Here is a 243,423-nt window from a genome sequence, read left to right on the forward strand (position 1 = left end):
ATTTCCTTGAACTGGAACAAGAATCCCCAGCCAGGGGGTATTCTTTTAAGCCATTGGAGTTAAGAATGAAAGGGCAGGAGCGGCTGATCACATAGGTTACGTCTCCAGCATAAAGTGAGGTGGAAGTAGAGATGGGAAGCATGGAGCTGTATCAGCAGAGTGTTTGATCTCCCCTAGTTAGCGCCACTGAGCTCAGGTGCAACACTGGGTTATAGCAGCTGGACTCAGGGGTCAAAATTAAGTCCTCTAAGGTTGTATGTGGCTTTGCAACCCTGAAAAATTTCTGTCTTTCCTTTCTCACCTCTTCTTTCTTCCTACAAAGCATAAAACTGGCATTGGATTCATAGGATATTTGAGGGATCCGGTATGGTGAGGGCAGAAAGGAAGAAAGAGGAAGAAGGTCTCCCAGTACCATCTTGCCCTTGCCACACTTCCCTTCTAGTGCTGAAGCTGGGCCATCCTCTTCCTCAGGTGCATCTCCCACCAGCTTTGCTGTTCCGTGCTCCTCTGCCAAGGTGTCAACCCAGTTACCCAGGCTCCAGTGCCCCAAAGCCCCAGTGCCCATCCGAAAAGAAGGATCTGTAAACAATGCAAGATACAACGATAAAATTCATGTCTTTGTTTCTGTTTTCCCCCCTTCATGTTTCTTAGTCTTTCTCCTCAGTTGTTTCTGTCTTTTTATCTGTTTTTTTTTATTTATTTCTGCACATTGCCTTCCCATGTATCTCTTCTTCTTCTGCATTTATGAGTCCTAGCCTCTTTCCTGTGACAGTCTAAGTATTTTTAGCATCTTTCAAGACTCTCCTTCTTCCAATCTCTGTGCTTTCTCCCTCCCTCCTACATTAACATTGTTCCTCTACTGATTTATTTTACTTCTCCTGTATATATATTCCCTCAGAACTTCCTTGACATCAGTTTAACTGCTTTGCCTCAGGAAATGTCAATGTATGTGCAAACTCTGTCTTTTCTAGACCCTTAGGATAGTATATTCAGGGCTCAAAACTGTACTGCTTTTCCAATGAAAAGCCAATGAAAGGCCAATTGGCTGTATGTAGCATTTTTCGAGATTCAGAACCAAACTGCCCTTCCCCACAAACAACTTTTGTTACCACAAGACATTAAGATGTATCCCACCCCTTCTACAAAAGGCTGGGAGCAGGAAGTGGGCAATGACTGTGCAGCTGAGCAAGTGATGTGATGACTAGGCACATAACACTGCAGTTTGCAACCACCTGCAAAAGCCAGCCACAGCTTGCTTTTTTTCCATCAGTGCCATCACCCACCCCTGGATAGTAACGCTTTGTTGAAAGGTGAGGTGGAGCAGCTTCGCGATCTGAGCAAGTCCTCAGCTATGTTCACTTTCCCCAGCATAACCAACACCTTTCAGCACGTAAGTGTTCCTCTACACAGGCTCCCACACACATTTTCCCATGTCCTCCCATGCAATTTCCTGCCCAAGGACCAGAGGCCAGCACGGGTGGAACCGAACAATAGACTGTAACAGCATTTCTCACACCAGCAGGAGCCTTACTGATACTTCCTCACACGCTGCAAGATGGATAGGTTTCATACTGGGACTGGAAGAGAGCAGAGGCGGAAGTGAAAAATGAACCTGAGGTTTTCATGGGCAAGGTACCCTGTTTATAAATAACCGCTAAATGGGTTTGCTTTCTGTAGACTAAGACAGTTTTATATCTCTTAACATCTGCCTGCCTTGCATAGGCTAGGATACCTTGGTATTAGTCAGGAGGTGGAGAAAGATGGGCCCCACCCTGAGGCAGTATTCCTCTGCTTTCATGGGATAACCCTTCCTGCCAAAGCTATCACAAGGAACTCTCTGAGAAGACATGCTTAAATAAATTTGTGTGGATGTGCTAAAGGCTCTGATCAGCATTTCAACAGAGTATGACTTCCATAAAATGAAGACTGGCTTCTGGACTGGAATGTTTTCAGAACCTGAAAAAGCTGAGAGAGTGATGTATGAGCTTTTCTCCTTCAGAAAATCTCATCCAGGCAGAAAAAGAGGGACGGGGCAATCTGCCAGAGGTTTTCATCACACTAGCAGACCAGCACAGGTGTAGCAATAACTGTGATATGGCCTGCTGGACAACTGGAACTACCCAACCAGGAGTCAGTGTCCAAACACAAACAAACCGTACAGACTATAGGCAACCAGTCCATCTTGCCTATGCAGCTACTTAGTTGTCAACCCCATGTGCAATGCCCTAACTCACCTCCTAGAGGAGAACCAGTAGAAACCACAGTGACGACAGCTCTGGATAACTCTGACCCCAGCCTCCAAAACAGATCAGACAATGATGGGGTGTACAAAACATTTCCCAGCCATTCAGCTATCACTGAAGCTATTGAGCTAGTAAAGATCTTTGCAAGCAATTCCTTCTCAACCAGGATGGGCTGCAAAGTAATTGTTATATTTGGGTGCAAAGTAATTGTTATATTTTGCATTCCCCTTCTGACTACTAACCATGTATCAGGGCAACTGATGCATATCAGCAAAGACCCTCAGAAGTCTGCAGCTCTCAGCTCCCATTCTTTTTGGTGGAAGTTAGCCTCCTCAGTACCTTCGAAGGTATGGGCCAATGACTCCAGTTAAACCTTTGGTATTAAAATGTGTTAGAGACCATTAAAGGTCCACAAAGGCAAGGAAACGCGTAAATCCACTGAATCATTGTCACTAAAGGTTTCTCATGGATTGGCAAGGTCAGGAATCAAAACAGAACTCCTGTCTCCAAATTCAAAATAACCACCATGCTGTTCTCTGGTGTTAGAAGAATGCACATTAGGAATTGCATGTTCCCATTTAGAAATCTCTTTCCAGTTTCTTTCATACCTGAAGCACCAAGAAAATTCTCAGGTAAAATGCTTGTATTTTTTGAGTATACGTAATTGAATTCTCTGTATATGGTGACCAGCTAGTATCATGGTCTTTACTGGGAACTCTCATCATGTGGTCCAGAAGGGCAATCCACACATTGGTTTAGTTTTTTATTTTGACTTTGTGGCCTGCATGAATCTGTTAATTTCGATTTCTACCACTTATTGGAGGTAAAGAGTGAACACTGACACTGTCAGGGAACACGCAAGACTGAACACACAGACTGACGCTGGAGATATTGCAGACATTTGACACAGGTTTTATACTGCTTTATTCTGAAGAGTAATTAGGTAAACCAGTACTGAACATATGCAGCAGGAAGTCTTTAGATAGAAATGAAATTTGATTACCATGATTTCATATGGAATTTGGAGACCGGTAATTTCAATGTTAATCTCACTCAAGTTGAAGTCCTTATTTCTTTCTCATGCCTCAGACATTAAGTAATTGTATGGAATCTCCTTAATGCTGAATGCAGAACTAGAAATGGCAGATAATTTGTGCTTGAAAAGTGTGGCACTTCCAGTATTAATCCAACTGTTTTCTAACCTTGAAGGTATACCATTCTTTTTCTCAGGATATATACAACAGGGCTTCTCGTAGCTGCAGTGAACTGGTCCCCTCTTCCGTGTCTGAAGGGCAATGAGTCAAAAAATTCCACGCAGCAGAGTCTAACCTCCCCAATCTATGAACTGATGTAGCTCGCATTGAAGAGTCTTCTGGGTATACATTTTGTCACCATGATCGTTGTTGCTTGCATTCACAGGTCTCCATGGAGCTGCTCTTTCACAGATGCAAACTCTGATGCCATGCTGAATTGTCTAGCTACGCTGCAGAACTTGGGTGCTGTGTCACTGCGCATTGGCAGGGTCCGGTAGGGCACACTGGACCACCAGGGTGTAGCCAGGTACAAGGGGAGGGCTATCACACCACATGTCCACATTTTCCCCTTCTAGGCAGTAGGAATCCACAGAGCGTGGGTCACAAGGGAGAGTGGTGTGGCCAGGGAGCGGGAATGTAGCTCTTCCTCCCAGAGCCCTTTCCAACTGCTGGTATATCTAAAACAGGTTCTCACTTTTTGTTTTGGGAAAGAGATGTCACAAAGGAACAAAATATACTTGTTGCTGAGGCTGGGATACTTCTCAGTAAAATACGGTGTGTCCTTCACAGTGGGAATTCTTCAGCCCAAGGGGATGAAACATAAGGAGATAAGCTAGTTATGCTGCATATGTAGAGTACATTGTGTTACCCAGTTGATGTATGAACCTCTTAGATTTCCTTTCAAAAGTGATAGTCAGGATGCCAAGCTTTACAAGAACATGCACCACCATAAATGTAATTGTGCTTTTTCATAATGAATACACCCTACTTAAGGGGAACAGAATCGACCTGAAAGAATCACGCTGCGAGTTTTGTTGTGCCTAAACAAAAAGATAAATGGATGGTCAGCTTTAAATTCATCTTTGTGTTGCAGAATCCGGTATCCTGGTACCTCTCGGGACTCGCCACCTTGTTCATTTACTTCCAAAGAGACTTTATGGATGATCTTTGACAACACCACACCTTTTGTCTCACACATCTCTGAGAAATCTGATGCACTCTCATTGAACATATTTGTCACGCCCAGGCTTTCCAGAAGTGGCTTCAGGTCATAATCACCTTCCACGCTAAACTTTGGAAGAAATACATTCACTTTGGTGTTGGCCATCATGCTGGGATTGGTCCACTGCAATAATGTCTCAGGGGTGAGTGCCTTTTCCAGCTGAAGACATAAAGGAACAAAGGAAATTAATGATCAGTCCAAGGAGAAAGAGAGAAAAAAAAAAAAAGACCATTCCTGAACTTCCCACTCCTATCAAGCTCCCCAAAAAATAAAGTCGAAAAGGCAACCTTTGCTTTTGAATTCACAACTGCAGCATTCAGGGTTAACATACTCTCAGTTATATTGATGCAAGTATGATTTAATCCATAGGACAGGCCTCTGGAGCAACTCCACTGGATGTGCATGCTCTGACTAGTAGCTCTTTACAAGCTTTTGATAGGCAATCACCTCAACAACCATATGAAGGAACCTGAGAAAGACAGTCCCCACCCAGGTTACACTCAGCCAACTGGCAGATCCAAAAGTCTTGATTCCCGACCCTAGAGAGTAATGAAATTGCTGGTATCTGGGACAGAAGAAGACTCCAAATCCAGAGCCTGATCTCAATTAAACATGCAGTTGTTTGAGCAATTTTTAAAATACTGGGAAGTGAGGAGGCAAAATTTACAGCCACAACAAACTGGTATCAGGAAAGGCCTCACTTGCATCTTAAGATGTGTGTGTTCTGTAATTTACTCCTACATATAAAAGTACCTTACAGATGCAAAGGCAGATTTCTCCTGCCTTTAAAATTTATGGCCAGTTGCAGCAAATTGCAAAGGAGACTTGCTGATCATCTGTCTCTTAATTCTTAAAATTTGAAGAGAGGTGAAAATATGTTCTAAAATTTTCATAGAGAAATAGCATAAGAAATAGTCATTCTTTAGGCAATGCCTTATTCATTTTCAAATTTATGTGCAATTGTAACAAAAAATGGCCCATTTTCAGGCATCTCTGCTCAAAATTAAAACTTAGAGAAATGTTAAGACCTTAGTAAAATAAATCATGGATACATGTCAACTGGAAAATATGAGGACGCCAGAGTGAATGATCTCAGCACTACTGAGTATGCAGTAAGTCTGACTTTAAGCACTTCACTATAGCAAGAACAAAAATCTTAAGATGAAAATTATTTTGGGGGGTCTATATTTTCAAATCGATGCAGATTTCTAAAGTGCATCATGGGCACCTTCTGCACTTTACACTGTCTTCTGTGCACACCCTATCTAAAACAAAGTCTTGTTCACAAGCTCACACTTGGCCACAGTGGAAACAATGATGTCACAAATATGAGATCAGGAACAGAGAAACAGAATGAGAAGTTAAATTCACAGGAAACTTACTTTTTGTTTCCTTCTATACGTCATCTAAATAACAAAAACCTTCCATAAGCATATGGCATTATATGCGGGCTGTTTCCAAGGGAGGCATCATACCAATTCTGTTTTTCTCTCACCTGCTCCAAGCCAGTGGTCTCATCTTCAATCTCTTTGGGCAGCAGAATGAGCATGCTTATATGTTTGTTAAGGCATGGAAGCTCAAGGATGGCAACATTTAATTCTTTTACATAGCCCAGGCAAAAAGTAGCTTCCAGATTCATCATTTGCACTGGTTTAGTGTCAGTCTGCAAAACACAGAGGAAACAATCTAGCACTCCTTTTAATTCACAGATAAAATGGCAAGAGAGGAAAGTTTGTAAGCTTGCATGGAAGCCGTACATTCAGTTACCATCAGAGAATTTGTTGGCTTTCATGTGTAATGAAACCAGCTGTAAAAGACCCTGTTGGCTTTTTACTGTAGGCAGCTTTCCAAAGAAAACTGGAACAGAATTCTAATTAATATGATAGCAACATACTGGGGATGTGCCTTAAAAGAGAAATTTACCTAATATTGGTGACCCTTTGTGACTGTTTCACTGAGTGCTGCAAACTATATTGTCTACAGGGCATCGTAATGCCAGTGTCAAGCTCAGGGCACATCTGAACAGTGAAGGTCAAGCTGTTCATACGAATAATTGATATTTTGGTTCAAGAGCTGAAACAGAATAAGAAGAAATTTCAGGCTCACCTAAAGCCCTGCGTCTTTGCTTTTCATGAATGAAACAAAACGAAACAAAACTCTCAATTTCATAGGGAAGTTTTACAAACTGTTCTGTTACTTTAGAAAATAAAACCTTGAGATGTTTCACTCAAGTGTTTTAGTGCTGATTGTATAATTTTAAAAACTTTTTTAGCTGAAACTGTTGGCTTATATGGTAATTTATGCATATTTTCAGTGAACCTGAAACTCCAACATTTTTCATGCACATATATAGATGTATGTATGTACGTATGTATTTGGAGTATAATCTCTTTATCTCTTAAATGTTGCTCAGCTTTTCAACTTGGTTTAAAGCTGACTGTCTGATCACAATATTAATCACTGGTCACAGATTCCTGAAGTGACGAATATTAATAATAATGAATTAATAATGAAGTGAACCAGCCATGGGTGCTGCACCCATTTGGAGCTCGTGGCTAACAGGGCTGGTATGCAGAGGGCTGCAGTCCTGAGCCTGACTGGAAAGAGGGAGAGTGATGGGTCATCATCCCTGAAGAGGAAAGCACAGTGCCAGGCACCTAAGGGGTACGCTCAAAAAGACCCCATGGGTGTAGATGTTTCACTAGCTCTGTGACCATGAGAAATACAATGTTTTGTGCTTCACCCCTGCTGGTTTTGCAATGCAGCCTCTGGTACAAGCTGCAACCTCTTGGAAGAAGCCACCCATGAGAATGTGCATCTCATTGTAGGCAATGGCTGCCTCTGATTACTTGTACTCAGCTCCCATTGTCTCAATATAATATCAGGACAGTCTGTTTTCACACTGGGCCTTTGAAAGACGGATGTGGAAGGGCCAGCAAAGTTTTAAAACAACACAACAGGCAAACTGGTTTATGGACCATTGCAAGAGCATAAAGATTTAGACAGAGTCTAAGAATGCCATGGTAGTGATAAACATTTCTTTTTTGCTCTTGTTGGGATTTCCTTAGCTCAAAGTTTGCATTTTCTTGAGTGGAAACAGTACTCTTTTTTTTTTCCCCCCCCAGAACATACCTTGTTGACTTTAAAAGGACATTCTTTGATCTCTGCCTCTGGAAACTTCTTCATCCAGTTTGTGACAAAATAAGCTGCATTAACTAGGAGGATCTGAGTCTGGTCACTTACACTAGCCTCATTCAAAATAGTCTCCATTTTGCCTGTGAACAGGTTTAAGATGGTTGTTAATACAATGACAAATTATCAGTATATCAATTGCTTCAACTGAATATGGAAGCATTTCACTAAATTGAAAAAATTGTGTCCTGCGCCTCACAGGTAAAAGGTTTTCATTCTAATGGAAAATTTGAAAAAGAAGCATTTATTTCAAACTGCAGCTTAATGTTTGAAATGGGATTTGGGATCAAGGTAGATCTTCCAAAGACATGTTTTCTTGGCTTATATAGCATGGAATCAAAAATATGTCTACTGCTTTTGTTCAGTACCTTAAAGAAGGTACTGAATTTTCAGTGAAATTCAACAGGTATAAGTGAAAAAGCATTTGTCATTTGGAGAGCAGGACTTGTAGGGAAGTTCCAGGTTAGCAGCAGCAACTCACTTCTAGATTGATACATGAGTAGAAAATAACTAGAATAACAAAAATGCCCTGCTTTGATTACAGTTCATAACCAAATACTGCTACAGACTTCAAGAAGAATATGGAAATGTTGTCCCTTCCCCTCGCTCTTTTAGACCTGTTCAACCACTGCCATAAAAGACCCTGAGTTCAGAGCACTGGGGAGGCAAGTCCTGCCTTCACACATGAACTGCACAGGCAGGGGCAAGGTGCTTCCACATGGGCACCTAAGAAGCAGACTCACGCACCCATGTTTTCATATTTATACCACATGAGGGCAACAGGCAGCAACCGAGCCCAGAGCTACCGCTGCACAGGCTGCAAACAGGGTCTGTTATGGGCGCTGCGTGCTCACATGGGCCTGGGCTGGACCTCTGCCCCCACAGACCAGGCAGGTTCTGCCCAGGGACCCTCATGGTCACTGACTGCATCTCCTGTGACTCGGCCCGGTGGCTGGTGGCTCAGCAGTACTGCAGGAAAAGTGTCCACAGCCCCATTTCCACAGAACGGCAAATAAGAGATGCACATCTTCTTGTGGCTCCCTTGCTGGCAAAAGCAGCTGAGCTGAGCTAGGCTGAGCCATTAATTAAGAGCCTGAAATTCAGAGTCCAGCAAGTACTTCCCATTACAATAAAACTTTTAAAGGGAACCAGGGCCTGGATTCGATGTATTGATGTCAGATGTTTGTGAAGCTCCACAGCCAGTAGCTGTTGCTCTCCCAAACTGTCCTGCTGCAGTCAAATATGAGCAGCTTTCCCCAAGGCTAATGCAAGGTCAGACTCACATTTCCACCTTCAGAAATGCTGCAGTAGTAAAGTTAGTGATTTCAAAACATGCTGACATTGCTAATCCTCATGATTCCAAATAGTAGGTCTAGTCCCATTGCTTTCACTCTGTATTTACTTATAAAGGCATTACTAAAGACGTGTCACGAGGACAAAGATCTCTTTCTCCAAAGAGGCAAACAGCATCCCCAAGGTTAAGCTGCACTCACCATCAGTTAGCTCTGAAATAGATTTGTTGATCTTCTGTCGGGTTTCCTCAGTTTTTTCTTTGAACTCCACTAATTCCAGTTCAGATGGAAAAGGCCTCTTTGTGGAGTTGACAAAGTCCTGAAAGACACAAGGTACCAAAGTCATCCTTGGTTAAATGCCATCCACTCAATGGCTCTTTACAGAGCCTGCAACATCAGCATCCCGAGCTTCACCACGGGGTAGTTGGGGAGTTTATTATGATGGACAGCTATCAAATAACAGTGGGTGATAACCAGGATGCACAGCTGCATTCGGCACATCACTTTCAAGGTTGTCTTCAGTTCAGCGGTGTCATATCAGGAGCTAAAGTAACTTTGGTATTGCAGGAGCAATGATACTGCCAGAATTTGAATGAATAAAACAAGCCTCAGCCCAGGCCTGGGTAAGAGAAAGGACTCAGATAAAGGCCACAGGCTGCTTGAATCCTGTCTGTCCTCACCAGATGAGATGTTTATTGCTGTGAATGGGTATTGGCCTTTGCTGCAGCAGAGGCTGAACTGCAGGCAATCTGATTATAGCATCATTTAAGCACATTGAATTTTCTGAAATACCACTTTTAGGCTGATGATGTCCTTGCTTGGAGCCTTATTCAAGGCCAACTTTGGGAAAGAAAAACAAACAAAACCACAACATTTTTCTTGGATATTTGCAAGGTCCATAAGTTATAAGGCCAAACACCACCTTCCTCACTTGTGTCGTTTCAATAGCCAGGCTTCTGCCTCCTCAGACAGACTAAGAAAACTACAGCTTATGCAGTAATTACTTGGGTGTGTGAACTGGACACACACTTGCACCACCAACTTTCTTTAAAACTCCTTTTTGCTCATACTTAAAATGCAAAGACCTTGATGTGGCATAGAAGTTATGTTGCATGCAAAACCTACTGAGCTACTGACCTAAAGGATATTAATGAAAGAATTAGAAGTGTTGTAATAGTTATGTAGCTTGGGGTCAAGCAGCACACTCATCCATCCTCCTACAAACTTCTATGGCAGCAGAGAATATTATGTTGTTCGTCATCTGAGTCTAGGCAAGTGACAGCCAAAAGTGAGAGAAATTATTTTAAATAACATTGCAGTCTGACACCACAACCTGTAACATGCTGGCCAAGCAATTCATAGCGCCTGCATTTTATTATTATTGCATTCCGCAATACTTACCGTGGTAAGATTAAGAGACTTTTCTACAAATAGCCGTTTGACCATTTTCAGTGCAAAGAAAGAGCAGAGTTTGGAAACATCTGAAGTTAGTGTTTGAAACCCGAAAGAAACATCTTTGACATCTTGCAAATGGAGTACCTGTTAAATGAACACAATAAAATGCTAAGCATAATTTTTATTATCTAAACATTCCTAACAGCTTAGCAAAAAATAATGCTGGTTTGTGACCAGAGCTGTGGCTTTTCTTATTTAAGCTAACAACACAGCCTCTTGCTGTTGTTACTCAAAAATAATTTATTTATTTGACATCCTCACATAAATTTAAAAACTTGATCCTACCAGAACTTTAACCAAATGCACTTCCTTCCTGTGAGAAGTCCAAAGAGATCAATAGAGCTGTTCGTGCTGGTGATGTGGCTTAGTCAATTAAAACTCTCTAGAACGGAGTCATAATGTTCTCACCAAACCTACATTCCTGGCCAAAAACCTGGAGCTTTTCAGCCAGATAAGTGAGGGTCACAGTTAGTCTCCTTTCTAGAAGTGGAGTAAAAAGACACCTTTAAAAATGCTTAACCGATCATCAAGTTTTCTGAATCCTGTAACTGATACATGACATCACATGATATTTCAGGAAAAATTGATCAGATAACTATGTCTGTTTTCGTAGACAAAGTATGAGCTGGAGGTAGGGCTGCTGACCCACACATGGCCACCTCCCAGCTCCTGTGAATGACAAGCCCAGTTCTACGGAGTGTTGGGGTGACCTAAAACTCGCTGCTTTTAGGCACCAGAGGTGAGAAGTTACTGCTGGTTTTGTTTGAAAATAGCCCTGTAAACATTAATTGAACTTCTAATGCCTGCTTATTACAGGGACTTTGATGGTGGCTGTTTCATTACAGGCAGCCTGCCCAACCCTCCTCACCTGTCTCATATTCCCACATGAGGCATAGCAGGCAGTAAGCGACCTTCTTTTCCCTTTGTCCCTCACTCCTGCTCTTTCTCCCTGAACAGATCACACCTTCACAAACAAAACAAATTGCTGCTCTGCCTTAGCCACCCCTCCATGCCCTCCCCTCTATTTGTTTAGTGGGTGCAGAAGGAAATAAGCTCCCAAGGACGCAGCACCAGCACAGCTCTCGGCCAAACTCCACAGCCATTTCCTTAAAAACAACTTTCTCAACTTATTTCCTTTTCCTCCAACAGTTTCATTTCTTAGCATGTTAATTGCAGAAAGCTTCTGTGCCTGGAAACTATGTTTGGGGAGAAAGCTACGCTAATGCAACTTCTCTACCTGGGAGAGCTTTTGGCACAAGTTTTTAAACTGATATTCCAGAGTAAGGCTGCCAATCTGGCTCCTTTTGTATCTAGTATTTAAAACCCAAGCACAAACTCAGGGGCAGGCAGAAGCTAGAATAGACATGGAAATAGGAGATATTACATTTAAAAGCATACCAAGTTCTCCTTAGTATCTGTAGTCAGCACTTTTATACACCACTTGAGAAATATGAAACATAAACGCGCTTGTGTAACAGAGCTCCATTTGTGGATGTGTACATCAGCTTAATATGGGATGGCTCAAAGCAAATTGCAGACACAAGTGAAAACAACATTAAGGGCAGGTTAATATTTTGAACTCTCCCATTAGAAAGACAATGCTTGAATTTTGAAATGGCAAGGAAGCTGCAGGCTGTCACTTCAGTTTTTTTAAAAAATCTAGAATTAATTTTTAAATTTTTTTTTAAAAAACAATGCTGTTTGGAAAAATCTGCAATGCCTAGAAGATCTTCATGGATATATTGCTGTGCAGCTCTGCAAATAGCACAAGACATTGAATTTCTGTGGCACGAGGCAGGGCACAGGAGGCTGCACTCGGGGGTACCTTCAGTGAATGAGGAGGTACAGGGAGGAATTCCCAAAGGAGGGAAAATATATTCAAATATGTAGAATTTCCCTCAGAGCCTGGTGATAATCAGCATATAAATGTATACTGAATTTGCTTTTTATCCACCTTTATGTAACTGCAGAAACTGTGGGATAAAAAGGAGCTACACAAATCTTTGCTTACACAGAGGCAGCAGAAGAGGCTGCAAGGCTGCCTCCCTGCATCACAGAGTGAGCTTAATAAACTGATTGCATCACAACTGCCATGCTGCATCTTGGTATTGGAAACCCCTTGAACACCATGAGCTGCTATAACGAGAAACACAGTTGAAGTTGTGCCCTCTTCTACTGCATCCACCTCCTCTTAGCGGTATTGCAGGAGAAAGGGGAAATGTCAGCGGCAGGGCCGCTAAGCATACTCGCTGCTGACAGAAAATGGCAAAATTATTTCCAATACTATAAAGCTTAGGCATTTTTGAATAATGAAAAAACAATTATCTAGAAAATGCAGTGAGCTTGACTGTGATTTGCAGCCACAATCGACACTACACTAAAAGGAGACAAGGCTTTAACACAACTGTTGAGGACTCTGCCATGTCCCCTTCTACCTTGTACACACTTGAGGAAGCTTTTTCTTTATGCCAGATTTTCAACCTCTTTTGCTGTGTGGAGCCATGGAGTGTGGAATTGTTCAGGAATTTCAGCCAGACGGTTTGCAGCCTGGCTTACAAAGGAGCCAGACATCCATCAGAATATTAAAAAAATAAATAAGAAAGCCACCTCTGATAGCCATATAATTTCGCCACCACAGAACAGGATGCTGACAGCTTACCTGTTTCATTTGGTCTGCAGTATCACCTTTCGTAGCTTTATATGCCAGAGCCAGAGACGTTGAGATACACAGCGGGGCAAAAATAATATTGGCTGTTTTGTCCTTCTCGCATAGTTTTTTGAACATATCAACTGCAAAAGCAGTGTTTGCTAGTTGCAGAGCATCCATTGTCATTCTGAAACAGAAAAGGGAAAAGAGAGATGATTCAGAGTGTAATTCTAGCTCCTGCTGTGGTGGGGCTGGGTCAGAGCACTGAAGGAGGCTGAGCACCAGTATGGGGACTGGGGAGCTTGAATCTTCAGGGAGAGAAGAGAGAGGGCCTGACTGAGCCCACCCAGCTTCAGAGCACACTGGCAGCTCCTGAGGAGCAGAGAAGGTCTCATCCATGTCCAACCAAGGAAATGCAAGTGATTCAGTAACAGCCACCATCCTCAAGTGACAGCTGGCAGTGCCACGTGTTACATGGAGTCAGTATTACCAGAAGCACTTGGGGAAATCTGGGTTAGGTCAGGGTGACCCATGCATATTGAGTCAAATTGGATCACATATGAATTTAATCTGTTTTTAATTGATACTCTCAAAATGTGCCAACTTATAAGGTACTTTGCCTATGCTCCGGGCACTCCTGGCTCTCAGACAGGCCTTTAATAGTCTCAAAATCTTTCCTGTCTCTTGCTTCATGGCTAATTGTTCATTACAGCTTTAGCTTCAGAACACGTCCTCCCTCTAAGGGATGATTCCCCATTCTCCCGAGTCTTGCTAGAAGTCTCCAGAAAGCCATCTGGTCCTGTAGGTTGAAATTGTCCTAGAAACTTAAAGGAGGCATCCTAAATAAATACTGCTGTATGCCCACTCATCACTTACACTGTTTTAACTGCAAATATTTTCCTAGCCATTCTTAATAACTGCAATTGCCACATGGCTGTTGGATGATCTGTGCAGTCAGGAATGGGAAGGGTGGTGCCCAAGGGACAGTTGCTGCAGTCCACACTCTGGGAAAGCCAGAGTATTCGCATCTTCCAGGCTGCTTTCACGTACCTGAAATTGCACTTTGGTGTAAGCATGTTCATGTAGATTGAAGCTAAGAAGGGTGAACCACAGAATTTCAGTCAATTGCACAAGTCTGGCTTTAAACCAGCAAGCACATAGAAGATTGACCCAATATCATGTATCTCTAAAAAAAAGGTGATCTGTTAAAATTGGTCTGTTAAACAGCTCCATCAAAGCTATTGACAGAAAGGAAATGGAAAAGATGAATACTGGGAGAGACTTCAAAAGGCATAAGATTTCACAGAGAACCTAAAAGGTGTCTCCAGCATTTGCTCTCTCCAGGAAAAACAGCAAAATAGTGGAATAAATACAGTGTGGAGGGGTGATTTTAAAAGTTGTGTTCTTATCCAGACACATACACCTGTCTATATTTGCATTTCAGGCTTTGACACTGAGATCTAGGGGTCATTTTTTATCCTATTATAGAAAGGAAAGTCAGTTGTTTCTTACATGGGTCGGAGGTTTGCTGATCTTTTGAGAAACACCTTAAGGACAGGGGTTTATCACCAATAACTGACTACTTAATACTACAGTCTCAAACATTTACTAGTTCATATCATTTGCATCCTAGCCAGGATAGATCTCACTGGGTGAGAGGAGAAAGATACAAGAAGACAGACAGGGGAAGAGGGAACACATGGGCAGGGAACTGTCCCCAGCAAGGTACCTTTCTTGACCGTTCACTCTCATCCCAGTTTGGAAAGACATTTTGAATTGGAACAATCTCCTATTTGAGTGTGTGTGTCATACTGCCCAACTTAGCTGAACATCTGACACCATTGTACGGAGACGCTGTAGAGCAGTTGTGGTACTTGACAGCAGTGAATGACTTCCAAATAATCTGGGGTACTTATAGATTTTTATGGGAGGTCTGGTGCATAATTTGCACATGATACCACAGAGAAAATACATTGATTTACTCATAAGGCCTGTTTGATTAGAGAAGGCCTCTTACAAAATAAATGTCTTTATTTTAATTTTAATTAACTTACGTATGTTCTTGGATCTATTTGGTAAGGCAACTGGTTTATTTGGCAACTGGTTTCTTTTTGGCTAAAAGATGCTATATAAAAGGTTACTGAAATGCACTGCACAATTTAATGAGGTAAAAAGAAAAAAGATATTGGCATAAAACCAAGGCTTTTTAAATCCATGTTTGAAAAGCACACTTAACCAATACTGTACTCTTGCAAAATGTTTTGACTGTTGGTATTAGCAACAAACTGTTTGCTAACAAATCCCCTCCCACTGGGAAAAAAAAAAAGGAATTTGTCTTGAAGAGGGGAAACATGAAATGTATATCACTGAAGAAAGGTATCCCCACATAAAAACAGTATACTTTGCAACACCTAGAGGCTTTGGCAGAACCCTGAATTCAGAGCGAGTCTGGCTGGACTTGTCCATCCTCTCGTAGCCTGGCAGTGCCCAGCAGCTGCTTGATAAAGAGAGATTATCCATGTGAGATCCCCTTTTACAGTGTCAGCTGGCATTGAGCTGGTGTCAGAGTGAGGTTCAGGAAATGCATCTCAGAGATCTTATGGCTGTAAAGGGAAAACTAAGTGCCAGCCCAGCACTGCAACGTCTCATTAATGTAGTCACAATTTCTCACGCTTGAAAGCAACTAATTACCAGAAAAGTTAAACTTGCCAGAAACCATGGGCTCAGCACACCTTATAGGAAGAGAGCTTTGGGCAGAACAGTGGCAGAAGACAGAACGAATTTGAAGGACCGAGGCTGCTGATGAGGGAGTAACAGAACAACAAGGCCTAGGGTGCAAATGTAAAATCACCCTTTAAAATGCCTCTCTGCAGTTGCTCATCTCAGACGTGTACCTTTGTGCCTGTGCATGTCTTAAACTCCCTTGAATAGGCTACCTATCTTATCTTCCCCATTAACTCAGCCATTCACAGATGAACACACAATACATTCGCATACTTTGTCTCCTTCTCTCCTTCTCTCTGCCCCCACCTCTCAGCTAAAATTTGAAGATTTGGGGCAAGTACCAACTTCCCAGGTATTTCTTACCGAGGAGCTGGTGGAAAATTACCCAGGGAAATAAGAACGTGACATTCAACACCTACCACCCTCAAGAAGACAAACAATACGAAGGATCTCACAATGCAGAACGAAGCATGCAGTTCACCTGGAAAAAATCTTATTTGCTAGTGGGGTAGAATATCATTCTTTAGTGCTGGCTGTCCTGATATGATTCTATTTAGGCCTCTGGATCTTCCTTACAGGCTAAAAAACAACATGCAATCATAACCACTCAAAATTATTCCTTGTTCCTTTCTGGCTTAATATTGCAAATGTTATGCTTTCATTCTAATGTTAGTATTTTCAGTTATGTTGGCAAATCTAGGGTGATTTTAAGATGCCTATGTGCTACCTGTGTTTTGCTTCCTTGGGTTGCAAGAGACTCAGACTAAGAAAATAAAATAGGAAATTTGGCAAAATTGTATTAAACTCTTCTTCCTTCTGCCAGTGAAAATCTGTACCATGGCTTTAAAACTCTTTTCTGACCTCATTGGTAACTCTGGTACTGTTCATTTGGATCATTTTCTACAAACTTTCGATGTTGCTTTTCAGTGAGGAAAATGGGAAGTATTTCATGGTGAACCTTTTATTTACCTTTTGTTCATCCAGTAACTGCTGATACTCTCAAAGCTTCTTTTGTGCTGAGTGAAACTACTTCTGGTAGTGATAGGGCTCTCCATTCTTATTATTTCTTTCTTTTGGTGCTACTATTGAAATAACGCCCATTCAGGGCATTTTGTTGGGAAAAAAGCTGTTTCACCCTTAACCTGGAACGATGGACTACAGAGCGTAGAATAACCTCTAATCCACCATCTTTTTCAACTGCACCTGGTCAGTCAGTTTTCTATGCTCTATTTATCAATGATGTATGATATTTAGGAGCTCATGACATTCATATTCTTGAAAAGAATTTACTGTATTAAGTATAAAAAATCTTAAATTTCATTAAAGCCTTGAGCATCCCAAGCCTTATGAGTCCATTAAAGCCAGTTCCAGTCAAGTGAGAAGGGTTGAGGCTCCCATTAAGAGGAAAGCCCATTAGCTGCCCATTAGCAGTCTTAGAAAACAGATGTAACTCCAGAGCCAGTAATCACAGGCAACCCTCAAACAGGGAGGAGTCAAAAAATTGAAAATGAAATTTTAAAAAGGCCTGCTGCATGGATTCTTGCCAAGTCCCTCCTTTCCCAGGAAAGTGGTATGTCAGCATTTCCAGAGAGGCCGGCGGCACTGGGGCATCTTCTAAGCACAGGTATCCTGTAATCCACCCAGCTTTGCTTAAAACTGTGACTCTGCCACAGCGTTACAGAAACACTTCCAGATAGAAAAGGGAGCTGAAAGGCTACTGAACCAGTTTACAAAAACCTGATTTAAACTTGTTTATTGATATGACACCATTTTTGCTTAGTTACTCTTGAACACAATAACAACAACGAAACAAAACAAAACAAAACAAAACAACAGAGAGGCTTTGTTTACTATCTGCTTACTAGGAGAAAAGCTATACATAGCTTATCTTTTAAAAACACCATCAGGAGAATAGCAATGTCTGCGTGGAAATGTCTGACAAGTCAAGTTAGCTAGACGGTAGAGATAATGTGATAAAGCAGAACAAGAATTTATTTTATTCTTGTCTCGGTTAAGCAGACCTTCCAGGAGACAATACCTGCGGCAGATAGCAGAAGCATGGACAGTGCCCACCATCCGGTACTGGGGGTTTTACAGCTGTATTGGGTTTACAGCTCAGGAGCTGAGAGTGTCAGCCCTGTAGTCTCTCCAGTTCAAACAAACTTCCACCTAGAGGATAAATTATATGAAACAAGCCACCCGCAGGTTTCATGAGTGAGGCATTAATATTTGAAACTAGCTGAACTATTTAGCATGGCCCCGCTTCAGCTCTTACTCAGCAAACGCGTAATATAAAGGAAGTAGATGACTTCTGTGAGCCTTTTCTCCTTACTTCTGTACAAATGACAACTCTCCAGCTGGCAGACTACGTGGCTACACAACAAGGACAGAGTTTCCTCTGAACAGACATCTCTTGGAGGAATGCAAGACATCAGACTGATGCGGGACCAGAGCATCTCATATGGCTAGGGAAAAAGCACTGTCAGCAGTATAGCAGGGAAAGTCACTCCAGGAAGGAGAGAAACGAGCTACGGCAATATGCTTTGCTGTACCTCAATAGCCAGTGAATTCTTCAAACTAAATGGTCACACTGAAAATAAAATTGGCAATTACTGGACCTAAATTCCTGCCCTTCACTTTAAACAAGTGCGATTAGTGATTTGATTAATAACTCAAAGCAAACAGAGCAGAGCACACACACCTCTGCAGAAAATTACAGGAATATTCCTCTGTATCAGAGACTTACAAAACAGTCTAAACCCTACTTTGACACATGGAGCATTTTCACGGCATCATACACAACCTGCTTTTTCTGATAGGGGGAAAGCCATTTGCAATAACCCACCATATGTTAATAACTCCTAATGCCCTTGCTGTCTCACCTGCCAGATCCTATTCACTCCTTCCAATCAAGCTTTTCAGGAGGAAGAAATATAGCATGGCAAATGCAGCAATTTTGGGATAAAACAAAAACGTTGTAGTTTGGGGAGGCTTTTTTCTCCTTCAATTCCACATGATATTTTTTTGTTTCACAAAACATTGTTTCACAGTAGAGATTTTTAAAGTATTAGTTAGGCATTAATTAAAGTATCAGAGGAAGAAAAAAAGTTGTACTTACTTGTCAAGGCTATGAACTTGGTAAACGAATCGCTGAAATGGGTACAGCACGAAGAACTAGCAACCCGTGGTGAAACCTTGCTGAGCAGAAGACTCTGTTAGCTTGCCAGCTCATTGACACCACTCCCACTTTCCCAACCTTAATTTGTGCACACACACACTCCCTCTCACTCTCGCTTTCTTTTTTTTTCCCCCTTAATCATTCCTCATGGCAACTCCTACTTTGGAGGAGCAAAATGATTCACACCAGAGCTGTCTTTGCCTGCCCAGCTACTGAAGACAACAACAAGCTCTGGCAGGAAAGAGCAGCCTTTGTGCGTTGCCTTCAGCAAGCACAGTACAAAAGGCACCATACAAGAATGAACGAAGGCTACACAGCAGAGAATACAGGAGTGAATGTGCAATTAAAAGGCCTTCTGAGCAAAACCAGTACTCCAAGTTACGTTGGAATTGCCACTATTTGCAGAAAAAAATTGTAATTGTGAAAAAGATGCCCAGGAAGACAACCTAAACGTGTAGGCATGTGTGGCTGGGCACTCTGCATCTGTATATGCATTAAGACAGTGTCTTAACTCTGTCTTTGTAAGGGGCATATGTGTGTATTTGGTTGCCTTAAAAGCCCAAGGCCAGACTAGAGTTAAGAGCTTCCTCCCATAGGCAGCCAAGTCCTCTGCAGAGGAGCAGCCTTCCCTGCTGCTAGCTATCCCCGGAGGTGGGAGGGGAACAGAAAGTCCCATCCCTTCACCTCGAGGACAGGGATCACTGGGTTCATTTCATACTGTCCATCCACTGCCATACTGATGAACATGACAGGGTGGGAGAAGAAAGTGAGAGGGAGAGATGATGGTGCAGCCCACCAGGTCTGTTTTTATTTAGAAGATGTATGCAGCCCTTAGCACGGAAGAGGCGGCCCACCCTGCTCCACACCATTCCCTGGTCGGGCAGCTGAGCCACCTGCAGTGGGGAACACCAGCAAGTACTCCCTGGGAGGCCATGGCTACCCTTCAATCCCCACGAGGAAATGGTATGTCACACCACAGGCACAGCTCAGGTCCACACCTTGCTAACCCTAGGTGGCCCTGCATACTTTTAGGCTACAAAAGGTAAATGCACGATAACTGAATTTGCTTTCAGGTTTGCAGTGCTGGTGAGCCCAGCTGCCTAAATGAAAGGGCTAGGAAACCAGAGGATGTGTTTTCACTGACACGACGCCTCCTTGGTGACAGTGGGAAATGGGGAGTTGTTATCTCCTCTGCAACAACATGTTCCTGTGTTGCTTTGAGCATAAATCACACCACACCACAGCATCCTGATCAGGTCCTACCCATGTTTCCTTCCAAAAGGCTCCTAGACTCTTATTATCCAATGGAAATTATATTTTACCTTCTGCTGTGATGCAGATGGGGTTGACCTTCCATCACTACCAGACAGCAAATTTAAAATTCGTATGCTTTGCCGTAAGTGAATTCATAATGAAGACAGGGTATGGATATGTTTAGGCAATTAAAATAAGACACAAGCCAGTTGGCTAAACTGGGTCATCTGGGCCATCATTTTTATGTACCTAATTATGCCTTCTGTAGAGAAATTTTGAAGAAAATCCACAATAATGTTCACTGCCAGACTCTCCTCAGATGTCTGAAGGTAATAAAAAGCCAAACGTTGCCATTTCTGCAGGAGGAAACTTTCCTTCAGACCCAGGTCTACCAAGTATGGTCACTGTGAAGTGGCTCAGGAGTTTCTGTATAAGCTGCAGGGAAATGGACAGCAACCAGACTGCCTTAACAGAGATAGCACAACTCACCAGATCCGTTCCCTTGCTAATGATAGTTGGGAAATACAAATATAAGCACTTGCATCAGTTTATTTTAAAGGCTGGACAGTGGAAAAGGGAAAGGAATCTACATTGCCAAGCTGGAGGTGTGTAAATATCACACCTTCCACTAGATAACTGGTCTGTGATAGCTGAGGTCTGGCACTATGTAGCTGTACAGAATCCTTCAGCCTGACCGAGTTACTGAGAAATTAATTATTTCTGGTCATGGTTCCATGGAACTAATAATCACTACTGCAATTGTGATGCTTCAAATGAAGGAGTCCACACTGGCACTGGTAACTGAGTGGCTCAGAGGGCAGTCCTGCTTCCCCCAAGAACAGATATTTTGGGCTCATATGCTGTTGGAGGTAACGTTAAAATAACTGTGACTTCCCAGTAGCTTCTTATTTATATTTATGGGAATTCCTGACATATGACTGAGTCTTATTTATAGCCGAAGTAGGAAGGTGTGGAAAAGCAGAAGATGCTTAACCTCAAGTAGTTGAGGTTTGCAAGGCACAAGTGGTGAAGCAGTTCTCCCCTAGTCCAGGAACATTCCTTCTCAGTCTGATTGAATGACAACTACTTGCATCAGCTTCCCCGTCTCCTGCATTTACTTTTCACTAAATTAGACCTGTTCAGTTTAATCTCAAAGTATTTTCAACACACATAATTATGACCTGTATTTTTATCACCAAGTCAAAAAAATAATAGAACCAATAACACGATTTTTCCTTATCAAAAAATCAAAACTATTTTTAAGCCCCCTGTGAGTTGTACACCTCCTACTATGATATTAACTCAGAAAACAAGGTAAATAAATATGGTAGAGACAATGAATGTGTGACGTGGAACACTTTGAATATCAAAGTCTGAAGCCTTGTAACACAGACAAGTTACAGTCTACTGACAAACTAATAACTGAGCTCTTGTCCTCACTCTTCCATGTCTTCAGTAGCCCAAGGAAAAACACAAACTAAGACCTTGCTGGACACTAGGATCAGCTGTTACGTATGTGTGTCCTCACCTGTGAACCAGCAAGCCAGACACACTTTGTTGCAGAAAGGAGGCAACCAGCCAGGTGACTCTCCTGTTACTCAGCTTGCTTTCTGCCCTTGCTCCCCGGCTCTCCTTGCCACTCCCTCTGAACACCTCCTAGGAACCTTGTTCTTACATGCTGCTGGAAAGGAAAGAAAAACAGCCTCCTTCTCTCTGCTCTTTGAACGAGTTCATTTGGGGGGAGGGAAACTCCTGCTGCTCAACACAGCATGGAGAACTATTTCAACTATTTCAGAGACTCAAAGCGCCCACTGTAGTCTTTTTTTTTTCCTTCCCCCAAACTCACTAACGCTCGGTGCACGTCTGATTTCAATTAATGCTGTCATGCTTTGGAGACCACATGGGAACTCATCTACAAGTGGGACTGAATAATGAATGGAACAAACTGGTGCATTCTTTCTATGCTGTCAGTCATGAAAGGTCTTCTAATTTAGTTACATCTTTCACAGTAAGCTTTGGGTCTTGCAAGGAAGACAGTGATAGAAAGTCATTTGTGCACTTTTATTTTGATTCAGTGACCTACAGTTTTAACACAATTAGGAAAAGTCAAAGGGTAAGACTGCAGCGTCTGTAAACAGGTATACACAGCAGAACTTCTCATAGTCCTCACATGACATGGGACTAGATTACTATTTAACAACGCGAATAAGCCATAGCCAAAATATTTCTTGTTTTCAGAAGAAATGCCAGCAAAGATCAGACTGACAGTTAAAAACCACAAGTTCATTTGAAATTAAAATAACACTTACAATAATAAAGTGTTATTCTACGGTTCCGTAGAGAAAGACACAAACTGAACAGTAACAAGCAATCTCTTTTTTCCTTTCCTTCCTGAGGCGTTTGCGCTGATACGCATAAAGGATGGTGTCACATAGCAACACACTGATTCAACATGTATGGTAGCAATACAGTTTTCTTCAGACATGTCTGCTGACGTAGAAGTATTACTCACCAGTGATTACTTCTAATAACAGACAGGAAATTAATTTCTCGTACTCACATGTGCTCACCTTTGGGTTTTTTTTTTAGTGAGGCTGTTCTGGACTGGAGTATAAGTTTCATTGGGAAAAAAAATTAAAGAGGCAACCAAAAATTAAAGAGACAGCTTTCAGTGAGAACAAAGCCTTTAATCTGGTGAATGGGAAAAGAATGAACCCATGTGCTGGAATTAGGTTGCTCAGGATCTGACTATTTTCCCTAAACGTGGTGCTCCTAACACTCAGCAGCAGGCATAATGCTTGGTGTAATACAAATAAATCAGCTTAATAAAGAGATAGATTTGACTGACTCCTTGGAAGAGCCTGTGGAAACACGCTCACAATACGCTTAGGAAGTCAAAATGTAAGGGGAAGTCCATGTATGTAAAAGAGACAAAAAACCCCAACACATTATCCTGAAACCTTCTTTTTCCCACTATAAAAAGACTAAGAACAACTTCTTTGAAACAAAAGCAGAGAGCAATGCTTTGGATTAATTAATTCTCACTAAAGCATCTGCGATCCACTCCTTCCAGGAAGGACAAATTTTGAACCGATCCCTGTGTGGACTGCTGGTTCAGAGTGCCATCTCATGGGGACACAGATAATCCTCTTTCTCCTTCGTCACAGATGCCCGCAGTTACTGCACCAGCTTCCTTTGCCAGGTGGGAACTATGACTCAAAATCACCTGCCTTACATTTGTCCTCGAAAAAAAGCACACACACTCACATTTGTCATGTTTACTCAGTCATTTTTTTCCATTTAGTGATATTTTCAAATCTTTGAAGTGCCACTCCCTAGTATTGTTTAGGTGAACGGATTCACTTTACTGAAACGACCTTACCATGGGAGTACTGGTACTGAGGATGTTTTCTCTACATAACCACAATTTATTGTGCTTGATTATTGATCTGTGGAGGTCCTCAACTAGTGAACTATTGGCAGCATAATAATCCATCAGTAGGTTCCTAACTGAGCGCAGGAGTAATTTTAGAGTTACCCTCGTTCACCTAGCAAAATAAAATCTGTACGGGGATAGGATTGCTCCTATAACTAGATCAATGTGGAAACTCTAAAGAGAGAGGAGATCACACTGACATAAGGTAAATTAGCAGAAGTACTTTTCCTAAGAGGAGCAAAGGGACCAAGCAGCCCTCTCCCTCAGACACCAAACTAGCTTTAACTCAGAGCTTCGGCAGTTTCTGGAAGGGATTACACCACCTTCACTGCCCACCATCGCAGACCTGGACTCTGACACACAGCTTCCCTTCCAGCTCTGTGTTTGTATTAATCCCTTAAGTGTCTCCTCATAATGCACAGAGGAAGGTGGTATGAGAACCAGGGATTTTTTCCCCTCTTTCATTCATTCATTGTCATCAGTACATGAGTCACTTTCTTCTGTAATCCAAGTAGTTATGTATCCGTGTGATTAATGTGGGTGAAGGCACACACTTTCCCAGAGTTGCTTAGTGCCTGAATGTATGTGTATTAAAGGAAAATAAAAACTTAGAATCAGCATTTGCTGAAGATTTCATTGGAAATGGGCAGTCTTCACAGGCTGAATTTTCTCCTGCTCTGCGTTTTCAGTGGAGGATGGAGTGAAGGCCTTTGTTGATCCCTGAATGCAGCTAAGATGAGGTGCAAACATGTTAATTCTTTTTTCTCCAGTCGGTATTTGGCAGATCTGTTACAGGCAACCGAATCACAGTGTGCATTCTTATAAACACTCCCTGCGCATTGTCTGTGATCAGTAAATAATGGAAGTTATAACTTCAAACATATCTTGACTTCCAGATGTAAAATCTTCAAATAATGGTCCAACACCGTTAAAAGCTAATGTAAACTGATTAGTGCGCATGCAAGCAAGGGAGCTATTTCCATATTCAGCAGTTGATTCAGCTCATACCACCACTAACGCAGAACCACTAGACTTGCATTGCAAAACACATAGAAAATAATATATTAGCCTATAATAGGAAAAGTATAAAGAAGTTGTAAATCACAATAAATGGTTCTATATTTTACAAACGAAAGTGCTAGGACTTGATAATAGAGTGCTTCCTTTTCACTTTCCCAGTTACATTTACCCATTTAACATACTGAGAAGTAGTTTTCTTCAGTCCTTCTGAGATCTAATGGTCCCATTAAGCTCTGTGGGGAAACTTCAGAGGATACTGCATGCGTACTCCAGCAAGCTAACAAACTTATTAGCACAATAACATTAACATTTATATAACAGGAGTAGGATGTAAAGAGGTAATTGGGTCTATAGGTACTTGTGGAAATGCAAATACCTATCCATCTCTCTATCTAAGGTCAAGATTCAAAGCCCACTCTGAAGATGGCTAACAACTTCAGTGGGTTTGGGGTAAAGTAGGGCAACAGGCTTGTTAGTGAGAATTGTATTGAAAGGTGTGGAGAAAGTGTTGTACATGTGGAAGGATTATAGACAGCTTATGGTAGTATAATAGCCTGTTTCAAAGAGCTTCCTGCTTAAGGTGAAAATTATTCTGCTAAAAGTAGCTTGGATGAAGAGAAAGTTAAATGGGCCCTGACGCCATCCACCCGAGGGTGTTGACAGAGCTGGCTGACATAATTGCAAGGCCACTCTCCATAATCTTCGAGAAGTCATGGAGAACGGGGGATGTCCCAGAGGACTGGAGGAAGGCAGATATTACCCCTGTCTACAAGAAGGGCTCGAGGGAGGATCCGGGTAACTATAGGCCCATCAGCCTTACCTCAATCCCTGGGAAAGTTATGGAACGAATCCTCCTGGGGGCCATCACAAGCCAAATGAAGCACGTGATTGGGAAAAGCCAACATGGCTTCACTAAAGGCAGATCATGCTTGACAAACCTAGTGGCCTTCTATGACAAAGTGATTTACCTGGTTGACATGGGGTGGGCGGTGGACATTGTCTACGTAGACTTCTCCAAGGCCTTTGATACAGTCCCCCACAGTCTCATCCTGGAGAAATTAATGTGTTATGGCCTAGACAAGTGGTCTGTGCAGTGGGTGGGGAATTGGCTGACAGGCCGCACCCAAAGGGTGGTGGTAAATAGCTCTTTCTCAAACTGGCAACCTGTCACTAGTGGAGTCCCCCAGGGATCAATATTGGGCCCATGTTATTCAATATCTTTGTAAGTGATATGGGTAACGGCATCAAGTGTAGCCTGATGAAGTTTGCTGATGACACCAAGTTGAGTGGGAAAGTAGACACTCCAGAAGGGAGAGCTGCTCCGCAGGGAGATCTGGATAGGCTGGAAGAGTGGGCCAGCAAGAACCTTATGAAGTTCAACAAGGAGAAGTGTAAGGTCATGTACCTGGGAAAACATAATCCGGGAGTGCAGCACAGACTGGGATCCACCTGGCTGGAGAGCAGCTCTGTGGAAAGGGACCTGGGGGTCCTGGTGGACAGAAAGCTCAACATGAGCGAACAGTGTGCTGCTGCGGCCAAAGCGGCCAACAGGATGCTGGGTTGCACAAAAAGGACATTGCCAGCAGAGATAAAAAAGTAATCATCCCACTCTACTCAGCACTTGTCAGGCCACACCTGGAGTACTGGGTACAGTTCTGGTCCCCTCTATACAAAAAGGATGTGGACAGGCTGGAAGGCGTCCAGAGAAGGGCCACCAGGATGATCAAAGGACTGGGAAGCTGCCATACGAGGACAAGCTGCGAGAGCTGGGTTTGTTCAGCCTTGAGAAAAGGAGGCTCAGAGGGGATCCCATCACCATGTACGAGTACTTAAGGGGCAGCTACAAAGAAGATGGAGACTCCCTTTTTACAAGGAGTCGCATGGAGAGGACAAGGGGGAATGGACACAAGTTGCTCTTGGGACATTCCGATTGGACACCAGAGGGAAATTTTTCACAGTGAGGACAGTCAACCATTGGAATAATCTCCCCAGGGAAGTGGTTGTCTCGGCCATGTTCAACACCTTTAAGAGTCATCTGGACAGGGTGCTGGGCCATCTTGTCTAGACTGCGCTCTTCCCAGAAAGGTTGGACTAGATGATCCCTGAGGCCCCTTCTAACCTGGGAGTCTGTGATTCTGTGATTCTGTGAAATGACTTCTCTATACAGTTTCTGCTCCTTTCCATACAGGACCTAATTAAAAGGCTTAGGGATTAATAAAGAGGGACCTAGGAGAGAAATGCTAGCCCAGAAATCTAGTACAGACTAGACTGCAGTAGCTGCACAGCCTGCTACTCCTAGTACAGCTGCTGGCCTTTGGTGGTTGTGGGACTTCTTGTGCTCCCCTGAGCCTGCATAAGTGAGAGGTGCAACAGTAAGTGTTTTACCACTGCAGTGCTCATCCCCCAATACACCACCACTGCATTTTCCATACTGTGGAAAGAGGGAACATATTGGTTGGAAGACACCTTGGATGGCCCCATTTCTTCCTATCCTCTCATGAAATAAAGAACCGTGAGAATTGTTTTGTATTTAAGGTCTTCTGTAGTTCTGAAGCAGAGGACATGTTTAGACCTTTACTTCTTAAAATACAATTTTGGAGAAAATGGCAAGACAAACCACCATTCAGAAGGAAAATTACTTGAAGGAGCTGCAGTATAGTCTAGTCCCAGTTCTCTTTCCGTTTATCTCCTTATTCAGACTGCAAGCCAGTCAGTAATGTTAGAAACAGCGCTCTCTACAGTCACACAGGCAAAAAACACTTCGAATTTAGCATGAGAATGAAGTCTGCTGGAAGCATATCAGTTTTAAAACTTACTCATGCAGTGTGACTCTCTGCTTTGCAACAGCTAAAATCAGTTATTTTGCTGTGTATTGGAATGGCAAAAGTTATTGCCCTGTCACGTGTGTAGAGGAGTCTGGTAATACTTTTTAAACTACCTACTGGATTGGAACCGCTTTTCTGCTTCTCCTTGCCTAACACAATTTAGATTTCTGGTACTCTGGCAACAGTAAAGACTACGGGATTTCTATTGCACAGCACAGCAGATTCCCAGAAATAAAATCTGGGTCAACTCACAGATTTGTGTCTTTAAGACAGTGAGACACAAGCTGTGACAACCAGCTGGCTTGAACCCTTGCATAACACAGGCTGTAGAACCTGATCTACCAATTTTATGAAACCCATGACGTCTCTTTGGATTACAGCATATATTTTGGAAAAATCTGGTAGTGATTAAAAAAGACCCCAAGGTGATGACAGTGTGTATAATATCCTTAGGAGTTGTTCCAAAGATTCTACGGGTCATCAAAATCTTAAATGAAGGCAATGTGAAGCAATCCAAAGTGCACAGTCCAAACATGAAGCTTTCTAAACTTGAAGAAACATTGGCTGGGGAACATTTTATTGATTTGCTTTTAACAATAAAATCTCTGAAGCGAGTAGGGCTGTAAGCCTGTTAAACACTGTGACTGTGGAAACATTTCAGAGAAAAATGCTGCTACACCAAACAACAATGCATAGAACAAAATCCCTCCCTGAACTCATGTATGGGTATAAGAGTTGGCAGTTCCAGCTGGCAAAATTGGATATCTTAAATGAACATGAGTCAACCAAGACAGCCCTGAAGCCACATCTGCTCAATTGCGCATTAAGTCCTCGTTGAACAGATTTTCTTCCATTCAGTCCCAATGAGTTAGCAAGACCTAACATATGAAATGCTATGCAGAGGAGACCTATGTCGAATGTTTGTCCTTGGCCTGTGTACAGAATACCAATATGAGTGTCCCTGTCTAGTGAGTTCATAATGAGGAAAGCCTCAGAAGTCCCCAGACTTATGCTGTACAGGGCAACTATTACCCTTGACGGCAACACAGACAAAGCTAAGAAAAATATTGTTTCAGGTTTCATTTTTGTTCCTGACAATTTCTGCTGGTACTCATGTAACAATAGAAAAAAGTCCTTAAATTCACTATCTAAATGTTGTTCAAAAAACAGAGAAGTAACGGACTGTATATTTAAGAAAATGAGCTACATTTTTATTTCTGTGCTTTGCCAAAAGATCAAGTAAACAGTTTCAAAATGTGCCCTCAGTTATAGCTGCAATCATTTTCTCAGGCTATTTCCTGATGTGCTGGATTAACCTCACTATGAAGTACAGGCATATACATCTGGAGTCATTCGATTGCCTAGAATAAAGTAACTTAGTCCAGAAGATAACACATTTCATACATAAAATCATAGTGCTTCTTCAAGCATTTACATATTTTGAGTTTCCAAGTTTAAAAACTAAACCAGAAGTAGAGTGAAAATTAACATAACTAAGAAATCTGAAGAGATTAGCTCAAAAGGTACAAATTCAATTTTTCTTTTTCAGGGAGGCACAACCAGACCCATTACTGTACTATGCCACAAAACATATTGCCGCCATCCATTATACACTTTGAATGTTTCCTCTGTGAAATGGATGAGCAAGATGAAGGCTTATCAGCAGGCTTCACATTCTCTCAACTCAGACTGTAAGAGCAGGAGATGGAAGAGGAAATGTTAGGTTTTGAATGCCAGTTTTGCAGAAATAGACAATTCAGCCTCCAAATTTGGCTTAAATTGGATTCTTCTCAACAACCTGTGACCCCATGACCCTGCCCAGCCATGCCAAGGCTGTGTCTGAACCTGCTTCCCCTCATGGGGGCTGACCCTGACCCCCACTCATCGGCCCACATCCCAGCTCAGCCTCAGTTTGTCTCCAGGGAGGTGCCCAATGCCCAGGGTTGGGGTTGCCCCGGTGTTCCCAGCTGCCCTGCTCCTGGCTGGGGTGGTGGGGGACAGGCCATGGCTGTGCCCTGACCCACCCGAGGAGCCACCTCAGCTCAGATTTGCTCGAGAACTGATCATTTCTATGGAACAAAATCTAAAACCAGTGGCTGGTGGTAACAGCAGCAGTGGGTTGTCCCAGCTGCAAACCACTGGATCTGGTGTGGAGGAAGGGGCAGGTGGCCCATGGCCATGATGTGTGGCCAGCGACACTCAAGTGGGGGAAGAGCCAGGCACGGAGGAAATCACTGCCCAAAGGCCACTTCTCCCTCCCCTGCACCTGTTCTGAGCCTGCAGGCTCTCCTAGAAGGGCTGGGTTTGTCCAGGGGAGCCTGTATCTCTCCCACTCACTGCGTTTACCTCCACAGACACAGGAGGAGGTGGGAAGAAGACACGTCAAAGCAGGAAGGTTCTGCTTTTCAGAGCAGGGCTCTATTTTCCTTCAGTTGCTGCTCCAGCTGCTGAAGAAAGGAGTGCAAAGACCAAGGGCTCTGAGAAAAGGATCCCTGACTTGTGGTGAAAATGCTTGCTTTGACACCTCAGGCCATGGGATGGGATACAGACACTGAGGACCACTTACTCCTCAAAATCCAGTGGTTCAGGTCTTGCCCTGAAGCTCGCGCTTGCCTCTAGTGCTATAGATGTAACAAGGCTTTATTTTGGCTTCAGTCTTTCTGGTACTGAGCACAGCTTTAACTCTTTTCTTCCTGTGCTCCATAGCTATGCAACACCCTCTCTGCACCCAGAGTCCTGAGTGCATTAGAAATAAGGGCTCTTAGGACACCGTCCTCCTCCACAATGCTGGCATGGTTTCAGTGCTGTTAAAAGTGGTTATGGACGGCAGCCATCCACCTGGCGTTACCGTAGCAGCAATACTCCCAAAGGCACTACGTTACAGGCAGGCACGTTCCTGAGGACAGCTGGTAGCTTGGATCTTAGAACAGCAGTGCTCCTACTTTTTGCCCCAGCATGTTCCCCAGCGCAGAGGAGGAGGCTTGCAGGCCATGTGGCCAGACTGCGTGCCTATGCTCAGCACAGCTGCATGGCACATCCATTGGAGGTCCAGTCTCAGATGTATGAGCTCAGTGTGTGTACACCAAACCGGATCAAGGTAACGTAACGGGATTTGGACAACCTGAATTTTTCTTGCTGGTTTTGTTACTGACAGCCTTTGTTACCTAGGTCAGATTGATCTTTCTGCATTATTTTGTCAGGTAGAAAAACATAGAAAAATACAGGTTATATTTTCCTACCTTTCTTCTCTGCCTTGTCTATCTGCACTGTTAAGTTCTCTAAGGCAGTGACTTCCCTTAACTGCATGGCTCTCATGTCATCTAGTTAATACTGAAGTCTCACTCTGGTACTAACATTAGTCATCTTGCCACGGTGGAGATGAATCACAGATATGAGGCCTGGCTGTGCTGCAGACATGACTTCTTATATTGACCTATCCATCTATTCTTGGCCCAAGGTGTTCACACAAGGTGCAGTGTGGACCCCTTCCTGCCATACCAAGAGATGGTAGCAGGAAACATTCTCCACAACAGCTTACTCAGCCTTAAGAAACACGGGAGGTCATGCGTGCCTGTGACACCTAACATCATAGCAATGTGATTAACAATTCCCCAGGCAACTAGGAGATGGACTTAGCCAAAGCCAATAGGTACCTATGATAACATCTTCAGTAGTTTTATTTTCACTACACTTAGTTGTACACATCATTATGATATGGATTCTTGGAATATGGTAACACAGGAACTTCAGCACTGGGAAGTATTAGATAATGTGACTGTACTTGTCCCTCAAATTGAAGTAATACCCTTGACGTGATACTTCATTAGCTTCTCTGGAATTTATCTTGATGTCATTACTCAGCATTCGGGCAGTCTTTCTGCAGGCAGAACTAGCTGCGAAGTCAAATTATAGTAGGAATACTGTATGAGTAAGACTTAAGTAAGGAGTACAAGATTTAGCCTGTTATCTGTAGAGCCACAGGCGCCTTTTCTGATTTTGTTTTTAAATCTCATTCACATTTGCAGACACCAGTTGTTTTTTCTGGAGTTTCAGAAGCCAGTTTAGTGTGACTGGAGAGGCATTTACTACTTATGCACCTGTGACATACTTACTGTTTTAGACCTAGGTCTAAAAGCTAAATATAACATTACAGATTTGAAAATCATAGGTACAGATGACACAGCCAGAAATATTAGTGACAGGAACATATCTGAGAATACTCTGTTACACTAATCAGAATGAGAAGGTAAAGACAGAAGGAAAATTATATCCCTGAGGAAGCAGTGTGTTTTAAATAAAAAAGAGGTTAAAAGTAGACTGAAGGCTCCATGATGGCATAATCGACAGTGAAAGGGTAAAAAGGATGTTTTTGCCTCATGCTTTGAAGACAGAATAAGAAAGAAATTGATATATGTGATTTAACCCACAGAGTTTTCTTGAGCACTTCACACCATTAATGCCATGCTTGGATCCTGATGACAACACAGCTACAAGTTTCCTTTAGAAATTAACAGCTCTCCCATCACTTGGACAATTTCAGTTGGTTTTTTGTGACAAACTCAATAAACTGTACGTTCTCCACCATCTCTCTTTACCATCTCATTTCTCAAAGCCTGATTACACAACCTGATTTTTGGCACATCGTCTCTTTTCACATTTGTAATTGAGCCAAGGAGAACAGCTCTTACTGACCTTGCCTAAAAATCGACCAAAGCATCCTCCAGCATGTGGAGACATGAGGACACTCACCAAAATAAACTGCCAACTAGATGATTTGAGGAAGAGATTACCACAACCTTCCCAGGTATAGGGGTGACTGGGTGCGCTCCTTACCCTCTGCCCAGAACAGGCAGCTTACTGACAGTATCAAAAAGGTTCAGTGAACTATTTTATCGCAAAACAAAATTGTAAAGTGACACTGAAATTATTAAGTCAAACTTACATTTCCGTTACTTGGAGGTAGTTAGAACAATGGGGTTTACTAATCAAGTGAAGTTTCACATACGTCCCTTTTTTGCCCTAAAGGAATTACAGTAGGACAGGGAAGGATACGGCACTAATTTAGCAGACGTCCATAAATCCATACAGCAAGTTTATAAGCCTGGTTTATATTTTGCCATGTGCTCTGAGTCACTTCCTCCTTCGTATTCTGTGGGCATCACACAGTACCCGAGTTTTATTACTAATGCACAGGTGAGCAACACTTGATGGCTCATGACTGTGTCCGAATTTATTAAGAGCTGTTTCTGCAAATTGAAGTGTTGGGCACTCCCATCAGGTTACGCAGAAGATGCTGCCGCTGGAGGCAACCAAACCCTGGGAGAGGGCAGAGCTGTCAGAAAATGTTTTACACTTGGTGTGAGGAGGGAATTAATTTTCCCCAAACCCTGGCAACGACCTTTTAATATTTCTAAGAAACACTCCCAACCTCACGGCACACTCCCGCAGATTTACACGGCCGCGCCAGAGGCACGCATGCGCAAAGCGCCCTGTGCAGTGGGGCGCGGCCGGCGCACGGCAATGACGTCAGGCGAGGTGCGCGGGGCGGTTCCCGGAAGCGGAAGGGGATCTTTCGGCGTTCGGGGTGCGCAAGCGTCCAGTGGAGGCCGCGGTTTCAGTTCCGTGGGCGGCAGCGGCGGGGTGAAGGGAGCGGGGAGCTCCACCACCGGCAGCCGCGGGCCCGTGTTCTTCTCTCCAGTCTCCTTCCTTCCCCCGCCCCGTCCGCTATGGCGGGCAACACCGACAACCTGCAGGTAGAGCGACGCAGGCCCTGTTGGGCGGGGCGGGGCGGAGCCGGGGGGCGGTGGTCGGGGGAGTGCCAGGTCCGGGGTTGCCCGGTCCGGGGTTGCCCCCGCCGCCCGTGGAGTGCCCCGGGCTGGCACAGGGAGTGCCCACGCCCGCTGCTGGGGGGTCCGGTGGCAGCGACGGGAGAGCGGCGGGACGCCTCTGTGGGCAGCCGCGAGGGGATGGCGTCGGGCTGGGGGAGGGCACGGGTTCATCCCCCCGTCAGCACCGGCCGTTGCGGCGGCGGGCGCCGAGCTCGTCCCTGGGGAGGGGAGGGGGTTTTGGCCGCACGTGGCGGCCCCCAGCCCCACGGGGCGCTGGAGCAGTGGGGCCTGGTGCCCACCTGGGAAGCTCTGTTGTCTCTTGTGGTTTAGGTGCAGAGTTTGGCTTCGCTTCTAAGACTACCGATTGTAGGAAATCCTTGCCCATTCTGTTCTTCTAATTGCGTTGACCCTCACTTGGGACAGTATAATCGGTTCTGCGGCTGGTTGGCAAACGAGATCCAGAAATTGCCTGTGTTAAAAATAGTCGTTTTCTCTTTGGCTGTTTTGAACCACGATCATATCTGTGAATTTATTATGGCCATGTAACTCTTCCACTGGCAAAGTTGGGGAAGGTATTGCAGGGTCTAGAATAAGAAGGAGAATGAAACCTGTTTAAGCCAGCATTCTTTCTGAGGGTGTTGTTCATCAGACTATTAAACCATAGCCTGACAAACACAGTTTGTGCCTTGTGGATTGTTAGAACTGGTCATCTCTGCCCTGGCTCATATAACTTTCTAATAAATTATTTCTTGTTTGATAGCGATGTTCTTCATCACAGTAGCAGGCTAAGATGCCTTCCGGTGTAATGTAGCACTAGAGCTGAGAATCTAATACCCGTGTAATAGTCGTTTTGGTATTTACAAAAACAGTGTACCAAAACCAGTCAATACATGATGTAGACTTTTTTTCTGTTTCGGAGGAAAAGGACTGCAACATGCCCTGTTTTCTCTCAGTTATGTTTTAGTAGGTGGTCTTTGCCATTTATTCTTTGGACTTAGTGTCACATCTATCACTGTCTGTAATGTACTGGGTCCAGGAATCATTGGACTGTTCTGTGGCAATTTAAGTCACTAAAGGGACTTAAGAACTTTAAGAAAAAAGTAACTTATTTTTTCGGTTAGTTTTTGCTGGATTTGAATGGTGCGTAGATGGGCACAAGGTGAGCAGTAATGAGGGGACTGCCCATTTGTACATAGTAAACTCCTTATCAGCTTGTGTCCTTTCCAAAAAGAAAAGACAAAGTTCTGTTCCAAAGAAATAGATGCTTACAGTGTTCCAACACTTGCCACAACAGAGCTGTAGAATCTGCTTTATTGGATCATTGTTTTAAAATAAATTACTTCTTTATTTCGGGTAGATCTGATGAGATGATCTTTGCTTCCAAGACAGCAACACAAAGCAGTAGAATGAGAGATTTTGCTGTACCTTCTCTCATGGCTACTGTTTACTAGCCTTGTTTTGCCTGAAACGCTCCAGAGTGTCTGGATAGCAGCAGGAGTATCCATACTGGAATGTCTAATGAAAACTCCTTGCTGCAGTTGAAGCTCTCCAGTTTGCTCCCTGACATTACTGTAATCATCCTGAGCATGCTACCAATGTTTAGGAAAAGAAATTGACTGAATGTGGAAAAATACATGTGGAGCTATACAAGATTTGGTTAGTGTTGTTTAACTGGCTAACCAACTGCCTTTTTTAAACTTACGTGAACTAGTCATTCAAACTGACAGTTTTAATTGTCCTGAAGCGGTATAGGCATTTCAAGAAGCAAAGTGCAATAAAAGGTAATGAGCGCTTAAGAGCAAAGGAATAATGGTGATACCAACAAACCTACAGGCCAATGTATGCATTACGATAGCTTAGATCGCAGTCAGTTTTATTTGAAACTAGCTCAGCAAGTAAATTAAAAATCGATCTACAACTTCTAGAACTCTTCTTGATGCTTACGATTTGGGTGTGTTTTCTGTCTAGCGGGGTTTTTTCTCCCACCACCCTTACTGGAGTGGTAATTAGAATTTCTCACTTGGACATCAAGAACCTAAATCCTTCTAGATGAGCTAAACAAATAGTCAGTCTTTGAAGCTGTCTCCTAGCACAGAGCTGGAAAAGTGATAGTGCTAGTTTCAGTGCTTTGTAATCATGTACTTCCTGTATTGACTCTGCTATTGACAGGGTTTACTGGTGTTGTACTGATAGTTCAAAGTGTCTGGGTCTGCAATGAAAAAACTTAAAATGGATTTCCAAATCCATTCCATAATTGCATTCAATAATTTCTGTAATAAATGCAATAGATTGATAAGGAAAACAGCACAGACAAACTGGTAGTAGTTCCAACTTAGTACACAGAAACATGTTGTTCTCACTTTGTTGTGTGCTAATAAATTTCAGCAGTTTGTTAACCACTGTTCATAAAAGGATAGAAATACTGTGTCATGTACAAAGCACTGCCTAAGACTTGGAATCAATTGCCTTCAACTTGGGGTAAATGTCGAAGAGCATTAAAACTGGCCATCAAAAAACAGTAAGAGCAACAGCTTAAAATGTCTCTCTGATGATGCAAAATTATCTCGCGCAGCACTTAATTACTTGCATGTGTTACAGAAAGCAATAGACCTTGCTAGCAAGGCAGCGCAAGAAGATAAAGCAAGAAACTATGAAGAAGCCTTCCGCTTGTACCAACACGCTGTGCAGTATTTTCTCCATGTTGTTAAATGTAAGTGTAACGTATTGGACGATTAAGTAGAGTTTAGTAGTCAAATTGCCCAGAGTAATCTCTTATGTTGACATCAGTATTTAAATTTTTACTTTCATCATCAGTTGGTACTTGCTAATTGTAGTTTGATTGAGGTCATGTTTTGCAGCTTTTGCCTTTACTGTGTTTTGTGTTTGCTCCATTCTCGTAAGAAATCAGACTGCTTCTTACTTGTGTTTTCTTTTAGGTTTTTCTATGACAGGGAGGCAGGGGTTTGCTGTCTGTCCTCCGGACTTCTGTAGCAATGTTTCAGGCTGGCTACTGCGAATGAAGGAATGTGACAATAAGTACAGGGTTCCCTGTATTTCTGTTGTGCTGAAAACCACGTGTTACACAAGAAGTCTTTGTTTTATCTATGGAGCGGGTTTTTTTGCTCCTGAAATCATGCTGCTTGCCTTTTTACAACCTCTCTGGCGTGTTTTGCTCCTTAATGTCGTAGTCTTGCTCTTCATCTTGGCCAACAAAATCTATGAGATGGATTTGTATGATGTAATTTTTCTTCGGTTTCCATATGCTCATAATTACTACTTCATGCCCTTTTCACACTTCCATGTACCACTTGTGTCTTGTCGAGTGTTTGCATACAAGGAGTGGGCTTTCTTAATGTAGATACAGCCCTCATTTAAGTGGGCTAGGGTTGCTCGCCTGACATAAATGCACTTACAGATCTCCATGATTTGAAACCCCCCCCTATTTTCATTATAGTCACTTAGGATAATTTGTGTTTATTGCTTCCTATCCGTTTATATCTTACGGACTTTATCAAAGTATCACTTTCTGTGCTTTTAACAATACTGATATACTTTCGGAAACTTTACATGTAAACCTAACGTTAAATTTTGATTGGTGACTAAGAGAACAGTGTGGCTGTTGAACCACACCTAACTCTTTCAGATGTTTTATGTAATTTTTTTCTTTATAATGTGAACAACTTTTAAAATTAGCAGGCTGTGGAAAAATAACGTATGTTTCTAAATAAATATTGGCTCAGCACAAGCAGCTTCTTGATGAGCTATTTTAGAAAAGGAGTTAAGACAATGTATAGCAGCTTGAAAGGCTGACAGAAAAGCTTCCAATACCATTGTCCTTAATCCTTCACAGTCAAATTTTAAGGCAGGTGAATATTTGATTTCTAATAGGCAATGACATCCTTCCTGTCATTTCTTTCCACTGTATAGTGGAAAAATAAGTAGTTGAAGTATTTGGTTATGTGTTGAGCCCTGAGAGAGGTATATTGATATGATATAAAGCAGACAGAGATTTAGCCTTGTTTTCCAGTTGATGCCCATGTGTTTTCCTGTTAACAAAGCATTGTTTCTCTTTGAACTCTTAGATGAAGCACAGAGTGATAAAGCAAAACAGAGCATTAGAATGAAATGTACAGAATACTTGGACAGAGCAGAAAAGCTGAAAGAATATCTGAAAAAGAGAGAAAAAACTGCAACAAAACCAGTTAAAGAGTCTGGTCCTACTGATGGAAAAGGGTATGTTTTTGGAGAAGGTAAAGCAAAATACTTCCTGAACTCAGCTTATTCTAAAATTCAGCTCTTCAAAGATCATTTTAACTAGTGTTTTTGAAATGCTTCAGATGACTACTAATGCTGAAATACAGTGGGCTAATAAAAGAAAAATAACATGAATTAGCATCACAGGCATTTCTGTACTTGCTTACTAAAATGTGTGGACAGTTGCATGGGAAATTCACTGAAGAATGAAAGCTGTTTCAGACTAACACATACTTATTGGATTTAATGGCAATGAGCCCAATGACCCTTAAAATTTTTCTGCATGGAAATACTTACTAACTAGAAAATAAATTCAGATGGATGATTACTGCGGCCCAAGTTTGATCTGTCTTACACTTGATAAAGAGGTGCAAAGCTCTTTGCAGGGTGAAGTTCTGTAAGATGGACTGAATCACTCTAATGCCTTGCTGCTGCCTAGTCTCTCTGCTGTTTTTCTGTTATTGGATTTGGTTTTGGTTTTGCATGTTGGAGAGCTGAACAGGCAGAGCCACTTTTGCATTTGCTACTGCCTTTATTGGAATAGGAGAGAGGGTTCAGGATGATACCTTCTGGTGGGATTGCCCTTTTTAGCAGTCCTGAACAGCTAGAGTTGCTCAATTGCCTCTTGAAACTTCACCTGGTTTTCAGTCTCCTTCATTGTCTACTCATCTCATCAGTTTTATTTTTTGAGCTGTACTGTGTTCTGCTGGTTTATAATAGGAGGACTTGGTAATATCACAGAAGCTACACGTATTTTCGTGACCTCCACTCCAGTTGTTCACTATCTAGACTCTTTTTTTCTGTTTTTAACTTCAAGTTTCCTTTACTCTGACAAGACATGGGTTTAGAGTTTCATAGTTCTAGATGGAATTGACCAAGTCCTGTTGCAGTTTCAGATAGGGGATAAGTGCTAATGTCTACATATAAACCGTATTAATGCTTCCATGTTGCTCAGTAAAAAGGCTTTTGTTTCCAAGGGGCTGGCTCAAAGCATGTAGAAGTGTGCTAAGAGGGCTCAGACCCATAAGAGGAAGCTCAAATGATGAGGAGAGCAAATTAGAAAGAACGTGGTGTAGAAAAGCAGGAGTACCATGTTGTAAACTTGTAGAGATCTGAAACATTTTGAAGTTTCTTTCATTCTGGTGGTTTTTCTGCTTTTTGCATTCTGATTTTTATCCTACGACAGCAGTCTCTTTTATGGTATTTCAAGACTTATTCTTGTTTCCAAATCAGGAATGACAGTGATGGGGAAGGGGAGTCAGAGGATCCTGAGAAAAAGAAGCTCCAGAATCAACTTCAAGGTAATTTTGAAGCATCCCTTTCTTTAAGTAGGGGTGGCTTCAGTCAAGCAGATTCATATTTTTCCCACCTAAATGTTACGGATTAATTTACTGTCTGTAAATGTCTCAACTAGTGTGTACTCTTCACCTACAGAAGCAAAGTCTTTATGGAAATATGGGTTTGTGTGCCATGAAGTTGTACAGTGACTATGTTGACATTTATCTCCTGTGCTTCATGTTAACATTGTACTGCTTATCAGGATAGAGTTTTCCAGAGGGAGAAATTGCAAGACCCCAGGTAGCTCTTGGCTAAACGGAATCAGTTGGGTTTTTTTTTTTTTACTCCTAAGTGCATGAGAGTATTGCTTAGAGGCTAAGGGAACAGACATTATACAAACACTTTGTGTAAGCAGGAACACTTTCACAAAAACCCTTGCTCTCCAGTTCAGGAGTTGAGAACCTGGATTCTTGCCCATTTATGGTAATGGACAGCATCTTCTCATATGCAGTGATGATGCTGTCCCAGTTGAGTAACATAATAGTTTGGGGTTTTGAACTCAAATGCTGAATACAGTCACTGAGGCAACATAAAGGAGCTACCAGTATTTTTGTACACAGTAAAAAAGAAGCTTTGTTTGATATTTATTACCCTTCAATGGTGAAGAATTGTTCAGAGCTTCCCTGCCAGAAGGTGCTTATGGATCTGAAGAAATTTAATTGTTCTCCCCCTATTTTTCAGTGTAACAAAGATCAAATGCATTTACCAGATTTCTCACTGTTTAACACCAGGACCTGTTGTATCATACTTGAAAACTGTGCCATGCTTTTTCTACTTCTCTACACGTTTCTTTAATCCAGTTCTGTGGAAGAGTTTCCTGTATTTTAAAATGACAGAAAATTATGAGCATTGGACTCCTATCCTGTCTCTCAGTATAAAGACTTCATTTCTTCCTATATGAATCTGACCTTCAGTTCTTACTTCAAGAAATAGTTTCTTGCACCCACCACTTCTTTGATACTTTCTAGAAAATTAGTGTTCTTGCTTATGCATTTGATCGCTTGGAAGTCTGAGGTGTGAGATCCTTGGTACCTTTAAACTTAATACAGGAGTCTGTTAACTCTGATAATACAAACTCTGGGCAGCCTTCAAATTACTTGCCATCATTTTGCTTTGCACAACAGCCACAGAAATTTCCTGTATTTAATTTTGCCGCCTTGTTACTCTTAGCTGCCTAATAGCAACTTGGCTTACTGTGGGAGAAGTGATCAGTAACATTCAGACTGGATAGTAGTTGTGGGTCTATTGTCATGTACTCTCGTTTACAGTTTTAAAGGCCATTTGTGCTCTATTGTTTAATCTTCCAACTATTAATTTACACCTACAAAATTAGGAAGCCTATGATTCCAGTTCTATCTGTGTCCTGGTACAGGTGATATCTTACAGTGCAGTAATTTTATTTACCATGGTATGTCTGGTGCAGGTAACTGATATTTCAATTTAGGAACAGGAGATTATTTCGATCTGAACTGTTACCTGTTCTGCTAATTATTTTAGTGACGGAGCACATAGTTCTGTTTACTTTAAGAAAAACTGACATGTAATTAGCCTATCAAAAGAATTTAATGCATTGGAAGTGGGTGGTTGAATTAATTCCAGTATATAGATTGCAAGCAAAGTTTGGAATGAACTTTCTCTATAACGTTTTGAACAGTATGATGTTGCTTTTGGACGCTAAATTCCAAATTGTTAACAATTGCAATTGTTAACAGAAATTGTTCATTTCAATGTGATGGAAAAGGAATGAAGCAAAAGAGAAAAATCTCAAAGGAGATACTTAAAAAAGTAAGCAAGTGTTGTTCGCTTTATTCATTACCCATTGAGTAACAGTAAATGTCCGAACCTGTAGAAGAAAACAAGCCGTAAATTACTTCAGAGCTCTGAAGGCATAAGGTGAAGATGTCAGGAAAATAGCTAGTGAAAGCCAATTGTGAAATTCTAGAAAGCCCCTTCTAGAGAAATAGGACAACTGAAACTTTCAGTGCATTTGAATACTTAAATGAGTGTTGGGTTGGTTGGTATTTGTTCATCTGAGAAAATTTCTCTTACTCTTTGGATTTGCCTTGGCTAGGATTACGAGATCTAATGTTTAATCACTAGTTTAGATCCAAGTTGTCCCATCTAAAAGTAGTCAAGACAAAATAATTTTTAGCATGTCAGACTAACCAATCTGAAATCTGAAGAGAAGGGTAATTTACAGCTCAGTTGGCTAAAATCGGGCTGAAGTTGTTGACTGAGCAAGATGGGACTTGGCGATAAATTTTGAGAGAACATGGCTAGGCTAAGATGTTTCTGCAGCTAAGCAGGCTCCATGTAGCCTTTCTGATGCTTTCAGCCCTAGCTCCCAAAGCTCTCTACCATCAGATGGTCCAACTGTTTGCTGCACATCAGGAGATACCCAACAAGCTACTTCATCTGCTGGAGAATCTTAGAAATCCTGGGCTACTGCAGCTACGTTCAAATTTTTCAGGAAGTACAACACAATGGTGGTTTAGTGAGGATATGGTGCCTGGGTCCCTATTAGAGAAGGTATCCATCTGTGACTAGTAAACACATATTTGCTGGTCGGTTGTAGACTAGCTTTGACCATTGCAGGACTTCTACTAACTCTTGAGTATTCATCTATGGTTTATTGTGGTAAAGCAATGTGACAGATTTCTGTAGAAATAACATTTGTTTGAGTAACTATTCAGTGTTTATCTCTACTTAGAAATGCCTTGGTTTTATTCAGTATGGACATGGGCATAGATTTCTTAATTTATTTTTTTTAACCACAAAATGGTATTTATTGAAGTTGTGAAAAGACTCGTGCATCACTAATTTATGCAATCTTTTCTTATAGGAGCAATTGTTATGGAGCGACCAAATGTCAAATGGAGTGATGTTGCTGGCCTCGAAGGTGCCAAAGAAGCACTTAAAGAAGCAGTGATCTTGCCCATTAAATTTCCACACCTGTTTACAGGTCAGAACTACAGCATTTATTTGCTATTGGACAGTCAGAACCAGCACTGGGGTCTGAGCGTTACACCAATGTATCAGGGACTCAAGCTGAGCTCTTAACAAAGATTGTGATCCATCTGACAGAGGTTTCATGGGTGGATGTGGAAAACCTGAGTAAATTAGAGGGGCTTCATCAGAAAAATAGGTTCAGTCTTTCTACAGTATTTTGAAGACTGCTGGTTTCTCTCTTGCAGGAAAGAGAACACCTTGGAGAGGGATTCTCCTGTTTGGACCACCAGGAACAGGAAAGTCTTATTTAGCAAAAGCTGTGGCAACAGAAGCAAACAATTCTACCTTCTTCTCAGTATCTTCCTCTGACCTTGTCTCAAAGTGGTTAGGTGAAAGTGAAAAGTAAGTTGGAGTTGCCAGAGGTCCAGGAAAACATTGGCAAGAATAAATTAATATAGATATAGATAAATTGCTTTAAAGAAATGCATTTGAGGGAAGGGTCATGTCTTTTTAAAAACAAACTTCAGGTGTTTAGATGCTTCGTGCTGCAGTGCTATGTAAAGATATCGTGCTGCATTTTGTGCTGCGCTTCAGTGCTCAAGACAGGTTTTAAAACTAGCTGAGAAAGGTTTTGGGGGAACCATGGAGCTCATTCCTCTTCTGAACTCAGTTGCGACTGCACACTACATCATTCTGAAGTGTTGGGGTACTCTGCTTCTTGGCATCTCCCCACTCATCTGTCCCAGCAGCTGTACTGTTAACACATGGCATTTCTTTGTCCAAACAGAGGTACTTTATCTTGATTCCAAACAAAACCTGGAAGACCTAAGAGACTCACAAAAGTAGGCTGAAGGAGAGGAACAGCCATGAAAGAAAATTTTATGCTTCCTCATGCTAACACTTTGTTACTGTGTGAAGACCAGGAAGCCTGAAGTGGCATGTTGGCTGCAGTCTAGATGTGCAGGAGTTTCTGTAGAGGTTCCAGTGAAGATTTAATGAATTAAGAAAAAGCTCTGTGTTTGTTGCACAGAAAGGACTTTCCTATGGTGATAACAATACTTGCCAAAACTATGCTTTAATAGTTTGAAGTGTGGGACAGTCAATAGCACGAGGAAGAAAGGCCATTGGATACAGTATTTGAACTGGGTTTTTCTCCCCAAAAGCTGGAAACCTTAAGCTGCTTTTCTTCTGTTATAAAAGGAATACAGAACTGGATCCAGCTGGGCATTTTTAATGTTGGACTTCTTTTGAGACTATGGCCCAAGAGTTAGTGCTGGTAATGTTAAGAATTTCCCAGCATGTTCCTATTTATTTTCCTTTTTAACTTAGTAAAATGTGTTAGTAAGATATGGGTAGGGTGTTTTTGGCAAACCAACTTTTCTTGTCATATAAAAAGTAATTAGTAAAGTTGTACAAAGTAAATGTACATGTTATTTCTTACAAAAATTCGAGTTAGAATCTGATTAGGTTAAAAATGTTAAATGAGAGAAAGCCATGTTCTTCCGAATCTGTCTAGAGTGGTGGTTTTATATAGTCCAGGCTGTCTTGTAGAAATGTAAACCGAAAGAGGGTGTTTTATGGCAAAACCATGCCTGGAGAACTCTAAAATGTTTAACCTCCCTTTTTGCTGGAAGAATGTTATATCTCTGAGTAGCTTTATGTTAATACTTTTCTAATACTTTTTTTTTAGCTTTCTCTAAAGGAAGTGACTGTATCATAATTTTAAGTTATATGGTTTTACTGGTGTAATCATTAAGATAACTGAAGCTGTTTCCTTTTTTAAGATTAGTGAAAAACTTGTTCCAGCTTGCCAGAGAAAACAAACCGTCTATTATCTTCATTGATGAGATAGATTCCCTCTGTGGGTCAAGAAGTGAAAATGAAAGTGAGGCTGCTAGACGGATAAAAACAGAATTTCTAGTCCAGATGCAAGGTAAGTTTTTTCAAAATCAGTCAAAGGAATTAAGATATGTATTTTAAGCATAGCTTGCATGAGAACACTAAAAAGATCTGCAGTTCCACCCTATTAAATTTTGATGACATTTTAAAACAGTCTCTGTTTATCATCTATATTGTCACATGATTTCTGTCCTGATGTAGGGGTTGGTGTTGACAATGAAGGAATCTTGGTCTTAGGAGCGACCAACATACCCTGGGTTTTGGATTCTGCTATCAGGAGACGGTATGATGACATTTTTTTCATGGTATGAAATTTGCAACTGTTGCGAGGGTTCAAGTCTGAGACTACTTGAGGTAGTAATCCAGCTCATGTTTTCAGACATGGCTAATGTTCTGCAACTTGTTTCCATGAGATGGACTGACCCAAACTAATAGCCCCTTGCCCCTTTAAAGAGGTAGGTTGTTCACTCTTATATTGGCCCTGTAGTTTATTTGATCTTTTTGTTAGCTGATTGTGCTTGAGCAAGCAGAAAACCATTCTGTTTCCTTGTTGGTTGGTCTTCTGGTGAGCTTGGGGGACAGGTTACAAGATATGCACCTCAGAAGGGCAAGAGGGGGTAGAGCCTTCCTTTTCAGCTGTTAACAAACTGTTGAATAGCTTGAGTTATTACATGGAAATGTAGCTTTATGTTACACAGAAATACTGTGTTTTTCTACTGGTCAGGCATAATTTGTGATCTTTCAGTGCATGTTTTAACTGTTTGTTTGTAGATAAAGGGCTTCCACGCCTGTATATGCTTAGCTGGATCTTGAGCTGCAGAGCAGCAGAGGACAAATAGAGCTCTGTGACAAGCATGATTATGTTGTGATGATGACACCACTTGGGTAATGGTCATTTTTGTAGGCTAAAGAAATGTTAATTTTTTGTGACTGTCACTGACTTATTTATATACTGAATTCAAGCTGGCCATACTTTAATTGGGGGTTGGACAAGGTGAACTCCAGAGGTCACTTCCAACCTGTATGACTATAGTTTTGTGTGAGACCGATTTAGAGGTGAACGTGTTGCTTGAAATTTCAGTCATCCTTGAAATTCCAGCTCTGGGGTCCACAGAACAAGACAGCCATGGACCTGATAGAGTGGGTCCAGAAGGGGGCTGTGAAAATGATCAAGTGGCTTGAATACCTCTCTTGTGAAGACAGGCTGAGAGAGCTGGGGTTGTTCATCCTGGAGAAGAGAAGGCTCTGGGGAGACCTTAGTTCAGCCTTTCAATATATAAAGGAGGCTTCTAAGAAAGATGGAGAGACGTTGGGCGTTTTTTGTTGGGGGCGGGGGGGGGGGGCAGGGCTGGGTTGGGGTTTTTTGACAGGACAAAGGGCAGTGGTTTTAAACTGAAAGAGAGTAGGTTTAGATTAGACATAAGGAAGCAATTTTCATGATGAGGGTGGCAAGACAGTGGAACGGGTTGCCCAGAGAAGTCGTGGACGCCGCATCATTGGAAGCGTTCAAGGTCAGGCTGGTCGGGGCTTTGAGCAACTTGATCAAGTAGAGGATGTCCCTGTCTGTGGCATGGGGGTTGGACTAGATGACCTTTAAAGGTCTCTCCCAACCCAAATCATTCTGTGATTCTCTGCAGTGTGAAACAGCTCTCTAACTCTTGTCCATAAGACTTAAAGGAACTTGTACAACAATGGCAGTAAGCAAATTAAATTTTCAGGGATTTGGCCCACTTTGTCATATATACCAAGTTAATTGTGTTCTACAGAATTTGGAGTCTCTCTTATTTTCTTGGTGGGAAATAATCCCAACTGTGAGAACAGGCACTTCTTCAAAGGAAGAACTGCAGTTACAAAGCTTTCTACTGACAACTGTATTGAGAGTATGACTTCAAATTTTCTTCCAGCTATGAAGTTTTCTTTAATTTAGCTGGAGACTGTAGAAAGTGGTTGTGTCAGCTTGTTATCAGGGAGTTCTTTCTTTGAGTGTGAAAACTGTTAAAATATACTTCAACACTTAACGACTTTTCCCCCCTCAGTTTTTTCTGTTAAAAGACAAACCCTGCTGGAGAGAATGGGGAAAAACTTCAGTCTAAAGAGATCATCTTTGTCAGGAAAAGGAAGTAGTTGCTATATTCTGGATGTTAGCTTATGCTAGCTACAGTATTATTTATGAGAACAGGTTGTTCAATATTTGCCTTGGGTTTTGATTTTTAAAGGTTTATCATACTGAAACTGCTTCTTTCTAATATTGTTAGGAACAAGCTATATACTTATTTGCATAAGCTTCTTTCCACTGTGCACCTGCATGAGCTAGCATCTGTGGAACATTTTGGTTTTTCTTTTCTAAACCAGGTTTGAGAAGCGTATTTATATTCCTTTACCTGAAGACCATGCCAGGGCTGCGATGTTCAAACTTCACCTTGGGTCAACTTCAAATGACCTAACAGAATCAGATTATCGAGAGCTTGGAAAAAGAACTGATGGCTATTCTGGTGCCGATATAAGCATTGTTGTACGTGATGCATTGATGCAGCCTGTTAGAAAAGTGCAATCAGCTACTCACTTTAAAAAAGTAAGTAGGAATCAAAAATGTTTCAAGTTATTTCATCTTAATTTGAATTCCTTGCAAGTAAACGGAATTTGATTTTGCGTATGAATGCATACTTCTGAATCTTCTGAATGTCGTTTTTATCAACCAGGGGAGAACTGCAAGACAACTGAGAAAGGTCTGTGTTTCATTGTTTAGGCAGCATGCGGCATCCTATGGATGCTGCTGTAATGTGAAAACTAGTTTACGCTTATTTAGGTGCACTCGAAAGAGACTACATAAAGGAACTATGTTGTTTGGCTTATCTTGCAGTTACCTCTACATACTGTGTATCGACCTAGGAAATGTTTCCTCTAAATATTTGGACCTCAGAAACTCAGGATCTGACAAAGAACCAACTAGAGTTCTTTAGCACCAATCTAAATCCATTAAATCTGGGAATACTTTTTCCCCCCAGAGATTTTGCACATATGGGTTTCATTCAATTGAATTAACGGTTCTCCGTAAACTATTAAGCTCTTAAATGGAAAAAAAGTGTGATCACGTTATCAATGGTTATAAACAGAGTTCCAAATACATATGGCATGTGTATCGGTTAAATAAAATTATATTTCTCCTGTGTAGTTTTCTTCTTTAGAGTAGACCCAGTCTAAAAGTCTTTTTTGTATACATTTGAACTGCAGACTTTGATTTTGCAGAAATTCATGTATCTTGGGTGAAGGTGGGTCAGGATATTCTGCAGAAGTTTTTGCTACTGCAAAGGGAAGCTTTTGTTTTGTTGCTCCTTAGAAGAGTAGAAGTGGGGCTGGGTAAGGTAGGAAAAACTTCAGTTCCTAAGCTGTCAAGAGATATGTACCAGGTAAAGTGTTGGCAGCAGTTCTTGGTCATCTCAGTTACAATTACAATTTTTTCACCAGTAACCTAGCCTGACATAGAAGGGTTAAGGGCCCTAAACTGACTGCAGTTATTTTAAATTGAAGATAGGCTCTTCTTTTCCATGTAGTCTCTTCCAAGGGACAGATTCAGCTTAAGATTTGAAGAGAAAGGAATGCTTTAATCCAATGTGGTCCAGAATATGAGAGGACTGCCTAAGTTTCCGGAGTCTGTACTGAGGAAACCTTTGTCAGCTTTGTAGTTATTAAAATAAACCTGCAGCCTGTCATTTTGGTGAGGGGGACATATCCCACCACCACATTTCAAAGGGTTTTTGAGAAGCTTTTCCCAGTTTAAAACCAAAATTACTATTTTGAAACAGTGATTTGATAAGTTTCTTCTGGGAGCAACTCAGCAGTAACACTGCGATGTAAACTGTACTTGTTTAAAAATAAGCAGCTGTTTTGATGTATCAAGGATTTTCTAGATGCTTCTTTCCTTTAAGCAGTGACGCCTGAAGTATTTATCCATTGTTGACTTTAAGTGACAATGACATTTCTGGCTAGAGGCCATGACCTTTTAGCCTCTCCTTCAAATTTGGAAGAATTTGAGGCATGTCTCAGACTACCACGGAGCAATGAAATAACGTCAGTTGTCACAGTTGGCGGGGCAACCCAAAGCGAATTCTTACCTCTTATCTCCTTTTGCCCCCAGAGAAGGAAGGAAAAAAACCCCACAACTGAAGTACTTTTAAGGGCTCTAACATAAGCCAAGTTAATTCCACTTGTGTTGTTAGTATTTTAATTGGATGTGATTTCCTGTTTTTATAAGCAAAATCTTAGCTTTATTAATTATTTGCATCATAACAGAAAACTTGCCCCAGTAAAACAGTGCTTTCCTCAGTTATTACCAATTCATCGTAAACCATTCCTTGCTCTGTGTGATAATACAGGTTTGTCAGAGTGCATTTTGAACGTTACCATCTGTGCTCTTCAGCATCGTGCTTGAAATGTAGTTTGGAATAGCGAATCCAGTTCTCAGCTGTTAAAAATAGCCAGTTTGCGTGCTGTCTTTCAGTCTTTGCATATGGTTTGAGTTCCTGTGGATGTGTGATGCTTCAGGTAACGATGATGGAAAATAAAACTGTGGGTCCCAGATAATGTGTTGCAGAAAGGGAACAGACACCTGGTGCAGTTTTTTCGGGTCTGTCCACGTGTCTGGAAAAAAAGGATGGTTTCTGTTCTCCCACTAGATGGCCCTATTTTCTATCGAGTGCTGCAGAGGTGGTGTTGGAAGAGGTGCTCAGAATTTTGCAGTGCAGTATGTCACAGACTAAGGAGCCATTTCTGGCTTCCTGACTTGAGGGGCACTCAAGGATAATTATTGAGAGGTTTTTAGAAAGCTGTTAACCAATGATGTATGGGCTCCCAAAGTGACCAAGGACAAGGAAGGGTGGTCTTCTCCAAAAAGATTTCCTGGCATGTTAGTTCTCCACAGGAATCCTGATTCTGAGGAGGAAGTGGCTCCTGGGATTTGACCTGATGTGTATATAAGTATCTGGCTAAGGCTGCATGTTTTCAAAGTGAAGAATGCCAGTACATTCATACAATTTCTCTTTCACAGGACATGTCTTCCCAATGGGTGAGACACCTGTATAATACCAAGGAATGTTTCTGCTCTAAAGATATTGTTCAGCTTCTGGATTTTGTCTTTAAAATGAAAACTCCTATAAACTGAGCATTTTCTTTTTTTAGGTAAAAGGACCATCAGTCTCTAATCCAAATATGATGGTAGATTTGCTCACCCCTTGCTCTCCAGGTGATCCTGAAGCCATAGAAATGACATGGATGGAGGTTCCAGGTGATAAATTACTGGAGCCTCAAGTTTCCATGGTAGGTATTCCTCTGTAACATCTCTTTCTTGCTTTGCAGAACTCTGAAAAGACTTTAAGGTAAAGACCCTTTTTCAAATGGTTATGCAGGGCAATTGGATGAGTGTTTTGTTTTCAGAAATGCTGGACATGCCAGATAATATTTGAATTCCCAACATACAGTGCTACAGTACAGCATGCTTGTGAAAAAAGCCAGCTCTTTATCCCTGATAAGCATTTCTTCCTTATTATTCTTGTCTGCTGGCATGCAGCTGCTGTCCTGTCATCCATAGACAGCACCTGGTTCTTCCACTGTTTCTTCACTTGTCTTTTATTCATTTGAAACCTTTGGAATTCCTGCCCCATGATACGCTTCCTTCCCATTGCCCTGTAGCATTACTATTGATACTGGGAAATGGGAAATTATATTCAGTGTAAACTGGGAAGTGATGTGCTGTAGGTAAATACTGTCCATGAAATAAATGCAAACATAAACAATAAAATCGAAAAAAGATGGGGGGGTGTAATAGTACAGCTGTATCACCTGTGATTAAATTTAACCAAAACTTTCAGTTGTCTTCTATATGCATGTTAAAACACTTGCCTTGGTTTAGGGAATAAAATATGTCATTATAAGACAAATTGAAACTTCAGTTCACTGTAAAAAAAAAAAAAAAAAAAGTTCCTGGACCCTTATTCAGTATTTTTCTCCAAGAGCAACAAAAGAGATTCTGAATTTAAATACAACGTTTGAGGGAAGGACTTGATATCAAATCTGTGCTGCTGTCAGTTCTTGTGTGCAAACAGTCCTGTAATGAATGAAAAAAATCTGTCTCTCATGGGAATCACAAACCTCTAACACAGCAGGCACTGTTTTGTAAACATAACCGTCACTATATTTCAGAGAAGAATTTTCTCTATATATTTGCATACTGAGGAAGCACAAAAGGATGTATGCAGGTGTAGGCCTGCCCTAAAACTTCTGCCCGTCTGGTCTAAGGATATTTTTAATCAGTCTCTCCTGGAATTAAACAGCACAATTCCTTGTGTGCCACTAAAGGTACTTGGGCTCTGATGCACTATAGCTGCATAGGCAGTTGTTTCAGTGTCCAAAATTAGTTCTTGTCCTTAAAAAGATCAGGCTTTAATTCTTTCTAAGCAGGGTATCTCCAATCTGATGAGAAAAATCTCAAGTCTAGAAAATCATGATGCAAACTTCTGGTTTTACCCATAATTTTATAGTAATATGAGGCACTAGGCATCTACTTTTTTTCAGTTGCCTTTGGCTAGGACTTGATTGGTTTCCTTCACCCTTTTTATTCATAGGGTGTTTTAACTGCTGCTTTCAACTTCATAGACCTGCAATTTTTCTGAACTCCATTTTATAGTATCTAAATATTTAATCTAGGAAATTGACTGAAGATAAAAAATTACCAGTCATGAACAGTAAAACTTTGCTAGAGTTGAATCACAAATTACTGTTCTGTGTTGTTGGGCTACGAAGACTACATGGGAACATCTGATTATTTTCTACTTTAAACTGCTGTAGGTAAAGATGGATTGAAAATAGTAACTGACACCAAAAAAAAGGAAGTCCAGTTCTTTTCAGTAAAAAGAGATTAACAAAACCTGAGTGTATGAGTGGCTTAATCCTCAACCTGAGGTTGTGGTTTCATTATTAGAAAACTCACTAACTGTGTCTCCACAGGGTTAAAATGCTGCCTTTGTGCAGAAATGTTTAGGCTTACTTAAATTTTGTGTAAATAGGAGCTCCTATGGACATCTTGGTTTAATGCATATTTGTCTTGGAAACAAGGCTGTTAGCAGTGGTACTATACTTGCTTCTGAAAACACCTGTTTTCTTTCCTTTTTTTTTTTCCTGACAGTCTGATATGCTCAGGTCGCTAGCCAGCACAAAACCAACAGTTAATGAACAGGACCTGGAGAAGTTAAAGAAGTTTACAGAAGACTTCGGTCAGGAAGGCTAAACCAAAGATTCATGTGGAGCATTAGAACTTTTTTTGCTTTCTTAAGTATTTTTGTGTCTTTATTGATGGCACTTCAAATAAATGCCAATAAAATCACTCCTTTTTTACTTTGCAGAAGGAATAGAAGATACTTTTGCAAAGACTCTTAAGCTTTTGTATTGTTTTCCTCAGATGTCTATTAAATGTCTTCTATTGAAAAATAATACGAAAATACAATTTTAGGGTGAGACAGCAAAGTGATGTGGTAAAGTCTATTAAATACTAGAGAACTTTAAATTATTAGTTCGATTTTAGGTATTATATTAGACCTGGGTACAAGTAAGTTTTAAACTCCCAGTAGGCTCAAAAAACCCTTTTTTGAGGGGTGGAAGAGAACATATTTGTCAGGGGTTTTCAGTTATCAGTCATTGAGCCTACATATTAATTGTTCTCATTTCATTTAGAAAGGCAACCAAATTTGCTAATTGAGCATACTGCAAGTGTGGGTTTGCTATTAAAGTAAGAAAGAAAACACTGTGAGGGGAAGACTACATGGGCCAGTACTTTGTTCCAATACTGACAGAATGGGTGTTTGGCTTTTTCTGCTAGGCTGTGTTAAAATTTCGCCTTAAATAGCAAGCTTTTGTTTTTAACTCTACTAGCTGATACACACATCACTATGCAATTTAGCAAAAGTTTGTTAAACGCGAGTGTCTCAGAAGGTTTTTTGCTGGCTGTTCTTGTTTGGTTTTTTGTTTGGTTGTTTTGTTTTTTTTTTTTTTAATTGAGATTTACTTTCTGCAGGAGTTTGATTAATGTTAGAAAAAAAGCATTAGTCATACCCTAAGTAAGATTCCACATGTCAAGGCTGGCAAGATGTAGGTAGTCTTTGGAGAATGTATAGGAGGTGTTTTGGGAAATAGCATACTTTCACATGCAAGGAGAGTATAACAGATGTTCTAGCCACAGACTTTCCAGTGATAAATTAACTCAGAACCCTACTGATAACTATTGTGTATAGGTTACATCAGTTTAGTGCTTGAACTTGGAGAGAAGGCTGGCACTTTAGTACAGAAGTAGCACTTCCGTTTATTTTTTTTCTGAAGAACTACAAACTGAGGTGCGTCTGAATGTAACTTAAAACACTAAGGTGTCAGCATTGAGTTTGTGCCTTGTAAGTTTGCACTGGCTGTAGCTACGAAACATCATTAGGATACCCAGAATACTCCATTATCATTGTACAACTCTATCCTGCATATGCTTCGTTTAACTTGCATTAAAAGAAATTTGCACATTTTGTGTGTGTATGTTACATGTACATATACACATATATGATCATTTTTTGTTGGGGTTTGGTTTCCTTTGTGTACATATTTTGCATACTTTACAAATCATAGGATGGGTGAAATTTGCTGTACTTAAATGAAGTAAAATGTTATAGTACAACATCAGCTATGTTCTTTGAGTATTTCTTCAATGTTACATTCAAGAATTTACTGCTTGAGTTTCTTTTTTTTAGACTTTGGTTTCTATGTTTAATGGCTAAGCAAAATATTTAGTTACAAATTCTTTGATCTGTATGGTGCTGAGATTTTGTTTACTAACATGATGAAACATTCTTTCCAAAATCATTTAGTTACACACAGCTTTACCTTTGTCATATATTGGAACATGTAAATGTGAATCAGTGGACTGCAAATCTTTTTGTGGACCTTTGCAGGGGAGGGGGGAGGGCAGGGCAGGAATTTCAGTGTAGGTGCAGGGAACTATGTTTAGTAAACCTAATCCTAGTTGCACAGGATTGCTTTTTCTTAGTTGCCTCTTGTGAGCTCTGTAGAAGTGAGCCACAAACTGGCAGGGCTCTCGCTCAGAGGTTTGAAGCTACTGTCTGATGTACTTGTCTCTTGACCTTTTTTAAAATGAGGGTCCTTACTGCAATCTTAAAATTCTCAGGAACTATTTTTTTTTTTTTTTGTGGTAGGCTGATTTGTTCTATGGGTTTCCATAAGTTTAGCTGTGTAATCTCTTACCGTTAATGTAGAAGAAAAGTATACTGTATGTTTTAAATTCACATCTTGCTGTTTGCTCAGTTGTGGGATGACATCTGTAACAGAAGCATTAATGTCTGATGTTTAAAGTCGTTTTTAGAAATACATTCCAAATAAACATTGCTGCTTAGAATTGCAGCTACAAGGACAACTTTTTGGTTTGCTGTCTTTGTAAAATGGGAATGGATTAACATATATTACAGAGCCTCCTAGGTAAGTTATCCCAGAATAGATGAGAGCCAAATGGGGGGGGAAGGCTGCAAAAGCACTTTCTAGTTTTCAGTGTTAATTGAAAATAAAGACTTTAGAAAGGTTATATTTGCTTTACATAACCAAAACCTCTGTAAATACTGGATAAATTAGCTGTACACTTTTCATAAGGTCTGATGCATGACTCGGCTTTGGCTAGGTAGCTTATGAATTTTTTTCTTAACTTCTGCTGTTACTGCTTACTGACTGCAATATGAAAATATGTCATTTTCCTTCCTGTGGGTAAAATAGTTTTTCAATTAAATCAGTTGCAGAGGTGCTTGTGTTTTTTTCACAGATGGTTTTTTCACATTGACATTAAGCTTTGGATTTCTTGTCATTTGTGGTATACAACTCAATGCATGTACTTGTAGGGTTAGAAAAGCTCAGTAAATTAACTTGTTACTTTTTTTTTCCCATGTTCCCTGACTGACCTCAAGTTCCAGAGTCTTGTTTCTTCCCTGATTTACCTGTCGGCTTTGTTTTGTCATTTACAAACCTCCTTGAAGCTTTTTGTTGGGTTGGTTTTGTTTTTCAGACTATCTGCTGGTCTTCAAATATGCTTTTGTTTTAATTAGCGGAGCAGAACACATGCAGCTGAGGCAGATACTCCTGCATTGGCTTTTGTTCATGCTCCTGTCAGGGGTATCTGATCATAGTTTGCCCTTTTTGCCAACTGAAGCAAAAAAGCTGCTGAATGTTCTCTGGTCAGACATTCTGATCTACTTTTTGTGTTTTAGTCTTCTTCCTAATAATATATTCTGAGATGTTTTCATGTCATTTCTGAGGATTATCTTGACAGGAAGCTTTCTAATAGTCCTGAATTTGTTGAAATATGCAGGAACATCTTAATTTTGCTGTTTACCCTTTCCTTCCACCAGAATGACAAGCTTGTGTCATGATTGGCTTCCATACATGTTTTCGGTCTTAACCAGATTCATCCTAGTAATCATGGTTGACTTAAAGCCATTCCTATAACTTACGTAAACTGTTGCAAGAACTTGGTGGACTGTTTCCTACTATGCTTTTTTTTCCAAAGGATACTTAATTCTTATCAAACCATAGTTCCTTTTACTCTCGACTAGGTAGCTTTTGTTGTAGCTCTCTTGGCATAGCTCCAGTGCTTCCTCCTCCTATTTTTCTTTAGCTTTTTATTAACAATATTTTAATGTAGTGATTTAATTCCACAAATCCTCTGTCATCATAATTAGCTGTGCAAAAACTCTTTAATTGTTCGTTCATCCTCTGTCCTGGCACTTGTGTACTGAGAGCACAAGTATTAGATAAGCTTGTCCTGTTATTTGTCTTTTGGTCCCTGTGACCTAATTACAATTCTTCTCCCTCCCTACCTCTACATAAACACACGCCCTTCTGATGGCAGCTTTTTGACTAGGCCACTGTTTTGTGTAATTTTCTCCTCTTTACTCACCTTTGCATCCTTCATCCTACCTAAGAGGCTCCAACTTGATGAATGAATGCTCAAGGATACTTCTTCCCTTCATCACACCAACTCAGCATTTGTGGACACCAGCGTCCATCTGTCCGTACCATCTGTGCACAGCACCTGCCATGTGTACAATCTGCTAGTCTTTTGCAGAAATACTTGACATTTTAGGGCTCGCTTCTTTGGACTTTTCAACCATTAGTCAGGGAAACAGAATATGATGTACTATCTGCATCATAGCAGGAGCTAAGTTCTCTTCTAAAAAGACTGGTTGTGTTTTGAGGCATCTCCGGGAAATAAGTCACCAACACCTGAGCACAGGTCTGATGCTGCTGATGGAGCCAGGGTTTTCTTTCCTGCCTGGCGACCTATTACCAGGCAGTGTGCCATGAATTGGCAAGACTTGCCTTTGCTTGCCCTTCCTCCTCCTCTGCTGCCTCAGCTAATTTAAATCTAAGCTATTCAAGGCAGGGACTTTGCTTTCAAACATGCTCAGTGTCACATGTGTTCTGTAAACTATAAACAATAATTTCCTCTGACTCACTCTGCTGTCAGCTGATGACTGTCCACAGATAATTTGTTACAAAAATACTGGCTGGAGTAGTTGCCTTCTACTACTGCTCTGTCAATGTCTTGTCAATAACGAGTCAGCTAGGCGAAGGACCGAGAAAGTTTCTATAAATATCACCATCTCATACAGGAAACGTAGTGGCAAATGAGGACTGTTACGTATAGCTGTGACTTGGGCTCTGGAAGAGTCAAATGAATTCTTTGCCCAATAGAAAGCTAAGAAAAAATGAAAACTTAAACTACATGAATTCAAATGATCACTTCTTCCTCACCTCCTTGAAGGCTGTAGCTGGGAGGGTCTGACCTGTCAAGGCCTTATTTTTAGGTAAGAATTTAGAAAACCTGGAAAAGTAGCTGATTACTGTTTTCAAATGTGCCATTTAAAATGCCAGTTGAAATGCCCATGCTCTTGCCTGGCAAAGTCTGAGCTCACTTGGAGTTTTAATCATGTTTTGATGAATTAATCACAGCCATGAATTGCTCTGTATACAACTGAACAGTAAAGAAATTACTGCTTTTTTTTTAAAAAAAAAAAAAAAGCTTTGCACCTGCTCTTGCTTTGGTGCGATCTTGTGTGTTCATGTCCACCCTTGCTCTGCCTCTATAATTTTAAAATGTTTTTCTTTTAGTTTGTTCTTAACCTGCTTGAAAACCTCATACCCATGATGCACGTGTCCACTGTCAGTATGCAAACAAGCAGGTGGCTTGCCTGACAGCAAACCTTGTGCAGTTGCAGCATAGCAATAGTTTCCACGGGAGCCACATGGCCTGCTGACAGAGCCTGAAATCTTCTCTCTGTCCTTCATCTTCACTATTCCTTTACCAGCTTCCGGACAGAGAAGAGACGCCTGTATGAATAGATACTGTCATTGCATAAATGCACACAGAGGGCTGTGATACACATACGTCGCCATATATGCGAATGCTGGTTACAAACACCTCAAAAAGGTGTGTACGCCTGTGTGATGACCCACCAAGTGCATTAACGGGTAGTCACTGCAAAGCTACCGTCTTCCAGCACTTGTAGCACTGTGAGGTGCCTGCTTGTTTCTGGTTTAGATGGGCTCGGTCCAGCAGCGAACAAAGTTGTTGGAGCGTTTGTGGGGGGGTTTTGAGAGGATGCAGAGTGGCGGTGTTCTTCCTGGGCAGTCTGAGGCCCTACAAGGGGTAAGTGTGTCTGCAGAGACACATGTAGGGCGAGGACACTGGCCTGTGCCACACATCTCCTGTAGCTGGCACAGGGTAGAAATTGACTGATGAACAAGGGCAGTGATGCCGATGCTTCAGGCCCCTATGGGTTGGTTTGGTTTTTGTCTTAGGTGTCAGCTGCATAAAATGTCCCCAGAAGCTCTGTGGCTATCAGGCTTATTTTCTTGGGCTTTCTTTTGTGTAGAGCGTGCTTGCTTCACTGCAGTGGATACTGGATATGTGTGATGCCTCTTAGAAGGAGAAAAAGGTTTTGATGAGAATTTTTCTTTGATGTGAAATGTTAGTTGGCAATCTATGCCTGCCTCTCTCCTATTGCTTTTGGGTATTCTTTTATTTTTTTGCTGTTCTTACTAATTTTGGGGTTTTTTTTATTTTTTTTGTCTGACTTCATGCTGTTTTCTCTCAAATAGAAGACAAGGCACTGATTCCTTTTAAAATGCTATTTCAAAGCTCTTTATACGTTCCCATATTTCTCCAGTTTTCTATCAAAGCAAGCCTATTTGCAGCAAAGCAAAAGCTGACAGTGTCTCTCCAATTCACCTTTTTCCCTTCAAAGCGGCAGGGCCCATCTGTCCCTGCTGTCCTTTCCTTGGCTACCAGCAGGATGGCAATCGGCTGCGCTGTTACATGATGGAGGACAGACTTGCAGGAGCACAAGCAACTCCAGTGTACTTGATAGCAATGCAAGGGGGGAGAAACGGCTGAAAGTGGAAATTCCCTTGTTTCAGGCAAGCTATTTTGAGGAGGACAGAGGAGAACTGAACTATGTACAAGAAATCTAAATTTCCACTGTCTAAGAGCCACTTCTCTGCAGCACATGCCAAGAATAATTTATCACGGATTGAACTGATAACAAGGGCAGATATTGTGTAATTGCATCCAGGAAATAAACACCAGCCTCTTGCCAGTGCTGTGTATATCCAGTGTGTTACCTGGAACTGGAAACAGACTTAATTCATGTTAAAAGATTGAGCAAAGTTCTCTGAATTGCTTTGAAACAGAACCTGGCACAAACCTGGAGGAGGTAATTTCAGTTCTTCCAGTATTTTTTTAAGAGTGCAGCAACAAAGCAAAGAGCAATGGGAGGGTATGAAGCTCTCCCACACAGTGACATGGGGTAAGGCAAGCAGCTCTAGAAACATGAAATGCTGTCAACAAGAGGCACAAAGAGTATCTCAAGAGCAATGCAGTAGCTTTACAAGCACAGCAACTACCTAAGAAGATCACCTACAAAAGGTAAGTGTGTGAGAAACCAGAGGCCTACCAAAACTGCAGATCATTAACTTGACATTTTGTAGTAAGATTGAGTCATACGAATGTGCACATAATAGACATGGCTTGACTGAATGACTTGGGGTGGTATAACCAGTAGCTTAATCCCAGAACAGAGCAAATTCACAAAAGTTTAGGACCTGTCAATCTTCAAAGATTACCTACAGGTACGTGTTTCCAAAGGCACAGTATAAAGTAAAAAATTATGCCTATTTTGGAAAAACAACAGTAGTGGGTTGGGTGGGAGCAAGTCCACTATCAAATTGCTGAGCAGAAATCAGGTAAAGTGAAAGAAATAGGCCAGAAGTTGCTGGAAGTATAATTATAAAAATGTTCCCTATCTGGCTAAAAAGTTAAAGCATTCATGAAAATACATATCCAGGAAGGTAATAATGGTAGAGATAGGGAAAGACTGTCTCAGAGACAAAGGCAAAACATGACACAAACATTGCTCAAGCAATGTGATAGCTTCCATGATAATTCCTGACGGACTTAACTGAAAACAGCCAGGAAAGGCTTCCTCCCTCGGCTACCCACCTAGAATTACTGTCTGAAAACCTGAAAACATATAGTGACCAAGGAACTAATTTCTCCACAGGTAAAACCCTGTATTACATTTCTCTCTGTCACTGTATCAGACAGGCGCTTAGAGATGGTAACTGCAAGATACAGCAGCTGTGGATTTCCTAGATAGGTAGGGAGAAAAAAAACAAAACCCGAAGGATTACAATACCCACATGCACAGCAGGTTTGTTAAACAAGGGATCGGTGGGATTGCTTAGGCCTGTGAGAGTCTTCCCTTTCTCTCATTATCCAGTTTCCCAGCGGGGGTTGGTACCACCCCACAGGAAGCACAGCACTGCCACCTTCTCCTCTTCCATCCCCCTGAAACGCAGGATTCCCTGTTCAAGCACAACTTCAACACTCCCTCCAATGGCTGATCCTTGCTTTAAGCACTCAGCAGTTTGGCTCTTCCCTAGTACGCTGGGGAAAGGGGGAAGCTGCCACCAGGATGGAGAAAGGACTTATGGCATCCAAGTTCACTGGCAAAGGAAGAAAAGCTCTTCCACACCGCTAAAAAATGGAAGGCTGCAGGAGGAAGGCATGGAAAGCCAAAGCAACTCCAGAAGAAACTGATGTGTCACGTCTTGAAATACCATAAGAATTGGTTCTACAGACTAGTTTTAGGATGAACACCTTCAAAACACAAGGACTAAGCTTTCTGCAATAAGGTCTAGAGTATGTCTGCTATTAGAAAAACAATTGCTTTTTATATTAGGACTCAAAATATCCTCTTACCCAGCATTCAAGGTGTAGTAAGTAGTTGAGAAAAACATACTTACTACACTTAAGAGGAAGGATATTTTAGTGGAGCTGCATGTTTGAAGTCACAAGTGTGCTGCTTCTACTTGTAGAATGCATTTTCCTGTGCATGTTTCAATCATGGTGGGCCGGTAGTTGGTTCCCAGGGGCTGGGTGCAATACAGTTGGACAGGCAGTGAGGCAATGGGGGTATTGTACAGCCTGTTATGGCTTTGTGTCCCTCCCCGTGGCTTCATCTGGTCAGACAACAGTCATTATCAATAATGTCACATGTGCTGTCTTGTAACATGAACTTCCGCTATAATAACACGCTTAAACATAATTTTCGAGGCAATAAGAAAAATTGAGAATGGGTGCACTTATGTCAAGAGATAAAGTGGATGTCCCTGAGCAAAAAGGCTGCATTCACTTCTTTAGATACTTAAAACTTCTAGCACTGAGCCTTCCAATGTAAAGGAGATCCATAGCCTGTTCCCTCGGGTGCCCATTTCTGCCTGCTTTCAGCAGTACTTGCTTCAGTGTGTTTTCCATGCCACCCAAGAAGAGGGAAGACCCTCAGCTTTCTCCTCCAACCCACGATCTGCAGCATCCTTAGGAATACTCAGCAAGCTAAAGGAGTCTCTTATGTCCACGTCTGATGAGAAAATTATTCCAGTGTGAGGTGTGGTATCAGTAGGTGTATCAAATGAAAATAAACACAGACACTAAATGAAATTCAAGATCATCTTGGTGCCAAGTTTAATTTATGCGTTTTTAAGACAGTAGAGTTTTTCTTTTACTATCAGGTTGTCACTATTTCAATAGATCTCTTGCTCAATATGCAAAACATCAGTACAGTTACTTCTTCAGCATAAAATAAGAAATAAATTAATTTAACAGATAATGGTTCACAATTTATGAGTAGTTAATTTTGGATATTGTTTTACCTTTCTTTTTAAACTATGGCAAACACATTAAACAGTTAAGCCTGATTTAAGTAGTGCTTTCGGAATTTTTGTTTCCAGTGCGTTCATCCCAACACAGCTGCAGAAGCCCTGGGAAACTAGCCTGGTGGCTGGGCTACACACATGTACATCCCATGCTTTTGTACCGGCACAATCAGCCATCTACACCTCTGCTCCCAGCAGGCAGCCTTGGTTCCGCCTGAGCCCAGGCTGCCTACAAACACAACCTGCCTGTGCGCTGGCAACCTTGGGGCGTGATTGTGCAGAAGCCCCATGGCCATCAGCCCTGCCCAAGTTCATCACGATAAGGGTACCTGGAGTAGGTGGAGGCTGTGAGAGCCCCAGGATTGGTTCCTGCTGCAAGCAAGCACCTCCTGGATGATAATGCTGCGTATGGCACTACTGGAAATCTCCTTCTAGGAATACCCATGAGATCAGCCTCCAGCAAAGAGGGTACCTGGCTGGGGCAGCACTCTGAGAGCTGTTTCACCCTGCACTACAAGAACAACTCTGTGATCTCTGCCCAGCATGATGACCACTATAGAAGCCGTTTTCCAGCTACACGGGACCTGCTTTTTAGTTTGGGGAAACGCAGCCTGGCAGCCAACTGGATGCAATACATATTTCACTCACACTACTTTAGTCACCACCATACAGAGGCCATAATTTCTTTCCTCTTTCCCAAGCATCCTCTATGGAAAACTGTCAGGGACACAGAGTATGTTAGACAGATCCCTTCCTGACCAAGTATAGCAGCTCTTATGTTCCTATTGGCCATTCAAGAGATTAAGAAAGTTGGTTGACAGGAACCACCTGTCTAGGCTGCCATTATTTTAAAACCTGGAGCTTCACTGGAATCCCAGAATTACTAATGTGACTCTTATCTCTTGTAACCATTAACAATCATTCCTTAAGAGGGCTGTTGGATGCCACACCTATGTTTGCTACAAAAAAAACGGGGAAGGCGAGGGAAAAAAAGCAAGTAAACTTGGAAGGGCAGAAGGAAAATTTTTTTTCCTTGGCCATGGAAGTTACGCTTTCACTGCTATTTCTTCTTCTAAATGCCGTACAACAGGCTAGATGGAAATCACATCAAGAAGTCTCCAGCTTTACCACAATGTAACCTATAGATGCTGGTCTTCCCTCCCCACACTTCCCAATATGCCAATACAACCAGAAAATCCAGCAGGTGAATAGTCAGGCATGATACAAGCTGCAACCTTGCTACCTGCTCTTCTAAAACTTCATCCCTTCTCTTGAAGGTGTCTTAAAACAAGCTGTATTTCTTTTACATGTAGCTGGTATGTTTTGAGAGCATTTATTTATTTAAGATGATGATCAAACGGACACTTCTAATATCAGCCATTTGTGCTGTAGTATTACCAATTCACAAATTTGTTTCCATGTTTAAATGACTACTTTGATTCTTCAGTTGCCACACTTTGCTTCATATTGAATATGTCAACCCACAATACTGTTATTGCAAAAGTCCATTGAAAGATTTAAATTAACAAAACTATGGAAGCAGAAAACTACAGCTGCAACAGCTCTGATAGTTTGGCTCCTTTCACCTACTTGTATTCCCTCTCCTACTCCACACACACCACTGTTGTATTGAAGCTTCTTCTAAAGACCATTTAGCAAAACAATGAGCGTCTTTTATCCATTCTTTTTCCCTCCCAGTCCTCAGGGTATATACAGACATTGGTCAGCTCGTTCCTTAAAATTATACACTTCGTGGTATTATTTATGAAGGTCAGATTAAGTATTGCTTTATGTACAACTGCAGTTTGGACTGGACAGCAATGCTGTTTACGTTAGCGTTCAATTTCCAGTTCCACAGTCATTGAGAAAACAGTTTTATAGTAAACAATTCTCTTGTGCCAGGAATGCATTTCCTCTGTGAATGAGGTCATATGAGATGAATACAAACCAGATAACTCGGGGAGGGCAAACTTCAGTTTCCTCTGGCATACTTTAAAAGAATCAAAAAATCTGCTGGGGAATTCATTCATGAATTATATGCAGTTCATAAGGTCTCACCTTTGAATTTACCTACTCACCTCTGGATATACTTTTCACACAGAAATTCATGACACTTTACAATCCAGGGAACAAAGCAAGAGCAGATATTATCTGAGCTGCATTGTCAACCTCAAGGTTGTAAGGTAGCCTCTTAACCAAAGGGAAAATGCAGTATGACTTTCTCCATCAAATCTACTGTTAAGGGAACTCCACACCGGTCTAGAAGGGCTTTTAAACTGTATTTAATAAGATGTGATCCTGTGACTGATCAGGACTCTACCATGTGTTTAAGGGTTTTAAAGCACCCCCATCGATATATTTAACCTTCCTCTTCCTAGGAATTTACTGCAGATTATTTCTCTCACCCATGCCCTCACCTCACCTTGATGCTGAGAGTGATATGGTATCGTGGAAGACGGATTTATCTCCACCTGCTTTGCTTTATCCCCATACTGCTGACATTTGAGCTTTTAAAGTCTCACCGTCTTCTGCAGTGGAAGTGTATAAATGGTTTATAGTTATTACCTTATCCATCTCCTCTTTTGTGTTAATATAATTGGAAAGATAACACATATAGACTATCTTATAAGAGGAAATGAACGTATGTGCTGCTTTTTTCAGTCCACATCTTATTGTGATTTCTGCTAACAATATAATTAACATGCTGTCTTTTCTTAGATGGATCACTAATTGACTTCCATTGCTGTCATCGTAGCAGCTATCACCTTATTATACAGGATTTCTCCCTCTCACTTCCCGATACCTCCCCGCTCTGCAGCGCTGAACTCAAAATGCCACCAAAGACATATTCCAGGTCAATCCCATTTCAGGACTAATTCTTGGTTTCTTGTCCTTTTACTGCATCACATTCAGGTTCTTTGCTCTCACCCTGAAAACTGCATAATCCCTGCCCACATCTCTATTCACATTTTCGCCTACACACTACTTCTAATCTCCTCTCTCCAATATTATTTTCACACCCTTCTGCACACCCTCTTGCCTAGGGGTTCTTGGTTGTTTTTTTTGGGTGGGGTTTTTTTTTTTTGCAAACTATTTATAAAAGTCATCGACAGAATAACAACTGGTGAGAAAAAGTAATTTAAGGGAGGTTTTCAGTTACAAATAATTACACCTTAAATTTAAAAAAATCAAATGCAGGCATTTATACTAAGAAATATATAAATATCTAAGTCAGATATACGGAATTATTTCATTTGGACTGCTCTGGAAGGGGTTTTTGTTTCTTTGTTTTAATCTTTGCTCTACTATTATGCCCTAAAGCTGAAAACCATGATTTCATCTTTTCCTCATGCAAATAATACAAAAAACCTGTAGTTTCACCCATCAAGGAACAGCACGGCAAAAAAAAAAAAGATGGGATTTAGATGTTGGAACAAGGGAGGAGCACCAACTCCCAACTGCAGCCAGCAGAAACCGGCGGAGCTCAACCGCTCTGAAAACCGAGTCTTGCAGAATCCACATCTGTTTTTACTGGAGAGGACGATGTAAAATAGGCTCTAAAACCCGCCCGTGATAAAGTCAGTTAATTATCTTTAATAAAACGTTTATGTTTTGTACCTCACTGACACACGACGCTTTACCATACGAGGGAGTAGTCTCTGCTCTCGTCCCTTTCCAAGTGCGTGTAGCAGAAACGGTCTGACACATCTCCACCACCTCAACCACGTCGAATTGGTAACCTCGGGCAACGTCTTAAAAAGCCTGCGTACAACCAGGTGTGTAATATTCAGGATATTTTTGTAAGGACACGAGGAAGCCAAGATGGGTGCTGTAATATCGCCGTGCCTAACCAACGTGGCTTTTTTTTCCCTTCCCCTCTCAAAACCGGCGTTTATTGTCCAGTGAAAGGGCATTCGGGGCTAACGCCGAGCACGCACAGTTCCCCGCGGCGTGCTGGCGCACCCCGGCCGCCCCCGGGAGGGACGGCGGCGGGAAGGGGACACCCCCGGGCAGGCCTCCCGTTAGGAGACGGTACCTTCACAAATGCCGAGCTCTTCCGACTGAAGCGCTTCGGAGAAGCCTTCCCTCCGCCCCAACGTACAGCCGGACCCCAAAAGCCGTCCCCTCAACACCATCCACCCGCCCCTCACTTCACCTCACCTCACCTCACGGCGCCAGGGTCCCAGCCCCAGCCCCGCCCCCTCCCTTTCGGCGGGAAGCGGCCGCCCGCCCCACGTGACGGGCCAAGTCCCCGCCCGTCCCCGCCCCGCGCGCAGCCCCGCCCGCCCCGGGCACAGACCCCCGCGGGGCGGCGGGCGCAGTGCTGCCGCTCCGCCCCTCCCCTAGGGGGCGCCCGCCCGGAGGCCGGACCCGGCGGCCCGAGAGGCATTCTCTCTCTCCCCCCGCTGCCCTTCGCCCCCAACGATGACCCTGAAAACACCCTCCGGCTCCAATCTGCGAGCCCCGTCCCGCCCCTCGGCCAATCCGCGGGTATCTTCCCCCCCTCTCCCCTTCGCCGGCCAATCCGAACGCGCAGACCCGCACCCGCTTCGGCAGCCAATCAGATCGCGGAGTGGCGGCTGGACTCCCTCCTCCTCCTCCTCCTCGTCGCTCGCCCCGTGGCAGCGCCTTCCCCCCTCCCGCCAGGTGCCGCGGCGCAGGCGGGTGGCGGCATCTCCTCCTCCTCCTCCTCCTCCTCCTCCTCCTCCTGCTGCTGCTGCTGCTGCTGCTGCTGCTGCTGCTGCTGCTGCTGCTGCTGCTGCTGCTGCTGCGCCGGGCTGCGGTCGGCGCCCCCTTTCCCTCCCCTCCCCACCACCCCCCCACCTCCTTTTCGCGAGCGAAACCCAAGCCATGCTGCTCCTGGCCGTCGCCTTCATCGTGGCCTTCGTCCTCCTCCTCTACATGGTGTCGCCGCTCATCAGCCCCAAGCCCCTCAAGCTGCCCGGCGCTCACGTCGTGGTGAGTGAGGCGCTGCGCGAGGAAGGGGCTGTGTGCCCATCCGTCCCCTCCAACCCCACCCCCCACCCTCGCTGAGGGAGCGGGCTGTTGGTGGGGCGCCGCCGCTCGGCCGCGGCCGTTTTGTCCGTTGGGCCGCCGCGCGGGGCGGGAGGGAGGGAGGCCCCTCCCGCTGCGGCGGGTGACCGGCGCTGTGGGAAGGAGCGTCCCGGGGCAAGCCGGGCCGGCAGCCCTTGGGGATCCCTCGGGGAGGGCCCCGCCGCCGGGTGGGCGGCGGTCGGAGGGAGGAAGGGGGCCTCCGGCGGCGCATCCCTGCGGGCTGGCGGGGGAGGCCCGCGGCGGGGAGGCTCAGCATTAGGGGTGCCCGCTGGTTTGCACGGAATCCTCGTAGCTGGCTGTAGCACCCCAAGCTACCAAAACGTGAGAGCCACGAGTCCGAGCGATAAGGAAATGATCTATACAGATGATTCTGACAACCGCTGCCTATCTCGGTTGGCTTAAGGCGATCTTGTGAGCCACCAGAAATGCAAACCATCCTGCAGTCTTAGTGTTGACTTTTTGAGACTCACGAAGTTACCGGTTACCTTGAGTTTTGTTTTCTTTTGGCGTTTCCTAAGGTATGCAAGGGGTGCGTGCGCTCGTAAACAAAAGGCAAAAACCTATGGTTTCCTTGGTCTAAAAAACAAGTCAGACGTGAAGAAGTGGGAAGGCTAATACAAAGGAAGTGGTCAGATGACACTCGTGCAACTTTTTGACCTTAAGTACATAGATACCGATGTCTGTGAGCAATATTTTGACTGCTTGTAGCCAAGATGGTAGAGTAAGTCTTTAGAAGGAAATCTTTGGACGAACATACTGTTCAAGCAGTTCACCAGTAGTACCCCGCTAGAAGTTGTATGGGTGTGTGTGGCTTGTGGGCTGCTGGGAAGGAGGGGGAGCAATACCCAATGGGTCATGAAAGTAGTGAATTTGGAGGCATGAGAGCAAATGAGTTAAGTGGTGAAAGAATCAGTATTCTACAATCAGGTCTTTTAACTTAGCTTTAAATCCCTAAGGTATGTTCTGTGCAGAGAAGCTGTAGTTTACTCATTGGTTAAACTTGCTTTTAAGGGGTGAATATAGTGCCCTTTATTACCATGGGAGTTTGGGATAATCCAGAGCTTAAGTGCAAGTGAATTTACAGCTACTCTTTTTTTAGCTTTGTAGGGTACCTTTTTTTGTTTTGTTTGGGTTTCTTTTTTTTGTTATTTTTGGAGCCTCTCTTTGGAGGATGGAGCTGTCCCCAGAAAAATTCAGACCTTTCCAAGTTGCAACAGTATTCCCAAGTTGCTTTATGCAATACGTATTACTTGGATGCTGTAACTGGCTTTACAGCATCATATACTGTGTGAGGTGTGTTCAAGTTTGCATTAAGGTTCATTGGTTATGGCTCTTCCCACAGAAGTAATGCTTATTAAGGAGGAGCCCTTCAAGACTGTGTAAAAGCAAAGGTGAAGCAGATGTACGGGTCTTCTGTGATGTAATAATGCTGGACACTTTTTTTACATAGCTCTTCTAGTGTAATGCATAAGTAGGAATATTGGATGATGGTACTGCAAATGAGAAATTTCATTGAGGGAGGCTTTCCACATTGTGTAAAGTGAATTCTTACATCTTATACTGGAAGTAAGTGTTCTCTGCTACTGAAATTACTGAGAGACCTCATGGAAAATACTTAAGGACCGTAACATTATCTAAGGACTTCTTTGAAGTATTCTCACAAAAAAGTATCAAAATCTATTTTAATTGTTGTGCATATATACATTCTTTTTAGTTTATGACTTGATTCAGATAAGACTGTAGATTAACATTTGGTAATCTTTGTCAGGCCTCGGTTAAACCCTTGAAATAAAGAACAAAATAATAAAGGAGTAAAAAAACCCACAAATTGCGTATTTGGCTGGTTAAGCCCTCTCAAGAGGGCAAGTGATTACCATTGCACAGTAAATATAATTTTTCAAGATATACTGCAATAAATTGTTTTTCTGATGCAGAGAAAGTCAGTCTTAAATAGAAACTCTTCTGGGGGCCAGTTGAAAGTATCATGAAAATATATCTTAAGTTTCTGAAGAAAGGTTATTGGGTGACTTTGGATGCTATTACATACCAGTTACTGAATTTTCAATTTAAGGCAGCATTCTTGTCACTCTTAATCCTTCATAAAAATGATTTATCTTCACTCTAACAGTTACAGTTAATAAATGTTTACGTTATGGCTAAGTAACTGACTCTGACTGCTTTTTGGGATAGAAATTTGAAGCAGAAAACTTGTGGGTTTTTTCTCTCCATCCTCTCCCAGAGTCATCTGCGTGATGAAAGCACTCACTGTGTTAGGTGAGGCATGCTTTCTGAAGGAATCACGATCATAGGACTGTCTGTCTTAGACAAGATTAGTACTTATGCAGAGTAAGAGTCTACAGAACTCAGTTACCAGTGGTCTAATTTGGTGGGGTTTTTTCTCCCCTCTTATCTGCTGTGTGTTTTGGTGACCCCAGTGAGCACCATGAAATAAAAAGGACTACTTTGCTATCAAATTGGCTTAAGCATGAGGTTTAGCTTATTTAAAACAAAATGCTTTTTAGATGTTTATTACTATTTGCTTTGTTTCTAGCGTGACTAGGAAAGTGTTCTCTAAAAGTTATCTTTTGTGCTATAGATCTGCTTCTTGTGCTGAACTTCTCTATGCTTTGAAATCCAGAAGGCTATTTTATGTGTCTTTTATTTTGCCATTAGCTTTAACTCTCTTCTTGGGTCTCAGACTACATACTAGCACACATCACCTATTCTGTGAGAAAGAGCTATTAATTTGATATTTGGTTGTAATAGTAGACAGGAAAATGAAAATAGGATAAGGCAGTCACCACTCCTTCATGGGCATCATTGCTCACTTGCATCACATTTAACTACCCTTTGTCAGGGATGTTATACCTGTCCTACACATGTTCTCTGCTTTTTCATTCCATTTCTCTGCAAAGGTACTTTGCTTGATGGAACAGAATGCAACAAAAACTTAAGATGTTAGGGCAAAAGCAGCATTCTGTAAATTTCATGAGTGATGTTTAGAAACTGTTTGGTGAAATACCAATGCTACCCTTCCCTCTGTTGTTTCAGCCGTCATTCTGAAATGAGGTTGGGATTTCTGTGGAAAAAAAACCAATATCTCGGTGATACGAATGCAGTTTGTCAAAGTTTGTGGACTAAAAATGGCAGGAAATGTAAAGATGTTATCTGCTTGGGACTACCTCCCATTCAGATTGAAAAGGGCCTTTTGCTTTGACATAGTTCAGGATGATGATGCCATATCCATGTGCATAAGGGTCATCTCTACTCTAGAAGTAGTTTTACTACCTCTCTGCAGAGCCCAACATAAGTGTGGTCAACTTCAATGATGGCCAATCCTGGTGTCTCGGCATTGTAGCTCCTGTGTTGGGAGTGATATGATCTGTGGTTTGGATGCATCCGAGTGGTTTGACAAGAGGTCATTTTGAGTCTAGTCAGGCGAACTTACCACTTAGAGCAGATTACAGGGATGTTCTGTTTCAGTGGAACTAAACACCTTCTGTGGGAGCACTGTCTAAAAGCATGAAAACAGCTTGCATCCAGTGCTAAGTGAGAGTTAATAAGCTCTCTTGGAGATACTGTATCAATCAACTCTTGATCGTTCCTGAAGACAGTTCTCTTAATTTGGACTGTCTCATCAATTGAAGTGAAGTTCCAGTATCTCAAATTTGAAAGTCAAACACAGCAATTCTCTGTACTTTGCCCCAATACTTCCATTTATCAAGGGAGAAATAAACCCTACGATCTTAGAAGCTGAACTGTGTTATCAAGGATCATAGCTTGAAGTTGGAGCCAGACCCTTTTTGGAATAGCTAATTTGGTACCTGTTCTTCTTGAACACAGAAACGGCTCAATAACACTGCTCAAGAGCTGTAAATTTAAAAGAGGGAGTATCACATTTTAAGGGAGTATCCCTTAAAAGAGGGAGTATCACATGCTGAACATCCAAATTAATACTAGGATTTAATTGTCCCTTCATGTCAATTAGTCAGTGTTTTGAGTTGCTGTGACCAGTTTTTTATTTTTGCTAACTCTTGTGAGGCTGTCTTATAATGAAATTTAAAAACGGGATCAGTGGCAATTGAAATGTTTCGAACTAATGAAATACAGTAGCGCTGTAGAACTATTGGACACAAGGGCAAATAACTGTAATAACATCTTGTTTAATTGAGTAGATGTGTACTCTTAATTCTGAGCACCTATGTTAGCAACCTACCTAACTAACAGACTTCAAGGATTTGCTTAGGCTAGCTACACTGTGGCACAAAGCAAAGCTTTCATTAGTGTTAGGGACTCTTTTTTTGTTACATTAGCATTCATGGTGAATGTTCCCGAAAGATGTGTGTATTAGTAACAACCTCCCACATACTAGTAACAGCCTGCTACCTAAATGGGAAAGTTCCCAGCTAATTGATATTGCCTTTTGTCACTGATCTATCTGACATGAGCCCTATCCTGTGTTCTTGGGTGTGACTGTCAATAAAAACTTCCTTTTTCCTTTTCTTGCATGACTTCAGACCTCGTCTTTCTGAAATGAGCATTAGCATTCTCTGACAAGCCAGAGGCTTCGTGCCAGTACCTTTGCCTTCAAAGAATTCCTCAAGCGCTGGTGTAGTTGACCTGTTCATGATACTTACTGGTTTATGCAGGTTGTAATCAGTTGTGTCTCGGTGCTATGCCAAGAATTGGAACTGGAGCAGTCTTCCATGCACATTGATTAGTTCATGTGCTGGTGTACCTGCTGCTGTTGAAAATCTGTAGAAGCAGCTCACAAGCGCTGTGGAACTGAGGTCTGCCTGAGTGTATCAAACTGAGTCTTCTAATCTTTATGGAGATGTATTGAAATCTTGCAAGCTATTTTGCGAATACACTAAAATCCTTAACATCTTTCTGTCATGAAGCATTAAATTAATTCTGGGATTCTGCTGAAGTCCCAAATCGTTAACTAACGCTTGCGCTCTTACTGACTTTGTTTACTTTGTAAGCAGTCATCCCTTTGGTTCAAAACACTACAGGCCAGCTTTCACATTTCTGGAACAGGACATGCATCTTGGAGTCATCCACAAAGGTTAGTGTAGTGTGAAGCTAATCTTGCAGGGAGAGTCAGATAGAAACTAATCTGAAGTAGCTATCTCTAATAATAGAGGAAGCCTAAAGCACTAAAATTAGTCTTTGTGAATGTTACACCCATTCTCGGCCCATTTGTGACTGCAGTCGAACCAGTCGGAAACCATGGACCATGTTGTAAATCTTTGTTCGCTGGGATTAATTGAATTACACTAAGCTATTTTTGAAGGTTAGTGATTAAATACTCACATGAAAGAAGAGTTTAGTGATTCATGGGAATATACTTCTGGAGGCAGTAAAGTCAGAGTTAGAAGTGGAAAGAATTTTAAGGATAATGCATCTCGGAAAACAAAATCTGAGGCATTGGCAGATGAGGAGACAACACAAGGCTTTTTACAGTCCATGTAGTTAGAGATTGGGGATCTTTGCTTTTCCACTCGTTAGCTCAATGCCTCCATTTTCTCATACTTAAAATGGGAGTGATGACCTTACTTTCTTTGAAGCCTTTTGAAAGGTTTTGATAAAGAACAAAAAAAGGCAATTTTCAGAGTAATCTGAATCACTTTTTTCCAGTTATTAGGAAATCTGTATTTCAGAACTCATTTAGTCAACAAAATTTTTTTTTACAATAACTGCCTCAAGGCATTTCGTTCCAATATTTTCTCAATTATAGCCTCTTAGTATGCTGTTAAAAGAAAATTCAAATAATTTGGGTATATAAGTAAGATACCAGTGTTTGTTTAAGGACCAAAGGCACGTGCAGACTGAGATTGAGTTTAAATGAGCAAGTCGTTTAAACGCAGTGTCAGACAGGCAGACATTTTTATCTAAGTCAAAAAGAGAGATCAGGATTGTTGTTTATGTCTTGTTCCACATGGAGTTCATATGTAAGTTTATTGAGGGTAGTGAGAGAGGTGTTAAGATGACTTTAACCTGTATATTAGTATCATTTGGCAGTGTATCATCCTGCAATGTACAATGCAGGGCTGTAGTCTTCACCCTGCATTTGTCTGTAGATGAACTATTAATTTCCTGTTTGCATATAAGACTATTCAGTGCTACAGTTTAGAGGAAGAACAAAAGATAATGCAAATTTAGGTGCTGGCATCCCCACAAAACTGGAATTGTGGGATGGCACAGACAGTTCAAGGTCCAGACTGGGGGCAGAGAGATACTCTACAGTGGGCCAACTGTTGAATTAATGGATTTTTTTTTTTTTAAATAAGAAAGAAGGTATTTTCTGTTATGATATCTTCAGCAGGCAATTTACGATTGTTAATTTTACAAAAAATTTCTACTGTGACCAGGTATGGAGGGGCAGTATGTAATTGTATTATTATGGATACATTAATAGTGACTTCAAACTTCTGACTACTTCTGTCTTTTAGAAATAACATGAAACTTAGTCAAAAGCATGTGAGAGTGGGTCCAAGTGTGCCTGACATAAGAAATGAGCGAAAAATACCACTGAGGTAAAACTGGTTTTTGGACAGAAACAAATGTTCCATCAATCTATTCAGATAGTATTTTTTCATTCTTAATAAGTAAACTAACTTTGCATCTTCTGTGTTTGTATCTCATTGGGTGATATTTTAATCTCAGTATATTTTTAGAATTTTCATTTGATTTGACTCTTATGGTATGGAAGAAAGGATGGGAATACTGGACTAACACTGCCATTTTCAAATAATTTTTAGGTAACTGGAGGCTCCAGTGGAATTGGAAAATGTATTGCTATTGAATGTTATAAGCAAGGTGCTTTCATAACGCTGATTGCAAGGGATGAGGTAAGTGTATGTGTGTTTTTACTGGCTAAACTCTGTTCACAAAATCTGTATAGGTGGGGAATAATTTTGGAATTGATAATTATTCATACTTTCTTCAGTGTATACTATGCAGGGATCTTAAGCATTTCAGATTAATGCATTTGAAGAGTATAGGTGGCTGCCTTTTTAAGGAGTGTTGCCCAACATGGAGTTTCTGATTTGCTTGCCTTAAAACACTGCCAGTGCTGTTGCTTCTGTTAATTCATTATCGCATTTATTATTTCAGTGTCTAGATCTGCGGCAGAGGGCAAAAGCAGGAAAAACCCTGTATCATTTAAAACTGTAGAATTGCCCTACAGTAGGGGACGACTGGAGGATTAAAGACAATTCTTAAAATTCAGAGAATATTTTGGTGTCTAATCAGTGTTATATCCTACTTTTTACCAGTGAAAAACTGTTCATCAAGGCAGCTTTGGGGGGGCAAGGGTTGCTTTGGTTTTTCTTTTTGACTAAGAGGTGCTCAGAATTTAGTAGGAATGACTTTTCATAATGGATTGTTATTTTATTCATAGAGGAAAAAAAATTTAGGAAATAAAAGCACTTAACTTTTGGGGAAGCCTCAGTTCCAGGTTGTCTTTGATAGTTTACTTACCGTTATTTTATGTAACCTTGAATGCAGCCAGAATTAATACAATTTTTCTTGAAAGCAGTATGACAACTTGAATTTACCAAATATTAGGTTAATTTTTGTGATTATTCTTCAGAATAGTTCATGTAATATTACATAAATATAAAATAGAACCAAAATACAAGAGAAAAATTAATACCTACAGTCTTAAGCGCTCTGTGTAGTTGTATGAAACAAAAGCATTAAATCTATTTTACAAGTCATTACTGGCTTTAGAAGATGAAGTGAAAAACAGATAAGCAAGTTCTGGTGGCTTGATGGAGCTCATGTTTTCATCATATATTCATAAATCTGTAAAATGGCAATAATGAAGTATAACTAGTTGAGGATAACTTTTTGAGTTTGAGGGAATGTTTTTTAAGCCTTGTTTAAATACTGAAGTCTAAAAGTGCTCTCAACTGTAGTGTTTTAGCTGTTCTTGTATCCATTTCAGAACAAACTGTTGCAGACAAAGAAGGAAATAGAAAAGTATTCTGTTAACGACAAGCAGGTAAGATCACTATTTTTTATTTGGAAAACTAAGCCCCATTTGAGATGTGGAGAAACTATATTTGGCCATTTAAAAGAAAAAAATAGAAATAAACACCACCCACATTTTCTTTTAGCTGCTATAGTAGTTTCCCAAGCTGAGCACTAAATTTGATCCCTTGTCAAACACTGTGTCAGGATGTTCTTGTTAAAATCTGTCCAAGCTTGATAGGTGTGGGCTTTTTAAAAAAATATTGCTTGGCGCATGTTCATGAGCGTTTAGTTAAAATCTCAGAAAGTACCTTCAAGGTTGAGCAAGCTCCAGTGTGCAGAAGCAGCTTTAGACTTGCAGCCATGTTAACCATAGGCAGTGGGGAGTGACAGGTAGGCTGGCTCTTCTGTAGCTATTGCTGGGTTGTAGACAAGGTCACAGGGAAGCCTGCCTGATCTGAATGCAAAGAACAGAACTGGAAAAAGGAGGGAGTCTGGGGCAGAGCTCACACTGGAACAGAATATCGGAAGCTGGGAAGTGGGGGTAGCTGAACTGAGAGAAGCTGTACAAAAGGACTGCTGAAAGAGTGTAGAGAAATATGTTTTGTGATATGGATCACATACACAGAGACTGTTACGTTTACTCCATGTTGAGCCAAGAGGCAAACATCCTCAGGAAGGATTACTTTTTATGTGAGCCTATGCTGTCGCTGTTCAGCTCTTGGATACATACATGAAATCTGGTTGCGTTGACAGCCAGGGTTTAGCATCTATGTACATTTTAGCATTTGACTTGGCAAATGTTCTATTAAAGATGTTCACATGTGACTTATTTCGAGTGCTGACAGTGCAGCCTTTAGGGGTATAAGTGTGCAATGGAGCGAAATCCTTGCTCTTAGAGGTTTTATTGCAATATTTTTCTAATCCCTTTCCTAATATAGAATATTCCCAGTTACTTCACTAGGGGTTTAATTGATCTTTTATTGTGAAAGCTTTGTTAATGATCCAACACCATGCACTATTTAGAACAAAAGGTGAGGAACAGGGTAGGTATATTACACTATTTATGGCAGCATATTCTGTGTCCTAGGTGTGGATCTATAGAATCATAGAATCGTTAAGGTTGGAAAAGACCCCCAAGATCATCAAGTCCAACCGCTAACCTATCACTGCTAAGTCCACCACTAAACCATATCCTCAAGCACCATGTCTACCCTTCTTTTAAATACCTCCAGGGATGGAGGCTCCACCACCTCCCTGGCCAGCCTGTTCCAATGCCTGACAACCCTTTCAGTGAAGAAGTTTTTCCTAATATCCAGCCTAAACTTCACCTGGAGCAGCTTGAGGCCATTTCCTCTCGTCCTGTTGCTTGTTACTAGGGAGAAGGGTCCGACCCCTGCCTTGCTACAACCTCCTTTCAGGTAGTTGTAGAGAGTGATAAGGTCTCCCCTCAGCTGGCTGTCAACCTCCAGGCAGCTCTCCAGCCACTCCTCCCCAAGCCTGTAGCATTGCATGGGGTTGTTGTGACCCAAGTGCAGGACCTGGCACTTGGCCTTGTTGAATCTCATACTGTTGGCTCTGGCCCAGCGATCCTATAGTGCATGCTCTGGAGTGAAGGTAATCAGTATACTGTAGCAGAAGAAAGAATGTATGATAACAGGAGCAGAGAGGTGAATTGTATAATGTGACAGTAGTCAATAAAAGCTGTGGTAGTTCCCAATTGTGGTGTTCACAGTATGAATAACTCATCTGTGCAATCTGATATATTAACCAACTGCTCCAATTTTGATACAGAACTGCGATTGTTAACCTCCTCAGTGATCTTGCAAAAACATCCAGATAATAAATCAATGTTGTTTTTGTTCAACTGCCTTTTTGTTCTTAAACTTATGTAAAAGAGAAATATTTCCAAAATGTAATAAATGCCCTAAGGGGACATGCATGCAGACCTGCCAATAACTCGCGCCACAAGTTTGCTCTGATGTCCAACTCCACACAGTGCTGGGAGGCAGGAATAGCCAACCTGCTGTACAGGAATTGCAAGCAGATTCTGTTTATACAGCTAAGAGGTGTTGTAGTCTGACTAGAGGCAAAACTGACAAATGACTAGCTGCCAAAGCAGTTAGTTATACACTGTGGTAAGCTTTTCTTTTTATATGTGTGTGTGTGTCCATGTGCTCCATGACGAGTGGTCATGATGATACTTGTTACAAACTGGTGATGACTTTATTTCACTTGAGACTGAGTTTAAATGAGCTGATGAAATAACAGAAAGGATAGAAATTGGAACAAGAATACAGGAGTCCCTCCTTTTATTGTGATGAGATTGCTTCTCCTTTCAAGACAATGAATTGCCCTGAAGCTCTGCTGGTTGCTCAGCAGAGCGGGTAGCTTATTTGTAAATACCTGTCCAAGCTGGAGTTTGTAGCAGTCTTACAGTTTGAGAGTGGTAACCCAAAGGCAGTGCTTCCTTTGGCCATAAGTTGATTTGAAGGTTCTTCAAGTAACTTTCAAGAAAAACAGGGCCTAACTTTTAGCTGCAACAAAACTTAGATATCACAGTCATCTGTGTTTTGTCATCCTGTCCACCCCCCCACACCCCCCAGGCCAATGCTTATTTTCACTTTTCTGTATCTTTCAAACTAAAACCCATAATCTCTGGTTTCCAGAGAAGGAGTAAACATATACACATTACTTAACTTTTTAGATATTTATGACACTGTGCAACCAGGCAGTCTCTCACAGAATCTTAACTCTAGTTTTGTCCTTGACGTGTCCTAATTAATCAGTATACAACTAAGTTTACTACTATTAATTTATGAAAAAAAAGGGTAGTGTGCATTACCAGTACTAAAGTTAGCAGGTTTGTTACACTTGCTGTATACATTTTGGAAAAGTTTTTTTGCAGTGCTAATGCTGCAGTTTTAGAGCAACACTTTTCCCTTCTGTGATATGGAAAAAAAAGGTTTTTCTTACAGATTAACCTAAGCCATGTGAATGGTTTGACTTGTGCTTAGCGCTACTGAAAGTTAAATGTAGCACCGTGGAATTTTGACTGCCTTAGTTAGAATAGTTTTTACTAAACTTCTTGTAAATAACTAGTCACGGTGTGTCTTAGTACAGTAAATTAGAACTGATACTTTGCACATGAGTAGCTGCTTTGAGGATCCTGAAGTGCTTATTTGTTCTTAATATAATCTTTGTTATACCAGAATATATGTGTATGTGAGGGGGAGGAGCTCGGTGGGGGCAGGTATTGCTTTCTCCAGTGTGCGAGAAGGGCAAACTGTCCTGTCAAAAAGACTTCTTGTTTTTTCTGTAAAAGATACATCCTTGGGTTTTGATTCATTTTGAAAGGCTCAGAGTCAACAGTTACTGGACTTACCGTGTTGTAAAAATGTTCTTTCTCTTTTCCTTTTCTAGGTTGTACTGTGTATTTCTGTTGATGTATCTAAAGACTATGAACAGGTGGAGAATGTTCTAAAACAGGTGAGGAAGTAACTGATTCACCTATGTATCTTAAGAAGCTTACCTGTGTGTGATGCTATAGGAAGTTTTTTTTCCTGCTAAAGAACATCTTAACCTCTGTCCCCTCTTCTAGGCTCAGGAGAAGCTGGGGCCAGTTGACATGCTTGTAAACTGTGCAGGAACATCAGTTACAGGAAAATTTGAGGATATTGAAGTGAATTCTTTTGAAGTGAGTGAGCATACTTTGTTTTATTATATGATGATATTTTGTTCAACCGTTCCAACAACTGGATTGCATTCCTGTGTCTTTGCAGACTTTGTATGAATAGTGGTACACTACACTGATTTGTGGTAGCTGTCAGAATTAGAATGTATCTTTAGATTTGCAAGGATTGCCTCTAATTTCTCACCTATCAGTCCATTGATGGGTCAGAATAGCGAATTCTCCCTCTGGGGTAGAAAGACTCCTCAAGATGGCAGAAAAGCTCAGCATGCATTTCTGCAGTTTAATGCACTGTGAAAGGCATTGAATTTTACATGGTCTCACTTTTTCTGGTGAAGATTTTTTTTCTTACATATTTTAACCTGTTTAAGAAAAATTTGGCTATTATCAGTGTTCAGCTCTGAGGTGCACAAATTATTTGCAGTTTGAGAAGCTGCTGCTCTGATGAAAAGACAAAAAAGAAAAAAAAACCCCAACCAAACAAAACAAAACCCCAAACCCTGTATTTTGATTACTTTATGCCCACAGCCCTCAGGCCCCTAGTCATCTACAGGTAACATTGAATCATCTCAAAATACTAAATAGGCATAGTTTTGTAATAAATTTGAATTATCCATTCTATTGCTTGTATAGGCTCTCAGTTGTGATTCAGGTCTTCTAGAGAGTAAAGACTTTCCTTTATTCTGTCAAAGCTTAAAATCTCTGAAATGCATGAATACATAGAATTTTTCCTGTTCCCTGTTATAGAAAGATCTTTAAACTTTTATTTCAGTATGTTTTCATTCATAGTGTGTAAATTGATTGCTTCCTGGACACTGTTTAGGTTAGATTTTCCCTCAAATATTCTTTTTCATTGAAGGCCATATGGTTCACAGCATTATCAGTATCCTGGATGCTGTTAAGACTTGTAGATAGACTGGGTTTCTTTTGGCTTGAAGTAAGAGTTTTTAGCTATAAAACAGTTTATGAAGCTGTAGAATAGAAAACAATTGTTGTTCCTTCTGCTAGCTGATAGAACTACAACTCTAGTGCACTTAATTGTTAAAGCAGACTGAAATACGAATTTCAGATAAATAATACCAAACATGAAGGGTTCTGAACCTACAGCTCAAATATGGTATTAATACTGTTTGTACAGAGATTAATGGCGGTCAATTACCTGGGTAGTGTTTACCCAAGTCGAGCAGTAATCGCTACCATGAAGGAACGAAGAATGGGAAGGATTGTGTTTGTATCATCTCAGGCTGGCCAGTTAGGCCTATTTGGTTATACAGCTTATTCTCCAACAAAGTTTGCTCTTCGAGGGTTGGCTGAAGCCCTGCAAATGGAGGTATGTGTGCAATAATTTAAGTATTTTTGATTGTAAACAATTTTTTTAACTAGCAGCACAGCATATTTTCATTTAAATAGTGTTCTTTTTGTCTTGTGCAGCACTGCTGATAACCTGTGTGCTATGTTGGCCCTTTTTTTGGCAGCAGTACAATCCTATTGCTCTGCATGGGATTGCAGAAACTAAGCTGATTTCAGTTGCATAAGAGGGAATAGATTGAATCTGTTCCTAGAACTGACGATGACCACATGTGCAGACATTTTTTAAAATCTTTTATCTTAACTAAAAGGACTTGGATTTTAAGTCTTTTGAGTAAAAGTCTTTTTCAAGGCTCTAAGTGCAGAATGATATTGAAGATCCCATGGATGCGTGAGGGGCAGGCCAGTGATTCCCAGCTTGTTTGTGAGGCCATGGTAAGTGGTTTGTGAACCATATGAAACAGTAAAACTTGCAAGCTAGATTTTGAGGATTGACCACAAAAAAAAACGCAATGGTGTTGACAGTGGTTCACCCTTCTAAATTTTGGTATATATGAACTTCTTGTAGTGCAATGATCTAAGCTTATGCTTAAGTCAAGACTAAAAACCAAACAAACAGTTATTCAATGGTACGAGGTTGGTAAGTACACTGTAGTAAGGTAGGTAAAACTGATTTGGAAATTACTTCCTTATCCTTCTGTTTAGAACATGTATTTTAGTTAAGTGTTTATATACTAACTGTCTGTAGTTCTAGACCCTTGCAAATCCCTGTTGTTACCCTGTTCTGCACAACATAGTTGTATGCCATGATCAGGATAAGAATATGGAGTAAAACTGCCTCTTAATCACTTCTGGCCTGCCAAATAGAACAACATGACTGCAGGGTCCTTCTTCAAACTGGTGACAGGTATTTTTGTGAAGACCAAATTATTCAAAACTAAAAATTAGGGCATTTATGGATCTCTGATGTGGTATTTCAGTGTGTGTTTTCAATGTAGAATGCTTCATAATATAAATAAAAATGCTTAGCACTTTACAACACTGCTTTATTTTAGCCCTCTGAGTATTTTCATTAGAAGCTGCTTTATTTGTATTGGAGTAGATTTGTATCGTAGTCGTTTCGTACAGTAAGTGATGTAATTCTCTGACACATACATACAAATACATAACTAAATGCAATCCTTGACATCAGACCTTCCATTTTTTCCTCACATTTCCTACTTATTCTTCTGTCTCCTTAGATTTTGACCCCTTGCAAGTTTATACCATGGGTTGAAAAGCCTTGTAACTTGTCTATGTAGATTATCTTAAGAGATCTTAAAGATACCTTAATTTATTAGGTAATTATCTTAAATATAACTATTACCTTATATCTTCTTACAAATTATTGATATTTTAGTATCTTTAAGATATCAAATTTGAGTTTTATATTTTTGTTGGTGTTTTCCTCATATTTCTCCAGCAGTGAAAATACACTGACATAAAAAACAGCAAAAAAGCCTCAGTGGAAGCCTTTTTGGCCTTGTGTTTATGAATGCTGGGTGCTCATGCTTGGCAATGGCTTAGTCTTTTTTGTGTGTGTGTGTGTGTGTTGGGTTATTTTTGTTTGTTTTTAAGTTGAAAATGGTAAAACTGTAGAGCTAAACTACTTTCCTACTCCTCCTAAATGCTAACTGCTTAGATTCATCAAATAATTTACCTCAAATGCAAAGTTTTTAGATATTTTTATTAAACAAAGCAGCACAAACCTCTTTAAGATCTCTGCTGTTTTGCTTTCTCATTTGGCAAAGCTCTGAGTCATGCAAGTGCTGAATATGAGAGCAATTTAACACTAGGAGGAATTTAAATTCATGCTTGCTGTATTGCTTTGGTACAGGAGAAATTAATGAACTTATGAGGGAGATGTAAAGGCTGTCAGTATTAAGATAACACTTACTTTTGTAAAATACAGGTAAAACCTTATAATATCTACGTAACAGTGGCCTATCCTCCAGATACTGACACACCTGGCTTTGCAGAAGAAAGTAAAACAAAGGTAAACTGTTCTTCAGTAATACTGTAATGTTTTTAAAGCTTCACTTTGTAGTAAGCAGTGCATTTCAGATTTCATTCACTTCCATAGTACTTTTGAACTCAGTCCATATTATGATTTTAAGAAGTACTTTTAAACACTTCAATTTTATCAACCCAACTAGTCAGAGTTAAACAGTTTGAGAATAATTGCGTAGCTTATTGTTCTGGCTTTAAATGGAAGAACTACCTACTTTTAGTATCTGAAACATTGCAAAGTCTTTCTGTACACAGTCGAAATATTGTTGCGGAATGATAGACTGTAAAACCACTATTTGTTTTGATATAAAAGCTTAATGAGCCAAAACCAATATTCCTATTTTGCGTCTTTGATAACATGCAGTTGCTCTGATAGATGTTCTGACAGATCAAAGTAAACCTAATTCCTTCAGTGAAGTCTGCAAACTAACCATGCTGTATGAATATATGTAATGACACAATTCAGTAGTGGCTGTTGTTTAGTGTTAAAGTAGGAAGGAAACTCTTACATTGTGTTTGTAGTGCAAATGACAGTATCACTTTACAGAAGGGTGTGTCAGCAGTAGGCCTTTTCCATTTGGCTTACCTTGAAAAGGGAAGTTTTGACCTTCAAAAACTTAGTCACCTTTTGTCATTTGACATGTCCATACATATGAAGTATAATTAAAAAAACCCTATATTCAGGCCCTGTGTTCAGACTGAAGTATCAGGTAACTAGAGAAAAATGTGTCTGTTTTTTTATTTGCATACTGTGAGCTAGAAACCTGATATCTAATGAGATCAGCCTTTACAAGATGCTCCATCATGTATAATAGGAAATTGGGGTTGAATTCCATTTTGTCTTTCACCCTGTGTATAGGAGTCAGTAGGGATTGTATAACGCAATTCTTACTTCATCATTTCTTGATATAGATATTCTTTATTAAATGTATACTCCCACACATCCGTATAAAGTGCCAGAAGTAGACATCTGCAGATACTTGCAGAGCTTGCATATTCTCTGGGATTTTTTTTTCTTCTTAATAGCCCATTTCAGGGAAATACAGTCACCAGCAAAATACACTGTTCATCTAAGACTTCTCTTTAAAAGAGATGCAGTGAGATTTATCTTACGTGTCACAAAGGTGTTGTCTTTTTAAGCAAAGACTTATACTTTGCTTTAGCATACATGAAGTCTTCAGGTGACTTGCTCCTATAGTGATAGTGCACCTTAAATCTCTGCAATAGCGCATTGCTCTGAGAGTTCAGATACTCATTTATTATTGTTGCATTTATTCAATACTACTTAGTTTAGAACATGTCTCTGCAGTTTGCATCTCTTTAGGCTATTTTTCTCTGTAATCATTGAATATAGTAAAAGAAAATGTCAGGAACTATGATACAGCTTTCCTGTGTTTAATCATTAAGCTTTTTTATTTTTTTGAGGTAACTCCTTTAAAAATTACAACCGTGCTTTGGCCGGCTGACTAGCCAGATCAAGTATTTAATGGCTGAATTCTGCCTGCCTTTTTCTCATCGTGTCATTAGCTTTAGCTGTTGCTTCTGTATAGCTGCTGATTTTTTCCCAAATTTTTACAGTATTTTAATTATTGTTGACATCCCTCTATCAACCAAATCTGAAAGAGATACTGGCCAGTAAGCTCCAAAGTACACGGGTGTGATGAGTTGGAGATCTGGTGACGTAAGCCGTATCATTGTAGGAAAGCATGTAGAAGGTGTTTGTATGTGATTTGTGTTGGCAAAGACACCGATTCCCCCCAGCCCCTCTCTTAAAATACATGTACTAAAAACTCTGAAGTTCTCAGTGAGCCTGGTCAGTGAAATCAGGATTCATAATTCTACATATGTTTGGAAATAGGCCTGTTTCTGGGAAGCTTAATTTCTGTAGTACTTTGGATTGATAATGAGAGAGAAACCTGTAGTTGCTCTGCTCTTCCCTGTAAGTGCTTTTTTTTTTTTAAGTATTAATCTTGGAATTAAACTAGTCTCAGTATTTGACTAGGCTTCAACGCTTCAATTAAATTTTGTTATTAAATGTAACTGAATTAGCTATTACAACAAGTCAACTTGCAACCAAGTACTCTTTTCTTCTTAACTTAACACTGGTTTTCTTCATCAACAGAACCATCTGTCTTAATATATTGAGCACATAAATAGCTTGCTGTGCAGTTAGCTCCATAATTGTTTTACTTGTTAGAAGCACGCTTCTCATTCATGTCCTTTTAAATACTTTAAAGTATATTTTTGCCCTTTTTTGTTGTTGTTGTAACAGATCAGACTTGGTGGTTTGGAGGGTTTTTTTGCGAAAGAAATTGTGATTGCTAAAATAACTGCCATAATAGCTTTCTTCTAGTGAGGGAAAGTGACATAAATGCTCTAAAACATGAAATAAAATGCAGTGATGGATTGTAGTGGATACCAGTGTGTGGAGTTTAAGAAATATTTTTTTTAAAAGTTGTTTTGTAGGATCTTAAAATATTTCAGGCCTATCTTTTACTTCATTTCTGGCAAAAAACGTAAGTGAACTAATACAGGTGTTGAGGAGACATAGTTTAACCATTTTGGTAGCTTCTACTGAAAACAAAATACTTGGGGGGGGGGAACACTTTTTCATATTTTATTCATAGTAAACTATTTTTAAAAAGTAATACTCAAGGAAAAGTTGGCATTTCCCTTGATAAAATAAGATTGTTATGGATGAGGTGCTTTTACTTTTGCTTAAGTGGATGTTTCAGGTGACAGTATGATACCACTTGATGTCATCCATGACAAAAGACCCAAAACCAAAATGTGGCCTTCATATTTTTCTCTCCTTTGTGTTGTTAGTCAAACTTATATTGGTGTTTTTCTACTAAAGCCCTTAGAGACGAAGTTAATTTCTGAAACCTCATCTGTTTGCCAAGCAGAACAAGTTGCCAGAGTTATAGTCAAAGATGCCATAGTAAGTAAATTATATTTTTAAAGTATGTTCTTTGTTAGAGGCTGGGATCACAGATAATACTTGTTTAAGAGTGTAAGTCAATGGTTGAGCTAAATGCAAAATCCATTTACATGAAACAGTACTTTTTGCTGCTTAGTTTGAACAGGAAGTACTTTCTTTACTCTTCCTTTGCCACCATGCCCACAAATGATTTTATACAACATCTTAGAACTAAAAAGTATCTGAAGTAGTACATTAGACAGAACAAAATGATGATTCAGTATGATGCAATGTCTCAAAGGCAGATTATGACTGACTTTAAAGCATTAAACTCTATTGACTTTTTATGTATCAAATACCATTTGTCTAACCTCAAAAGCTTGTTGAACTGTCTTATTATTCTTGAAGATGAGTTCATATAAAAATTTTACAATACATGAAGGCAGTCTAGTCTTTTCAGCTTTTAATGGCTTAAGTATGTGATTTATGAGTGATTAAAATATATAAAATGCTGTTCTTGGTGGTTAAAGGTGTATTGCCTTTCTGAGGATACTTTTTAATGTTTTGTGCTATGGAATGCTTGCATGCTTAATAAAAGCACCTCAGAATGGAAACAAACATGAAACTTCACGTTCATAAAGCAGTCATTAAATCCTAAAATCTGTAATTTTGCAATTCCAAATAGTCTTGATCTTCAACATGACTTACATCTACTACCATATTTTCACAAATACAGCACATAAACACAAAATGATGTCTGGTTTTGGGGTGAACGTATGGAAGTATGCATGCAGTACTGCATTGGGGTCGATGTATGCAAGTACTACCTCACATAATATTCTGCTTTGGTGCTTAAGGAAAACTGATCTGATCTCTCATCTTAAGCATCTGGTATTTCTACACCATGCTTTCCAGCACTTTGGTTGATATATTAGTTCAGACATGGTCTTTATGTACTCAAGCTGTCAGCTGAGAGACTAAAATGGAAGTTAAAAGGTAGCTCTGTTCTGTAGGAACTCGCAGTCCTCTCCAGTGTGTGTTGGGAAATAACCAAATCTAATATCCTCTACTACTTTGCATAGATTCATTCCTAACCCTGATTCAGGACACCACCTTCTCTTTTCACTTCTACATTCCATAGATTTAGTCCTGCAGTGTTTCAGAAAGTTTTTTTCCCAGCATAAAGTCTGCTGGAAACAAATGGGAGAAGCCCTGAGAGCCAGAGCTATAGAGCTGCAATTTTCCTGATGAGTAGTCAGAAACGAACCAACCAAACAACTCTTCCCTGGTTGTCTTGTCCCCTCTCTTCTGCTGGCTGGCTTGCTTAGCAGGCTGTGTATCTCGTGGTTTTGAGGAGGGCAAGGTAAAAAAAATCCCTGACCATAGAGGAAGGAGGACCTGTTACCTAGCATTTGAAATACACCCCCCGCACAATCTCATGTGATGGCAAACTAATTTTAACAATAGGCAAGCGGTATTCTGTTCTACAATTTTAGTAGTGATTGGTTATCTGACAGAGTCAGGGTGTAATTCTGTCTCTGCAATATGTTTACAGATGGGAAGACCATAATATATTTTCTCCATCAGTAAGCATGGTTCAAGAAGAAATTTAGAGCCTTTCTATCTTGTAAAGAAATCTGCAGTAATTTAGTGCACCTCTCTAAAGAGAAGTTAGCTTCCTTGTCCATTTTTAAGTGAATGCCTTTTGGAATATTGCCGTGTAGTACAAAATGTTTTTGAATATTTTGAATCTTAATTGTGTTAATGTTGTTTTACATAAAAATATTTGTTGTTAGTGACATCAGTCAGCTATGTTCATCAAAAGTAGCTGTTGAAATAAGACACATCATGATTTGCCACAACTGGGTAAATTAAATTTTTTTTCTTAATTGCTTTTTTCCTTCCATCCAGCAAGGGAACTTTAACAGCTCAGTTGGATCAGATGGTTACATGCTATCTATATTGACAAGTGGAATGTCACCAGTCACTTCTATTACTGAAGGTCTTCAGCAGGTAAGATTTGGGAAGGGCCTGTAGTCACAATTTCTTATAATTTAAAATATTTTAAAATGTAGAACATTATGCAAACATTGATAATATTTTTCATCAAATGGCTGTTATAATGTGGAGACTTAGGTTTAGGAAACTGAAGTGGCATTTTCAAGCTGAAGCAGCAAGTTGGCGGGAAAGCTAAAATTAGTACCTGCTACTCAGTCCTGAACTGTTATGTAGTTATGATTTTCATGAGTTTGTTTTCTTGAGGTTACATAACATACCTGCCTGGACCTTTTTTTTATTTCACAAGTAAATAATATGCTACTATCTGGGATCTTAAATGAATTGAAAGATGTTTCTCTCTGTTTCCAGGTTGTTTGCATGGGCATTTTTCGCATCGTTGGCCTATTTTACCTAGGAAGTTTTGACAGCATAGTTCGTCACTGCATGATGCAAAGAGAAAAATCTGAAAGTGCAGATAAAACTGAGTAATGTTTACTTGGAATTGAAAGAAGAATGTCAAACAGTCCTGGACAGCTTGCTGCTTAAGTGGGACTCAGTTTTTCTCCTGAAGGATTTAGACTGGAAGTACTTGCGTATGTGACAGATGAGTCCCCTCAAAAGCTATGAAAGAAAACAAAAGTACAACTCCAGAAAATGCCAAACTATGCAGAAGTGTGAACGAGGATTAGAATGGGGTTTTTTTGGTGATTTGAATTGGAGCAAATTTGAGGAACTTGTAAATGATCCCGCAGAGTAGAATTTGAGAATGGTCTATGTGCGGTAATTCTAGACAAGTCCTTAAGTTTTCACACTTCGGTGCTTATGGACAAAATAAGTACCATAACAGACTGGGCTGAAGTAGATCGAAGTCCCCATAGCAAGTTGGTACCTTTTGCTAATGTTTTGGGACTGTTTTTAATTTAGAATGTTAACTTTTCCTTTGGCCAATCTACAGATCCTTCTGCCAGTGACAGCTTTCCTTATTCAATCCAACATGCAGCTGTGGAAACCTTAAGATGGTAGATACATCATCCAAGCTTTCTCAGTCTGGGAGTAATTAAAAAGTATGGTTTAATATATGCATACTTTCTAAAGGGAGATGAAGAACCCGTTCCCACAGAGAAATTCTGGAAGATGTGTCTGGGTCTGTAGCTCTTCTGGCCTTTGAAGTATTTGGGGGGGGGGGGGGTGGGCAGGGAATCAAACCAGTATCAAGCATGTTGATTATGACTTTCAGCATTTTAAGGCATTGGAATAATGTACAATTTTTACAGATACTTTTCCTTACCTGCCAGTTTTTGCTCTGGAAAGGAAAGTAGCTTAATGCTACTCTTATGCACATTATTTTTCAAAGCTGCAAATGATGAGCCAAACCAGTAGTTGATGGTAGAATCAATTGTAATTAAAATGCCAGGCTCTTCCAGTAGCAGGAATGTAGCTTTTTGGGGCAGGGGGTCAGGAGGGAGAGGGGTGTGTGTTAGAATGGCATTCCACACTTAATTTTATCCCTATACAGAATAACTTTCGCATGACAAGAAATTATTTCAAATTCTCTCCTTCTGTGCCCCACTTCTAATTTGTTTCATCTCCATTACATGAAACAAGGCTGCTCAGCTGCTTCAGAATACACAGAACCTAGTGGCCGTTTCTAATCTGAAGTTTAACACTGAAAAAGCTTGATGCATAACAATCATGTTTTAAGGGTGCACTGTGTATACTGTTTATTTAATGGACCACTATAGCAAGTGCCTTGTGAGCTGCTTTTTTTTTTTTTCCAAAAGCTGCATATTTTGTATTTGTTAGCACTGCTGTGTTTTCAGTGTCATATTTTCCACTTTCAGTCCATAATCTGAATCTAAAATTACTTGTAAAACTGGGCACTTTCACTTCCTTGAAAGTAGTACTTAACAACAAAATAGGCAAAATTGATTGCTTTTGTTAAGATATTCTCTATGTCTATTTAAGAAGAGGTATTCAATTAAACTGAGATGAAAAATAATAGATGGTTAACTGGAAAACCTTTAAAGTGTAACTTATTGAGTCTGTTTATTTTCCATCTCTGAATTTGGTCGATCACTTTGCAAATTTTGTTCACATAGACTAAACTTGCTTTAATACCTGGTTTACAAATATATTTTGGGGCAGGGTCACATCAGCACTCTCGTTTTAAGTGGTTAGACTTTCATTAGATTGCAAATGTTGAGGCATTGTTGAATTCTTCACAAAGGCTATGTTTTAGGTCCTGCCTCCTGATTTTGTTTAGATATGTGAAGTTCTGCATGCCTATAATATAATACTAAATTTGACAATAGAGTGTATTCCTGCATTTTTAAACTGCTGGGCTTCAGTGCAAAGAAATCTAGTGTGCATATGTTTCCTGTGCTGCTTAATGTGAGTGACATAATGGAACATTTACCATACATCCACTGTCAACCTTGCCATGTTTCTTAAAGCAACATAACAATACTATTTGGATCCTATTGTCTATCTTAATTCTCATGTTGTTGCAAATCAAATACTGTTTCGGCCACCTGCAAAAGATACCGAAATGGGTGAATTGGTTGTGCTGTAGTTTGAAAGAAAAGCTTATGTAAATGACTTGACATCAACACAAGCTTGAAGGTCAGGACTTAAAACCAGTAAAATTGTGGATACTTGAATTTTTGGTTCTTCAGCTTGGAATGTTAAAGGGTTTGCATGTAAGAAACTTAATCCAGAAGGCCAGAGCACACACAAGACAGTATGGCAGCTGGGCCTCTAAAATGTTTCAGGTTGGGCATCTTAGATCACCAATCACTCTTTCTTGAGCAAAGAGTCCTCCAAATAATACCAATACAATTCAGTGCAAGTGTCTGTGAAGGAGGAACAAGAACAGTGGGTGAAAGTTATGGCCCTGATCTATAGAGACATCAGTTCACACCTGATTTTGCATAGTGTAAGTGGTTGTATTGACAGTAAAATGGTAAGTTGAATGCCTCAGCAATTCTGGAAATTGGAAGGAGGCAAGTTTTTTGAAGGAACAAGTAAAGAATAACCTTGTTAAAGTTCTAGTTTCTGCTGTTGCAAGTTAATGCAGTTAATTTTAACTGCTAAACTTTTCAAATGTTTTATTGTCAAAGCATAGTAAACTGTCAACTACAGCAACCTTTGGTGTAAATTTTGTTCCCTTATGCACATTCTGTCTACCAATATACTCATTTTAAGGTCCAATATTAAGTGAAGGAGATGCCTTGTAATCTTGTGGAAAAATGTTTAGCAGCCAAAAAAAACTGTTTTGCCAGTTCAAATGTTACAAAACCTCTGCATCGAAATGTCTTAGCAGCGTGTTAGGTCTGTGAAGAACTTCAAATACGCTTTATTACTTTTTGTCAAATTGTCAATAATTTAATCACTTGTGCCATATCAGTTGGTGTCTTTTCTCTTTTCTTGATCAATCTTTAAGATTCGATTTAGGCTTTGATAGTCTCTCCCATTCCATGCAGTTTCTAATGACTCTGCTTTAAATACAGATTTATTGTAACTCTACATATAGTTTACTTCACCAAGGTGTTCATGTGCAATTGAAATAGATTTAATATTTTACTAAGGAAAAAGATATAGGTAAATAAACTTTATTTGCTGTGAAAAGCTCTAGGCACTTTTAAATGGTAAAATATATATAGCATTATTTGTAAAAAGAAACTTTGTGCTTATTGCTTCATGATTTTTTTTGTGCCAGAACTGTAAACTAGTTTTCATATTTTATATTTCTCAAAATAAATGGAGAATCAACAAAGCCTGTAACTTCTAAGTTCTTTGAGGGGATGAAGAGCAATGGATAAATTCATTTGCAGGGCTAAGTGTTTTGGCTTTTTTCCTTCTCTTTTCTATTTTATAAATCTGGGATTAGTTCAGCAGGATCCTCTTAATTTTGTAGGACAACAGAGAGGTCAATATATACCTCCATTTCGGCAGGTTGGGGCAGAGGTGTATGGCAGATGAAGGACGTAAAGAATTGTGTCTGAATATTGTCAGCAGACCCAGTGTCATCAAACCATAATGAAAGTAAGGTTACATGGGCAAAATCTGCCTTTATTGCAGGAGGTGCTGCCAGTATAACTAGTGCTTGTGCTGTCTGGATGTGGCTGTGAATCCTGATGAGCCAAGTAATAGTTACGGTAGCCATCTTCCTGTACCCCCACCGAGCATGCAGCTGTATGGAAAATGACTACGTTATGTTTCAGCTCTGTGGTAGGAGGCTCGAGTGGATAGCTAGCGCCAGGATAATCGTGGGGGAGGAATAACCCTCAGAATCTTACTCTCAATGTAAATCCAAAATCACAAAAGTTCAATCTTTTAGAAAGACATTCTTATTAAGTTATCAGAGAGCCAAAATCAAAGATGGGTTGAGGAAAGTGTACGTTGTCTGAAAAGGGTTTTAGAGCTGAGGAGGTGATGTTAATCTTAGAATGTTGGAGAATTAAGTTTTGAACTGGAAGGAGGCCATGTTGCAACTGGAGCTGCTGCTTTTTCCTTTTCAGTAGAAGTAGCAGGCCAAAGTACATTTCATTCCTTTTCATAATTGGATTTCGGCTACAAATTACCTGGTAGCTCCTTCCGCCCCCGCCCAGCTGGCATCAGGCACTCTGAAGAGTAGGTGCATTTTTGATTGTCTGTCAAAAATGATAGTAAAACCTCATGAAGTCATTTCCTTTCCTCTGTCACGGGAGGGAGAGACTGTCACAAGGGACAGAGACCTTTAAACGAGGTGTCTGCCTTGCCGCACCTCCCATCCTCTTTCTATTATTTCCTTTCTTTCCTTCCTTATTTCCTACATGCACTGAAGTGATGAAAAAGACAACTGTCCTAATCTTCTATTGGTGGTGGTCTGCGGTGGGGGGAAATAGTGCTGTTGAGCTTTTGGACTGAAACTTGCACTGAAGGAAGCGGAAAGTGCAAATACTGTTGGGTTTTTGTTTGTTGGTTTTATTTGTGTGTGGTTTTTTTTTTTTTTAAACCCCAAAGATGTGTATCTAATTTGATGGAGAGGGGCGGGGTGGAGTATTTCATCAAGCTGATTTGGGAAAGTTTGCTGTTTGAGGAAGCCTTGATGAAGAAATATAATACCAGACCTCCTCTGGGGTAGAATACCACCAAGCCAGCCTGAAATTTTATTTTTCGAAGTTGAAAACAAGTTTGTTTTCAGCTTGGAGGGGAATCCCCATGTTAATTTTAAACCTTTCGAGTTCCAACTCTGAAGTTTGTTCTGTAGTAGTGCTGCTACAGCAATGAAAATAAACACAAGGGGTAAAAGCAAAACATGCATGACTAGAACTAAGTCATGATACCAAGCACTGAGAACCAACTCCCTTGGCCAAAATAAGGTGCTAAATCTGTAAAGGTACCAGCTGTAAATAATGTATATAAAAATAAGCCTAAGAACAAATTTTAAATGTTCTAGGTAACTTGTAACTGGAGGAAATACCCTTTTCAAGGCTAACAGGTGCATCACAGAAAGTAGTTAATGAGGTGTGTCGGTCTTTATTTCACAGCATTCACCCCCAAAAAATGCTGTCCCCCTCTGAGAATTGTTAACAGGTGTCATAAAAGTTTATGGATCAGAGACGGATGTTCCTATTTGTCCGGCAGGCGCTTCCTATTTCCTGTTCCTCAATGCTGAAACTGTCTCCTTCGTGCTTCTGCTCTTTCAGCTGGGAAGTTGGTTTCTGATTCCTTTTTCCATAGCAGAAAGAAGAAAGGGCATCGGCAGTGTTGCCCAAATCACAAGAACAGGGCGGTGGCTCGTGAAGGGTGGTGAGACAGCTCAGATACTGTAGAGGCAAGACCTTGTTGCCACATGGCGAAGTACAAGATGTCAAAGAGAAGGATTTCCAGAGCTGCATGCAGTTGTTTTGCCTCCTTCTAATCCAAACCATGGGCCTCTGTATCTTGACAAGAAGGGAAGATGGTTGAGGGATGAGTACAGTAAAAGGGGCCTGAAAGTCAGGAGCTGTTTGCTATGTTAGACCCTAAGGATATTATCTGCGTAGCTCATCCAGCTGCCTTTCCTGATGAGCATAATTAAGCCCCATGAAATAAACTATAATTGCAGGTTGAGCATGCTTTAAGCATTTTACAGTAGCATTCTTGGCTTTGCAAGCACTTCCAGCCAAGAAGGATCCACTCCACACCTGTAGCATTTGCGACACTGGCAGGATGAAAGGCAATCTCCCATTTCAGGAATGCACTCTGAGGAAGCGAAGCAGTTTGTTCAGGTTAACCTGCCACCATCCTGATTAAAAATTAGGAAGACACGCATCCAGGCTTCATGGGTGCTACTTTTCCCTATACTTTTTACATGCAGAAAACTGGTGTTTTTAAAGCATTTTATACAACAGACTCTAGCTGCTGCCTACGCAGCAGTGTTGGGCAGCACGCTGAGCGCAAAACAGATTAAACAGTCTTAGCAATAAATGATGTACAGTTGATAGCAGAGAATTGCATGCATGCAAGTCCCTTGAAGAGCACTGTTTTCAAGGCATTCCATGCAGTTTGGCAGTGATGCCGTAGGTCCCTGGGTATCGTGGTCTTATGTGCAGAAACAAACAGGGTCATTCGCTTGGCGGTTAAATGTAGTCGGGGCAAGTTAGAAAGCTCTTGCAGGCACAAAGGCATGCAGAGCAAGTGCATGCTGGCGTGGAAAGGAGAAGCACTGAATGCCTTGAACAGAGGAAAGCAGATGAAGCACGGCTGTGGGTGGCACAGACAAATGCCTCCCTGGATGTAGCACCAACAAGCACTTACAGTGCCATTGGCATTTACAGGCACTTACAGTGCCATTGGCTGCTGGTTTTCATATGTGCAAATTCCCCACCCGTGGGCACGATCTTAGCGGACTCTTTCAATAAACCCAGTATTTAAGCTGTGCTGGAGCATCTTAAGGCAAAGGACTTCTTCAGTCGTCGTAATTGTATTTACTGATACCACTCTATTTAAATAACTGCTTTTGGGTTAGCCCAATTTAGTTTTTTGTTGGGGCTCTTCTGGTTTTCGTCTGCCCTAGGATAAGAAAATCTCTGCAGGTTTACAGCAAAAGATGTGGCAATGCCCTTGCTCACTTGGAGTGCTGTCACATGGTGCAAACATACACCCCAGTTTGTTTCATGCCTGCTCAGGCAGGGCTTTAAACAATCGCTTGCTTCTCTCCAACTTGGCTGCTCATGAGCCAAGGAAATAAAAGGGTGGGCAGATCACCAGGAGCTAGAGTTGCTGTTGAAATCCTGTTGATGTTAGTACAAAGGTACAGGGAAAAGGTGTCCACTTTCAGATTGCCGGGAAGTTCGGTGTTGCCAGGCATAAAGAACTTTTCTGGAGCACTGGTTAATAATGCATCCACAGTGAGTGGGGCCTCTGGGAAGCTATCAAAGAACCAGCAGGCTTTGCAGGATCCTGCCTGCTTGGTCAGTTGCCCAAGCCCGGATAAGAAAGCCACCTCATGAAAATAATCTGTCCTCTACACTGCCAGACCTGACTGATGCCTGTTGTCAATTCTCTTACCTCTGTAGTTGTCACAGGAGCTTTTTTCACGTGAGCTTCTGTTTGTATTCCTAACTGAGTTCCCGTTCTTTATACAGCTGCTACTTCTTATTAGGCTGATTAATGTCAGTGGGCCGGCTCACATAAAGGTAAATGTGTGTGCAGAAGGATTTGCAGGATCAGACCTTGAGTAGTCAGCTTGTTATTCTGCTACCTAAAAGCGCCATAAAGATTTCTTAGCTGACTTTACATGCTCATTCCAGGTTCCTTGACAAATCCTGAGCCTTTCTTGCAGGTTTGTTCTGTCTAACCCCAAAAGCATACTGCTTTTGTTTTGGATGTCTTTTTAACTGTTGTTTTATCCCGCTGGGCTCCAACAAACAGGCAAGGTAAAAAGCAGTACTGTGATGCAAACTTGTGACACTTTAATAGAGGCTCATCACCCACTCAGGTAGCATTATAATTGGGTTTAAGATGCCACTCCCTTCAATTGCAGCCATAAATGCAGGTCAGATGCAATGCATTGGACACATTAAGTTAAGAACAGGAAAGACTGTTTGAATGCACATAATTTTGTTTTGTTTTTTTAGAGTGCCAATTTGTCATTCTTCAAGGTACAGTTTTTGTTTCCCATGACTCATCGCTAATACCCTTGCTTAAAGCAAACGGTTCCTAGCATTTTCCCGTGTGTTTTTCTTCTCTTTTTTTGGTACAGTCTGAGCTGTGTTTGGTATTAGCAAGCCTTCCCATGAACCATGACCACTAATTTGCTATTAAACTTAAGACGGCTGGGATCTATCATTCCTATAGTGAAGTGCTGAATGTAGAGCCGGTGGGGGAAAAACATAATTATTAAATCCATTCCAAACAGAGCATCTCATGAAGTTTTGCTGTACCCGTTTCTATCAGAAATCAGTTATAAATTCTGAAACTACTTCATTTTACTGATGACATGCCCTCATTACACTCTGTTTGTTTAGTTGGTCTTACTTGAATTTCTGCATACCAAATACAGTTAAATACCCTAAGCAAATTCATATTTTTCATCAAGTGATATTTTCAATTTCTCCTTACAAAAGCCCATCGACTTTTTATGCATCTTTGTTTCCTGCATTACTCCCACACTGATTTATCCTCTTTAAAACTGATCCTGCTATGACATTGCTGTGCAGCTTACCCACACAGTTTTTTCTGTGTTACTTAACATCTGTGTCTGGTGTATTTCCAGTTGCAGGACCAACTATATTAGATTTGGACACCAGCACAGTGACAGACTGAATCAGCATCCCGGCTGGTTACAGCTATTCTGATTTTCTGTATCACTTGTTCCATTTAAGCTACATGGGAAAGTCGGATTACTTTCTGTATTCAGAGGAGACCTTGGTTTTTTTCCTTTCTCTTTTGGTGCAAGAATATAAAGGCGGTGATTTTATGTGGTTGACAGATCTCTTGTCTACGTTTCTGCCGTCAGAAGTGATCCCTCAGCTGATCGCAAACGCCTTCATTTCTGACAGACAGACAGAGATGAGGCGTGTTTGCACTCCGGCATTTCGCCACGCTGTGAACTTCACGCGTGCACCGGTGGGGCACAGCCCTTACCCCGTGTCTACGGAAAGCATCGCCCATCTTCTTTTGACCTCTTTTCACCTGCTGTCCTGCAACCTCTGTCCCTCTTTAAGCCCCGCGAACACAACCAACCCTGTCCCAAACATCAGCAGATCAGCAGGCGGGAGTGAATGCGGGGGGGGGGGGGCGGGGGGGGGCACAGCATTACTCTCCTAATTCCCCGGGCGCGTATGAGGCGGGTGAGCCCCAGCCTGCCGGGAGGGGACGGGGGGGTCCCGGCTGCCCAGGGCCGAGCCGCCGCGCCCGGGGCGAGCAGCGGCCGCTGGGTGGCAACAGCCGCCCGCCGGGGAGGCGCTGCCGGCGGGGAACGGCGCTGCCGGCCCCCGCTCCGTACCGCACCGCTCCGTACCGCACCGCACCGCTCCGTACCGCACCCCACCGCCTGCCGCCCGCGGAGCCTCGGCCAGCGGGAGCATCCCTCCTGTCGGGCTCTGCGCTCCCCGGCGGAGAAAAGAGCTGGCAGGGAGGTGGAAAATGTCACTAGGGACGGTGCCGAGCGCCTTAACGCCCCCCCCCCCCCCCCCCCCCCAAATAAAAGGCGCCCAAACAATAAACATCCTGAACGCCCCTTCAGGTGGCTGGAAAGGTGCTGGTTTGTCCACGTTAGAGACATATCCCGTGGTGAGGCCTTGAAACGAATCCCTCCGTCACCCATGGCACAAGCCAGCGCCATGAGCGTATGGGGAGTCCTTCCCCTTGGGATGCCCGGGCCTCCTCTTCTTCTGGATGGCGCGAAAGCCGATCGCCCTCCCCACTCCGGTGGGCCTTCCTCAAGCAGGGGAGCTGTCAGCCTGTGAGCCACGCGTGATGGGCTGGTGTGTGAAGGAAGCGTGACCCTGAAGATGGAGGCTCGGAGGGCAGCGTGTGTGCATTCCCTGTGCCCCTTGTCAAAAGGAGCTCACGTTCACAGATTAATTCATGCCTTCTCCTCCTTTTAGGTTCAGAGTAGTTTATGGGTGAGATTATCATCCCAGTCACCCTGAGACCGACAAAAACTGAGAGAATTTATCAAACGTCTCTCTAACACCCACCTACCCATATTAAGCAGAGAAGGGCGCTGAGCATCTCCTGTTCCCGTCTCACTTGGCTTTACCCTGGGGTGGCTCCCCATTTCAGGCGGGGCTGCCCCGGCATCACTCACCCCTGCCCTGATGTGGCTTGGCGGGGTAGCGAGCGGGGAAGAGGGGACTGAGCCATCACCGCTTCCCAGCGCTGTGGGTGGGTTTAACCTACTTTGAAGGTTTACTCTGCTTCTTTGGTCAAGATCCAGATTAATCTAATCTCCAAACACTCCGGTTCCCCCCTCTTCAATCTAAAAGAAATTCCATGCCGGACGGAGGGGCAAGTCAAATCCCGTTTCTGAAAGAAAGTCCCCAAATCCCATCTCCCCGCCTGTCCCACGGGCACGCCTGAAAACCGAGCGGGCGGCGTGCCTCGAGCAGGTGTGCGGGGCCCCGCACCGCCGGGGGGCCACCCGCAGAGGCGGCCGCGGGGCCCGGCCTGTCCCCGGTCCCCTTGTTCCCGGCCCCGCGGGGGCTCCGCGGCCGCGCAGGGGCTGCCGTCAGGGCAGACCGCCCCGACCCAAGCGCCTGTCTGCCTACACCGGGCCACTTTTCATTTTAAAAGGGCGATTCGGGATTTATTTTTTTTTTTTTTAAATTAAATCCGCGCAGCTGCAGCGGCCTCACCCCTCCCGCACGGTGCGGGGCGGCAGAGGCGCGGAGCGGGGCGCGCACCCCCGCGGAGGGCCGGTCGAGCCCCCAGCCGCCCGCCGCGCTGCCTGCCCGCTTCCTCCGGGCGGGCGGAGGCGGAGGCGGCGGCGGCGGCGGCGGAGGGCGGGCGGGGGCGGCGGGGGCGGCCGCCAGCACCACCCGCGGCCCGGGTGCCGCCCCTCCGCTCCGCCCCGCCGCCGCCGCCGCCGCCCCGCCGGCGGCCCCAGGCCCGCGCCGCGATGGAGGGCGGGCCCGGGCTGCGCGGGGCTGCTCGCCTCCCCCCGCCGCCTTTTTTGGTTTTTTTTTTTTGCCTTTTTTTTTTTTTTTTTTTTAAGCACCCCCCTTCCCCATTTCCCCCTTTTCTTGAATGAAGCGTGAGGCGGAGCTCTAGGAAACCACCGCGCCCGGCTGCGCCGCGCGGGGCCGGGGCCGGAGCCTCCCCCTCGGGCTCCGCTCCTCCCCGCCTCTCCCCGCCCCCGCCGCGCCGCTCCGCTCCCCGCCGCTCCCCGCCGCTCCCCGCCGCCGCCGCCGCCGCCGCCGCCGCCGCCGGGAGAGCTCCCCGCCCGCGCCCGCCGCCGCCGCCGCCGCTCGGAGCCGCCGCCCGGAGCCGCCGCCGCCGCCGCCGGCGGCAGCAGCAGCAGCAGCGCGGAGCGCCCGGAGGATCCGCCCGGAGCCGGCGGGGTGCGCGGGGCTGGGCGGGCGGGCTGGCGGGCGGGGAGCGGCGCCGCGGTCCCCATCGGCACCAGTCACACCGCACACACGCCCCGTCCGCGCCCCTCCGCGGCAGCGCCGCGGGCTCTTCCTCCTCCGATACAAAGCTGCTCGGGAAATGGCATTTCTCCCCGGAGCTACAGTCAAAAGCGATTTTCCTTCTTTATTTTTATTTTCATTTTTCACTCTTGTTTTTACGCTCTTCCTGGTGAAAACGAATTAATTACCTAAATACATTTTTATTTTTTTTTTTAATTATTCTTTTTGGTGTGTGCGTGCGTGTGTGTGGAAGCACCGGGCTCCTGCGATCGGTGTCTGAATGAAACTACGTAAATGCATATGTCTGTACGTTGCACTGGAGGGAAAAACAGAGCACTTCTGCGAGAGCTTGGATTCAAATGCGGTTCATCTGGTCTCCAGGATTTTCCGTCTCTTTGGGGTTGTTCGCCTTCCCGGGCTGCGAGGCGGGATTTCTGAGCTTTGACACATCTTTGGAGATGTCAGTTAAACAGGAGTCTGGGAAAAAACAATCGAAATCGTAGAGATTTTTTTTTTTTTTTTGGTCCCCTTCCCATCCCCTTGGTGACTTGAAGCATCGACGCGGCCAGAACTTAACGTTTCTGAAGACTTGTGATGTTTGGGTTTTGTTGTTGCTATTTTTTTTTTTAGAGGAAACTTGACAGAGGAACATATTTATAGTCCAAGTAAGTACTTTACAGAGGAAATTTAGTTTGTGTAACTTAACAAAAAAAAAAAAAAAAAAAGGCAGTGTTGAGGTTTCTAGCTTAAAGTGCGTTGGATTAACGTTCATCCAAGGCTGTTTAGCAAATCGTATTGAATTGCAGTTTTTACGGTGTGTGTTCGTCTGCTCCTTCGTGTCCGTGGTAGTTCAGCACCTAGGGGAAAATGCACCTGATTTTGAATCGGTATAATATTTTTTAAGATGTATTCCAACACCGAGGAGGAAATGGTCCTAAAGTAAATTTATAATAAGTAATAAATGTGCACCTGGAAGTAAAGTATTTACAGCATTTTAATCCCTATTTATACTGTGCATCTCAAACCGAGGAGGAAACACTGAGAAGACAAAAGTACCTCCGAGACCCTGAGAACTCCCCCACACCACCATGAATGAAACCGTGCCCGATACAGTAACTGGATTATAATTTTTGGTGTTATTAATTTTATTATTATTGGCTGCTTTACTTTTTTGGGTTCATCCTGCTCCTCTTCTTCCTCTCTCCCTTCCTCTTGCTGCTTCCTCTTGGGAATTATGGCTCATCCGGGGAGAAGAGGCTACGATAACCGGGAGATAGTGCTGAAGTACATCCACTATAAACTCTCGCAGAGGGGATACGACTGGGCTGCCGGCGAGGACAGGGCACCCCTGCCTCCGGGTCTCTCTCCTCCTGCTGCTGCTGCTGCTGCGGTTGCTGCTGCTGGGACTTCCTCTGATCACACTGGGCTGGTGTCTCCGCACCCCGAGCCCCCTGGCTCGGCTGCTGCTAGCCACGTGCCCCCGGCCGAGGGGCTGCGCCCCGCACCCCAGGTCGTCCACCTCGCCCTGCGCCGGGCGGGGGACGAGTTCTCCCGCCGCTACCAGAGGGACTTCGCCCAAATGTCTGGCCAGCTGCACCTGACGCCCTTCACGGCCAGGGGCCGCTTCGTGGCGGTGGTGGAAGAGCTCTTCCGAGACGGGGTTAACTGGGGCAGGATTGTGGCCTTCTTCGAGTTCGGCGGCGTGATGTGTGTGGAGAGCGTCAACCGGGAGATGTCTCCCCTCGTGGACAGCATCGCCGCCTGGATGACCGAGTACCTGAACCGGCACCTGCACAACTGGATCCAGGACAACGGAGGCTGGGTACGTCCCCCGATCGCTCGTTCCCTCTCCCGCTTCTGGCCCGCAGCGGGTGGGGCTCCGGGGTGGGCCCGGGGGGTTGCACCCACGTGGCGGGGAGCAAAAGGTTTGCCTGGGGGGTGTCTGCACTGGCGCATGCCGAAGCAGCGTAGGCCTTTTGCCAGCTGTCGAGTTCCACCTCGTTGCATGGTTAGGGTGGAGCAGTTTGGGATAGGGGGAGCAGTGGCAGCTCGGGAGCAAAAAGGATGAGCGAGACGCCCTCTTGATCAGTGGTCTCCGCTCTCCTACCTCCGTCCACCCTCGCCTGCTGGCAGCACCAGCCCCGGTCACGGCAGGGTCCCGCAGCGGGGTGGGAAGGGGCAGCAGAGACGCCCGTTCCAGCTGCCGGGGCAGGCACGTCGTGGCAGGTCGCAGGCTCAGGGGTGACAGGGACCGTGTGTGCGTGTGCGCAGGCATCCCTGCCGGTTAGGGGTGACGTGCCAGGGAGGCGGACGACGAACACGGGATCCCCGTGCTACAGGAGAGCAGGTGGCTGTCGGTGCTGGCGTCTACAGCTGTGGTGGCAACGGGGTTTTATGGTACAGGATATGTCTAGTGTGAAAAATCTGTCTTTGTCTCGAGATAAAACAAAGGTGCCAGGAGCCGTGTCTGTGGGATTGTTCTGGAAAATGAGTGTTTGTTGTGATCCAATGAGGGACCGTGTGTCTGAGGTAGAGATCACCTATGGCCAGGGCTGCCTTCAGCATCATCCAGAAAGGGAAGATTTCAATTTGTGGAAAATGGACAGCTTTTACACTAGTAGTAAATCAAAAGCTTTTCCTTTTTCTCCCTCCCTCTTTCCAAAATAAATAACCGCATTGAAATTGGGAGGGTATCTCTTTCCTTTTTCCCTGTATTAATTGATACACCGTAACAAAACGTGGTCCCAGACACTCTCCTGCAAACCAAACCTGTTGTATGTGTAAAGCTTATGATATTAACATGTTGGGGGAAGAAACACTAAGAGTGATACCGAAGCAGAAACTTGAAGCACAGGCTGAGAGCTGGTGTAAGTCACCTGGAAATGGATGTCTGCTAGGTAGGAGACCCGCAATTTCAGGTCCTGTCCCCTGTGAAATGCAATCAGAGCTGACTCTAGTTACACAGCACACCTTTAAGAGGTGTGTGTAAAGGAATGTGAAGTACAGTGTATGTTTCCCAGTTAACATGGTTTGCAAGCCCGGTGCTTGTGAAGCATTACCACATTAAATTCTCAGCATTGGGTCTCTTGCTAAGTCAGTGTTAGGCTCGGTAACGTGTCATCCACGGTGACCATCTCTGTTAAAAAATGAAGATGCTGCCTTCCTGGTGCTGAACCCACCTGACCAAAGGGCATACGTGTCCGGGGATCCAGAGGACCTCTATATGCTGCTCTACCAGAGGGAGTGATGCTCTGGGGCCCTTTTCTCAGCATGAATCCACATTGCATGCCTCCCAGAGGGGTGCTGCAGGTCCCTGGCTACAAGTCATGTTGGAGGCAGGATCGTTCTCCTGCTCTCCCTTGCTTCCACCAGGAAGAAAAAAAAATTCAAGATTCATGGGGCCAGAAGGGGGAGCAAAAAATGTGTGTGCGTGCGTGTGTGCGTGTCTGTATTTATATACATGTGTATATACAAATATGCATACATATACAGACACACATACATATATACACACAGATAAAATTACTCCAGCGCTTAGTGGTTGGGAACACACTTGGGAGAGGGAGACCTATCCCCTGATCCACTGTTTCATGGATCACTGCAGAGGGTTCATCGTGTTATCTTTTTTTTTTTCCTTTTTCACAAAACAGATAGCTGGTGGGGGGGGAAACTCTGCAAAAAGTTCAGGCTTTTGGAGCCCTTGGCCGGTTAAAAGACGAGCAGCTAAAGGGTTAGGGATTTTGCGACTGCACTTCTGGGCTGGGATGCCTAACTTGTGCGTAAGTCCCTCCTCAGGCTGGAAGCCCGTTTGCAGAGCTGGGGCCCTCGGTTCGCTCCAGAGCCAGTGAAGTCATTCTGTTGACTCCAGTGAGCTTTGGATCAAATCCGTAAGCATGCTGGAGATATATTGTCCTGCGGGTGTATTGTGTAGAGAGAAGCATAAATAATGATTAAAACTGAGAATGTGAAAAGACAGGTGTTACCAGGTGTGACTGGCCAGATGAGGTGAGTGCTGGAGCTGTTTCTCGACGGTTAGAAATGCAAGAAACTCAGAATATGAACACCGTCTGCCTTTAAAAGGAAAGGATACTTCTTATCGATAGCCATTTAGTTGTTTATTGAGGTTTCCTATAAACAAAATCTCCAGAATTTGGAGGCATGTGATGCCATTTACTGCCACGTGTTATTTGTAATGTACACATGGAAGAAGATGGGCAAAATATTACCCCAGGGTGGCTTTTGCCGGGCTGTCTGGTAAATGGCTGGTACCTTTGAGCCATGGGGTTTATTAAGCACAGACAAAACCTTCCAGCTGGTTACAAAGAGCAGAAGACTAAAACAAAGTTGCAAACGCAGCCTTTAGGATCCTCTCTTCAGCCAGAAGAAATCAAGGATGGCGTGGGGCAGTGGATTTTTCTGTTTTTCCTTTTTGTAGCTTTCAGGATCTGTCGGTGGAAAAGCATACATTAATATATGCAGTCAGTCTTCAGCTTGGTGCTTGCAACATACCCCGCGTACAAACCTTATTAAAGCATCATAAATGGCTCTTCCGAAGTAGCTGATCCCCTTGTAGGTGGTGGTGCTTTGTAGGACCTCAGCACAGCTGCGTGAAGATCTCCCTGTCACGCAGGTTCCTACAAGTGGGAGCGCTGGCTGTTGCAGCCTTCTCCTCCATCACGTTGTGGCTCCCTGGTATGTTGCGGAGCAGTGAGTTTATTAGAGTAGGGAAAAGAGTAGTAGTAGGGAAGAGAGCATCGGAGTTAGTCACAAGCATGTGTTACACAGTGAGTAAGTTGGACAGCATGTGCTTTTAGTCTATTGTATGGGCCTGTGTCTTATACTCAGGCCTGAACTTTGGTCAAAATGACTTTCTTATTTCTCTGTTTCTTTTGAATAGGTTCTATCAGTTGAGAATGTATTTTCAGGACATGAATTCTTTATATTGCAAGGAGAATGAAGAAGGAAAGAAGCATACCAAAGGGCAAGTTGGAAGGGGCTATAGCTGGTGGAGTACAAATTTCGGGCTCTAGACATCGCTGTTAATGGTGTCTAGGGATTGTTAATACCCTTACAATACACAGCGTCATGGGTTTGCTGGAAACTTAGAATAAGCAACAGATGGGGACTGCCTGCACGGAGGCTGTATTATTAGCTTGTGGTTCTGGTGGCAAATAAATGCAGCTTTCAAAGATTTTCACGTAGGCCAGGATACCGCAATATTGTACTTTGGCCTGATAACATCTTAATTGTGTTACAAAAGAAATAAGAGGAGAACCAGCTCATCTCTGCAATTTCGTGGTACTTGGTATAATGTATGCTTTCTGATTGACAACTTAATGGCTTCATTTCGTTTTTTAGAGCCTGGTGTTTGAGCTGCTGCAGAAGGACTGGCTTGGCAGCGGGCTGTCGCGCTTGGCGACTTTTGACTTTGACGTAGGGAACATTGAAACGATGCAGCCGGTGCGGGGGAAATAACTGTGTTTGTCTTGCACTGATGGCTTCCCTCTTTGGTCACACAACCTAACACGCGTGGGAGCCGTCCTCAGCTCTGGGCGCTTCTAGTCCAACGTATGGCTTCCTCCCTGAGCTGTTCAAGAAAAATCAAGAACATTGAGAACTATAGAAGGAGACACAGGCGCCATCATATATGTGTAGACAAGTACATTTTTGGTGTAAAGAAGCACAGGTGAGGGAAGGAGCATCATGCTGAAAATTCAGCCAAGAAAGCATGATTTTAAATGACAATATTTACATTTGATCCAGGAATGTGATAGTCGTGTGTTTTCATCCGATTCTCTTCTTTTATTGTGGTTCTTTATTCTGTTTGAGGGTTAAGGCCAGGCATGGGGGAGGATTTAAATGTCTGAAGTGGACCTTAGGTGCTGCATAAGTGCTTGCATCGTCTGAATGCCTGCCTAGCCAGAACGGTGGCAGAAGTCCCTGGCTTCTCGCTGTTCCTCGCCCAAACCAGTCAGGAGCTGCTCTTGCCCTGGGAGAGGGGAGCCACTCGGCACACTGGGGGGGACACCGTTCCCAAGAACGGCTGTGTCCCGAAGCCCACAGGCATCCTCTGGCCCAGCCACTGTCACTCACGTGCCACCCTCACGCACAGACACAGCAGGGGAGAAGTCCCTGTGTTTCCTGGTGGCTCCTTGGTTAGGGCCTGTCCCAAGATACTGGGAGGTTTGCCTACGACGCTTTCTCCAGCCCAGCAGGGGGATTTACACCCACATCTCTAACATCTCAGGAGGCTTTGCCTGCCAGGTGGCTGCTGGTTTTGCTGAGGTGTCCTCCCCTTTGGCAACAGGGCTCCTCCTCCTTCTATGGGGGTGAGATTTCATTTGGTTGAGGAGGAAGAACCGGAGTGCCTAATTCCTGCTGTGTGATATGTTTTCTCAGGTGGCTGTCTACAGCCAAGTGAATATATGCTTCTTGGACTAGCAACTAGACCCCAAGTTTCCCTTCTCCTGGGTTGACTGCCCTAATCACTGAGCTTCCTCTTTTTTTTTTTCTTGTGTAGTAGATCATTAATTCTCTTTGCTTGGTGGCATGCCTTGGGAGGGAAAGGTGGAGAGTTGCTGTGCCCCGCAAGGGTCCCATAGCCCCCTCAGGAAGGTGAGGGATGGCAGGTGTGTCTGCCTCTGGGACAGTGCTAGAGGTCGTGGATATTGGTGTGAGGCAGGGGCCTTCCTGTGCTCGTGTGTGGGGCACCGACCGACGTCTCATCCATTTCGGGCTCTGGAGCTGCTCTCCCAGCAGCTCGGCCAGGCACCCTCCTGCACAGCACGTTGCTTCTCTTGCAGGTCCCAAGCAAAAGCCTCTTGCTCATCTGGTACAGGATGGTGCCTTGCTCGGAGCCGGATGCCCTGTGCTGGAGCAGAGATGCTTTGAGTTTTTTTTGCCAGCGACATGCGGCCTTGTAACGACTCAATCCCCAGTGGGGCTAACCCCAAGTCACTGTTTGACTGGTAAAAGGAAACTATCTGAAATCCACTCAGTTAAATAAATGAATTGGCAGTTTCAAGTGCTACACCTTCTAGGTCCTTTGCCAGTGTTTGTGGCTTTGTGGGTTTATAATCAAATTCTCAAAATATTATCAAAATATTTTTCTTTTTGCTGTTGCTGAAGAGTGAGAAATTCATTCTGCAGAGGATCTGTGCTGAAGCAAGGAGTAGAAGAGCTAGGGCAGAAAGAGAAAATGATTGTGGTTCTCTAGTCCCTTTCATTTATAATAGCTTTCTCCGTAGCTTGCAACAATGTTAGGTTGCGAATTTTCTCAGAAGTCTCTTCTATTCTTTTCTTTTTTTTCTTTTTTTTTTTTTATTAAACGTATGTATTGACCGTGACCTTTACAATTTCAGAACCAGGGGTCTCGGTTATGGAGATGATGTCATTTGCCTTGATCTTGCAAAGAACCATAAAGTTCAAACAGCAATCCTATTAAAAAGTTTTACTTTACTTTCAATATTGAGAAAGAAGTTAGTTCTGTGCCTGCATTAACACAGGCCTCTCTCGAGCTGCTGTGTTAGCTCTGCTGGGCAGTAAGTAGCTTAGTTTGTCAAGTGCATAGCTTGAAATTCAGAGTTGGTAATCCACAGAGAAAATCCAGTTGAATTTTTCTGCCAAGGCACAATCATTTCTCCGATGGCAAAGCACGGCTCTAGCAGGAGAATCACAAGACCTATGCAATGATGTGTGAAATTGCATGTGAAGCAGAAGCATTTTCTCAGCAGCCAGATACGAGGGCCTGGGCTTCCTAAGGCAGCATGGGAACTTTGTACTGCATCGCTAGCAAACATTAAGCTCTGGTGCCTGATACAGGCGTCCTTGACGAGAGGGTCATCTTTCAGCGGGTTGGATCTGGGATAGTGGAGGGAGGTGGATTTAGAAACAGGAGCAGCACTTGGGTGTCGCTCTGAAACCTCTGCTGTGGTTTTGGTCTCGTGTGACGGTTTGTGCCTGGCGCGCTGACGAGCCAGCCTCGCGCTCCACCGTCGCCACCAAGGGATGCCAGGCCCAGGACTTGGGGCAGAACTGGCTCAAGTGGCAGCTCTCCGTACGCTGCCCTGCTTGTTAACGTGAGCTGCCAGCAATCTTGCTGCGTCCTTGCTTTCCCTCGCTCCGCAGCCACCTCACCAGGCTAGCCCGCGCTGTTTCAGCACCGCAGTCCTACCCCAGGGCTGCCAGCAGGACAGCGGGCACACGCTCCTGGCCTGGCGTCTGGGCAGCTGCAAACTGGGTCAGCAGCCTTGGCAGTCGAGCAGTTGTAGCTAAAAAACAGCACGGTAGGTCTGATTAAATAACAACTCGCCTGTGGCAAAGTGAATTTTTATTTTTTGGCTATTGCGTTTCCATCCCTTTTAGTGATTGGGTTTCAGTGAAGGGCGCAGGTGGGCAGGGGTGAGTGCACAGCTGTGCACCCCGTGGCGTGCTGGCCAGGCATGCTCCCCACTCCCATGGCGCACACGCTTGTATTCAGCAGGTGTCTGGTTCTTTGCCTGTTTTGTCTTTCTGCGTCATGGAGGGCTGGTGGTCCTCGGCTTTCTGCAGGCCTTTCTGACCGCCCCTTTCCATCACCACTGCTGGCGCCGGGCACTGGGCATCAGACACAGTCCTGGGTGCTGCCGCCCGGCCACGGGCTGTGGCGTGCACCGGGTCCAGCCCTTCCCACCTCCCTCCCTGGCCTCATTTCCCTTCACGCCCTTGGGAGGGTGGAGCCCAGCCCCGTTTGGTTTGTTGTTTTTTAAAAAATTATTTATTTATGAGCACCTGGTGGCTGCTCCCATACCTGCTGATTTAGTAACAATAGTAACGCTTGTTTCTTGGTGGCAGCAAAATACTGAATATTTCTGAGGGTAGTACCTAGTACCATCCTGGTTTATTTTCCATTTCATACATAATAATAGGATGGATGGAGGTGTGCTGTGTTCCCCAGCAGGATAACATCCAGGCCTTCTTGGCAAACACGAATGCTGATGACAGATTTGAGGGATTTTTATTTTACTCTTGCCTTCAGTCTCATTAACAATCTGATGCCCTTTTTTTTTCTCTTTTTTTTTTTTTTTTTGCTCCTGAAAGACTATGAAACCAGATAACTTTTCCAAATGTATCTAAAAGACTGAAATTTATTTTCTGTTATTTTATCCTAATGTTAGTTTGCCGTCATAATTATTGCATATCGGTACACTTTGCTAAATCCCCCTCTCTGGAAAGTTCCTTGCAGGTTTCTGGATTTTACACTTAATGAGTAAGAAAACAAAACTGGTTTAGAAAGTGTTGCTATTTACTTCGATAGGAACAGGAAGAGGCGCTTAATTGGACAATTGTAGTTATGTTTACTTTGTATATGCGGCAAGAAAAATAAGATCAAATGAAAAAGCCACAGCTTTTTAATTAATAGAGAAAAACAGCCTTTTCTGCAACGCATGACTAAACTTTGGGAGCTGTTTTCATGGGAGAGCTGTGAGTGGAAGTACTAAGCTGCATTCAGGAAAGGTTTAGGTATTTATGAGGGTAAGAAAAACACCTATACTTGTGTTTGAAAAAAATTGGAAGGGCAGTCATACACCTTGGGGTAAAAAGGGTAAAAAGCTGCTGAAATGACATCACCAGGTGCTGAGGGTAGATGTTTCTCTGGGGAATGCTATTTTGAAATTATCTATTACGTTGCTTTTCCCCCAGACCACCTGGTGCTGGTCAGTGACTGGAGATACTGGGATGGATGCACTGCTGGTCTCATCCATCTGGGGAAAAACTTATTACTTCTACATGTGTTTTGTAAAGGTAATTGTAAATGTGCTTGTTGTGTTGCTAAGAGCACCCACATCACTGAATTTACGCCTGCGCTGACTGAAGATCTGTTATGAATAGCCACATTTAGAGTTAGTTAAAAGAAATAGTCAGCATCCTTCAGTGCATATGTAATTTTATTGCTATTTTATTTTACTGAAGGAGAAAAAGGATGATTCCGTTTTGTTGCTTGAGAAGGCAACTCAGTGGGTTTCAGGGTACTTCAGTGAGTGATTTATGTACATGGCCAGGTACAATCAAAAAGAAAAGGCCCCATTTTTCCCACAGGGTGATTGCAAGAGGCTGTTGTGCAGTTGTTTGAGAAAGCAACTGAGAGTCAAAACTTAACTTCCTCTTCTTGGCTCTAGTACTGAGTACACAATAAGATATGGGGCAAATCATTAGTATCTCTCTTTTCCAGTTAACCCAGCTATGAAATTGGTATTCTTGCTAGCTATTCAGCACACCAGGTCTGGGAAATGTATGGTTGCCCACCATGCTATCATGAGTTGGTTTGATGTTTCTTAAATTAAAAAAAAAGTCATACAAGGTACAATATTGAACAAAATGTCCGTCGTGGTAATTTGGGGCTTAGAATACAATTCAAATCTGTAGCATTACATTTTGTCGTTGCTGGAGCTCGCTAGCCTGAGAAAGAGCAAAGTGAGTCAGACTGTGAAACTACCTGGTGTTGAGATTTGGGTGGAGAGGGGAGGTAGAAGAAAGAAAGAAAAAAAAAAGTTAAATGAAAATTAGGCTTAAACTTTTTCAGCTCCACTGTTCAGATGTGTTTAGCAGTGCTTGTGATGGAAACAGATTAAACAGATCAGTTTCAGGTGTTGATTTCTAGGGTTTGGGTTTTTTTAGGAAAAGGTTGAGCAGTGTGAGAAATGGCAACTGGCAATGTTAGCGTTTTCCTTTATGTATCAGCACAGTTCATCGGGTGTTTCAACGAACGAAATTGTCCTTCCTTTTCCATTCCCACTGTATGTAAAAGCTGTCTGTGGCACTTCAGGGGTAGGAGCAATAAGCTGTCTTACATGCACCTGTAAGAAGTATCTTCGTGCACACATATTCTTTTGCTTCTGTTCACAAGCTTCATTAAGTGTTCAGATACAGGCAGAAAAAAGCCATTTTAAAACATTAAAAAAAAAAAAAAAGTGAGTAGTAATCAAGCCTTTGGGCTTGACCATGAGGTTGAAGTTAGTTTTAACTATATTTCTGACCTGAGGCTTAGGAGACAAAACTCCTGTTGCGTGCTCTGGAGGGACTTGCGTGAGTCACTGGAAAGCCAAGATAGGACCTTGGACGGGAGACAAGTGAAATGCCTCCCTTTGTTGTACGGGACAGACCTGTAGTGTATCTTTGCGATGGAATAACTATTGCCACCTTTGTCTCTAAGAGAAAGAACTCCTTTCTTAAGAAAATTCATCACATGTTCAGACTGTGTATTATAAAATGTAGCACAGGACCCTAATTCTAAACTTTTTTCTAGAGAAAAATGAACTAAAAATAATTCAAAGACAAATTCAAATACAGTAGTAAATGACTTGGCATTTCCATTAGCAGAATAAGATGGTCAGTGTTGTAGATTAGTAAAATCTGTTGAATTTCTCACGAATGTACGCACAGCTCAAATAAAAAATGCCATTAAAAAAACTGAACAAAAGACTCCCTCATTCATAACAGAAGCAAATCCTACATTGTGCTCCAAGTGTCTGCAAATTTAGTTCAAGTTAGACATATCCAAAGACCCTCTCCTGAAGTAATCTGGCAAATCACAGTAAATCATGCTGTCTAAATGCCTAATCCCCAGTCTGCTGCTGGATGCAAAAGGTCCTGAATATAACCGAGAAGGAGGCCTAATGCCCGTGTTATTTTCAGGTTCCTGTATGACCTGTTCCTTTCTCCGTTGCCCAGACCTGCAATAAATAGCAGCACTGCCATGAAGCCTGGATAAGGGAAAGGCTTTTCTCCTTGCGGGGCTGGAGTGCGACGGTGGGGTGCACCAGCAAGGGAGGAAATAAAACCAGTCGCTTGAAATGTCAGGTGGCAATCAAGGCTGCAAGTAAATGAGCTGGCCTGGAGTCTGTTCAGGCTGCTGCAGTAGCTCACGGCTGTCTGCAAAAAAATCCTGCAGTAAAAAATTCACATATTTGGCTCTGGACTGAATGTGTGAAATCCTTGCCCGGTTGGAGTCAATAGCTTTTTTTTTTTTTTTCCAGCACAGACACTAAAACCGGTGGTATCCAGCCTCATATAGCAGTAAGCATGTGGGCAGACCCAAAAAGAGATCTATAAAATGTTGTACAAAGCCTTAGTTGTAGTGGATGGTTGGGCACGTCTGCAGTGGTGGAAAAACTAGAGTGAGGCTGCCTTGGGTTTTGCCTTGAGAGTGCTCCTCAGCTTCCATAAGCATCCTTGCTATAAGGGGAACCTGGCCAGGGTGCTACAAACACCCCTCTGAAAGTGCCTGCATGGGCCTGGGGTGGTAGTGTCCCACCAGGACCACAGCAGCTTTCTAGAAATTGGTCCTGTTCAGCTTCAGCCAGTAAAGCGAGCTGATGAGCCTCCCTGGTGCTTTGGGACCATGAGATGGGGAGCTCCCCACTCTCCAGAAGTTGCAGTGAAGGTGAAGCTGCCATCATCCTTCTTAATCATTTTATAGACACGGATAGTCTCACCATTCGCCAGCCAAACAATGAATGCCCTGGGGAAAGGGATACACTGGCACATAAAAAGCTGCGTGCTTTACGAGGGCGCCACGTTCTCACCCTGTGTTAGCTCAACTGCAACACACGAGTCAGGGCTGAGGCGGACGAGCTCAGTGTGGTCCAGCTCCACGTTGGCACACAGACAGCAGTGCTGCCGTGTCGTGTAGTCCCGGCTGCTCCACAGCTCTCTACAAGTGGTGGGGAAACCTGTCAAGGCGTCTCTTTGTACCCTTTTTCGTATCTGTTGAAGTTATTTGTTTCACAAAGTAATAGCGTATTTATTTTGCAAGCCTTTTAAAAATTATTTAATTTTATTTTCCCCAACCCAGTGAGAAGGGTGTTTGGGGCATAGTAGCACATCCTGCAGGCTGGGACTTCTGGGGCACTTTAATGGGTTGAAGGAAGAGGCAGCACTGGCACGCTGTTAGGCTGTATGAACTGTCTTAGGTTTGTTTCAGAAAACTTGCTCTCTTTTTTCCCTCTCTGCTCCCTTCTCTCCCCCCTGCAGACACAAAAACATCATTCTCACAAACGAAACTGTTTAATTTTAATAACTAGCCTAGAGCTAAAACTGACAGTGGGAGAGGAGCTGTTTGGTTTGCAGTTGCTGACAGCTGGAATAAACTACCTGTTCCCTTGGAAGGGATGGACAACCAGCTTGTTTGGTTTTGAGACGCTTTGATCCCTAAAGAAACTCCTCTCAACAACAAAAAATTACTGAACTGCGGCAGCTTGGTGTTCCTGACTGCTCTTTATACGTAAGGCTCTAAGTATGATGGAGAAACACTATGTGCAGACGTCCCTTGTCTCTGTAGTTCAGATCCTTCTGTTGAAAGAAACTCCTCATTGTGAAAGGTCATTGTCACCAGCACCTTGGGAGAGGCTTGGGGTCCCGCTAAAATAAGTTTCCTGTGATCAAGGTCCCTACAAGGCTGGTTTGACAAGAGCTCTTCGGTATAACTAAATGGCTTGGGTTCTTAAAACCCTGCCTTGAAGCGACGAAGGCTGGGTGATTAGTTAGATATTAAATAATTTTGCAATGACTACCTCTGGCTCCCTAAGAAAGTCAGCCTTCTTATTTTGCCAGTTGTCAGAAGAAAATGGCAGCACTCCCATTTCCTCTTCTCCTCCCTCAGGGCCTGCCACCCTTTTAATTTTTTTCCTCCCAGGGCCATTAGACAACATGCAAATTATTGTTAATAGGGCCAGAACAATACTGCATTCCCAGGGGGCTCATTAGGGTCAAAGTCATCGTGTGCCAGCTCTGAGTGTAATACTAATTTTGGCCATGTCTGCCCCAAGGTTTGGAGGTCGGACAGAAGGGGGGCATGAAGCACGAACCCGAGGAGGACCTGTCCCTGCAGCCCCACTGCCCCACAATGAGCTCTGGATGGGCTGTGCCTGGTGGCTTTCCTGACCACTCCCAGCAAGTCTGGTGCACTACAAGGCACCAGCTCCTTGCTGGATCTTTCCTGCAACCTCATCAGAGGTCCCTCAGAGGAGACAAGTCCTCCCCTGGGCAGAGACCTTAGACACCTCTTCCCTCCCTCCCTTCCCTTGCTGCTCTAGAGAGGCATCTTGGCGCTTGAGAAATAAGCAAGCAGCGCATGGCTCATTTTTATGTAAGCTCCCACTTGAAATACAGGGATGCCTGGTAGCAAAAGGGTGGCCATGGGGCTGGGCTTGCCAAAGGGCAGCTGGCAGCCCTCATCCACCCTGAGCTTTGGTGAAGAGTCTCCAGGGGACAGGAACAGTTTGGGGGAGCTGTGGAGAGAATGCTCTACCCCCATGTCTCCCTCCTTTGTCCCAGACCCTTCCTCCTGGAAAACCTGAGAGTCCTCCCATGGAGTAACATGAGGGCAATGAATGTTTTAGCATTAACTCTATAAACTACATGGACTGTCTGCCACAGCTCAAGGAAAGAGAGGGGTTGCCTTCAGACCTTGGCCTTGGACTAGTTTCTGTCTTCGCCTTTGCTTCAGAATCATGGGATTTTGTCAATGGGCTTGTTGGGAAGGAGAGTTAGGGTATTTGCAAGGCTCCTTTTGTAATACATGGGTAGGTGGCTGTAACTATATTTAAAAGTTAATATAGGGGAGGAAAGAGAAACGTGCCTCCGACATCACTGACTGAAGTAAAAGCAGACTACACTGGATGTCTCTGTCAAGGCTGGGGCTGTGGGTTCCCTGTTTCTCCAACAAAATTTGCTGAGGGGCGGTTACCCCTGCCACAGGGCAGGGGCTGAAATCCCAGCCTTGGTTGCCCTTGTGGAAGTGGCAAGTCCCTCATGTGATATCTTCACCCAGGTTTTGGGGGGTGAACAAAAGGAACACTTTGGATGTTATAAAGTATTTCAAGTAATGGTTTGGGTCTTTTTCCTTTTTTCTTCCATCTTTCTGACCTTGCCAGGGGCTCTGCTAGCTCCCCAGTGCTGCAAACCCAGATGTGCTTACCTTTAAGGGGTAGCAGTAGCCTTGCTGAAGTCCCTGGCTTCCAGGGAAGCAGGATGAGAGGGCTGAAGCAGAAAGTGAAACTCTCTGAAAACAAAAATGCAACAGAGCAGCCTTCTTTCATTTTCCCAACGGAGCATAATGCAAAAAGTAAACAGTTGGCACAAATGACTAATGCAGGTTTGCTAGGAGGTTGATCAAAAACATGCCAAAATCAGCAGTATGTTTTGCACGAAGTTCAGCGGGGTTTTGCATCAGACCCGTAGCAAGGTAGGCAAGAATATTTTTTGAAAGAAAAACGTCATTTAAAAAAATGTGGAAAATTCTCCTGTTCTACCTCCTACATGTTTCTATTGTCAAACAGTCACCGATCTTATTTTAGACTTGACCTTCGTGTTCTTTCCACAGCACGCAGGCTGAATGACATGTTATTCAAGTTCTCAGACAATATTATGATATATCTGCTTTTATATTTAGCTGTAACTTTTATTCTCCTTATAAACAAACCCACCTAATGCAACCACCACCTATCCAGGGAAAGTATTTCCATTCCCCTTGGTTTAATTCGGACAAATTTGGCATGAAAACATTCAATAGTTCCATAATAACCTTTGCAACAGGATGCCTGCTGTGCTGACATGCAGGTCTAGAGTGACTTGTACCATGTGCCAGGAAATTGCATTCTTAAGAAAAATCTAGACATAAATTCTGAACAATCAACACTTAAATTTTGAAAAGTCTGGCAGCAAGCTGTTATCTGCCTCATGGGTTTTCACTTTAATAGCTTTTTACTTTCTGAGCTCTACCTCTCTGTCCTTTATGCAGGCTGTATGCCTCTGGCCCAAGTCAGCTGAGCTCTGTAAAGTGGCGAGAGGGGGCAATTAGTTGTTTCTCTCTTGCTGTTGTTGTGTGCCTGTGTGCTCCAGCACTGCACCTTGACACGGTGGGGAGGTGATTTCTTACCAGCAGAAATCAGAGCTTAGCTGGAAGTTATGCAAACAGGCGTTTGGCTCTCAGTGGGCATGCAAGCAACAGGAGCTTGCTGGGTTGCAGTGCAGTTCAGCCTTGCCTCCCAGCCTGGGGACTGGAAAGCATATGGGAAGAGGTGAAGTACCACCAGACCCAACTGTCCTGGATCAGATCGGCGTGTCCTTCACCCTGGGACAAGCCAGTTTGCTGAAATATGAGGGGACCAAAGAGTAGACTGACTCCAGGGTGAGAAAAAGTTTTCCCCACCTTGAGATCTCTGGGTGCTTCAATCATGCTGCTCATCTCACTGGAAGTGGAGCAAGCAGTGTCATGTGGATGTCCATCTTCCAGAGCTGCTGGTGGCTTGGCTGGAAGGTGCCATGACTTTCAGATGTTCTTGAAACCTGCATTTCTCCTACTTAATGGAGTGACAGCATGGCTGGAAGACCTTTATGTGACTCTCTGCCAAGACCCTTTAGATATGCGTCGAATGTTACATCAGCAAAAAAAGAGGTGGTTGTGGACACACACAACTGCATCCGTGAGCTTTGCCACTAGGAGACTGCAAGAAAAACTGACAAAATACACGTGGCTCCTTGGGAAAGAAAAAACCCACTGGCTTTTGTGATGAGTTCAGTAAAGCAACCAGCCAATTTAATTGGCAAAACATTAAGTGGGATTCTAGAAGGAGGCGGGGACGGGGAGGGGATGTTCCATGGATAGGAACTCAAAGTGAAATGAAGGGCTGCGAAACCGTGTGAACTGAACCCCATCAGGGAAGGCTTACTAAAACTTGAGCCAGGAAAAATTACAGAGCTCTATAAATAGCTAATTGAAAATTGAATGCATTTGTGTGTGTGGATGTACACATCTATCTATGAGGTCATGTGTGTAAAAGAAATACAGTAGTACTTCATGTGTTGGGTTTTTTTAAGCAGTGGAAAATGTTTTAATGATTTTTTTTAATTTTTTCCTGGAGACAGTACATTATGTTCTGTCCTTAGGGCCAAAAACACAAAGTGCCTATTTTCATGAAGAATCCTACAGAAGGAGGAAGGGAAAGTATTATGCAGTGTAGCAAGGGTATAGTAGCCATTCCACAGTGATTACACATCCAAGCAAAGCCTGCACTAGAAAACTCAAAAATATATTAGAAGCGGAAAGCGCGATGTGTGAAGTGTTTCCTATTCCCTCCCCACAATTAGTAACAAACAAGCAAGCAGGGAGGCGGTCACGGAGTTTAAATTTAACCCCTTGTTTTTGATAATAAGACTGTATTTCAGTGGCAGGCAGCAAGCACGGTATGTACACACTAGATTGAGGACATCCTCTCTTTATTAATTTTGCTCCCTCAAAACTTTCAGTTATTTTCAGTATGATAAAATAGTCCAGGCACAAACCAGAAGTGACTGGAAGCACTAAATAATTCAGTAGTTGTTCAGGAATTAAGGTAGCTGAAATGAATCCCAGCCTGAACAGCTCCTTAATTAAAATACGAAACTGGTTCTAGTTTTATACCAATAATTTGTGATTCAAAGTCTGATCCCCCCGTTACCTTTTAATAACTTTCATTCATCCTGTGATGGTCAACTGATGAATGAAATCAGTCTTCTGAAAGAAAAAAAAAATATAAACAAACAAAAAGAGAAAAAAAAGGCTCTTTTTCATATGGACTTCAAATGCATTAAAGAATCTGTGCAGTTGTTCAATTTGATTTGAGAGCAAGATGCAGTCTGGAGTGTAATGCCCTCATACCACAAGGGAATCGAATTTGTATTCGAGTCTCCTTTGCCGGTTTGTTTAATCGTTTATGATAACATCAGTAGCTTGGTAAATGATGTAATGGGAGTTAAATCAGGATGACCAACATAAACATCTGTCAGTGCATGTGAACATTTGATGTATGACCCCAGGGCCCAGCGCAGCAGTCATTATCTTGGCAAACAGTCCTTGGACGTCAGCGTCACTCGAGGTTGCAGGATCACACGCTGGAGAGGATACATGCCGTCTACTCTGTGCCGTTAGCCAGTAACTGGGTACGTGATCTGTCTGGTTGGTATCGGGTGTATCACTTGGCAGCGTGTCCCCTCCAGTTTCTCACCATGGGCAGAACTCACCCTAGTGCTGATGAGGGTCAGGGCAAGGCACCGGCATGACAGTGCTTCTCCCAGTGAGACTCAGCTGGCGTTAGGTGATGAGCAGGCTTGCACTGGTCCTTGGAAAGGCAGGATTGTTTTACAGAGTTAACTGATATCATTCTGGATGGCCGCATAGACTGAGAGTCACCATCCAATTTGTACCCAAAAAAATCAGCCTTATTGCTTTGTGGCTTTAATATCAGAGGAATCATTTCCTACGCTTGGATTATGCTGATGTTATTTTTATTCAAAATCATCCTGTCATCATGTTCTTGCATGGATTTTTAATTTTCTGAAAGCAGGCTGGCTAGTAGCTTCATGTTCCTCATTAATCTTTCTTTTTTTTTTTAATGACATTCATATGGGAAGCTAATAGTATGTAATACGACAAATACGTAAGTTATTGAACGTGTATGCCCTCCATAGAAATTGGCAGACAGGATCTGAAAAAAAGGTGTTGCAGAGGAAGAACAGAGATAAGGGAACTCTGCCTGCTGTGATTTGGATTGAATTGTTCTTCGAAGGCAAAGTCTTTGGTGCAAAGGTAACACAGGTGAGAAATGCCTCCATGAGGGGTACAGGGGGTGGACGTCTCTGGCTCCCTTGTCATCAACAGAAGCCTCAGCCTATGCAGTGGCTGGACATGAAAACAGTGGTTGGTCCCATGTGCCCACCCACCCTGAGAGAAGCTTTGCTTTAATGCGTGGAGTAACGGGAAAACAGTTCCCATTCATGCTACATCCTTGCTGTTACAAACATGATTGTTTTCACAAAAAGATAGGCATATTTAGCTATTTTACTCCTTTTTAAGCACTTCAAGGTACGTGCACTTATAATTTACTTCAGAAGAAGTCTTCTCTAGGTCTTCAATAAGTACACGAAGTTGCAAAACATAGACATCTTATTGCCATGACTTTTCAAAGGAAAGCTGGCAGCATCCCTTGGTTTTTATTATTAGTATAATCTAGAGTCTGTTTGCAACAAGGAGGAATAAGTGATATATTCCAGACTTATTAGGATTTTTGGAGATTAAATGCAAGCCATTCAAGAATGCAACTTAAGCTCCATTACTTCAAAATGAATTTGTAGAAATAAATATAAATGCAAGCTGAAATATTTTATCTGTTTAAAGAGGCATTCCCAGCTTTAAAAAAAAAATCATAATTAGCTGGACATGTTAAAATTAGAAGTGCCAGAACAGCCCATGGTTATTCTAAATGAGAAGGAAGACTGAAGAAATAAACCACCCCTCCTCACCCACAAATGTGCACACATGCACCACACGTGCCCAAGTTGGTTTTTACAAAGTATGCTGTCAAGTGAATACTGTCATGTTCCCTGTTTAATCAGTTTCCTCTTTTATTCGCGTGCTGTTGTATATAAAAGGAAATCTGCTTGTAAAGTCAGGCTTTTTAATAATTCATTCAAAAATGATTAGAGTTCAAGGGGAAAGTTGTTCCTTTAAATGACTGAGCCAAACAGGAAAAAAACATAGGTATCAGAGGGTGAAATTCACTTCTGCCTACATTATGTATGGTATATTTAAATTCTGTGTTCAGAGCTCAAAATCAGGCTTAAAATGAAATGTCAGGAGTTATCATCTCTATTTGGGTCCTCCTATTTTTTCCCTTTTTTTTTTGTTCTTTACATATACTGTGTCTTCGCAAAACAGGCTGAAAAATCCCAGTTGGATTTTTTTCTTTTTTTTGCCAGTAGTGATCTTGATCTTCTCTTCAGGCTACGCTCTACTAAGACGCACGGCAGCACCCCTGAGAAATGGTGATTATTTCCAGCTGGGGTGCTGGGGGAGGACCAGGTGCAGCAGGGTAGTTGCTGGAGGAGAGCAGAGATGCTGATCAGCTCTCCTTCAACCACCATTTAAACAAGTGAAATGGTGCTGACCAGTTTGGCGGCGTGACATTTAGGGGCTGGCAGAGGGATGGTGTGAGCGAGTCGGTGGGTGGGCAGGGCGTGGGACCGGCCAGGCTTCAGCACATTGGGTGATTGCGCCCATGCCCTGGGAAAGTGCTTGCAGTGGGTTTTTTATTTCATGTTTACCCTCCTTTCTCTTGTGCAACAAAACAACTACCAAGGGCCTGGATTCAACAATGTGTTTAGACTCAAAACTTCCCTTTGAAATCCCTGTCAACACTTTCCCAACATTCAGCTAAAGCAGTGAAACAACAGTGCATGAGGACGCTGAAGCAGAGATGAGAGTCTGTGCGTTGTACTAACTCTGGTCTCCAGAACTGTCCACGTGGCCCCAGAAAGCCTCCTTCTATTAATATTTCCTTCAGCTGCTTTGCCTTCCAGAAGCAGCCTAACCAGCTGCGACCTGTGTTTCCAGTATTTGCTGGGGGCTGGTTTTGTGAGTGCTGCTCAGAGCTTGTGTGGTGAGACACAGACACCTTTCCATTTCAGGGAGGCTCAGCTGGGGTGGTCTGCACTTCCCCCATGCAAAGCTAGTATGTTTGCCTGTGGTTAGCGTGCGTACCATCCTTGGGAATGCTGCCATGCCTTGCGCTTTGTCTCTTGTCCTCCTGAAGCCACTCTTCAACGAGTGGAGCGTTGTCATCCAAGTCACTCAAGTGTGATGATGCCACTTAGATGTGTCTGAAGCCCAAAAGTTGGTAGAGATGTGAAGAGGAAGAAAGACAGCACTTGTCAGGTAGCACTCTATGGTCAGGAGATCCAAAGATATTTATAGGTCAGTACTGCAGGTATGGTCAGGAACACCTTGGTCATGGGAACACATCGTCTCATTTCTTGAACTGGAGCAGCCTTAATCCAGGCCCCCGGTACCATATAAGCTGATTCAAGTCTAAGCTCTAGGCTAGGGAAAGAGTTTGGTAAGTCCCAGAAGTGTCGTCAGGGTGTATCTGCTATTGGGAAAGGCTGTTCTTAGTGACAGAGGGACCCTGAACCTGGTGGGGTCCAAGGTTTTTGTGGGCAAGTGACAGCTGGCCATGGCCTGCAGGCAAATTAATAGTTTGATGCTAGGTACGGTACCAGTAGATGGTGCTGAAGAATGAACAGCACAGTTCCCAGGTTTTGCGAGGATCCACTAAGACTTCTTGTTTGGGGGCATTTTACTAGCTCCTTGCATGCCAGTCTTGGTGTGGAGACCATATCGTCAGCTGGGGACAACCTGGGCTCTGAGGCCTGAACCAAACAGGGTATTGAGTATATTGCAACTTCAGTTTCTCCTGCTAAATTGAAGGTGTTTCATGGTTCAAAATTGTGCGTGTTGCTAGTATAACATTCCCTCTGTGAAGTGTGCTCTGAAACTGCTTACTCACTGGCAGTAAACAGCATTATTTTAGCGGCTTATCATAACACCCAACAGCTGCTCATTTTCAGCGAAAGGCCAGTGGTTATTGGCCTCCTGTTATTGCCTCTGTGCTCTTCTGTCATATACTACTTTTGTCTCAGAAGGTCTGCATTCCTTGTGGGCGTGATCCCAGTCCCAGCAGACTCTCATTTGACCTTGGTACAGTTTGAGTCAGATCCGAAGCCGTCTTTTTTCGCCTTGGGTTGTGTCCTACTTGCTACAGGTCAAAAATGCTGGTGTTCATGACTGACTAGGTCATTGCTATAGTGTTTTCCATTTGATTTGAGGTAGGAAACTGTCTATGAGAAACTATGAGAAAAAAAGGTAGAATTTGAGATTTTTTCATGAAAAATAGGTTCTGTATTTTACAAGTTCACTTACGAGTGATTTTCCATTTTTAGCTTTATATGCTTTTAATGTTGAGTCTAAATTAGGCCACAGGAAAAGGATGGTCTATCTTCAAAGAAACAATTAGGCTGATTGCGTTCTTCAGATTCGTGGAAAACAGCTGTGGGTGTAGCAGTAGCTCTCAAGCTTTCTTCCATGCTAGCATACCAGATGCGGGTGCAAGCTGGATACTTCTGCTGTGTGGGAGTTTGAAGGAGAGGCTTGGTAAAACTGGTTAGTGACGTTACCAACAGAGGTGTAGAGCTGCGATGGTAAGACCTTTTACAGGTGTGTGAGCACCTCCTTATGCAATCATTAAGCCTCACTGGATTTTCATGGACAGAGACCACATTGCACAGACGCATGAATACATTCTTTTTCACTGCTGCCTGCCCATTAAGAAAAGTTTCTTTACGTACATAATTATCATTCCTTTGATTGAAATGCAACCCTACTGTTTTTAATGCAGCCTATGGGAGGCACATCTTGTGCATTTATTACGCATTCACAAACCTTTGTGGGATGTTTTGAAGGCAAGTGGGTATGTAGCTAACTCTGCGGAATTAAGAAAGATCTTCAGAGAGGCAAGAGTAGGAAAAGAAAATATTATCTTAAAATGTATGAACTGTACTTAACTGTTCGGTACGTCTTCTTGCTAGCCCTTGTGCAATGCACTTTTAGACTTAAATTTAGAAAACATATTAGACACTAATTTCATGTACTTGTTCGCTTGTTAACTTTGATACATGAAGACTGAATTTATATGCAAAATAAATTGCTTATTTTCTATGTGAGAATACCATTTTGTGTGAAAAAAGGCATGTTTGTGCGGGATCACGTGTACACAGAGTGATAGGCCGTGAAAATTGCCAGTGATCTGGTTGTATCCAAGCTGGAAAGTGGTACCACACGGAGGGCTCCACGAAACCCTTTGGGAAACCCATGGTGGTTCTGCCAGCAGAGACCCTGCTCGTTGATCTTTAAGGTTTTGTAGTGACTGTTTTTCTGATTTCCTAACAGCTTTTCGTGCGGCTCATCCAGGACAGTCAGTTAACCTCAGCCGTTCATATCTGGTACCCAGTGACCTGCATGTAGGTGACTAACATATCTCACTAGTCCATAGCTTGACATTTTTGGTGATAGAGATTTCCCAGGATTTCTCTACTCACATGTTATTTAGAAACAGGTATGGAGGAGCAGCTGTTCCTGAACAAGTCCATGAACCAGGAGTCTTTTTTTGGAAAGAGGCCACATTGCTCCTGAGTAGTCTTTAGTGTATTGCAGCATTGGTTTTGGCTAGAGAGGAGCAAAGCACTGTTATTGCAGAGCAAGAGTGGCAACTCATGGAAGAATTCAGAAATAGCTGCTCTTCAGTAATCCCACATAAAGCTGAGCTCTATTCTTTCAGTGGGCTCTGCGGATGTGCTGCAGGGCTTGGTTTGGCACTTCTGAAGACCTGTCTTCACAGTTTATGTTACTTAGTGGTTGTCTGAATGGTGACTTCAGAAACATTTAGCTTGGCAGGCAAACTGAACAAGCTTTGTTGAAATAACCAAACAGGTACAGGAGGCTATTTGATGTTTGGAATTGTCAACAAATGACGTTGAATATATATTTGCAGCAAAATCTTTGTAAGTTTCCTACTGCTTCAAAGTACAAATTCAGAGATCAAGGTTGGTTTGAGAATATTAAATGTACAGGAGTACAAGTGCTCATATGTGAGGTGCTGCAGTTTGGTTTGGGCAGGCATCTATCTGCTGTCTTGCCAATCGTAACAAGCAATAGCTGGGCCTTGCAAAAACATGTGTTTCTCTTCTTCTGGGAAGCTCCAGCCCTTCCAGCAAGTACAAAAAAATTAGTGAAGATCTTCATTGTTTTGGTGTTGTGGATTTCACTGGCACCTGGAAGAGGGAGGCAGTTCATAATTTAAAACCTCTCCAGTCTCCCTTCCAGCACAGGCCAGTTGGTGTTTCTGAAATAGACTCTCTTCATATGTGTGTCCAGACAAGTCCTGTAGCCCATCTTCTGTTTTAAAGCTGAAAAATACAAGAAGTTGTTTTGAGTGGTGTTAATTCTACCTAATTTTCATTATACCTTCCTTCTGGCTAGGCTGTGATGCCTTTGCAGATGCCAAGGACTGCTGGGGCTATCGGAGAGCAGCTGCTGAGCCTCCGCAAAGCTGCTTGCTCTGACCCCGGGCCGCAGCAACGGTCAGACCCTGCAGGCTGCATTTGTGCCTGAAAAGCCTAGAGAATTTATGTGACTTTTTTTTTGTGTGTGTGTGTGCAGCAAATGCTGATATTTCAGTACAGTGCTTTGCATTGCTCTCTGTCTCTTTGGGTTTGCACATTACTGAGACTTCGGAAGCCTTCTTGTTTATTGTTCCCTCTCTCACTTTCACATGACTTTTGATTGAAGGCCCAAGCACTTCTTAGGCAGAGTGTTAGATTCAACATTCTTTTTAAATTAAATGTACTGGGGTGACCTAATCAGATGCTAGCTGGTTGACCACAGGAATGGGAACCACGATAGTCTGTAATCTAGTTTAACATTAATTCACTCTTTGACCTTAGGCAAACAGCTTAGTTGCTGCAAAATGGGGATGATAATTCCTTTGAAATGTTGACAGAAAATTGAATAAATAAGCAAGTTTTACTCTTTGTGGGTCAGATAGTCTTATTTTCAAAGGGACTTCAGAGCTTCCATTCTTTCAAATGACTTTGGAGTCAAGGGATGTAGCACAGCCTTCTGGATCACCGAGGACTTACCGTGTTTTTCAATACTGACCTCTATGCCTCAGCTTTTTGTAATGTGTGTGGGGTTTTTTCAGGATAGACTGAGAGATTCATGCCTTGCCTCGAATGGCCATGCTATTTGTCATCTTACACCTTGTGGCATGTAGGCACTAGATGGATGGACATCTTACTTCCCTTTCAGGCAGAAATATGCCGTTCAATTCCATGATGCTTTTAGTTTTGAAATAGTGTGCCTTTATGCTAAATAATGACATTAATGAACTCAGCTCCATAGGGTTAAGTGCAGCAGCGGCTTCATTTGCTGCCTCTCTGGCTTTGCATGAAATTTCCCATGAAGCCCAAAGCAATCCACTTGCTGTTTAACATCCCGGTGACAAAATACCTCATGACAGCAGAGCAACCTTTCCAGTTTTTCATTTCTCAGTTTTTCATTTCTTAATTGTGTTTTTTAAGCTTCGAAGTGCCATTTATTTTGACACCTGGTATTTTTCAGGCCACACTTTTATTTGGTGGGAATAGCATTAGCATGTATTAAAGGCAGAAAAGCCTGAGGAAACGGTTAGAAGTTATTCCCAGAATGTAAATAATTTCCTAAATTTTGAGCTCTGCAAGTCTGATGTGTTTTAAATGGCCTTCCAGAGTGCAAAATGAAGCTCAGCGTGGCATTTAACCAACAGTTTACAGAGGTGCTAGTTATTCCACTTGGCTATATTTAGGAGTCCAGGAAACAACAATGACAAAAAAAATAGCGAAACATTCTTGCAAAAAAAATTAAAGGAACAGTTTCAGCTATAAAACTGATGTCTACAGCAAAAAACCACAGCTGCTAAATGTTACCAAATCATAATAATTGTGACAGAGTTACATCCCGATCTTTCTTTAAGACATCTTCACCCGCGTGAAGGCCTCTTGATTTAAACAGGGCTCTGCAGCAGCAGCAGCAGTGGGGTTTATGTTAGAGGATCCTGGTAAAACTGGACTCTTCATGTAAATCAAGGCTTATTTTTCCATTCCAAAGGGTGAAAAAGTCATATGAGGGGAGTGAGATGCAAGACGTGAAGAAACCTTTATACAGAGACTCCAGGCTGGTGGAGTCTCAGCTGGATGCTGTGCCTCGCTTCGAACAAAAAAACAGTCTACCAGTCTGAGAGGGAGGCCAGAGGACTTCCCTGTGGCCTGGTGAGCATCACCCACAAGGAAAATCAGAGCAAACGCTGCTTTTTTGGTCTGTGAAAGAATGCAGAAGGCTAAGGGATTGCAGGATAAGTCTTCAAACGAGCGAGAAGCATCCACAGAGTCCGAAGGGGGCTGGAAAAGAGCAAAAGTGTCAAAAATTACATAGGCATAGTTGAGGGACCACCTCTAGCTTAATGAAACCTTGCTTTGTAAAGATGAGACAGCCCAATTAACATAGGTAAGTGGCATAATTAGTCCCTCTCCAGCAAATAAAGTAGGTAAAATAACTTAGGCCGATATTTTGCATTCTGCCTTATGAAGTGATGTAACTTTTACCAACCTTTAAAATACTGATTGTGAATGAGTCAGTGTTTCTCAAGGGCTTTGGTCAGCTGTTCCCGTTTACTGGTCTGGAATCTCACTTTTATCACCCAGTCTCCTTGAACTTCCCCTCATGTGTTTAAAACCAAAGTTACCATCGTTATACTGAGATGCTGTCATAGTATTGAGGTCAGAAATTCACTGTGGTAGATGCTACTTAAATATACAGGGAGGCAGAGTTACCTGCTTTTGCAGGTCTGTGGTTGAATTGTTTTCCTGCTACAGTATGGTTCATTAAGGCTGTGATTTCTCATCACGGCACTTTTATAACCCTAGCATAAATGCAGTTTTATCATCAAAAGTGTGTTTTTGCTGCAAGAAAGTGCTAGAGAGTGTATTGATGCAAGCTTCCTTCCTTAATCTCCACCCTCCCCCAGGATAAACGGCATTTACGCTGCCTGAGCTCGCCTGTGCGATCAGGCTGCCGCAGCTACACCGGTCAGCTATTCCTAGAGCCAACCTGGCCTCAGTCCGGGCTGCTGTAAACACAAGATGCATTGCAGATTAGAGGGCACTCGCCTGAATAGGAGCATCAGCGGGCCCGGGTCAGGCATAAACGCCGTATTGTTAGGGAGTGGAGGGAGCACTTCTCTCAGGGCTAGCCTCAACATCCTCCGGCCATGCCAAAGGGAGAGCCTGGGAATGACTGTGTTAAAGGGTGGGTTGACATTCAGCTCTCGTGTTTCTCCTCTAAAACTTTTGCCACTATCCAATGGTAATATTCGACAGGCAAAACACCCCCTTTGACCTCCTCTCAGGCAGGTAGAAAGTCATTTTATAACTGAGCACCCTTTTTTCTCCGTCCTCCCTCCGCCCCCGGTGCCTTGTCATGAGCAGGTCGATGGCAGTGGTCAGAGGCATCCCTAATGAGGTCCCTAGCTGCTCACTGGGCTGATTTGGTTGTAGTTTTTAATAATGTGAGGTTATTTTGCTAACGGCTTTACTTTCCAAGTCTTTTTCCCCTTCCAGCACCCCTAGGTACAGCTCTACTGGATCAGTTACCATCTGCTCCAGTGTTTGCATTTAGCCTGCAGGGCCTGTGATCTCAGAAATATTTCCTGTAAATGGGATCTCTCATGCCAGGCCTGTCACACAATAGATATATAATTGGATAAAACCTAAACTGAAAACAACAAACAAAAAGAAGAAAACTACATGTTGTGCCATACACAGCGCGTGAGGCTGTCCAAGTTGGGATACGTTCCTTGTTTATGTCTGAAGCTGCTCTCGTATATCTTTTTTATTCCCCTTTGCTGCTTAACAAAATCAAATTAATGTAATAACTAAATTCCACGGCGCATTTTTTCCCCACTTAATATCCCACTCGAGCAGCTTGCAGTGCACAAGCAGAACAGCATTAGCGCCACAACGAATGCATTTGCTGCATTTTAAGTCTTGATCCTGGTCTTGGATACCAGGTGGAGCCCGCGTGTAGGTTGCAAATCTTTCTCCTCCATGGGTTGGCTGCATGCAGCTTTTCTTGTGCCATGGCAGGCAGGATGATGCACGGTCCAGGGGCAAGGCTGAGCCCCGGGGGAAACAGCAAGCAAACCACAGGCAGCCAATCCCCTGGTCAAAAAGAGCAAGGATGAACATGGCAAGTGATGTGTCCCTGATCTTTACAAAGGAAAAAGAAATACAACATGTCTTTAAATCTTTTAAACTCCTGAGCAGGGTACAGGTTTGCCCTCTGGGACAACTTGCCTTTGGGACCTGCCAGCCTTGCTGCAAGAAGGCGGAGGTGATGAAAAACATTTGATGTGATGAATCCACGCCTAAACGTAAAAAAATCCCAACTGATTAAATAAATCAGAAATTGATCACTGTGATTTTCCCCTTGCTCATACTGGGAACTTTCTTCATCATCACTGCAAGAACGAACTGTGTGAGTTGTGTCCGTGCCGTTATTCTAGTAGTAATAAGCTTACAAATATATTTTCTGTTTTGTTGGAGGGACTGCAAATGCTGTGCACTAGTCATAGCTTGCAAAATCTGCTCAGAAGTGCACTGCAGAACATCAAGAAAGGAATTTAATTCAGCTTCAGTCAAGACCAGTAATTGGTTTTTAGACTTAAAAAAAAATATTCCCAACCAAAAGCTGTTCATCTGTCTCTGGAAGATAAAAAAAAGCCCAGAGTTTGGATTGGAGTGCCCTCCCTTAAGGTAGTAACAGTAATCCTAATAAAGCAGTTGGTTTGTAAATTTTTCCCAACAGACTGTGCCATGTTATACTAACTTAGGCTTATTTATGGTGAATGTAGTCTAAAGCACCACAAATATAAACCTTGAATCCTTTTTAATTCCAACATAAAAGGATTACATTTTATCAGTATAGCTTATCTCCTAGCACTCTGCCTTTTTGCCTGCATCCTTTCTTATGAACCTGCAAAACATGTTTTTCTCTCCATTTTTATTTTTTTTACCATAGCCAGCAATTTCTAAATCAAGAATAAAATCCTATTGCCCTTTTTGGCAATGGGTTATTTTATTGATTTCCACAATGCTAGCATTTCATCAATAATGGTTAAATATAGGCCCATAAATTTACCCTTCCTAAAAGAAAGTGGCCTGATGTTTTGTAGCAGCTTCCGTTTGCCTTTGACTTGAAGAGTAGGTTTAGTGGTTCAGAAAAAAAATTGAGTTTGACGAGCCTTAGAGAAACAAATAAAGCAAGCCAGAAGCAATCAAAAATACATGCAAGTTCATAAAAAGTGAGCCTTGGTTTCTTTGTCTAGAAGATTAACACTTCCTCAGGAGGGCTGTAATAGGATTGAACCTTCCTCGTGGTACTTCAAAGACATGTGCTCCTAAAGACTTTTACTGAGTAACTTACAGTATCGTTGGAAGCTTTGCCTTTGCTTTCCTTCCCAGTTTCTTTCAAAACTTCAAGGTAGGACTGAATTGAGGATTGTGTTGCTCCTCCTCCTTATTTTTGTCCTGCAAACATTTTCTCTCTTTAGTATGCAAATTTTTATCCTTAAAGAAAACAGATGTAAGTTGCAGTTGGACAGTTGGAGATTCTTAAATATCCATCTCTTTTATGTTGCCACTTCAGTACTTTCACATGCCATATTCATGCATTTAATGCTGTATAATAAAATACATGAAATAATTTTTTAATTCAGAGAGACCCACAGCACATATTTTTGTTACGTCTGCAGCACTGTTGTTCTTCCTCCAGGAGGACACACTGTAAGCTTTGATTTCCCAGGCACTTTGTACGGGGTAATGAATTTAGCTCCCCGTGTTCATGTAAGGTTGTAACGTGCCGTCTCCTGTTTTATCCGTGCTTGGGCTCTTTTCCCCGCTGAGGAGGACAGCTCCTATTCAGATGGGTAGGCTTCTTTCCTTGGTGGTAGAAGCCTTGAAAGCCTTCAGAATGAGAAAGCCACTCCCGAGGTAAGTGTTAAGTGCTCTCCTGGAGACAGCTACTGCTACGTGATTAGAGAAAAGAAAGCAGCCGTATTACATGGGAGAAGCTGGTCTTGTGCATGGGTTGGGCATGCTGTACTGGTTTGGCTCCATAGGTAACAGGTCCCACCTGCTCGGTTTGGGCAGCTTCAAAAAGTAAAGTTGTGGTGACCCAGCAAGTTTCCGTGGCTCCAGGGCTACGTGGTGCTGAGCTGGATTCTCTGGTTCTCGCTGTGGGTCTTACAGAGACCTGTGGAGCCTGTGTCCTGCTTAAATGCTTGCAATTGCCTTTTCTGGATCTGGCCATGAGTTGATGTGCCCAGAGTCAGGCAGGGAGCAGAGAATCAGACCCAGATATGTGCAATCTTTGTCCAGTTGGCTGAATCACTGGATGATACTCCCTCCATATGCCCCTAGGAGACATCAAGGAAAGAACCAGAAAGTCCCCAAGCACCTTGTTCATTTATTTCTTGTTCTTTCTATGACAAGTTTTGCTCTCATACTGATTGAAATGAATGGGATTAGATGGGGCACACCAGTTAAAATTTAATTTTTCACTTCAAATGTGCTGTCAACCTCTGTAATTCTATTGCCAGGATTTCTCATAAAGCATCTTGGTATGTTAGTTAATACATTTAAATCTACTTAAAAAGCCTCTCTCTTGAGAGCAAATGGAGCCCTGCTTAACATTCCTTATTAGCTTGCTTAGAGGGAAAAGAAAAACGGTTGTCCTTGCCGTATTGGCTTACAAAGGGAGTTGCATTCTTACTCTGTGTACTTTGCTAATTTGTAATCTTTCACTCTAACTAGCTTGTTTCCATCTTCTAGCGATTTGGTCATTTTAGTATCTGCCTTGACTAATAATGCGGTGTAGCAGTGCAATTTTGATGACCGCAAAGAAGCAAGCAAAAGTTGCAGACTAATTCTGGTAGTTGGATGTACCCAAACAGAAATTTCCCGCCCACCACGCGTCATTCAACTCAGCCCCAGCGAAGCAGCCCCCTCTGCCCAGCCTCTGGGCTCGCTTGTCACCTAAGCGATTACCAGGAAACATTAAACAAGCTATGGAAAGTACCCTTCGCTGGCACTTCTCACATTACTAAGTGGTGCACAAGGGCTCCAGCTGCAGGGTGGATAATCCTAAAGTTTCCCAGCACAGCTGCGGGGTGGCAGGACTTGGCGCTGGGAGGGCATCGAGGGCTTTTTGGAGCAGCTGGGTGGGATGGAACCCTCTTCTGGTCCTCACCTGAGGAGGGTGGTGGGTACCTGGGTGGTCCTGCTCCGGTCGGTACCCAGGGCTGTGGCTGGTCACATTGTCCAGGTGTGACCCAGCGTGTAGCTATGGCCCGTGTGATGGAGGGGGAATGGGTGGTGTGTCATTGACTTCTTTGGGATTGGGATTGGACTCCTGGCTTATTGCAATCCTGTAAATCATGCCTTTGCTTGCTATAAATTAAACTCCATATTAAGTGCAAAGTCCAGAAATAAAAGGACATAAATACTTGCGTTTGAAAGCTGTATCATCGTCTGTAGATGTTTAAGCGGGGATTTTATCCTTTAGATTAGAAATACCACTTATCTCATCCGTCTGGTTATTTTCACTACCCTTCTAACTCGGAGATAAATATCCCTTAATGGTTTTTTTATGTGTTTTATTTCTTTTTCCATGATGATCAGATCAGTTCTGACTGAAAATGAAGCCAATTATCAAGAACAATAAATAAAAAAGAAGTGCGCGTTGCTCCTTCTGCACTGGAAGAAAGAACAGTAAGTTGAGACAAAACAAATTTGGTTGCCAAGTCCAAGTACCAAAGGCAGCAAGGAGAACTCGGGCCCCATCCTAATTAAAGAGATCTAAACACAATGAAAACATATTGTACTGATGTCATATGTTAAAATATTTATAATTGCACAAAAAGGAATTGCAGCCTATTGAAAACATTTACAGAGCTCGCCATTTCTGCGAGCTAAAGAGAAGAGTGACTGAAAAGGACCGGTTTTGTTCAGCCATTAAAGTTTTGCTCTTCAGGTTTCTCCTGTGAGGTCCAACATTACCTTGCCACTTTGTCTTATCACTCGCTAAGGTAAATGAAGAGCACTACTGACGTCCGTTGTATCTGAAGACAGGAGATGGTATCTATTAGGAATTGCTCTTTCCCCCAGGCATGGTGGCGATGCAATGGGCTCCGCTGGAATAATTTCAGCTGCCAGGAAGCCGTTTGCAACACAAGGACCCTTCATATCGATCCGGCATGCTGGGTTGCATATGGGAAGGCCAGGGCCTCCCAAAAGGAGAGGGAGAGGCAGAGGAGAGCAAGGCAGGTGCTTTCCTCAGATACGTTCACCAGGCTCAAAATTCAGTTTGGCAAAGAGAGGTACTTTTGCCCGCGTGCTGCAGGGAAATAGCGGGGTGGGGGTGGGAACTGATGTGCTGGACATCACGGTTCCTTTCAGCAAAACCAGAGAGGCAATAGGAAGAGCCACAGCTGTATGTATAGAGATCTCAGAAATGCTGGCAAGTCAGGCTGAACCAATTTTCCAAAGCTGTGTGCAACAGGGAAGGTGGGCAGAAGGCACGGGTGGTTCGCAATGCTCCGGAGTCTGCTGTCTAAACGTGAATCCACCTGTGTACATTGTGTGAACAAGATTCCCGGTATATGTTCCCACAGAAGCTTATTGCAGATGTGCTCACTTAAATACTTTCTGTAGTATAAAAATAGGTTTTTGGCTGCACATCATGTACTCATTGGAGCAGGAACTTTTCAAATGTAACTTAATTTAATATCTTCCTTGTTTGTGTTTATGTTTCTTGGTATTGATTTCATGTTTTTCCTCAAATGCTGGTGAGAGCCTTTTGTAACTAAGTAAAACTAATACAAACACCTTTACGATTAAAGAGCTCTATGGCAATGTGCAGACAAACGGAGGTTTCTTATTAGCATATTGAAGAGCATTTATTAGTTACTTTTTTAATTAGGAATTTATATGGCATATATTTATATGGCATATATATTTAACTAGTTAATGTCTACCTATGGTATTTAATGAGATGACAAACCAACTTGTAAGTCATACAACAGAGTAAAAATCAGGTTACCTCTCTGAAATTATTAGTCTGAAATTATTAATGAGCCAAGAAATGCTGTTATGCTGTTTGTCAGAAAAAGATTAATAGCTCTGCAGGGGTTCAGGAAAGAACAAAAGCGGGTTAGTGGGGGAGTGCTAAAAAGACATGTACGAGGGAAGATGGCTGTGGTTTTTCTGTGTGGCTGTGTCTCACAGTGCGGGGGATGCGGACAGCCCTGTGCTCATTGTGCTTACCCACCAGGGGCAGCTTGAAGGTTAAGACAGTTCCAGTCCAAAATCTATACATATGGGTGAGTGTGAGACTGTCCCCAAGATAATGCACTTGCTGGAAAGCTGGAGACAGTGGCTGGAGTAAGGTCCTATGCTAACATGGCTGCATGGCTTTCCAGGGGCATGGAGGCAGTGCAGCTCAAGGGTGGCCGGAGTGACTGACTCTTGGTAAGCAGGACTGACGGCAAGAGCTTGGTGGGGGCAGAATGCCACTCAAAAAGCAAAAATTTAGCTTAAGTGCCAAGGAAATCTTTCTCCTGTAGGCTAAGAGCTTTTAAGGTTTGCAGTTTTCTGCTGAGGGAAGTGAAAGATGGCAAACTGCTTGCAGAATGTGAGCCAGGATAGCTCTTCTAAGGCCAGACAAAAATGATACCTGTTGAAAAGTCTTCAGAGGCATGGATGACCACTCTAGTCTCCAAAGCATACCCTCTCCACCCTTCAGGTTGGTGGTTCCCCACCTGCATCCCGGACACGGCAATGTTACCCGAGTCTACACCAAGTAGCATATAACCCTCTCGTGGTCAGAAGCAGCCGCCAGATTTGGGGATACCTGCTAGCTTTTGTCTTCTTCTCTTGATACCGCAAGCTGCAACAGTGCATGGCCAGCATCCTGCAATGGCTTGTTTCTCAGTGCTTCCCAACCCAGGTTTTCTAGCCATGGTCCTAGCAGGATGGTGCTGGTGTTTGCTCTCCAAGAGGCCAGCCCACCACCTGTGCACGGCTCTTTGCTAGAGCAATGTGGCTGCTTGCCTTACCCATTGAAGCAGACCTAGCTTGCCCTTTTGCTGCAAAGCTCTGTTCTTTATTTACTCGTACAACAACTCAATTAGTTTGATGGAAATGAGATGTCAAAATGCCCCAGGCTTCAGTGACTTACCCAATGTCACTCAGAAAGCTTTGGCAGAGCAATGCCTCCTGAAACCTGCATGCCGTCTAGCACTGGGCTATTTCTTCTCCTTACCTTCAGAGACAGCTAGGGTGAGTGAGAGTCTGAGGCATTCGAAGGACAGTTAAAAAAAATCACTTGTTTATTTAACTTCCTAACAACTTAATCAACATCCTATTATTATTATTAGGAAGTTTAGATATGGCTCTACTTTTGTTTTTTTTCCCTTTCCTTAATGCAGCTTGACGTATGCACTCCTGGGGTCACTCCTTTTATACAAAGCTTCAGCCTTGGCAAGATATATCTAGACTAACACAGATGAAACATATTTATATGATTTGTTTAATGGAGTATGGACATATTCCTACAATTCAGTGATTAGCAATTGAAGCTTACTAGGAACTTAATTTGACTATGGGGAAAAAAACCCCTCACTTATCTTCAAATGCTGCATATGAGACCTGCCTAGCTGACAGATCACAGAGCAGGTTTTAAAGTGGACATGAAAAGAATGCCAAATTCAGCTTTCCTGGCAATAATTGCTGTAGAAAGAAGCTGGATTAGAGTAGCTGGAATAAAAAGTCAAGCACTAAAAGAAAAATGCTAATTACTGGTTTCTCTAATCATGCAAAATGAATGTTTTATGACATTTTAATATGATGCTTTTAGCCTTTCCCACTTTGTCAGCGCCAGCATCCTCTGAGCAGCTCAGGGATGCTATAATTACGTGCTCTAAGCGATCAGCTGCATTGTGCCTTACCTGACTGATTCAAGCTGAGCTGGAGACATGATATTCCGACTCAGTACTGTGCAAATCATTGCTCATTGGGAGGCAGAAATAAGGACGCCAAACCAGAAACCCCTAGCACCTACTGTAAGCTTTTGGAAGTGGATTTCTTATGGAAACTGAGGCTTGGATCTAGACAAGAGCTTTGCATCTGAGGTGTCTCAGTATGGTAATGTATCTGAATGCAGGCTTTCGATACGGCTTATTAAAAATGCATGGACTAGTCACAATCTCTGGATATAAATTTAGACCTCCACAAAGTTTAGGAGCATTTGGATCTCAGCTTTGGGCCCCACCTCACCTCTTCAGTGAGATGAAGACCCTTTACATATTTATTAAATTAAATTTGCCTGCCATCAGCCCCTAACCATCTTCGTTTTTGAGAAGGTTCATTATAGATTCATATTTGAAAGGGGAACACTCATCTACCCTTTCCTTTTCTTAAGGCTTAAAATTTTCCTAAGGCCAATATTAATTCTCGATTGATGCCTAATTTAGATGGTGAGATGGCTTATTTATGAGCTGACTTGGGTACACTACTATTGAAATTAAATCTGCAGTTTAATTTCCCTTTTAATCTGTTTCTTCATCAGAGAGGATCATTATTTCTTGGTAATGCTCTCTGTAGGAGGAGAAGGCTGCTGTTTCTGTTTCAGCATTGAACCTTAGAGGTATGCTGCAGGATTTGGACTTAATGCATCTCTGTGAAGTTGCTGATTTCCTATATTTATTCAACTATATGATTTTTAAATAGTATGGGAAAGTAAGGGGAAAATATTCTCATTTCGTGTGGATGGTGCAGACCGTATACAACTGTTTTCCACCCTACCCCCCATAAGGTCGCGAAACAGCTGGTATGTCTCTCCAGAGACTAATGTGCTGTCTCTAGCTCCATTTTGCCTTCGTAAGCCTGAGGCATTACTCTGTAAGTGCACTCCAGGAATTAAATTAATTTACAAGCTGAGGAATACGCTGTTTCTCCTTACTTACAGGTCTCAGGACTGCTACTGTATGGTTGGGAGGATAACACGCATGTTGCTGTCGAGAGTAACTAGCATCTTCCCAGGGCAGTCAGCACATTGGCCAGGGCACAGGCAGCCTTGCAGTCTGCACCCCCGTCTGCCCACATCATTTCAGGTCCCAGTAGTGTTAGCTCACTAGTGGGGTTGTTAGGAGGTAGTTCGTATAAGCTATGCGTCTCCTTGTCTTAACTTTTATCCCTGCCATGTACATATTTCTTGATATGCCAGTTTAGTTCTTCTAAATCATGTCCGTCTGTACTTAAAACCAAATAATTTTAAACTGTCTCCCCAGAAAAATGACTGCTTCTGGGACCTAGCTCATGTTTTCTTGCATATAAAAGGCAGCCGGTGTCTTTGAATCTGTCAAGCTCCAACCCCAAATACGCACTAGCTGCCCTTAACCAGCTAATGAGAGCAATCCAAAATGGACCATGTTTTTTTGTTCATGTCAGTAATGGCCATGTTGGTTGTAGTCGCTGCAGTAAGTCAGTGATTCCTCCTTTCTCCCCTCTTTGCCCGGCCCCCCCTGCTAGGGTGTATGTTTAGGTGTGCTGCTGCAGAGCTTTATCCCTGACGGCCCTGGCACCCTCCTCTGCCTTCCCGCATTGACGTTCATCAACATATGCATTTAGTGCCCACCCTCGTTAGCACTGAAATAAAACAGAACTTTGCTCCTGCCTTCAGCCGGAGTGGGATTTGTCTTTGCAGTGAGACCACGATAAGATCTGGTCTTGACAGCGTCATGGAGGCTCTGCACATAGGCACAATTGGGAAGTAGGGAATTATCTTGCCTCATACTGTATTACTCTATTAAAATAAGATTTTTGACACAATGTTTCAGTGTTCCGGGTACCCTTAATCCTGCTGACATCCTTCCTCGGCAGACTTAGCCCCATTTGGGGCTATCCTCCTACTGCTTTCCATCTCGCAGCCAGCTCAGCAACTTATGTAATCAATTGAACCCAGCACATCCATAGTTTATTTTTCTGTTTCAACATTTGTTGCTAGGGAGATTCGCTATACCTTGCCTTACGTCCCTTACAGTGAAACGCCACTCACAGACAGGTTGTGTGTGATAAACAAAAGCTGTACACCTACATGGAGGCGCAGGTGAAGGGCACCAGCCCTGCTGCATGCCGGTGTTAGAAACCCAGCGGTGAAATGGCAACATTCAAATTAGAAAAGCAATTTTTAAGCAGCTTCAAAGCATAATTCATGTCACGGTGCAGGAATGCCAAAGGCTTTTTGATCTTCATCATCATGGACCTGAAGGTGAAGGGCTATTTTTTTTTGGGGTGGGTGGGTGGAGGGGTGTAGTTTCTTAAATCCCCTGAGAAAAGGTAACTATAAGGGAGCAGATGTGTGGGAGTAAATGCAGCTGTAACTGAATCCAGACGCTCTTCTGTATGTAGGGACATGAAGGGAATGTTCCAATAAAATTCACGTAATAAAAATCTGAGCCCTTTTATTTTTTTTCTTGCTTAAACTTGGATTCACATGTGTAGAATTCCTGTGGACTTTGATGTGGATTGACATTAGCACCATACAAAACTGGGCTAGGAGAAAGATTTTTAACAGGCGTGGGGTACTGGAAGGTAAATGATCTATGGAGAGCTGCAAATTTCAGTAGAAAAACACTTGCCCAATTAAAGAGCTTAGCAAACCAGATATTTAGGTGATGCAGTCACCCTAGTAGGATGAACTAGCTGGTCTCGTAAAAAGTTTCTCAAACTTTCTGAAGTGGGACTCCCTTTTTGCTCACCTGTTTCTGTGCCACCCTGAAAGCCATGCAGAAGCAGCTTGGCTCCTTGGGGAAAGGAGAGCAGAGAGAGGGTGAGCTGGCTGGAGGTGCTCATGATTCCCCCCAGCCTAGAGAACGGAGCTGCTGCTGGTGACTAAAGGAGGTGACCGGTGCCCTGCCACAGGTCTTTACCTGTAGATGCTCCCTGTTTGCTCTCCTCTGCTCTGAAAAAGAAGTTTCTCATGGTTGCTGCCTCTGACACTTGCTGACCCCTCACTTTCCTTTGAGCTGCCTGAGTCCATGACCGACAATGTGAGCAGCTCTCTTTCTTCTAGGAGAAAGAAAAAAGCCGAGCGGCAGGGTAAGCCATCCACTCCTCCTTGTTTTCCTGTAGTTCGAATAGCTCTGTGCTCAATTATTTTTTTACCAGACAACTTACATTGCACAGTAGTGTATTTTGTTCTTGCCCCACGCATGCTTCCAAACGCAGGCAGTACCAGACATTTCAGCGCGGCCAAAAGTGCCTTCCATCTGCCTCACAGCAGCTGAAATCCTCTTTGTATACAAAAACAATTTCATTGAATGCACACAAACGCCGTTTGCGCTCGCCCTTGTGTTCCTCTTTGCCAGGATGTAGTGGGAACACTGCGGCGTTGTCCTGGCGGGACATCTGTAGTGCTTAGCTTCTTCCTTCACATGATGTTCTTCCCCATGCCCCCACAGCCGTCTCCCTCCCACAACGGGGAGGACAGCCACAAAACATCACTGGCTGTTTCTAATCAACCCGTTCAGTCGTTATTTGCGGAGTGTGGGCTCATAAAGCACCAGCAATCACGAATTGTCTGCAGGGCGCAGCATCAGTTGAGCAGGCAGAGCTCAGTGCATTTGCTGAGATGTTGGGTACCCATATAAGGCTCTTCTATGAGTCTGTCTCTGACATAAGACTATTTAATTAGTCCAAACTCTGTCAAGCATCAGTTTGCATAACAATTTATCAGAGAAGTGTTTGGTGATTGGTACATGAAAAAAATGGTGAGCTCTCTAAAGCACTGGCCTTGTCTTTCTGTAGATTTTCCAACGGAGGAATATGTATTTCCACACCATAAAGCTGTATTATTCTTATTCTTATTCTTATTCTTATTCTTATTCTTATTCTTATTCTTATTCTTATTCTTATTCTTATTCTTATTCTTATTCTTTCTGATGATGATGATGATGACGTTCAGTTTTAAGGAATAAATTTGGGCTTACTTGGGACCTCTTTTACAGCTGTCCTTAGTGGGTGATACCAGGAACTGAGAGAAATATGGTTGTTACAGACTTGTTTGCAGTTGTTTGGCCTTCTAACCATTTTAATATTTAGTTGTTATGCTACTTGCAGAGAAAAATTCCAGTTCTTGTCCAAACGTACTTTGGAATTATATGTATGTAGATTATCTCCTTGGTGTCTTAGCTGTAAATATGTAGCTATATGCATCTCATTATAGCTGGAAAAACTTTGCTGAAAGCCCTTTTCATGTAGCAGACTGCAAGTTATTTTATTGCTTTCGTTGGAAGATGTACAGTGGAATTACTGCTGCATTGTAAGGCTCCTCTGCTTCTGTTTTGCCATGTCGTGTATGCTCAGTGCCACTCACTACTCTGTGACTGGGGGATACATGTTCCCGGTGGAAACAAGTCACAGCAAAGACTATTTTGCATACAGTTGCTACGTTCAAAACTGTCCACCTGCCCAGCATGTCCCTCTCGAGCACCCCTGGGTGATATCCTGCAGGCTAAGCATCCTTTGCACCTACTGTGGTGCCTTTCCTTAGGCTCTGGGTGCTGCAGCTGAGGATCCTGTAAAACTTGGTATTCAAGGATGATCTGAAAGTTTTGCCCTCTCTGCTCTTTGCCCAGGCCAGGAAATCCAGGTCTTTCTGTTGTGTGTTTTGATTGTAGACTTCCCTGCTTTTAGGAAATTTGGATTCATTTATTTTACTATGTACAGCCCGATTATGCCATTGAAAATTTACTCAGTGTGCTTGGTAGAAATGTCGATGCTTTGTTAGGCAGACAATGCCAGCTCTTACCCGGCAGGGGCTGGCACATGCCCACAGCCGGGCTCCATTTCCCCTGTGCCCAGCACACAAAGGCTGCGATTCAGCTGCCTCCTGAAGCGTGGACACGGCTTTTATGTACCTAAGGAGGCCCAGGAACTAAGAACGATTCAAATCCTGTGGTTCAGCATCTGGCTGGCAAGGGGTTAAGTTGTTTTACATGCACTTTGCACAGATGGAAATGAGTATGGAAGCAGTAGGAGAGTGCCAAGGGAGAAGCAGTAGATACAGTATGTACGTCTCCTTTTATCTCGCCGACCTTAGTGTGGCTACAGCTTTACATAGGGGGCAAATGGAGAGGAGATATTAAGACCTGCTTTTTCAAGCCTAGGGTTGAGTTTCAAAGTCCTATCCACCCACAGCTCCCCCTAAGGTCTGGGTTATTTATTTCTGGGTTATTTGCTGAATACCCCAGGGAAATGTGGTAGCCCCATCTCTGTCTACGTCTGGGGTGGGGACATCACCACCCCCCTGTTGAGTGTGGCAGCACATTGCTTGCAGCAAAGCTGTGGTTCCCGCTCCTCCTGTGGGTACAGCGAGGCAGAGGGATGCAGTCCAGCATCTCAAGGACTTTCAGGAAGCAACTGCCCACCTCAACAGCCAGTGTCCCACCAGAGGGGACAGTGCTGATGGGGCAAGGGAGGGTGGGCTGCCCCACTGGGGTATCCAACAAGCATCCTAAGCTGCTAAGGTGGCCTCACAGGGTACCACCACTGCAGCCTGAGCAGTGAAACAAAAAAAAAAAAAAAAGAGGATGTCCAGAGATCAGCTGTAGATGTTTTTGTGCCCTCTGCGTGCTGTACCAAAAAAAACGGAAGTGTTTTTTCTTAACATGAAACAAAAGGGGAAGATTAGGCTATTGAAATCTAATCTGTGCAGAAATTATTTAGTAATAATGATATCATTCATTATGGTTTTATAGCCTTAGTGAGTAATGAAGGGTGACAGGAAAGCATCATGATTGCATCAGGATTTCCTTGCTAACCGACCTTGCTCTACCTGAGACAGAAAGAAACTGAACGCTGAGGGGGAGAAAGGAGGGGGAGAAAAGGAACAAGGGAAAAAGTAGAAAGTAAAGGGAGATAAAGCATGAGATAAAGAAACTGAGAAAGAGACAAGATTAGTACCATGGTCTGTACCAACAAAACTTTAGCCATGTTTCCACAACTCTGTGTTTTAGCAATATAAAGCCCGACCATTTAGTTTTTTGGTTTAGTGTTTGTAGCCACAAAAATGTGTATTATTTCCTTCTTACCCACAGTGTACTCAGAGTCATCCATCCAATACAGAAGTTAATCCCAAATAATCTTGTCACCCAGAATAGGGAAAGTGCCTTCAGTTTTACCACCCTTTATTCACTTTTTACTTACATATGTATCTTAGTAGAACTTGCGTTACAATATTTCAGAGTTTATAACCCTCTCCTTGCTGTTTTTTTACATAAGTAACTTCCTTAGCAGTAAGTTATGCTTACTGCCAGTTTTTCTAACTGTTGTGACATAGTTCACAAACCTGGCATTGGAATGGACATGCTGATAAGGAATTAGTTCATCATAAAGTAAAATGTAATATAATCTCTTTCCTAGATTTCAGTGCTTAAGTAGTGCTTAAGATCCAAGAGCCTCTGTATTTTTGTAAGCTATTTATATAGAGAAGATGATATAATTTAGAGGTTGGTGGAAAGAAGTACAGCTATGTTCAGGCTCACCCATAGCCACTGACTCTGCCCTTAGACCTGGGGAGGGAGTTGTTCCATTAATATTATATCAGAAATGCAATAACTTGATGCTGTTATCATTTAAGTTGTCCATATACCTCAATGGGAGCGTTTCCCAGAGCTTTGATCTTTTTCTGCCTGTATGCTGGTAGGCTCGACAATATTAGCGTCGCATCAGGTCACATTCAGCAGCTTTCCTTTGCAACTGAACAGCATAAGAGCTGACTGCTTCAAGCAGGGAAACTGTGCTTTGGGGCTAGGGGAGAAGACCTGTGATCTCTGTGCATCCACTAAGTCCATTTCTGCTGAGAGGTTTTAAAAGACATTTTCTAGAGAAACAGATTTAAGAAAAAAATCCACTTCTGTCTATGATATCAAAGAACTAATGGTGCAGTAGTGGGAGCGTGCTAAATACCTGCAACTTCATGGGCAGGAGGTCTTAATTTTCCAGGCACTAACCCTAAAACCCTGAAGTTTTCTATGGCAAAGCAGTAACATGCGGTGCAGAATGCCCAGGCTTTCAGTTTTAGTCACAGTGTTTTTTATCATGTAGGCTTTAAAACACTTGAAGAAAAATCCCCAAGCTATGCAGAGCCTCCCTAAAACTTGTTTGTAGCAGTTTGGCCTGAAACGGGGAGAAATTTTTACCCTGGGGATTACCCAAAAGAGTGAAATCAGTCATGAAAGAGAGACTCATTGGTCTGAATTTGAGGTAGTCTGTTGACTTGCTGTTCTAAGTGTCTTTTGGTATCTCTAAGGCACTTGTCACTGTGGGAGCAGAGATGCTTTTTGTCTGTCTGTAGTTCAGCTCAGATGAGCCTCTTGGGTTTTGGAGGCCTTTCAGGCTGCCACGTACATTGGCAGCACTGCCAAGTCATACGGGGCTGAGTCTCACCCTGACTGATGTTCTTAAGGCCTCTGCTTCTGGAGCTGATTGCAGAGAAGTTTCTTGGTAGCGGAGAAGTCCTCTGAAAATGCAACACCAGTACAACCTTAAAGGGTCAAAAACAGAGGCTACACAAACCCCCCAGAATTAGATTTTTCCGAAACCCGACATGTTATTTTTAAGCTGATGGTTTGGAAGGGGTTTGGCTCTCACGTGGGAATTCACTGGGGAGTTTTCTCAAGAGGGGAAACTCTCTGTCATCTCTGTCATCCTAAAGCAATTAATCCCTACAGCTAGATCTGTACTGGAGCTGGACGCCAAAAGTAGAGCGAGCAACAGGCACAGGTTTATACAGGCAGGAGAGATTTGTGTCCAGCTATAACATCAAAGTGGGGTTGACCCAGGAGCTCTCTGTTGTTTCAGGCAAAATTTGGCCTCACAACAGCACTTATTCAAGAAGGAACCCATCTAGCAGATGACTGGAGAGAAAACACAAATGTAAGTTCAGCCCCTCCTAAAACATATGTAAAAAGCTAGAACTACAGAAAACGGCATGTTTGCTGCAAAGTTTGATTATGTGTTTGTATTCTCTTCCTCACCATCTCGACTAAGAGACTTACTTTATTTCAATTGTGTAGTGTGCCTGATGAAGTAATAGTTTCTTCAAGCATTTTCTGTTGAAATGTAGCAGCTCTTCTGCTTGTTTTCTGTCGGGAGAAATTGTTGAGATTATGAAAATTAAGAATTTGGTATTTTTGTAATTACTGCCAAAGCATACTAGATAAAACACTTACGTTACTAGCCTTAGATAGATTCATTATAGGGTTTATTAACAATTTAGTAGTTAGCGATGATTGTGCTTTTCTGCATATGATGGATCTGAGATATCTAAAAATTAGGCATCCAGCAGACAGACGCTTTCAGAAGGTGATTCATCTTGTCCTAAAATAGGTAGGGCGAAGTGAGATGATTCATCCAGGGAAAAAAACTACATGATTAGCTTAGTCTAGACTTGCAGTTTTAAGACAACTTAAGCTAGGTAAAATGCATCCCACCCTACATTTCTTGACTTCTCTGAGTGGCCTGATAGTCCAAGCAGGGAACTGACAGCGAGGGCTCAGCTGGTGGTTGTACTTTGTCACCAACACAGCGGTGTTTATCCCCACCTGCAAAATAGGCCCAACGCTATTTCCATACCCAGGAGATGACAGATGGGTGACAGAATTCACTAGCACTTAAAAAAATATCTTTAGATCCTCGGGCTAAATAGATGATATAAAAAGCCAAGAAGGATCACCGTGACCCGGAAGAATACCCATCTATCTAAAGGCAATAAAAATTATAATGATGGCATTTTTCATCTATTTCTCCATTGTGGGAGAAAAAGGCTGTAAGATTTTCCTATTTCTCATTCCACTGCTATATTTAAGAATAATTAAAGCCATTCTGGCTAAGGGTGATATAATGCATATATTCAGAAGCAGGCTTTCAGTTTAATTTTTCCAGCTGGTGGGCCTGTTAGCCCATTTATTTGACTAATCTTCACACGTTGACTGAAATAGGTAATTGCTCTGTTCCCCCTGAGATTTCACTTCAATTTTTTTCAGGCATGAAAGATATGAGGCTGTGTATATTTTAAATTCAAATACACTGTAGGATAGATTTATGTCCTTAAACACTATGCAGATCTAGCTATTATTCATTTCATATAGAACTGGAAAATGGATTAAAACAAGAGGGCTAGACAAGACAATCCAGAGTCTTTTCTGATGAGGCTGGAGTCCTTTAATCCTCGCTCCTTGAAGTGACAGCAGTATCTCCCTCCATTTTATGTTCGTTTCACATTTTTATCTTAATGGGAATGCAGGATCTATTTGTTTGTTTTTAAATTTTTGGTGTTTCTTTAACATATTGATGTGGGACTATGGATAAGATACTGAAGGGGTGTAAATCAGGATGGCACTGCTGAACCTGGTGGGGTTGATTCAGACCTCGCAAGTCCAGCAGTTGGCCTTGCGGAGTGGCTTGTGTGGACCCTCGCCTCAAAATGAACAGGCACCAAATATTTTTAATAGTCAAAGGCTGTGGACTGGCTATATTCAGAGCTGGACCCGTGCCAGCGAAATGTTACTAGAGGAAAGAAGCAGCAAGAGTTTTAAGGTCCAATAGCTCATAAATCACCAGGGGTAGAAACACATGCCGTATCCCACGGGAACGCTGGGATTATACTGTTGCAACAGTATCCAAACAATGTTCTAGCTCTATACTATCTGAGGCTACTAACCTTATATAAATAAAAGTCTTTATTCATGTATATATAGATAATACTTGTCATCTTAATTCAAATTTCAACATGCTTTTGCTGTCCATTGTGTCGGGAACTGTTAGACATAACAACTCCCTTCTTCATACAGTCCAGAAACGCAGCATTCAGATGGTGCAAAGCCGGGGTTGCTAGTCCGAGGAAATTTTAGCTAGCGGGCTGCTAAAATCATTTTGCATTTAAACAGCAGGCTGGAGATGGGAGGATAGGATTCAAGGTGCTATTTAGTATCAAACGTGACTGAAGTACACAATTTTTTCAGATAAAACTCCTGCTTCCAGGATGCGTTGAGTTTCCCCCAAAAAAATTGAAGAAAGGGAATGATGTGGCAAGCATTTCTGAACTGATATGCAGACGGTTTCCTAGGTTTATTTGGTTTTCACCAGCTGTTCTTGGATTACTAGGGTTGTATTTTTCAGGTGCTAACAAAAGAGAATGACATTTTCACGTAAGAGGAAATCTTAAATGCCTAGGTATTGGGTAGCATATAATATATATATGTGTATTTCCCCTAAGGCAAGTTTAATGTCTTCTCCATTTTTGACAAGCTGCAAACACCAAGAATTCTCTCCCAGTTTGTTGTGGTGGAGCACAGTTTTCTGGGTAGTAAAACAGGGTTGCACTTATATTAAGTCCTTTGTTACAGATTATTTATCTTGAACTTCAGAAATGATTGAACTAAACCCAAGTCTTCGTGGTACCTTTAAATGTGTGGGTGTTGCTCAGAAGTCTATTTTTTGTTATTACTGCTTAGGTATTTCGCTCTATCAAAAATACAATGCAGAAGGATGGTATGTCATTGTGTATTACCATTTTCTTTCAAAAGTACCTTAAAATTGCTTGATAATTTGTAGCTTTTTGAGGAACTGGATTAGAGTTTTCTTACCTATTTGCTGCTGCAGAAACCCCATTTTGGCTTCTTGCTGTTTGGGAAAACATTCCAATATGTCACCATCTGTGAAAAGCATGAAATGCTGGCTGAGGCCTGGAACCCATTGATTTCATAGATATCTTGTCCTCCGAATATTTTTCCCATAAACATGAAGTTGCATCGCACTTTCTGGTTTTTTCTTCTCCTCCACCCCAGCCCCCAACACTTGCAACTGGGCAATGGAAAGCAAAAATTAATTAAACTCTCTTCTCCCGCATACACTTTGTTTTGGTTACAGAGTTTGATTGAAGCATTTTCTTAAAAGATTAAGGCCACTATTATCATTGATAATGAGTAGAGAAAATAGATATGAGAAATTATGAACTACATCTTTTCCAGTGCACTTAACAGTATAGGTTGTCTTAATCCCATACCCTTCTGGGGTAAGACTTTAGAACTTAATACCAAGAGAAATCATAATCCACAATTTAATATGCCTATTATCTGGTTTTATCTGTCTGTGAAGAAGATTAAATTCCAGATGGTAGAATTTATAAGCCAAGCCTGTTATGAACACCAAAATGAACCAAATAACCACATGGGAAATGGTCTCACCAGAATTATTTGTTCAGGAGCTTATCTGCTGTAGCTGCCATAAGAAATGCAAAATATCGTAAGTATATTGGAAACAATTTGGACAACAATGCCCACTAGCGAACTGAGAGCTCTTGTCAGGCAACATACTAGATGTGGTGAAAGCCCATTTCCTAGGTCATCACTTTGGACCAGTTTTTCAGTCACCTTCTTACTGTCCACCTATGTCCCATCCTCATGTATGTCAGTCTTTGGAGAGGAGGGAAGAAGGAATGAGAGCAGTACAGGACAGGATGGGAAGCAAATGCCTATGAAGAACTGCCCTGCAGTGATGCTTGCCTGGTCACACTTTGTGGACATGGTCAGGCTCTGCTGGAGGCAAACATGAAAACACCAGAAGTAGGGTGAACTCTACAGCGGTGCCTCCAGCCCTGGTGAGATACAGGGCTCATCTGGCTCCACCATCCTGAGGTCAAAGCGGGGATGGTCAAAATGCTGTCCATGCCCATAGGTGGTCTTGGTCTCTCTCCCTGAGGCCTCGCAGTCTGACACTGACAGAGATTTGGCAGATGTGCTTTCAACTTGTGCTAAGATTTAAGGCTTAACAAAAGCTGCCGTCTAATCAGTGGTTCGTGTGCTGCTTCCCTAGAAAATTGGGCTGTAACATCCCTCTGAAATTGCATAGGTCAATTATGAAAAGTACGTAAGAGGAGCAGTTTATATTTTAATGGACGCTACCAGCAGAATTCATGCCGTTTTTATTCATTTGGTAATGGCATATGAAATGGGCAGCACAATAGAGTTTTCTGGGGTCATTCAGGGAAAGGTTTCCTATAACACAGCTCAGAAGCTGCATTTCAGAGAGACGTTAAAAACAATGCAGCATGAGTACTCATGTATGTGTCAAATATGTGATAATTCCTCCTGTTAACAGTGGCTTCCCTGCCTAGAAAAACGTGTCATGTCTGCATGTAGATAAGCAGCCCTATTTCCATTTTTATTGAGGAAGAAATTGAGTTGCACCATGGCAAAGTGACTTATCTATGGTCACCCTTAATGGGAACTGGACAGGGCACAAAAACAGGTTTCCCTCTTCCCAACTTATCTCCTACATGTCCCAGTTTCTCCAGTCATTCCAAAACATTGACTCCCAGTCAGCTGCAGAGATTTCCCAGTAAACAAAGTTACTTCATGTAGTCACATGCAGGATCCCTAAAGGATTTACTTTTTTAAAGGCTATGATTTGTAATAGCCCCTTTTCAAGGACTAGCCATGCTTAGGTGAGGTTAAACCAGTGATTATTCCGAAGTCCTGTTTTCAGTGCAAGCTCTCCGGATGGTTGCTGATTTTGTTCCATTTAAAGCATTTTGTGGCATGAACTCACTTTGTTTCTGCCCACATCACTGCATTCCTGGGATGTTTTTCACAGGCCTTAGCAAGATCATCTGACAGCAACTAGTGAGGTCAATGAACTTTATACACAATTAAACACTTGAAGCTAGGAGAATTAATTGTTATTTTTTTGCCCTGCAAAGTTAGGGAAGGATACACGGTACGTTATAGTCTGTAACAGAGTCAATGTTATGTGTGGTAATCAAGCTAGTTTCACACGATTTAATGCTGAACAGAGTCAGAAAATGATTGCATCCTTTACATGGGCCTCACAGAGCAGTCACCACCCACACTGTTTATTCAGACTCGGAGCTCTGCCATTCACTGTTTAAGCCAGAGGAGGAAAAAAAATCCCTTCGTGAATGCTCTTGAAGCCATGTATTCTCAGTGCAAAGTGGAGCTGGGGGGGAGGAATCCAAGTAAGGTCCTTTTGATTGCCACAGTTGCAAGGAGGTGCGATTTTCTTCGAACACCCAGCATCACAGTAAAGGAAGGATTATTTGAAGCCAGGGATATTGGGGGGAATCAAACCAGACGTTTGTTGATGCCACTAAAATTCCAGAGACAGCTGGGTAGCTTTTCTCCTCCCTGCCTTCCCATCTGTTAGTACCTGAACAAAGAGGTAAAATTACCTCCTCTGCTCTGTGCAAAACTGGTACAGTTTGCTGCAAATGCATGTGGTATCGTGGATTTTGTTCAACTCACCTCTTTCAAGAAATGAAGGGTTTTTCTGCTGTCTTATGCCTTAACTTTTTTGGTAATAGAAATGTTTGGGAACCAGTTCTTTGCTCCCTCATGCCTACCTATCTGTCACAAAGGAAGCTCTAACCAGAAAAGGTTGAGAGCAAGGATGCAAGACATCTATGACAGCCTAGTAAAATTTTATATGCATCCAGTGATAGCGCGTTTACTCCTTCTATATCTAAACTGATCTCATCAGGAAGCCTTTTGCTACAATTCCATTGATATTTTCCCTTTTACAGTTCTTCACATTTCTTCTGCCTAATCCCTTTCTTTTTAAAAGGGATTCCTGACTTCCTCAGGCATTTACATTTTAAGTTTCTGCAGTTATAAGCCACTCTTTTAAATTTATATCTGCAAATTTCTGAGGTTATAGAAATGCCAAGAGTATATCATCAGCTAGTCTAGAGACATAAACTAGAAAAACCCCTCTTAATTTTATGCAGCAATTAAACTTTTCATTTTAGGTGCCGGATAATCTGAGTGGCAAGCATAAGCTGGTTGGTCCCTCATCCGAGACTGCTCCCATGCCACGCTCTAACCAACACACACTTTGGGTCTATGAGTGGAAGATTTTGTTTGTCCTCTCCCCACCTCTTAGTTGCTGGTCTGCTTGGTGTTTTTTTCCCTTCTGCTTTGTTTTCAATAAATGAAAGAAGGATTACCTTGCCCAGTAAACTTACCAAAAAAAAAAAAAGAAAGATTAGTTTTTTCCTTCTGACAATAATAATTGTGTAATATCTAGTGAGGTAGTGTTAGCGTGGTACCTTTGTGTTATCTTATCGCCTTGAAACATTTCACAACCCACTCAGTTTGTATATTCTCTTCACTGGAACAGTTTTATTCCAAGCTCAGGTATCTCATCCATTTTTCCATTTAAGAACTGGTCATGAGATGTGCATGATCTCATGAGATGTGCAACAAAAGCATCCACGTGCTTTTGTTCTTCTTGCCAGACTCTTGCTTCATAAATTAGAGCTGAGCCATGGTAAACCCAGGGATCTGGAGTGTCCTCCAGGTTGCCATCTAAAAATACTTAGGGCACTTTTCCATTCACCCAATATCTAATAAGAAGGATTTGTTTTGTGCTCATTGTAGTTAAACATTAAGGGTGAAATTCTTTTTGGAGAAGCATTAATGGAGCTCTCCCTGACTTCAGTGGGAGCTGCATGTGCGGATCAGGGAATAAAACTTGTCCAGAATGTCTCCCATTAGGAGGTTACGGGGCACATGAGCTTACAGAGCACAATGACTATTTCAGTCATTGTTTTCCTTGTTATTCAAAGCACTTACATAAGGCAGTGCCTGGAGGGAAAGAAAGTTAATTATCCCCAAACAGAAACCCCTTTAGATATAGTAAGGGTTATTGAAGCAGTATTTATATTTCCAGCATAAAGCTGCTTTCCCTCTTGCCTTTGAGATGTGACAGAAATGTTCCTCTCCTCCCGCCAGTGAATACGTTGTTAATACAGAATTCATTGGTACCAGAATTATATTTGTATTTCCACACTAGGTCATTTGAGTACGTTTAACCCACGTTTGCCTCTTTCCTCAGCAGCCTGGAAATCGCAGTGCATAGTCTTTTGTCTTGGTCAACCTTGGTCAAACAACCAATTGTACCTTCAGCCCAGCCCCACGTGTTTTGAGTCTCCTTGATAACAGGTGCCCCACTGAATCAGCTGGGTTAAGAGGAGGCAAATTGTTATTATTTGCTTTTTGAACTGAGTTAACTTGATGTAGGAGTCTCTGTGGGATTAAATATCTTTACAGATACAAAATAATACTTGATATGGAAAAGTGAGTCACCCAATGCTTTTGGTTTTTTCCTAGGCATTGCTGGAGCCCTTTCACTTTCCTCCCAGAGCTGTCAACCTTACAGGGTCAGAGGGGGAATGCATGAAATCTTTGCCCAACTCAGGCCAATAAGTGTAGTAATTAGCAACCACTCAGTTCAGTGGTGCCCTGTTTAGATTATGGCACAAACTACTGTAGAGCTCCTCAGGGTTTAGCCAGTTCTGCCCATGGGCCATGGGCAGGTGCTGCCAGGCTAGGCTGGCATGTCCCACTTGTACATAGTCCCTGTTCTGCTTATAACTGCATTTTAATTTCTGCCCTCTGTGATCATGGCTCTGTTAGCTCTCTCGAGGACTCAGGGAGTTGGGAAACTGATTTTTCTATTGCTCATTGCTTTTCATAGGCCCTGCTCCACTGATGTTTGGGTCCTGCATTACTCTGTACCAATATGGTGCACGCAGTTGTCATTTTACAGCAAATATTGCCCAAAATCGCAAATACATTCAAGGAAAATGTCAGCAGTCATTCTGAGGCTTTGGTACTACCAGTGGCCACCTTACTCTGTGAAAAGCATCTTGGTTTTTACTGCTGAAGTGTTGAGACAGCCTTCAGTAAGGCTGGATTTATTGCTGAATCCTGACGCTCACCGAACAGTGAAGGTCAGAAACTGTCTGACTGTGGTCACCTGGAGCGTGTTCTGCCAGATAGGGCTTGTTAGACTTCCCTTTGTCAGCTGGAGAACAAAGTCCTTGCAAGCTTGGATGGAGAGTGAGGCTTGTTCATGGTAACACGCAGCCCCTTGACTCCTGAGAAGCCCTGCCAAGGGCAAGATTAAACCTAGACTGAATAGAAGGCTTTCAAGTCACCTAGAAAGCTCTTGTTGCTCTTAAAATGCTATAATATGCTAAGAGAGCCCCAGATGAGACTCTCTACCTTCTGACTCCAACCTTCATGAGGATGCTTCAGCAACAACTGAAGGCTGTGCTGGGACAAGACCCATGTGCCTTTTTCTTCCTCCCCCTGGTTTCCTTGGATGGGGACAGACACGCCTGAGCCTGGAGGAGTGCAGGATGTGCCCCACAAGTCTCTTTCTTTTGAGGACAATCTACGTCTCTGGAGCTCAGATTTGAGCTGCACTGTGCAAGTGCAGCACTGTTAATTGCTGTTTCTTCTTGCCTATCTGAAATAGTCAAAAAAAGCCTGCAAAAGTAATGTTACTGGCAGCTTGTCATATTAGGCACAGGAAAACATCTCCATGGGTTGTTTTGCTGTCCCGTTCCACAAGCCTTGCCCTCCTCTTCCCCCAGGACAGAAGCTGCTTTGCCAAATACTTTTTGTAACCGCGCAGCTCTTGTGGACCCAACTTTGGATACCATCACACTGTAAAGGCTGTTCATGCTTCTCCGCTGGAAAAATCAAGTGAGCCCAAAGTGGGCCTGCCAGCCCAGCAGTGCTGGTGGCAGCGCTGGCTAAGGCTGGGCCACAGCACGTAGCCCAGACAAGCCGGAGCTTGTGGAGTTCACTAGTCCCACAGGTCTCCACAAAGGGTTAAGCGTGGGCATTTTTCAAGTGTGTTTCTGAATTGAGATGCTTGCTTGTTTTGGAGACTGATTTATTTCCTCCTGTACGTGTTTGGGATCAGAGCACTTGCTTCCTCTGACTCCTGGTGTCTCTGTGGTCTCTTTGGACTGCAGCTCTGCGAGGGAGGGATTCTTAGGTTGCTATGAAGCTGGCACAGTAGGGCCTCTCGGCACCACTGTAACCCAAAAGATCAATAATAATAAGTGGTGGAGACATTTCAGATGCCTTACATTAAACAGTCGTATGGAAAAAGAGTTTGCATTCCCCATGGCTGTAACATGGATGCCTAATAGGGTGGGTTAGGAGGTGGTGTTGGGAGTCAAAATGCTAGATGTGCATCTGAAAATCCTTGCTTTTGGATGGCAGAAGCTGGGGGGTGGGGGTGGAGGTGGGATTTAAGACCCTTAATTCTATATAAATATAGCTTTGTGGTTTAATGTGCACAGCAGTAGCTCTGTGGTTTATCATTTACTGAGAACTATGCTTTTCTAAGAAAATGCTCTCTTCCTGGTGCATATCTAAGCCAAGGCCTCCGCTGTCATTTCGTTAACTGTAAGGATTAGTCTTTAAAATAACTGGTAGTAATAAGGCCAAACAATTGCCCGATTCACGCCACAGGTGAGTTTAACAGAAATCGTGTTGACTAAAGCTACCCTGAGCAAGACATCAATGTTGCATTTGAGTATTTGCCAAGAAAAACCTGAAAGTTCCTAAAACTGGCTACAAGGACAAGGGATTAGCCTGTCCTTCCAAGTCTGTAAATAAGGTCCTCAGACACTTTGTCCACTTGGGAACATGAGCACTAACTGTTTATGTTTTTTAAAGGAAAAATAAAAAAATCCCATGATTTTGCACATTGCAAATAGTCAGCTTTGCAGTTGCTCAGCTACCAGCATGTGGGTCATTTGATGTTTTTTTCTAATCAGGAATGCATTGTGAAACTGCTGTTCCTTGCAGTGAAAGGTCACTGGATTTTTAATTTCTATTTGACATTTATATTTTTCTAATAAATCACACCCTCTGATAAACCAATGACTGAAACCATGGAACAAATGAAACTTCGAAACAAAACCTTTCCTTTGGTACACATATGGATCCTAGAGTTTGCCTGAATTTCCAAATAAGGTACCTTTTTAATGAAGTAGTTGGTTACTGGGAGGCAGGCTAGGTTAAGAAAATAAAGGGCGTGCACTCTGTATAGCTGTGTGAGTTTGAGCTGCCAGAATATTTTGGTTTGTTTGTAAGCACGGATATTTAGTTTCAGAATTAGTATAGGGGCCGAGAAGTTGACAACCCAAGCTGTTATGACTACATTCACAATGCAGAAATATATCCGAGTGCAAGTTCCAGAAAATATAGCTTGATATTTGTGGTGCTGATAAAAGGCATCTTCTGCTGTATCTGTTCAGGAAAGACCAAAATCATTGCTTTGTTGCTGCATTTTATGCAATGTGACTCCCGTGAAATGCCTCCATATAATGGATTATTGGTAGAGAGTCCTTTATTGTCTTCTCTTTCCTCTTCCCCTTCCTTAAAAAGAAAAAAACCCTGACTTCTAGGGCTGAGGGCTTGCTTGTTTTCAAATAATGGAAGTTGAACTGGTGTAAAACTGGAAGAAGGCGACATTGACTCAGACTCAGAGCTTCATTTTTTCTCTGCTGGGACCTCTGCTGGGACAGAGCTTGGGTGCGGGAGGGAGTGCAGCCAGGCTAGAGCTCCCTGGCTCAGAGCTGCTTGGCTTCGCCTCTCCCTGTCACTCCCCTGCCGCTGAAGAAAATATTTCCATTTGTTCTCTCCAGGTACTTTATGGCAGTGCGACGTGGCCAGAGAATGCGGTCCTCCCTCCACGAGAGGGGCAGGACATACATCCTTTATTTCAGTGGCCTGCTGCTTCTGGTGTTGAGCAGTCAGTCTCAATTCTGGCATCTCGGACCTTTTGAGTACTTGCCTTTGCAAATTTAGGGTTCTTTTGATTGGAGAGGTATGTTTTTTTTTTTATGTTCTGTCACTGCAACTTACAGATACTTTTTTCCCTTAATCAAAAGAAGAGGAAAAGAGAAGACACATGCTTTGTTTTGCAGATTCAACTGAGACACAAAGGGTGCGTTGTTCTGGCCCTCCTGGCACGCTGGTAAATTTTTTATGTTGGCAAAAAGGACCTGGACCTAAGTCCTGAGCACTTCAGGTTTCCTATGCGAGAGCTGGGGCCTGCAGCGTGACCCAGCGCAAAGTCTGGGGGTTGTGTCCGGCAGACAAATCAGGAGTCAGCAGCCTGCAGACAGAGCATTTCCCAGGGTGGCAGGGGAGCTTTCCAGCATCGCTTCCCCACTCAGCTGAATGCTGCTGCCTGTTAGGCATTGGATAGACTCTGTAGGAAATATTTGAGGTTCTGCAAGTGCCTCAGTTAGCAGACATCTTGACTTGCCCCACAGTACCCTGTGTACCCACGGCAAGCTGCCTGATTCGCCTCACGTGCTGCAGCGTTATGCATGGCCTTAAAGCTGTTGGGAACGTGCCTGGCCCTGATTTAGTGTCCCAGACCCCATGCACATTTCACAAGTGATTTTGGTGCAGCAGACAGCTGCCTCCATGAGCCAATGGGAAACCTGCCTCAGGGCCAGGAATCCCAGCAGCTCCAGGGTGTCCCAGCAGCTCTGGGGGATCCCAGCAGCTGAGTGCAGCCACGCTCAGGGTGGTGGGGGCTGAGCTCCCTCACAGCACTGACCCTCAGCTAATAAGGCCTAGGGCAGGAGGATCAGACAAAGGCAGCCCAAATGTTTGTTTTCTCCTTGCATTTCTTTTCTGGCAGCCAAAATGATTCCCTGAATCAAGAGGTGTCCTTTAAAACAGGGCAGTGGTGAGCACACAGATGCATCACTCGGGTTCAGAGGCAGCCTCCTACATCTGATGGGCAGAAGAGATTGTAACTCCAATTCACTCACACAGAGGAAGCACCCCATCCTCACTCAGGGGGTTTGCTTCCTTGCTGGGGAAGCATTAGTTTAAGCTGCTGCCTTGCCCTTTGCCTATTCTTCAAGCTTTCAGAGGGAAGAAAACTTTCCACAGAGGACACACAGCAGAGCTCACTAGCATTTAACCCTGTGTGTCAGCCAGGTATTGCAAGAGAACAGCAAAGGATACACTTCCTCTGGTGGGGTGTTTTTGTATGCCGTGAGCTTGTTCAGAGGAACAACTTGCTTTTTAGTTTTCTGTGGGACCAGCCCTCTTACTGTGAAGTGCTTTGCCTGCATCCTCCCTCTCTCCCTCCCTCCAGTGGACACCCCTGCATGGCCGGGATTAGGGCTTTGGCTGCAGCAGCGGGGGTGCTGCCGGCTCGCCCCAGGACCTGTCCTCTCTCTGCTTTCTGCAGGTGCATCTGTGAGGACAGCCCCACTTTTGCCTCCTGTGGGAAATGCCAGCGGGGGTGTTGTGGCTAGTAAGGCTGGGGGTGTCCCTGCCGACCTCCCCGGGGCCACTGCAATTCCTGGTCCCTACCCGCCACCCCAGGAGGGATGATGGAGGCTGGGATGCTTCTGTTCCCCTCCTGCCCTGTCTCAGTGGCAGGCAGAGAGAGCTTGAGCCCAACCAGAGGTATCTCCATCAAGGCATGGGGTGCCGCTGGGAGCCCGGTAAGGGCCGGGGCAGAGGTAACCATAGATGGCTCTGATTCATTTGGCTTCCTGCTTCCTGTCTCTCTCTAAGAAAAGGATGTAAATAGCCAAAAGCCGGGGATTCCAGTGAAAAGAGCAGGCGGGTGTCATGCCGTGCCTTGCTGAGCCGGCTGCGGCGCCCGGCCTCGCGGAAGGCCGGTAGTGGTGAGAGCTGGGGTTCTTAGAAGCGGGGGAGGTGCGGGCTGGCGCAACGCCGCATCACCCCATCACATCGGAGAGGCTTCCTGCAGACAGAGGAGAGCATGGAAGGAAAAACCCCTGACTGCAGAAGGGGTACACCCATGTCTCTGCCCCCTGAGTGGCGGTGCTACCACCAGTGGCCTTGGAGCAAGGCGGGCATCCCTGCTGACAGCTGGAGCTACTGTGGCGTTTTTTGATGGGAGCTTCATGGCTTGAGGCCGCTGGCAGGGTAATATGGGCAAGTTTTGTGTCTATACTGGATGCTCATACTCAAGCCCATGGGTGTGGAACAACTCCCTCCCTGTAGAAATACAGCCTCTCATCAGCAGTGTTTTCCATTAGAGTGATCAGAGCAAATTAGAGTGATCATACAGAGGCTCAGACACCAGTGTCCCACTACCGTAAGAAGGCAGATGTCACTCTGGCCTCTCCCTGTCTTGGAGACGTTGGCTGGGCAGTCACCTGAAACCAGCTGTGCTGGAGACACTTGGCAGCGAGGTGGCAAGCTCCATCCCCCAGCTCATCTTATGCATCACCTTTACAGTCATCAGCCAGCTAAAGACATGCCACCAGCACTGCCTCCACCTAGGTGTCTCCAAGGTCCTTCTGCCTCTTGCTGTTTCCTTATGCTCAAAAGGAGAGCGCTGAGGAGGCAATCCAAGTTAAGATGGCACAAAAGGGTTTCAGTTTTGTAGCACGGGCAAGTGTGTGCTTGTAATTTGGATAAGGTTGTCAAGGGGTGTGGGGGGCATTAGGTACCCACTGTCCACTGCCAGTCAACAGATGTGGGTGTTCACCTGCATTGCTTACCTGTGATGGTAATCTCTGTATAAATATAACACCCTGGTACCTTTTTGATGAGGAAGCAGGGAGGATGTCCCACAACACGGTGCTGGAATAGCCCATTTGGTGTCCACTCCATGCCTTGGCGGCAGGAAAGCAACACATGCTCCTTGCGTGTTTGCCCTAACTGTCTTTAAGGCTGTTACATACCTAAAAAATGCAGGAGCTGGGGGTAGAACTGAGGCCCAAGGTATTAACCTGAAGCAGGGTTTGAGACAAGCACAGCTTTCTGAGACAAGGTCACAGTGACAGATTTTGTGGTGTATTTGGAACCAAAGGATGAAACTTCTCTTGGGACAGACTCATTTGAAGGCAGCACAGCTCTGCTTATTTAGGAGTAGCCACATATTTAATGAAGCTTAAAGACCTCATTACTGCTGTATTTTCTATACTACAGGCCTAAAAATTTGTCAGTGGTGAAATTGCAGGCAGCAGAAGGTGGGAAATGCAATGGTTTTTACAGAGAACAGTAACCTAATACAAAATACGTTCAAGGATCTGAAAAAAACAGGTGTGAGTGAGGATTAGCTAGCTGTGTCTTCTAAGTGAGGGGTGTAGGGATGCTTCCAGGTTGCAGATAAAGCTGTTCACCCATAAAGAAATTCTCAATGTAACAGATAGTAGCAAAACCCCACAAAACTTCACAGACAGACTGGTTGAATATTTAGGAATATATTTGCTGGTAGAAGACAAAGTTAATCTACCGGGTATCACTCTGGAAGAGGCTAGAACCACTATTACTGACTTTAATGGAACAGTGATCTGCTTTCCCCACCATCTTCAGTGCCCTGTCAATGCACTCTTTTCCCTTTCAGACTGCTTAGAATGGTTTCTGCTGTCTTCCTGTAAGAAATTCAAGCTCCACCTGTGTTTAATTAGATAGTGGATCACCTGGGTCGTTGTATTACAAACATCTCGGGCAAGAGTCTAGAAAAGCTAATCAGTCCAAGGTCAAAGAGCAATAGTTCCAATTTTAAGCCAAGTGAAGTGATAGTAGGTATAGAGCATGCGACCTAACAAATCCAGAAAAAATGTTAAAAAAATAATTCAGTGACCCCTGTTGTTCATATGTACTGGCTCACAATGTATTTGTGATTGCATAAAGAAACATATAATATGATCTTTCTCAAAGACACACAAAAATTTTTAATTTTTATAAGAGATTTGCATTCCTCTCTTGCTTCACAGCTTTAGGAATTGGGACTTATATTTGTTCTACAGGAAATTTTAGATATACAAGGTAATTCCTACTTGCAAAAGTGAAGGATAAATGAATTATTTGCCTTTAAATGCTCATGCCAGCTGTTGAAGAAAGGAAGGAAAGCACAGTGCGCATGCCTCTGAAGGAACTGCTCCAGTGATATACAGCATTTCTATGGCCTAAGGTACCATGCAGGGAGTGCAGGGATCTGCAGTTTGCTGCCTACCCCAGTGAATGCTGATGCTAGAGGGAGGCAGGGTTTCTAAGGAGAGGTATCATCTTTTTAACATTGCTGATCTAGTGGGTGGCGGTGGAGAACAGATGCACTTTGGGGCATGCAGCCCTTCTTTGGTGCCGTACATGCTGGACCTCATGGTTTTTCCTCAGTGAGGGCATCTGCTGCTGGATCACAGGGCTTGTTCCTCCCTCTGTCTCAATAAATTAGCTGAGCTGTGGAAATCCTACAGCAGGATTGCTGTGTTTTCACCTCGGGATAACCCACAATGTTGGGTTTGAAATGAAGTGAAATAGTGGGCTGCTATCCCTTCAGGCTGGGAGTGGAATGATCCTAGGTCTTCCCATATCCCTGCAGAGTGGGGTGAGCCCGGACCCCCCGGGTTAGATCAGAGAAGTAATTTTGGAAGCAAAAGGAATGTACAGGCCTTTGGGTTGTTTTTTTTCTTTGAAGGAAAGTAAGTGCTTCCAAATGTAAGTGTCTAAACTCCCCGAGGACGGAGGCATTGCTCTGCAATCCCAAGTTAACCCCACACTTTGGCCTTGGGGTGAGGACATGGTTTGTCTCCCGCATTTTCTCTGGGCTAGCTCTTTGCTCAGCCAGCTGATTTCCACTAAGTCATTTCTTAAATGTTTAAAACTCCCTCTGCTCCAAGCAGGGAAGCCCTGGCACCACATGTGGGGTGGTTAGCTGGACTACTCTAATGGCGAGGTGCTTGCAGGGCTTGGGGCTGTCATGGGCAAGCCTCTCCCAGAGCAAGGTGGATAGGCATGTATAGTGCCAGGGGATGATTAGAAAGCCTGTGGCTTGGGTGCCGTCTGTTTGGATATGTGAAGATGTCCTTAGTTATTAGAAAACTTTCTCAAGATCTCTGTGCCACAGGATTTCATTTTTCTAGCTGCAGGCCCAGTGCAACCCATGCCGTCTCTACAGCTGATGAACCTTCAAGTTCTCTGCAAAACCTTTCAGCCTGCAGATGCTAAAATACATGACTCTTTCGCCTTCCCCACTCCAAAATTTCAACAGCACAGCGGCAGTACCCTTCCTCCTACAGCATCCACCAAGCTTTCCCTCCTGACTCCTGCCAATCAATGGCCAAACTCTCTTGCCCTTAATTTGTTTCCCTGTGGGTGAAAAGGGACTCAGCTCTAATGACAAAAGCTCTGATGGTTATAAACATCCTTATTTGCTCTCGCAAGAGCTCCCCTGCCACGCATACACTTGTCCTTAAGAGCTTGCGGTCTCCTTTCACTGCAAAAGCTCTGTGAGTCAGCAAAGCCCATTGGAGCACCCACATACCTTCACAGAGAGCTTTGTAAATATTGGACTTTGTTTTTGCAAAACAGCCAAGTAAAACTTACCTGTTTATGATATGATACCTGCAGATGTTCTACATACCTTCCAGCCTCCATTTGTTAGGTGCAGTTCCTCTGCCATTGGACTGACCCCAGTGTGGCTTTGCATGCCTTCTGCCTTGAGATGAAGAGGAGATGTTGTATTGCCACCTTAAACTGGCTGGGAGGGAGCTAGCTCGAGGGTAGTTAAATGTGTTTCTGATCTGTGGGAAAAAGTAAGTCTCCCTAGGTTTGTAAAGGTTAGTGGCTATTAAGTCGTCTAGCCTTCTTGCCCGTGTGTCATGCATAAGTTTTGCCCACATGTTCATTTGCTAAGCCTGAAAGATTTTCTATTGCAGTGTTTTAGGCCACAAAGAGAAGGAAAAATGAAGTGTCACCACGTAGTCCCAGAAATATAGGTCAGATGATCACAGCAGGTAGATGAATCACAGTGGTAGGCTTGTTTCCTGGCCCCAGATCATTTTTGTAATCCTCTTTTCAGTTTTTCTATGTCTCTCCAAGCTGTGGGACCTTTCCAAACCATCCTGTGCCACTACTGTGTGTTGCAGTGATGTGCAGGCTCCAGGCTAGCTATGGGTCCAAATCAGGGCAGAGACAAACTAGTTGAGCTGGAGTTTCACAGCTCCTGGTCCTGGAGAGCAGCACCATCACCAGCATGGCATTGCACCATGCTGTGTTGCCCCCAACAGTCTCAGGCGTGGCTCCCAAATGTGGTGCTTCCCCCCTGGATAAGCCTCATCCTCCTTTCAGTGGGTTGGGACCATGGAAAGGGGCAGTAGACTTTTCACACCAGCGCCTATTCTCATTTTTAAATCCTTTACTAACTGAATTTATGTATTTTTGTTTTTCACACCATCTTTTATACTCATATGTTTTATCACTGCTTCTGTATCTCCTTCTTTAGTAGAAATGTCCTTCTGTCTAGACTAATAGTTTTAGGTGCTTTTTTGTTTTGAACTTGCATGTAGAATTCTGGATATCTTTTTATAAAACCATGTTTTTGTCAGTTCTTTCTATTGCTACTTTTTGTTGCCAGTCAGTTATGCTAATATGTCAAGTTCAAGGATACTGACGCATTTAAATTTCTGTCATACATTTCCTTGGTCGATGCTTTATTCAACTTGATCCTAATATGGTCATCGTTATGCACAGCCACCTGCTAATTCTTCAATCTGTAAACTCTTTTTCTTTTTTTTTTTTTGGCCTATCTGAATGAGGTCCGTACTCATCTCAAGTATATTGGGTGCATGACCGTCTAAGGTATTTTTTGAATGACCACATGAGATCTCCAGCAAATATCTCTGAGGCTGAAGTCACCAGCGATGGTAATTCCTCTTTCTACACATTACAAACAGATGGTTGAGGAGATGTTCCATTCACTGGTAAAATTTGTTCAGTAACAGATGCCTGCCAGCTGCCATTCCCTGCACTGCTGCGTGGTTTTATGGAGCTAACGAGATTAAGAAACTGTCGAAATTGATTTTTGCTTCTAAATACAGCAGATCTGATTCTGAAAATGCAGGGAGGGCTTTGTCTCAGGTGGTGCAAGCTGGCACAACTCCAGTAAAAAGCCAGCAGAGCCGAACCACGTCACATCAGCCACAGCACTGCCTTGAAGAGCAGCCTTCTTAAATGGAAGTGTCGGCATTAAGAAATGAACAACAAAAAGAAGTTTCCAGAGTAGAACAGCAATGCAAAAGTGGGAAGAGGGGAGAGTTCGGGACAGTTTAAAAAACTACCCTTCACTCATACCAGCAGTTCAAAACTGCTGATACTTCTTGAAAAACGCCTTTCATTGGAAACTCCAGTACATCAGATAGCTTATTGCTCAGTCTCGGTGCCATGGCAGAAGGTTGTTTTGCAGTCTTCGAACTTGGTCGCTAATGAATCAACACTTCCCACCTGTAGCCACTGGGGCTGAAGCCACAAAACCTCCCAGGCTGAAATCCTTCTGCTGATAAAAATCTAGAATGAACTCGGCATGAAGCTGTGGAAAAATGCAGATGTATATTTTGAGAATCCATGGTCAGGCTTTGAACAATCAGATGAGTATTAAGAGAAGAAAAATGCAGTAGTTTAAAAATAACAGATCTACTGCATGGCAGCCATAAAAGGAGATTTTAAGGAAAGGAACAGAAAATCATGCCAGACGAATGCATTAGGAGCAGCAGTTGATACGGCGTGTACAAATGACAACATACATATCTCCTTTCTCTCCAAAATGCATGTGAGAATGTTAGAGGAGCAGCCAGAGCCCACTGCTGAAATTTTACTGGTACAGATAATAGGGTTCACCACATCTTTTTATCACAGTAGACTTTTACTGAATGCTACTGCTGTTGCTTATGTCTCCAGCCAAAATTTAAACTCAGATCAAAGCTTTAGCAATGCTTAATTGAACAAACCAACTTAAAACATTATGGGCTGTTTGAAAGCATCTGTGACCCGACAGATTTGAATAGTGAAAAACATGACATTCAGCATGACCTTTCCTTCCCCACTGCTCTCACAGCTCCTTCTTGTCAGTAGGTGTTTGAATCTCTACCATTTTCCTAGTCTCAGTGCCTGCTATGCTTAGTTTGCTGCATCCGCCCCACCAGGATCACTAGCTGCAGGGTCATTTATTCCATCACTGTTTTGTAAACGGACAAGGCGGCAGCTCTGGGTCTCAGCAGCATCCCCCAGCTAGCCAGACAGTCACAGGCTTCACAAACACCCTCGTCCCCAGAGAGCAGGACTCCAAGGTCTGTCGTGGTTTGATCTAATTGGCAAAAGAGTTCAGGCCTGCCGCAAATGTCCCCTGCCATCACCACCCTGCAAGCCCAGCTTGTCTTAAGTCACTGTTTGCCTGCTGCCTACATCAAAAGTCCTTTGTGAAGAGCACAGTTGCTCCTCTGTAACTGATCTACATGGAGCAGGTCATCAGCTGCTTATGAGGTTTCCTTTTTTTGTTTTTCAGTTTTTTTCTTTAAAAAAAAATGTGGTATGAAGTCATGTTAGAAATAAACAGTCTTGTACTTCTCCCCTAATTATAGAAAGAGGAGCCTTGTTAGGCTATGTGTGATTTTCAGTGTCAGCTCCTCACCTGGGAGGATGAGTGGGTTTCCATACTACAGAATAGGTGTCTCTACAAGTTACAGCAACTGGATTTGATAAAACCTGAATCATAACACTTTATTTTCTGCAAGTCCAAAGGGTGATCTTTGCATTACTGAGTCTTTCCTCAAGGTGACTTTGAAAGCCATCTCCCTCACCCCAGCAACGCTATCTCTGTGCATGGCATACAGCTGTGACGGTCCCTGGAGAGTTTTGTCCAAGCCAAGAAATGAAGAGCCCCATCTAACGGGGTCATCGGCTGCTAATGAAGTTGCATGTTCATAAACTACAGCTACAGCCCTCAAGGGAAACTCCTTGTCATCCCTGCTTCGGGAGGCGCAGTTTGTCTGTGTCATAGCAGCTTATAGGACCAGGGAGAGCTGCTGGAGGCAATCTGCTGTGTGGGCTTTATTTTCTACCCACTCCCCCCTGCCGTGCCAGGTTCTTCTTTCATTCCTAAATTGAATTGAGCAGAGTTTTAATTTCGGTGCCTGTGTCAATTTGTCAGCGGTAGCCAAACGAGACGGGAGTTATTCAGCTTTTTTTCCTCCTGTGGAGGATCAAACAACAAATCTGTATAAGGAATTCCTGATGGAGAAGCCTAAAAGCAAGATTATGAATTTTCAAGGCAGTGGCCTTGTAAACCAAGCATCTCTGCAGAGTTCAGGGAACAAGAGCTCATTAGGAATAATCATCTAAAACCTGACTGAAATCGCTGTAGCTTTTCTGAATTACACCAGATGAAGACCTGATCCGTTCACCTAAAGTCCAGACATACGCTCTTGTGGTGTAGACATAATTTCCTCCGCATGCTGTAACCGTTGCTTTGCACTGTGACAAGCAAATGTTTATTGGGCTTTGTATGGCTCAGTATGAGCTTATAACACGTTTCTTTATGGCATTTATTTTGCTATCCGTGATGTATATTTTGGTGGTTTTGCTGGTACTTTATCTGACGCCTGAGATCACTAATTTCTGAAGCACAAGTGTGACATCTTGGGAAAAATAGCTTCCACTCACTCAGTACTAATCTATCATGTTGACTTTATTTCTGTCGCAGCATACTGAGAGCAAACAATTTCCTACTACTCCATGCTTTTCGGCTAAATGCCTTTTCCAAAAGTCTAGGGAAATGCTTGTGTCATGGAAAAAACAGAATCCAGCTACGCAGAAAATAAAGCAAGAGGTGCAGTAGATCAGGCTTAATTGAGCACTTAACAGGTTCAGACTAGCCTGGGCTTATGTTAACTGAACCACTGAACCCATCCAAGCTGAACAGACATAGAACATTTTGGATATGCAGTTAACATACGCGTTAGCATGGTGTTCTCTATCTGCAAGTAGTAACACATAACCACCTGGGCAGCCATGCTGAAAATGACTCTGCAGCACAGGCAGGACAGAAGGGCTGCTGAAGCAAGTTAGCGTCTGTACAAGGCAAGGTGCTGTTGGGGGTCTCTGAGTAGGATATGCCCCTCTGACTCTGAAGATGCAGCTAGGGATGCTCCCAGGGTCTGGTTCTTTTATTTTTTTCCTCAAGTGTTTGACCTGGGAAACAGGTGTTGGGGGATATTCTCAGGATTTCAGGTAGCTCAGAGGCAGAGGAGCAAAGTGGGTGACTTTGTCCTTTCTGCAAGAGCTTTGCTCTGGCACGCCTCTGATGTCTCACTGGTGTGATGCTACTTTTTCCTTTCTAAGGAGCCAGTATCTCAAAGTCAGTGTGGAGATCGCCCCAGAAATCTCCACCTCACTGGGAACATTGCTTTTAAAGCTGAGTGTTAGTCTTTGCTAACTAGATGGTGTTGCTACCACCCCGTCACACCTGTTGGTCATTCTACAGTACTTTCTGCTAGAAAATGGGTTTTCTTTTTGACCTGGGGAAAAAAACCCTGTGCACACTGTTGCATTTGGACAGGCGATAATGTGCCCATCCTTGGTGATCCCAAGACAGTTTCTATCATTATTATGTCTCAAGTTAATTTAGGATTCTTTAAAGCAAATGTGTGGAGGAAAAAAGTGCATGATTGCATTTTAAGGTCATGGTTATTACAGTATCTCTGGCTCTAGCAGGCAAATCAGGAACATTGTAGCTCAGCATTTTCTGGATTGTAGGGATCTATCTGTTGGCTTAGGCTTTGCTAAAATGTAAGTGGTATTTACAGTTGCACTTGGCCATGAGCTGCTTCTTTTTGATACGAGTCCAAATGCTAGGGTTGTAATTACTGTGCATATTGCATCCTGCAATCTGGAAGCATAATCTCAACATGCATTGGGTTGGTCTTCCCAAAGAACTTGCTGAGGGCTGCAGTGGCCATCCCTGAGGAATCTTCCCACAGCCCTGAGTTACGTAGCAATCCCTCATCTATGTTGTCTCCTCTCGATGCTGTTTCATTTTGCCTGCAGTAACTCTGCTAGACACCATTGCAGACTGACTCTGCAGTCTGATGCTGGCCCAGGCATAAAATGTGGGACTCACCCTCTTCCAGTGACTAATTTTAAATACTTCAAACAAAATGGGAAATCTTCAATAGAGGGGGGACCCACTTAAAAAGGGGTCAGTGTTGTACGTCATGTTGTAGTCCTTGTAGTGAGCAAGAGAGGGAACAAGCCTTGATTCTCTCAAAAAAGGAGTACTAGCATGAGGATAATACAAATCCTCTTTTTGTAAGGCCTGATCCTGTCAGTGATCTGTGTAGGCGCATGCCAGAGCAAAGCCAGACAGGCAGCCAACATCTAGAGACCTAGGAAAATATTACTGATGCGAAATCAGGACATCAATGCTCGCAGCGACCGAGAGGGGCTACCTAATTTTGGGACTGGCATGCCTACAATGACAGCTAGAGGTATGAAAATTTTGTAGGCCTGCCTGTGTGCTGTTGGGTGTTGAAGGGTTTGGCGTTGCCAGCTGCCAAGTGGTAAGCTTTCCTAAGAGTTGGGTAATTGATATCTCTCAAGCCAAAACAGCACTTGAAATATACTGGATTCAGTGCATGAAAACTGAAGCTAAAACCAAAGCTGAAAGTTTGAGCCAGGCTATAAATAAGTAAACTGGGGAGAAATGGTCTTTAAAGGAACCAAGTAGAGGGAGGCACCTGTCCACACGCCTTGCACATTAGTTTTGGGATGCAGCTTGGTTGACCTTCATTCTGGTGGGTAATACAGTGTGTGCTTACAACAACTACATTTGGACAAACATGGATGCTACCCATAAGCAATTTGTTAGGAATATCTGTAAAATTTGGTTAGCAACAGCCTTTTCTTAATGTGTAATTGGTGGATTTCCTATGCTAAACGTATTGTCTTACAAACATAGCGAAAGAACATTAAGAGATTCTTACAAAAGACACAGGTAAGCCCATAGTCTTAATTTTATCTATAAGGAAAAAAATCCCCTGAAAACTAAACAGATCTCAAAATATTCTTCTCTAGATTTTGGTTTTGCACTGTATTCTGAATTTGACACAGCAGAAAATTTTTAGTTAGAGGGGATTTTATACAGACTGACTTGTTCTTTTTGTCCTCTGTCTATGAATATATTTATATATATATATACACACACACACATATATATATAGTTTAGAGAAGAAAAAGATGAAATATGCCTTCTTTAGCTTTGTAGTAAAATTAAGTGAAGCCAGAGGAAGGCTTTGGCTGTGTATTCAGCCTCTGCAGGTAGAGTCTGATTTCCAGCTTGTTCTATAAACAGACTCTTTTCTTCCATTATTTAAAACTGCTCAGCTGCTTCTCTGCAAGAAAACAGCAAAGGCAATTGAATACAGCCTTGGTCACGTAAGTAGCTCTTTTCTCAAAAGCTAGTTTGTATTTGCTGCTGTCCTAGTTTTCCTTTTCTCAGTCCCATAAAGGTCCTTTTTGGAGTTGAAGAACTTCCAATTAGTGAGCACTGGAATCAGTGTGTGAGCAAAAAAAGTACAGTGTATAGTGTACTCCTATAAAATTACATATAAATATTTACATACCCTTTAATGTCACCTCATGCTCAGTTAGGTCGTTGGGGGTTTTTTTGCAGCTTTTTTCTAATCTTCATTTGGCCATTTCAAGCATGACTAACAAATTTCAAATTATTTTTAAACTTCCAACATCTTCTCTGTGACAACAGTGTTCATGAAGGTGCAGGTGGCTGTGCTGAGGTCAAAGGATTAATTTGCTGAGGAGACTTAGGACTTTCCAACTGTATTTCTGTGCTTGAGGTACTTAATAAAGCCACTGCGTTATCCTGAACTTAGGCTAACTCCATGGTTACAGTGGTGTCAATTAACCATAGTGTCAAAGAGAAGAATTCAGCCTGAAGCAGCCAATACAGGGGTTTTTATTTTCCTCTCCTCTTTACCAAGCATGGACAAAGGCATGGGTTGCTACGTATTCTTGTTACACCTTATCTAAATATATTGATCAGTTCCTCCAGACTCTTATCTGTTTGCTTGGCAATGGCTCTGGTTCATTCACACTGGGATTGCAGGGGAGCTGAATGGATACGGCCACGTGAAAGGTACCTGTGGGCTGGTTCAAGCTGGGTGACACCGTGCCTGGCTTCTCTTTTGTTTCTCCTGGCTGGTTGTTTGATATCCACCAGGCTCTCTGTTCATTAAGTCAGCGTGATGAATAGAAGGCAGCAAGTGTAATTCAGGCAGTTAGGGCCACCTGCTCAATAAATATAATAAACACCCACTAGTGCATCTCTCTCAGCACCACGAGCGTCAGTGAATTGCAAACTGGAAAATATATGATAGTAAATGGAAATCTTAAACTGATGTGAAGAATCTAGCAGTTTCCAGAGTCACACTGGCTTCTCTTGCCCCCAGCCTTTTAAAGCCCAATAAAAGAACATTTTCTAAGGTGAGGTTCCCACAGTAACAGAGATTATATTCATGTAGTGTTTTTTTTCATGCAGAAGACATCTGGTTCTTCTAGTTTTTACACTGGGATAACTTTAATGGAGTGGATCCTGCACTGCCCCAAGGGTAGGTGTACCCAGCCATGTGGGATCAGGGTGGTGCATATAGTTGGCACAGTGGTTTCTGTGCCATCCGTGCACCGCGTGTGTGGCACAGGCGATGTGCTGGGGAAGGCATTACAGGTAGTCCTTGGGCAGAGAGGGGAGGAATCTCAGCCCACAAGAGTCCCAACACCAGCTGATTTTAAACACCAACTTTGCACTTAATACTCCCAGCCTGTGCTTTTGCTTGAGCTGAGTCCTGCCAGTCCTGACTTCAGCAGTGTTACTGTGGGCAGGGGTCTGGGCTCAAGTCAGAACCAGTGAAGCACCATGTGGGCTCATGACTTGATAATATTGACTTGTAGATACAACCTTGGACTCAATGCTGACCAGTGAAGGCAATGCTTATGGCGTATGAGAACAGCCTCACACTGGCCCGTGAGTGTAATGTCTTTAGCAGACTTTACATCATGAAGCGGTTAACAAATTCTTTTGTACTGAAGGGCTGGATTCAATAAAAATTTTCTGGGGCAAGCTACCATAGCCTGCCATACTGCAATGCGTCGGGCAGACCGTTTTTTTCCCTTTTCATTTATTTTTTCTTCCCCTTTTAATTTTAAATTGAGTGCAGCTGACTGCCTCCAATGCTGTTAACAATGGCACTTCTTTCCCTGGGACAATGTAACATTTAAAACAGATAAAAGCCCATGTGGGGCTAATAAAAGTTTGCCCCCATCCTCATTCCTGTAGGGCAAGTTTCCTCATCGTTAACATTTTAAGTAGCAGGCAACTATGAATATGAATGTAATTGACTTTTACACACTATTACTCATCAGCCGGTAACTCCGAACAGGCGTCACTGGAGGGATGTGCTGAATCTCAAAAAAGCTTTGCGTGACCCAGCAGCAGGGGAGCAATGCAGAGCTGCGTGAGCTGCAGCCCAGTGGGGACTGGGGAGTCAACGGGCAAACAACTGTGGGGACCAGCGAGCTGGGCCTGGCAGCTCAGCTGCCCCAGTCCAGCAAGAATAGGGAAATGGGAAGCATCTGCAGGTGACAGTGTTTTGCCCCAGTAGGACTCCCGTGTGTTCCTTCTGGTGGCTAATGGAGAGAGGGAGCAAGTCAGCGGGTTTCTGGTCCAAATTTTCCAACTGAATTGCTTGTGCAGCTTGGGTGAGGGGTCTAAATGAAATCCTCTGAGCACTGGTCTTTCTGTCCATATCAGGGAGAAGTCATATGACTTGCATACCTTCTTGGATGGAGAGTATTCATTGAATCCTTACAAAAATCCTTGCAAATATCATTATGATTTCCAGGGCACTATAAAAGCATTAGGTTTTACAAATGCAATTTGAGGTGACTTCTCTCCTGAGCAGTTTCTGCATGGTTTATATGTGCATTTACATGATTCAACCTAAATTCTCCTTCAGTCTGCAAACCAACTATTTTCAAAATAGTGTGTGTGTGGCAGGGGTACGTGTTTTGACTGCCCTCCATCCAGAGCTCAATCCAGAATGTCCATGACCGGAGTCTTCCCTTGCCTTGGTCTTTGGATAAGGCTCTGAGTTGCTTTGTGTATCTGCACATCTCTATGAGGGGTTTGGGGTTTTTTTTCAGAAATGGTTTGAAAGCCTCTATCAGTGCTGTGATGGGAAGGTGCCTCTGTTCCTTTCCTCCACCTCCTCCTTGTCTCCCTGTTGCTGGACAGCTCTTGGTTCCCCTGCCAGCTGCTGGTGGCTGTAGCTACCAGACCTGTCCTGCTGCGTGGGCTGAGCCCCTCTCCTGCCATTCCTACTGAAAACTCACATCAGGAATGGGACCGAAGAGTCAGTGCATTATGGACTGTTTTTATTTACACTCTAGAAATACAATTGCTCCCCACCGGTGTTTATCAACTATACATTCCAGCTGAAGCACAAATGAGTCATTTTTACATTGCTCATAGAAAATAAAAAAAGGCTTAAACACCCACAAAATTTGCTTACTCTTCAGGTGTAGCCCCCGGAAGGGTGAGGACAGCTTCCGCCATATTCTGGTTGGAAATATCACCCAGATGACTCTTGGAAAGTCGAACAGTCCCTACCAGTGATAGGTGATGTGCAAAAAATAAGGAACAGGCCATGAGGTCAAATCCTGAGGACAGTTTTAAAAAAAGGCTGGAATGGAAAAAGTGTACTTGACTTTGGTAAGGCCTTTTCATGACGGGTAACCCGATGACACTACACAGTGTTTATAGAATTAAGCCGGTCTTTATCCGCACAAATATGAAGTTAGACCTTGCGACGCATTAGTAGCTGTTGGCAAACCAATACAGATCGTCATTTTGTTCAGAACAATATGCACACAAGTATCCCAGAGGTGAAGCTCAAAATACCCGCATTGCTCTAGTGTGCCACTCCCTCTATTTCCATTAATGCAAAATGACTCACAGGCTTGAAAAGACAAACATTGATCAAAAGACTGAAGAGTGATTTACTGGTACGGGATGGGACAAGATGTTGTTTTAGCCCAACAAACAGTAACTGCGTTTAGAGGTGAGTATTGCCAAGGGACCCCAAGGCGGTGCTTGCTTACTAAATTGGGTAAAATGCAGGGATTTCACCAAATGCAAATGACAATGAACAATATGTATGACTCAATATATCCACTATGCTTTCAATGTGCAGTCAGAGGGTGGTATAGCTGACCTTTTAAAGTGATGCTTTTCAAACCACATTGTTATGATTAGCAAAGTGTTCATTTTAGAATACAATATTTGGACCCACTCCCGTTAATATTCGCATGTATCGTTTGAAGGCTGTTTTCCCAGCTGTTTATAAGAAAGCATTTCCAGGCAGCCCCTAGAGTGTCATACTTTTATTTCTATGTCTAACCAGGGACCGAAATTTGCCATCAGTTCTCCAAGGCTTGACGCACACCTCTGGAATACTTTGAGTCACGTATGGAATTAGCTAAAATAAGTTTGATGGTGATTTTGTGAGCCCTTCCTGTGTGCCAGAAATAGTCTCCGAGAACAATGCGGGGCGAGAAATATTCTCTGCTCTTTAGCCTCAGCTTCCTTCTATCTAAAAGCCGTCAGTGGCATCACTGGCACCTCAGAGCGGATCCCAGCACAGCTGCGGCATGACTCTAGTTTTGCAGTACTGTAAGAAAGAGGAAAAATCTGGCATTAAATTTGTAAATTTAAGTGTAGAAAAGGCAAAAAAAGAACGTTTAAAATAATCACAGCACAGTGTCTCTAACATGGTGAGCCCGAGGCCAGCAAGCAGACTGGAACGAGGCTGCCACAAGTCTGAAGAGAGGCAGTTTTGCTGGGATGCATTTCCTCCCCATCCTCCATCAGCCAAGCCAAAAACTTAACAGGAAAAAAAAAAAAAAAGGAAGCCGTACAGACCAATTTGGCTGCACAGTGGTACTCATTACAAATAAATAGCCTGGGCCTGGCTCCTCCGTGGTGCGGGGACTCAGCGTGGTGCTCAGGGGCCAGGCGAGACACTGCCGCTCTGACTAGGGATGGCCACCACCCTGCTCCCCGTAGCACTGCTCGTCCCTGAGCAGTCACCCCTCTGGCCTGCGAGGGGGCCTGGCACAGGCTGGGCCAACCACAGTTAAAGCGCAGCTTTCCTGAAGCATGAGCTGCAACGGTCAGACAACCAATCGGGTGAAGAGTTAAGTACTAAGAAAATAGCAGAATCTTTTATCGGGTTGAGGATGCCTTATTTTGATCGTGGAGGTCAGACACAGACGTGGGAATTCCCCCCAGTTGGTTTATTTGCAGATTTGTTCAGACAGTTTCTTTTCTTTTTTTTTTGACAAATCAGCTTTTTTTTATAATAATCTCATCTTGAAACTTGAGAGGAAGGGAATGTAGGGGTGAGCAGCTAATATCTGTGAGTTCTGGAAATTCCCTTTTTATGATCTCTCTCGTTTAGCAGCTGTACTGTTTTGATGCTTTCGTTGCATTAAAAAGTTATTTGACAATACTGCCAATAAAGTAACTTCATCTGTTCCAGTAAAATTAGCTTCATCTCACAGTAAGTTTGAGAAAAGCACTGCTAAGTAATATTAATATACAGACAACAGGGCTTTGATCTAATATATCATAGAGAAGAAAAACTTCAGAGGTGTTAGGATCGTAGAAGGCAAAGCTATTTTAATTTTTCTTTACTGATCATATTTCTGGTTCAAATATTAATTTAAGAGTGTGTATGTAGTATCTAGTGACTGGTAGATGTAAACATTGGTTTAAAATTAATTTTAAAATATCTCTTTATACAAAGCAATATATTTACTGATTCAAATCATACCCATCTGGACATGTTTATCAAAATCAGTCCTTGTCTACTATAAGCCATTTGCTGCCATTGCCACCCACTGGCCAGGGACAAATAACCATCCTGTTACTGACCCAGATCAACAAATATCCTGATTACACAGACACATCTTGCTACACATCCAATTGCTTCCTTTACAGCATCTTTCCTTTAATATAAAATCTGGCCAGCTTTGTAGAAAATTTATTCACTGATTTTATCTTCAAAACAAAAGTCATAGTCCAGGAGAGAGGCAGAGGGGAGGGAGCATGTCTTGCAGACTGTGAACTCTGATCTGGTAGTTTCATCCTTCTGTGATCTTTTTAAGTGTACTACTTAAAAACCAAAGAATCTTGTCCTTTTATGTTTCTGTAATGCAAGACACAGTTTTGGCAATATATAGTAAAATAATTAAACTGAATTACAGACTGTAGGGAGCCATTTTTCTCACATAGGAGTCAGCATACATGGTAATACTTTGGATTAAGGGTGAAATTACTGGAGGACTGTAATAACTAACCTTATTAATCTCCTCATTTTCTTAAGAGTAACACAAAAAGAAATATTACAGCAATCGCAGCTTAACATTGAAATAATTCTCTACTTTAACTACAGTCCTTTATGTACTGTGATTTTGCGTGTTATTTTGTACTAATCATACTCACAATTACTTTTATTAATCGTATCTGTTGTTGCTGGTTTACCACTTTTCTTCACAAATTATTTCAGGCCCAATATTTGGGCCTTTGATACAAATTTGAAAAACTGATATAAAAAATATTCTTCTTAGGGGAGCTGCTCTTCACTTAGATTCCCATAAACAAAAGGTAAACTTATGTTTCCCTTTCCTGTGCCTTTCGGTACCATATCAGGTGCATACCACAAATGCTGAGATAGCCTTCTCTACAAATGGTTAATCAGAGGCGAAGAAAGGCAATAATGTTTTGTTCTCGGCATCATTAGTAAGGGAGAAGGAGGAGAAAGACTTAGCAGAACAACTGCATCTTTTGTTTTTAAGTTCTTTGGAACAATTCTGCCAGGCAGCGCGTTTTCCCTCTGTTTCATTTCTCTTTGTTATTTTCCTATCTAATTAAAATTCTGCAATGCTGTCATGGAATTGTTGTCCATTTAAGGCCACAAACAGCTTCTGTCCTAATGAAATATGAATTGCATTAGTTAATTGAATTGTGCACTTATTGTGTGTTGTGAATGGACTGAGCGCACTTACATTCTTAATATATACTGAGCATTTTATCAGTCTAGGGAACGTGTCGACATAGAAAATGCTGCTATCATTCTTTGCCTCACAATAGGGAGATTTAGTTGTCAATACATGGGGCCAAGAAGTATTTGTGAAGGACAAAAACTGTAAGATCTCACACGGGGATCTGCTAGCTGGGATGAGGTTGGCTCTTCAGTGGTCTGGGGTCAGGTCACAGTCCCGAGTGGAAAGCTTGAATAAACACGTATTATGCATGGTGCCTCTGTGACATCTGCTAAAATAGGAAGAATCAAGGAAGACTAACAAAACATCTATGGCCTTCTGCAGCAGCAGGTTTTTTGGGTTAAGCGAACCTTGTAATCAAAACCCTCCAGACCATTCTCCTCCAGGACCTGTCTGGTCTCTATCATCTGTAGGCTAGTATCTGTGATATACAGTCTATGCAACCTCATGCAGAACCTACCCTCACAGCCCTGGTGACACAACAAGCTTAGCTCTGGGGTTCTTTTCACAGATGGGAGATTTTTCTCTGAACTGTGGGAAAGTTCAGTTTAGCACGTCGAGGACCTGACCAAAGTCAAATGAAATCAGGGGAACTCTTTCTGCTGACGTCAAAGCTCTGGATGAAGCAGGTGCTTAAGAAAAGTGCAGGCTCTAGCACTCAGCCTTTTCAATGTCCAAGATGGATGTGTTGCATCTGTAACCACTCGATAGTGGACTCTACTAATGAACCAGGCTATTTTAGAGAATGGTCATTAGCTGGGAAAACAGTAATGGAATACTAAATTTAATGTCTTTACATGGGTCTTGATTTTTCACTTAGTTGTTCAAACCATTCAGCATTATACAGTCATACACGTGTATGTATATGTATATACACATATATATTATACATATGTATTTGATATACATATGCATATAGATATCTCTCCAATGTTTAGCCTTTAGTTTTATTTACAGAGAAAAGTATGTTTGGATTCTGCATAATACTTATGTAAGATAATAGAGCTGAATGTAGTACCTTCCAGTTACTCTTTAACTTGACAGGTGTGGAGAGATATCTATTGTTCTGTCAAATAGTGCCTCCCTTAGCTTGAAATGATATTTCATTCAACAGCTGAAAGAAAAGATAAGCAATGTTCAGGTTGAAGAGTAGCTGAGAAATTTCTTCTTATTATCATTTTCCACTCAAGAACTGAGGAGATATGCAAATGCAAATGACAGTCTTTCTTTTACTGCAGCAAACTAATGCAGGAATATAAAACCACTTAAGATAAACACAGCTAAAATTGAGTTGCCGTGATACACAATTCCCAAAGGGAAATACCATGACCCCTTCTACAAGAGTAACAGGGAGAAGAGTATCTATCCTTGATCTGAGCAGGCACGGACAACCTCTTTGTGTGGGACTTTCCAGCTCTGTGCATATGCAGAGGCACTCATAATTTCCCACTGTGGGTGCTTCTCCACAGCTGCTGTAGCACTCACCTTCCAGGAACACTCCTCCACATGCCCCAGTCAAGCAGTTCATTACCACCATCCACAGATGATGCACTGAGATACAGAGATTAAATGAGGCATTCTCACTTGGGTATGTGGGCAAGGACTTTCCCTATACACTTAATAGGGGGAGAGAGGTTTCTCCAGAGGGCCGCTTGCGGATAGCCACGTTAGGCTGCTGCTTCTCTGAATCACCTTCTGGAAGAGTTTCTCCCTCTCTCGATCACTGTATTTACCGAACCCAAGGGGACCCACCTCTGGGTGTAGTTGTTGCATTACAGAAGTACTTCAGGCAAATGAGTTTCCTTCACTCCCCAATCCCTCCGAGACAGTCATACCTGCTAAATCTTCTGACTAAGGAATTACCCACTTAGTGCCCATATCACTCAGTTATCTGCTCTCTCGCTTTGAATTTTTTGCATTTACCGCACTACCGGCAGCTCTAGCTGAGCTACTGTTGACTATCCCTGCCCGCATGAAAGCGTTCGGGAGGTAAGTAAGAAGGGGTGGGCGTCTGCAATGGTTTGGTGAGGTGCATCCTGACAGAGTCACAGCAGTGGGCAAATGACTGAGAGTGAAAGTGGTGGGATGGGGCGTGAAGGGTGATTGACAGTGGTTGCTTAGTGGTCTGAAAAGAGGTGAGTGAAAGTACTCGGGTGGGGGGGAGGGGAGTCTGGGAAGCACAGTTGACTGTGAGAAAGACACCACTACATTACCCGTGGCACACTACAGGCGTATATGCTGTATTCTCTTCTGTGAATGTAATTTTAAAAGACTTGATGTCATTAAAAATATTCACATACTTCTATCTAAAAATATATACGATAGTGATGTATAATTAATGAGGGGAGGAAATGAAAGAGATTCAAGGAAGGATGAAAAATAAAAATAAACCAAGGAGTCCTCTAGGGAGAGTAGAGAAGAAGCAAAGACCCATATAGCCTTTCAGACTATAACGTGGCTTTGTTGTCGTCTGCAGTACCATCACGTGCAGAGAGACAGTCTGCGGCTCTGCTGCTATGGGTGGCCCTCCACGAGGACACCTGTGCTCAGGCTGCCCTTCTGCCCTGGGTCCAGACACAGAGTCCAGCTGCCCACCTGAAGCTAGGTGGAGCCTTATCTGCCCCAGCACCATCAGCCGTACCTCTTGTGGCCTTCCCTCTTCCGGCGGCTGCCCCCGGCCCTGTGCGGTGCAGGGACTCCGCTCTAGGTGGCGAAGGATGGTCCTCAGAGCGGCCTGGGAGACCCTCCTCCCCAGCTGCAATTAATTAAAGTAAAAAAAACACAACCACAACTGTAACCATCACAGTCATCTATAGCTGGACAAAGGAGTGTGGACACCCATACCTGAACAGTAGCATTTTATACGCTGGCATAGATTTAAATTCGCTATCATTAGCAGGTTGTTTAGCACTTTTTTTCAGTTAAATAAGGAACATGGGTATCTTTTCTTTTTAATATGGCCTCTTCTCTTTATGTTGCTGTCATTATACGTTTAATGACTATTCCTTCCTGTGGATAAAGCACATGGACAAAACCAAATTTTTATTCTGTTTACTTTTTAGTTTTCATTATATATTTTACGAAAATGATCCTTATAAGATTAAAGAACTTGCCCATTTTTAAAATCTGTCTTAAACTTCATTTCTTAACCTTTTATTATGACTAGCATTTAACTTCCAGCATTTTTTTTGAATACTAAGTAGTCACATTAGCTTTCTATGTAAAAAGACATAGTATTTTTTTTCTTAAAGTAAAGGTACTATGTTGCTCATTTTTTCAAATTTCTATACAAATCTTATTTTAGGGGTCCGTGTGTTTTTTCTCAGAGTCTTTTTTAGTTAGATGAATGCTAAAAATTTAGAAAAAAAAATTTAAAACACTGAAGGACACAAAACTCCCCTGCTCAACTAATATACAAGTATTAAAAATTGCCCAACTCCAGCAAAATCGTGATCCATCCAGCACGGAATATGCATGTGTTCAGCACCACCTGCTTCAGAAGAGGGCAAAGAAATACCACAACAGGCAGATTTAAGATAATCACTTCTCTCTCCCATCCTTTCTCCTGTCCTGCTTAGTTCCCAGGAAGACCTAACATTAATCACAAGAATTCAGAGATTGATTTAAACCTTCAAGCATAAGGCTTCCATCATCATCATCATCATCATCATTATTATTATTATTATTACTACTACTACTACGACTACTACTACTACTATTCTTTTGGAATAACTGTTAACAGCTTTTGTTTACTATAGACATATTCAATTATCCTTTGAAGCTTGCTAAACTCACTTCTCAGCATCCTGTAGCAACCATCTAATTTAAATAATACGTGGTCTAATTGTAGATCTTATGCAAAAGTACATCCTCTTACCAGCTGTGAATTTCCTGTCATTCCTTGTGTAACTGAAATCCCTCTATTTCTTGCATGATGAGGACTGGGAGTGCTGACTCTCCATACCTACATTCTCTCTTGCTGTCACTCATTCTTCAATGAACTCCCTGTTCAGTTGGTTGGTTACTTACTATTATGGCTAGTTCCAGTGCCCTCCCTATTGAAAAGTTTTTTCTGTGCTTATAGTCTCATTGCTCCACTCTGATAACCATCAAATAAATAGTCAAAAAAATTAAAACACAATTTTTAGAAAATATTTTTCAAATCCCATCAATTTTAATTCAATTATTATTAATGCAATTATTCTTAATGCATAATATTAAAATTTTAGAGATTGGATCAGGAATTTAACTTCCCTTGTCCCCATTGAAACTGTAGCTTTGTAATGTATTACTTGGCCCACAACTTCCAATGCTTGGCACCTGCCTAACTTCAGACAACCAAGGCAGGAGGTCCCCGCTGTGAAACTCAGGCTGATTTAGAAATTTAGACGCCTAATCATGTGTTTAGGAATCTAACTTGAAAGCTTTTTTCTTTTTTTTTAGGTTTAGGGAAATGGGATATATGAGAATGAGAAAGAACTCCCTTGGGCAATACAGCATGGGCAGTTATTTGCCCAACCAAAGCCCACCGTCTTATTAGAACTTAAGCAAGTAGATAAATTATAGAATATAGAACACAGAATACAGAATATAGAATATAGAATCATTAAGGTTGGAAAAGACCTCCAGAATCATCAAGTCCAACTGTTAACCCAACACTACCATGTCTCCTAAACCATGCCCTGAAGTGCCGCATCTACCCATCTTTTAAATACCTCCAGGGATGGTGACTCCACCACCTCTCTGGGCAGCCTGTTCCAATGCCTGACCACTCTTTCAGTGACGAAGTTTTTACTAATATCCAATCTGAACCTCTCCTGACGCAGCTTGAAGCTGTTTCCTCTCATCCTATCACTAGTAACTTGGGAGAAGAGACCGACCCCGTCGCTACAACCTGTCACGTAGTTGTAGAGAGCGATAAGGTCTCCCCTCAACCTCCTCTTCTCCGGGCTAAGGAACCCCAGTTCCCTCAGCAGCTCCTCCTTAATAAAAAGATAGTAACTCTTATTTTGACTAGGGAACTGGTTAAAATATCTTACCTTCTGTTAAGGACCCTTGGTCTTACAAAGCTTCTGCTTCTTTACTTTCAAATTTTCTGAAATCCCATAAATGCCTGTGAGAAATTGAGGGATCTCAGAAGCTGAAAGGTCATCTGGGAGAGGAACGGTGGCTCTTGGGCACAAGCTACCCAATGCTTTGTTTTAAGAAGCCACCCTCCTGATGGAAGAGAAGCTCGGCTACAGAGCAGAGGGTAGGATCACTCTTCTCTGGCAGAAAATGCAATTCTTTGCAACTGAAGATGGCTTTTGCCACCAGTCAGAATGAAACTGACAAGAAAAATGCCCCCAGTTGTCCCCAGGAATGCAGTCATGAGGAACATGAACTTGGCAAGCTTCTTAATATCAGCCAAAAGAATGGATGTGATGAGACACTGGGTGAGATTTCCTTACCAGTAAGTGAGAGAGATTGTCTGGGAACTAACATCATTTGGCTACATAGAAAACTCTGGGTCCAAGACAAGGCTAATGGCTTTGACGCAGTTGTTCCCAGTTTCATATGCAAGTATGATGAGACAGTGAGATCTATGCCAGTTCTAAGTGTGGCCAGAAAAACTGTGCAAGAAGGCGTTTGGGTTTGTCAGATAGAGAGTGAGGAAACCTTCTGGGGAAAGGAGAGCCTAGAAAATGGAGAGGACCGGAACAGAAGTAGATCCTGCAAATAAGCCAGAAGTTATGAGGATCTGGGGAACATATTAGTCAGATATGTCTATTAAAGACATCTGTATAAATGGCAGCCTTTTCTGAATTCAGAGAACATGGTGCCAATTACGACCATCGGAGAGTCATAATTTTGGTAAATGCATAAAAGGGAATTCAGTAAAACTGGGAAGGTATCAGAAAAAGGAGTTGAATAAGCATAAGTTACAAATGTAATAAGCTTAAAAGCAAAAGAACACTTGGACTATTTTGCCATGAAGGATGATTTAAATAATAATAGGGGGTAGGGAAATGTGGTGGAACAACATCATTACCTACCCACAAACGGTTCAGGAAAGAAAGACTGGGCCACAGCAGCAGAAGAGATACCACTGTACAGAAGGATAACTTGAACATTATTTAGCTGAACTTTAAGTGGAAAGGGCTATGCAACTAAATCTCTGAAGACAAATAAATAAATGCTAAACTAGAAATTCCAAAGCATATTAACAACTTTTTGAAAGTAAAGACATTAGCAGGTCTTTGTTGCTAACATCCAGCTTAAGAAAAGGAAACTGTGTGCGCAATGTTGAACTCAAAAGAACTGCTAAGAAAATTGTAGTAATAGGGACTTTGGCTACTCCCCTATGCCCGGCCAAATAGATCAGAAGGCACACAGATTAGAAGAGAGAATTCTTAACACCTGAAGCAACAGCCTCTTGGAAAACTGACACACAAAAGGAAGAAACTAGGTGTTAATCACAAACTGATTGATTGTAGCTGCCTCACTAAGTCTTAATGTCTAGGTGGATCACAAGGCTAATTCAGTACAGGAGCTCCTATGTTCATGGATCATACCTTTCAACTCTTTGAGGTGATGCTATTTTGTTTTCTTTAAAACTGTGACATAAGTATGTATTTTAGTATCTAAGAAATTCAACAAAGAGCAACTTCATCTTCCTCCTCCTAAATCTTCCCTTAAAAACGGGCCAGAGGAGAAGTACTAAACACAGCTTTATGAGCCGCTCCTCCTGGGAGTGTGAGAGCCTTCAGAGAGCTTCTCATATGGCTCAGCGGATACCAGCTTCTTGATAAAACACACAGATGCACTGTGCCTTCTTCATATTAGGATTCACTGAGCACAGCTGAACTATATCTGTAGAGTGCCCAGGTATTCCAGCTTTCCAAACATGGTTTTATGTTGGCTTCACAGTAAAGCCGGTGTGTGTGCCAAGCCTTGTTTCAAACATTCCTACCCAACCCTGCTTGCTTCTAGAGGAACACCACCTCAGCTTAGGTTTATTTGAGACACGAACCGGGTTTTGGAGTCTCACTGAGTACTAGGCTGGGCTAATCTTCACTGCAAGCCACCACTGTGTCACAACACAACCTTGAGGAGTCCCCTTGGCACAATGCCCACAGTGACTTGGCAATTACATCCACCTAGGCTGCACTCAGCATTGTGGCAGCCAGCTGCAGTTAAAACCTGCTGGGACCACAGCTCAAGCACAATTAGCTGGCACGATGACAATCACGTATTTGTCTTCACTAACTTCAACCCTATAGACAGGAATAAGCAATATACCAGCAAGAAAAGGCATAACTTGTATACGCACAAATGCTTTGTGGAAACTGTGCGAGTAGTACTGGATGCATGAAAATGAATAGTGAAAACAGAGGTAATGAATGCAAGAAGTTTACACAGCCGTAGAAAGAAGGAATCACACAAGGAATAGCTGAAGAAACACACAAGAAGGAAAGCGAGTACATGAACAAAGCATGAAAAAAAAACCCAAGGAATGAAAGGGGTGCAAGTGAAGAGGTACAATTTGGGAGTGGACAAAGATGACAAAATTAGACTAAAAGGAATGTACAGGGTCAGGCAGGCATGAGAAGAGACTTACTAGCCCTCCCATGGTTGTTGCATACACAGGAAGGCCATTTGGATGGAACAGAAAACAGGCAAAAAGGACGCAAAGGAGCAGTGTATTTTTTCCGATCAAAAGCTGTCTGTAACCTATGCTGAAAATGTCTTTTTTTCTGCACTTCAAGCATATTAACTGTTTCATATATGATAGTATCACTGGTGACACAGAGAACACTTGGCTTTAATGAATCAATAGATTTGTTTCATCTTTAACTAATTTGAACCTTTAATCCTCTTGCTTGTGCAAAGTCTTCTTCCTTCAGGTCAAAGTATTAAACAGGCTTAAGAAGTAAATAAGGAAATAAATACCAGAAACACCCTGGGGAACATTTAAATTAAAGTTTTCTAATAGTCAGATCAACTTAATGCTGTGATCACAGGCTCAGTTCATCTTCTTCCCCTCCCCCCCACCAACTCTGTGGCTAAAGCTGTGGGAATAAATAGCCAAAAAAAGGAAGGGGCTTTGGTTTTCTTTTAGTTTCTTGATGCCTTGATGCTTGTGTTGCTCTAGACTGGTTGGTTTTTTTTTTTGGTTGGTTGGTTTTTTTTTTAATAACCGCTCTCATTATAGACATACAGGAACTTTTAAAACACAAATTTGTAAAAATTGAACACATAGCCCAAAATACTGGCCTGCAAATTTTCCCCATGTTTCATGCCTGGTTTGCACTCTACTTTATGCCCATGTTGGTCCTGCATCTGACTATTTTATGGATATAAATTATACTGGTGCAAACCCCTGTGTAGACAAAATCTTGCTGATATAACTGTCTTCCACCAGCACAACGTATTTCAGTTAATGAGTCAGAATACACTTTGATATCAGTGTAAATGGTTCCTCCTAGGGGGAGGATTGCTTCTTTACTGTTAAAGTGTAGATAAGTTCTGAACTTTTCTCTTCTTTTACTTGGGCTTAAATTAATCAAACCCACATCTAGTATTTCTCATCCAGAAATAATACAGCTTCTTTTCATCACCTTTTTGACTGCTGGTCCCTTTCTGTGTTCTTGCTTCGATTGTACGGTTATCAGAAAAGGGTATGTCTAAAATCCTCCTGAAAGCAGAAGTTATATTTCAAGCAACAGCAACCACAGGATCAAAAGCCTCCAATCCTAAAAGAAAAAGAAAGACAACCGATTTGAAAGTTTGAAGCTAAGAAATGGTTTGTAGTTGGCTGAGACACTTGTATTTAATATTGAGGAAGCAATGACTCTGGCCTCCAGTGGAACATCTCCTAGACAGACAGACAGGCACACAACAAAATGAAGCCTTAATGCTGTGAGCTTCTTGAGAATGCTACAATAACATTCTGGCAGACTGGGCTCCCTTGGCTCCTGTACTCACTGCAATTTGAACATCTCTTTTGGTTTAGCGTGATGCTTGGCAAGTTTCCCGACCTTACATTATCTGGGAAAGGAAGACAAGAGAAGCTGGTACATTCAGGGAGCCTTTGAAGAAGCTTCTTCACAGTTTGCTTGTAGCAAAACAGTTGGCTGCGTGTAGAAGTGTCAGGACTGCAGCTTAGACTGCTAGCTTGAAAAGGGTTTAACTGAATTGCATCCAGGCACCGAGATGCTCAGATACCACAGCAATGTGTGTGGTATAAGAACCTAGATAGAAGAAGATTAGATAGCAAATCAGACAGAATTTTGCATGTGATTTCCTGGGTTTGTCTAAACTTATAGCAGCAACAGTTAATTATAGGAGGTTCTGAAGGCAGCTCCTGGGTGGGTTATGTCAATTATACATTAGATTCCAGTCATAAATTGCCAACTGAGAGTTATCCCAGTGGCAGGAATCCCCTACTGATGCAAAACTCAGGGGTAGGAGCAGCAGACATTGATGATGGAAGATCTGGGGGAGAAGCAGCAGGTTGACAGTAATGGCAGAATTCCAATGAAAAGAGCATCAAGATGGCCGCAGGTCATCACCCAAAGACCAACAGACGCAGGAGGTGGTCACATACAGGAGTTATTTGTGGTTATCCTCTCGGTGATTGCGGTACCTACTTCCAGATCTAGTCCCTCTCCTTCTACCACATCTGAATCCTTCAGCTCCTGTAATCACTTCCTCTGGCTCTTAAGCAAGGGCAGCTCTTCAATTGCAGATTAAAGCTTTAATGAAATTCTTGAGGCTGCTTTGAAGTGACTGGGCAAGAGAGACCGGCCTTTCAGCAGCAGCTGCTGGTGCAAGAGTCACTGCACACGTTGCTGTACAGGGAAGGTGTCACCGTAAGACTCTGTGCGCAGCAGGATCCATCATTTTTTCTCTGGTAGTGCCTCAGGGCACATCTACACAACACAGCGCGGCACTGCCCACGGCTACTTGAGCTGCCTCTAAACAGTGGTTGCACTAGTTTCACAGTGGGGATAGTCAGCCCACCTGGAATACTACCCTAATATACCTATTGTGCTTGCACCCCTGTACTTGCCCCTGAGTGGGCTTGTTCAGTGCAAGGTCAGCTCTCTCTTCCTCTCCACAGAACTGCACTCTGCCATGTGGACCCACCTGCACTTTGAAGTTTTAAAAGAGTAAATTATAAAGTTTAGGACCTGATATCAATTTTGATCTGCGGTTTCCCATCTGTGGGGTCTTATTTATTTTAGAAAGTGGGAAAGCTTTCAAGCACTGATTTCATAGGTAATGCATTTATTTTTTCTTGGCTGATATTCCCAATTTTGTTTTTTATTCTTTCCTTTGAGTATCTGAAATTTTACATGAAATTTCTACTCACTTGGAAACACCAACACATGGAGTAATTACCAATCTTTCCTGCCTCAGTTAATGGCCTTCTCCTTCCTCGTGCTGTTAGTTCAAGGTCACAATGATAGGTTTACATCCTTCATGAATTTTCATCTGACTTGTTGTCCACAGAAATTGTTCATTAAAAGATCCAATTTCCATTGGCATTCTCCCTTTCAAAGGATGTCAACAGGAAATATAAATGCTCAGCCCTTTGTGAATGACATGCAGGCTTATGAAAAAAAAAAAAAAAGCAGCAGTTCACCAAATCCTTAGTTTTTGTTTTGAATGACTGGCCATAGGAATGCAGGCTAAGCTGCATTTCAGCTGTTCCCAAGGATGTGTATGTGTAACTTGTTGATAGTGGTAGGTACTTCAGGCTCCAGTGACAGGTATGTGACCACTCTGATGATCATTGTCCTGTAGCAGAACCAGCCCATGCCTCCTCTCAAGAACACCGGGAACAAAAGGAAACAAAGAGGGATCTGTTTTTTCAGAGGACGGGCACTCGTACCTCCTGCTCTTTACCAAAAAAAGAGAGATCCTAGGTCACCTCAGCTCTCACCTTATGCTCCCAGCAACCATTAGTTTGTAAGGAACTGCATGACTTGCTCCAGAAATTGATGTGAATGTCTGATACCTGGGAGAGCTGAGACTTCTGCCTTACAGGACCTGCAGGGGATCTGATTGATAGGAACAAAACTCAATACCCTGAACACCAGCTTACTTCACTGGGAACTACCCGTCACCACCAAAAAGAAAGAAAAGCCCACCACAGCCTTAAAGTTTCAGTGTTATGTTTTTAAAACCTTACCGGTGTCCAAGGTATATGTCTTTCACAGTAAAAATTATCTGGAGTGCACTGTGAATGCACAGACACAGATCAGTGCTGAACATCTGGTTAAAATAAATTACAGTCTTATTTTGCAAATAAAAGTTCCTAGGGTCTACATGACAAAGTCTGGCCAGCATAACTATCTCATGGGGAAAAAATCACATCCCTAGCCTACAAAGATAACTATTTTGGCATGATTCCGTTCCCCACTATGTAGACTTACGTGGGCTTACACCAAATAGAGGAGTCATTTTGCCAGTATAACTCACATTGTTTGAGAGATACTTCAACCATGCTGGCAGACTCCTGCAGCTGGTATAAGCCATGTCTCCGTCAAGGGATTTGGCCAGAACAGTGACACCAGCAAAGCCCCTGAAGTACAGCATAACCCTTTTTCTCCTGATACTAGTCTCTTAACATTTTTCAGTTTTAAAGCTTCCTGCTAAAAGGAAACATGTAGAATTTGTGCCCTTTCTTGTATCAGCAAGACATTATTTCTTTTTACAGAGGAATTAAAGTATTCATATGGGTAGGAGGTATGTTGCTCTCAGACATCCCAGTGGTACTTGCTTTTGGATGGGAGAAAATCCCACTTCTGTAGAATGCCTGTTGTTTGTTTTGGTGTTGGTTTTGGAGGTAGAGGGGTAGAGGTGGTTTGCATTTTATTAAGTCTTCATATTTTGGTTTTGCATAGTGGCATTTGAATAAATCTAATGGTTGTAGTTAATGGATTACAACTGTGTATGCAAATGAATTTGAGCTGTTTTGAATAACAAAACAAAGTCCTTCAGTCTGTTTATGAATTGTATCCTTACACTCTGACTCTTACTTGTTTTTTCACGTGGTCCCTGTTAGCTCTTACCTTAACATCTGCCAAAGGGCCTTCTGGTTGAACCCAAAAACTCAAGATTTACCAGCCAACCCTAACCTATGAGCCCCCCATAAGGTAAGGCAACTCATAAAGCTGTCTTGGCTTAAAAGCAGGATTCAGCTCATTGTAGCAACAGGCACTTTTCACCTGTCCTATTTAGACAGTTAATTTTGTCTAAATTCCCACTTGCCTCAGTCTACACAGACTCTCCTCATTCCTTTCCCTGCTCCTTCACCCTCCATTTGTCTCCCAGGTCTTGTGCTTTTGCGCAAGTGGTGAACAAGACAGGAAGGACAAGAAGGAGGAGTGGAGGCACCCAAACCAAAAACAATCTCTTCCAAGCAGATGCAGAACAGGAACTTCCTCTTTATTTTAATTTCCCATTATCACTTAGCTGTGAAATGATGAAAACATGGAGCAAGCCACTGAGAGGCCTCCACTCTTGCATGCAATATGTTGGACAGGGTGCACTTGCAGCTTGCTCCGTCAGGCTGCCTGACTGCCAGGACATGTCTGCCTCCCCTACAGCTAACACTGACACACAGTACTTGGTGGAGTACCGCACCCAAGGGCTGACTTAGGAAATGGCAAGAGAAAGCAATAATCAAAAAATGCTGCCTCTTCTCTGCCTCAAATAAGGCTTTTACAGGTGAGCAGAAATGGTTTGGGCTGCTAATGAGGTGTAGGCTGCCAAAGAAAACACATGCACAAATTCATATTTTCCAGGTGGCTGCTGGAAGAAGTGTAACTGTCCATTGAAGCATAAGCTTTTTTTGCACTTAGTCATTAAATTGCAGATTTATTGTGAGGTTACTGTATCATAATGTTAGCTGTGTTGTCTCATTGGCCCTGTAAATCAGTTGATTGTCACAAGATTTAGAAAAACCAAGTGCTTGCTTCAAGTCACGTGAGGACTGGTGCCGTTGGCTTTGCATGACCTGTTGCTGCTGGAGCACCAAGGAGCGCCAAGGCCACCGCTCCAGCTCAGCGTTACTCTTGCTCAATGCTGAGCGTGAGTTAGTCAAGCCAAAGGGATTTGGATCAGAATTGAGTGTTGAGACAACAAACATGGGATGGAGTGTTTCCCTGAGGGATGTTAAAACAAGAAGCAGAAAAATGCATGACTGGTCCCTCGTGGTTCAGTCGATGGGACAACCTGCTCAGACTGGTTTGATTTCACCCTTCTTGTTCACACGTGCACCCTGCCTTTTCTGGCCAAGGCCACCCAGAGCCAGGACCTCCTCACCAGACCAACAGCATTGCTGTCTTGCTCTCCCCTCTCTACCTCCACTAATACCTGTGTCTCAAGCCCACAGCTGGACATGCTTGTTAAATAAAACCCTCCATGGTCTTGATGACAAATGCTGCACCACAGACCTTTGAGCATTTCCACAAGCAGCTACTTTCGGTTCCCATTTCTCAGGCAGTTACGTGATTTAACTCTTTTGTGGCAGCCCAAGAGCAGCGCAGGCAGCTGGAGCAGACAGGGAACATAATGGGGGATGTGTTCACGTTTCTTTCTACAACCAACCTACCTGCTGCAGCCAAATCTCCAGATTTGGGCTTTTAAATTAGGCAGGCTATTTCCAGTGTAAGGGCACTCATATTGAAAGTAAGTTACAAGCAAGATGGAGAATTTAGACAAGATTTTGAGAGAAACAGGCCTCCATTGTCATTCAGACCCAGTTTGTCATTATTTTCATTTTAACGTCATTCTGAAAATTTGACAAGGGTCTAACTTCTTTTCAGAGGATGCAGGTGTAAGAACAATGTTATGGGATGACAGAAGTCCTCCCAGCAACTCTGTGACACTTGTTCTCTCCTCCAAAGTGATTCACAAATTCATGAATGAGTGTTTGCTAAATTTAGTATTGTATGTGAACGTAAACTCTCTAGAATGGGTTTGATAAATTTGAGCAGAAGGACAAGAAGGTGGCCTAAGACTGAACGGTTCTTGGTGCGCTGAGATTCACAGAAATATGTGCAGAAAACTTTGTTTTCTAGGTAAGAGTTACACACAGCTTCTAGCACTCTACCTAAGTAGGGTATCTTTGGAAAATAAAACTAAGACTGTTAAATATTGATGCAAACAAATAGCAAATTCGTTGAATATGATTATCAACCCACAAAAGATCTGAAAATTGTGAAGGATCAAGTAGAGCAGTTTTGACCATGTTGTTTGAACATTGAGGATTTTGTCCAGAAGGCCTCCTCACCTTCTTTCTCTCATTAATGCTAATATTTCTCCTATTAAATACCACCAGCTAGCTGCTGTAGTGACATTACAGCTGTACGCTGATGCCAGAAATACCTCATTTTAGTGTAGGCCTTTCCAGGAATAAGAAAACAAGGCAGCCTCCACTAGGTCTGGGCTTTTGCACATTGCAGACCCACATCTAACTGAATTAAGTAGAGACGCCAAGACTAAATTACTGAAACATTTCTCATGCTGACTTGGTTTAACAAGAATGCAGCCTAGTCTGAACATGGCATGGATTTCCATGCAAGCTGAATGATCAACACCTTACAAATTCTGTGTTCAAAGAGATGGCTTGACCATTCCTCAAAGCCTGGGTTTGTCCTTCGTCTCGCAGAGGTCCAGAGGAAATCTGCCTGCCAGCAGGGTCACTCTCTGGGAGCGTGGACAGGAGGAATAGTCATCCCCATTATTAGAACCAATCACATTTATATATTTCTAAGCATATGCATCAGTTTTCATGAACAAACCTAACCACAATTAGTCCCTGCTCCTTAGATGTCTTCATCTGAGTGCCATGTTTAGTCAGCCTTATGCAAATAATATTTCCACTGATTTCAATTCACACAGACTTCAGCAAGCATCTGGCAAGACTGGGACCTGCAAGATATGCCCCCAAGATCACAAGCTTACCAATGCAAGAATTTATACAAATAGATAGAAAGGACAAGGAACAAATAATTTAGGCAAGACCACTGCAATGAGAACCAGTTTTGTCCAAAGTCAGAAACCTCAGATATCACTAGTGAAAAAAAAAAAAAAGGCTATGCAGCCAACAGCTAACACATCAGCTGCAGACCTAAGACTGTATTAAGGCATTGTGGAAACAGACAATTCAGAATAGACCCAAAGATGAGGGGCAGGGGTTAAAATACAGATGGGGAATTAGTCAGGGGTGCATGTGCCAAAGCCACTCCCCAGGTAGGTTCTCTGCCTGTGGTCAGCAGGGCTTGTGTGGTAACACCTTCTTTTCCTTCCCATTTTAATTCGATAACGTGCACCTGGCTGGACTGCCAGCATGTCAGCACTCCCAGGCGTAAAAAGATATCAGCCTCTTTAAAGTTACCAACCTCATGAAACACCACACCTCGGCACAACACAGTCAAGGTCTGAGCAGTCCTTATTTGCATGTACTCATGACCTAGGCTTGCATAAAAGACCCATAAACTCTTTAGGAAAAGAACAGCTACAGATTTGCTTATTTTTTGTGTTCCAAGAACTTTTCTCGTTAGCTTCAAGATGACATTTTAATGAGGTTTCACTGCATAGAAAACATGGGACGACTTAACCAGCTCTCTCTGCTCCCTCCCTCCCTCTCCAAACTCTTTCTGAAATGAGATACCATTCAGGAACAAAATCTTTTATGAGAATTTATGTCGTTCATATGGAGGCAGGGGTGAGGAAGAAGTCATTCAGCTGCTAAACCTTGGCATTGGAGCTTATGCCATTCCCTCTCCTGGCCTGTACTGGGTGGCAAAGATGCCGTGTTCAGATCTGTGCAGGTTTCTTCAAAAGCCGGGAGCTAGTGTGTGTTTGTTTGTTTGTCACGCAGAGAGCAGCGTAAAATAGCCGCAAGGCAATTCCCGTTCAGTAAAATGGAAGTCTCACCAGCTCTTCATTCAATACAATGTGGCTCAAAAGGATATCCTGTCAACCCAATGATAACGAGGGAAATAAAGTCACTTCCTCACCAGCTGTTTGATTCAGGTAGAAAAAGGAAGCCTTTACTTCCTTGTGTTTGCTCTCCCCACCGCCCCCTCAGTCAGAAATGCCAGGCTGAAACTGCCTTCTCCCTCTGTATTTTCAGTAAGGAGCCGTCAGATCCGTAATGCTTTGCTGGGCTCAGTCTATGGGAAGTACGTACTTCTCTGTGGCTGAGAAGCTGTATCTTGCCTCTCAAGCAGGGGTGAAGGCTGACTGCAGAAGCACTGAGACTGAACAAACTCAGCTCAATGGGCAAGCAAAGAATGCCGGTGTAATTAAAGATGATATTTGTTTCTTGGATCGGAGCTGCCAATTTGGGCCAGTGGAAGAGCAGGGTAGTATGAACTGGATGCTTTGTTTTAAGAGTGGCCTGGCTGAGTGCACTATTACGCCTCCTAATCCTCCGAGGGTGACAAACTCCACTGTTGCCCTGGGCTCCCTGCAAATCCTAGGAACTCTGTCCAGGCACACGCTATCTCCCCCTGCATATACAGTTCAACAGGCAAGAGACCAGCGAGGGGTGCCCTCGGGGCAATCTTCCTGGCCTGCCAATCAAGCACAGGTAGGTGAAGCAGGCATCTCAGGTGCTTTGGTGCTAAGAGGAGCTTAGGCAGAGCATCTTTCCCTTCCCCACTGCCACCTTTCTTGCTTCACAGAAACAGTCGATGTAAAGCTGCATAGTAAAGCAGCAATGGACTGATTTGACTTAATAAAAGCTTCTTAAGAAATTACTTTTTAAAAACTTACAGAGCTGAATGAAGAGTTCTTTTCCATATAATTTTTAACTACCATGATATAATTTTACATCCAGGATATAACTTTCCATTAAATTCTGAATAGGTAGGTCTTAAAAGCAGGGCCTGCAACCATTTTCTTTCCAATTGTGTAAGACTTCCAGAAAGGTTGACCAAGCCAGAACTTGATTCAGTCTATTTGCCAAGGGGACTCTTGCTTTCATTATAAAGAGTGCTTTTCAGAGGACATCAAGTTTTTCAAAGAATTTTCCTAATCTTATTTGTTTTAATGGAGATTCTTTTATTTTAAACAGACTGGTTTAAGCACAAAAATCCAGTGACAGATACATGGGTTTACAGACGGAGACAAACCTTATGAAACAGTTGAGATTCTGTTTAGGGTTCTCTTTGTGCTAAAATAGTTTTCAGCAATGGGTCATACTTCCCTCCCTCCCCACACCTTGTTTTAGTACATAAAATGGACATGTGTTTATTTAAAACAGGTTTGAAACTTAAACAAATAGTGACAGGCTGTTCAAACAAGCTTCGGAAATAGGCCTAATCAAGATGTTTGAGAAGGGGAGGGGGAACGATTATAAAGAGCTACTTGTAATATATAGTGCAGACACCATTAGGTTGGGTTCATGTTATTGTTGCAACAATCTCGGACGAAAAAGTACTGCATGCTGCACATTTTTTGTTAACATTCCTCTTTTGAGCCATAGGTTATGCCATACTTCTGTCTTGTCTAAAAGTTTTACTGTAACCCTCCATCCATCTTCATACCCAATACCAGGAGCTCTACTGAATCATTACAGGTGGTTTCCCAGGCAAACTGGGAGGAATGTTCCTAAACTGGGATAGAAAGGAGGCACAAAATATGCTCATTCTGATACTGATACTGTGTATGCATCATCTGTCATGAATATGCAGAAGTGAGACCTTCCCCACAGAAAGAAACCATGGAAATCTTAAGGTTAAAATGTTTTCACATGACTTGCATTTCCATGAGGGTTTTTTTTTTTCATTTCCTCTCTTTTCCACCCATAATAATATCACCAAGTGTTGAACTTTACCCTTCTTGTATTTTTATAAGGCCTGATCTTGAACTCCCTATACAAAGCTCCCATGGAAGTCAGTGAGTCTGCGCTGGCGACAACAGGATTTACCCCAGTCTGTAACATTTTAGGATATTGTGTTACTTCATAGCCTTAAGGAGAAATAAAAGCAGCTTTCCAAAGAGCTGCACAGCAAACAGAGTGCACTTTTTCAGCTCTGCAACAGCACAGCAGAATATTAAGGCCAGAGTTTGCAAATGTCTATTTCAAAAACCAGGCAGTTTAGCAAAAGTTGCCAAATTTTCTCCAGAATGAAAAGTTTGCACTAAAACCTTCCCCCCAAAAGGTTAAGCTGCTTTCACTTAAGAATTTACCTTTGGAAACCCAAGTTTGAAAATGATTGCCTGGAGGAACAAGCATTGAGAAATAGCAGGCGGCAGACGTATTTTCAGGTCAATCTGCTGGCCAAAGCCTATAGCTATTCTATTACTGACCATTACCTACTGACACCCACTCTTTCCTACAACATGCACCAATGCTACTTAATGTAATAACATATTTTGGGAGTAACTACTTGTTATCTAGTTAAATCTTACTCAGTGCCTAGTGAACAGGAGTCAAAATGACAAAATATTAAAAATCCTTACACGCCCTCTCGTGGTAAAACCACAAATGCTCCTTTTCTGACAATAACTAGAGATGGCTAATGATGCAGGCTAATTTAGCTACATAATTTACAGAAAATTAACTTGGCTGGAAGCTTTATATTAGTAATGGAGGCCTTTCTCTCCTTAATTCCTGCTGTAAAGCATAACATGTAGGCATTTTAGAAGGCAGGTTACCTCCTAGCATAGTAACATTACAAAACAGCTAAAGGCACTGTAACGTAAATAAAGAATGTTAATTTCTACCAGAAATGGGAAGTGTAGAGCAACGAAGGTAGAGATGGAAACCCCCACATTAGATAGCTATTGCATGGATTTATCTCAGTAGTGTGGGAGCAGACCTCGATTGGTTGCACAATAAAAGAGTTGTCCTAAATGATGCTATCAGTTTTTTCACATTTCTAAAGTCATGCAGCTTCACTATTTACTGCTTTCATGCCACAGAGTATGATTTATCTATCTCTCAGGAATGTTGTGAAGCTTCATGTTTGTTAGGAATAGCAGCCTGAAAGAAAGGCGTTACGTGCAGAGTATCACCAATCTGATCATTAGCCCAGTCAAATCCCACTGTATATATGAGTCAGAAAAACTTTATATTTATCTTAAACAGCCTTTCTATTAGGTGTCCACACATACCTCCAGACTCCCTCAGAGCAGCTTTACAAATCAGCTCTCCATACAAGGAGGACTGCAGCTCAAAGAAGAAAGCCAGGGTGGTTTGGGCTGGGCTGAGGGAGAGGACTCCCCCTACACCTCACACCACGTGACTTGTCAGCAGCCATGAGAAGTGGCATCACTGAATGCTTCCTCTCCTCTGCCTCTAGCTGAATGTCTTGGCTGTAGGCTGGAGGACAAGTCAGACTGACAAGACAATCCCATGGCAAGACAGCTCTTTTTTAGGCAGGGCTGTCAGATCAGCTGGTTGGCCCAACGGACCCTACAGCCAGACCACTGCCACATTCAAGGCATGATTAGCAGGAGCAGGGACCGAGGTGCCACCCCTTTTGGTGACAGTTGTGAAAGACCATCAAAGGTGTAATGCAACCCTAATAGCTTCAGTTCATATGGAAGAAACATCTGTGGCTACTGCACATAGTCTTCTGAACCCATCCCAAGGGAACCACATAAATACTGCCTTATTTTCAGCAAAGCTGAACAGCAGTACAGATGCCCCCTGTCTAGTGGAAGTGAAAGGTTTGGAGACTGAAGGTCTATTTACCTCCTTTGTGCATCTTTGTACATACAACATTCAGGAGCCAAAATGGCGGTGCTTATATTTAAAAATGATGCTCCTATATTTGCTGTTAGCCTGGGAATGCCTAAAGCAGAAGTCATGACCATAAGTAATGACAGTGATATTTGTAAAGAAATAGGCAGGAGAACTTTGTGATATGCACCGCACAAAAACATAGCTCCCAAATCACGATTTTAATGGGTTTGCGTGAGGTTTTTGTGCCAGCGTGATTGCTGGACAACCACTGGTGTGAAGCAGCTGCCCTCCCTCTCTGAAAAGTTACTGCAATTCTGATATTCTGTTATTTTCCTTTCTAGGATGCCTTTGTGGAGTTGTATGGCAACAGTATGAGGCCTTTGTTCGATTTCTCCTGGATCTCTCTGAAGACTATCCTGAGTCTGGTTTTGGTGGGAGCTTGCATCACTCTTGGCGCTTATCTGGGACATAAGTAGAGTCACCCAGTTTTTCATGGATTACAAAAGTCTTTCAAAACAACAAAATAATATTTTTTTTTCTGTAGCACAATGATATTTTATGAGCAAAACAACTTCCCAGCTAAAGATTAAATCAGCTATTACTGCCAAAGGAAATATCATTTATTTTTACATTGCAGGAAAATTATTTATTAAAAGATATTTACATTTTAACCTGCTATTTTCAGAAACTCTGCAAGTTGTATCTGTCATCACATCATGTTGTTATTCTTAACTTTAATGAGCCCCAAAGTCTTTTAGGTCCTTTTTATTTTTTAATTAATGCAGCTAGCTGGATTATTTTATCTCTGAAGAGCAAATATACTGACAAAGACCTACCTGCTTACACTTACAAGGGCAGTTACTTGAGCTGCTAAAGGCTGCGTAATTGTGTTGATTTTTCTTGCATTTTCCGGCTGGCTGGGAGGGAACTGAAAGACAAGGTCAGCATGAACAAAGTTCTCACCCTGTCCTGCTGGCAAGAACTGATGGAGTAAACGATTCAACATGGTATCTACACGGAGTCAAGATGGAAACTTCTTGAAGGAAACGTGGCTATCCCTACAGGAGAACAGTTGGAAATATGATTGCCTATGCCTTGTAAACATGCATTTTCAAGTTACCAGTTGTGCCATCACATCATAATCACAATACCCTAATACGTGTCAACTGAAATACTTTTTTTTTAATAGAAGTGTGAAGTCAAATCATTGGGACTTGCAGGAAATTGCCGTTCCAATGATTTCCTCAGCAGTAAAACGTTTTTTGCGGCTACTGACACAGAAACATCAGGAGACCTTAAGTGCCTGCTTCAACAGAGCAGAGCTGGAGTCTGAAGACCTGACCTGTGTCCCACTTTAGTGGGCTCATATCTGCAACTAATCCTGTTTACTTACTGAGTTCCTCCAGGGGTTTGAAACCAATTAGATGTGGTCTCTAAATCCCTGAAAGTTGAAAAAGATCTTAATTCTATTTGGCAAGAAGCAGACCTCAGCTGAGTTACAGATTAGCTCTGACTATCCTTGTTTATCAAACTGGACACCAAAATCAAGTTCATTTTCATAACAGGAAAAGAAAGTGAGCTTTATCCTCCTGCCCCTCGCCCTCAAAATTATTTCATGCTAATAATTTCCTAAGACTGTCTACAGAAGAAAAGATGATGAAGAAACTCCAAATCCTCTCTCTGGACAGAGACTCTCTGACACCTCGATCACGCAGGTGCCTACTGTTATTTCAAGCAAAAATAGGGTGGAGGAAAAGGGAGGGGGGTGAAGTCATCTGCTCATGTTACAAAAGGCAACTCAAATAAAATTAATGCAGAGTGCTCAGTATACAGTTTTATAAACAGACCTGTGTTCTGAAACCGGATGTGTCAATGCATTTTAAAGTGGGGCTTTCTGTGTGCTTGGAGGGGGCCAGGAGTCCCGACGAAGCCGAAGAGTCTGAAGCCTGCTCCGAGGTGTGGAAATGTCCAGCTTCAAATATTTGTCAAGCACTCCTATTTTTTCTATGAAACTCTTGAAATCTGGGATTTGTGGGTAAATGGATGTCCAGACCTAAAAAGACAAGGTTGCAAAGCTCTAGATAAAATGTACCCTACAATACAAAAGTGCTCTAAGGGTGAAAGAAATACAGAGAATAAACTGTAGATTCAACCTCAAGATTGAAGTCAAATAACTTAGTGGCATTATATGCAAAATATCTCCATTAACTTGGGAATGTAATATGTTCAATGTTAAGGCTGTAGTTTGATGTTGTGTCTTCAAAGCTGCTTTTTTGTTTTTGTTTTTTTTTTTTAAGAGTTGTACATCTCAGCATTTTTACTGCTATTTAGTCGTGGCACCTACACTTTGTATGAGCAAAGATGGAGCGAGCTTACATTTCAAATTTGAAATTACCTTTAAACTTATAGAAACATAGAAAGGAAATGTTTCTAAGAACACAAAAAATGTGAACTCTGCTTAATTAAAGAAAAATGAAAAACCCCACCATCAAACAAAAAGCACCTGCAATGTTTTCAGAGTGCTTATGTCAGAAGTGGGTATGCTTGTGTAGGGTTTGTATGAAAAATATTTGAAATGGGAGTAACCGAATATCGTGGATTGAGTGTGGACTTTGGTTTTTTTCAGCTTCCACGCTGAATTTGTCTGCAGCCAATTTCACAACTGGAACTGGCTGGTATCGAGCTAATTTTTTGTTTCACAATCTAGTCTTCGTTTCAATTTGTGCCCATATGCCCATTAAAGTTCATGAACTATTAGACCTCAAATTTTTTCAATATTGTTTATTTTATTAAAGGTTTACATTGTCAAAAGTAGTAAAAGAGTAAATATCAATTCCAGTGCTGCTATACTAACAGGAAAATTTGAATGGGTTTTATTTTTTAATACCTTCCAATGGCAAAAGTTTTTTAAAGCTGCTTTAGAAATAATATGAAGAAGACACATGATACACATTTAAATAAATACTGAGGATTTTGTGTTCTGTTGTGTCTATTCACTGGAGTTCCCAGTGTATTAGTTAATACCAGGCAAAAAGAAGAGTCATGATGACTGTTGATGATTTTATTTTATTAAAGAGCTAATGGAGTTTTCCCTTCCTGACTGCAGAATAGTACAGTATTGTGGCTGCATTAGGTATAATGATAGTTGATAATACATTTAAGAAACATATTAGAAACATTGAATGTATATAAAAGCTTGAACTTCTTTAATAAAATCCTCTCCTCTCACTCCTGCATTTCTTTTGCAATAATTCCTGTCTTTCCTATTCTTCGTTACACTTTCACATAAGATTTTTTCCCCACAAAATGCCTTATAGACTTCCATGCTCCAAGACTATGCTTCAGTGAAAATCCATCCTCTGTCACTATGTATGCACACACAGCTGGCCACTCCCAACGTATCCAAGCTGTAAAAGCAAAAAATAAAAAAAAAGGGACACATTTCCGAAGTTGGTTAGGTGTGGAAGATCGGAGGACAACAAAGGAAGAGGTCAAGAAGTGGAGGGAAGCAGAGGTCACTGAAATATCTCCTTGGTTAAAGATGACTGTTACCTGGAATTTGTTCATCTCATCGTTTCCCTTGAAAAGGGATGAAATAAGGGCAGAGTAAAGGATTGCAGAGATCCCACAATTATTTTTCACTATAAAACTTTGTTGATTCTGAAGGCAGTCTTCCACAAAACAGAAAATCTGTAGGAATTTAAGAGAAATATTTGATTTTCCTGTATTCAATTTATTTGTTGTGAATTCTTTTTCAGTCCATTTATTAAGAAAATAACGAAGGGAAATATTTTGCTTCTGAAAAAAAAATCTGTAAGGTCACCTAAGATCTGTGATAGATCAGTAACTTAGGAACAGATGGAAAACCAAGAAGAAAATTCTGCAAATTAAGTATTCTGAAATCAGGGCTGACACAGAGGACATTTCTTAAAAGAACAAGCACTGGATCCACCAAAGGAGTAATGGGGCTGTCGAGGTAACAGAGAATATACAGATAAGGAAGGGGGCTGGAAGATACGGAGAATGACATTGGTGTGTAAGAAAATCTTGAGTTTCATACGATGCAGGAGTTCAGACCCAAGGCAGTCCGAAAATAACTTCTAACTAAAACCAGCTACAAATGTGTGCACTACATGACTACAATTACTAAAAATTTTCAATCACAAAATTTTTTGTAAATTATTATAAAATTATCCAATCGCTATAAAAGTTCATCTCTTTGCTGTTGTGATTGGGGATTTTACAACCTGAGTAGGGCTGTACTAATAAGGAACAATTATGAATAAAAAAGTTTCTCTGAAACCGGATGTGCAAAGGAAACATGAAGGTGATGCAGTTCGGAGACTACAGCCCCAGTACCCCCAATCCTTGCATGTACAAAGTCTCTGCAGCTGAGGCAGTAGGAGTCAGTGAGGACTGCATGCTTTGACCCTGAAGCATGACACTGTGCTTAGCTGTGCACCTGCACTCCACAAACCTAGAAGTCCTAATGATTAAAAGTATAGTGAAATAGCATGTTCAAAGCCTATCCTTTTTTCCCTCTATCTTTAAACAAGCTAGCAAAATGATTCATTTGTATTATGAGTTTACAGTTCAGTACTATATGAAAAATTAAACATCTTCTGATTTATGGATACAAAAATTCTTTCTCATTGCAAAGGCCCAGCTTCATTTTTCATGCCTATCTCTCTTTCAAACAAGGCTAAATACAAAGAAGACGAAAGAGCTAATTTAATCTGTATTTGGTTTAAATCACACTCCTCTACTAAGTTAATGCAGCTTCATCACAATGAAAAGTTATACAGCATTAAGAATTCCACACAAAAACTGTATATTTTTATAATTTAAATAGCATATTTTTTCTGTTTCTTCTGAATATTTGAATTTTAATTATCACCAGCATAAATGTACATAAGCAGATATCGTTTATTCAGTATCTTTGGATGATGTATGTATGGTAATGTAGTTTGTCAGTTTATCATCATTTAGTATAATTATGTTGTTCTTTGTCTTTAAAATGTTATAAGAACATGCTGCCATTAAACTTTCCATGTCTGTCTAGTTAATATTGTGAAAAAATAATAAAGCACACTGTGAGTTACTTGTTTTGCATTTGCATTGTTTAGGCTTTGTTGATAAAAGACTACTCAAACATTTTGAGTGTAATCCCATAAACAAAACATAATGTTTCCTTCCTGATAGTTCTGTTTACGTGTTCTGCTCAATATTGGCCAGTATTCACCAGCCTTCCTCAAAGGCCTCTGTGCATCGAGATGCAATAACCCAGGTTTGATAAGCTACTGCTGTGTGAAATACTGTCCACAGGTGTACTGTACACTTTGGGACCTGAGGACAGTGTCACCCATTCTGCTCTCGCATCCATCTGATGTCTTGTGGAAAGTGCAGCAAGTGTCTTCTATTTATTTGCTAAAACTACTTTTCGTCCTTGTAGAAAGGATCTGGAAAAGCATATTAGCAAGTTTCAACAGGAGAAAAAGAAGTATTTTTGTTACTGGTGAAGGTTTGTTACAGTTATGATTGGTTTCCAGCAGGTATTTAGGTATTTTGCTTCTTAAAGGCTCATATTAACTGGCCCTCAAATAGCAGTTGCTGCCACATACCGTCTGTGGCTTTAGTTCATGTAGAACATAGCTAAATGAGGTCAGGTAATGAGTATTTAACTGCTTTAAGAATTTACCCAGCTTCTTGAATGGGTTTTGCAGCCTAACGTGCACTGTGCTGTCATGGATGAACTTCTTGTGAGTGCCTGAAGTTAGTAGTTTAATGTCTTTCAAGGACAATTCAGACACGTGCAAAACATCTACCCCTCTTTCTGTGTCCCTGAAGACAGAGAAGGTGAAGAAAGTCAGCCTGAAACTGAAAGAAGAAGCATCAGCAGCAGAACACAACTCATAGATTCTGTCCTCTGGGTTCTGGAATTAAACCATCCAGCAGAGAGCAACGTCACTAAACCCTTTGCAAGGCTGAAGGTAAGCAAATCTGTAGTTCTGCAAGTACTGCTATTTCCCCCCCATTATTCTGCGAGACTGAAAAAAGAAGAAAACAACTTGGAAGAAAGTATTCTCAGCACGGTCTTTTTTTCTAGCTAAAACCTTACAAAGGAAGATGGGATTAAATTTCCCTAGGGCGGCAAACCAAGTTCAGCAAAACCAGGTAAATCAGTTCAGTGATTCTCTTCTTTCTGCCCAGTCAGCTGACTCCAGTTTTTCTAAAAAGCTAACGGGTTAGCACCCATGATTAAATGCCTACCTTAGCACTAGGACCAAGCACAGTGAACATATGGGGAGAACACAAGAGGTCTGGATAAAGACAAAATGAACATTAGACCTGATATCTATGGGGGGTTTTGGCTATCTGAAAATTAGGTAGGAGCACCTTCAAAACAAGTTTTGCTGGGCCAAAACCAGAAAGCTCCCTTCTCAAAATATACTCGAAAGGTTTCAAGCACTGTAAGTCTCCACAGAAGCCGCACTGCTGGTAGTGCGCCTGCAGCCCCTCTGCAGAGGAAGGCTCTCAGTCCCGTAACACCTACAGCTCCTGCTTTTGTCCCCCTAGCTTGTTAAATATTTGATGGGAGACTGCAAATGATACTAAGTGAAATTTATTCCAGTATGAATGGCCAGATAACAACTGCGTGCCATTTAAGTTTCACATAACACCTGACCCTGAGAGGAGTTAGCCTTCTCCTTGTAACTTTTTGGTATCAAGAACTGCCACTGAGGACATTTTTTTACTTAGGGCAAAAGACCAAGTAGTCAAGATTCATGCACTGCAGGAAATTTACTTGCGCAGATGGACAAACAACAAAGCAGCTCTTGAAGCATCCCTTCATAGTCTGTAGTTTACTGCACCCCACTACAATTAAGCGCCAGTACTAAAAATGTTCAGAATAGCTCTCTAAAACCTCAAAGGGATAAATACACAAGTCAGTAAAAACCATCAGTGTCTAATTTTTTCAGGACTTCTCAAGGTGCAGGCACGCTCCTTGCTATCCTGCCATATACTGAAATGTGTATCTGGATTAGTTCAACCAGAAGAAGGCTCTTCCTCTCCTATGGGGATACCTATTCTGGTACTGTCCTGTGCAACTAATTTTAAATGTACTGAGTTGCCTCTTGGATATCCTAGGGAAAGGCATTACTGTGCCCTCTTCTGCATGTGTTCTCCAGAACTGCCATCACAAGCATGACCGCAATGGTAGGAATGCAGTGCCTTGATTATACTGAGAAGCTCTGACATCTACACTCGGACAAGGTCCTGGTCATGCAAATAAAAATATGCATCTGGAGCAGACAGTACTGGTGCAAAGATTTATAAAGCCATAGATGAAAGAAATAAAAGCCAACCAATCTATTTATTTGGAGATGAAATGGAAAAGGAGCCTCCTTCCTTTTCTCTGTCCACCTGATAAGCTCCAGGCACTTACCAGCCTATGTGGTCAGAGATGCTGTCCAATGCCCTAGTTAGTAATTTTCTTGAGGTCACTTGGAGTTTCATGCAGGTTTAAATCTCTCCCTACCTGTACATTTCCACTCCAGAAAGATTACTGATCCCCAATATATCCAGTAAGTAAACTCTCCCTTTTCCACCTGAGCCTCCCAGCTTATTACTGTTCTCGCCTCTCTGGGAACACTAAAGACACTTTGGCAGATAAGGTGTAATATATGTGGATAATACTATTAGTGGATTAGTAACATAACATCCAATGGGTGTATCTCAGGCTATGCTACTGTGATCATAAGGACCGTGGTGGTCTCTGCATTGCTAGGGGTTACACTGGAGCAGGACTTCATGTAATGCATTGATGTAAATGCATGCCACGCAACTACTTCATATTCCCTCAAGAACTGCTCTTTCAGTCAAGTACCATGAATCCCAAAATTGGATTTATTGTACCACTGAAACACAATAAGCTTAATGTTTTATACACATGAACTGACAAGCGTATCTGATGCAAACACATGAAAGGTCAAGGCCGTTACTGACTACTGACTGAGGCCACAAAGTTGCTCATTCACACTGGAGTGGCAACAGCTTTGATAGACCCTTAATCTTTGTCTTTGTTGTGGCAACTACATCAGAAATTGTGGAAGCAGAAAATGCTGCATCCAACACTAAAACAGACAAAAAACTAGACTGTACATTATTGCCACAGTGGAAATAATCATCCCTGATTTATTAAAAGCTTACTCAAAAAAACTGAAGACAACTCACTTGCCAAAAAGCCTCTTGCTCTCTTCTGTGGTTCAACCCTCCAAGACACTTGTGTGATGGCACATACCTTTGCTTGTCCGAGTGTGCTTAGCAACATTCAAACTGCAGAGCATTTCATAGAATCATAGAATGGTTTGGGTTGGAAAGGACCTTCAAAGGTCATCTACTCCAACCCCCGTGCCATGGGCAGGGACATCTTCAACTAGATCAAGTTGCACAAAGCCCTTTCCAGCCTGACCTTGAACACTTCCGATGATGCGACATCCACAACTTCTCTGGGCAACCTGTTCCAGTGTCTCACCACCTTCATCATTAAAAATTTCTTCCTTATGTCCAATCTACACCTACCCTCTTTCAGTTTGGACCATTGTCGCTTGTCCTGTCGCAACTTACATATTTCAGATCTTAACAGAACCACAGCACTATTAAATATAAACAAATTGACACTATGACTCCTGGATAGTTTGGGATGAAAACATCAGGAGATTGGAAAGTGAACCCAAGTGCTACGTGAGATACCGTAACAGGCAACAAGGCAGTTTGGAAATGCACTTCCTTCAAGATAGTATCACTGCAAAACGCTGAGAGGCATCACTCCTCCATACCTGTTACTATGCAATCCCACAGCACTGCAAACAGCAAATCAAAGTGACCTTGGCTAAACAGCCCCTCTTCCTGGCCTGCGCTGTACCCACTGCCCCCTCCATCCGAACAGCAGAGGTACCCACCGGCAGGACCCAGCAATGCAAAACAAGTCAATCAACCTCGAACACAAGTTTTTGGCAAGCCCACTTCTGTAGCATAAAGATGCCAGCACCCTGGAATATGCCCAGCAGGCAGAGGAGAAGGCACAGTGCTGCAGTATAATTAATGTTGCTTTTCAGCAGGGAGCCGGGGCGCAGACATACTGTGTAATGCTTTCGGCAGAGCCCAGCCAGCAGCCTGTGCCGTCTGCTCCACCGCCCAGACGGCGTGGCCTGAAAGGGACCGCTGCCTCCACTGCTCTGTCCTCTGATAATTTCACTTGAAGCCAAAACTGGCAGCAAACCAAGGTGTTCTCTCATGAGACTGTAAATTAATACTGCTGTAGGAAACTGGCTAGTAGTTCATGTGGCTCTGGGTTTGCTTTCCATCTGGCATTGAACTTCAAATTCTCTCTACAGCTACGAATGAAACAGGTGAGGTGCCCGGGCCACTCAGCACCCTCTACACATTACTAATTTCCTTTCATCCAGGCCTTTAAAAAAATCCCTGGTCTTGGTACAGTTTTGAAATGTTATAGGGGGGTTTTTGCACTTAAAAAGCAGCTGTTATTTGTCTCCAGGCTTTGCAAACATTCTTCCCATTAAGTAACTCATTTACTGCTAGCAACAGGCACAGCTTCCTCCAACACACAGCTCTAAAAGAAGCTGATACATTTTACACTTAAAAAACGTGGCCACGGAAAAGAAACAGATGTATTTTAAACAAAGGTTCTCATTTTCAGCTCCTCCTCACTCCTCCACCTCACAGACAAGGTACCTAATAAGCCCTTCACTCTAGCCACTGGCACCTAAATCAGCACGATGAATTGCCCCAGTGTTTTCATTAGGGACATAAAATCAATCTTTAACGAAGGACAAATAGCACTGTTTGCAGTTACATCCAAGTCACAGCTTCCAGTTATGGATTTAGATGTCAATCCTGTTACTTTGTGGCTGCTTCCTTGTTTTCTGCCAAGATGGAGAGGGAAAGGAAGGCCAGTCCAGAGGTCATAAAAGATACTCAAGAAGTATAAAAGGAAAAAAAACACCATACAGCTACCTCCACAAGAGATGAGACAGCATCTGTGGCTCACATAGGTCTAGGCTCCTCTTCACATCGCACGCTTTTCAAAGCATGCTACCAACTCAAGAACTACTCCCATCACCATCTATTGGGAAGCTCCCATTAATATCAACTGGAGCTAAGAAGAGATCTTTTACTACTTGCACCGGAAGCGGAGCCATTGATAGCTGCAGAACAGCTTTACCTGTTACACAAGGTTATTCAACTACCTGAGAAAAGCATGGAACTTTCTTCAAATGTCTTTACTTTTCTTAAGTTCAAGTTGATCGTTGTGAGAAGCTGGGTAGCTGGAAAAAAATCAGAGCACCATCCCAAGTACTACTCATCTCTTATGAGGACAAAACCCCAGCTGCCCCTTTACAATACTTGCAAGCCCTTTTGAAAGCAACACCAAAACCTGTGATACAGTCAGAAAGGTATTAGGAAAATGGAACATGACACACAGCTGTGACGTGTATCACAAGTGAGCACAACACATGCAAACACAGATGTACCTTGTCTAAGCAATATCGGTTTCTCTGCTTACTTTGCATGCTCGACAAGTGACATTTTAGCTCATGCTTTCCCAAGCCTTTCTGGAAGTAATTTCTCTATGCATTTCCAGAATGCCACCAACAAGGACATGATGAAAAAGTCTCCATTTGCTTGCCCCATTCTCCTACAGGAGAAAATTTATTTAAAAAACCCAAATCCCCTGCTTTGATCCATTTTTTCAATTCAGTAGTTACTTGGAAAGAATTAGCTAGTCAAAAAATACATCACTTTTGGCAAACAGAAGTATACACACCCACATAAAAAAAACCCGTCCTTCATCTTCAACTGTCTGTCCACTGCCGAATCTTCCTTTTCTTTAATTACAGCTGACAATTGCACAGATGTCTCCAACGCAGTTTGCTCATAAAGACACATTCATTGCAATGAGATACATGACAGACTTCACACTTAACAGTTGTCAACATAACTTCATTAATGTCTTCAGTATCCATTTGCCCACCCCCACCCACTTCAAAACCAAAATTAAAACCCGTTTTTCTTCTGTCATCACATCCTCCAACAACTATCACCACTCACTCAAGTGTTAGACGGAAAATAAGTCATTGCTTTTTCCATAATCTCCATCAATTAATGCTACTACCAATAAAAGCAGTGTACAAACAAATTCAAAGTCACAAATGAAAGAAGCCATTTTCACTTCCCAAAGACCACATCTGTTTACCTTGTTGACCCATCCAGTTAAGTGGCATGATTCACCAATGACTAGTAGCACAAACATACATTCATGTCTTAAATTCTGGCAAAACATTACAAAATTAGACAGCACAGACCAGCTACCGCTGTCATTTTAATGATGTGCCCATGATGACTGTAGCTGGCAAAACAAAAGGGTATGAGCCCTTTTAATACATAAAGTATTTTCTATAAAAAGAAGCTTGCACACTTAGAAGACAACAGGGTGGTAGAGGTCAGTTATAAAAAAATACCTTTACTGGTTAGAAGAGACCTAAATGTTCTCACTTTTGAATGTCAGGCAAGCTTACCTTATGCACGTGTGTGGCAGCTGCCCCAAATGGAAACAGCAAAAGCTACGGGACTCCAAACAAGAAGACTGCCCATATTTCATACTTGTCTAAACAGGAGATGAGCACATGATGGAACATGTCTACAGATGGAGCCAACTCTCTGAAAACAAGAGATGTTAGCAGATTTCATTTTTTGAGTAAAGGCATTTGTCAGTCAAAACTACTTGTGACTCACGCTAAGATTAAGTTTTATATTAAAACAATCAATTAAACCACCTGTTTGTGTCATCATTGAGAAGACTGATAATCAACCTGCACACACGAACTTTGCCATAAAGGTCTAGTGACAGCAATAACCAGGTTACAACATTACTCATTTTTCATCCTCTCACAGGAACAGAAACAACATGTTCAACTCCAGTACCTCTTTATGATTACTTGAACTGAGGGAGGACCATAAGGTAAAGCAAGTTCAAGTAGGATTCAGTAGGTCCTCCCTACCCATGAGTCCTCCCTACTCATACTGGGCTTTAGAATTTGCAAGACGTTTGCATCTTTAAATCCTAGATGGAGCTAGGGGTGTTGCGAACCTCATAAGGGTCAAGCCTTTGGTGACATTCAGAGCCAGGAGAGCAATGCAAGCTGAAGGGAATATTGATGGTAGGAGGTGGGGCACCAGCAGAAGGAAACTTCCCTCCTTATTGGAATTTGGCTTAGGATTTAGCTGTAATTTAAGCCCCCAGAACTGATGAAGGTCCTCCTTACTGTCAGATTGGTCTCCCTGCCACTGGGCTGTATAGGGAGCATTTACTGTCAAAGGTAAGTGCCCTCATGAAACAATCAATGTTGTGAGACAACTTTTTCCCTGAGTTTCTCTCTTTCTTCCAGTTTCCCCGACCTAGTTTGATGGGAAGATGGAACATGGCAAGGGAAGAAAATTGTACAGCTGGAAGTTCCCCAGAAACCTTGGAATAATTCTCAGTGAAGGAAAAACATCCATGGAAGTTATAAAATCACTTCTAAAATGGATATATCTGTATTGCAGGAAGTATGTGGTTAACCTTCCTTCGTAAACGTGATTTGAATATATGTAGGCAATACAGCAAGACAAATTCAAATCCTGGCAAATTAAGACTTTCTATTACTATATATACTCTACTAAGTAGAAATTCAAAATTACACACGAGAACATGAAAAAAAAAGCAATCATACTGACAAAAGTTGGGGTTCCTTTATGTATTTATTTTGCCAAAAATACCATTTAAATGCAGAAGCTTAATATAATGTTAACTATGGCACTGCTATTCTACTTGTATAATCAGCTTAATGCCTCTCAATATTTTAAAGAATAGTGTAGCAATTATGTGATTGCACCTTAATGCCAGCTTTAAAATGAAGGGAAAAAAGTCACTTCTGTATGCCTCACAGAAACAAGTAATTGCTTAAAATTAATCTTCCTTAAAAGCAAGCTGTAAACTCTCCAGTTTCAAAACAGACAGATGAATCTTATGCAATTTGTCTCATTTCTAATTATTAAGATAATTCATAATAAAAAGCTGGGGGGGGGAGAATTAGGTGCTAGGGAAAGATGTTTGGGCACACATCAACCACCAAAATGGATTGAGATCAGATGAAAAAGAGAGAACAGAACAGCTATTAAACTTCTGCCTAGTCTTCACTGAGGCTGTTGTTATAAACTTTGAGTACAGCTGCACTTAATGAGTTTGTGTAAAAGCAGACATCATACAAATGGGAGAAAGTAGGAACTTCATCCAATTAGATAAGAGAATTGGCCAGCAGCCTCATATGAACTAAAAAGCTCGTCCAACTTTAGGGATGAGAACTAATTATAACTCTATTTTTGTGTGTGTGCGATGCTACTAAATTATTAAGAAATATTGTCCTGTCAAAAAACTATGTCATATGCACTGACTTGATTATTACAGATAGAGTATTTGCCAGAGACAGGGCTGGAAAGTGATTAGCCTTGATAACAAGAGAAGTCATTCTGCCATCAAACTTCAGGGTGCAAATGGCTTCCCTTCTTGAGTTTCTTCCAAAACTTGGGCAAGAGGGTGGAATGGCAAGAATTTATATTTCTTCTTCTTGGCAGTGAGGATGCAAGGAAGTCATGTTGACACAGATGGTTGTGTGCCTGTTCAAGAAAGGTAGCTCAAGAGATGTTCACTGTTGAAACTAACACACAAACTGGGGTAATTTTCCCCTTTTTTTTTTAACACACAATAAGATGAAGAATCAGAACTGAGCTAGACATTAATGGGCAGAAAGGTTCTTACTGTTGCTTGATAACAATAAGTACCTTGTCCAGAGAGTGGATTAAGCTACAAAGGAAGCAAGGAGACAATGTTCCTTCTCCTCCTCCTTTGTCATCCCCAAGCGTGCCTCCTTACCACACTACCCTACAGCTACTTAGGATATGCAACTCCCAGTAGCCATGGCCCAAAAAGCCTTCTTGGCTCCATGGCCAGGTAGATCCCCCAGACACCTCCAGGCAACACTGTCCATCAAGTCAGGCAATTTTCAAGAAACAAATGACATTTTATTTAAGGAGAAAAAAGTGTGAGGGGGCACATGCTTACTCTGTGAAAGTGCATGCTGAGGGCAGCAGCAGGGTAAAGTGAAATGAGAGAATGTATTCACTGAATATTAGACAACAGGATCAAACTCTGGACCCTGCTATAATGCTTCACTTGTGTCTCCTTTGGAATAAGTGTTTACGACCACTGCCAAACAATATCACTCCTGATAGCCTAACTCCCAGGTTCTGTGCTCACTGACAACCTGTGCAGTTGTATGAAGTATGTATGAAGTATGAAGCATAGTCTGGTTTTCTCTTCAGGGCAAGGTAGAGCCACTGGGACTCCATGAACAAGCCAGAAAAGCAAGACAAAAAAACCCCAGAGCAGACAGAGCACACCAGAAAGCTGAGACTGCTAATGGGACAGCTGTAAACAAGGATGAAAGACTCAAATACGTGATTAAAAAAGGGCAGTGGGAAGAGTCCAGAAGGGGGCTGTGTTTGAATGTATCCAAGCCATACTTCCAAACTAATTCAATTTTTATTCAATTATCCTAGAAGTAAATAAACTAATTAACTTAGATTTATATCATCAGTAAGACAACAGAGCCAGCAACATCTCAAAAGACTTACAGCAATCTTTTGAACTTTGAATGAAGGCTACCAGTGCAGCTCCTAAAACTAACACAGGCAAGAGAGAGGTTTAAGGCTTCAAGACACAGATTCAGCATGTCAATTTAGAAATGCTAAATAAAAGCAGCAGTGCCTTATTAAACAAGAAGCAAATCACCAAGAAATCAGCTTTCAGGGATCAGCTGAACTGCTGCATTGTACTCACACAGAAAATTACCCAGCAGCTTTTTCTGAACCAAGAAACACGAATCAGTTTTGCTTAGAGAATGCAAGAGCCAAACACTTCCATTGTGAGGGTTTCAATAGACACTCAAATAACTTTGATGGCGTGGAGGGGGAAGGGTGTCTCTGACCCAGTTTCTATATCACAGCGTCGCTTGGGTGATGGTGGTACGAGTGTTCACAGCAGAACCTCTTTCCTTTAATGTTCCTCTCCTGCTTGCCCACCACCGCTTTGTTTAAATAATCCACAGATGTTATCATGGGCTCAAGAATAAGATTAATTGAGCTTAATGATTCCTGGCAACTTATATGCATTCAGCTGGTGATGTCTTCAGCACAGAAGCCCTTTACACAGTGCAGAAGGAAAATTTGCTTTTTTTCTTTGGCTTTCTCATTTCATAGCCATTTTGAAAGTAGAGCTCTCATTTCTTCCTGATATCTATGCCCAAAACCTCTTAACATGCCGTGAGAAACTTTGAAGGTCAGACCCTCTTCACCCAGTGGAACCTAAACGATTTTTTTCTAGGCTCTCTGCCAAGAAGTTTCTTGCTACTTCTCATGCCACTGATCCAGGAGAAGATGCAAGTGCTCCTTTCTGTAGCACAATGAAACCTACAGAAGCAGGGAAGTAGATTACTGAGCAAGGGGATAAATGCCTGAAAGAAAGGCTCCACATGAACGGGTGGCAGGGAAACCAGGAGTCCACATGTGCAGGCATGTAAGGGAAGTGTCCCTGCCAGGCACCCAGGCAAGAGATGTGACAGATGAACTGGGATGAAAACACTGAAAATCTGAGCAAGAACGAGAGGCAAAATCCAAAGGATGCACGTGAAGCTAAAATGACAGGTTCTTCCCACAGCAAGAGCAGAAATACACTTACAAGTCTGAACATCCACAATAATACTTTTCTCTTTAAAAAGCCCTCACTGCTAGCCATGTTTCATTCTGGTTTTCAACAGATCTTGAATTATTATGAACCCTCACTTGTCTGCTTTGATATGTCACAAGCCATCACTAACCTGACAGCTCTCTGGCAGACTTTCAAGCATCTTCAAAAATACAAAACCAACCTTGCTTCTAGTGCCTCCCCCACTTCCAGCTCCTAAAAAAAAAAAAAAAAAAAAATCTAGTTCAGGGGCTTGAAAAGAGAAGAATCAGAAACAGAGCTTACTGATGTCCTGATAAAGACAGTTGAACCTAAAAAGTTATGCTTTCAAAAGCAATGGAATAAAGGGGAAAAGAAAAGCAGGAATGGTTTTATATCAGCCCATAGGCTGCACAGCGGTGTATGCCACAGCAGGGGTAACCAACCCTCGAGAAGCACACAAATGCTATGCATAGACTGGGATTACACCAGGTGACTCCCAGCACGGGTGCATGAATTTGGAGGCTACTACACAATGCGAACCCAAGCAGTGGGAGGAGGTGAGCCAGCAAAAACTGCTGAGGAGATCCCTGTTCAATCCTATCAGACAGTAAAGCAGCCAAAGACCTAAGGAGCTGCTATCATCAGCCACCAGACCTCTTCCCAACTCTCTCACTTTCCTTGGCTAAGGAGTGTTGTTTAACGTGCTGGTGCACATTTTTCAGGGCTACAGACACTGGTCACTCTCGCACTAGTCAGTTATACTCAGAAGACAAAAAGAAAATACTAAGACTGGAAAGGGGAAAGCCTGAAGAAAAGATGCAATGTAGTGTTTACTTTTCCATCAATAATGCATTTGTATTCTCATTCCATTTGAGAAACCAGGTCCCTTTTTTGCTTTCCTCCCCAGAAGCTTTTCTTTCCTTTTTTTGCACTGGGAAAAAAAGAGATCTGTTGGAACATTTGCATTATAAATCTAACTCACTGTATTTTGAATCCAACAAATTTTACTTCACTTTCTCAAAATACATGCATTTTCTGCAAATATTTTGTATCGTTTGTTAAGAAAATAGTGATGCTTAAAACTTTTGACTATTTCTAGTGATTCCTTCTTCATGAGAATTGTGGTACTTCCCTGGAAAATGTTAGCTAGTACGCTAACTTCAGGACAGTTGCGTTCACTCAGGTGACAGAGGCATAATTCCCTCTGCTGCCAGAGGCTTCCCTCTTGACTTTGGGCTATTCATTTTGCCTCCATGCTCCGCAAACCTAGCTATAAAATGGGTATTACAGCAACTTGTGCCTTACAGAAGCACCATGGGCACAAAACCACTCATTATTTTGAAGCTTTTGCATACTGAGGAGGAAGAAGTTACAGTATATGTAATAACCCACATGAATTAGGCTTTAAAAAGATGCTGCAGAGGATGATGGACTTGACTGAACTACGATGTGCAACTGAGCAAAGCAGTGTTATTTCCTGAACGACCAAAGCCTTAAAACACTTGCAAACTCTTGCAAACAGCACCACAAAATCTCAAATGAATTACAGATAGGCAGGACTTCTGTTTTATATCTCAGCTTGAAGACAAGAATCATTCTGCTGCTCAACAGGCTAAAAACGTGCAGTGGGTTAAACAGACCTGAAAGCAGCCAGTACCATAAGAGTCAAGACCTATGGAATAAACAGCATCATTCTGAAAGCACTTTAATTTAATCTCCAGTGGAAAAGCCAGGCTTGACCTTGCTTTGCTAACGGCATATGGAGAGTTCTCTGCCTGATGCAGTATGCCTGTGACGTTGCTTCAACGCTGGATGTTGTAGCTCCCGTCCTGCAACTTTAAAGCCTGTTTTCTTAATGCAGCATTTGCTAAAACCCTTTCCTGAGAAGACTTGATCTCATTTACTTGTTGGTCTTTGACATCCCTCATCTAGATTCAGGGCGGTCTATTTGCCTTTCTCCGAAGGCTCCCTTCACGCACAGGAGCTGAGCTGGACGTGGTGAGGCCAGTGGCACCCCGGTGCAGACACGTGCTAACAGGGGACAGCCCAGTCCCCTCCTCCTCCTCCTCCGCAGCTGATCAGCTCCGATTATCCTGGTATCAGAGCTGGCAGGGAAGGGGAAAAAGAGTGAAAAACTGAGAAAAGTGAACCAAATGATTAAGGAGTAAAGAATGGCAGATGAAACTAAAAATAGTCCCCTCGACAGTTGTAAAGGAAATTCGTTTGACAGGAGGCTGCTTCTTTTGTCGAGAGTGGTTTGTTATGCAAGAGACGATACCAACACCGGCTCTTCTTATCTTGGTTGTCAGTTTAACTGACAAAAAGGAGCAGGGGTTAACATCACTGGAGCCACAGCCAGTCTTAACATTTGTTTGTTTTCATGCATGTGCGTGTTTTAAGAGGCAGCCCAGGGATTAATACTGGCAAGAAAACAGTGCTGCAAGCTCAGTTAAGCCATTTCACAAAAATCTTAAGAGGACTCACTCCTTATTAAAGGCACCAATTAAGCCCCTGCCTGCTGCTGGTTTTGTTCCCCTGCCTCCTGTGTCAGCCATCCCAAGAAGGGGATGGTGGCGACTTTCCCACACAACAGAAAACTTAATGCTCACAAGTTCTTCCAAACACAGGCAGCAGGGGACAACCTTGCCCCTACTCTGCTTGCCCAGTTCTCAAGGTAAATCACCCAAAACACGCGGAGTCTTCTGGATACATGAAAACGCAAAACTGAATTGAAAAAAGTCGTTTCATTTTTCCCCCACTCCTTCCTGATGCTGAGCCTTCAACAGCATTTACACCTCTATGTACAAAGGTAAGAAGTAGGAAGGAAGAGGCTTTAAAAGACACCACCTTAACATCTCATCTCTTACAGCAGAGAAGTCACTGTAAACCCAGGAGGAGAAGAGGGGGAAACGAGGCCATCAGCAGCTTCCCTGACAATTGCCCACAGGAATGCAGGTGAGCCTGTATGTTCCTCATTTAATGTGCCTTCTGGCATGCCTGCAAACTTTTAGAGAGCCTGGTGGTCATGGCTGCCAATACCTGCTGGTGAGGAGGTAAGCAAATCTCAGTCTGTCCAAGTTAAACAAGTAAAGGCCAGGACTTTGAAAAACTCAAGAGACAGACACATGCACGCACACGGTGTGTGGGAGTGAGCACTCAGGTATGAGGTAAATGCAAGGGAAAACAACACTTGTTAGTCTTCCCTTCATCGGACTTTCCTGAAACATTCATTTTTAGACCAAGTATGCTGCACTAAATCGTGGGTGAGTTGAAAGGAGGACACTCACGGTCTCTCCTCTATGCCTCTTTTCTGAGGAAACATTCAGCAGCACAAAACCAGCAACTTCTTGGTGGGTAACTGAAGTCATCCTCTCTGTCCCAAACACCAAAGAGTTTGGTAGAAAAATAAGTAGCAGAATATAAGATGAATTGGTGGAAAGCCCCTGTTGAAAAGTAAATAGCAGCTTTGTATTTCAGGTTGAAAATGTACACCGGCCTGAAGTACTGTGGACTTCTTTTGTAAACTAACTTAGAAATGACTTGATCCATTTCCCGCTTGGTGCAGAAAGGTCTCAGTGGTGGATTCCACCCTACACCAGATCCACCTGCCATGAACTGCTTGGGCCACAGGATGCCACTGTTGCATTTCTTTTTCAGGGGGTCAAAAGAAACTGCAACAACGTGAACTGGACACCTAAATTTAATGCCTCTTTTTCCTTCTTAACACATACAGTGGCCAACATTACAGCCCCAGACAGGCCGACCTGATGTAAACAGCTCAGAGCTGCACAGGATTATGTGTTTTGATCAGGAACAAAATGTTTGGATACCTTTTAAGGCTATATTGCTGAACCCAGCATCTCTGTGCGTTCATAAATTTTCTATGCACAAGAAATCTTTCCAGTGACTGCCAGGAGTGTTGACTCCAACCCTGATAGTTTTGACCGCAGAACAAATATCCCCTGTTAGTGGATTTTATCTACGTCCAGATGAGAAACGAAGAACACTAGATGGGAGAGTAGATTAAATGAGAGGGAAGGCAGACTGCTCGTAATTCCTACCTCTTGTAAAAGAGGCAAGAGCTCCTACCATGTTATTAAAACTTCATAAATATTTTGCTAATATAAAATGGAATGTATCAAAGCATGGAGACAGGGAAGTGGCGTGAGCTCCCAGATAGCTCCTCTTGCTGCTGTTTTGTGCAATTTGCAAGCTGGCACCCAGAACCATAAGCCCAGGACTACTGAGACCTCCAGGTTGGTCAAGACAAAGGCACCTCACAAAGGTCCACCAGTGTGAATTTTAGAGCAGTCAAGACTGTAAAGATCTGCGCAGGGTCTAAGTGTCCTCTGAAAGCAAATTTCAGTCCTGAACTACTTTTACATGTAAGTGGTAAATGATTATAGACAACTAAGTGTGGGATTGCGGGTAGCCTCCAAGATCTACTCAGACAGGGGTTCCCCCAAGTTCAGCACAACACAGATGGAATTTGTGAGAAAGGACTGTTGAGAAATGAGGGAGATATTTTAGTGCTAACAGTTTCTCAGATTTCAAAAGCCATTTTGGTTTTGCTCATCATTTTAGAAGGGGAAAAATGGCTTCGCCTACTACCACTCTGCTTAAGAACAGGGAAAAAGAAAATGAATGATAAGGTTTCAGATACAGCTTGGGTGGCCAGCAACAACAGAACTTCAGGAAAGTCAGCATGGAAGTGACAGCTGTGGTGATGCAGAGCTTTACCAAGACTGATGTTACAGCTCTGTACTTCAAGCTGATGTAAATATGAAGAGGCCCATAGATAACAGTATTTCAGGATTCAAGGCTTCACTAGAAACATCCTCACTGCCTTCAGCCTGTTTTGGATGTGTTCCAGAAGCTGGCTATTCCCCCAGCCAGAGTCTAGATTCAGTTTGACAAAATCCCACTTTTCAGAAAGCTGTGTTGTAAGATCTCTAAATCCAAACTAGGTAATCGCTCAGAAGATGCTGGGAAGGACTGAGCCTTGGAAAAGAAACAACTACCAACCAAACAGTTCACACATTACAAAGACAACAATCAAAGAAGCCTAAGAACAGTGTCCATCACTTTTAAAAATAGGTATTTGTTATAACACACACCAAGGATGCAATATTAATATTAAACCAGTCATGATTATTTACATTTCTTTTGCTGAAGCAGGTGTTGTGGTGGGTTTTCTCCACCAGTACAGAAAAATTTGACGAACAAATAACCAGTTACTTAGTTCTCAAACTCAACTTACCTCCCATTCCAAAGATCAGGCATTTCAAAATCTCTTTAAGAAAAAGGGGAAAAAAAAAAGAAAAGAAATAAAAGGGTGCCTTTAACCTGAATCTTTTTCTTGTTGTTTATAACAACAGATTTCATGAAAAGCAACACCTAGAGGGTAGAAAAAAAAGATGTTCCAAAGCTGATTTTAGTCCTGCTGATCTCAGGAGCTTAGTGCTCCTGTCACACTGAACAGGCGCCAGTGGTTCTCTGCCTGTCTGTCTGGAGAAATCTGTCCCTGGAAGTCTATTTATGGCACCTTGTACCCTATACCTAGATTGGTTTTTAGGGTACTTTGTTTTGTTTTGTTACACTGGAGCAAGTATCCACGACCGCATTGATCCAAGACACAGGCATGACCTACTCAAGTAAATTACCAGAAAGTGGTTCACACTTCATTTGCTGCAAATCAGTACCTCTGGACTTCAGCAGCTCCAACATTCAGCTCCAAAAGTTATTTCTATTAAAAGGAGAGATTGATAACAGAATCAGATGTATCTTCAATACAAACCTGACTGCTTACATACAACACACCATCCTTTTCCCTGCAACAAGGTAAGAACAAATGATGAGATCTTTTTCCTTGACGGTTCTCATCCAAATTCAGCCAGTACCATATTCAATCCCTTCATGAGCCCCTTCTACTTTTTCCTCCTTAGAGACACATTCTTAGTGATACCTCTGGCTGTTTCTTCTGAAACAACACCATCTTCTGTGGCTTGTTTCACTGGTTCTTATGTCATATATAGCCAGCTCCAGCAACAACTACCTCAATGTGATGTGTTTGCTTTATGAGTTCCCAGGGAAAATCCCTTGGGTCACATAGTTCTATTTTTAATGTAGATCTCACCATGTAATGCTGGGTTGGTTGCAACCCTGTTATTTCAGCTACCTGGTTCCATAATGACTTTAACCACTTTTTGAACATTTACCTTGCCCATCAGCTTCACTAAATTTTACCCAGTCCATAATCATATACCTTCAGTTCCACCCAGTGGAGCTGAACCATCAAACCAAAATGGGCACACCATAATCCTTTCAGCCCAGAAAGAGAAAGGCTTTCACAAAGCTACTAGTTATACTGCAGACACTGGCTGTCAAGGTATTTCATATTTCAGCCCTGCACACACACACCCCCCCCCCAAAAAAAAAAAAAAAAAGCCTGTTTTCAGCCATGTCTCCTTGTGATTTTTCTACTGTTTGTATGAAACCTGCCTACCCAAAGGGAGCTGTAATTCCTCATACCCCCCATCAAGAGCAGACATCCTCTGCTGGATGCAAGTAAAGAATGTATTTCCCAAATGCTTATCATCTAGACAGGAGAACAGAATTCATGCAGGAACCCTAATCTTCTTCGATGTAAAATCTGCCAAACTAGCCTAAATTACCTTTAATTAGAAACAGTAAGAATTAGAAACAAACAGAACTATGAGACAGTAAAAAACTCCTGCTGTTAGACTGCCCTTGCTAGCAGGATGACAGCCCCAAACTGAGAAGGCGTAGGGACTAACTAATGGGTAGTTGTGTCTCAAACTGCAACTTCACATTATGGATTCAGTTACATTCACCGCTTGCTGTTGCCAAGAGAGGTAGCCATCTCCCCCTATCCCTCCCTCAGTTTTTTCCCTGTGGGACACATGCTTCTGCCAAGTCCTTGCTCCAGCACACATTTGATTGCAGCACAAAGCCAATTCAACTCACTAAAACAGCAGAAAGTAAATTGGTTCTGGCTGCAAAGCAAGCTGAACTGGCTTATTATGTGACCAAGTGAGCACTAGGGTTGGTGCAAGACAGAAGATGAACTGTACAAAAGAAGGTAGGAAGTGCAGAAGAGGTCTAGGCGAGCTGAGAATGGTAAACAGCAAAAGAAGCTGTTAACACAGCTCAACTGGTGCAAGGAATCAGTGCTTACCACCGTCCATCTATTTATAAAACATGTCTTAAGTATTCAGTTACTGTAGGAACCACCTCATTTCAGGGACAGCAGTTCCTCTAATACCTGCATGTTACTTAGAGGAGACTTTGGGTTTAGCCCTAGCATGGGACTGCATTATCAGTTACATAAGCCCAAATTCAAGAAGCACTGGTACCCCAAGTGTGCTGCTATGTAAGTCCCGGGAAGGAAAGGAATTTTCTGGTCCCAGCTCTTGTGTAGGGTAGCACCGCAGTCTAGGGAAGTTTTCCAAGGCTCAAGATTAGCCAGGCATGGCACCACGTCAACACCAATGTCCTGCTTCTCAGGCACGGATTGTTTCTGTGTACAGGACTGCACAATGAACAAGACGTTCGTTGCAATGCCTGTTCATGGGTCTGTCCCAGGCTCTCTACAAAAATAGATTTATCCCTAGCAGAAAGCATCCTGAGGGGATCAGCACATCGTTCCTCTGTAAGAGAAACATAACAGGCGGGCAATGAGGGGACAAAGCCCCTGGAGATCCACTACAGGGAGGGCTTTCAGCAGAGCACCAAGAAATGAGACTGCATGCATTCATATGGTCAATTATTGAAAACGTGGCTTTACACCAGAGGAGAACTTAGTTGCTTACCTCCCTTTCAACCCATCTGCCTGACACAGCCCATTCCCACCCACTTGCTCCTGGGGACAAGTTTCCCCCCTTTTCTTTTACCTTCTCTCCCCCGCACATCTCGCACTGCAGGGCTTCCTGCCCTGACCACTGCGAGTCAACGAAGTTGGCTTTAAAAAAAAAAAAACAAAAAGGCAACCGGTAGGGACCTTAAATCTTAACTTTATTAACCTTCCAGTTTTATATCCCCTCGGGGCCCCACTTACTAGATTCTTCCTCAGTACCATAGCGCATGGGGACCTCGTTTTATTAAACTAAACAAAAGTGCCGGTTCTCCCACGCCACCTGGTCTCCTCCCCCCTTTCCAGCTCCCCCCCTCCCCGGCCGAGCAGGGCGGGCTGGGGGCAGCACCCCTTCTTCCCCCCGCGGCCCTCGGCCCCGGGACGGAAAGAAGGCCCCGCCGGCAGGACGCCCCGGCGGGCAGGGCCGGGCAGGGCAGCACCTGCGGCGGGGCCGGCCCGCCCCGGCCGCGGCAGGGAGGGAGGGAGGCGCGGCGGGCGGAGGTGGGCGGCCGGGGAGGGAGCGGAGGGCGGGCCCGGCGGCTCCCGGGAGCGGCTGGCAGGCGGGCGGAGCTCGGCGCTCCCCTCAGGTGAGGGGTGGCAGGGGCGAGGGCTGCTGGCCTTCGCCCCTGGGGTGCCAAGGGACGGGGTGTCCTCGGAGGAGCCGGCGGAGGGGAGGCGCGGGGCCGTTGCTGGCCGGCGGGTGGAGAGCGAAGGACGCAGCTCTTTCCCCGGCGGGACGTGGGGAGGTGCCGGCTGCGGGCCGGCCATGGGGTAGCGGCCTCACTCCAGGGCCTCAGGCCGGGGCCCCGCCGCAGGGTCACCCCGGGGCGTGAAGGGGGTTTCGGCTCGCTGTCCCGGCGCTGAGGCGACCAGAAACCGCCCACGGGGAAAGGTGCGGGGCGGCTTCGTGCTAAATGGCCTCTGCCCGGAGCAGAGGGGCTGAGCTCCCTCGGAGGAAGGCACTGTCTCTTTCTTTGTTAGCCGTAAACAAATAAAAATTAGTTTCTTTCTTTAGTGACACTCAAAGGAGACAGAAGGGAAGGCGTTAAGCGAGTCCTCAGCTCGATCGGTCAAAATTAAGTCGACTGCAGGCGCTTCTGCGGTAACGCTGATGGGCTGTGATGAAGGCAAATGAGAATAAAGATGACTTAGATGCCTAAACTCTGCGTTTCCATATTTGACAGGTTTGGGCTTAAGTGTACTGCGCTTCAATGGGTAAAGACACTTTCAGGAAATAACATCCCTGTAATATTTAATACCAAATTATCAAGGATGTATCTTCTCGCCAACTGATTTCCAGCCCAGCACAGCGTTGCCCATACCTAATGTTTATCCAGTTCACAGGCGAGGTTCAGTACTGCATCTGTTTACACCGATGGGTGCCCTCCTCTTACAGACTTCCAGGACGAAGGTCACAGCCCGCCCTTTCAGGTTTGCCCTGCCATCAGTGGCAGTCGTATGCATGCTCATGCAGTGCACTGGTGCTTGCTGGGTTTAGTGCTTTATGTAAGAGACAACATTAGAGAAGCCAAGATTCACGTTCTTGGCAGACACCATGCCTTGTCCTTGCAGCTAAGGTAGGAGGGTCAGAGCAGACCTAGTAAATAAGCTAAGCGCAATAAATGTTGAATAGAGAAGCATGACGGTTACTCGATGAATAGGAAAATGTAAAGAAAAACTTCTGTCTTTAATGAAATTTCTTTACTTGTAGTTTAAAGAGTTTTACTTCCTTGACTTCTTAAGGAAATCTGTACTAAGTCTTGAATCAGCGTGAAATGGATGTGAGTGATGGTCAATGAGTAACTTGAAGTAGAGCTATAAAATGAACCAGTGTTATTTCTCTGGCTCAGGAAGTTATTTTAGAAAGAAAGAATACATATAAGAAACAAGATGGCTCATGCCGGGAAACGATACCAAGATAAGCAATACAGGCACCATAAGAACCATGGATCTGATAGATATGAGGAGGACAGAAGAGCGAGAAAACCATACCCATACAATGCAAGGTATGTCTTTATCACCTTAAAGAAACATATCACAGCATGTCTCTAATGCCTGTCATCTTTGTTTACTTTTAAATACCTTAATATGACAATAGTAAAGAAAACATTTACTCGGTCTTGAAACCATGAAGCATAAGCATGCTACATTTGGAATCAGGGAGTTATTTTACACTTAGAAATTTAATCTTTGTATTGAGCTCGAGGGGGGGCAGAAAGGCTGCCTGACGTAGGCAGAGATGTGAATTTCCTGGGGTTATCTGGGTCAAGGTGGGTCACAAGTAGGTGAAGTGTGGCCGTGTGTCTTAGTACAGTTCCTGAAGAGGCTAGTCAGGAGGTGACAGCAAGCCATGGCTTGCCAAATACACATTGCTTAAATGAGAATGTTACGTGACTGAGACCAGCACAGGGACTTGCTGAACTCTCAGGTTGCTCTAGTTTCGCTGTAAACAAGTTCATATTAATCCGAAACAAAATTAATTTCAGTAATGGTAGTCAATAAATGAATATTTCTTTAAGTGTCTGTGGCAGTTTGTGGCACTTGGTAGTGGGTCAGCCCCTGTCAGCACAATAAGCAAATCAGCTAATAGAAGGTTTGGAGTGACAAACTCCTAAGATGTTTATACTTCTCCTTTCAGCCTGCCTAACCTACAGCATATTAGAAGGGAGCTTAGGCTTTTTTCCTTTGAGTGCATGCCAGTGACTGCATTGTGAGAGAGAGGTCTGTAGCTCTAAACAACAGTGGCAAATTGGCTGTGGCAGTAAGGCGTTCATCACTCCTGTTTAGCCTCTGGGGGCATGACTGCAGGGCAATTTAAGAATAGAGGCAAAGAGGGAGAGGAAATAAATATAGTTAAGATTAATGAAAAGCTGAAGTTCTGAAGTACTGCTCGATGAAAATATGCATTTTAGCAAGAAAAACAGGATAAGAATAAAAGCAATAGTGAAGACCACTGTGTGGACTAGAAGTACTTCTTATGGCTAAATATAAAACATTTGGATGGTAGTAATCCTATTGTATGATGAAAATAGCTAATGAATTTTTCTTCTGTCTCTCTTAAATCATGAAAAATTGGAGAGGAATGGGAAGAAAGGGCAACCTAAGAATCATCTTCACATGCTGAATGACTGTCCTTTGCAAAAGCAGAGATCAGGAGGGCATATAGTTAAATTATCTTGAACATATTAGAAGTAAGAGCAGCAAATGCCAGGAATGCACTAATTGCACTGTGGAGAGAAAAGAATAAAAGGGTTGGATTTGGGGGTTTCTTGGATTGGTTGATTGGGTTTTTTTCGTATATAGCCTAATAAAAGCAATGTGTGAAAGGATAGCTACAAATTAAACCACTGCTTCTTAGTAAAGCACTTCTCTGGACTTCTCGGTTTTGCTGTTAGTTTTAAATGACTGGACACAGAGACTCAGAATTGGTGGAGGGACTGTAAAGGCCAACAGACCATCCCTGTATCCACTGGAGATTAGAGGAAGGGAAGTGGCAGCTACAGATCTCTAATGGCCATGGAGATGAGTCAAGCTGAGAATCTGGGGAACACCAGCCCTCACTACAACAAATCAAGAAAACTTTTCCATCAGTTGTTTTGATGGAGTTTGGCTTAACCTAACAGCGTTTCCCCAAACCTGCTACTTTTGTAAGGATATTTCAGTATTTTGGTGAAAACTTAAGCTGACAGACCAAAAGACCTCCAGATACTATAATGAAATAGATGAGAAGAGTTCCTTGGAAACTGTAATTTGGGTGCCTAATGCTTTCATACCTTATGAGCAAGACTTTCTAGCCAGAGTATTTCTCTTTCCAAATCTATTTCTGTCTGAAACTCCTATAGCAAACTTCCTCTCATTACTGAGGAGAAAAAGTTGGATTATCCTGAACTGGAAAGTCCTGAAGGAAAACAGGAGCAAAGGTGGCCAGAATAGGCCATTGTGAGAAAAAAAGCATCTAAAAGATTCCCCCCCCCCAATTGTACTCTATTGCTGAACATTAGGGGGGCTTTGTTTTGTGGGTGGTTTTTTTGTTTGTTTTGTTTTGTTTTGTTTTCTGGCAAGTAGCAGGATACAATAGAGAGAAGCAGCTGCATCAGAAGTACCAAAGGGATTGCTTTCAAGTTAAATGGAAGTCTTATAAATCACACAGCTTATTTAATTTATGTGACACAGCTGCGCAGGATGCTTTGGTGGTTGCACAAGACACAGGACAAAGGTCAGAAAAATCAGAAATGTTTCGGCCAAATAGAGCTGTTGGCAACTACACATGGAGATGTTAGCATTGCTCTTGTTATTGAATGTCTTAATTAAAATGTAAAAACTACAAAGAACATGATTTAATGTGGATGAATGAGATAATATTTTTAAGTTGAATCTGGAATTGGATGAAGATAAACCTTAGTGAAGTGCAGTGATACTAGGAAACAAAACTACAGTTTTGCTGATCTGTGGATAAGAAATTCAAGATAAAAACTGAATAGGAAGAAGAATTTTAAAAACAATAATGCTGAATGAGTCTTAAAATACCCATTAATAACAAAATCGTCCAGCTGTACCTTGGAAAAGGCAAGCTCCAATTCTCCCTCAGATGAGGGAGAATATTTAGATTAGACCAGACGCTTATAAAACAATTTACAGCCAATGTTTCTTTTAACCTGAGTGTTAGCTCTGTTTAAAAAGAGCAAATTGGACTTTTCCCATAGAATAATCTAAATCTCACCAACTTTAAAATAATCAGGCTTCAGATGTGGAGATGTATGTCATTGCAGCAAAGTGGACAATTCCATTTTGAAGTATACAAATGAAGAGTCTAATTGGAGACATGAGAAATTGATTTTTCTGGGTCAATTTTAGATTCCTCTTAAAATGTAAAATACCTAAAATAAGAGATAAACATCTAAATAGGCAATTTCCCCCCCACTTTAAAATCTTTATCTTTTTCTTTTAATAGCTTTCATTCTGTTAAAAGACATCTTTGTGAGACATGGTAATTGGAAGTACAAACTTGACAAGACGCTTACAAATGAAATAGTTGTGCTACTTTACACATTTATTATGTGGAAATATTTCGGATTTTTACCGTCTGGACTGCTATGGACTAGCTAAAAGTGTTTGTTTTTCATGAAAAAGTTGCTACTCCTTTTTATGGGAACAGGAACTCTCCCCACACCCTCCTCCTTGCTACTTTTTGCACATAACCTGAACGATTCAGCCAGCCTACTCAGTGAGTACACAGTGTTCCAAAATAACAACAATCAAGTGCAAATATCCTTGTGAACATGGATTTATGCAAGTATTTGGGATATTTGCTTTCAAAACATGCAAGCAAAAAAGATCAGATACCTTGAAGAAGGCTAGCTGGTTCCACTAACAGGAGCGTCTGCCAGTTTCTCATGTTCTAATGTTCAGGAGAGAGCATGATCTAATGAATATACATTCGTTGTTTTACTCCACTGTAGACGACCAGAAGATATCCGAGGTGGCCAGCACTCAAGGGCTTCCACTGTTTGCTCAGACCCTTACTCTAAAACCTCAGGAACATCACGGGAATATTTTGGCCCGCCACCAGAATGTTACCCTCCCAAGGAAACCTTCTCAATGAAGTGTTCAAAGGTATGCACAACAAGAGGTATGTGAGATTCTTATTGCCTGTCATCCACTGCTCTCCTTCCAAAGACTTTTCTTGGGTTTAGTTTCTGTGTTTAGAAGCACAACAAAGTAAAGATAAGGAATATTATAAAAAAAACAACCAAACCAAAACTGGGAGAGTTAAAGTTAATGAACGGCATAACTGTGCGTTACTAACACATTTTAGGCATCTAAAGGCAAGATTTATAGACGTATTTAGATACTTGAAAATGCCTCTCCAGAGTATGCATACAAAGCATCAGAGTGGGTCACTCGGTGTGTAATCACTCAGGTTGTGCAGCAAGAGTTAACCTTTGGGATTTAGTAATAAAATACATATTTGCATCTGTAGGCAATTCGAAGATGGCTGCTGAAGCTTTGATGATAGTTTATTTCTGACACATTCTTCTCAGACTTTTTATCAACTTTGGGTTTAATCCAGTCATCACTGATACATCTTTATAAAGCAACACTGTGGGAGACAAAACTATTTTATGGACATGAATCCAATAAAACAGCTCTTAAGAAATAACTTGTTTTTTTCATATCTAGACAGTGACTACAACCAGCAGAGAAGTGAGCATTAGTGTGGGAGGAAATCAGCCTTAATGCTTAGTAAACTTGCTCCCATAATCTGAAGAAAAATGGCGCTAAAATATCCATTACTCCTTTAAAGTTTTCCCTCTTCCAGGACAATGAGCTTTCTCACCTTGTCTGTAGGAAAGGCCCACTGCAGTCTGAGTTGGAACTTGCAGCTAGGTGCAAAGTCTTTGGCCAAAGTCTATAATAAACAGCCTTTCAGTGTCCTCCAGTAGAGAGACAAATGAAGAGGTTTGTTGTTGGAAGTAAATTAAAATACATAATGTTAGATTATTTCTTCACTCCATGAAAGTAAGTTAAATAACACAATTTGCTCTTAGTATTTCTCTTTTTGGAACATGTGAACTATTTTAAGAGTGAGCTGAACTATTTTCTCTTATATGTTCTGTGTATTTGTTTTTCATCTCAAGATTTACTTCCAACAGTTAGTAGAGCATATTTAACGATACAGAGCCATACTGATATTTTATCCCTGATAAAATTGTATCAGCAGTTTCTTCTTCAACAATACTAGATTACTTTAACTTGTTTGAGAAGCTGTAGAAACCTCCATGCCTTATTTTATCACAGCTTTTGAAAAATGAAGTGGCAAGTTATTTTTAGTTTTGAGTTTCACTGGTTGTTTAGATCAGACTGGTTGTTAAGATAACTTAATGTGACTTGCTGGGGTTCTTTTTGACCCCCATTTGCTTCACATTATTTCAGTGCATTAAACGTCATTAACATTTTCAAAATACCCTAGTTTTGGACCTATCAGTTGACAATTATGTTTTCACTCCCACCCCTCCCCCAGGTACTGCTTAGTATTTGCAAAAAATTTAATGTTTGAGCTTGCAGTGGAGGAGGGAGAAGAGATCATGTAGAAAGTAAACCCTTTTATTAGCAGTTTTACTTTAAAAAATGAAAAAATATTGGAAGTTGATAAGATTATGAAAATGTCACTGTTTAATTTTTGAAAGTACCAAGACGTAGCAGAATTTCCTAGAATTGTTTTGCAGAATTCTGTATTCCCTGCAGTCATAGTAAATGAAAGTAAATGAAAAGCTACATGAATTGTTTATTAAGAAGTCAGTACATGTGAGCTACAACTTCTTACAGAATGAAAAGTTCTTGTAAATACTTCTTAACTATCTCCTCCTTTTGCCAATGATTTATCAGCACTCTGGTGAAATTCCCCCTTCCCAATCACTATAATTCTAAAATAAACTAGTATCAAACAAGGCCGGGAAATCAAGTGATGTACCACAGTCTTTTCCAAAGCAATGACTGAAATGCAAACCTTAGTTTCTGACTGTGCATCACTCTACTTTCACGATGGTTTAATTTTTTTTTTCTTTTGCCCAGCAAATACCCTTATGCTCTTTGTGGACGTTGACCAGTTTGGCAAACTAGAGAGGAATTCCTAACAACCAGAGCTCTGAAAAGTATTTCCTTCACCCAGATACTGCCCTTTTCATCCATGCTTTTCACGAGCAATATCCCAAAAAGCTGAAGCTGAGTTTCAGAATTAGGCTGTTATTTTTGCGGTGATCATTTGAGCATCTTAGCTGCAAGCAGCAGCAGAAAAAAGGACATCATTCTCCTTTATTATTCCCACCTTCCCTCCCTAATCCCTGCCCCCTTTTTTCCGTACAACTGCATTAAGACAATAATCCCAACCCAAATATAATGAAAGAAACAACTGATACTGACCCCTTTTGCCAGTGGGAACATTTGATACCATCTAAGAAACTTCAAAACATTCTGCTGCTTTTTATTCCTTTCATCTTGAAAACAGAAGGAAAAAAGTCTGTTAAAAAGTCATATGAGCAATATGTATTGAAAGCCATTCAGGTGGGATCACGTGGCTAGCAGTACTGGATCATATGAGACACCTAATTACACATCCTCTCAAACAATGTACTAGAGTGCAAATTTAGGAGGCCCGTCAGTGTTTGGACCAGTAGAGCGTGAGCTGTCCTCTGGAGTACTCTCCTAACTTCGGATTGGTGGCATCTTCTGAATTGGAAAACTGCATTCACTTCTGTTATGTTTAATATCCCTTTACAGACCTATCAAATTGGTTTAATCCTTTTCTGAATGCCCTTTTGAATGTTTGGCCTCCACATTGTCTTATGACAATAAGTTTCTTTGTGCCACTTCAAGAAGTACTGTTTTGTTCCCAAAAACATTTTAAAGAAGGTGGCTCCGATTCTGGTGGTATTCAACATGCCTAATGGTAACCTCATATACTCACCTTCTCCGTGAGATTTAGGACTTTAGAGTGAAGGCTTCCCTTTCTCCATGTCACTGTGCTCCTATTGCTTCTTCATAGATTGAAGAGTAGTCAGTTTTTTGCCTATCAAGAGCGAAGTCTTTCCAGCTTTGGTTAGCTTGCCAACCTTATACCTTTTCCAGATCCATCATAGGCTTTTGAGATGGTCTGACCAGAACTGCACTCAGAATTCAGGATAAATTCGCAAAAGAATCAGACATCTGCATAAAGGTTCCGGTTCTGTAGTCCTATCTTAATGCTTCCTAGCTTTTTGTGTGGTGTTTGACTGTCAGTGAACACTGAGCTCATGTTTTCAGAGGCGGCTGCCTGATGTCTTTCCTGAGTGGAAGTGGTTTATTTAGAGCCCATCTGTGTGCTCTGTAGACGGTGGTGGGGTGCATGTGTTTGTGTACATACATGAAGTGTGAGATTGCTTATTATACACTGCTTTCATTAATTTCTCATTCAAGAGCTTGAGCACTCAGCAGCCTACCAATTTTACAGTTGGCAACCATGAAGAATTTTTTGTGATTATTATTAAACCAGACTTCACCATCTCACTTTTCCATCTTTTCACTTAGTCTGTGCACCTACCATAGTTTTTTGTTGTGTACTTTTGAGCTGAATCTTTTTGGCGTGGGGATACTTAGACCTGAAATTCTTTCAGAAGAAAACATTCCAACTTGCTTTTCACAGCACAGGTAAAATTTCTGTAGTTCTCTTTTCTGTGTAGAAAAACTAAATTGGTAATCATATTTGCCCTTCAAAGGACACGGGCGCGCACACCCACACCCACACACCCACATCCACACACACCAGTTCCTTTGGAAATATAACCAGATTCAGTGGTTTTGGTTACTGGAGGGAATGAGAGAAGTGTTCAAGGCTGGCTGCCATGCTGCTTCCTTCACCTTAGCGAGAGAAAAACCTGAATCGAACCCAAGAGTGAATTGCTGATCTTAAATTGGTCATAGATATTTGGTCACTTGACCTTGAGAACTTTTCATTTTCTTGTTATTATGTATATTGGTGCGAAAGAGGTGGAGCAATGCAGTTCTAGGCTAATGCCTCCTTTGGTTTTGCTTAAGCAGTGAAGGTAAACTAAGTTTCTCCCATCTTCAGTCAGTATACAACTCAGGAAGTGCCTGAATTTTGCCTTGTATAGAGTTGTTCTGTGCTGGTAATAATCTCTGAGCTAATAACTTTTTAAATTCTTCAACCCGCTTGGCATTTAAGGGAGACAGCACTAAAAAGGTTAGAAAACCGTTTGTGGGGGAACAAGTATAATTGAATCCCTGTTCTTTGCTGCCATGAATACAGCTTTGCGCCATGAATAGTGTCAGATTTCTTAAGCATATTGTAGGCACTTCCAAACAATCATGCCTTTAGCCTACAATTGTTAAAACCTTCAGACCAATTTCCTCTCAGAAAAAGACAGCATTATGGATTGTAACAACAAGAAAAGTCTCCAATTTCAAGCATAGCCAGGAGGAAATATCAAACTGAATTTATTTGGAGAAGGAATTGGAATTAGGGAGTAACAGTGACTTTCTCCAGGATATATTCATGCATTTACAAGCCAGCATTAATTCAAATGTAAACATCTATAAGCTTTTGTTTTTACAAAACACAGTCTAATTTTTTTCCTGTAGCTATGCGTGCTGGCAAATACTCATAGACTGAGAAAAATACTGAGCTGAAAAGTTACCCTAAACACAGGGTTCACAGTAGTAGACATTTGGTTTGAGTTATGCCATTGTTCATAACCATTATACTGCTGCTGTTAAGTTGCTCTGTGATGTCCTGACACTGTTCCTCTCAGAGTCAGACATGAGAGCAGGAAGGGAAAAATATTTTGCAGAGCACTTGTATCCCTTCCAGTGCTCGGGATAGGTTGGGGCAGAATAGTGGTCTGTAAGAGGCATTGGACCAAAGTAAAAGACCTTCTGTAGCTTCAGCTATGTATGTTGAAAAACACTGAAGGGTCATTAAATGTGCATAATGCAGGTAATTTTGTGGGTGAAAACAAGCATTTGACAAGTACATTAAGCAGCACGGTAAATCTTTTCAGCAGTGGCCAGCCGGATACTTGCATTTCTGTGGAGGCACCGAGTAGATGAGAAACTGCTGTATTTTGTAGACACCATCTTTACATTTTTGCCCCTACAGTCTGCCATGCTTAGCTCCTTTACATTGTGCTCAAAGCAGTCATATACTGTTCCTGTGGCAGTTAATTTCAACATATTTCTGCTGTAAGAAGGGATCATTAAGGTCCTCTATAGTCTCATTGTAATTAGATGTTTTCCCCCTCCTGGCTGTTATAAAGTGTATTTTAAATACAGTGTGACTAACAGACTGAATTTGCCATCAAGTTTTTTAATCTTGTAATTGTGTAAACAGAGGATAAGTAGCGGGAATTGAATGGATCTGTACAGATTAAAATAATCCCAGTTATTCAAAATGCTTAATTAAAATTGCACAGTAAAAAGATACAGTGGGAGAGCTGCAGGTAACCTTCCTGTACTGAAGTTAAAGTATTTCACTTGGAGGTAAGTCCCATTTGCTGTGAAATACAAATAGCCATGAGCAGTTAGCTCTATAAAAACACACAGGGGAGCTGCACTAGTTGCAGATGCCAAATGTTACCTTTAGCAAACTGTTGCCCTGCCAACATATGGGACTTCACTCTGCCCACAGCTTTATGCCATATTTTTTTCATCCACCTTTTGGCATTGTGCTAACATGGACACTATTGTTTTTAGAGTGGAGAACTACAACTGAGAAGACTCACTTAAGTTGGCAGGGGAAGATACTGGCAAAGTTGATGTTAGCTGTTAGGTATGTGTTAGACTCTAGTCCGTGATTCCTCTCTGACAAATCTTAGTAAGTCTGCTCTCTACCAGCAGAGAACAGGAGTTGCACTACCTTTCTTGTAAGACCACTGGGTTTGTCTTCCCCACATCTGACCGAAATTTTGGGAACCAAGTAAAACTCTTACCTTTAAAAAGTTGTTCTCCAAGCTAATTGATACAGCAGACTGACTATCTATTGAACGTAGCTCTGTTTCTTGAGCAAGTGATCTTAGCTCACTTAAAGGAGAAAATCCACCCAGCCAGGAATGTTGCTTACCAAGCGTGACAACCCACAATTTGTAAATTGAATGAGAAGCTCAGGTTCACAGGTGCATCCAACCTGACCTACCTTCAGCCAGACTATGATTACTTAAAGAGCAATAACACCCCAATCTTTGTACTTTCTGAAGGCGGCTCAGTTTCAGTTCAAATGGAGGGAGTGGCTATGGAAAGTTGGCATAAGAAACAAGAGTGTTTCATTGTTTTATGAACTCTTTTTAAAAAAAAATCCTGCAAGTTTGTTTTGATACCAAGATATTTGTTTACTACTTGAAAGAACTATGGGTACGCTAGGAAGAAAAAAAGGCAGTTTCCTAAAACGCAGAATATGAGGTGCCTGTGCAGAGACCTACTGATGCTACAAATACCTGTGCAGGCTTTTATGGCCATTGTATTTAAATCAGTATTGCCAAGTGCTACAGTTTAATGCAAGATCTTTTGCTTCCCACCCTCTCCAAAATTGTGGCAGATGACTCATGCTCAGTTAACAGGAGAGAAAACAAGAATATGCTAGAAGTGATGCTTTAGAGAACTACTGGGAACAAGTAAACCAAAGCTGTTGTTCCCCGGCAGGGGCTGCGTTGTGCTGAAACTGTGTCTTGATGGCAAGTAAGCCTCAGTGTCATGCAGTGGTGTGGGAAACTGTGGGGATAGAGGCTGATGCAGTAGTTCTACAAATTAAGTCCACCCTTTCCTGTGAAAATTGGACAGCACTGTTGAGAGGATGGGAGGGTATTAAGCAGACGAAATAGAGCAGGTGGGACAGTAGTTCTTTAAGGGAAGATGATACACAGAAAAACCAGGACAATACATTTGGATCTGAGCACTCTGATTGTGAACGTAAGGCTTCTCTGAATTGTTAAAAACAAGGCTGGTCATCCTTTGAGATTTCCTAATGGAGTTGTTGTCTTGACTAAAGAAGGACAACTTATTAAAAGGTAATAACAATGCTTCTTTCCTAGAGCACATAAATAATGTAATTTTCCCAGTTTTTAAACTATTTTTCCATCTATTTCCGCTAAGACAGATATCTCAAATGAGCATAGGCGTGTTGGGCACTTACATGCCATTTAAATTCATTTGGCTCTGAGTATGTAGTTCCCTTGGGTCCTTTGAAAGGCCAAGATTCTGCTGGTGTTACATTGCTTAACTCTTGTGTTTTAGGGTTGGGTTATGGTTTTTCCTGCCTTTGAACATTACTTCATGAGGGAGATTTTAGCATAAACTCAGTGAAAGCTAAATCCCACCACTGGTGGAAGAACAGAGAGACCTACAAAAACAATGGTGAGGTGGGGGCTTGGGGGGGATTTGTTTGTTTATGGCAAAGCTCTGTATTGCCCTGATCCTCCATTAGTGAAGTTGGTTGAATTCTTGTTACTGGTTTCAGTAAGATCTTCCTTTGGGACTGGTATACATAAGGGAAATAATACCATCAGCAAGATGTTTTAATACCGTACATTCATATTTTTAATCTGTTGCGACTGTTGTCTCCATTTCATTTCCCTTGTTCAGTTCTCGTCCACTGTTTTGGTTCCTCCCCACTTCTGTCACATTTTTGTCTCCCTCCAAAAGCAGAACAAAACCCCTCTTTCCTGTGGCGTTTTCTCCCTCTTCCCCCTTATCTCTTCCTCCTGGCACCGACTCAGTTTAGCAGAGAGGTGACCAAAGCTGCGCATTGAGCAGTGCCTTTACTCTCTGGGGAATGCCAAACCTGCACTGGCAAGAGTAGTTCAGCATTTGAGATCCTTTTCGGGACGGACTGCTGCTTTTGTAAGTCACTATATATGGTCAAAATACTTGTCTGCTCCTGTGGGGGCGGGGGGGAAAATTACCTCTGAAAAGCAGAAAGCTACCCAAACTGGGAAAAAGCCCAAAATACAACTTTCAGTGAGAATGATTTTTAATGTATGTGTTGTAGCCTCCAACTCCTCTCTTCCTTTCTCCTGGAGCGACCCCTAATGGGATGTGGCACAGGCACCACTGACCTGTGTGGCTCTGGTGCTGCCACCTGGCTGCTGGGGTCGAGGTGTCCTAGAGGGGCAGGCAGGCACCCGCGGGGCTGCCAGCTGGGTACCGCTGCTCCTGGTGGTACGTGGCCTGCAAGGAAAACAGAGGAAGAAAGCAAGCCAGAAGGGAGAGTGACGAACATAAAATATCTTAGAAGGACCCAGAGATGTTAACTCAAGAGGAGGGAATGATACCAAAAGAGACGGGAGAAGGAGTCCATGTGTAGTCAACAGAGGAAAAAAGTGACTACTGTGCCAAGATGCAGTGGAGGGAGACACTTTGAAGGTCTCCTATATTAGTCAGGCCCTAGTGGGGTCAGGGGAGTTCAACAGAAACAGCCAGAACTGTCTGTCCTGCAGATGAATTTATGTCAGCTGCAGAAACGTAGGAACAAACATGAAGTGACCATTTTACTTTATGTACACACACACGTACACACGCTGTGATCCTGTCATCTGAACACTGGGGCCATCCTGCCACAGTGCCTGGATGAGAATGCCTCTTTACAGCTTCTGACACATGAAACTTGAGCACACAGTTGAGTTACTGGGTACCACACGGTCAGCTGCAGTGTAGTTTTATGAGGCAGAGCATGCAGATTTAACAGCCCACCTCACCTGAAAAGGAGAGTTTCTGGTCTTTTGCTGGTCCTGGCCGTGTTAGTTCCCCTGTTAAACTCATGCCAGCACGATCGCTCATCAGATACACTGTGAGTCACTTCAAGTTGCTAAAGTCGCAGGAAAAGACAGCAGCACACGAGAAAAGAGTTGAATGGTTTCCTGCTATTTTAATTTATTAAAACAGCTCTTGGAAGGGCCTAATGCTAGGCCAGAATTATTACTGGGCAGGGGAGAAAAGTAGTGACCACCCAGCCAAGGGTAGGAGCCGTTAGAGTATGGCCGGCTGCCTGTGGATCTGTACTCTTAACAGTCTGCCTGGCTGGTTTGCTGGACATCTGAGCTCACCATTAGACAGAAGACAAAACCATTGATCAGTGGGTTAATACCATGGCAATAGCCCAGCATGCATCTGGTACAGAAGGGAAAGAAAAAGTGAACAGTAGGTTAATAGTATAAATTGGAAGGCTGCTGTTTGTTATAGCTGGAAGCCTACTCAAAGCAAAAAAAGACTGGATTCAAACAAAGTTAACAAGTACGATACACTGAAATTACTATCCACCGTAGATTTAGATTTCATGGAATGAATGAAACAATTCCCTTGAAATCTCTGGCATCACCCACAGTCTTTTAGATTGCAGCTGTTCTCCTCACCTTTGGTGTTGAAAAGTAGTGCAGGAAAGAAGGACTTACATGGGGAAGGAAATGGAAATCCAGGAGCCCAGACTTGAGTTTCATTTCTTGCGCAGTATGGAGGTGGTTAGGTCCCAAAGGCAACTGTTCACTGTGCTAGTACACTGTACTAAAGTACAAATCAGTAATGTTTTAGATAGATCCCAAGATTTTGAGCTTGGGAAATGAAAAAACCAAACCAGTGGAATGCTGAGATTTTCAGACCTGTCATTTTACACTCAAGTCATGCAATGTGTTCATTGTTGCATGGGATTCGGGAATAGTTGTAGAAATAAGTAACTTCCCCGTAGGAAGACCTTTTGGCAGTCTAGTTTCTGCAGCTGTAACTCTAAGATGACATAGCTAACCAGCCTGTCAAAGCAGGAATGGCAGCGCAGACTCAGTAGCGTGGCTTTTAACTCAGCCCTTTCTACCAGCAGTAGACTGCTTGACATAGGTCACTGTTAGTATGTGTGTGTTAACATACCTTGACAGAGCTAAGATTCAAAACTTAACTGTCCTTTTATTCCGTATTTCTCAAGTCTGTCTATCCTGTTCATACTAGTATACTGGGATTGGGTATCAGCTTGTAACTATCACAGATGAAGGTTGCATGAGGCTTTTGGGGGGCCCGGGTCAAGATCTGAACAAACTGTAAGGCTTAATATTGCCATCAACGCCCTGATGATTGTACAAGGCCTTAGGGATTTCCACTAATTGTTTGCTGCTTTCACAAACTCTGCTGGCTGTCATCATAGACCTGTAATTCACAGGTCTGTTCTATGTACTGCTTATCATTTTAGGATTTTTCTTTACTACAGGAGGCTTTGTTATTGCACTTTTTTTTTAAAGTTAATCCATGTGATGCAAGTAACTGGTGGAGTAACTGCTAATCAGCCTCTCTCTGTTGTTTAGTTACTCCAATCAATTTTACAGCAGGTGCGTGTGAAAACTGTACAGGTACATACAAAACCTGTCCAACCTGAATGCCCTGTCTAAGGAAATTTTTCAAGCATGCCATTAAAGTATCTACTGCTGCAATTAAAAATACAGTAGACCTACACTGATCATATTTGTCATCCCATGAGCATAGAGACACGTTTACTAGCCCTACTGCAGTACCAGCAATCAGCTCAGTGAAGTTAAGGAGTTGCATACAGAATTTGTGTGAATACACAGGAAGTTTTGGAGCAGCGTCATTGAGGATTGGGGTCAGTTATAAATGCAGGGAGGTTAGCAGCAGGTGCTGACTACTTTGACAACAGAAAATCGCCTTTTCTAAAGGTCAGCAAGGTGATGTACAGGAAAAGTTGATGCTCAGTGGGTCAGAGTGCCTCACCAGTCATAGACGAAAAGGAAATTCTGAAGACAGCAGTAGAAGAAAGCTGAATGGTCATGAATTCCCAACTTCCAGGTTCCCAAACATATTTAAAATTTATGTTTCCCTTAATCAAATGGTCTTTCCTCCCTGTAGACTTGTAAGAAGGGCTTCCTGATGGAGCATCTATGAAATCAGTAGTCAGCCCTTAAAAAGGGAAGTGGCCTTCTGCGTCCAATGCTGTCAAAGGGCCCTAAGGACCTAAGTTGACTCCCTGTATTTGGAAGGCATATTGTACAGCTCAACTGAGCAGACAAAAAATATCTGATCCAGTTCCAATGAATGTCCTGTACAGTTATTACTCTTTCAAAATATTTTGAACAGTCCTGGTAAAGTGATGATTCTGTACCCATTAAAAATGTTGAGTCTTTTGGCTGCATTGTTTGAATTTGGTACAAGGAGTTCCAAATGCTGTCTCATAGACAGATTTAAATTTCTCTGTACATTTAGCTCCACAAATATTTCCTTTGAAACATTTGAAGCCCTCTGAACAGAAATGGTTGTGCAGAAAGGTCAAGGAAAAGGCATGTTGTCATGTAGAAATCAGAATCACAGAATGGTAGGGGTTGGAAGGGACCTCTGGAGATCATCTTGTCCAACCCCCCTGCTTGAGCAGGCACACCCAGAGCAGGGGGCACAGGAAAGCGTCCAGGCGGGTTTTGAATATCTCCAGGGAAGGAGACTCCACAACCTCCCTGGGCAGCCTGTGCCACTGCTCTGGCACCCGCACAGGAAAGAAGTTTTTTCTCATATTAAGGTGGAACTTCCTGTGTTCTAGTTTGTGCCCATTGACCCTTGTCCTGTCCTTGGGCACTAATGAAAAGAGCCTAGTCCCATCATTCTGACACCCACCCTTCCAATATTTATAGGTATTCATGAAATCCCTCCTCAGTCTTCTCTCCTCCGGGCTGAACAAACCCAAGTCTCTCAGCCTTTCCTCACAAGGGAGATGCTCCAGCCCCCTGATCATCTTGGTAGCTCTCCGCTGGACTTGCTCAAGGTGTTCCACATCCTTCTTAAACACTGGTGGGGGGCAGAACTGGACACAGCACTCCAAATGTGGTCTCACTAGGGCAGAGTAGAGGAGGAGGAGAACCTCTCTCGATCTGCTGGCCACATTCCTTTTAGTGCATCCCAGGATACCGTTGGCCTTGGCTACAAGGGCATGTTGCTAGCTCAGGGTCAGCCAGCTGTGCACCAGCACTCCCAGGTCCTTCTCAACAGAGCCGCTTTCCAGCAGGTCAGCCCCCAGCCTGTACTGGTGCATGGGGTTGTTCCTCCCCAGGTACAGGACCGTGTACTTGCTCTTGTCGAATTTCATCAGGTTCCCCTCGGCCCAGCTCTCCAGCCTGTCCAGGTTGAACCACCACTGAAGAACATATATGTCACACTGCACACTTAGCTCTTCCTCAACAAGAGCACTTTGTCTTCTCTGCCTGCTCTACCTACTGCCTTTCAGGATATGAACTCTGTATACGTATGCACTTGTGTACGTGCACACAACCTGAACCATGCTGACCCTGAGGTATTCTGTTCCCAGATATTACCACCATTATCACTGCTCCCCTTTGTGCTCTGGGATGGCTTGCAAGGCCACGATGTGAATGAGCTCAGTACCTACCTAAAGCTGCATTAGCAGAAGTGAGTCTGGGTACATGGGGAGGCGGGAACTCCTGTGGTGGCCAAAGGCCCTTGTCAAAGCATTGCAAGCACTTCCTGTGAAGAGCATGGGGCAGCAGGAAGATGCTCATTACCTCAGCCCTCTGTAGAGGGAATAAGAAAAAGGCAGGACAGGAACATCTGATAATCCTTCATGGTGACTGTCACTGTCTTTCTTTGGTTAGAAGCATCTGGCAACACAAGAGAGGCATTTGTCTAATTCCCTTGCATGCTTCTTCAGCCCTTTCTTTTCAAGCCCATATAGCCTTGACAGCAACTGAGCCATTTCTCAAGAGGAAAATGCTGTGCTGATCAATGTTAGCAGCATAAAATGAAAGTCTGTATGCAAACCACAGATCCTTCACCACCTTAAAGAAAAATACAGGACCACTGTGTCGAGCATCTTACAGTCTTGGCTGGCAGACTGCAATGGAATAAGAAGATTCACAATTCTGTAATTAACTTCAGCACTTGAGGAGCAACATGTGATACACTAGGGGTTTTCATTTCCCAAATAGGCAACTCTAGCTATGCTGTGCTTCAACATCCAACGTGTTCACTAATCTTAGTCTGACCCCTAGTGAGCTGTCACAGAATGATCAAATTTCTCTAACAGATGCTGCACCTTCCTGACAGGCAACGACCACAAAAAAGAGTCATATATCCACATTTTTTTTCTTAAAAACAAACAAACAAAACCTTGGTTACCATTATCAGTAGCATAACATATGAAACAGAAGAGAAGAGTCAGTTCAGAAGTCATAAGGCTTTCTTCTGAAGCTGGGGATGTGGAAGAGAACACGACTCAGTATCAAATTCACTTATCTTACCTTCTCATATAAGGTGTTTTTTTGCCTCCCGCCTCTCCTCCTTTTTTGTGCAATCAGGAATTGCTTCTTCAGCTTTATGAAAAGATTTTTATCTCTGAAGGAGAGAAAGTGGAAGTTGCATCTGGTTAGATAATAAGTTTAAATTAACACACACTTAGAAAGACAAAAAAAGGGTGTAAGTTAAAGCAGTAAACCCATTTTAAAGGCCCTAAATAACTTGCATAATTTTTTAGGCCATTAGAAACTTCGAGGTTTCTGTCAGTTTTAACCTCAGCGTTTTGTTCATACTGGATATTTCTTGCTCAGTGTGTTTATGCCAAGAAGTTACAGGCCAAAATATAATCAGTGTGCGCTTGCCTTGGCAATAACACAAGCACAGTAAAATTTTTATGGATTTCTTTCCCCGCATGAAGATCCATTTATCAAGCACACTGACAAATTAAAAAAAGTAATTTGCCCAACCTCTGAAATGTACCCATGAGAGCTCGTGCCTTATTTTTCTTTTTAAAGCCGTGCTCTTCTGTAGCTGTAGCCAAGGCCTATCTCAGTAATAGGGCTCTCTGGCTAGTTTTGGTGTACTTCTGTCACCCTCAGCTTGCACAAGACATGATTTTGACACCTATTCCCCTCTTTCTGCTCTTTACAGGCATTTTAAAGATTGTGGAAATCACGGTTAACCTCCTGGTGCTGATTTGCGTGGGCGCTGCCCAAGCCTCTGTTGCAGGCTTCACATCCTTTGGTGGCTTCGGCGCCGGATCCTTCAGCCTGAATTTGGCCTACAGCCCCTTTGAGGGCACGGAGCTCCAGGAGGTGAGGGAGCTAGATGTGCAGTTCACCCAGATGAGAGCCCCTTGCGTGTATGGCGGGGTAGCCTTCAGCTTAACAGCAGCAGTACTTACCCTTGTCTTCCTTGTCGTGGGGTCAAAACCCATCCAGCAGCTCAGGATAGGGCTGCTGGTAGGCGAATGTGCCTTCAACCTGGTGGCTGGCATGGCGTACATCGCAGCAGTCGGCCTCTACCTGCACTTTGTCAGCCAGGTGAACGCCACAGAAGTTTGCAAGAGGCGCGAGAGGCTCTATGCACGCCGCGGTTATACCTCCATGAACTGCGTGGTCCAGGGCGGTGATGCAGCTGTCGGCCTTTTTGGTGTCGCTGCTGCCTGTTTGTACTTTGCCAGCTTTGTAGTCTGCGTACTTGCTATCCGAACTGTCCGGGCCTTCCAGAGCCATGCCGTCAAGGCTCAGCACAGCCCCAAAACCAGTGTTAGAGACAGAAGCGTCAGAGGTCACCATGCCATCCACAAGACCTCTGAAAGCTCCCACAACGTCCAGGCTCTTGCCACATTAGTGTGAAGTCAGCTCTGGGACTGTGCCAGAGAGCCAGAGCTTGAGCAAGGGACAGCTACTGGGCATCACACGCTAAACAGGTGATCCGTCCACATGTATTGTCCTACAAGGTGCTGAAGAGTGTACCAAATCACCAAATGTAACAATGCTACTATAACATGATGTAATAAAATTGATGTTGAGCAGATGTGGCTTTTTGCATCAGTCAGGCTGTCAAGCTGGACTCCTGCATTTTAAATGTGTTTGTTTGCAGTGTTTTCATCCTCCACAGAGCAAACCCAAACAGCAATGAGCTGTTAACAGGTTGCAACCTCAGTGCTGCCAAACGTGCTAACAACCACTTCCTTTTCTCCTCCATGACAGAAGGACTTGAATACACAGCTAGGATGGGCAGCCTTCACCAGATTCCGTGCCTGTTGATGCATCCTCTTGCCTTACGCCACACCACTCACAAAGCAAAGGACACTCAAACACATTCCTGAATTGCAGCCGAAGCTACACTTGTGGCCTGTTTTTGCCTGGGCTGTGAAGCATTTTATCTTTTGAGCCACGGGGGTTGACACATGCCGATCATGTGCTCCCTGAGGAATGCTGCTGGGAAGAACTAGCGGCAATTTCAGAGGCAGCATTTGTGTCCTCCTCCAGTTCCTTACTATGTTTTTGCCCTCTCACTGAGCGCAGATCAAACCCTGAGAGGCAGAAATTTGGGTAGCTATCAGCTTAGTAAAGATAGCACTTGCTTCTGCAACTAACTGAACAAGGTTTGGCTTGCTGACTCCACAGCTGGTGGTGGGCAGAGCCTGAGTCAGGAACACACTGGCTGCCCTGGAGTTTTCCATGGGAATGCTGTAACAGTGACAGAAAGGGCATGCGTCCTTCCAGTATCTAAACACACAAAGCATGAGTGAACAGCAGTAATTGTATACCCCCAGGGTTGAGAAAATAAATTTAAGAGAACAGCTTTCAAGAGTCCTTTGTTTGAGGCAGATGAAATAGATCACTGGTCTTCATAGCTGAGGGAGTAAGAAAAAAAAAAAGGCAGCTCTTGCAGTACATAAGATTTGTCAGCTTGAGAGGAGAGAACAGGCAATTTTGGTTCTGACTGTGCTCACTCTTTTCAGTTTTGTCTGGCTCACAGTGATTGCCCAGATGAGGCTCTTTTGAACCATAGTAGAGCTTATTTAGTGTAAACTTCAGATACACACACACACATATTCTCGAAGGATTATGTTTGTGGTAATAGAAGCCAAACAAGAAAATGTTATGGTTCTGATTAGAAGTGATTATATGAGCCTTTACAGTAAGTATTTATCATTTATATAATACCTTAAACATATCTCTCATACTTTGACCATCAATAAGCTTCATAGCAATATTATGCTTATAAAGAGACAGGAGTGAAGGGTTTTTCCAAACTTGCAATGACTCACAGTAGTGGTAGAGTCATGAAATTAATACTTGGAAACCCAGACCTTCATTGGTATGCTGTAATCGGCTGGAGAGTCTGTTACAGGGATGTCTGGCATGCAGGTAAAGCCACAGCTGACCACCTGTTAGGCACGTCTGCCTGCACACTTGCTCCTGCGCTACCTCTGCATCTCAGACATTTTGAACGCAGGCTTAGTTACATGATGGCACACTGTTATTAACTTATACAAACAACAAAAAGCAGCACCTTGAAGTGACACATTCGAAAGATTAGAAAAATCTAATCAAAAGATTAGATAAGAACGTATAAATCAGCTCAGTCCTTGAACATGTGTGCAATATGAATTTTAATTTCTGCCTGATCCATTGTTGAATGCTTGCCTGTTATCACTGCAATAGCAACAGTCCTCTGTGAGCATCGATTCTGTCTCTTTTCTCCTTGTGTGTGTAGTAGGGCCTCATTTGTTGCAAGGTAATTCGGTCTTTAGAAAAAGGTGCTCAGGGTTTCTCTGTAGACTACTGCTGTAGTGTTCCTCCCTCAGAGGAGGAACTTGGTTCCTCACAGTCAGGCCATTTTGGGACCCTTTCCTGTTAACAGGAGCAATTTTATGCATTTTACAGGGAGAGACAAAAAGTAGCTGCTAGTTACATGTGCTCGGTTGGAGACTGCTGGGAGCTGGTCGCTGCCCCGAGCATCCAGTCAGTACCAGTCACATTCTCCCAGCTCCCTACCCAGTCGCCGCCCTGCACTCACCATCTCTTTGTGTTTCTAACCTCTGCAGCCTCAAGTTTATTCCTGATATCTAATCTAAATCTACCCTCTTTTAGTTTAAATCCATTACACCTTGCCCTGTCACTACAGGCTCTGGTAAAATGTCTCTTTCCATATGTCTTATCAGGCCTCTTTATATATTGAAAGGCCACAATGAGGTCTCCCCACAGCCTTCTCTTCTCCAGACTGAACAACCCCAACTCCCTGAGCCTGTCCTCACAGGAGAGGTGCTCCAGCCTTCAGATCCTTTTTGTGGCCCTCCTCTGGACCTGCTCCAACAGGTCTATGACCTTCTGGTGCTGAGGGCTCCAGAGCTGGACACAGCATTCCAGGTGGGGTCTCACCAGAGCGGAGCAGAGGGGCAGAATCACCTCCCCTGACCTGCTGGCCACGCTGCTTTTGATGCAGCCCAGGGTACAGTTGGCCTTCTGGGCTGCAAGCACACAATGCTGGGTCATGCCCAGCTTTTCACCCACCAGTATCCCCAAGTCCTTCTCTGCAGGGCTGCTCTCAATCCCTTCATCCCCCAGCCTGTACTGATAGTGGTGATTGCCCCAAAGCAGGTGCAGGACCTTGCACTTGGCTGTGTTGGAACTTTGTGAGGTTTACTTTGGCCCACTCCTCAAGCCTTGAGACTCTGACAGGTCCCTGTGGATGGCATCCCTTCCTTCAAGCATACCAACTGCACCACTCAGCATCGTGCCATCTACAACCTTGCTGAGGTCCTGAAGTACCGTAAGCAGAGGGACTGCCAAGAAAGCCAATGCCTAGTGATTGCCAGCTTCTTGAAAGCTTATTCCCTTGAATTTCTTTCTTTCCCTGCCACCATGGAGAAAGATCACTAGGAAATAATTGCAAAGAGGAAATAAACAACAGTGCTGCTTCTTCCACTCACCTTCATGGAGGGAAGTGTAGGAGAGGAGAGGAGAAAATCCCAGAAATACTCCTCAGAGGACTAGGGCAGGGAAGAAGCAGCTTTCCTTCCCTTTGGGGTGAAGGGCAGGCCAAATACCATCAGAACAATCCAAACAAACCTGCTTCCCAACTGTAACAAGACCATGCTGCTATCCTGTAGCCGACTTGAAAATCCTCACTGTGCAAGCTGGGAAGGTGTACTAAAAGAGCAGAGATTTTCTGGCACATACATATGACTAAAGCTGCAACAGGCTGTCGTCCCCAGCTGCCACTGCAGGTGGTCCTACTCTCCATGGCAGATTAGCCTTCCCACCTTCTGCTGCAGATGGCCATGCCCCACTGTTACCTCTGCGCGGTTAGTACGGGACAATAATCCGCATTTAGACCAGTAAACAAAGGCAGGGCAAATGGCTCCTGTCAGCCCAATCATTTCTTATAGCCTTTCCCTGCTGCCTGCCCTATGCACGCATGTGTGCACTGCCTGTGTGCAACCTTCAGGGTCAGCACTGAAGATAATCTTGCCCATTTCTCTTCGCTGCTTTGAAGCAGCCCCTCACAGCGCAGTTTCACCTGCAACCAAAGGACTGCACACAGTCATCACCCTCAGTCCCTCTTTGGTGAGAGGGAGCCTCAGGGTGTATCCAGCCTGCCTGCTGTGACCATCGTCAGCTTCTCACCTGCTGTGAAGGAAACAGTGATAGCAAAGGGCAAATCTATGCTTCCCTGAGGGGTTGTCTTAGGGGTAGACAGTATGGCCTCTCTCAACCTAAAAGCCTTGGGGGCCCCACCGCTGCTGCAGTAGGAAGCCTTCTGGCATGCCAAGCTTTCTCTGAACCTTCAAAAAGAGGAATAAAATGGCCACCCTCTCATTCCCTGGAGATGCTAAGGAACAAATGCAGGTTACAGGGTGAAGTGGAGCTGCCTGACAGGAGAAAAGCCCCACCACAGATGATGGGTCACTGCTGCACAGTGATGGAGTGAGTCAAGTAGCATATTTATCTCAGAGTTACCTGTGAGACTCTCAGCCAGCCCCTTTGGATTTAAACCATCAATTTGCACCTGTCTCCTTCAACACAGGAACAACCAGCTTTAGTCAGTCTGAGAGCAAAACCTCCATCTGAGCTCCCCAGCCATTAACTGCCCACAAAGAGGCCCCCTCCCCACAAAAGAGCCTTGGAGGAAAACAATTGCTCTCTGACAAAAATATGTCTCTGTGCCCTAATCTGGAGGGGAAAAAAGGGCATAAGTTATTTAGGATGATATTAAAAACAAAACAAAAAAGAAAAAATCTGAATCACACTGCTGAGTAAACTGCCACGAAAATGTCATCATGTTGGATTGTGTTCCTTTGAGCACCCATTTTCCTGAATGTCTCCTTTATTCAAATAATAGTTCATAAAAGTAGATCAGTCTGGGGGAAATCTTGTCCAGAACAGAGCAAAACAGCATCCGAAGACACAGACATCTTGTTTCAGTGTAAAAGGCAAAATTGTGGGGGGTAAGGCCAGCGAGGATATTTACTCCTCCAAGTAGGCTTAACATAATCTTTACATTCACCAAATAATTCAGGTCTTTGGAACTGTAAATCTGGCACTGCTGGAAGATCTGGTGTGTTAGGGCATTGCCCTCCTGCTGCTGACCAGCTGCAAGGAGGAGGGACCTTTGTACCCACCAGAAAAAGGAAATTTTCAGGTAAGCACAAACAAGTTTTCCTATTTTCTTGATGAGTTTAAGAAAACATTCCTAGAATATATTAAGTTTTATCATAATTTAAGCTTCATACATTAGTTCTTCAGAGAGTTTGAGTGTATTTTATGTGGAGAAATAACTAGGGACACAAACTGGTTGTGCAACAGCAGAAACTGAATTCAAGGCTTAGTGTTAGGGAAAGCTGGGATCTCAGTTTACATGGGAAACTGCTTCAAAGTGATGAGAATTCATACAGAGATTAGAGTACCAAAGAACAGTCTGAATGGAAATTGTTCTTTTGTAATCTATGTATTTTACTCCCAGTGCAGATTTATCTTCATTAAAGTTACTCTTCTGGTAATTTTCCACCACAAAATTCACCATAAGTTAAATAAAGCTGTAGAAACACAACAAACCTTAGGCAACTCTGATGTCTCAATTACATTTGCAGAACTTGCATGTCTCCTTTTCTTTTTCAAGACTCAGGTAAGTTATTGGAGGGGACTATGACCGCATTGTTTATGACAGCTGTGACATTCGTCGTTACTCATCTCTCTCACAACATCAACCAACCTCCAAGAAAAGGTGGTGCTCAGTGTATTGCAGCAGCTTAATGCCAGCACAGCATAAAAAGTGTCACAGATGCTCACCATCGCCCATCATAAATAAAACATGAGGCTCCTTGCAAGGTCCATGGGTTGTCAGGGTGTTTGATGTAATTGGTTTTGGCGTGTGACAGTGCAAAACGGGCAAGTCACAGGATGCCCTTCATTACTACAAATGGTCTATTGATTTCCAGCGATGCCATTCGCACACAGCCCTGCATCTGCTACTGGACTTCCCCAAACTCACTCTGGGGCCTTTTTGAAGAGCTCAAGTGAGGGAAATGCATGCATGCATGCGTTTTACAGGTAATTAGTTTTTCAGAAGGATGTAGAAAGGCTTGTGAGACAGATGCACACATGTAAGGACCATATGTTTTAAACAGGCTTTAGAACACTCAGTTATGGTTTGGATGGATTTCTTTCAAGACTACAAGAGAAATTGTATAACGACATGTTTAGGCATTTATAGGTGTAGAAAAACCTTGAATTTTTGCTATCCTGTACTGACCTCCAAGATAAATATGGATAATGGAAGTGCAGGAAGGGAAAAGGAGGCTTGAATTTGCCCAGCTGTGTAGTGAAAACTGGAATTTCATCAGCTGTGAGGACACTATGTGCATTGCACATACATTACTCATAGGCTTCCCACCATACCCAGATTTATAGATGTAAGCATAGCTTTGTACTATCATCTGCACACCCACACCACTTCCCACCCACACCCCAGCAGCCCGTATCTGCAGGTGTGAAGGAACCACTACAGTGACTTCCAAATACTGAGTATTTTAGGGCAGGATTCTCAGCACAAAACGAGAGGCCATGGGACACTGAAAGAGCTGGTAACAGAAAGCTAATGAGTTTAAGACTTTCCAGGTGGATGTTAGCTAGCATTCCTAGTCACCGTAGCGGGGACACAGAGAGTAAAAAGTATGTTTCCCTTCTTTCAGATTGCAAAAATAACTCTCCAGTGAGATGTCCGTATGTCCCTGAGCAAATGAAAGGGGATTCAGATTTTCACACTGCTGTGGATCAGCTCTGATGGTGAAGATTAAGCAATTTATTCATCCAAATAAGTAGGGCATGCTCTGATCAGAGCTCTCATTGCCCATTTGCTAAGACTACTTGAGAGCTTGCTAAGACCATCTTCTTACCTGGCAGCATTGCAGATGCTCTGCCGAGCAGTAGCAGGCCTAGCTTCCCTGGCTCCCTCAGCTCTCGCATCCTTGTTTAGACTTGCGGCAATTGCTTCTGAGGCTCGGGAGGCTTCAGAGTGCACCAGAGGCCTTGGCCCGTACGAAGCAGCTACCTGCTCATGTCAGCGTTGCTGCCTCGCTGCCGTTGGTTCGGCTGAAGGAAGGCTTCTCCGGACCACTGCGGGATGTCACACGGTGGTGTACACAAGGGTGTAAAAGACACCCGTGTCACTGGCACCCTCCAAGGATGAAGATGCAGCAATTCCGGTCCTGTCCTGCGGTAACGCGAGGGGGAGCCCTTGCAGTTTTCAATTAACAGGGACCAGCAATACGCCCTTTTCTACCCCAAATACAAAGGCTCAGTTCCTAATCAGAAACAAACAGGAGGCCTGAAAGCCATTTCTTATCTTCTTCACAAGGAGAGCGCTGCTGGTTCAAACACGTGCAAGCCACAGATCACCAGGAGAGGGGAAGGTCACTCGCTACAGATCCCCTCCCCACACATCCCCATTCCTGACGAGGGACCAGGACGGACCGCAGACACGTTTTCCCATGTTCTTACCTAATTTGTCATTTCAAGGCACTCCAGCAAGGCCAGGGAAAGACTTTGCTGGTACCCGAGTTGCCTCTGAACAGCCCAGCAGTCAAATTTTGCCCGACAGAAATGAGAAAATGGAATAATCTTTTTACCCCTCGGTAAATGTGACTTGTCAATAGGGCTCACAAAGCTTGATTTCGGGGAGCTTTGCTGCTTTCAGGACAGCTTTGGCCACTTTGAGAAGACACAGCAATTGTTGCTCTCCCTTGCCACCTAATTTTAAATCCATTTGAGCAGAGTACTTCACTGTATATTCTATGCACTATTCTGTGCACAATATGTCACTATATATTCTGTAACTCTACTTATATATTCTGTTTTTCAGGATCAAGGTAAGTGCTGACTGCAAGCGCACCTACTGCAAGATTTTAAAAATCGTTATTATTTTACACACAAAATGCTGGCATCTCTCTCCTTAGGAGGGATTACAATGAAAAAGCGTCTTATTCACAAGTCCAACCGAGTCCCATACTTCTGCTACACCAGCCTTCCTTCATAGTTCTGCATCCCAATTTTCTTTAAAGCATTCAACAGCATACATTTAATTAGCAAAACAATTCCATCTGTTCTGTGAGTCAATACTGACAACTTTTCTGTTAAAATGCATATATTTCTCTTAGTGCAGCTGTGCTTAATCTGACAGGGGGGAGAAGAACCTGCTGTGCTCAGAGCATAGTGTCTAGGACCCAGGCTCCCATTGCAGGGCTACAGCCCAATTAATGCTGGGGGCTCCCGAAGGCCTCCACAGCCCCCATCCTTGGCCACTGCTGGCTCCTGGGACCCCCAAGTCACCTACATACCCTAAACACAGCCCTCCAAAGGTACTTCCACAGAACCACTGGTAAAAGATTCCCTTTTTTGGTTGTTTGCTTAAGTTTCGACAAGTGACAGAACAAGCTTAGACAAAAACACGAAACAGGCGCCAGGGGCTGCGACAAGCAACAGGACACTGGAACCGAGATCCTAATGGGGGACAGGGCAGTAAGAGCCAGCTAAACCTCATCCACCAGCAGGTACTACCTCCCAGACTTGGTACTGCTGACTCCATCCTCTCCCCCCCAGCCCGAGGTGCAGGAAACCACACTGGCGGGAAACCAGGCTCTCTGGTTCTCCTACAGCAGAAAGCCTTGGGCTCATCTGCTCCTGGACCTCCCTGCCAGGGAGCAAACCAGCCCTGCCTGTCCCAGGTCTCTGTCATGTTGCAGTTATTATACGACAGCTTCCTCACCACTGTAGTGTTGTCATGCTCCTAACAAGCTCCTGCAAATGAAGCGTCTCCCTTCAGCTTACCATATTAAGAAAATATGGAAAAAGATGAGATAGCGTCTGCCCCGCTCAGATCCTGCCTCAGTCATAACCTAGAGGACAGGCTTAGCTCATAGGAGGAGATAAAAGGTAGGATGAGGTATCCAAGTCAACCGCAGGTGAATCCCAACTTGTCAGCCTGAGAAAGGATGATTTAAAGGATGAACTGTTGAACTCACCAGGCATGGAAACACAAATTAAAGTCTGGGGGAAAGTCAGGACTAATCATTTAAACCAGGGACTTGGAGCAAACAAGGAACTTTTTCCTCCGCTGATGTCCTACTTAATTGGTATACTGATTCTGCCTGGGGGCGGCTGTTAATCTATGAAATATTTAGGGTTTTTCCACCCCCACCTTTTGATTGAAAAGGCTCCAAAGGGTTTTACTTTCTCAGGCAGCAGATGAATTTTAACTTTCATCTTTCCATAGGAGCAGCAGTCTTGTTACGTAGGGCATTTGAGCACTTACACCATCAGCGTAGAATGCAGCGTACCCTTCACCAAAATGCAAGCAATCAAGAGGAACAGACTGGTTCATGCAGCACTCCTCACGGCAAGCAGTGCAAACATGCAGGTAACAATTAAATCGGTAAGAAACAAATCAATTAATCCAACAATACTGCAATAAGTTGGCCCTGAAGCGAATCAATTGAATTAATAAAGCAGGACAGTAAAGCAGGTTAACTGAAAAAAGTAAATGTAGAATCATTTAACGGACACCCAGACGTCCTGGTTCCAGCTGAGCCTGAAAGATATTTTTATCAACTTCTGGCCATGCAGCTCCCCCTGGCAGCCAAAGCTCTGAGGGACCTGACCCTCCAGCACCACCGAGAACTGCTCAGCTTAAGACTTGGGTGGCTTCTCCTCTTAGAAAAGCTCGTTACTTCATCAATGGCAGGCAGCGTCCAGGGAAACCAGGCTGACCCGGCCAGCACTACTGTTCTGTTTATTCCTTTGAATGCTACTGCTCTGCCTGAATTGATTCAAGCCCTTCTGCACCTCAGGTCAGTAAACTGTTCACTAGGTTATCCCATCCAACCCGGCCCAAGTGAATATTTGCAAGCCCAGACCTGCAAGGTTGAACCCAAAAGTCATCATCCATGACTAGGGCAGAGATGCAGAAATTACCTCTGAACGTGTGTGTGACACTTCAGTAACACCCACCCTCACATGGATGTGCTCCCAAAGTAGCAAAGTTATACTTAAAAAAATAAATACGTACAATTTGCTAGACAATTGCGCATGAGTTGAAAGCGTGGTGGCTAGTGATCAAGCTGAGATTGCTACTAAGAGACTACTTAAAGGGTAACGCATGGGGCACTGCAGTAGCGGCACGTTCTCTAGCAGTGAGGGACACAGCCTGCACGGACAGCTGGCACACTCCAAGAGCAGTAAACCAGAGGAAGGCAATGCCACCATGGCACTGATTACCAACAAGAAGATGGAGGTACCACGTGCTGAACGCACAAGCAGAATGCCGAGAGGTTATTCACGCAAAACGAAGCGTATTGTGTCAGAGCACTATGGTAGAAAGTAAGAAAAAAGCTTATACGCCCCCCCCCAAAAAAAAAAAGGCTCACATATAAGTACATAAGCAACTCAGTTACTTCTCAATACCATCATAGCTTCCTATTTAAAGTTACCTTCCAGGATATAATGTAAATACATCAATTTTTCTGCCACCAGCAATCTACCTCCTCCTGTTCATGCATTCCTGCTTGTCTCAGATATGGCTATCAACAAGTTTCAAAGGACACAAAAGGTTTGATTACAAAGGTAAACCGGCTCTACATTTTCCTCAGTTGAAAGCCTTCCTTTGCCCCTGCTACAGCTGTCAAGTTCTGCGAACAAATCCACTTCTACATTTGAGTTAGTTCCCATGTCAGAATTGTCTAAAATATATCGTGCATGTAATCATAAAATCATGTACAATAGTAATGCACCTAGATGAAATCAATTACCTCAGCTTCAGTCCTCACGAGACAAGACCATACTAACCCCCTTTTGTGAAAGAGGACAGCTGCATCCAGAAAAGTCATGAGTTGCAAAAACTGTACCTTCCTTTCCAAGTCCCAGTTTAAAGCCAGAACAAAATACCCTTTGCCCTTGTTTCAAAATAAATGCTAAACTTTCCAAAGATGCTCCCAGCCATCCAACCTAATGACCTCGTTGAGTACATTATGGAAAGCCCAGTAGAGGGATGAAGCTGCCCCTATGAATGCATCAGTCCTTCACATTGTGACTTGTTAAGACAGGCTGCTACCATAAGTGTCATCTTTGGGCAGCCCAGAAATCCAAAGGTACATCTCCTCAGCCGA

At 42.7% G+C, this 243,423-nt stretch overlaps 5 protein-coding genes and 1 long non-coding RNA gene across 17 annotated transcripts; 4 read left to right on the forward strand and 2 right to left on the reverse strand.

Moving 5' to 3' along the window:
- Positions 1 to 3,143: 3,143 nt before the first annotated feature.
- On the reverse strand, positions 3,144 to 19,600 carry SERPINB5 (serpin family B member 5). Of its 4 annotated transcripts, none has more exons than XM_075084179.1 (7): positions 18,928 to 19,600; positions 13,098 to 13,272; positions 10,385 to 10,522; positions 9,185 to 9,302; positions 7,632 to 7,774; positions 5,995 to 6,162; positions 3,144 to 4,658 (listed from the first exon to the last, which is right to left on the reverse strand). In XM_075084179.1, the coding sequence occupies exons 2-7, from the start codon at positions 13,269 to 13,271 to the stop codon at positions 4,266 to 4,268; spliced, it is 1,134 nt and encodes a 377-aa protein (XP_074940280.1). In that variant the 5' UTR covers position 13,272; positions 18,928 to 19,600; the 3' UTR covers positions 3,144 to 4,265. The 4 variants fall into 4 exon arrangements, with proteins under 4 accessions (XP_074940280.1, XP_074940277.1, XP_074940279.1 ...); XM_075084176.1 differs by lacking the exon at positions 18,928 to 19,600 and adding an exon at positions 17,848 to 18,030; XM_075084178.1 differs by lacking the exon at positions 18,928 to 19,600 and adding an exon at positions 14,136 to 14,271.
- A 13,463-nt stretch (positions 19,601 to 33,063) lies between these two features.
- On the forward strand, positions 33,064 to 53,247 carry VPS4B (vacuolar protein sorting 4 homolog B). 2 transcript variants are annotated; one of them, XM_075084184.1, is made up of 11 exons: positions 33,064 to 33,275; positions 35,949 to 36,060; positions 37,433 to 37,583; positions 38,838 to 38,905; positions 41,785 to 41,904; positions 42,137 to 42,293; positions 43,676 to 43,824; positions 43,992 to 44,073; positions 46,143 to 46,362; positions 48,966 to 49,103; positions 50,968 to 53,247. In XM_075084184.1, exons 1-11 carry the CDS (start codon positions 33,249 to 33,251, stop codon positions 51,067 to 51,069), a joined length of 1,326 nt encoding a protein of 441 aa, XP_074940285.1. In that variant the 5' UTR covers positions 33,064 to 33,248; the 3' UTR covers positions 51,070 to 53,247. The 2 variants fall into 2 exon arrangements, with proteins under 2 accessions (XP_074940285.1, XP_074940286.1); XM_075084185.1 differs by having other exon boundaries at positions 33,065 to 33,275; positions 35,923 to 36,060.
- LOC142053084 (uncharacterized) lies at positions 49,068 to 64,320 on the reverse strand. Of its 4 annotated transcripts, XR_012659085.1 has the most exons (4): positions 64,254 to 64,320; positions 63,711 to 63,854; positions 53,079 to 53,152; positions 49,068 to 49,155 (listed from the first exon to the last, which is right to left on the reverse strand). It is a non-coding gene; the product is annotated as an uncharacterized LOC142053084 (long non-coding RNA). The 4 variants fall into 4 exon arrangements; XR_012659082.1 differs by lacking the exon at positions 64,254 to 64,320 and having other exon boundaries at positions 63,711 to 64,247; XR_012659084.1 differs by lacking the exons at positions 49,068 to 49,155; positions 64,254 to 64,320 and adding an exon at positions 49,169 to 49,890 and having other exon boundaries at positions 63,711 to 64,247.
- A 368-nt stretch (positions 64,321 to 64,688) lies between these two features.
- KDSR (3-ketodihydrosphingosine reductase) lies at positions 64,689 to 88,868 on the forward strand. 3 transcript variants are annotated; one of them, XM_075084187.1, is made up of 11 exons: positions 64,690 to 64,785; positions 64,852 to 65,051; positions 71,912 to 72,001; positions 73,102 to 73,158; positions 76,551 to 76,616; positions 76,729 to 76,824; positions 77,957 to 78,148; positions 80,078 to 80,161; positions 83,033 to 83,116; positions 85,007 to 85,108; positions 85,463 to 88,868. In XM_075084187.1, the coding sequence occupies exons 2-11, from the start codon at positions 64,944 to 64,946 to the stop codon at positions 85,580 to 85,582; spliced, it is 999 nt and encodes a 332-aa protein (XP_074940288.1). In that variant the 5' UTR covers positions 64,690 to 64,785; positions 64,852 to 64,943; the 3' UTR covers positions 85,583 to 88,868. The 3 variants fall into 3 exon arrangements, with proteins under 3 accessions (XP_074940290.1, XP_074940288.1, XP_074940289.1); XM_075084188.1 differs by having other exon boundaries at positions 64,691 to 64,782; XM_075084189.1 differs by lacking the exon at positions 80,078 to 80,161 and having other exon boundaries at positions 64,689 to 64,785.
- Positions 88,869 to 97,567: 8,699 nt separating this feature from the next.
- Positions 97,568 to 192,171, forward strand: BCL2 (BCL2 apoptosis regulator). Its single transcript, XM_075084190.1, has 2 exons — positions 97,568 to 98,518; positions 189,102 to 192,171. Exons 1-2 carry the CDS (start codon positions 97,931 to 97,933, stop codon positions 189,234 to 189,236), a joined length of 723 nt encoding a protein of 240 aa, XP_074940291.1. The 5' UTR covers positions 97,568 to 97,930; the 3' UTR covers positions 189,237 to 192,171.
- A 20,816-nt stretch (positions 192,172 to 212,987) lies between these two features.
- Positions 212,988 to 232,785, forward strand: LOC142053087 (MARVEL domain-containing protein 3-like). 3 transcript variants are annotated; one of them, XM_075084191.1, is made up of 4 exons: positions 212,988 to 213,064; positions 214,328 to 214,483; positions 217,937 to 218,106; positions 231,900 to 232,785. In XM_075084191.1, exons 2-4 carry the CDS (start codon positions 214,368 to 214,370, stop codon positions 232,604 to 232,606), a joined length of 993 nt encoding a protein of 330 aa, XP_074940292.1. In that variant the 5' UTR covers positions 212,988 to 213,064; positions 214,328 to 214,367; the 3' UTR covers positions 232,607 to 232,785. The 3 variants fall into 3 exon arrangements, with proteins under 3 accessions (XP_074940292.1, XP_074940294.1, XP_074940293.1); XM_075084192.1 differs by lacking the exon at positions 212,988 to 213,064 and adding an exon at positions 213,931 to 214,054; XM_075084193.1 differs by lacking the exon at positions 214,328 to 214,483 and having other exon boundaries at positions 212,996 to 213,064.
- The last annotated feature ends 10,638 nt before the right edge of the window (positions 232,786 to 243,423 follow it).

This window comes from Phalacrocorax aristotelis, chromosome 2 (genome assembly GCF_949628215.1).
Source record: "Phalacrocorax aristotelis chromosome 2, bGulAri2.1, whole genome shotgun sequence".
Taxonomy (NCBI): domain Eukaryota; kingdom Metazoa; phylum Chordata; class Aves; order Suliformes; family Phalacrocoracidae; genus Phalacrocorax; species Phalacrocorax aristotelis.

Bases quoted from the DNA above. Each gene is read 5' to 3' on its own strand.
- SERPINB5 (XM_075084175.1), bottom strand. From the start codon at position 14,113: ATGCGAATACTCTGGCTTTCCCAGAGTGTGGACTGCAGCAACTGTCCC. The intron at 13,273-13,961 runs GTAAGTGATGAG...TTTCTGTTTCAG, and splicing joins ATATTTGCAGTTAAAACAGT to AATGACAATGGATGCTCTGC. The intron at 4,659-5,994 runs GTGAGAGAAAAA...TTATGTCTTCAG, and splicing joins AGACCACTGGCTTGGAGCAG to CTGGAAAAGGCACTCACCCC.
- VPS4B (XM_075084184.1), top strand. From the start codon at position 33,249: ATGGCGGGCAACACCGACAACCTGCAG. The intron at 46,363-48,965 runs GTAAGTAGGAAT...TTCTTTTTTTAG, and splicing joins CAGCTACTCACTTTAAAAAA to GTAAAAGGACCATCAGTCTC. The intron at 49,104-50,967 runs GTAGGTATTCCT...TTTTCCTGACAG, and splicing joins TGGAGCCTCAAGTTTCCATG to TCTGATATGCTCAGGTCGCT.
- KDSR (XM_075084187.1), top strand. From the start codon at position 64,944: ATGCTGCTCCTGGCCGTCGCCTTCATCGTGGCCTTCGTCCTCCTCCTC. The intron at 65,052-71,911 runs GTGAGTGAGGCG...AATAATTTTTAG, and splicing joins TGCCCGGCGCTCACGTCGTG to GTAACTGGAGGCTCCAGTGG. The intron at 76,825-77,956 runs GTGAGTGAGCAT...CTGTTTGTACAG, and splicing joins TTGAAGTGAATTCTTTTGAA to AGATTAATGGCGGTCAATTA.
- BCL2 (XM_075084190.1), top strand. From the start codon at position 97,931: ATGGCTCATCCGGGGAGAAGAGGCTACGATAACCGGGAGATAGTGCTG. The intron at 98,519-189,101 runs GTACGTCCCCCG...TTTCCTTTCTAG, and splicing joins TCCAGGACAACGGAGGCTGG to GATGCCTTTGTGGAGTTGTA.
- LOC142053087 (XM_075084191.1), top strand. From the start codon at position 214,368: ATGGCTCATGCCGGGAAACGATACCAAGATAAGCAATACAGGCACCAT. The intron at 214,484-217,936 runs GTATGTCTTTAT...ACTCCACTGTAG, and splicing joins CCATACCCATACAATGCAAG to ACGACCAGAAGATATCCGAG. The intron at 218,107-231,899 runs GTATGTGAGATT...TGCTCTTTACAG, and splicing joins AAAGGTATGCACAACAAGAG to GCATTTTAAAGATTGTGGAA.